This window comes from Equus quagga, chromosome 12 (assembly GCF_021613505.1).
Source record: "Equus quagga isolate Etosha38 chromosome 12, UCLA_HA_Equagga_1.0, whole genome shotgun sequence".
Lineage (NCBI taxonomy): Eukaryota > Metazoa > Chordata > Mammalia > Perissodactyla > Equidae > Equus > Equus quagga.
Genome location: NC_060278.1, coordinates 3,312,524 through 3,600,881, shown reverse-complemented (window position 1 = coordinate 3,600,881; position 288,358 = coordinate 3,312,524). Strand labels below are relative to the sequence as shown.

Here is a 288,358-nt window from a genome sequence, read left to right as displayed (position 1 = left end):
ATTCTTGAAGACCAACCTTAAGAAAAGGTCAAGGAAGTTGCATTGTTCATATCTCTCCTTTTCCATATGTTCTGATACGACTGACTCCTTCTGACACTTGCTTGCTCTTTCTGTTACAGAAACTGGTACTGACCTAAACACACAGTAGGAGCTTCGTTAAGCCACAAGGTCAGATGGAGGGCTCAAACATGCTCTTCCCAGATGGGTAAAGGCTCTCCTAAGATGAAGAAGTTGTTGTCTGAGGGGACACTCAGCATGCCTTCCCTGCCTGATGCCTCCCCTTGCTTTGACCACAGACCTGCCCTCAGAGGGTTTCTTTCTTCTGACCTCTCTGGCTCTGGCATTTGTTTAGGGTTACCATGTTCTGACCATAATTACAGCCGTAATTCCAACTCTGCCTCATTCTCCCTACAATGAGCCAGATTTTACCTCCCATCCCTACCCCCTTAGTGTCAGGATTTGGCTTGGTATTTGCATCTCTGTGCTGAGAGCTGATATGGTCTTCCCTGGCTACAAGATTGCAATGGGTCACTTCTGACTGACTGATATGGGGGTGTTGTCTCTCCTTAAGGCCAAGGATAGTGTATTAGTTTGCTAGAGCTGTAACAAAGCACCACAGACTGGGTGGCTTAACCAGCAGGAATTTATCATCTCATGGCTCTGGAGACCAAATGTCTAAGATCCAGGTGTCAGCAGGTTGGTTCCTTCTCAGGACTACAAAGGAGACCCTCTTCCATACCTCGCTCCCAGCTTCTCGTGGTTTGCTGGTGATCTTTGTTACAGGTGAACCACCCGATCTCTGCCTTCATATTCACATGGCATTCTCCCTGTGTGTGGGTGTCTGTCTGAGTTTCCTCTTTGTTTTGTTTTTTTTGTGATGAATATTGGCCCTGAGCTAACATCTGTTACCAATCTTCCTCTATTTTGTATGTGGGACGCCACCATAGCATGGCTTGATGAGTGGCGTGTCTGTCTGCACCCAGCATCTGAACTCACAAACCCCAGGCACTGAAGTGGAGCACATGAACTGAACCACCACACCCCTGGGCTGGCCTCAGGTTTCTCCTTTGTATAAGGACACCAGTCATATTAGATTAGGGGCCCACTCTACTCCAGTATGATCTCATCTTAGCTAATTACATCTGTAATGACTCTATTTCCATATAAGATCACATTCTGAGGTGCTAGGAGTTGCGTTGGGACTTCATCTTTTCTGGGACACAATTCAACCCATAAGAGGTGGTGACTCTTCTGGTAATTGTATCTATTAGAGTGAAGCGAGCGAGATGCTTAGATGGAGCACTAAATTTAGGGGGGTACAAAATAGCACAGCAATCAAGATAAATAATATTTTAATGACATAGTTTTAAAAAATCAAAATGAATGAACAAGTTGAAGGTGGACAAAATATCAAAATTTTAAATACAGGCAGCATCTGACCCCACACTCGCCTGCCCCTGACACTCGCTCAGCGCCATACTGCCCTCTGCATAGAGCCTGTGCCTCTCTTTACCCTTGAATATAATCTTGCTAGATTAAGAACACAACTGAAGACATGTTTTTAGATTTTGGAATTCAGAAGGCTCATTTAACACCAGGATTGAAATTTATTAATTTCCAACTCCAGTAATTCTCTGCCAAGTACTTAACACTTCTCTCAAACTATGTGTTTAATTAGAATCCCTTGATTTCTCAGACTCACTTACACACTCCCTGGAGGGGGTCTCTCTGCTTCAGTTTGATGTCGTGTGGCCCTGTCACTGTTCCTTAGTCTTTGGTGTTTTGTTTTGTTCCCTTTAAGTACCAAAAGATGGTACACTTCATTGAGCCGGGCAGGTCCACGACTCTTTCGGAGCTGCGCTCCCTCCCTGGCCTCCTCTGGGGTGGACTAGATCTCTCTAGATGTTTATTCCTCTTCACGCCTAGGGAAAGGGCAAATCTGGGGCAGGATGATGAAGCAGCAATTTCCCTGAGACTTGTCAAACTCACCCACACACATGCAAGTTGGCAACTAGAGAAACCGCCTCAATTCCAGAATGAGAAGATTAGCATTAAGCTTTTGTCAGGGGCAGACTGGGTTGAGCTGTTTTTCCCAAACAACAGAGAGAAAAAGGTAACAACAGCAGGTAGGTAAGTTTTATGCTAAGAGCAAGACAACTCTATTGCAGACTACATCGTTTGTAGCTTACTTTCCCTACGGCGAATTGGGCAGATGAAGTGGGTTATGTGGGCCATTCATTATCTCTGTTCCTCGTCTCTTCCAGCCTCCTCTGGAACCCTGCTTTTCCTTCCATCTTCTGTCTGACCCTCAACTTCATTCTGACTTAGATTTTCATAACATACATTCCCAGCACACACATTTACATACCTGCACCAAGTTCACTTGCCAGCCCCTAATTCAGTAGCTGAGAATATTTCTTTATTTTTCCTGTGAACTGAAAATATTGACCGGGCTAGTCTCTGTGGTTATATAGGGGGGAAGATGTTCTGTGCAGTGGGTTTCTTTTATCAGAGTTCTGATATTTTTTCTACGCCATTCACTAATACGCTGCATTTTATAGCTCCCAGGAGAATGATACCTCTCTCAGCTTGCATGGAGCAGCACAGTCGAACTGACTTGGGGGTTAAGAAGTCATACTTCTAAATTACATATCCATAAAGAAAGTCTAGGAATCATTTTGCTCAAAGTAAGGAAGTTTCACAGAGCCAACATTTGGGCAATGTGCTCTATTTCAATAGTAAGAAGACCAACATCTAGAAGGCCACGCAGAGCAGGGACAAAAGCCTTACACAGGGGTCAGAATTGCTAAGAGCTGATTACAGCTCTGCCGCCGGGTGACTAGTTAACAAGTAACTTAACTTCTCCAGGTCTCAGTTCCCTCATGTGTAAAATGAGAGGACTGGAACAAAAGGCCGCCGAGAACCCATCCCGCTCTAAGCCTGTGACCCTTTGATCGCTCATGTTCCTGGATGAAGGGACACACTGGGAGAAATTGCTTCCTCTGTAAGTCAGTGGATTGGAATGAAAGCCTGTGATTCTCCGTAAAGGTCGGTGCGGCCTACGGTCACAATTCTCGTGAACTCAATAAACCGGGCAATATTCTGGAAACAGCTGCCTCTCGGGAATGGTGTTTAAGTCATCCAATGGGGAAAACAGAGAGCAAGAAATAATCGTAAAATGCTTTCGGGGAGACATAAGATGACGGAAATAGAAGCCGTGCTCTTTATAGAATCATACGCTGTTGCACAACTATTTGTGCGAATTGAGCCTAAAATGAGTGTCTTTACTTTTGAGGCTCTGCTTTTTTTTTTTTCTTAAAGAGAAAGGGAAATAGGGAAGGAATAGATTTCTTCAGAAATCAAAGAGAAAGATGTGCTATTTGCAAGACAGGGAAAGACAAAGGAAAAAATTAAATGGAGATGGCGTCACGTCTGTGCCGTTCCCTCAGCACCGCGCACACTGTGACCCAGTTTGCAAGCTCTCCTAGGTTTGTGAGGAAGACGCGCTGCTGTCTCTTCCCATTAGTTTCCTTGGAAGCAGGACTGGCTGGGAGAAATTGGCTCAGTAGTGCATCCGTGGTTATATTACACAACAGCTGTGGAAAATTATTAAACTAACGGAGAGACAAATGGCTTGGGAGCGAATAAAGTTGGCAACTCTGGAAACCTCAATAACAGTTCATCATGTCGGTTCTTCTCCCTCAGTTAAGATCCCACTCCCTAAATGAGAATCCAAATTGAAGTAAATTTTGTACTTTACTCACCTCCCTGTTTTTAAACTCTTATTTTTATTTAGTCAGTTAGAGCTCATAGTACATTACCTCATCGTATTCCGTTTCTTTCTCTGTGCTTGAACCGTCCTGCTTTTTTTTTTTTTAAAGATTTTATTTTTTCCTTTTTCTCCCCAAAGCCCCCCGGTACACAGCTGCGTACTCTTTGTTGCGGGTTCCTCCAGTTGTGGCGTGTGGGACGCCGCCCCAGCGTGGTCCGATGAGCAGTGCCATGTCCGTGCCCAGGACCCGAACCAACGAAACACCGGGCCGCCTGCAGCGGAGCGCGCGAACTCAACCACTCGGCCACGGGGCCAGCCCTGAACCGTCCTGCCTTTTGTACCACCACCCCACAAACATGCACATTCACCCTTGTGTAGCCCTCACACACACAGACACACACCACACACTCATGTGCATTCCCTCACACGCACTCTCCCCTTGTACACACATTCCTCACACGCACACACACTCATGGATGAACACACACACTCGTGTATGCACACATTTACACACTCTTGCACACATTCGCGAGACTCCCAGTTTGTTACTGTGCATGTCTGGGCTCTGGTGAGAAGGCGATTCTCTGAATTTCTTCCCACTTTTTGAGGTAACTGGAACTGAGTATGTCCACTCCCGAAAGCAGCGAGTTCACAGTGTTTGTAAGTGTAACTGGCTGATTAAGTGGCATGACTTTGGTGAGGAACACACATGAAGTGGTTTACTTTTTCTCCAAACATGACCTTCTAATCTGCTTTGTTGAATCTTCGTTTCCCTTTCTTCATAATGGATCCCTTAGCTTCTCAGTCATGGTCAGGTATCCACAAATGCAGTCCGGTCCAGATTAAAATTGGTACAGTACATTCTCAGACTTAGGGCTCCTGCCAGTCCCTCCCCTTCCCCAACAGCATCCGGGCACTGAGTGTCTAGGGGAGAGGAGGGCGGAGCGGTTGGCTTTTTCATTTCTTTCACCTTTTCCTTCTAGCCTCTGTGTAGTTGAGATGAAGGGGGAGGTGTGATTAGAGAAAAAGCACAAAAGCTTTTATCTAGCTGTTGCTGTTGGAGCTCCCCCCTGGCTGTGATGGCCCCAGTGTGGAGGCAGCAGAGGGGTAAGTCTGGAAGGGGCAGGTGGGTGTTTGGAGGGCGATGGGCTGCCTCCCCTGGCACAGTCTCCGGACGCGGGAGACTCATCCAGCCTGATGTCCTCTGACTGTAACCTGCAGCTCCCACTGCCCCCGGCACGCCCACAGCAAGCGGCCTCCTGGATGCTGTACTGGGAAGCCTGTTCAAAACTGACTGCATTCTGCAGTGTTCCCGGGCAGCTGGCACATTCTGGCCATGCCAAACGGTGGGCCGCAAACCTCGCTATTGCTTCCCCCGGCAATCTTGCTGTCTCTCTGAAAGGCAGTAAGGGCAGATCAGCAAGTCTGCTGCACTCTGAGGAGTACCCTCCAGTGTCTTCTTGCGTTCAGTCTTAATCTTCACAAATGAGCCTTTTGGGGTATCCCTGTGCTTGGCTTCTTGGAGGGAGTATCTGTGTAGGGCAGTATTGCCAGACAGCCCCAAGAGCCCCGCCCCTGGTGTGTACATTCTGCATCATCCCCGAGACCGTGAATATGATGGGTTTTACTCCATCATTAGGTTGCATCATAAGGCACAGCTAACTTTAAGAAAGGGAGATTATTGGGATGGGCCTAACCTAATCAGGAGAGCACTTAAAAGGGATGGTTCTTCCCGGAGAGAGACTCAAAGTGTGAGAGAGATTCGATGCGGGAGCTCTGTTTCTGGCTTTGACAATGGAGGAGGCATGTGGCAAGGAATGCGGCTGGCCTCTTAAGAGCAGCCCCTCGCTGACGGTGAGGAAACAGGGACCCCAGTCCAACAGCTGCAAGGAACTGAGTTCTGCCATAACCAGGTGAACTGGAAGAGAACCCGGAGCGTGAGGCGAGAACACAGCCAGCCGACACCTGACAGCTGATTTCAGCCTGTGAGACCCTGAGCAGAGAACTCAGCTACACTCCGCCTGGTCTTCTGACATACAGAACAGTGAGCTAAAGCAGTTCTGTGGTTTTAAGCCACTAAGTTTGCGGTGATCTCTTACAGAGTGATAGACAGCTGAGATGCTGATGCTTCACCTGCCAGCAGAGAAGAGGGGAAAAGATTCCAGGACTCTTCATTTAAGTCAACAACCCCCAGTTCCAACTAGTTATTTTGCACATACAGGTTGGAGACAGGTGGTAGATCTGTGGTTGCAGGGTTAAATAGCCCTGGAGAATTGGCTGCCATTGGGCTCAGCGTTCTTTAGAACGTGGGGGCACCTAGTACTACTATTTGCAACTTCAGATTTTAGCTGCGATTCCCGGACAACGGAAAAAGTCCTGTTCAACAGCCTGCTACCTCAGGGAAGGGCAGTGGTCCCAGGAGCTTCATCCTTTTGTAACCATTATTGATGCAGGCTTGGCCAGCTGAGGAGTCGAAAGAAAGCCTTCTTGGACTCTCAAGGTCTGGTAGTAGTGCTCCTTTATTCAGTTAGAATAGCATGGGGACAGGACCCATGGGCAGTGAAGGGCTGCAGGCATGGGGGCAGGACCCATGGGCAGTGAAGAGCTACAGGCATGGGGACAGGACCCATGGGCAGTGAAGGGCTGCATGCATAGGGACAGGACCCATGGGCAGTGAAGGGCTGCAGGCATAGGGACAGGACCCATGGGCAGTGAAGGGCTGCAATGTGTTGAGGGTTAGGGCTAAATTTATAAGGCGTGGGTATGTGCCTTATTTTTATTAGACAAAGGAAAGATGATGTAAAAAGTCATTAAAATGGTCTCAGTGCAGGTGGGGTCTGGTTATCGGGTGGTCGTATAACTTTAGATATGAATCGGGTCATATAGATCGGCATGTAGGCCAGAATGCCTTGGGCTTCTCTCCCTGGGGCAGCGTTGATCCACATCAATTATGGTGAGCAAGTCCCACTCCAGGGTGTAATTATTAAGCAAGTTGATTTTTGTTTCCCTGTGTTTTGTGGAGCTAATTAGTCTCTAGCTCCTCGATGACCATGACTTTTATGGTCACCTTCAGGTAATAAAAGGTCTTCTAATCAGTAATTAATACTTTTAATTCAGAGTAAGAACCAAAACTTTCAACTTCCTTCAAGGTTATAGCTGCACCGCTTTCCCGGCTGCTGTCACCAGTTACGTGCAGTGGGAAGGAGGGGAGGAGCTGATTTCTTAGTTTTTCTCCAACTTATGCTTTCACCCATCAGTTCCTCTCCCCCACACTCTGATTTCTTCCCTCTGTGAGGTTAGAGGAGAGAAGAGAGGAAAAGGAAAGGAATGTTCCAGGCTTGTCTTTTTATTTTTTTAAATTATTTTATTGATGTATATTATTATATATGAGTTTCTGTATAGACTGCATTATACTGACCTCCAATAATCTAGATTTTATCTGTCACCATACATGTGTGCCCCATTACCCCTTTCGCCCTCCACTCACCCCCTTTCTCTCTGGTAATCACAGTTCTGTTCTTATCCATGTGTTTGTTTATCTTCCACATACGAGTGAAAACATTGTGCTTATCTTTGTCTGGCTTATTTCACTTAGCATGATACCATCAAAGTCCATCCATGTTGTCACAAGTGGCATGATTTTGTCTTTTTCAATGGCTGAGTGGTATTCCATTCTATATATGTATACTAAATCTTCTTTACCCATACATCCGTTGATGGGCACTTGGGTTGCTTCCATGTCTCGGCTATTGTGAATAATGCTGCAATGAACACAGGAATGCATAAATGTCTTTGAATTGCTGATTTCATGTTCTTTGGATAAATACTCAGTAGTGGGATGGCTGGATCATATGGTATTTCTACTTTTACTTTTTTGAGAACTCTCCATACTGTTTTCCATAATGGCTGTACCAGTTTGCATTCCCACCAGCAGTGCATGAGGGTTCCCTTTTCTCTGCATTCCAACATTTGTTATTTTTTGTCTTGTTAATTATAGTCATTCTGATGGGTGTAAGGTGATATCTCATTGGCATTTTGTTTTGCATTTCCCTAGTAATTAGTGATGTTGAACATCTTTTCATGTGCCTATTGGCCATCTGTGTATCTTCTCTGGAAAAATGTCTTCTTCATATCCTCTGCCCATTTTTTGATCAGTTGTCTGTTTTTTTGTTGTTGAGTTGTTTGAGTTCTTTATATATTTTGGAGATTAACCCCTTGTCAGATATATGATTTGCAAATATTTTCTCCTGGTCAGTGGGTTGTCTTTTCATTTTGTTCATGGTTTCCTTTGCTTTGCAGAAAGTTTTAGTCTGATATAGTCCTAATTGTTTATTTTTTTCTTTTGTTTCCCTTGCCTGAGTAGACATGGTATTTGAAAAAATACTGCTAAGACCAATGTCAGAGTGTACTGCCTATATTTTCCTCTAGGAGTTTCATGGTTTCAGGTCTTACATTCAAGTCCTTAATCCATTTTGAGTTAATTTTCATGTACGGTGTGAGATAATGGTCTACTTTCATTCTTTTGCACATGATTGTCCAGTTTTCCCAACACCCTTTATTGAAGAGTCTTTCCTTTCTCCATTGTATGGTCTTGGCTCCTTTGTCGAAGATTAGCTGTCCATAGATGTGTGGCTTTATTTCTGGGCTTTCAATTTTCGGCCTTGTCTTTACTGCAGATAAAAGATCCGTAGTATAGGAGGATGTCTTGAAAGAACCTACAAAGAATAAAGCACCCCCATAAGAGAATCTGCTGTAAACTCTGCCAACCCCAGAGAGTGAGAGGTGCGGCAAAGACAGACTTGGAACTTTCCTTTCCCTTCCCGCCTTGTCCTCCCTTTCTCTCTTTTACCCTGATTTCCCCAGCTTCCCCAGCTTCTCCAAGCTCCTGTCCTACATGTTGCCTAATTTCTGCCTCCTCTTCCCCCTCAAGTGTGGGTGTTTCTTAACCTTGTGTCTTTGACCTTCTTCTCATGTTTTTCTGTACTCTGGCTATTGTTTTTCATGTGCTCCTGAGGCTTCAACTCTTACTGTGGATGGCTGCCAATCTGCATTCCCAGCTCTCTCCGTCCTCTGAGTCCTGGTTCTGAGTTCCTGCTGGGAATCTTGAACTGAAGGTCCATAGTCGTCTGAAGTTTCCCATGTCTCAAAGTCAAGTCATCCCTCCCTTGTCTCTCCTCCACCTCCCTCTCACTTCCCAGTTTTTCTTGACTGCACCACTGTTCTCTCTCTATCCAGGCTGCCTATCACCGTCTGCTTCTCCTTCTTCCTGACTCTCTGCTTCAAATCCACCACCAGCTCCTTACATTCTGCCTTTATAATAGCTTTTGAATACATCTCCTCTGCATCACAGCTGCTCCTCCCCTAGCACCGCCATTCAGAGGCAATAACTGTTAACATTTTGATGCGTATTTTTCCAGCTTTTTTTCCCTGTCGATATAAGTAAATAAGTAAATAAATAAATAAATATTATACATATACTTTTACAAACTATTATCATAGTGTTCACATTATTGTATAAACTCATTTTTTTCACTTAATAATGTATTGTGAAACCCTTTCTAAATAATTTCATATTCGTCCACAATAATTTTCAAATATAGTGGCAGTTGAGGACTTGGGGTTTTGTCTTCTGTGGTTCAAACAGAGTCCTCATGGCCTTTTTCTCCTCTTCAGTTAACGGTGACCTAAACTCCCATGGAAGAAAGAGGAAAAGAAAATTATGCTTAACGTATGGCATATCCTGTCCCGGTGTACCGAACTTATTAGGAACAGGGTATGGCATGAGGTGGACCCAGACGTCAGACTTAGGATGAGTGTGTAACAGATGTGTGTTGAATAGGGGAAAGGTGACATAGGAGGTGGGATTCGAAGCAGAGTCTGGTCAGGTTGACAAAAGCCATCACCTGGCCTGGCCCTGGACCGGTCAGAGGGCCACTCCCCAAAGGGCTTGTGCAACATTGATGAAGACACCCCAGCAGACTTGTCTTCTTGCTTTCACAGTGGAGAGGCACTCGGTGATCAGGGACAAGCAGTCCCAGCCTGGGGTTTTCCTGGGGACTTTGAATGTTAAAATGAGACAGTCTGGGTAAACCAGGACAGTTGACCACCCTACTCAGTGAGTCCCACCCGAGGTTCAAATTCTCCTCCTAAAGGATGTGGGTTGATTCCAGAACCTTTGAAATCATCATCTCACCTCTACAGGAACCTTGAGTGTGGTGTCTGAGAGGAGAGTTATAGCTTCCAGCCAGAATCCTTTTATATGTGAGAGAAATAAATGTCAATCATTTTTACATCGCTGTTATTCTGGATTCTCTGTCACTAACAGTCAAACCAAATTCCTACTGATAAGACTGTATAAAAGTAATACTAATTAAATTCATTTGCATAAGCCCACCAATTTCACTCTTAATTACTGTGATGCGCAATAATGAAGTACACACCCCAACGTACCATTGTAAGTTTTATTTGATTACAGCACTAAACTTAGTTTATAGATATGCTTGGCTTCTTTCAATAGTTTGTTGATTACATAGTATAATCATCCACTGACAACTTAAAAAACATGGGAGGAGACATATTTCTTCCAGTGTGTGAATGGAGGCCCAGGGCACCACGCCCCACTGTTGAATTGGAATAAATGGATCAATCCTTTTTGAACAGAGTCTGAGAGACAGCATTAACACACACCTCATGGCCAAAGTACATTTTATTCAGCCTTTGCCACATGCAGTTGTTTTTGGGGACATGGTGTGACCCTTGGCATATCTGCATCTGTGAAATAATAAGCCATTCTTTAAATCAAGATTTTGCAGCATTACGAATGCTTGGAGAGGGTTTTCAAAATTATTATTCTAGTGCTAGTCTGCTTCCCTTCTTTCTCTTAAATAATCTGCATTAGGCATTCAAAAGGTCCACTCATCCCAGGACATGACTAGAGCTAATTTGCTGAGAGCCTCTGAGCACCGCCCAGCCCTGCTCAGGACATCTGCTGGGAACTTAAATCATTTTAAGTGGAGGAATTAGCCTCCTGTTTTCTGCTGGGAAAGAAACGTGACTCTGGGTATTCCGCACCAGGCTTTTAATGGTGGAAATGAACTATGCTGCAGATATACAAAAGAAAAATAAATCCATCTTCTTTTACTAGGAGCTTGACACTTTTATTTAGAAAATTTACATTTCTGAATGCTTCCTTCGTACATTACAGATGCATTTCAAATGTGACTCTGTTAGGTTAATAGTCTACGCCTTAAAAACAGATCAGGATGAAAGTGGGATTTGAGGCCACTTTGAAGGAAGAAAGAAAGAAGAGAGAGGATTTAGCTAATGATAAGATGAATCAAAGAGCATAACAAATTCTTTTCTTGCAAAAGCAGGGAAATTCTGATAAGCCTGAAAGACTCTGAATAGAGAAACATGCTCTTGTAAATTACTTTTGCATCAGCACTTACCTCCCCAAGACTTTAACATGGAAAATCTAAATGGGAATTCTATATAATGGACCATCATCCACAATATATCAGTTATGGATGTACATACTGTGTGTGTTTTTAATATGCTTTTCTATCTGTGGTTTCAGTGTTGAATGCTGTTTTCTCCGCACATAGAACAAACTGGTGAGTTGTGGTTATTTGCTGGAGGCAACGTGGGGATTCTAGCTAAGGGAATAAAAGGTAGCTGTAGGTAAATTCTGACTGGTTTTCAAATAAATGCTATAATGGGGCTCATGATGCTGAGAGAGATTGTTTAGGAACTAAGTAGGCGGAGTTATCCGTCGCCATTTACTTCTGGACCCTCATGAAATCCATGTTCTCCATACATCATCATGTGTGTTTATTATCAACCAACTCTCTGCAATTGATTTTCCCAGGAAATATCTGGGGAACCCGGGAGCACTGTCCACCTCTGGCTCCAGACAGCCTACCTTGTTCTGAGGAATTAAAATGTCTTTGAACAAAACGAAACCTGTCCTTGCTAGTCTAATTGCCTTTGTTCTCTTCTATACAAGCCCTTGCTCTGAATCTCAGTCTCTGACATGGAATACCGTAAACTGAGACATTTAAGTAAAATATTCACAAAGTGTGTGTTCTCAAAGCTGCATGTTCTTTTTTTCCAGAAAGACAGCTGGGAATTGACTTCTGCACATTGCCACACCACTACGACAACGGGTGGGTGAGCGCTCCACTAGTTGCTCCTGGCTTTACTAGGCTGTAAGATCTGATTAACCTCCTAAATGTATGCGTGGCCAGGAGGCCAGGTCACGGATAAGACTCCAGTCCTGCTGTGTCAGACACTGGGACTGCTTAGGGTAACTGTGAGCTCATCTACAAAATAATGATTCAGAAAGATCATGAATCACTAGCTGAGTCCTTTGTCACTGTGAATAAGCATCATATTATCCCTCCATGCCAGGTAGCATTGTTATTTTTCTTAATGTCTAGCTGGAGAAGGATGGTGCCAAGAAAGTTTCAATCTTGTTCTCACAGAGGGCACCCCAGTGGGACCATGAGCTCATTCTTCCAGGGATGGCCTATCTTAGCATGTGTTTCTTGATCGTGATTCATGGTCCTGAATCCCTGTGACCCTGTAGTACTCCTTCTGGCTTCTGGATTTCTCTACTCAGCTAATCTAGAATGCAGAATTTCATCTTGAGACAAAATTCAACATTTATTGTCCTTTACTCACCCTCCTCAGGGTGACTGCAGTGGGCAGGCCAGCAGGCTTCAGTGCTTTGTTTGTATGACTACTATATTTATCCAAAGAAGAATATAAAATACGCAACATTCTCCAACCCACACACTCCCCCACCAAAGAGCTCTCAGAAAAAGTAAACTTCATATTACCCTTAGAAAGATCTTAAGCTGTTTTGTTTTGTTTGTGGTTTCTCATTTCCTGAGACTTTGAGAAAGTTTGACCTAGGTTTTTTTGCCTTTTTAATATATTTTATTGGAAAGAGAGAAGGTGGTACTCTTGTCGCTAAGCAACATGAATAGGGAAGAGCACCCCTGGTTGTTTGTTGTATAAACAGTGCAATAATAAAGATAAAGAACTAAAATCCTGACCTTTTTCTGTTCCTTCATAAACCAGCCTGAAATGTCAGCGCAGTGTCTGAACACGTTAATACAATGGGAGCGACACCATTCCCACCCGGAGCCCTGACCTTCACAAACAGAGGGGAGGAGCTGGTACACTAGTTGTTTTACGAGAGTGGCCAACATCCTTTTTATCAGTAGGTTGGAGGCACAATATTCATGTCATCTCTACTTCAGATATTTATTCCAGGGTTTTATTCTCTGGCTCAACTTCAAAGGCTACTTGACCAACTACTTTGTGCCTGTAATTTAAAATTTTGTCTGGTGTTGTTTTTCTGTATAGCAAGGCGCTTAAGAACTGAGTTATGTGGATCTGTTTTCTTATTTAACAGATGAAAAAAGAGAGAGATTAATTGGTTTGCTCAATGTCACCACATGGAACAAGCTCCAGGGCTGTCACTAGAATTTAGTTCTATTAACATGCAAAATTGGAGTGCCTAAATACCAATATTCCCACAGTAAAGTTTCTTCTCTAAAATGGATGGTAGACATGGACATAAGAGAAAGAAAAGGCCTTAATCTGATACTTTTTCTATAAACGTTTATGGAGTGGTCTTCATATACTATCTATCTGGTAACTAGTAGAAATAAGATCTTTTGAGTTCTTAGCATGGTCTTTGGGGAGAGGATTTCCCTCCTTTGCGTTAATGCATGTCATTTTCCTTCACCCATTCATTAAGTCAGTCATTCATTCACCCAAAAGACATTTATTGAGCACATACTATGTGCTAGGTACTGAGCTGGGACCTGAGAATACAAAGATTCTGAATAGGTTAGTCTCTGTGCAGGGAGCTCACAACAAAATGAGGGAGGGACAGATTGTTTCCATTTGATATGCAACATTAGAACAATGTGCAGGGTGTTCTGGAAGCACAAAACCCTGTGTTTCTAATGCATTCCCAGGGTGGGATGGTGATTTGGGAATACTTTCTGGGAGAGATGATCTGAGTTTGGTCTTAGCAGAAGGAGTTATCTATGTGGATATTGAAGGATGGAAGAGGAAAAGGCATTCCAGGCTGAGAGTTTGGTGTATACAAAGCCTGCCAAAGAAGCAATGGTATGCTGTGTGAATACGCAGCCCAGTGTCGGTGAGACAGAGGCAGAATAGCGTAGCTGTTGAAAGCATACCTTACGAGGACTCATACAGAGATCCTGGAGAAGAAGGCTCTGTCTCTCTATTTCAGTGATTGCCAAGGAGGGAAAGGGATAGTGGAGAATTGTACACTGGCTCTTAAATCTTCCACTTGAGAGTGATGATTGTTTTTGCTTATATCTTATTGGCCAAAGCAAGTCACATGGCCATGCGTAAATTCCAAGGGGACTGGGAAGTGCAATCCGATTCGCACAGAAGGAGGAGAAATAGGAGAGCTGCGATTATCACAGCAACTGAGCTACTAGCTATATACTACCAGGAAAACTCAAAATTTAAGCTATTGTATTTCATGGGTGTTGCCTACTTTTTATCTGGTCCATAAGAACTCCCCCACAAAAAGTAAGCCCATTTTGTTCCTTGGGTCATATTTTCAAGCGATTCATTTTGGAGGGCACACAGGGAGCAGTCCTGCTCAGAATGAATCATTCTTTTGATCTGACTAGTTTGCCTGAAGTGATCATCTGGTTCTACCTATTTTATAAACCGTGTTCATACTCCTTCACTATTGAAATGGGAACTGTGATCTCCCATTTCTAGTACGTCTACAAAAAGATATCAGTGAAACTCCCATCTCATCCATAATGGAGGATGGAAATACATTGATGACTACACATTTGCCAGGGAGTATTTATTACTGCCCAATATTTGTGCAAAACTCAGTGGATCAAAGTATGCCAAGCCCATCACTTTCCTCAAATATTTTCAAATTCACACCCTGGATCAAGCAGGATTAGTTGGAACCTGAAGGCTTGCCTTACACTGTAATGGTCTCCTAAAGATTGCTTCTTCTGAAGGATGTCGTGGTGTAATGCCATAAGCATGGCAGATGGGGGGAAAAAGCAGGCTATTGTAAGATGTAGCCCATGTAACTTATTATGAGCCTGCTGTCAGAATGTTGTCCTACTTAGAAGGACCCCTCCCACTTCCTGGGGAGAAAATTTACTTCCCCTAAGCAGTGGTTTGTTTTTAATGTCATGGACGCTGTGAGTTACCCTTTTGTTTTTAACTACTGGAGAACATAGCATCTAGATTGTAGCCCAACAGTTGTTAGTGAAGAATTCATTATAGAACGTACATTGTCATCATCCCTGGTTCCATTGATATTACTCTCTTTGTTTTCTTTTTTCTATTCTTCCCTCTTTTAATTTCTGTTACTTTGTATTTAATATTTTTTCTTTAAATACTTTCTGGAAAAAAGAGGACCATAAATATGTAACGGAGGGGAAACATCTTTATATTTCTTGTAATTAACCTCTTCTCTCTTGGTTCCCCCATTCTTGCTGATGGTGAAATAACTCAATTAAAGGTAACTCAGCGTCTTTTAGCTAAAAATAATCTTCCTCTGGTAGATATCTTGTATTTCAAAGTACAGATTAACTCTGAGGGATATTTCTCTCATCTCGAGTGATCTTTCTCTCTCCCATCTTTCCTCAAATGGTGTCTAGGAGCAAGGAGAAGTTGTGGGAGGTGGGTGGGAGAAATAGGTGTTTACCTTTGGTTTAATGCATGTGTCTATGTGTGTGTTGGGGGGTGGGTGGTGTGTAGACAATGAAATCAGATAGGGGTGTATTGAGTTGGACTTGCCTGTGAATTTATTGAGCACATACTATGTGCTAGGTACTGAGCTGGGACCTGAGAATACAAAGATTCTGAATAGGTTAGTCTCTGTGCAGGGAGCTCACAACAAAATGAGGGAGGGACAGATTGTCCTCCATCAGAAGGCAGATGGCTGTCTGAGCCTGAGGTTCAGCAAGTTCTCATGAGGCCTATTATCTTGGCTTGTCAACTAGTATGATTTTGATTATCTGGGGTTTGACTAGTGGAAGAAAGAGACAGCCATCTTTGAAGTCCTATACTTCATCTTGAAGAGTACCAGGGGTTCTCCAACTTCCAGATGGGCCCCCTGCTCTACCTGTGTAGCTTTCAGTTTCAGGTCACTGATTCATATCTCAAAGCTTTGGAAGAAACTTGCCTATGAAAGATGTTTTTAAAATAGAAATACTTGAGGTTAACACATATGAACAAGTCAGCACAGCAAGGTATTAATTCCTGGAGAAAACTGACCAAAGTTAATGACATTCAGTGTAGCTAGGGTTATAGTGGGGACATGAGTGTTTAGGGGGAGTTTAGACACAGGCTTTGTTGGTGAGGGGCTGTGGCAGGGGCTCCTCCACATCCAGAGGTCAGAATTACTTGGTTGGAAAGGGAGAGTTTGAGAAAAGGAGGAAGAATGTTGAAGGGAAAGGCAAGAGTTGCCAATTTTGTTGAGGCCCTGAGGATGGTGACTGACCCTATGGGTTGCTTTCTGGGTGAAACTGGAAGGCTTTTTGGCAAGAAGATGTATGCCCCCTGAGACAAAGAGAAGAGGGAATGTTATACCTGAGAGATGTATCACTGTGTGAATGTCAACTCTTGGAGCATCCAAACTCCATCATTTTCTTGAAGGAACCGTATCTGCTTTCACTGTCAGCTCCAATCTGAGTAAGATTCAGGAGTGAAATCGATGCAAGGAGCTCCATGGAAGTAGGATTGAATGCCTCTGGTCTTTTGGCAAGCTGTTTTCATCAAGTCATAGCAAGTATCACGTCTCAAGCCATCATATGACAAGACATTCTGTAAGGAGTTTGCTTAGTATTTACTGAGCATGTCAAAGTGTTGGCTGCCTCCAGGGCTCTCAGGGGAGCACATATTTGCCAGAGTATTTCTGTGAGAAATACAAGCAAGAGATAAATTTGCCACTCATTTTCAGGACTGCCACTAAGAACATATAGTCTGTTTGCTCCCTCTCCTGCAGAGGTTTCTGGGTACAGAGAAAATACCATTAAGAAATAGATGTAACATCAAGGTATCCTAGGCTGGGTGACTGCTATGAACTGTCCCCGTACCCACAGTGTAAATATGATCTCTTTTCTTTTGTGTCTTTCAACTAATGACTTAAATTCCATGTACTGTATCAACAGGAAAGCTAATATCTTCTTCTTGAATTTTATGCCCCCTTAGCCTGAATTATGAAAAATCTCTGGAAGTTTTGCACAGATTATCTTTGATTTTCACTGCCACACAGAGTTGCTGTCAAAAGCTTGTTCTCTGCAGGGTGACCAATGATGTCGGTCCATTTTGCAGTGATGTCTGGGTGGCCCAGATCCCTGTACAGGATGCTCTGGACTTTCCAGGACCATGATCCCATTGCTGTCAAAGCTGGGCCAAGGCTACCCTGCGCTTCGGCTCTCCGGGTTGTAACTCTTTCTGTTTGGTTTATTTAGTCACTAACTTCCAGAGTGTCAGCTGCCCTAGGAGCATAGGTCAGGACTGAGTTGAGTATCTGCCCTTTGCACACATGAACCCATAGTCCTCTTTGCCTCTACTAGGAGTCACCCACAGGGCCTCCGTTAAACAAGAAGCTCCAGGTTCTGAGGATGTAACAGTGCCTGAGGCAGACATATCGCTGCTTCTTGAGGCAATCTAGTGAATAGACAGGATTACAGAGGAGAGAGGAGAAGAGAAATGGGTCAGCATGGAAGGGATGGGCAAAAGAAGTTGAACCTACAAATGAAACTGAAGTCAAGTGTAGGAGAAAATCTAAAAGGTTAGAGGAGATAGGAAAAAAATTAAGAGAATATGATCAATAAAAAGGGAATATTTCGCTTTAGAAAGAAGAGATGGGCAACATTTGATAAATACTGCAGAGGGCTTAAGCTAAGGACAGGTAAACACCTGTTGTATTTAGCAATAAGGAGGCCAAACCATAGTGAGAATGTTTTCAAGAAGCAGTGGAAGTGGCAGCTACTTGAGGAATAAGTGGGAGGTGAGGAAGTAGACACAATAAGTAGTGATAATTCTTCAGGTTTTCTGTGGAAGGGAGAACAGAAATACAATGACAACGGAAGAGGATATAATGTTAAGAAGAGTTTTTGTTGGTTCTTTAGGAGCGTTGGCAGCATTTTCAACGCTGTTGGAAGAGACTCAGTCAAAGGTGAGTGATACAGACACAGGAAGAGAATAATCAATAAAGAGGGTCCTAGACCCTGAGAAGGCAGATGCGATTGGGAATGGTGGGCAAGTTGGAGATTCATTTATGGAGGAGGAAGTAAGTCTTTCTTTGTAACAGGAATGAAGAAGAAGAACGTGGATGCTGATGCAGGTGAGGCTGTGCATTTGGCATGTGAACGTTGAGGCGGTTTAAATACTTCAGCAAATAGGAGACAAAGTTACGTGCTGAGAATGAGGGGTGGGACCAGGCAGGGTAGTGGACTGGGCTTCATTTATGACACTAATGTGGTTAAATTCAGGCCCAAACGCAGAAGCTCTGTTGGTGATCCTTGTCCATCGAGTTCAAGTCTCCTTGGAATGTGAGATGGTTTATTCTGGGAATTATCTTCGGATCCAAGGGACAAATTCCAAATCTCATGTTTGTTCTCTGACTATCCCATGTCATACATACACCTGACAAGAAATACTTTGGACTTTTTACTTAGTAAATTCAGCTCAAAAGCTGTTTATAGGACATCTACAATAGGCCAGGATTTGAGGATATGAAAAGGAATAATTAATGTTTCTACCTTCAAGGGTCTGTCCTTCAGTGACATAAAATGCAATTCAAAGAGGAGCTGACTTTTCAGAACTGACTTTTAGATTACCTGCTTTCTTTGAATATCCAGTCTATGATTCTTTTCAATAAATATAAATGTTAAGTAATAGCTTCTTTGGGAATACTGTGCTCTACTAAGATGAGCAAATTAGGACAAAATTTAATGAATGTGTATAATAATTAATAATGAAACGTCCCTGCTTTATGTAGTTCTTTAGCTTTCAAAAAGCTTTATATTTAATGTTGCTCTTTACATTATACAAGACTTTCAGATACATTATTTTAATACTTTATACATCTTTTAATAACCACATTAATTCTTAAAGTTAAGTCTTAATACTTCCCATTGGAAGACAAGGAAAATGTTAGAAAGCTAACATTTATTTTGCACCCCTAATGTGCCAGGCATCTTACATATATTACTTTATTTGATCTGCTCAAAACTCCATGATGCTGATGTTATCCTTATTTCACAGACAGAAACGTAGAGGCTCAGATCTTGACTGAGGCCCTTTAGCTGGGAGATGTGTGGGATTGAGAGTCAGGTCTGCTGATGCTATAGCCCTTGTACTTTGCACTGTGCACTATTTTCTTAGGGTGGTAATAAGATAATCTCCTACATCTTTGTAGCCACTCTGAAATGGGCGAAAACACTGAAAGGTTAACAGTCTCATCCTAGGCGGTGGGCAGGCAGGCTTCTAGCTTCCAGCTCAGTGCCCTTACCACTACCCCTCACCCCCAGCCCCCACCCCCCGTTGTGACTCTGTGTTAAACCCAATGGTCATCCCACCTAACATTACCTAGTGACCTGCTAGAGCCTACAGCACTTCTGGGAAGGCATCGCCGGTCTGACCTTAAGGAACAAGTCAGTTCTTGGGAGAATCTGGCTCACTGGCTTGTTCTGTTTATAGCACCCGGATCTTGCTGCATTTCTGTGCTTGACAGGCACTAATATTCAAGCTTCCTTCTTTCTTACAAATCAGACAGGTGAGTCAAGGAAAAAAACAAATGAGAGGGGTTTGTTAAGGGCTGGGAAATATTGACAGATTTGTGGCAAATTTCAGGAAGAGGCACAGAAGTAATAAATGATCTGAAGAAAAGATTCATGAGGGGAAAATGTAAAAACAACAACAATAATAGCAATAAACAAAAACAAGCCAAATCTTAACGACATATTTCTTGACCAGTACAGGGAGTGAAAATGGTCCCTTCTGAGGCAAAGTGCCAGCAGATTTGAAACACAGTTTAGAGGCCTAAGCTGTAAAACAAATAATCATAACAGAATATTTAGATTGAGCATTAAAAGAGGCTCATCTGAAACGCTCATGGCATAGACTGATCTTCTAATGAATGGATCTTTAAATGCAAAATGGATTATACCCCTCATATGTGGCTTTTCACTCTAGAGCAAATTATTACTAATTGGAGTTACACTACTTTAAAATGGGTAACAATTCTGACGTCAACTGGCCTACCCTGTGCTGGCCCTGGGCAAAATAGTGAAGGAGGTTGAGTTAGCTTTTTGCTTCTACCCACCTGAAGATCTTTCTTTTCCTCCCCCTTTCCTCTCCCATCTCTCCTCATGTGTCCAGGGTCTTTACTCTTTCCCCCTGGGGCCCCCAGGCTGGGACCATCCCTTGTCCCTTGGATATTTCTAGCATTCTTCTTTCAAACATGACTTCCTTCTGTCCCATTTCCTCTAACTTTCATAATGAATAGCAGTCAAATTCCTTACCATTATAATAATACATCAGTTATCCAGGAATATTTACTCCTCTCTACTTCCCCTCTCCTTTGCAAAGGAATCAAAACCATAACCCAGAAAAATAGTTTGAAAGGGGAGACTAGCTTGATTTCTCTCACACTGGTTTTCTTAAAGAGAAATCCCAGCCTCCGAGGTTCTGTTTACTGAATTAGCATCACAAACAAAATAGGCTGTAGGATATTTATAATTTCCCAAGATACCAAACTTTCAAGATATTCTTAAAACCCTAAGAGTGGCTCGCTGTCAACAGGTAATTTATTTGTTAAACAGAGCTCATTTTTAATGTAATTTTTTTGCATCACTTTTCTCTAGGAACTGGAATAAGCTCTTTCCAATCATTTTATGCATTTAAAAGGAATAATGCTGCATTTAGAAAAAAACACATAGCTCAGTATTTTTATTAGTTCAGATATTGTCCCACCTCTGAGTTATGATTTACTCTACATAGAATAAATGTTACTATGGAAACAAATGGCGCATTGGGACAAAACACAAATTTGAGAAAAGATGTATCTACGGTATACTTTCAGGGCTTTTGATTTTATGTAAGAGAAACAAATTCTGTTTAACTTAAGCCAGAGTGGAATTGATTAGATGATGTTGGAGAGTTTTCACAATCCATGCAAAGACTCAGAAACTGAACGACTGATCACAACCAAGGCCACACCCTGGCAGAGCTGTGTAGGCTCCTAGGTGCTATTGCTGCCCCAGCACTGCCATCCTGGACACTGGCACCACCCTGGAACCCCACCAGAACCATGCTGGTCGGCCCTGCGCCTGCATGAGTTGGTGGTTCTGGGCTCCGCTCTGATCACTGACTTCAGTTTAAAAACCCCATTGGCTGAGCCCAGGCCACATGCTTGTATCCTGGCTAGGAGGTGGGAAGCAGAAAACTTGTCCCTTCCAGTTTCAATAGTGGGAGCTGGGCCCGCTTCCCACCAACACCTAACTGGGGAATTCCCCAAACACACAAAAGGGTCTTAATGCTGCACATCTAAAAATACACAGAAACCTAAATCTCACTCAAGCCACTCAGCACACTTGAAACGGAAATTCTCAAGCAAGTGCAACCAAAAGTGAGCTTGTTTTAATAATTAACCCAGATTTCAGCTTCCTTTACTACAGGGAGATAAACTTGAATATCTCCACCTTGTGTACCTTGGTGGCATTCTTGCTGTTTTCCCAAAGAAGGCAGTTCCACACTCTACAGGGCACATGTGCAATGGGATACATGGTAGGGAGAGAGCCAGCAGGCTTTCCTAAAGCCTAAGATCGAAGTCTTGCATTTAAAATCTTTCCTCTCAGCCGGCCCCGAGGCCAAGTGGTTGAGTTCACACGCTCCGCTGTGGCGGCCCAGGGTGTCACTGGTTCGGATCCTGGGTGTGGACATGGCACCACTCATCAGGTCACGCTGAGGCGGCATCCCACGTGCCACAACTAGAAGGACCCACAACTAAAATATACAACTATGTACTGGGGGGATTTGGGGAGAAAAAGCAGAAAGAAAAAAAAAATCTTTCCTCTGGAATATTGGGCGAAACATCAAATAATGTTACACAAGGTGAAGTAAAGATTTGGACTGAAATGTATGCACAGCACAATTCCTTTATGATAATAGGAATTTTTTCTGTTACATCGATAGAGAAGCACTTCAGAGCATATATAGTTGGATTCGTGATGTTAACAAATCAATGAAATTCACTAAGGGTCTTTGCGATGGAGTTTTGCTCTTTAAACTAAATTATAGAAATAAATATCACACACATTCAAAACATAATTCAATTTATTCTATAGCATAATATATGTTACATATTAATATATAACACATAAATCATAACCCTCTGGAATATATAGCACATAATTAAATATTAAACATGACATACAATTACGTAATGTATATAACATAATATAGTACAGCATATAGTTTGTCTTATTTCTCCTGTTGCTTAATTTTTCTCTTTACCTCTTATTATTTGTTTGCCCATTTTGAAACTCAGTAAGTGACAGTCTAATAGAATATGTATTATTAATTGTTAAACAGGTGGTTAAGAGAGAGGGTTAAAGTAATATTTGTAATGATTTATTTCGAGTCTTTTTTTGTAATTAGTCTCTGTTTTTGCCAGCATAATAGGGAAATTGAAAGTTGGCTGGATATCATTTTAAGCTACTATTCATTCTCATTTCCCCATTTTATTTTTATGACTATTTATTGGCTAGTTCAAGATACTAGATACATTTAATTAAATCATCAATGAGCAGTCAGTGTAAGAACAATAGGAAGCAGAAGAGGAGAGTTGGAAAAGTTTTCAAAAAAGCAGAATATAGGAGAATGAGTAGGAAAATGAATGGGTGAATGAAACAGAAATGCCTCCATAAGGGACCTGATAAACAAAGCCAGGTGTTCCAGAAGTAAACCCGCTTCCTGTTTCTTCCCCTCCATCCAGCTGTGCTCCATGGGAGGCCACTCTTTCATCTGGGCGCCCTCCTTTTGATAGTTAAAATGGCTACTATGGATTTAGGAATAAACATGCACACAGTATTACTTTTTCACAAGAATGGCACCATTCTCTATTCTGTTAGCGGAGATGGTCTCCACCTACCTGTTTGTCTAGGGAGGGGATTTGAAGACCCACTTTATACCAGATCTACTCTACATGGGAGCACTTTGTAATAAGTTCTAGCCAGCATCACATTCCACAGAGCTTGGAAAAGCCAATGCAGTGGGGAATCCGGCCTCCTAAGGTGTGGATGCATCTACTTATGCATCCTCTCATGCATACATCACAGGAGAAGGCACTCTTATGCAATGCTCACAAGTAAGGGCTGTGGAGTCTGAGAAATGTGGTGAAAACCACAGCCCCACAACATGCCAGATATATGCCCGTGAGGAGATTACCTAATGTCACTAATCCTCTCTATGCTCATCCACAGTGTGGGCGAAATCACGAGACTTACCTCGCAGGCTGTTGGAAAGAGTACATGAGGAAAAAGCTCTCAGGATGCTGCCTGGCACGCAGTAATTGTTATACTCAGAATACGGTTACTTACTTACATGCCTTATAGTTTTATAAAAAATTTCATGTTTTTTCCCATTTGACCTTACTACATACTATGTTGTAGACATTTTTAGTATTACTATTTTATATATTTTATAAAAATTCTTTAGGCTCACAGATGTTGAAATAATTGATTACAATCCTTCAGAACAGTAATTGTTGGGACTGGAGTTTTAACTCAGGCATTCATATTTTAGGACATTTTCCTGGACTGTTGTCAACTAATGATTTTGTCTTCTGCTCCATCATAATACTCCTTTCATCTAACTCATCCTTTAAATATAAATGGACTCAGGTATGCTCCCATTTTTTTGTGGTATTGTAGGTTACTGTCACTATTTTTTGATGTCTCAATTATGATTTCACATTTCATGTGGGTATACACTGGAATTTTTGAATTAAAGTAGAAATTTAGATCTTGTTGTAATTTAATAGTGGAGACTTTGGAGATATGGTCATTTCTTTTTTAGAATGCTATCTTAATATACAATAGAAGCACAACAAACTGTACGTGCATAAAGTGTCAAACTTGATGAATTTGGCATATGTGTATGCTCATGAATCCATCAGCACAGCCAAGATAAGGAACATTTTCATCACCCCCAAAAGTTTCCTGGTACCCCCAGTAACCCTCTGCTTTCTCGCCTCTCACCCCTTCCTCACCTTCAGGCAACCACTGATCTGCTTTATAGCCCTCTAGATAGGTTTGTAGTTTCTAGAATTTTATATAAGTGAATCATACAATATTACTCTTTTTTGTCTGGTTTGTTTCACTCAGCACAATTATTTCAAGATTCATCCATGTTGTCACATACATTGATAGTCCATTCCTTCTTTTTGTTGCATAGTATACCACAGTAAGAATATACTACAATTGTTTATCCATTGATCTAGTGATGGACATTTGAAGTGTTTCTGTCTGGGATATTACAAAGAAAGCAACTCTGAACCTTGGTCTACAAGTCTTTGGGTGGTTATATGATCACATCTCTCTACCCAGGAGTCGAATGGCTAGGTTATATGGTTGGGAAGGTGTATGTTTAACTATGTATGAAACTTCTGACTTGTTTTCCAAAGTGTTTTTACCATTTTACATTCCTACCAGCAGTGCATGACAATTTCAATTTCTCCACATTTTTGCCAACACTTTGTAGGTCAGTCTTTTTAATTTTAGCCATGCTACTGGGTAGTAGTAATATCTCCTTGTGGTTTTAAATTTTCCTTTCCCTGATGACTAGTGAGTATCTTTCATGTACCTAAATGCCATCTGTATATCTTCCTTTTCAATTGGTCATTTGTCTTCTTCTCATCGAATTATAAGAATTTTTTCTATATCCAGATACAAGTCTTTTACTGGATATGTTTTGCACATATTTTTCTCCCAGTCCACGGCTCACTTTTCATTTTCACGACAGTAAAGCAGAGGAATTTCCACCCTGAATATTTTCCGTCCCGGGACTTCCTCTTCTTTGTCTTGAATCTCGTTGTCAACTTCTTGTCCAAACATGGCTTGTTGCTGAGCCCCCGGCACACCAGCTCTGCTTCTTAGACGGGACCTTCTTGCTGTCCTTCACAGTGGTCATTCTTCCGATTCTATGTGTTTAGTCCCCTTGGTGCCCTGCATCCATCTGTAAGAAGAGAGACCCTGCCTGACTGGGTACTGAGGTAAGTGACACACCCTTGGAGTTTTAGCTCCCAGAATCACAGACTTCAGTGGAGTAACTGCATTTGTTAGAACCCTCACACACTCAAACAAAATGCAGCCATCTGGGACAAAACCAAATATTGACTAGTTAATGATGTTAATGAAGAATCTAATCATTTCTGCTTACTTATCAAACAGCCACTAGGTGTGAGGGCCTTCTCTATGAGTCTAATGGTCAAGAAAGAGGCTCCATACAGCTGACTACAGATTTCTGGAAGACTGACCCTGCATGTTAATTCCATGACATAGACAGAGGTTGCGTGAGTGTGGTTATAAAAGACATAAGTGATGCTCTAGATATGGAAGCCCTACTATTTCGTTCAGGAGACTTTCCAAGATGGATGAGCTATTTCTCACCAATCCGGGGCTTTTTGCCCCTCCACTGTGAATACATGTGAATTTCTTTCTATGACTTATACACCTTCCAGTGCTCTATTTCCTTCTGAATTCACACAATTATTAAAGGGAAATTGTTTATAAAGGTTAAAGAATATCAACCTACTGATTATTTTGTGTCAAATTTTCAGGTGTCCTGATTATAGACATTGAATCCCCATTGATGAGAGTATATCTCAGTTCTGGGTAAGTGTGACTGAAGATTCAGTTAGTACTTAGGCCCATCCACTTTCCCCATGTTCAGGAATTTCTCAGAATTCACTTCTGAGGCTTGTCCCCTCACCCCTGGCCTTTCTGAATGTTAATTCTAGAATGCTGCTTCTAAATGCAGCAATTGCCTCCTCAGCATGGATCCTTGGCCCATTTTCTCAGTGGTGGGAAAATTCTAAAAGAATAACTGAGAAGGATCAGCTCCCTTTTTGTTGCCCCTGCAGCCTGTCCTGTCAATCACCACTCTTGGAAGGCACTTGGTGGGTCCTGATAAGGACAAGTTCCTCCTTGTTTCTCACATAGCCTCTAGCTGGGGACAGTCATCTACGGCCTTTCCTTGAGTCATGGGCTGACATGCTCACACTTGGCTGTCTTTTTGTACAGAGTTAAATAGTCAATTGTTCCTTGCCATCTGGACACTGCTCACTAGCAAATCATTGAAGAGACAAAATTTCTATTTTTAGTTTCTTATTTGGAAAAAAGACCCACATAAGACACCATTATAATCAAGTGTAGTTTCTTTTTTAAAACAGAAACTCTGTTCTTTTTGCTTTCAACTCTCCTTCATAGATGTCTATCCCATGATTGAGTCAAGGTGAACACTGTCATTTCATCCCGTAGAAATTAGCTGGTTTTCGTTACAACTTCAACTGTGCATTTTATGGTGAATTCAGGTTCTAATACAGGTCTTTCTAAGAATTAAGTAACTGAATAGAGAGAAACTTAAAGAAAAAGCTAGTATTTGGCTTCCTGAAGGGAGAAAGCTTTAACTTGAGAGGGTGTGAATCACAGGAAAGGCTGGTAATAAAATGGGGCGTCTGCAGGAAGGAGTCTTGGAAGGTTTTGAAGGTAAATTCCAATTAGAAGATAAAAGAAAAAGAGACCAATTGCTAAAACAAGGTTGTGTGATGATATTTGCAGCTGGGAACATGATTAGAATGCAGAGGTGATAATAAAACCCAAGTGGGGAAGGGAAACTTTAAAGAACTAGATGAACAAAAAGGTAAGGTAAAATATTTTAAATCATGTTTAATGAGCTTGTGATAGACCAAGCCAAAAAGCAGAACTGAAATGTGCTGAAAAAAATGAAAAAGAACTTAAATACACCTCTGCCCTGTAATGAGGTGGGGGATGGAAAGAGATGGAGGATCCTTCTCACAAAGGGCTGCCCGGAGGGGAAGTCAAGGCACAAGCGTCCTGTGAGTGGAAGGTGGTGAGGAGTAGGAGTCCCCCTCCTCTTACCTTGCCTCCCTGCCCTGTTTTACCTGCTTTTCTGGATTGATTATAGACATCTAAATGCCTCGAGTCATTTTTAGCCACAGTCTCCTGGCATCCTGACTCATGTCATTGTGCACTGAGCTGTAGCTGGCAGACCAGTGTGCAGATTAACAACCTGACACACCATTGATTGATCACCTACGCATCCGGTACTTAATCATACACTGCAGCATATGCACTTCATTTTTAAGGTGAATGTGTTTTGTTTTATCAGCCAGATTAAAAGCACTGTGAGGACAAGGACTGTAGTCTATTTGTCTCTGCTTTTCTCATGGCACCCAATTGATTGCTGTTGGAAATAGAAAGCAGCCAAGAAATCCATGCAGGATGGAGAGCTCTGTCCCCTACCTGTTGGGTTTTCTAAAAGGTCTTCAGGAAAAAGACCATCTAGATGTGGGGACCATCTCCAGCAATTCTGAAGTTCTCAGACGAATCCCGATGGTTTTATGTGTCCAGGAGCTGAAGAGCAGTCAACAGACTTCTGAGCTGCCGTCCTTGCTCCTAATCAGCAGTTGAGTTGTTGCTGTTTCTCTTGGTGATAGAGGAACTGAGAGGCTATCTTGTTTATTTCCTTCTAAGTGTGTATGGTCAGTTGTGCCTCAACATTAATGGATTCACATTGCAGAGGACCTGATAGAGGAAGGTGAGAGTCAGTGTTTGATGGGGGTACAGTTGGACAGCTCACGTCTCTGCACCTGGACCCCTGTTAGATGAGTTTCACCATACTCAGTGTTTTGGATTCAACAGGGATTTTTCACTTAGCAATTTAGAAAACAAGTGAGCTAAGAAAAGCCAAACGTTTATCTGGTTAAACTATCTAGAAACATGTGGTTTATTACATATGTAACGTTCAGATATGTGCTCTTTTGTAACCAGAAATTCTTCTTCATTATGACTCTCTCTCATTGATCAACATCTTACTCCAGGTCTTCATCTTGGTCTTAGCCCTGAATATTTGTTCTTGGATTTTCGCTTTCCTAATTCTTGAGTCTCATTCAGCCTTTCCTGGTTTTTCATACGAGGGCCTCTCAAGCCCTTTATTAGCCCCAGGGCCCTTCAAAGCGGTGTTGGGCATGCTGCCATTGTTACATAAATGGCACTTGTTGATATAGATGTTACTGTTTCTCTTTATGCTATCATATTTCCTGTCTTGATTCTTACTCTTTCAGTTGTCTCAATTCTGGAGTCCTCTGACCATAGCGCAGCTCAAATGATTGCTGGGACCGTGGTAGGGATTGTCAGAGAGGAAGGAAGAAGGTTTGTCTTAATTTGGGCTGAATGTAAGAAGGATGAATCGGACTCAGATGGGTGGAAAGGAAGGGAACACAGAGGCACTTTTCCAGGGTTGCAAATGGCCCAGAGAGACTGTGTAGTTGATGTGGGGTCGGTGAGCCGAGGAGTCGAAAGAAAGATTTCTTAGACTCTCAAGATCTGGCAGTAGTGCTCTTTTATTTAGAGAATAGTATAGAATAGCATGGGGACAGGACCCATGGGCAGTCAGAGCTTCTGCTGCCGCCGCTTCTGCTGCCCCTGCTGGCATGGGGACAGGACCCATGGGCAGGCAGAGCTGGTGCGTGGGGACAAGACCCACGGGCAGTCAGGGCTCCTGCTGCTGCCCCAAGTTGAGGGTTAGGGCTAAATTTAAGGCATGGGTATGTGAGTCATCTCTTTACAAGACAAAGGAAAAAAAATGAAAATGGTACCAGTGCCGGTAGGGTCCGGCCATTGGGTGGTCCCACAACTTTTAGATAAGAATCAAACCGGATTGAGTAAATGGCAGAAGTCACCGCTCAAATATTATCTTCAGCTAAAGACAAAGGAGGATTTTGGGGTGGGGGGTCAGTTACATGAGGTTGCCAGACAGTAAACAACTTAAGTTCTTGCCTTCCCCATTAAGAGTTTCCAGAGATAAGGCCATCCCCCCTTCCTCCTGGCGCAGAGAGGGAGGCATGGAGATTTCCTTCACAAACGCAACTGTCTCTGATCAAAGGGCAAGCAAATTCCACTCCTCGGAGCCTGCTTCTTATCTGTAGTTTTAAAAGTAACCAGCCTAAAAATCCTCATCATAGTGAAGAGATTGGAAAAGTGGCCTGAGTTTGAGCTAAATGGTAGGCTGAGGAATCTGGCTGTTCTCCCATCACTGTGACAGCCTGATGAAGACATGAGCTGGGGCCTGGGGTGATAAGTGCTTTGTTCAGGAAGAAGATGAAAGTAAATTGGTGTAGAGCTTGCCTCTTTAGATCCAACACTGCACTGACAAAATGTCCACAAATTAGCCACTTTTTCAGGTGACTTTTCTGCCTCAAATTCTGAGCTGACTTGAAAAATTTGCCATGACAACCTTTGCTTGTTTTTATTCAATGTTTGAAACATAGAGTCTTAAAAGCTTCAATTGCTCATTCCCTCTAAGATATTTTTAAAAGATTTCCCCAAATTAATAAGTATTTGAACCATGTATGCTCGTGTGTGTTCCTGAATGTCCATGGTGGTAGTCATTCTAGGATGGTCCTAAAGGATCTCTGTCTTGTGAATTCACATTTTTGTGTGATACCACCTGAGTGTGGGCTAGATATAGTGCCTAAGTTCTAGTATATAGAATATGGTAAAAATCATGGTACATCATTTGCTAGATTTGGGTATAAAAAGACTGTGCCTTCCATTTGGGTGCCCTCTCTCACATTCTCTCTTTGGAACTCTTGCTCTGGAAGCCAGTTGCTAGATTGTGAGCAGCCTTATGGAGAGGCCCACATGGCAAGGAACTGATGTTTCCAGCCAAAAGTTAGTGAGGACTTGAAGCCTGTCAACAGGCACCTGAGTGAACCTGGAAGCATATTGTCCCGTTTGAGCCTTGAGATGACTGCAGCCCCAGCCCAGACTCTGACTGTAGTCTTGCCAGAGACCCTGAGCCCGAGGACCCCGCTAAGCTGTGCCTGGATTTCTGACCCACAGAAACTGTGAGATAATAAATGCTTGCTATTTTAAGCCACTAAGTTTTGGATAATTTATTATACAGCAATAGATAACTAACATATCAATTAATTGTGAACTTGTGGAATAAAGTTATGGTATGTCTATGTGATAAGATATAGTTGCGTCATTAAAATGATGAAGATTATTTAGTAATATGGGAAAATATTCACAGTATACTCTTATTTGTCAAAAGCAGATTATTATTAAACAACTTGTACTATGTGGTCCAAGATATATGTGAAAAATAATGGAATTATATTTTCCAACATATGTGTAAAATATGGATTATGGAATTTATGGCAGGTATATTTGTTATTTTACAAATTTCCTGCAGTGAATGTGCATACTTTTAGAACCAACTATGTTTTAAGAATGTACTCTTTAACATACTCTTAAACTCTTAAACTTAAAATACTCACAGGGTGGACCTGAAGCATGGTCCTAGTGGAAGTGTACTTGAAGGCACCGGGACATTTGGGAGTGGATTTCTAACAAACAAACTGATGGCTAACATTGTTGTAAGCTCAAGTTCAACATTACAAATGAGCAGTTTATTTAAAATAAACTTTCATTATTTATTAGGATCGAGGAATGCCTTCTTCCATAGGCAACATTCAGCACATCAGATATGTCCTTGATGCTTTGGTTGCACCAGTTATTGCCCCAAGATTCAGGCACCTACACTGGCACCCTGCTAGAAAGCTTATGTGGCTCAGGAGGAGGGCACTCAGACCACAGCTGGTCAGCGAACTAGAACCAGAGTTCTATGAAGATTAAGTGCTTAGGAGTTTGGGAATTGGTTTTGAGACTGCTTCTTGTAGTTGATAGAAACTTAACATTTTCTATACAATTCCTGTGCTAGCTTTCTCAAAGAAGAAAGACACTGGAACCCATCTGTTCTAGATGGAGATGAAACCTGTGCACCACAATTAAATATCTGCCATGGCAAAGGGAGATGATTTCTGTGGTTTGCTCATAATAATGGTTTTAAGTTCCTGTAGGACCCATTCAACTCTGGGGAAGACCTATTAGCTTTTGGAAGCAGACACAATGGTAATTTGGCTCAAACAGAAAAAACCTTCTTTCTGAGAATTCTAGAATTTTCTTCAGTTTTGCATCCGTTCTAATTAAATATAGGTGTAATTTAGAAGTGAAGTAATCTCATACTCATCCTTTGGAAAAAAAGCAACCAAAACAGTATTTTTTATGGTTTGTTTTAGTTTCTCTGAAACAACAATGCAGAGCCCACTCCAGCAGCAGTAATTGCTGGGGAGGATGGCAGAGGGAGTTCAGGCTTTGATATTAGATGCCCTGAGTTTGTTCTGCATCCTACTATTAGGTGCCTCTATGATCTTCCAGTCCTCAGTTTCCCTTATCTGCATCAAAAGTACTTATTTTATATGAATGCTAGGAGGACTAATTGAGATGACACTCTTAGAACCACGTCTGATATAAAGTATGTTTTCAATAAAAATACTAATTACTTTGGAGACCTATCAATAAACTCTTAGGAGAGCCCTTCCTGAAAAAGGACTTGGTTTTAATGAGCAATTTAATCAATGGGAAATATTTTGTAGAAATAGAGGATTTAACAGATTCTCAGATTATCAAAAAGTGTATGATAAATTGACGGAGCCGAACAGCAAAGTGCAGGGAGGGTAATGCAGCCTTGCTGGATATTTGGTAAAGCTCAAATTCCACAGTCCTTTGGAAATGGGAAGTAGGGCCATTAAAGCTCATTTCCATGGATCAGGGAGGTTTTTAAAATTCCCAGGAAGGTTCAGAGGAAGGAATGGATATTATTGTACCTGACCCCAGGCGACCCTGGCCCAGGAAGTTCACAACAGTCTTCCAGTTGTATCAGGTCAGAAGGTCATGTTTTTTTAGGAGAATAGAAAAGGCACTAATGTGGGAACCGGTTAGGAGAGGATGTGGTCATTGCCATTCTGAATTCTTTGGGAAAGAGCGAGCTGAACAATTGAATCACTTTAATCAGGGTTGCAAGTTTCAGAAGTTAAACCAGTTTCTGCATCTGGGAACGCATGCAGAGGACCCAGGAGGTAAGGAAAGAGGTCAGGAAGGTAGATGGGGAAATAGACTCACTGTTGGGGTATTCACGTGGTCTGTTATGTTAATGTTAGGGTCTAGCCTTCCCTTTGTATGCTTGTGAGCCTTCTTTCCAATTTTCTTCTAGGAGTCTTCATATAAGTTTGAGATGTGGGGGATCAGAATTGGCCAGCCCAAAATGTGTCTCTTTGGCTTCATTATTTTTAAAGACAAAAGACTCTGGAAGAAACTTTGACCTTCCCCTCAACTGCCTAAAAGAATTTAAGATAGAAGGCCAGTCCCCAGACAGACCATCACCATAGATAACTCTGGGTTTGATAGACTGGGAGGATCCTTCCTAAGCCTATTTTTATCAAAATTCTCTCGCGTTGCATTGCCTATAGATGGCCCAGCAAGCATTTGTTTACCAAGCATCTGCTTTGCCATCTCCATGTGAATTGTCTTCTTCCTCTCTGAAGTCTCAAACCTCTACCCCCGACATCCTCCTTTGTGCTTGGCTTAAAATGGTATTTAAGGTGGTGGCTTCTGCCATTTTGGTGTGTTACTCAGTTTTCCTGGGTTTCTCCCATGTATAAATATTATTAAACTTTGTTTGATTTTCTCCTGTTATTCTGTCTCATGACAATTTAATTCCTGGACCAGCCAGAAGGACCTAGAGGGTAGAATAATAGTTTTTCCTCCTCTACAGAGGCTAGGGCATGTCCTTACCAATGAACCAAAAAACCAACAATAGTACCAGGTGCCGCTCTGCACCACGTGCCTCGTATATATCATCTCAATTGATCTTCACAGCAACCTTGTAAGGAATAGACTAGAACACTCATTTTTACAGATGAGGAATCTGAGGCTCAGAGATGGTGACAATTTGTTTAAAGTCAGACAGCTCAGACACGGGAGGTTGAAATTCAAACACAGAGTATAATGGCTAGACACTTTTCTCTACTTATTCCAGGGTCTCAGAGGAGAAAAGGGGAGCAATTTATGTCAGAGGAACTCATTTGTCCCAAAAGTGTCTAAGAATTTGTTTCAGTGCTTTCATTCCTAAAGCCTGGGCCGTTCTCAGATAGCTGGGTGCTATCTTCCTGCCTGACAGATAATTAGAGTAACTCTTCAAAACCACCTGAAATGTAAGGGACTTGTAGAGATGGAACCTTGAAATGGTTTGTGGTTACCAGTAAGCATAATAAATAAAACAGTGAAGCTCATTAGTAGAGAGAAATGAGAGAGCTTCTAAAACACAACTTGTGAGAGTGAGAAAGGCCTAGAAAGGCAGTGTAACTAGTTCCTTAGAGATTTCATCAGTCCATTCTCAGCCACAATGTAGTCAGTTGTATTGATGGTTCAGATGTGTATGCATGCACACTTTTGAAAAAGCTCAATTGGTTTATTTGCGGAAAGGTCTCCCAATCTACAAATGTGCCAATTTCCATTTGGGGCTGAAACAGTTATATAGAAATTGCCTTCATTTACTCCATTTGCTACGTAGCCAGAGCCTGTCTATGTCAAATTTGGTGTTCAATTTTCTTCTCTATTTTTAGTTCTATATTTAGTTTATTCCCTTCCAAAGATGCATAACCAAAAGGAAAGAAAGACAGATAGGAAGAAAGAAAGGAAGAAAGAAAGGAAGAAAGAGAAACAGCAGAGAGAAATTTTGTCTTCTCTGTGTGCATTTTATCAACACAGCCTCAGCTTGAGATCCCTTGGGAGAAGCCTTTCAAGACAGGCAGAATGATGTCCTTCCTGCCACAACATAATTTTCCAGCTGCCAGGGGAAAACTACATATTGTGCCCCAAACAACAACCAAGAGAGGATAGATAATAATCCTTCCCTAAGGACGCTTGCTTCAGCTTCCCTTAGAAAGGGCTGTAGAAATGATCTGGAAGTTACTATTAACTGTATTTTAAAAGAGACAAAATGGATTCTTTTATTGGAATGGCTGTACTGCTTTTGGCAGGCAGGTCTCCATTTTTATTTAGCAAGCTATAGCACAACTGGTCTAAGGCATGGGAACAGCAAGAGTGGGCAGAGCACATCTGGGCTAAGATTAATTTTAATGGGGAAAAAAGTCTGCAGAGGGGTTCAAATTTCTTTCTTGGTCCTCCTCCCGAGATCTTCTTGTAAGCGCAAAAATCCTGTGATGTCACAGCAATATGTGTGAAAACCACATGTTTGATGCAATACAGCTCTACACAGACCTTATCCGGAAGCTTGTAAGAAGCATGTGCAACTTTTTTAGAAGCACCCGATTGAAAGCAAGTGTGGCCTGGGGAGGCTCCTCACTCAGAATGCTGTGGATCAGCAGTTACCAAAACGCTCAAGGTGCTGCCATGTGAAAACTCAGGTTTCCTTTTCAAGAACTGCACACACCAGCGTCCTAAGGGTGTCTGCCAATGGTGCAGAGTGGCCCTGAGCTCTCAGGTCTCCTCTAATGAAAACATTTTCAGAGGACTCACCATCGAGCTGTTGCAGGCCCTGCCAAAGCCTTCCACCATCCCTGCCAGTGGGTTCTGCTATAAAACCAGAAGTGGTTAGCAGTACTTTTATCAAAAGCAAATAGCAAATAATAATTTCCTCAGGATATACATCCTCTCAGAAAAGAAAAAAAAATCTTGTTTTGACGGAAAAAGGAAATGTATAAACAGAGTCAATTGAGAGCCCTCTTCGTTTTCACATTATCTGCTTTCCTCCAACCATAGCAGTGGGGAGATTCTTATGCTTGAAAAAGGTCCCTTGAGGTGGTTCAGTTCTGTCCCTGTAGCTTCAATTCCAGCAGCTAAGAGTCTCTCTAATCTCTAAACCTGCCAAGAATGGAGATTGCCCACCCTCCCTCGGCACTTTGTTCCAGTGTGTAACAGTGCTCACTGTCAGGAAATGCTTCCTGGTGCCCAACACGTGCAGGTGGTGCAGTTTGCATCTGCTTTCTCCTCACATATCCTCCCACTATCCCCTGCGTGTCAATGTCCTTCACAAACTTGAAGACTCAGAGTCAATCACACCTCACTCTTCCCTTTTCCAGGCCAAACCCACAAAATTTCTTTCTTTACCTTTTCCTTTGGGGTCCTACTTTCGAACCCGTGTCTTTGGCTTGCCTCTGAAGCGTCCCTATCCCGAAGAGAGTTTGCTATAGTGGGAAGATCATCCCAAGGTCCCCCAGGCTGCAATGTTCAGATTTATATTTTGGGTCCAGAAATAGTTCAGTGAACTTAGGGTCACAGTGAAATTTTTTGACTTGTTCCTAAAAATAGTACTGGGAAAAAATGTTTCTCAATTTTGTGTACCTATGGGAAATTAACTAAAAAAATCCCCCATAGGATGTGCTAAAAACAAACAGAAGGCCTGAAGCATCTATATTCTGATCTAAATTATGGCTGGGTTTTCAAAGGTGAAAAACAGTTATGGTAGAATTAACATCAAATGAAAAAAATCATCAGTAGCTTCATATCTTGTTCTGGTGACATTAATATGAGAGACATAATTTATTATCCTGAAATAATTTGACATAAATGGGTCCCCACAAAGATTGATGAGTCAAGTCAAACAGAAGGAAAGCAACCAAACAGTTGCTGAAGAGTCTTGTGAAGTTCCACGGAACCGTTCGTGCTTTTCATTAATCACCAGTTAAGGACCAGAGGTCAGCCACCAACAAGCTACGGTGGAGATGCGCCAGTCCTTCACCCAGCCCTGAAATACATTGGGGTGTTCCTGACTCAGGAGATTATATTCTATGAAATTTGGTCTTGCATGTGTTGAACAACTGCGTGGCATTAACTTTTCATACTTGAAATATAAATTACTGCCATGCAAAGAGACCCTTCAGGCATCAGGTCAGTTTGGGCTCTTGGCTGGATACTCCTACTCCAGAAGTGAACCAGCAAGACCATTCCAGATTTTTTAAGCATCTTAAATAAAGGAAATTCCAGCTCACCACATGAAATCCTTTGGCAGAGAGAAGGAAATATGGCCCAAGCTGCTGACTTATTCTGATAAATACTTGTAAATTCAGAAAAAAATCAGAAGGATCATGATTGTAAAGAAAAGTGGTAATTGACTCACGAGTCATAGTGCACTCAAAATATTCTTTTGGGGGGTTTTACGTATATATGACAGCAAAATAGATTGTTTACATGTTGTTTTAAAAAATAAATATTAGTTACGTTTTTAGAAGATTTACTTCCATGGAATAAAAAATGTAAGATATCATCTAACTAACTTTTATAAATGAGACCTAGTTGGGTCGGGGGGGTTGGTCAGACAGGTTATCACCACTTACAAAGGGATGAAAGTGAAAGGAATTTGAGTCTCTCTCAGGTCACAAGTGGCTCGGGGTGGGATGCTTAATTCACACCCACATGGGAGTAAGGAGACTAACATCCTATTCCTCTTCTGAAACATGCCGTCCAGGAGCCCTCCAACGGGATCAAAGTCTCATGAGGGATTTTTGATGTCTTTTGGTCCCTACTGTGAGGTGGTGAAGTTATTCATCCAAGACAAAATCACGGAATATAAGAATTCAGTGAATCTTGGAGATAGTTTAATCCAGCTTTCCTCTTTCTACAGATGAGGCAAACCAGGCCTCTGCAAGTTTATCCAAAATCAAGCATGCGTGCTTGACTCGAGACCACAGCACAAGTCTTTTGGCTCATGGAAGAGCCAGAACCAACTGAAAGCCACAGGGAACTCGATTTTGTTTATGGAGCAATAAAACAAATTCAAAGTCCATTTAGGCCAGAATGGTTCTTTTCTTCGCATATTTGACACTTCAGTACCTATTCTGGGGCTTAGCGTTATGTGCTCACAGACTATACATAAGGTACCATGTGTTTCTTCTGGTAAATCAAAAGTAGTTTTTATGTTATATTGGGAGGAAGGTTTCATCTACTAGCATAAAACATTATAATAAACTTCCAGTGCACCCTTCCCCCTGCAAAGGCATTCCATTCTGCATGTTATAGGCAACCGCTCGCAAGGAACACGCGCCATGTGAAAAAGCAATTACTGCCTTGCCTAAGGAATGAAGCTGATTCTATCAGCATGTCTAGGCTTTTGCAGATAAGAAGAGAGTGAAGCCATGGATTACTAAGACTACTGCAGTTTTTTACGTTTTGAAAATTCATTCTTTGCTAATGATTAGTGACGGAAAAAAGTAAGTTAAGTACTGCTTGACAGTTTGCTCAATAGAAGCTCTGTAATATCACCTCTCCTAGTCTTCTTTGGTATAGAACCAGCCATCCATATTGACAGCTTCTTTCCCTTTTTAATAAGTTGTAAATTGAGCAACATAATTCTTCCCGTGTCCAAGACTAGTCAGCCAAAGTACTCAGAAATTGGCTGGCTGTACATTCTAACTTGTCTGTCATCACTTTCTTTCATTACAGTCCTGTGGTTGGCTTTTGTACACTTTAAGAACCTATTCACTAGTGGTTCACTTAATTTGGGTATATGCTACATGTTATTCTGTGCTTATGTTAGACCAAAATGCCACATGGCACAACTGTATCCAGATGATCACTGTGCAGATAAAAGGGTTGCTTTGGGGTTTGCCAAGCTTCCCTCTATAAGACTTCTCTTTTCACCATTGATAAAATTGATGAAGTCTATCAAATTTTGTCCATTGTGCTGTTATTTCACAGAAATGGCCTATTCTTGAGTCTCGTAATTCCCTCTCCTCTTACTTGTGAACATATCTGAAAGGAACACTGATAAGATATTAGGTCCCGTGAAAGAGAGGCCCTTCCTTTTGATTATCCTCTGGTAGAGCTCTTCAGAATGGAATGGACAAGCTTTTAAGGAGAAGGCTCTTTGTCAGGGGAAGTATTTATACAGAGAATGGAATCCTATGTGAACTGGAAGCTTGGGATGGATATTTTCTAACACTCCTTCTGGAGTTGAGATTTGTTGACATGGTCCTCAAACAGCTCAATGTAGGGGAGCCAAGGGAAGCTGAATAAATATAAATGGAAGGTTTTTGTTTTATTATTCTTATTAGTTTTACTCGAAAAAGGAAAAACGTTCTTTATTGTTTCTTTGTTGTTGAAAGAGTCGTGGGGGATGAGGGTTTTGTTTCGCAACAAGAGAAGAGCAGTTGAGTGTGTTTGGAGTGTGGGAAATTATCCTAAACTGTGACGCACGTTGTAGATTCTTTTGCAGGAGCAGCCAGAGACTGGTTTCGCCTCTCCTTAAGGAAGGAGGTACCACTGTACAATCTAAGGCAGAGGGAAGATGTGCTAGATATACAGATCATCTCCCCGCATATTTATGAGGCAACCTTTTTCTAAAGCCAGCGAAAGTAGGTAATCATTACATCTCCTGGGTGAGGTGGTAAACAACTCACGCTCCGACCGGCAGAGCATATCTGTGGGCTCACAGTTCAAGTCAACCATGCAGGGAGGAGGGAACTAGAGGAAATGCAGTTTCGTTTCCCAGTAACTCCCCCGACCTGAATTAAGGTGGGAAAGGAGGAGAACATCTGTAAAAATAACAGCATGCAAACTTCAGAAGGACGGGACCATGCCCGCTTAACAGCAGTTTGAGTCCTACATGCTTAAAAAATCCGCAGGGATGAATCACCGTTCTAGAATTCTGGATAATCTCTGCATATGGCAAAGAACGACACCAGCTGAATAAAGCCAAGGGACATCTGCCTGCCTGGACACCAAAGACATTAGCAACTGGATGGAAAGAAAGAAATCCAAATGTTCATTTTCAGAGAATCATCGTTTCATTGACTTGATCACTGACAGACATCTTCAGCGTGATTACAAGAGAATTTTGAACATATCAAAGACTCTCAGGTTACCGCTGAGATTTTCTTCTAAGTCTTAGTAAATATAGTGATTAATAAAGAAATATAGTGATTAATAAAGAAATTTCAAGGCCCCACGATCATGGGCTGTGATCACACGAATGTGAATTATTAACACCAAATAACCAAAATGATTTCTATCTGTCATGTGGTCACATAGAAAGTGGTGGGAGCACAGCTGAGCCACTAGGGAAGACCCAAGATTTCATTGTTTTCCTGTGAGTGTCTGAGTGTTACTGTGAATTCCGAGGATGCTTTTATGTGCAGCACTGTAGGCAGAGCTGCCACTTGCTGTCCTGTGAGTCCCAGAACTCCCCTGACTCGGCAGCCCACAGGGTGCCCCATGTCCACTGAGCCCTGCCAGCCCTGCGGTGAGCAGGCCTATCAAATACAGACATTGCCGGTTTCTGACTCTCAAGTGTCTTACAGAAAATAGAGCCAGGAGCTCCATCTGGCATTCTGTTTGCTAAATGTCCCATTGATGTCAAATACCAGGAAATGTGGCTGTTTAAAATCCCAGGGAAGAAGATTTCCACTCAGCAGCTTCCTAATGGACACACACACTCGGTGAAGCAGAAGCCCTCAGCTGCAGTCTAGTCACAGGCTCTTGCACACCAGCTCTCGGGGCCTCCACTGTGAGGTCGGAAGACACATGGCTGAGGGAAATGGACTCTTCAGCTTCGGCGGCTTATTCTATGCTGGAAGCCGATAGAGGGCAGTGTTGCAAAAGCCTGCAAAAGGCCACACTCCACAGCCTACCAGGACCACCACAGCGCTTACCTCCGGCCTTCTTCCACACTCCTGTACCAGTTTAATGATGAACAGGAGCAATTAAAGCGGCTATTCCACAAAACATACGGCTTCTGGTCAAAGCTTGTTATTGCTTCATCACCTCTTTGATATTACAAATGGCCTCATAATAATTTTTAATCATTATTCTTCACCAGTGCTTTTCTGCAGAAGGCCACATCAATTAGCCTCACTTTTCAGAAGACTGAGATCCAGAAAGGTGACCTGGATGGCTTGAGTTACGCAGTCCAGAACCAGAAAGGGCTAGAAAGAACACTCAGGGTTTCTGCACTATATGCTGGGGAGTTCTCAAAATATGCATACTTTGCTATCTTTGAGTGAAAACCATTAACAGCCTTCATTTGCTCCTGATTAATTAGGGATGGTTGTCTGGTTTGGCAGTTAATAGACAGGACCCCTGTCCCCACCGTCCCCTAATTGCCCTTTATCTCAGTTGAAGTTGATAACTAATGACCAAACCAGCTAATTAGGCCCATCTGCAGCCCAAGAAAGGCATTAGGGAGGGATGGGAAACCGACACATGAAATCAGGCCAAATAGTGAAACTGATCCACGCATTTAGGGGTATCCTTCAGTATTCCTCCCTCCTCTTAGATAACCGAGAACAGACTGTCCAGAGCCTGGGAGTTGTCAGATCCCTCTCTTGCACTCTACCGCCGTTGACCCCTGACTCCTACACGATCTCATTTTGCATCCCACATTCTGAAGGCATTGAATCATTTTTGGCTAAGCACATATTGGCTTTGGTGTCACCTACATGCATAGCCTTGCTGCTTCATTTGAGGCCTGGTGACACATTCTATTATGTAATGTGCTGGCAGTTGAGTAAGATTCCAACCCTCCCTGTTATGTATGAAATGTCAACTCTAAAGTGGAGACTATTTCTTGCAAAATGGTGTTGATAAATTGATAAATGGAATCAACTGACAAACAGCCTGATAACAATGCAGTATCCTTTCATTGCCAATTTATCTCTAAAACACTGTTAGGCAAAAGAAGGATTTACGGCCTAAGTACGTGACATTGTATATTTCGGAATGACGGATTAAGATGACAAAGATTTGCAGTCAGACCTTGACAGTAAATGTGCACTTGTCACTTGTTGCAGTGCAGTCTGGCGGAGCATAAAGGTCAGGCCTGGTTGGGTGGCACATCAGGCAGCAGAAGCAACTGGTTTGGGGCTATGAAAAATTCATCTCTTTGGTGGCAGCTCTCTGTCTGGCACCTAGAAAAGACTGTTGGCCCCCAGATAGGCAACTGTGACTTTCGGTCTTAGTAAGCGCTGTGCCAATCTTGGGGCAGTCGGAAAGGGTGGAGGAAAGCATGGTGCTTTGATGGCTCTGGCCTGGCCTAAAGTGACACACCCAAGTCTAAAAGGTTTGTGCCCACATCCTCTCCGCTGCAGCTGGGTCGCTGGTGGCAATCACCTTGCAAGATCTGGCATATGCAGCGCCAATTAGAACTCGGTTGGATCTTGATATAAATGGGCCGTATGCTTATTCTTCTCAAATACATCTTAAATCAGTCTGGGGGATTCAGAGACCACTATAAAACCATTTGGCCTAAAGTTTGTGTAAGTTTCTCTGATCCAAAATGGCACCTTGTATCCAGGCGCTTTGGGTGCAGCCAACTGTTTCATCTCAAGTCATTGTCAAATGTCAGGCATAAAAGAACTCTTAAGGCTAATGCGGTGCAACCTCTCACCTTGTGCACAAGGACACTGAGGCTCAGAGAAGTGTAAAGACTTGCCACTAGGTTGTGGCAAGGTGGAGAACAGAGTCTGCTTCTAAAGTCAGAAGGGCTCAAGTTTCACTCCTCCAGTCACTGTTCAACAGTCTTGCATGACTCTGTAACCTTTTGAATTGTTGAGATGACATGAATAAACGCACATATGCTAGTGTGCCTCAGAATTTCCTGGAATACTTGTTAAAAATGCAGATTCCAGACTCCCTCCCACCCTCCAGCAGAGATTCAGATTCAGGTTTGCGTGGGGCATTCTTTGTGGAATGCTGTAGAGAAAAGTGTGAGTCTTTGCTGTCTCATAGTGACACAGCCTCGGGTCGATGTCTCTTCACTCTGCTTTCTAGTCTCAGCTCAGCCATTGACAAGTATATCCTGAAAATGTAGCTTCACTTTGCTAAGTAGGAATAACTGTCAACCTTATTCACATTACAGTCTACCCTGAGCATGCCTCTCTTCTGGATCACCAACACTTCTCTCCTCCCTTGGCTTTGTTCAGAGCATACTCTTCCTGCCTGTGTGTCTTATTATGCCCACCAGAAGGCCTGACATTGAGAATAAATGTGAACACATGCCTATTTTATAGAGCACAGGCCATCATGTCTCAACCTCCTGTGTTCTATCACCATCGTAGCACTAGGCAAAGCTGGGACTTTCATTCAAGTGGCTTGTTGATGATGTTACACGGTATCCATAAAATCCTGCTCACTTCTTCATGGTCTAATACTTACATTGTTCATGTAATAGAACACATTTGTAGTTTAAGTACAAATATATATACATTTTTTAGGCCAACCCAGTGGTACTCAATATATTTTTGTTTCTGATCACCACAAATTTTCTACTATTTTTCTAGAAGTAGAAAAATTAAAGTCAGTGACAGCAACAAGAAGATAATTCACTATTTAGTTTCTGCTGTACCTAAAATTGGAGTTCTGTTTAAAATTACATACTTCAAAATATTTCAACCATGTCCAAACACTTTATTAAAGACCTGGTATTTCTTTTTAAAAAATGTTCTGATTTTGTTTATTGAAAAGACAAGATTATAATCAAGGAAAATTGAAGAGAAAATAATTCGCTATTCAAACACATCAGCTGGTTTTAGTCTTTGCAGTTTTCTTTCTATCCTTGTCTATATACTTGTAATTCAAGGAGGTTTGTTTTCTAGTTTCAACTCGGCCATTAATAAGTATGATCTTGAGAAAGGAACTTAACTTTAATGAGTAGGAATAAATGTCCATCTCATTTATGCCACTGGGTCGTTATGGAGGCGGGGAGTAGGGAGGTAATACAGGTGAAAATGGTCTGCATAACGTAAAATACCTTAAATGCCAGAACGTTGCTATTTTGATCTAAGGCTCTTGTTTCATGCTGATGCTCTCCATCTCTCCAAAAGCTGTTGGCATCTGTTTTTAGAGGGTGACAAATACAAAGTAAAATGAAGACAGATAAAAGGACCTGCAAAGATTTTAGAGTATTTGACCCAAGTTGAAAAAGCTGAAAACGACTTAATATCTTTAAGTTGTGAAGGCCTGTGATAAAGTGAGAGCGGGAACCAGCTGTTGCCCATCTCTTCAGAGGTCGCATAAAGAAGTTATGGGCTTCAATTGAAGAGAGAATTTAAGTTTTTTTAAGATCAGCTTGCTGACTGTGGGAATTTTTACCAACTAGAAGGGGCTGGCATAGCACAGGCTCTCCTCTCTTGAATCTGAAGACTGTTATGTTTGTCTATTGTCACGTGCAAACCACCCCCAAACTTCATTGTGTAAAAGAAGCAAGCACTATTTTATAATGCTCATGGATACCGTGGGTCAGGAATTCAGATAGGGCACAGCAAGAATGGCTTATCTCTGCTCCACAATGACTGGGGCTTCAGTTGGGAAGATGCAAAAGGCCGGGAGTAACTTACACGGTGGGGCCAAAATCATCCATAGGTTTCTTCACTCACATGTCAAATGCCTGGGGTCATGTTGGGCATCTCCCTCTGGGTAACATCAAGGCCTCTCCATGCCATCATTGCACGTGGCTTCTCCACCATGGCAGCCTCAGGACATGTTGCATGTGGCTCAGGGCTCCAGAAGCAAATGCAAAAGCTGCATGGCCTTTTATTGCTTAGCTTTGGAATCATATAGGTGTCATTTCTGCTCAACTAGGGTGGTGGGAGTAGTCAGAATCCCATCCAGATTTAAGGGAGGGGGATGCAGATGTTACCTTTCAACGGAAGAGCATCAAAGAATTTGCAGTCACGTTTGAAAACCACCAAAAAGAACTGAGAACAATTCATTTATTCATTCAACCAACCAGCATTTATGAAGCACAGATACTAGGCTCTCAGCTGGGAAAACTAAGAATAATTCAGCATGTCCCTGCCTGCCTTGAGGAGTTCATGATCTGCTGGTGGTGGAGAAGGTAGCCCATTGTTAAGGTGATAAACTCGTTTTCTATCACTAAGACCCTCCTCTCTGGGACTGAACACTCTAGGGGAAAATTCCTAGTCCTTCTGAATCCAACTAAGTTAGCAACAAGTCATTTCTCAATTTGTTTTTATTTCCACCCTTTGGCCTGTGCTTTCTGGATTGTGGGCACTGGGATTCCTCAACTTTGGCAACGAGTCCCATTCTAAATGTAAACAGATGGAGAAAGTGCCAGCGTGGCCGAGTGTAACATCTTCTACTGCAACAACATGCTGACACCCGTTGGGCAAATGGAGCTGCATCAAGCAACTGTGTTTGCTCAACCCTTTCCAGGAGGGCCCAGGAGTTTCACATCAGGGACATCACAGCTAATGCCTCCTGCAGGGTCCGCCCGGGAGGGGCTGGGCAGCACCGTTTAAGCACCAGCCCGTGTATGAGATTTCAGGAGAATGTACCAGGTTAGCCATAGTGACTGTTAATCATTTCTGTTATGTTCTCCAGTTTTTGCATGTTTTGCAGGGCAGACAGTATAATTAAGCCACCTCAAACTAACCTCCTGTTGCCACCACTTAAAATAACTTTGTGACTGAAATTGGCCCAGTTGCCAGGTTGAGTGCATTTGACTCTGAATCAGTTTTCTATTTGTTCTGTCTCTCCCCACCCTGCCTCCTTGACATAGAGAAGGGCTGAATGAGTTCAGTTCACCTTCCAGCCCAGTAGCAGGCTTTCCTTGGTCAAGGAGGTAGCATTCCATTGCTGGCACTGAAGGAGTATCTGTCCAGAGAATGAATTGTTCATAACTCTCTCTCCCTTTGGCCTGCACAATGTATCCACCATTAATTTCCATTCTGATAGCCTTGTGGTGTGGACTCTGGAAGGTTCAGTGAAAGTCAACTGTCCTCTGGTTAAGTGTATTAACTCGTGACGATAGTGGCCATATTAACCCACATTTATTTTAGTGCTTAGTATGAGCCAGGCACTTTGCTGATCTCTTTGCTTGCAATATCTAATAAAACCCCTAGTTTATGAGTGACAACTTTATGATCCTCATTTCATAAATAAGAAAACTGAGGCTTCTGGAGGTTAAATAGCTTGTCCCAGGTACCAAGTATCAGAGCTAGCATTTGAACCCAGTCTGTCTTACTCCCAAACTCTTGTTTTTAACCACTGTGCAGTGACATAGTTACACAGTTGGCAAAGTGCTGGACTCTGGGAGTTTGGGCTCCCTGACAGTTATGTTCTGATGGTAGGCACTGAGGGGAGAGAGAGGATGGTGTTCTTCCTTATGCAAAACACTTGGGACACTAAGAAGATGCAAAAATAGGATGGAGAGGATGCTGACCATAAATCTAGACATTCAGGATCCATTGAACTCCCATGTATAGACGATGCTACTAGAGCCTGGGGGCATGGGGTCAGCCTAGTTAACCTACTGCTCAACATACTTTGCACGCTCCTCCCACTTGCTGGCTCTGGGCTGAAAGCAGGAAGTACACAGGGGCTTCCAGCTTGAGGCAGCAGTTGCCCCATTTTAGTTCTCTTTGCTCCCTGGCTTTCAGCCCACCACTGTGTCTCCCTGCCATCTGCCAGAGACATCTCCCTGTCGTCGATGGCTGGGCCTGCCATGGCCTTGTCAAATAACTCTGACAATGTTACAAGAATAACAGCTCCTGTTTACTGAGCACTTACTAAATACCAGGCATTGTTTTAAGCTCTTGACATCTATTATATATAACCCTCTTTAATCACTCAGGACGGAGATGACCACTATTATCCCCAGGAGTTGAGGCACAGAAAGGGTTGGTGATTATAGAACTCTATATCTTTTCCTTGGTCAGTTGGGATCAGTGTTCCCACCATTTCCAGCACTATTTTCTGCCCCTATGACAGTGAGTGAGCTTGGAGGAATTACTGGCACAGTGAAGTCAGGAGTATTGTTTAGGGACCGGCAAGGAGAGAGCAGGAGTCACTTTTGAGAGGCAACAGGAAAACCTCTGGTCAGCCTCAAGAATAGCAACATGGGTACTTTCTCCTCTGGAAGACCTACCCACCTCCCACGTCACTCAAACTGCTCAGAGTCCCAGTCCTCTGGGGATCTGCAGTGGGCCTCCCAGAGCAGCTGCGCCCCCAATTGCCCCGACTTAGCCTCTGAGTCACAGGAGACCCAAAGAGGCCAGTCCTGTTTGTGTGTAGCAGGAACCCCTAGGTGGAAGAAGACAAGAAGGAAAAGCAGGACCCCAGAGGCCCGGGGGCCAGTAATCTTTGGCAGAGTGGATTGGAAACCCACAAGAGCCCCCAATGTGAGCACCAGGAGGTTTGCTAGTGACCCAGTGGATGCGGAGCAGCTGGGCTCACTGAATGTTGTCATCCTGGGCTTTCCCTGATGGACGGGAAGTACTCTCCTTAAAGTGAGCACTTAGTGCTGACTGAGAGAATCGATGGGAGAGAAGGGGCTTGGAGGTGCCAGAGGAATCATAAATATTTCATGCTGTCGAATCAAATGGAAAAGGCAAAGCTATTTCTTTTTCAAATGGAAGTGGCAGAGACTTCATTGCATTCAAGATTAATAGGTGCACTGCCCAGTCATCAGAGCTTGGAGACAAAGCAAAAAAGAACAGCCAAGACTGTGAAGCTCAAAAGTGGAGTTAGGACATTCGTGGCTGGAGAGGGGTGTTTGGGCATGGACACCGTAGGCTGTGAGGAAGGCTGATCTGCAGATGCGTCTCACTTCATCCATTCCTGGAAAGTGTGTATAAGCTGGGTCATTATTTTCACAGCACCAGGAAGATTCAGGAAATGCTTATCAAGTTACTTACACGATATGAATAAGAATGCTCAGAGAGAGTATATGTTCTGGTGAGTTTGGCTGGAACAACAAAACCACAGCTTCCATGAACAATCCTACAGGTGGGGGAACCACGAGGGGTGCCCTCATTCTTCTCCTGCCCTCAGCCAGGGCCATCACACCTTGAATCATTCCAGAATGCTGAGTATTTAGACTATTTATAGAGATCGATGGGGGCAGACATCTCACCTCTTCCTTTGGGAATCTCCTTTCCTGTTTAATAGCCTCTGAAGGCAAATGGAAGGTGATTTTCCAAGCCATTCCCTTTACTTGACCTATTTCCAAAGACCGTGTCCCTGCATCCGCTTCCTGCTCGTTTCTGTGAATGTGAGAATGTGGTGGGGCTTCCTTTAGCCAATATGCTCTTTCTCCTTCCGAGGTCTGACGTATTCTTAGGAAGTCAGTTCAGAATTTACAGTCAGGGCAAGAGGAGGATCAGTTAGTCCTTTCTGAAAGGGAGGAGAGTAGGTGGCACTGACCATTCTGGGGTTTTCCCTGGGCAAGAGACAGGCTTCCAGGAAACATTGCCATCCTGCTCTCCTTTTCTTCGTGCAAAATCTCCACAAATCTGTGTTGGTCACATCCTGTGTGTCTGTCCTGCCCCAGGCCTCATGAGGAACTGAAGGTAAGCTCACATTTCCGGCCCGCCAGGGGTGTGCAGACTTTCCACTTCATCGCTTGCCCGCAGAGTTCTCACCGATGCCCAGATCGCTGCTCCGCTCTCATTCCTCCTGGAGGAGCTGGGCTCTCCGGGACTGCCTTTCGCAGCTCTGGAAAGGAGGAGCATCAGGCAGATGACTCTTGGTCTTAGGGAGAGCATAACCGACTTCGGGAGCCACAGAGGAAGAACAATTAGCCAGCAAAGCAAGACAGAACATTTCCTTTCTGGGTCCCTCCAGGCACCATGCCCGCCGTGGCAGGCGTCCGCTGACCCTCTCGCCCCTTGGCAGACACCTTCAGCCAGGGGCACGAGGACTCTCCCTTTTTCATTTGTCCCCTTTTCTAACCACATTCCTGCTCACCAGCGGGAGAAATGCCATTGCGACCCCGAGGGGTGGGGGGGCTGCCACAGGGGCAGCTGCGTGATGCCAAAGGCTCTGCTGCTTCTGTCCCCCATCTCACCTGCAGGTCCTGGGTGTCACTCCATCACCTCAGCTCCTTAAAAAGTGAGGCTGGCCGCGTGTGGCACAAGGCTTAGGACAGTGTCACTCTTTCCTTTAAGTTTAACAAGTCCAGAAAACCTTTACCATCCACCACTCAATTGAGAAACAGAACAATGTCCTTTCCTGCCAAAAACGTCACTCAATCCCAGGAAATAATGGACATTGAGAGCTAGGGTGTTGGAGAAGATCATGTTTCCTTCCTCCCAGCTGCCTTTTGTTTCGTTTTGTTTTTTAAACTATATGGAAGATTCTTGTTTAGGTCGCAAAGAGAGAGGAAGAATATTACCATGTTGACTAGGATTACCCTTTCTTTTATTTTTCCCCCAGTGCCTTCACAGGCCTTCCCAGCTCTCCTGTGCCAGGAACCCAGTGGGTATTCATAATGTGGGGATAGGTGGGTGTGCACAGATGCAGAGAAGGGTGGGCCCATGGAGCAGGGCCCTGCCTCAGCAAACCCACGAGCGGCAGGAGCAGGTTACTCCTAAATGGGCAACAAGTTTTCTTGAATGAGGTCATGTGTGTACAGTGCCTGGGACAGGTGTGATGCTCCGTTTCTGGAGTTTCCATTCCTATAGGAGCAGTGGCCAAGGTGTATGCTTCCCTTGAATGTCTCCAGCCGCTTCCCACGGTGCGTGTCCCACAGGATGGTCAGTGAGGTCACATGCAGGCCACATGCAGGGTGGTGAGCAGGCTGCAGATCATGGTCAGGAACGCAAAAACGTCCTACACATCCAACACTTTATTTTCTCCTTCTGTCCTTTTCTTCTCTTTCTCTCCCTTCTCCTGCTTGCTCAATTTTTCCTCCCTGCCCAGTTTTTTGGGACCAAGAGGTTTGGCTTGCTACTACTCCCCTCGTGACCTTAGGTGGGGCCTTTTACTCCCTTGGGACTCATTTTCCTCGTGTGTAGAAGCAGGAGGTTGGGTTACAGTTTAGGGAGATAAAATCGGGGCTGATTGCTTTGAAATGATGACTGAGGGCCTGGAGCCCTTTCCCAAATGCCCTTACTGGCCCCCCAAGGAGGGGGTGGGCAGGGGCTCCCAGGGCCTTCTGGGCTCCGAGTCACCAAGCCATCAGATCACTGAGTCGGCTCTGAAAGTCTTCTTCTCTCCTGCCCCCATTTGGCACCCCCAGGGACAGAAGGAAGGCAGCTGCCAATCCCACACCAAACTGCCAACCACTGTTTTCTCTCGGCTGTCACAGGGTGTGTGCCATCCTCTTTGAGGCACACCTCTGCATTGGCAGGGGGCTGGCCTTGGCCCAGCACCCTCCTTTGCCACAGCATCTGAACCGAATCAAAAGGGAGATAGAAAGGGGCTACAGGGGCCAATGAAGTAATGTCTGAACATGCTTGCGAGATCTTTGGGTTTCCAAAGCATTTTTCTTTCTAATTCTAGAATGAGACTGTCCCTTTAAAAAAACAAGGCCATTTGTGGGGTGAATTTAAATATACCATGCACAGTAATCCCATTGTCACACTGTGGTTGAATCCACAATCCTAGGCAGGGCCAAGATGTAACCATTTAAATTATTCGTCAAATTTTTTTTTCTCATCCCCACATGAATGTTGAAATGATCTCTAACACAGTTTTAAAAATATGCTCTAAGTTCACGACCTCAGCTTCGGGGAATCAGGACGTCCTCATCAGTAGACAGCTTCAGTAATCGGTGAGCTCCGGAAAGCATGGTCGCTTCAAAAAGCCTGACTCAGCCGCGGCCTTCAGAGGAGTCTCCAGCGGGACACAAGTCTGGGTTCAAACTGAATCTGTCCACACAGGCAGCTGTCTGCAAAGTGGGGCTGGGCCGATGGTGCTGCTCTTGTGGTTAATCTCTTCCACAAAAGACTGAGCAGGAGGTTAACGTGGATTCCTCAGAAGCTGCCAAGAAGAGCCTTAGTTTTAGTGAGAATTCCAGAGGCAAGACCTGTCAGGAGCATTTGCCATCAGGAATATGACCCAATCATATTGATTTTCTTTTACTGTCCACAAGGCCAGGAATCTGGGGAATGAGGGAGGTGACGCCAATGCATTTTCTAAACTGTCCATAAGCTTCGAACAGTGTGAGTTTGATCCAGTGGAAAGAGTGGGCTCCTTGGAATGTTACTCCTTCGGGAGCCGACGTGAAGATGCTGATAATAATCACCAGCCAAGCTTCTTCAGCGGCTGCGGGATCTAGAGAACTTGTTAGGGATTCTTGGACTGAAGCCTCAGATCCAATAGGATTATTATATCGAACAACATGAGACTGTCAATATTCAACTGTTTTTTACCTATAAACATGGCAGTTTCATATAGTGCAGCCTAATGTGTGCACGTAAAACTTGACTGTGACCTTTTTATTTCATGGTGGCAGAAAGACCCCATGTGGAATTTAGAATGAAGACCTGAGTGGTCCAGTCTGATTCATAAGCATCCTTAGCCCATGTTACCTCAGGCTAGAGAAGCCCCCAAGATTTGCCACCACCCCAATCAGAACTAATCTGTCCCATCCTGGGGTTTTGCTAATAGTTGGATCACAGTACTTATGAAATATATACCTTTAATTATAGTTATTTGCAGTCATAAATGCCCTTTAAAAATGCCCTAAAAAATGTGTAATGGATGTGAGGATGTGGGCCATCATACACATCTTTGCTTCTTCTACATGCCTTTTTACATAGTAGGCACTATTAATTATTTATTGGTTGGCTACCTGAATCTTGACACTATTACTAATGTGGCAAAATTGATGACTACCAGTCAGCTCTTTCAGAATTTATAATGGGGCTATAGTTTTTGCTTCATGGAACAATAATTATTATAGTCTTCTATATTAGGATTAAAAAGATTATTGTCTTTTTAATCTCATGAGCTACATGGCATTTCCATGATGTGTACAAATGCATTCTCCTTTGTGATTCAGAGAATACTCATAGCTGACCAGTTTTCCCAGCCCTGGACCACACTTACCCAGTTCATCCTGTTGTGTCCCTACTGAGAGCAGGGATGAGGGGTCACATAGGGCAAAGAGGATTTTATAGCTACCGAAACACGTGCAACTAGACCACATGCGCTCATGCCGCATATGACCGGAAATTGAGGAGTCCAACATGTCTCAAACAGAACTCATGGTCACTTCATCCTCCCTTCCCGCCCCACTCCTGCTGACCTGCTCCCCTTCTTGTGTGCCTAGTGTTGATGAATGGCTCTGATGTTCTTCCTGATGCCCAAGCTGGAAGCCTTGGAGACCAAGTGCACCCCTCTCCCCTCACCAACCCCACATCTCACCAACCATTCCTCTGCTCTGTCTCCTGTCCTCGTGACAGCACTACCTAGATTCTCCATTTCTTTCCTGATTTCCCTCCTTACTGCCCTGCTTCCACTCCTGCCTCCTCTGCTCCTCCACCAGACTGAGCTTTACAAACTGCCCTTCTGATCACTTTGCTCCCCAGCCTAAAATCCTTCATGCAAGTCACACAAGCTCTTCTTGATCCACTCCTGCCATCCTCTGTAGTTCACCATGCTTCTCCTCTGCAGCATATTGAACTACCCATTGCTCCTCTCTCCTGTGGGTTTTCATGTTTGCTGCTCCCTCTGAACAGTAAGCTCACAGCCTTTGCATGGCCGATTCCTATTGAACCTTGGCACTTGACTCAAGGATCGCCTCCATCATTCACTCTACCAGGCTAGTGGATGTCCCTCCCTGCTTCCCACAACACCCTAAGCTTACCTCTAGCAAAGGCATTAGAGCCTTCCGTCCAGCAGCAGCTCTCTTAGCTGGTGACAATGTGTTTTCTTTGCCACAGGCTACTTTTCTTTGCGTATGCGATGTTACATGATTCGCAGATCCTTGTTCTTAGTCTATTTAGTCACTTGCTTTCCTTGGACAGGAAGTGACTAATGATGAAGATGTTGATGATGAATGATGTTCTTGACATTCTAATCCTAACCTTGAATATTTCTATACATGGCATGTTACAATGGGCATTAATTTATGAGAGACAGAGGTAGACATAGAGCTTTTTAGCTAATTAAATAAAAATGCACCACACCACCACTGTCCTGCCCCCTTGGAAATAAAATACAAAGGGAGGAGAAAGATGACACATTGGTCATTGAAGGTAAATCTCCTGAGCTTTCAGATTTGGGATCCAGTGACTGAGTAAGGAAAGGAATAAACTTTGACTGTCAGACAGGACTGAGTTCTGGCTGTGAGCAAGGAGCAAAGGCACCCCTAGACTTGCCAAATCTTTATCAAAGATGATGAGGCGGAGGAAAAATCTTGCTTTCCCCAGGAGGTAAAATTGGCATCCACCCTATGCTGTGCTCAACTTCATCACCTCCTTCCTAATGGTCCCCCTTGAAGGAGGCCTGAACACACAAGATAATAAAAACCCCAACCTGGGCCCATGCCTGAAAGCTGGCAGTGCCTGTGACTCATCCTACTTGTGCAGGCTTAGTCATTTCAAGAGGAACTTGTGCCAGCTCAACACTCAGTAATATTTTCCAGTTACAATCATCAATAAACAGGAGACAACCAGTCATCTCTAGATTCTGCTTAGAATCTTAGCACTGAGTCTCAGCCAGCTCAAAGGGACTTGAGGTGGCAAAGCGGCCACCTTCACTTTCAGCTTCTCTGCCAGCTTACACATACTCCACGGTATGTGTTGCGTCTATCGCCAGTGCAACCTCTTGGCACTGAGATGAAATTGGGGGCTTTTACATATTCAATGTGTTTCAGAGTTTAAAAAATATTATATAACTGAAATAACATTTTAAACAAACCACGTGACTTTGTTCTACTGGGTGAAGCTAAAATTAGAGGCCAGCATTTGGCTGTGATATAAGCTACGGAAACTATCAGAAGAGTATCTTACATTAAAGGTCGTTTACAGCAGAAATAGCTAGGCTCAGCCCAGACTGGCCAGTATTCTCAAAGGTTGTGTCCAGAGGTGGCAGCAGCCAGACAAGGGCTTTGAAAGTCCTGGCTTAGAACTTGGCACGGCCACCGTGGAGACTGCTCATGGTACAAATTCAGGCATTGATGCAGGAGCAGAACAGAAAGGCGGGGGTGGGGGTGGGGGTCTTGCTGCTAATTGGTTTAGTCTAAGCTCAAGTCAAGCCTCCCTTGGCAGACACGGCAGCTACTATTAAGAGAGACTGAAACTAATCAAAGCTATTTAGGTAGATGTGCCAAGCCGCAGAGAAAGATGCAATTCTGGGCACAAACTCATGTTGATGAGCGGTGTGTGGCAAACTCCCTGCACGACAGGGGGTCATGTAGTAGCAAAATGGGAGTGTTTTGAAGAGAAAGCCTGTTAATGTAAAATGAAGGGCTGACTCGGATGCAACATGACAGGAGACAGGTGTGTGCTCCCTGTGCAGCCTCTCTCCATGGAAACTGCAGGGCAGGCCTGGCTGACTGAGCAATCTGCGGCTCACTCACAGAACTCCTCCCAACCCAAACGATGACTTCCTCCACCTTCCATTAAGGACTATGTTAGAATTTTAACACAAGAATTCATGTTTCGCCTACTTTCTTTTTGTTAGAAAATGCAGTGAAATGACCAAGGGGCTGTGTGTGTGTTTGTGCATGGCAGGGAGGGGAGGGGACAGGGGAGAGAAGGAATACACGGATTAATTAGCAACCATTAAGGGACACTTGCCTATGTTCTGATTTATTCTCTTTTTTTTGGTTAATGTTTGCATTGAGCTTGATGTTTGTAAGTACATTCCAACAAAAACCCTGGAGATGGTTATTCCTAATATCCTCTTTTGCAGGTGAGAGACAACTGAGAGAAGCTAAGTGAGTCACTCTACATCACAAAGCTAGGAAGAGATGGAGACAGATCTCAAACCACAGTCCGAGGTTGCCAAACCCAATGCTCTTTCTTCTGAAACACACTATCTTCCTTTGGAAAATCAGATAGATCATAGGGACAAGACTTTTCTTTTCCAGGATTCTTTGGGGACCCCATGTGCATGCTACCATATTGTCTCGGGGTCTCTGGGGTATTCAGCCAGAATGTTAGATCCCCCACAATTTGAGGTCCCACTGTCTGGGATAAGCTGTGAAGGGGGCTTTAGGATTGATTGCTAGGCCTCTGGGGGTGAGGAGAAGACCCATCAACGTCAGGACCATAATGTTCACACAGCTGTCCTTGTAGGCATTTGCTACATGCCAGACACTTAGACATAAGCACTCATGAAACAGGGGTTGCAGCCAGGGGATGCTCACCCCTACAGACATAGTCCCTGTCCTCAGGGAAGCCCCAGTCTAGTCAACAAGACGATCTCAGAAACCTGGGCTTCTCCCACACCAGGCCCCCAGCTCACACCTTGCTGAGACTCTCGGGGGCTGGGACAGGGGATGCACATGTGTTTAGACACCACCGATCATCCTGATGTTCCCTTGGGGTCCAGAAGTCCTGGAAGTGCTCACAGAATGTGATGGGAGCATAAAGGAGGAGCAGCTTGCCCATCCAGAGGGAAGGAGAGAAGAGTGTGGAGACCCCGGGCGGTTAAGTAATGAAGTCATTCATTCATTTATTCATTCAGGAAATATTTATTGAGAGCTGATTATGTGCTAGCCACTCTTCTGTTTGCTGGGCCTATGGTGGAGCACAAAACAGGAAAAAATCCCTGTTCTCATGGAGATGGTAGGCCTTGACTTCCTGGAACAGGATGCAGCTTGGTGGAGAGGTGGGGGCGGGAAAGGGATCCTATTTCCAATGAGACATTGAGGAAAATGAGGCTTTGTCATTTACAAAGTGGCAGACCCAAGAGGCGAATACAGGCCTTCCCAACCCCACTATTTGCTGCTTACAAGGGGATCAGGTAAGAAACGGGTCACAGAGCCCTGGCCAAATTGCACAGACGCTGGCACCAAATGTTGTGATTGTCTGTTCTGTCCTTTAATTATTTTGTCCTTCCTAACAGGAGTTTCTGGGGAGACAAGTGTTACGAATGCATCTGCCTTTTGGTCAGGACTTCTAGCCCCAGCTTCCAGTCCTGTCAGGTAGAGATATTCATCCACACAAATGACATGACTCCCTTAAGGAATGCCAGACGTTTTAGAAATCACAATAAAATTTGTAAAATAAGGCAAAGCAAAGCAGAACAAAAAAACCAACAAAAAAGTTATATAACCATTTTTTGCTATGCAAAGCTATAATTAAGAACCAGAATACACAGAAAGAGCATAGACTTTATCAGTGTATTATTTTCAGGACAAACTGTAGGAGCAAACGTGTATTTCAGGGAGGTATGAGATCTCAAACCAAGACTGAAGTTCCTGTATTAGCGAAATTCACCATCCTCAGTTAGCTAGAGGGAGAGAGCATGTAATAAATTGGTACTTTCCAGCAATTTCTTTCTTTCAATTCTGTACTAGAAAGAAAACACTTTGTTAAGGAAATTCAGCAACAGCTTGGTTTTTAGAGGGAAACTGAGACCCACAGATACTGGTTACTTTCATTTGAAGAGAAAGAAAACAAACCCCAGATGCTTGAAGTGGTAACCACAGTTAACTTTAGTTCACACCTGATAACAATGTGCCCTTTATGGCCAAATATGCACAAACAGGGCCGTGTGTTTCTTCCCTTTTAGTGCATGGGCAGGTCCCTGGACTTCCTTTCTCTGATGGCTGCTCCTACCACCCTGCCCAGCAATCACTCACTCCCATGAGCTTTACTCCACGTCAGTGCAGCTTCCCATGGTCACTACCTGGATCTTGTCATCAGCTGCAATGCAAATTCTGTAGCCCCTCATCTTAACCTCCCTGTCTGCTTGGTTTTTCCTGGTCTTCCTCTCAATATTCCTTCTCTGCATCTTTAGTAGAAGCTTCAGTCTCTAGACTCTTCTTTTGCCTTCCAATCTATTACTCTTCCCTCCATCCCTGCTAAGTAGAGCTGTTCTTCATCTATCACTTAAGCCTCTCTCATCTTGCACTGCTCTTCTCCAGCTTTAGAATACCTTTTCCCTCTGCCACTTCTCCACCAAGCTGGACTCTATTCAAGGACATCAAGGCTCATCATCTTCATGAGAACAGGACCTTTTTTAAAATTGTTTTGTTCACTGCCATAGTCCTAGCACCCAGAAGAGTAGCTGGCACATAATCAGCTCTCGATAAATGTTTCTTGATATTTCTATGAGCGTGTACATCCCCTGGGTCCAGCACCTTTTTCATAAGTGCTTCTAATTTGAGTGCACAAATGACTTCAAGGTGGCTTTGAACAAGACATATATTCCGGTGTGAGTGTCTGCATCTGGGAAATACACTGGAGGAATGCTCCTCCTTCTTTTCCCAAGTAAGTCTCTAACAGTTTGTACATATGAAGTGTGCTAGTCAGGATGTGGGGGGTCAGATCTGAAACCTGATTGTAACTTGAAGGCATAAAATAATCACACAGCTGTGTGCCTGGGCCCTGAGCGGCACTAGGCCTAAAGCATAATGTGCTTCATCTGATTTGCTGGAGAATCTGGATTTGTCGAGGCTCTTGGCTCATTTGCTTCAGGCAGATGCTCTTATTTGCACAGCAATCCAAGGGGTGGAAACAGAGCTGAGGTCTCTAGGAAGGGAGAGGGCAGCACAAGTTGGGGGGGCCACCCAGGGAGAACTCACCCATCCCCACATACTTTTCATCAGAAATGGGGTAATGGCTTTACCTGGACCTGGGGTTTGGTGGGGCTACCATTTACCCAAAAGCAGATCAGGCTAGCTCCATTACTAAGAAGAAGAAGAGAGTTGGCAACAGGGGCCTGGTCCTTTAGCCTGGAGATTCAAAGACAGGGATGAGTGAAAAGAGGTTTCATAGGTTGACAAAGCTTTTAAAACCCCCAAATCTGTTAGGATCTAGTGAAAGATGGAGGAGGCTGAACATGAGAAACTGGTTTTTGGTACCTCTGGATCTCCCCAGCTGACCACAGCCACCAAAAGCCTTGATCGATCCTCGAAGGTCAGTAGTGAGTGATGGAGCCAACAGGGAGGGAGCTGCTGTTGGAGAAGAAGGGGAGGGCGACGAGGGGAAGACAGGAAGGAGAAGGGAGGGGTGGGCAGAGACAGAAAAAACCCAGGCAAGTCTGCTCCCAGGGGCTGAGGCTCTGGAAAACAAATTTGGAAACATTATCCCACAAGATCTCCATTGAAGACGTTAAGCTCAGAGGCCCGAAGGGACCCATTGAAGAGAGGAGGCCAGAGCTCAGAATCTCAGCCGTTCCGGTGAAATCAAAACAGCATGAGCCCAACAGCTCATGAAGAGATAAGGGATTAGTCCCAGCTTGGAACCATGTAAAGATGGGAGAATTTCTAACATTCTTGAGGTCCCCATAGAAAAGGGGTTTGTTCAACTTAGGAATGAACTGTGAAAAGCTGAATTCCACTCTGGGGTCTCTGTTGAAGCATAAAAAACAAAAAATTCTCCCACAGACCATTTGGGGAAATGACACGTGATCTCATTTCATACCATTCCAGGGCTGGCAACACGGAGCCAGGCCCACGGACTCCTGTCTGTGAACGCACCCCGAGCTGCCAGGCATTTGTGAGTTCAGGGGATTTGGAATTCACTGATGAAGTGAGTTCTTATCGGAATTCAAAAAGTAAACATGAACCAAGGGTGTTTTTATTGTACTTTTCCATTTAGTGGTAAAGCTTTTTCATCTTGGATTGGGTTCCAATTGTTCCCTGAGCAGCTGCCATTAAGTTTGGAAAAAAAAAATTTAAAAATTAAGCAGAGAAGGCCCTAGGCAGCTATAAGTAATAGAGGTGAGAGACACCATCAGGAAGGAAGCTGCGGGTGGATGGGGGGGCGGGTCCCTTGGTGCTGGGGGCTGCACAGGTCAGGGATCAGGTCAGGGCCAATGATATTTTATGCTGAACATTCAAAAAGCCACTTCCTGGAACACCATGGTTCACACCAAGTTTCCCCATCCAGGGTATCAGGGATACTATCTGAGCTCCCCAGAAGAATTCATCCAATTCTTCCAAATGTGTTTCAGGGTAAGAAGTGAATTTGAATACTACACAGAGGGCAAGGACTTTGGGTTCTCTCAGCATTCAGAAATGCCGAAAGAGAGCCACTGAAGCTCATCATCCACCTCCTGTAGCACCAACTCATGTTAATATTTAAAAATGAACAGTGAGATACCACCTCACACCTGTCAGGGGGCTGTTGTGAAAAAGACGAGAGATAACAAGTGTTAGCAAGGATGTGGAGAAAGGGGAACCCTAATTCACTGTCAGTGGGAATGTAAACAGGTGCAGCCACTATGGAAAGTGGTGTGGAGGTTCCTTAAAGAATTACAAATGGAAATACCATATGATCCAATAATCCCATCTTTGGGTATTTATCCAAAAGAAAGAAAACACTAACTTGAAAACATATATGCATCCCTATGTTCATTGCAGCATTAGTTACAATAGCCAAGACATGGAAACAGCCTAAGTGTCTATCAATGGATGAATGGATAAAGATATTGTAGCACGCATGCACACGCGCGCGCGCACACACACACACACACACACACTGGAATACTACTTAGCCATAGAAAAGAATGAAATCTTGCTGTTTGCAAAAAGGTGGATGGACCTCAAAGGCATTATGCTAAGTAAAATAAGTCAGAGAGAAAGACAAATACTGCATGATCTCTCTTATATGTGGAATCAAAACCAAAAACAAGAACAAGCTCATAAATACAGAGAACAGATTGGTAGTTTCAAGAGGCAGGGAGTGGAGGTGGGAGAAATGTGTGAAGGGGATATAAATTTATTTTTTAAAAAACACCCATAGTGCCCTATGTCTCCCCCACCAAAAAATAGGGGGAGACAATATTTAAACACAAGGAGCAGTCTTGGCCACAATGTTGAATGATTTTCTCAAATGTGACATTTGTTTATTCATTCATTCATTCATTCATTTTTTTTCACCCTCTCCAAAGCCCCAGTACATAGTTGTATATTCTAGTTGTAAGTCCTTCTTGTTCTTCTATGTGAGCCGCCACCACAGCATGGCTACTGACAGACGAGTGGTGTGGTTCCACACTCAGGAACCAAATCCAGGACGCCAAAGCAGAACGCACCAAACTTTAACTGCTAGGCCATTAGGGCTAGCTCATTCTTCATTTTTGCGAGTGAGGCCCTTCAGCCTGTGTGAGGAAAGAAGAAAGGAAGTGGGAAATAGCAATAAAAATCCCCAAATATCTCACTCTTCTTCTGAAGGCACCTGGTTTACAATTTCTAAGACCTGCTCTGGGACCAGGTCACCACATTGACCACAGCATCAGGTGGTGTGGACATGGTACCAGCAGAGCAACAGAAGGTTCCCCACTTGGATGGTCTGCCCTGCTGCATGGTACTTGCTGGCCAAGGCTTGATAATATTAATTTAAAAATAAAATACTATTTCCATATCAAACAATGAGGTTATACTATGGAATCTTATATTCGAAAAACAGTAAGGAATATTATTTGATATGATGAATTATTTGCAAAATTGGTTTAAAAAAACAAGCAAGTATTCCCTGCTTTTGTGCTACCAAGTGTTAGGAAAGATGCTCTAGGGCATTGGTTATTATTTGGGAGCATTTGGTGGCTTATGGCCTTCAGAAGCAGGGAAGTAGGAAGATTTTTGTCAATGGAAAGCTCAAGAAATGAGCACTGGACCCAGATCCCTGAGGCCCGTGGGGAAGGCACAAGACAAGACACTGTGGGTACAGATGCTTCCCTGACCCTCAAATTGTGTTAGCCCTCTATCTGGCACCAAAGCCCATGGAAGCCAAAGATCCATCTGCTCCCTCCAAACCGGTACTGTACTAGGGTAAGGCCATCAATATAGTCTACTGCTAAAGGTCCGTGTGGGGTGATTTCAGCTCCCCATACAAGGCTGCTCCTGGGACAGAGCTAGGAGATCCAGTCTGCTGACCCGTGTTGGTTTACTTCTATGGAGCATGCTGATTCCTTCCCTCTGGTGTCCTGGGACAGTACTGCCCTTATCATTGAGGTGTTGAAGAAGGATAAGAAGGGTGAGTTTCTGCCCTTCCTTTGCCCTCTGCCCTAACGTCACCCAGGAGATTCCAAGTTTGTAAGTATTGTCCTTCTGATAGTACACAAGGTTCATCTATCGGTGTGAGGATAATTGAATGGAAACCCAAGGGAAACAGTTAGTATTACCCAGACAACTGGGAAGCTAAAGGAGGGGAAGATACTGGTAAGAGGAGAAGATTTGGGACAGATTAGAAAAAATGAATTGAATTAGTTAGGGTAACTCTAGATGCTGTAAAAATATAACCTCTTTAATTTTAATGTCTTAACACAATAGAAATTTATTTCTATCTCCTGAACAGTTTGATGCAAGTATTCTTGAGTGATGGAAAAGTTAGCACAGGGTGGCAGTCGAGATAGGTGGCTCATTCCACCTTGTGGTCTAGCTGCCCCTAGGGCCTTGGAGATAGAGAGCGTATGGAGAAGGCATCCCTTGTTCTCGAATGACTCGTGTTGGAAGCCACACACATCATTTCCACTCACGTTCCTGTTCCAGTTCTTTACTGATGCATAACAAATCACCCCAAACTTAGTGGCTTACAACAGTGACATTTGTTTTGCTCAAGAATTTGCAACTTGGACAGGGCTCGGTGGCGACAGCTTGTTTCTGTGCCGTTAGGTGTCTCCTGGGATGGCTTGAAGGCTGAGGGCTGGAGTCGTTGGCCAACTCACCTCCCGCTACCAAAGGCTGGTGTCTGCTGGAACATCACCTGTGGCTGTAGCCAGAACATCCATACTTGGACTTCTGTGTGGTTGCTGGGCTGCCTCACGTTATAAGGCCATGTGAAGTGGGACATATTGGCCTGGCTGACTTTAGGTATGAGATGTGCCACAATCCCATTGGTGAGAACGAGGTGAATGAGGCCATCCAGATGCAGGATGAGCTTAGAAAATATAGCCCTAGCTGGGCAGCCACTTTAAAGTGACAATGATGACAGGAAAGCCCTCATTTTGGTTGTAGCTAGCAACCTCTGCCGCTTGCAGTAAGGAGCTTTTCCATTTCACGAATGGGCCCATTGTCATGCTCCCTGGTCTAATGGAAACGTCTGCAAAGACACTTTGTAGGGTCTTGGCAGAGAAAGCAGCACCATGCTGTGAGTGCTCAAGGTTCTGCTTCACGGAGAGGGCAACCATGTGGTGCCCAGATGGCATTCTGACACTCACCCTTGAATGCATCCCAGTAGAACTCAACCAGGCGAGACAGACCTTAGGGTCAGCTTGCCGGCTGCAGAAAAGAGGCCAGGCAGACCACCTGGTCACAGGTTCTGCCCTTACCAGCTATTCTCGCTACATATCCTCTGGCCCCTTCATTCATAGAGCTTCTCTGACTTCCTGTGCAAGTAAAGCATTGCAGTGATGAAAGTAAGGCTCTAGAACATCCATTCATCCATTTATTTAGCAAATTTAATGAGCACCTTCCGTGTGCCAGGCACTGTGAGAGCCCTGGAGAAACACTGTAAACCAGACTGACGCAGGTGTGGTGTCTGGTTTCAGCTGCAGTTCAGCATGAGCGTGCTGCATTGCATAAAGACAAGGTGGGTGGGTGACAGAGTCTAGAGACTTCCATAGAATACTGGTGTCTTCATCAATTGACCTCATTAAACTGCCTAACTGGTAAACGACATGCTCCCCGTGTCAGATGTGTAAATCAATGATGGAAGATCAAACGATAGGGGTATCCTTACCATACATTTATCTGGGGGCAATTAATTATAACAGTCTGGGATGGTATTTGTGCCTTGGTGTACGGAGGCAGCTGAAGAAATTATGCATGTACTGCTGCAACTAATTTGCATTTAATTGTAATCGGCATTCATTTAGGGTCCCAGCAGCCGAGCTGCACTGTGTGTCAACCAGACACTTCAGCAGATCACGAAGTTACCCTGTAAACGTTTCAAGGACGCTGACTGCATTTGTAACAAGTGGCATTTTGGCATACAAGAAACGTCCTTCCTCAGAAAAGAGACAAACCATGAAAGAAATATCAAAATTGGGAATGGAGAAAATCGCTGGGTGCCTTTGGAAATGCTTCTCCCCACCCACTCCTGAAAAAAAAAAACACCCAGACCCTCTTTTATCCTCCCTTTCAGCTGTAGCAGTAGAACTAACGCATGTTCTTCTAAATTGGCAGAGAATGAGTGGGATTTAACAAAGAACACATCAAATGTGGGACAACTTCATAGGAAGAGCTTCACAGGACGAATAAAGAACACAGAGCCCAAGCCCCTGACGGTTTGATGCCTGTCAAGGGAAATGACTCCATTGGGCGGTGAGGGAGACAAATCCTTGTTTTTTAGGAAGTTGGAAGCCACTATCCAGGATGTGCCTCATTTGACTATATAAGATGTGGCCAAAAAATCAAAAGACTTAAAAAATACTCATAAGCAGGGCTTCCGCATTCAATTGTGCGCTGTCCCTTTTGAAGTCCTTATCTTGGGTGGCTCCAGACTTAAGCTGACTATGTCAGTATGTAAAACACGCTTGGAATTCCTCTTCAGAGTCTGAAGCATATTCTTTTAAGTATTTTAGCTCTAAAATAATTTAGAGCCAAATCTACTGAATAAGATAGACATGCAAGCTGAGTCTAATATAGATGTGTGTGTGTGTGTGTGTGTGTTTGTAGTCAGAAAAGAGGTGCATCATAATGCAGTGAGAATGGTTTTCTCATGTGGATTTTAAGCTGGCCTTGAAGGCATTTCTTTTTGTTATTATTTATTTATTTATTATTGAGGTAACATTGGTCTACAACATTATGTAATTTCAGGTGTGTATCATTATATTTCGACTTCTATATAGACTATATTGTCTTCCCCACCAAAAGTCTAGCTGCCATCCGTCACTGTACACATGTGCCCCTTTACCCCTTTCGCCCCCAGCCCCAAGCTTCCCGTCTGGTAACCACCGATCTATTCTCTGAATCTATGTGTATTTTTTTTTTAAGATTTTATTTTTTTCCTTCTTCTCCCCAAAGCCCCCCAGTACATAGCCATATACTCTTCGTTGTGGGTCCCTCCAGCCGTGGCACGCGGGACGCTGCCTCAGCGTGGCTCGATAAGCAGTGCCATGTCTGCGCCCAGGATTCGAACCAACGAAACACTGGGTCACCTGCAGCGGAGCGCGTGAACTTAACCAGTCGGCCACGGGGTCAGCCCCAATCTATGTGTATTTTTAAAAATTATTTTATTGAGGTCATAATGGTTTATAACAACGTGTAATTCCAAGTGTATATTATTATTTAGGTTTAGGGTTTCTGTATAGACTGAATCATGCTCAATGATTCAATGACCATTCAATGCTCAATGACCAATAGGATAATTTTTATCCATCACCATATACATGTGCCCCTTTACCCCTTTGGCCCACCCACAACCCTGTTCCCCTCTGGTAACCACTAATCTGTTCTCTTTGTCCATGTGTTTGTTTATCTTCCACAAATGAGTGAAATCATGTGATGTTTGTCTTTCTCTGTTTGACTTTTTTCACTTAACACCCTAAAGGTCCATCCATGTCGTGGCAAATACGATGATTTTTTCTCTTTTTGCTGAGGAGGATTTGCCCTGAGCTGACATGTGTTCGCAATCTTTCTCTTTTTATATGTGGGCTTCCACCACAGCATGGCTACTGACAGATGAGTGGTGTAAGTTCACACCTAGGAACCAAATCCCGGCCACTAAAATGGAACGTGCCAAACTTAACCACTGGGCAACTGGGGCTGGCCTGATTTAGTCATTTTTATGGGTGAGTAGTATTCCATTGTATATATATATACCACATCTTCTTTATCCATTCATCAATTGATGGGCACTTGGGTTGCTTCCATGTCTTGGCTATTGTGAATAATGTCGCAATGAACATAGGGGTGCATAAGTCTCTTTGAATTGTTGATTTTAAGTTCTTTGGATAAATATCCAGTAGTGGGATAGCTGGATCATGTGGTATTTCTATTTTTAATTTTTTGAGAAATCTCCATACTGTTTTCCACAGAGGCTGCACAAGTTTGCCTTCCCACCAGGAGTATATGAGGGTTCCCTTTTTTCCACATCCTCTCCAACATTTGTTATTTTTTGTCTTGGTGATTATAGACATTCTAACAGGTGTAAGGAGGTATGTCACTGTAACTTTGATTTGCATTTCCCTAATGATTAGCGAAGTTGAACATCTTTTCATGTGCCTGTTGGCAATGAGTGTATCTTCTTTGGAAAAATGTCTGTTCATATCCTCTGCCCATATTTTGATTGGATTGTCTGTTGTTTTGTTGTTGAGTTCTTTGAGTTCTTTACATATTTTGGAGATTAACCCCTTGTCAAATATATGATTTGCAAATATTTCTCCCAGTTGGTGGGTTGTCTTTTCGTTTTGTTCATGGTTTCCTTTGCCTTGCAGAAGCTTCTTAGTTTGATGTAGTCCCATTTGTTTACTTTTTCTTTTATTTCCCATACCTGGGTAGACACGGTATTTGAAGAGATTCTGCTAACACCGATGTCAAAGAGTGTACTGCCTATAGTTTCTTCTAAGAGTTTTATGGTTTCAGGCCTTACAATCAAGTCTTTAATCCATTTTGACTTAATTTTTGTCTATGGTGTAAGATAGTGGTCTACTTTCATTGTTTTGCCCATGAATGACCAGTTTTCCAAACACTATTTATTGAAGAGACTTCCCTTTCTGCATCATATGTTCTTGGTTCGTTTGTCCAAGATTAGCTGTCCATATATGTGTGGGTTTATCTCCCGGCTTTCAATTCTGTTACATTGAACTGTGTGTCTGTTTTAATTACTATAGCTTTGTAGCATATTTTGAAGTCCGGGATTGGGATGCCTCCAGCTTTGCTGTTTTTTCTCAGGATTGTTTTTGTTATTCAGGGTTTTTTGTTGTTTGTATCAATTTTAGGATTCTTTGTTCTAGTTCTGAGAAGAATGTCATTGGGATTCTGATTGGGATTGCATTGAATCTGTAGATTGCTTTAGGTAATATGGACATTTTAACTATGTTTATCCTTCCAACCCATGTGCATGGAATATCTTTCCATTTTTTTATGTCATCTTCAATTTCTTTCAATAATGCCTTATAGTTTTCAATGTATAGGTCTTTCATATCTTTGGTTAAATTTACTCCTAGATATTTTATTGTTTTTGTTGTGATTGTAAATGGGATTATATTCTTGAGTTTTCTTTCTGCTAGTTTGTTATTGGAGTATATAAATGAAACTGATTTTTGTAAGTTGACTTTGTACCCTGCAACTTTGCTGTAGTTGTTGATTATTTCTAAAGGTTTCCCAATGGATTCTTTAGGATTTTCTGTATATAGGGTCATGTCATCTGCAAACAGTGAGAGTTTCACTTCTTCCTTTCCAATTTGGATTCCTTTTATTTCTTTTTCTTGCCTAATTGCTCTGGCTAAAACTTCCAGTACTATGTTCAGTAAGAGTGGTGAGAGTGGGCACCCTTGTCTTTGTTCCTGTTCTCAGAGGGATGGCTTCTAGTTTTTCACCACTGAGGATGAGGTTGGCTTTGGGTTTGTCATATAAGGCCTTTATTATGTTGAGGTTCTTTCCTTCTATATTCATTTTATTGAGAGTTCATTTTTTTTTTATCATAAATGGATGTTGGATCTTGTCAAATGCTTTCTCTGCATCTGTTGAGATGATCATGTGATTTTTATTCCTCATTTTGTTAACATGGTGTATCACATTGATTGATTTGCAGATGTTGAACATCCCTAGATCCCCAGTATAAATCCCACTTGATCATAGTGTATGATCCTTTTAATGTATTGCTGTATTCAGTTTGCCAATATTTTGTTGAGGATTTTTTCATCTAAGTTCATCAGCAATATTGGCCTGTAATTTTCCTTCTTTGTGTCGTCCTTGTCTGGTTTTGGTATCAGCGTGATGTTTGCCTCATAGAATGAGTTAGGAAGTGTTCCATCTTCTTCATTTTTTTGGAATAGTTTGAGAAGGATAGGTATTAAATATTTTTTAAATGTTTGGTAGAATTCTTCAGATAAGCCATCTGGTCCAGGACTTTGGTTTTTTATTATTGTTTCAATCTCTTTATTTGTGGTTGGTCTATCTACATTTTCTATTTCTTCTTGATTCAGTTTTGGGAGGTTGTATGAGTCTAAGAATTTATCCATTTCTTATAGGTTATGCCATTTATTGGCATATAGTTTTTCATAATATTCTTTTATAATCCTTTGTATTTCTGTGGTGTCTGTTGTAATTTCTTCTCTTTCATTCCTAACTTTATTTATTTGAGCCTTCTCTCTTTTTTTCTTAGTGAGTCTGGCTAAGGGTTTGTCAATTTTGTTTATCTTACCAAAGAACCAGCTCTTAGTTTCATTGATTCTTTCTACTGTTTTTTGTGGTTTCTTTTTCATTTATTTCTGCTCTAATTTTTATCATTTCCCTCCTTTTGCTGACTTTCAGCTTTGTTTGTTCTTCTTTTTCTATTTTTGTTAGCTGTAGTTTAAGAGTATTTATTTGAGATTTTTCTTATTTGTTGAGGTGGACCTGTATTGCTATGAATTTCCCCCTTAGAACTGCTTTTCCTGCATCACGAGAGTTGATATGACGTATTTTAATTTTCATTTGTCTCCAGATATTTTTTGATTTCTTCTTTGACTTCTTCAATCATCCAGTGGTTGTTCAGTAGCATGTTGTTTAGTCTCCACATATTTGTGAATTTCCCAGCTTTTTTCTTGTAGTTGATTTCTAGTTTCATAGCATTACAGTCAGAAAAGATGCTTGATATGATTTCAGTCTTTTTAAATTTATTGAAGCTTGCCGTGTTTCCCAACATATGGTCTATCTTTGAGGAGGTTCCATGTGCACTTGAGAAGAACGTGTATTCTGCTGTTTTTGTATGGAGTGTTTTATGTATATACCTATTAAGTCCATCTGGTCTACTTTTTTGTTTAATTCCACTATTTCCTTATCAATTTTCTGTCTGGATGATCTACCCATTGACGTAAGTGGGCTGTTGAGGTCCCCTACTATCATTATATTGCTGTTAATTTCTCTCTCTATGTCTGATAATAGTTACTTTATGTACTTTAGTGCTCCTGTGTTAGGTGCATATATATTCATAAGTGTTGTGTCCTCTTGGCGGAATGTCCTTTTTTTCATTACATACTGTCCCTCTTTGCTTCTCATTGTCTTTTTTATCTTGAAGTTTGCTTTCTCTGATATAGGTTTCTTTTGTTTGCTATTTTCTTGGAGTATCATCTTTCATCCCTTCACTCTGACCTTTTGTTTGTCTTTAGAGCTGAGATGTGTTTCCTGGAGGCAGCACATTTTGGGGTCTTGTTTTTCAATCCATCCAGCAACAATGGAAAATTCAATCCATTTACATTTAGAGTGATTATTGATATATGAGTGCTTAATATTGCCATTTTATCTCTTATTTTCTAATTGTTCTATATTTCCCTTGTTTCTCATCCCATGTATTACTGACTACCATTTCAGTTGGTGATTTTCTATGATGGTTTTCTCTTTATTTATCATTTGTATCTCTGTTCTGATTTTTTATTTAGTGGTTACCATGAGGTTTGCATAAAAGATCTTGTAGATGAGATAGTCCATTTTCTGATATCCTCTTATCTCCATTAGTGGGTTCCATCTCTTTTCTCTTCCACTATGAGTTATTGTTGTCACAAATTATTCCATTTTGTGTTGTGAGTTTGTTATTGAAATGAAGTGTTTATAGTTATTTTTGACTATGTATAGTTGTCTATATATAGTTGTCCTTCCTTTTATCTTTAATGTTGCAATTAAGTGTTTGCTGACCTGTTCTGATAGAGACTTTCAATTTTCTGATTTTGTCTGTCTATATCCTTGCTCAAGCCTTTGTAAACAAAGCCTTTTTGTTTCAGATATGAGAGTCTTCTTGATCATTTCTTGTGGTGATGGACTCCCTCAGCTTTTGTTTATCTCAGGAAGTTTTTATTTCTCCTTTGTATCTGAAGGATAATTTTGCTGAATAGAGTATTCTTGGCTGAAATTTGTTGTCTTTCAGTATTTTGAATATATCATTCCGCTCTCTCCTAGCCTGTAAGGTTTCTGCTGAGAAATTCACTGAAAGCCTGATAAGGATTCCTTTGTAGGTTCTTTTCTTGTGCCTTGCTGCCCTTAATATTTTCTCTTTGTCATTGACTTTTGCCAGTTTTACTATTATATGCCTTAGAGTAGGTCTTCTTTTGCATTGATGTAATTAGGAATTCTATTGGCTTCATTTACTTGTAATTCCAGTTACTTCCCCAGGTTTGGGAAGTTCTCAACTATTATTTCTTTGAACATGCTCTCTTGTCTTTTCTCCCTCTGGAATACTCATAATCCTTATGTGGCATTTCCCAATCGAGTTGGATATTTCTTGGAGAATTTCTTCATTTTTTTTAGTCTTAGTTCTCTCTCCTCCTCCACCTGAAGCAGTTCTATATTTCTGTCCTCTGAATTACTAATTCTGCTCTCCATGATGTCATCTTTGTTTTTTAAGGTTTCTGAATTGTTTTTATCTCATTTGTTGTGTTCTTCATCTCCAGCATTTCTGTTTGTTTTTTTCTTCTTTAGAGTTTCAATCTCTTTTGTAAAGAATTCCTTATGCTCATTAGTTTTATTCCTGAGTTCATTGAACTCTCTGTCTGATTTTCTTGTAACTCATTGAGTTTTTTTATGAGAGCTATTTTGAATTCTCTGTCATTTACATTGTAAATATCTGTGACTTCAGGATTGGTTTCCAGAGACTTGTCATTTTCCTTCTGTTCTGGAGTATTAATGTATTTCTTCATGATGTTGGATGAAGTGGACCTTTGCTGGAGCATAGTAGTAGTATCTGATTGCAGATTCCATCTGCCACCACTAGTGGGGCAGGAACTGTTTTTTCTTAACCCATCATATCTGCTGGAAGTTGTGCTCTTCCACTGAAACTTTTGTTGATGAGGATCTCTGCATTTGCCTGCTGACCACCACTGCTTGTCAGGTCACACATACAGGCCTAGTCACTCTGGTGTGGATCCACTGCCCTAGCTGACCAGTTGAGGTAGTGTACCAGGTTGGAGGGGAGGGGAGGGGTGCTTTCTTTCACTTGCAGAAGTCCACTCTGCACTCACTGGCAGCCCACCTGTGCTGCTGGGCTTGGTGGGAACACCCACAAGGTGGCTGAGCCCCCTTGTTGTGGAGTGTTCCCATGGGCTGGGATGCAACTCTGAAAGCAGAAGTGCTCTTGTGGAGGCCTGCCTGTTTCCCTGTCTTCTCTTAGTGTCACACACAGGCCACTGCATGAGGTCTTATGCCCTAGGTCACTGCCACTGGGGAGGAAGAGGAGATTTTCTCACCTCCTTCTACTGCTTCTTGGGGATCCAGTACCCCCACCTTCCAACATACAGCTTCATGGATCTCTCAGATATCCTATTGTGCTGTGTGGATGTCCTCCCTTGTATCTTTTTGACCGTATCTTAGTGGGGAAAGAGTAAGGGAACAGCTCACTACACTGTGAGGCTGACATCCAGTATCTATGTGTTTGTTTGTTGTTGTTGTTGTTTTTACCTTCAACATATGAGTAAAATATTACGACATTTGGCTTTCTCAATCTGACTTATTTCACTTAGCATAGTACCCCCAAGTTCCATCCACATTGTCACAGATGTCAAGACTTCATCTTTTTTAATAGCTGAGTAGTATTCCATTGTAGATATATATCACATCTTCTTTATCCATTCATCCATTGATGGGAACTTAGGTTGTTTCCAAGTTGAAGGCATTTCTTGAAGAGTGCTGCTCAACTTGTTTGAAAGATATTGGCATTGCTCGAAGATGTCTATGGCCTACTGTCTTCCATGCTTATTTGGCCAAAGGATCCTCTCATTACGTACCTTTATTAACAGCCTATGTAACCACTGTTCCTCCAGACATCGTCTGGGAAATGCTGAACTACAGCAATCACAAAGAAAAGGACATGTAGGAATACTCAGAAACAGTGAGGACTTCGGTAAGACAAGGTAAATTGACCACACATATCTCTTTTTCTTCTCCCAATGTGCCAGCAAAGGAATAAAAAAGATATAAACTCTCAAAGGCAGTAGAAGCCAACAGTGGGCAAAGGATTACAACGAATTCCCAGGAAAGGAGAAGTCCAGGGATGTGACAACAGCTTAGGAAAGTGGTGGGAGCTAAAGCCTAGATTCCTGAGAGAAGATACTGTGGGGAGGTGAGCTGATTTGCCCTCTGCACCCAGGGAGGCTCAGAACTGGGAGGCATAAGATATTGCTTTCAAACATAGTTGATTAGATGAGATACTGTTATGAATTGAATATTTATGTCTCCCCAAAATTCATATATTGAAACCCTAACCCCCAATGTGATGGTATTAGGAAGTGGGGTCTTTGAGGAGCTAATTAGGATTAGATGAGGTCATGAGGATGGAGCTCTTATGAATGGGATTAGTGCCCTTATAAAAGTTTGGAGAGCTTTCTTTGTCTCTCGGCTCTCTGTCATGTGAGGATACAACATGAAGTTAGCAGGTTGAAACCTGGAAGATAGCTCTCACCAGAACCCAATCATCCAGGTACCCTGATCTCAGACTTCCAGCCTCCAGAACTGTGAGAAGTAAATTTCTGTTGTTTGTAAGCCACCCAGTCAATGGTGTTCTGTTTTAGCACTCTGAGCTGACTAATGTGCTATATTAGGGAAGTAGAAAGTCTGCATGAAGAAAGGTTGGGTCCCTGGGCACACTCCCATCTCTCATGCCCTTCTCCTATCAAGAACAGAAGGGTCATTCTTTGGGGAAATTGAACTGGAGGGCTCTGAATGCCAGGACATCAGACAAAGATGTAAAGGGTAGGGAATGGAGAAGGGCACACTTGAAAACAAGGAGACTAAGTACACATATTTATAATGTACAATGGCTTCCAATATCCCCTCCCCCACCCTGCTTCCAGAGTACTGGTAGCCAGGTTAATGTCTCCAGGGAGAAATGCCTGCATATATTGACATTTGGGGATTCTTCCCTTAAAAAGGCTGTACTGCCATTTTATTGTCTTAAAGTCCACTATTTTATTCTATCACCACTCATGCCCAGTGAGTCCACATCAGGGTAAAATTACCTCACATTTATATCTGAATAAATAAATGCTTGCTAAAGCTTAGCAAGCATTTAACGAAAACGTCCATCAAGAAAGACAAAAACAAAAACAGAAACAGAAAAACAGGAATAGTGACACTGAAGAAAATAGAGAAAATGCAGGAAACAGAAGAAAATGTAAACATCAAACAAACAAACTTGCAATTTGTACACTTGCTATCACATCTATGAAAATAGATACACTACTATTAAGGAAGTAAGACATACACCAAAAGCACAGGCAACAAAAGGGGGAAAAAAAGAGAAACTAGACTTTCTCAAAAGTCTTGTTCATCAACAAACACTATCAGAGAGTGAAAAAACAACCCACAGAATAGGAAAAAAATATTTGCAAATCATGTATCTGATAAAGATTAATATCTGGAATATATAAAGAATTCTTAGAACTTAAAAACAACAGAAAATCAGATAATCCAGTTTAAAAATGGGCAAAGTACTTCAATAGGCATTTCCTCAAAGAACATAAACAATTGGCCAATGAGCACATGCAAAGTTACCTAACATCACTGATGCACATTAGGAAAATGCAAATCAAAACCACGTTGTGATAACATTTCACATCTGTTAGGATGGCTATTTATAAAAAAGAAAGAAAATAACAAGTTTTGGTGAGGCTATGGAGAAATTGGAACACTTGTCTATTTAGAAAAGTAAAATGGTACAGCCGCTGTGGAAAAAACTATAGCAATTCTCCCCCAAATTACACAGAATTACCATATAATCCAGCAATGCCACTTTATGGTAAATACTGCCCCCCCAACCCAAATTGAAAGCAGGGGTTTGAACATGTCTGTACACCAATGTTTACAGCAGCATTTGTGCAATAGCGAAAAGGTAGAAACCACCCCAAAGTCCACTGAAGATGAATGGACAGGCAAGATGTGCTGTACAAATACTAGGAACCCCTTAAAAAGGAATGAAATTCTGACACATGGATGAACCTTAAAAAAAATTATGCTAGATGGTGTAAGCCAGGCACAAAGGGATACTGTATGGTTCCACTTCTATGAGGCACCTAGAGCAGTCAAATTTATATAGAGAGAAAGTAGCAGGGTGGTTACCAGGAGCTGTTGGAGACAGCGTTGGGGTAAATTGGGAGTTTTTTAATGGGTAGAGTTTTCATAGGGAACGATGAAAAAGTTCTAGAAACAGATAGTGGTTGTGGTTGTACAACCTTGTGAATGTACTTAATGCAACTGAATTGCACATCTAAAAATGGTTAAAATGGGGGCCAACATGGTGGTGAAGTGGTTAAGTTTGTGTGCTCCACTTTGGCAGCCTGGGGTTAGCAGCTTCAGATCCAGGCATGGACCTCTACGCACCACTCATAAAGCCATGCTGTGGGGGCATCCCACATTCAAAATAGAGGAAGATTGGCACAGATGTTAGGTCAGGGTGAATCTTCCTCAAGCAAAAAGAGGAAGATTGGCAACAGATGTTAGCTCAGGGCCAATCTTCCTCACCAAAAAAAAACCAAAAAAAAGTTAAAATGGAAAATGTTTATGTTACATGTATTTTGCCATAATTTTTTAAAAAGGTAATTATCAGAGAACAGGAAAGAAATCATGGAAATTAAAACTAGGATACCCCATCTTCCAATATTTTATCAGAAAAATTAGAATAGAAGATAAGGAAATATCTCAGGAAAGGATAAGGGACCGGCCCAGTGGTGCAGCAGTAAAGTTTGTTCCCTCCACTTTGCTGGCCCAGGGTTTGCCAGTTCAGATCCTGGGCGTGGACCTACACACCATTTATCAAGCCATGCTGTGGCAGCATCCCACGTACAAAATGGAGGAAGATGGGCACAGATGTTAGCTTAGTGCCAATCTTCCTCAGTAAAAAGAGGAGGATTGGTGGGGGATGTTAGCTCAGGACTAATCTTCCTCAAAAAAAAAGAAAAAAAAGGATAAAAAGACAAATGGAGAAAAAGAAATGAAGAACTAGAGAATTAAAGATCAAATCAGTAAGTTCAGCATCTGACTGACGGGAGTTCCAGAAACAGAAAATAGAGCAAATGGAATTCATAGAATTGTTAAATGGTTAATACAAGAAAATTTACCAGAACTAAAGGACACGGGTATCGAGATTGAAAGGGCCTATGACGTGCTCAGAATAACACTGAGGCCTGAAGATAGGCCCACACAGATGCATCCTGAAACTTAGGATAGTGAAACGACGCTGAAAGATTACAGAAAACAGGTCCCAGCTGAAGGATTGGGAATGAGAGCACTGCTGGATTTCTCAATGGCAGCACTGTAAGCCAGAAGACAGTGGATCAATGGCTTCAATATACCCAGGGAAAATGATTTCCAACCTAAAATTCTATGCCAGCCACACAATCAGTATGAGTATGCTGGTAACCTTGTTGCAGACTCCACTGAATTCTTGTAAGATTGTTTCCTATGGAGCAACTGCCTGCCCTGTAGGCCAGTCAGACTAAGAAAGAATCTTCACTAGCAAAAAATTTTAAAAGTGTTTTCAGTTCATCTGTTCTTTTTTTAATTTCAGTTTTATTGAGTATAATTGACATATTTAATTATAAGATATTTAAAGAGTCCGTGGTGGTGATTTGATGAATGGGCACGCTGTGGCATCTGCTCCTTAGGTCAGCATTAGACCATCCGGTAGAAGAGAAGCAATTCAGCGGAGTGACTCAGCTTCCTTTGGCCATTCCCTTGGTTGAGATTCCTGTGTCTTAGGCCTGTGACTCCCTATTTCTTGGTTTCCTCCCTCATTTGGCAGGAGCACACCCTCCAACAGCTGCCAAGGGAAATGGAAAACCCGAGTCCGGACACATCAGCAAATGTCTTTATTCTCTACTTAAATTTACTGGACAGAATGTAATCTAAGAAGCAGAAGACCCGAAAGTAGAGGAGTCCAAGGATGACAGCTGCACAGTCGGGCAAGCTCAGAGGGACCCAGGCTACGTCCAAACAGGATGGAGAGCTGTGGATGGGGTGCATATTCATAAGTGTATGACAGAGGAAAATTTAGATTTACACCAGAATTATTGGAGTATCTGGCGAGAAACTGGGATACAAAGAAAACCAGGCAAATGAATTAAATGGAGTAACTGTTAACTCCAGGAAAAGAATTGTGTAGGAAGGAGCGTTGACCTGTGTGCTGATAGGCTCAGTAGTGAATGGTAGTTGCTTAATCATATGCACTGACTATTGGTGGAGCCAAATTCTGTGGTCGCCCGTGTCGGGAGGGTGGGGGAGGGCAACAGTGACATGGGAGCGAGGTAAGTTCTTATGGACCGTGATAGGATGTTAACGGTTAATGTCTAAAGTGGACAATCAGGAATTAGAAATATCAATATATTATTTAGAAATGTGACTGTAAATATTTGCAGGAACAGCCAAAAGAGCTAATTATAGTTAACTGTGGGGACCACGCCGAGATCATTGGGACTGAATGGGCAGAAGACTGCCTTTTAGAATGGTTTGGTTTTTTTTTTTTTTTTTGGAGGAAGATTAGCCCTCAGCTAACTACTGCCAGTCCTCCTCTTTTTGCTGAGGAAGCCTGGCTCTGAGCTAACATTCGTGCCCATCTTCCTCTAGTTTATACGTGGGACGCCTACCACAGCATGGCTGCCAAGCAGTGCCATGTCCACACCCGGGATCCGAACCAGCGAACCCCGGACTGCCGAGAAGCGGAACGTGCGAACTTAACCGCTGCACCACCGGGCCAGCCCCTAGAATGGTTTGATTTTTTAAAAACCATGTATGATGCAAATATCTGTGTTTGATAAAAGCATGAATTAACCCAAGAGGGTATTCCCAATCTATTAAATTTTATGAAATAAAGAGTTCTTTGAAAGGTAAGGTTGTGGGTGATTTGCGTGTTAAAATCAGAGACACGAGTGTAGGATGAGCCTCCCAGCGGCTTCAGTGACTGCTGGTCGGGAGGGGATGCAGAGGGGCCCCGCGGTGCGCTGGTGACTCACAGCCTGGGAAGATGACAGTCCGCTCAGCAGTGCATTTTGGGAATCTGACTGTTATAATATATAGTCTCTGTTATTCTCTATTCTCGCCCACTTTCACTCCTGATTTTGTATGATCACAGGGGGCAGCTCTGACCGTTTTTCGGTGCCTGACTGTTGAGGGACCAAGCGCATTTAAAGGATGGCACCAGGTACCTCTTGAGGGCAGACACTTGGAATTATTCAATTAGATGCACGCTTATTGAATTCCTGCTATATTGAAGGCATGATCCTTGGCATGGGGAAACAAATATGAGCTGGGCACCATCCCTGATGGCCAGGGAGAGAGGGACACACAGTTATAAACCATAGCCACAACATTATTAACCAAATGCCAAAGTTAGACATCTTAAATATTTTGATAGACAAATTGGAAAAAAATGAATTTTTAAAAACTGTGCTAGAGACACTGTCTCATCCTGGGTTCCTCGGAAAGCAGAGCCTGAGGCAGGGCTCACATGCATTCTTGCTCTCCTAGGGCAGGAATAAAGAAAAAGGGACAGGGACAGACATCTCCTGACAGACAGGTCCTGACAGACGGGTCTGTGAGTGTGTGGTAGGACAGCAAGATGTGTCCCTGATGGCTCTTGCCTCTCTTGTCCCTTATTTGTCAAGGTTTGCCCTCTGTGGGACACTACCCACTTCCACTAGCCTTTGAGCAAGGCTGTGAGATTCTACTCGCTACAGGGAGCATGCTCAGAGTCTGGAGGTGTTGGAAGAAGCAGACCCTCCAGGGGGTCTGGTCAGGTGGGGCCAAGGAATGGGAGCTGCTGTTGGTCCTGCCTCAGCTCCCACCAGGGCCGGTGCAATGGAGCCCGGGAGAGGCCGAGGCATTTGGCAGTGGGAGGGGATGAGGCAATGGCCCTGGCGTCAGACTCTACACTGAGCTATCAGCTGGGGTGGAGAGTGGACTAGACTAGAGGGGACAATAAGAACTGAGGCAGCACAATCAAGCATATTTCTCTTCCCACTCCCCAGCACCCCATCCTCTGAGAAGTAACCCCTGTAGACAACTGAGCCTGTAAATATCAGCAAATGTGACTGCTGGGCAGAAAGTGTGCTGCCACTTTTCTTCCTTTTGGTCTAAAAAAAGTGAAACAAAATCTCTCTCAGATCAGGGCAAATGGTCTGGACAGATGAGTTTACTGGAAAACTGTAAGCTCCCTGAGCCTTTTTCACTGTAGTTACCTCTGTACCTGGCCCTCAGTAAATGTTGGCTGAATGGACCAGTGAATCAATACGTTCCCGTTGATTTATTAGATGAGCAGAACTTAGAGAAGAAAAAAAAATCACACCGTCTGGATTAGCTGTTCTCAAACCATAGTGCGCACAAACATCACGCAGGGGAGTGTGTGAAAGATGAAGACTCTGGTTTCCCGGGAGAGAGGCTCCAATTCGGTTCATCTGAAGTGGAGAGAGGAATTTGCATTTTTAAAATAGCATCTCAGGTGACCCTGGTCCAGGTGGTTTGTGGACGGAAATAAGAGAAACGTTGCTGAAAGTCTTTGTTAATTTGTGGCCCGATGGATTTGAACTAGAGAGAAAGATCAAGCTTTATGTTTACTAGCAACAAGGGCCACACCTAGAAGGCACAGCTGCAGATACCACACTTTCCTTCCTATCCACACGATGTTGGAGTGGCACCTTCTACAGAAAAAGGAACTTGGCCATGGTAACAAACAGTCCGTAGAGGCGTGGAACAGAGACCTGTCAAAAAAGAGTGGCCTGAGAGTCCCATTTCACTGCCCCAAACCTCACCCCCGCATTCTACTGGATTTAATTCCACTAAGTATTTATTAGGCTCTTACTTCGTGCCAGGCATGTGCCCGGTTCTGGAGACGAAAGGTGTTTAAGACTTGGAGATCTTAAAAGCTTTCACTGTGTCTGTACTGCCTTTGGGTAAAAATGCAACTGCGTTCCCTGCGAATCCAGCGGGCAGACCACTCAACGTCTGGTGAAGCCGGTGCGGGTTGGTAGAAAGTGTGAAGCTGGAACAACTGCTTTCGTTCACGGGCGTCAGTTACGGTGTCCTGGGAAACTGTGTTTCCTCACATCCCAGACTTGAGCAGCTCTGCTGTCTGCGTCCCTCAGTGGGAATGCGCAGCAGCTCTTGCCCGGAGGCGCCGAGCCCGTGGGTCACTTTGACACAAGGAAGCAGCTTTGGTTTCCAAACCAGGCCCTAAGGGGTTTGGACACAGCATTCCACTCTTATCTTAACTTGGCAGCTTCCAAGGAAACAGGACCCCGAGTCCACTTCTTAGTATTGCTGGTGGCCAGACTGTGATGTTCCTACAGAAGCTAAAAACATAGTTTCTGATGAGACTTGGCCAAGGCCACATAAGCAGGGTGTCTCCCAAGGCAATACTGCCATGTCTGCAGAGTGACAGGCAAACTCTCTCCTTTTGAGCGATGACCACTTTCCTACCGAATGACCTCTTTCCCAGGGGCCCCCTCAGCTGCACTGCATTCTTCCTCCTCCTGAACAAGGACTGCAGCACACCTCGTTTCTAAACTGCCTCTGCTTCATGGCAGCCTCCAAGGCAGAGCCATTCCCCCTTCCCCAGTCGCTCTTAAAAATCATTCTCCACAAGCCCAAACCCTGTAATCAGCCACTCCCACTCCCTCTTAAGGAGATGCCCCACACGTCCTGTGGTGTTCCATCAGCCTTGCTGTAGCAAATTCATAAACCTTCATTTGTCTGGCTATAGATGTGTTCTTGGTGGTCTTTATCTGATGGTCTTTATCAAAGGTTAGGGGTAGGCAAAAATGGAATTCTTCCCCTCCGAGTGGCACACTGGTAAATGTTTTACAACTAGATCTCTGAAAAGAAAGGAAAAGGAAAAAACCCTGATTTTACGCCAGTTTGTGTGGTGTAAATATGTCCACTCTGGTTGATTTCAAGTCATCGATAGGACTTGAGTGAGTCCGGAGTATTTCGGGAAGTCTGTACAACTGGGACCCAGAACCCCACTGCCATCTCCTCACCCACTTCCTCAAGCAAGAAGAATTTTTCCTCCTTGGGTTTTCTGGAATTTGTTTCTCCATGGAGTGGCCTATGATCTTTTCTTTCCCTGAATTGTGTGAGGAATCTGGCACCTCACTGATGTATAAGTAAGTTCTAAGGAAAGTTATGACTGAAATAGAAACTCATTGACAGAGAACTTACAAATAGCAGGGCCGGCCGGGTGGCATAGTAGTTAGGTTCATGCACTCCACTTTTGTGTCCCAGGGTTCGCTGGTTCGGGTCCCAGGTCTGGACACACACACTGCTCACCAAGCCATGCAGTTGGTGGCATCCCACATACAAAATAGAGGAAGACTGGCACAGATGTTAGCTCAGTGATAATCTTCCTCAAGCAAAAAGAGGAAGATTGGCAACAGATGTTAGATCAGGGCCAATCTTCCTTACCAAAAAAAAAAAAAAAATTGCAAATAGCAAGGAACCCAGAGTTTTAGAGAGCAGTAAATACCTATCCATATAGTCACCGTCCATTGCTTCACTGAAGGTGGCTTCATGGCTAAGGCAGAGGCCAAATGATTTCATCCTGGAGAAGAGAAACACTCCCTCTTGGAAATCTACACCAGCTCATCTTGTTTTGGCCTAGACTTAATCTACAAAGCCTAAGGTAAAACCTGCCGTTTTTACCCTTCAAAGAAATTATCTTTGCGGAACACCCATGAAGTAATTATAGATAATATTCCACGATCTGGCAGCTACAAGTTCAGCCACTTGGCTGAGAAATGAATTCCCTATCTGCCACTAGAAGACCTCATTATGTGCTGTACTGGTGAATTGATAATGAAAAGACTTAAAACGTGGCTGATAGCAAAGAAGCGCCTTTCTTAGCCTGACTGGCCTACAGAGTGGGGCCCTAGGGGACAGATGACTGAAGTCAATGCAAATTTCAAACAGGCTTGCTAGCGGCTTCTTATCATCTTCTTGGAACTCTGGGAATGTGGAAACTTGTAAAAAGCCAACAGACAAAGATGGAAATACCATAATTAAAGGAAACAAAGAGAACTTTTCAATTTGATGAAGAGAAAGAACATGGTTTAAGGTAAGGTGAGAAGGTTGATGTTATTACTTTTTTTTTTTTTTGAGGAAGATTAGCTCTGAGCTAACATTCACTGCCAATCTTCCCCTTTTTGCTGAGGAAGATTGGCCCTGAGCTAACATCTGTGCCCATCTTCCTCTATTCTATATGCAGGACGCCTGCCACAGCGTGGCTTGATAAGTGGTGTGTAGCTCCATGCCTGGGATCCGAACCAGCGAACCCCAGGTTGCCAAAGCAGAAGGTATGAACTTCATCGCTGTGTCCTGGGCTGGCCCTTAATATTATTTTGCTGAAAAGGCATAAGCCCTTTTGACAAGAGTACAAAGAAAGTAGATCTCACTTTAAGTCAATACTTTACTCAACAAATTTATGTAGTATCTTTCTCTTGCTGGGGATACCAAAATGAAGCTCACTGTCTACGAGGGAGAAAAGGATTTGAGCTAGTCCCTCGCTTCTTTACTTGCAGTTCCAATCTTAGATCTTTTCCTGAAAGCTGCATGTCCTAGGTCCCCTTAGCAACTGGCCTTGAGCCACGTTTAAGGCACGGGAGCAGTGGCAGGAGATTGGAGGATGGGCGTCAGGGAAAGACCAGGATATCCACCCCATCTCTCTCTGCTTTGGGTGGTGTCCCAGTGGTCACAGGTCCCATGGGCCAGATCTGGCCAGGTAGCCTTGGCTCCTGGGCTCTGATAACAGCTCCTTTAACCTTTGTTCCTTTAGCTCTAGCAGCCTAGTGAGCAGCTTCCTAGTGTAACTAAAATCTGATTGCCTTGTTGTCCCCTCTTTGGCTTATCAACTCTCTCAACACTTTTGTAACTAGTTTAATGCCTTGAATTTCTCTTATTGAAGTACCTGGAATGAGGCTTTGTTTTATTTTCTGTAGGCTGATCAATACAGAAAGTAAACAAATAGAAAGTTAACGTGATACTGCTATAAAAAGTGTCTGTGCGAGGCACTATGGGGACCTAGACGGTGGCCCTCTCTCACTTGTGGGGACCAGGAAGGCTTATACTGAAAGGGAAATTCAATTTGCAGCTCCAAAAATGAGTAGGAAGTTCCAAGGCAAACAAGTGAGGGGAGAAGCAGGAGGAGGGAGAGGGGGCAGATTGCAATCATTTGCAAAAAGCATGGCAATGTGGCAGAATATGAAGTTTTAGAGGACTGTCGAATAGTCAAAAACCACCGAAGGATGGGTCAGGGACAAAACGAGTAGCCTACTCAGAGGTTAACTATTCAGATTCTAGTTTCTGTGACTACACATGTCACTACTGCCTCAGAAGCCTTAAGTTCCCCAGGACTCAGACGCAGGGAGGACTCACCTGGAAATAGCTGAAAAGATTAGCACTGTGTCCTCCCACTCACTCTACCAACGCAAAGGACTATTTGCCTTGTCAGCAACCATTGAAACTGTGTACTCACATATGACACCTATGCTACCTAAAGGTTCTAAACTGCAAGGCACTTTGTTGTTGCAAATCGGATGGTGGCCCTCTGGAGGATCCCCTTCTTGCTTGCCTCCAGTCTGCTGGGAGGTGGAGCGGCAGGGAGACTTCCTAAGTCACTGATAAATGAACGGGAGGAACCCAGGGCTTCGAAATGGCCCAGAGCATATCTTTTAATTTTTTTCTTTGCTTGTAGCACAAATGTGTCTAGAATTTAATCATCACCCCCTCCTCAAAACATGCACATACACAAGACAACAGTGGCCTTTCTGCTGGGGGGTCGAAGCTTCCAGTTTGGGAAACAGGCATTGAAGACTGCCCCCCACACCATTCTGATTGAAGCAGAGGATTTGCTTGCCTTCAAGGAGGATATTAACCTTTCTATGCTGCAATGCATCTTTCTTTAGAAGCAGAGCATATTTCAAAGATGCTTCCTGTTCACTCATCACTCAGTGCTCTCCCATGAAATGGAGAGAGTTCAGTTACTGGCCCAAGAGCCTCCCGTAGATTCTCATCAAGACCAGGGATGCAGGCAGGTCTCTTTATTTTCGGTAGGGACACTTTCTGCCATTCCACAGTCTGTCAGCATGGCCACTCTTGTAAGTTTACACACTATAATATTCCATTAAAAACACAAAAGCTACCCAGGGTGGCCCTTGTTTCTCTCTTGGGCTAAGTTTAGGAGACAGTGTTCAGAGAGAGATGTTCAACCCAGGTTAACGCCTGCAGGGCTTTCCTTTCTCACCACCAACCACCTGACCTCAGAGAGAAATGCCCTCCTGACCCCTGCTGGCTATGATGGCATATACACCGAGTGTAGAGAACTATTTCAGAGCTGATGTCAGGACACTCTCCAAAACACTCTCCAACTGTGATTGGACAAGAAGATTAAACATAGGAAAGGTTGACTCAGTTCTGATTAAACAGGCTGGAAAGACAGAAACAAATAATCACCCCGCATGCAGCAATAATGGAGCAACAAAGTAAATATTAAGGGAGAGGGCTGCTATCAATATTTAACTAGCAGATTAATGTACAGAGGATGCACCTTGGAGAATACGAGGGGGACCAGAGAGGCAGAAATGGCTCAATTATGATGCATCGTCATAGTCAGGGAAGAGGAAAGGGTTGCCTGCATTGTTTAACCTGAGGTTAAGAACGCCCAACAGAGGCAATCAAGGGTGATTAACCAAAGAGATGATGATGAGGGATAATGTCAGGCTCATTAGCATAAATAATTTGTTGAAAGAAGAGAATAGGGAACAAGCTGTAAATTCTTGTCAAGAGTTCTTGCCTAAGATTCCTGTACATCTGTGTGCCCCTTACCGATCATGCTCTTAGGCTTTGTGGTCCTTTATTTGCTCAACTACGACAAAGGATCTTAAGGACCACTTCACATCTTGGGGCAACGTTTCCAACATAACATCCCTGGCTGTTCCTCTTTCATTCATGCAACCAAATACATGTCTTAGTCTGTTACTGTCTAACCATTTCTCAGAATAGGGCTATTATCAAAGTGTTGCACACAAAACATTTTTCCGTGGGTCCATAAGTGTGGAGAATTATGAATTAAAGATGAAAGTGTATGTCAGCATATCAAAGCGGCTGTGACTCTTCAAGAAAGATGTCGTTGTATATAGCATTTCCCAAAAACATTAGTCCACAGAGTCCTTCTCTTCAAAGTATTTTAAATAACCAAGATCCCTTAGGAGACTTTTGGTGACAGGCTTTTCCCTCTCGTTTGCCTTCTTCATTCAGCCTACTAATTTCAGTTCCTGTGTTCCTTCTGCAACATTTTGTGCCTCCTTCCTTCTTGTTTGGAGTGAGATAGCCACAAGCTGGTTTTCTGAGAGTCTTCGTAGCAGGGAAGTGAAAATGCCCTGCAGCATCGTCTAGAGCTCCGGCCCTCCTGTGTGTGAGGTGACTGCATACTCCTGAGTCTGCCCTACAGCAGCATACAAGAATGGACTTTGTCCTTACCAGTTCGAACAGCATGAAGACACCTTGACACCTAGTAAATGAAAATCATTGTTCCTCAACAGGAAACAACAAATTTTAATCCCATGGGGACTGCATCAGAATATGTTCTGATACAATTTCTCTAAGAGCCAATGAAATGTGGACCTCTAAGATTCCAGGAACTGCTGTGATCACCTGTCCATGATTTAATATTACAAGATCCCCAAATCTTCCTCCTGGTTCCCCCTGAAATCCTGTTCTCCACTCCATCCTGTGCCTCACTAACAACTCCTCCAGGAGCTGCGCAGAAACAGGCATGATTAGTCCTTGAGACGGTGCGGGGCAGAAGGCAACTGAAACAAATGGTGGTGAACTTCAGGGGTCAGGTTTCTCTAGAAGGGACTGTGGTTCATTCCCACCTTGGCCACTAGGTATCTGGATGAACTTGGTCAGCTGGTTGCAACCTTTGTGCTTTCTCTGTTAAAAAGGGATTATAGCATCCACATGAGGTTGTTAGGAAGTGAGTTTGAAAAGTAAACAAAAGCCACAGAAACGTTAAGTCCATAAAATAATTGAAAAGTGATGGCCAAAGACAGGAGTAGGATTTTAAAAGTTTTTCTTATTTCAAGGTTAATATATTGATTCTTTCACTGATGGTGAAAGGCACTGGCGTAGGTAAAATCCTTTTATGATAACCCTAGAGTCTGGCACATTTTCAGGTGGAAATTAACGGAGGACATGGCTGTGAGTTACTCTTAATCAAGTTGTCTATTTTCAGATGGAAATGGGTGACAGTCTGATTGCAGTTATGGGAAAGCGGACGCCAAGGCACCTTCACTGTTCCCTGTGTCTTTTTTTAAATTGAGGTCACATTGATTTACAACATTGTATAATTTCAGATGTACATCATTATATTTCTCCTTCTGTATCAGTTGCATCGTGTTCACCACCAAAAGTCTAGCTTCCATCCGTCACATTACAAATGTCCCCCTTTACCCCTTTCTCCCTCCCCCCACCCCTTCCTCTCTGGTAGCCACCAATCTGCTCTCTGTATCTTTGTGTTTGTTTATCTTGCAGTTAGGAGTGAAATCACACAATAATTGTTTTTCTCCGTCAGACTTATTTCACTTAGCGTAATACCCTCAAGGTCCATCCATGTTTTTCCTGTGTCTGGTAGCTGTTTGCTGACCCTGGCTTTGGGACAGAGGCCAGGGGGCTTTGAGGAGGAGCCCCTCCTGCCCAGGGAGAGTGGGAATTAGGTAAAAACAGTTCACGCTGGGAGAGCACCAGGGAGAGGCCAATGATGGCTATCAGTCAGAGGCCTGAGACCGTGCCTGCCTTAGAAAATCCTTCAGTGCAGGGCTAGTACAAGACAAAGAAAGCTGACATTACTGAGCATCAAAAAATGGGAGGAGTTTTCAGTTGGGGGCCTGAAATGTCAGCAAAACAGGGATTAAGGGTCTCTGCTTAGGGGAGGCATAGCTGGCTTGGGGCGGCCTACCACAGGACCCTGGAGTTGGACTGCTTATCTCTGAACTCTGCCTCCACATGCTCGCTGGGCCGTCTTTGTCATATTCCTTAAGCTCCTTGTGCCTCAGTTTCATACTTTGTAAATGAGGATGAGATGATAACAATGATATCTAACCCATAAAATTGTTGTAAGGATTAGATAATACATGCATTCGAAGTGCTTAAAATGCTCTTAAATATCAATAATAATATCAATACTAAATAGATATCAGTGATTATCAGGGTTAAAATAGGGAAGGAGCAAAGCATGGAAAATGCAAGGAGGACGAGAATATGTTCTCACATGCCTTGGTAGCCTTGGAGCAGCCTGGGGTGCTGTGCTAAGCAGTCAGGGCCTTTCTGAGAAGAGAAGCCCATTGGAAGTTCTCACTGTTGGACATCGCTTCTTAAGGACTTTCAAGAAACGTATCCTACACAATTCTGTTTTGAATCATTTGACCTGATGTGGCTTCTCTGCCAGCTGTCTACTACCCCATCCCCAGCACACACACACTTTACTCCCAAACCTTAAATAAAATTCTGCTATAAGTAATAGCCTGTGTTCATGGTTACTTGGGGGAAGCAAAAAAGTGATGAAAGGTTTTGTGCTCCCTACTTAGGTGGGTGTTGTGTGACACGGAGAGAAGAGATTTTTCCTAACAGATATTCTAGTCTTTTTCTCTTAACTCTACACCCCCCATTAACCTACTGCTACCAAATTAATCTTTCTAATCGATCTAAGTAATTCTTCTGCCAAAATCTCAAATGTCTCTCCACCGGAACAGATGAAAGTGATTTTTAGCAGTGGAAGAGGTGTTCAAGATCATCGAATTTGTTCTGTCCTTGCACCGAAGGAGATTCTGGGATCTGGGGAGTTTACAGATTGCCCCAATGTTGCAACAGTGGCAGAGGCAGAATTCGTACCAGCTCCTCTGACTTCAAGTCTAGAATTTTTTAAAGAAAAGAAATTATTGCACAGTTTTCTGGATGTTTTAGACATATCCCCAATTTAGTCTTCACAACCAGTCTTTGAGTCAAATACTATTATCTTCATTTTTATGAAGTAAAGTGTTTATGAGTAAATTTCATTTTGATGAGTAAACTGAGGCTCAGCAAAGTTAAGTAACTTGAATAAAGTTACACAATGAGTGAACAATTAAATTCATACTTTCCTCTAGGGCTGTTAAATTTCAAAGCCCGTGTCACATCTTCTCCATCATCCTATCATTCATATTTCCCTACACATCTACAAATCACTTGAGGACATAAACGAGATCTTATATATCTTTTTGTCACATGACACCTTGTGCAAGTAGGTGCTTAAAAAATACTATGGAGAAAGGAAGGAAGGAGGGAAAGAAGGAAGGGAAGAAGGAGAGAAGGAAGGAAGGGAGCAAAAGAGGATTTAGATAAATACTCAGGTCTCCTGAGGTCAAAGCCATTGTCCCTTCCACTATACTAAATGCTATCTTGAATATTATTGATCAGAATGTGAAGTACAAGCCTAGATTGAATTTTTTGATGTACTTCTGGTTTCCATCCTTCTTTTGTGTGAGAAAATATGAATATATTGATTTAAAATAATCTGTGTTGGTTTGCAAGTTAGCATGAGTTATGAAGAATTAATGCAAAGTTTAACAAAGAAATTTATTTCCACTGCTTAAATAGAAGTGTAAGAACTTAAAAATAAGATTTGTACAATGCAGATCATTCAAGATATCTATTTCTAACTAGGTGGGAGAATTGACTGACTTGATTGAAATGTCACTATATAAATATTAATATTTTGCATGGTTTTACTTTAACGATCACTTATTTATTTCAGAAGTGAAATGGAATCATCTGAATTTCTTTAAGATCTATATAGCACTCTAGCTTATTTAAATAATAGATGGTTGTGTTTGTAGCTTTTTGCACTCATGGTTCCTGCCCAGCTTACTGCTGAAAATGGGTTAGAGGGGCTTAATGGCAGCGTTTGACACACGTACTCTCAAAATCTGCTCCCCAGAGCTTGCAGTAAAGTGACTACCACACAGTGTGACAGATTGGCTGTTCTGCATTAGGAGGTGCACTTTACCTTGTGGTTTCAGAATAAGAATACTTTGCACTTGCAGATGTCTGTCTGTGGATCTGTATTTTATGAACATCTGCTCCGTCTCCCTGCCCCCCTGGGACTGACGAATGGCTCCCAGGCTGAGCAGGCACATTATGTGTTGGCACAGCTCTGTGCTTGGGCTACTCCACAGAGAGATTTCACTGAATTCAAGAGGAATTCTGAGCGTGATGGGAAAATTGGACCTAGTAATAATATTTCCTTTTTAAAAGCTCCTTTTCTAAGGTGCTCAACTGTAAAGTGCTCTGCCTTTGTATTTTCCCATAAGCTAAAAAGTATAAATGCAGGAACTTAGAACCAGGCGTTCTCAGCTAGAGTGACTTTGTGGGACAACGTTGCCAGGTGAAGGAACAAATGATGCTACTTTAAAGATGACCTTGAAAGCCCAAAATGCTGCAAGGCCTTCACAGTGGAGTGAGGTTGACTGGTGTTGCGCCCTCTTTTGACCTGTATGAGAGCCCCAAGTGTCCGTCAGCCACAGGCTCCCAAGCGCACTGGTGGAGAGCGGGTGCCATGTTTCTGAGCTCTCATGTAGAGAAACACAGCCCACTCCATTCCGACCCACTGACCAGAGCATCTCCTATCTAGAGTGAGTCCCTTCTAGGGAGGCTTCCAAAACAGACATGTCCCTGAGGCCTTTAGCATTTGGGTGTTTTATAAGCATTTGTCACTTTCTTGGGATTGACAAAGGTCAAATCATGTTTGTCCAAACATAACCATCTAGACTGCACCCCATGGTACCTGATACTCTCATGGATTACCGAAGTTTCCAATTATTCACTTGCCCATGTATTTCTCAACTCACTGAGCTCCTACTTTGCGCCAGGCTGTTCCTATTCTTTGACCCACCAGGTGATCCCTGACTGTGTGGACTGACAACCTACTGGTTTGAAAAAACTCATCTTCCCATTGGGACTTGTTTTAGAAACGAGTATATGGCAATTTGTTTTTGGTTTTCCTGCGTCCTCCCCCTTTGTGGAATCTTTTTTCCCTCCTTGATCTTTCTTCCATATCCAAGCTGCCTTACCTCAGGGCTGTTTCTTCTTCCTGGCTTGGACAGCTCACCATTTTCCTGGGCTCCTTCCTCTCCAGCACGTGTCCTTGGCCTGATCTGTCTTCTTAGAGGCATCTTTTCCTTCAGTGATAGTGGGTAGAACAAGGGTAATGAGATAAACTAAATCCTACGAATGTGTTCTCTAGCCAGTACATTATCTTGTAGAAATACAAATGACTTAGGAGGAAAACTGACACCTGGAATTTAATCTTACAGTAATGCTTTTAAAAATGTTACTTTTAAAATACAATTTATTTTTAATTTAGAAAATAACAAATATTAATTTGAATTTTGTTTTAAAATTCTCTTGTGTTCCCACCCTCAGGGGGTGAGAAATTTTAGGCAGCCTGGGAGGGTCTCACCTTGCTTCTTAGGTGCTGCCGTCGGGTGTACAGAGCCCAGAGACCTTTTTTCCATTTCCAATCTGAGCGAATTTCAATTCTATAAGTCCTTGCCCCCCGAATCTTTTCCCTCTCCTCACTCACTGTAAGGTACTTAATGCTAATTTTTCAATGGATTACTGTCTTTGTAAAGTTGCCTTCACTGCTGTCGTCTACCAAAAGTGCTGGAGGCAAGGAACTACAAAGCTGGCTGCCCCTCGAAATGAGGGGAAAACGAAAACGAGTGTAAAACAAGCACACGTACTGTTCATTCAATTGCCCAGCACATCAGCTTTTTTCATCCGTCAGATACCAGTTTCTTTCTTTTCTTATTGTAGATTTTAAAAAATACAGAAAAATACAGCTCAAAAAAAAAAAATAACTCTCATTTGGGGCTGCCTGGTGGTTAGTGGTTAAGTTCACGCGCTCTGCTTCGGCTGCCTGGGGCTTGCAGGTTGGGATCCCAGGCATAGATCTGGCACCGCTCATCAAGCCACATATAAAGTAGAGGAAGATGGGCACGGGTGTTAGCTCAGGGTCAGTCTTCCTAAAAAAAATTAATAATAACACATTAATATTCCTACTATGAGAGCAATAAAGATATAATATAGATTGATAAATGCATGGAAAGATAGAATTATTTTTGTATAAATGGGATTATATTATAGATGCAATTTTAGTAAAAATATTGAATTTAATTTTACTTAAAGATAATAGGAAAAAATTGAAGGATATGTTGAACTTTGAAAAATGATTCTTTACTGTTAGCAATGTTAATTCTAAAAGATCACTTTATGTTCAACAAAGGAGTTTGGGGAAAATTTCCAGGAGTTAGAGTTGTTTAAAAAAACAAACAGTTGTTTTATTCTAAAACAACATAGAGTGAATCCCAGCTCTGAAAAGAGAGAGCATTAGCAATCTCTCCCTTTCTCTTGCGTCACTATTCCCACATTTTGATATATATTACTAATTTTACATTATTCAAAATATTATTAAATTTGCAATATTTTATTATTTCAGCTATCGATTTTACATTATTAATAGCTGTTATTAATATATTATTAATTTTATTATTACTTTTACACTATTCCAATTTACAGCATCCACATTCTGTCGCATGACTTTGATCCCCATGTAGCTTTTACTTTTTACCATTTTCTTTGTTCTTGGCTTCCTTATTTTCAGTTCATCTCTGAATTATCTAAATTTGAGTGTCCAGTAGCTCTTTCAATAGTAGCTCATGGGTACAGTAGTTCCAGAGTTTTCTTGTTTTTAAGGATGTCTACCTGTTTCCTTTGGTTTTGAATAACACCCTGGATTGGTAGAGTTTTCTTGGCGTCCCATCTTCTCATTCTTTGGAGCTTTGCAGACTTTGTCCCACTGTTTTGAGGGGTGCTTTGTATGTTACTCTGGAAAAGACCGAAGCCAGACTGATTGTTTTCCTTTTTTTTTAGTAATTTCCCTTTATTGCTTGGACACCTGAAACATTCATAATATTCCTGTAGTCCAACAGCCTAACTAGGGTATAGCTCAGTGGTGAACAATCTGTATCACATTTTCTTGAAACACAGTATTCTTTTCAGTCAACAGATTTGGTATCTTCTTTATTTCAAGGAAATTTCCTTGTATTATATCTCTGAATACTTCTTCTTTTCCTTAGGTGGATTCCCTCATTTAGTGACACAAAATATCTGTTTATGCTACATTGTCTTTTATTTCCCCATTAATAATAGTGTTAATCAAATTGCTTTAGTATCTTTTTCATCTACAGTTATCGTAACTATCTCAAACTTTTCCTTTTATATCAGTAATTCTATTTTCAACAGTGTTTTGCTTTTTCCTAAGTTATTTATTAAACCTCTAATTATGCTATTTTGCTCCTCAATTAGCCTTACGTCTGCAAGCCTTAATTTTGTCATATCCTGTTATTTTACTTTCCAATTATAGATTTTATTTTTTCCTCTTTCTCCCCAAAGCCCTCCAGTACATAGTTGTATATTCCTCGTTGTGGGTCCTTCCAGTTGTGGCATGTGGGATGCTGCCTCAGTGTGGTCTGATGAGCGGTGCCATGTCCGCGCCCAGGATTCGAACCAACGAAACACTGGGCCGCCTGCAGCGGAGCGCGCGAACTAAACCACTTGGCCACGGAGCCAGCCCCTCCAATTATAGATTTTTATTTATTATATTTATGTTCTGTATATAATATCAAGTAATTGTGAGTAACTCCCTTTTGTTTCTTGATTTATGTTTTCTTCTACGTTATATTAACTTGGTTTTCTCCATGGTGTCTTGCGTTTTCTGTTGCTTATTTGCCGGGTGCCGAGATGCCTGTTTTTTCTTGCTTATGCTTGGCTCATTCACCCTGGATTTTGTCTTTGCTGTGATGTAGAGGGAGTAATTCTTGACTGTCTTCCAACTATATCTGGCCTATATATAGCAGGAGAAAATGAAAAAGGAAGGAGGCAAGATCATCTTGGTTGGTGTGTAGTCTTTATTAGAACATCTAGACTCAGTTCTGTCATCTAAGATCTTGTCAAATGTTCTAAATTAGATATTTAATCAGATATTGGCTATGATACTGGTTTAGCTACAAAGGCCAAACCAGCAGTGATTTAATTAACATAGAAATTTATATTTCTCTTACATAGCTGTTTGAACGTAAGCAGTCCAGGTTGGCGGCACAGAAATGGTGGCAGCTCTGTGGTGTCAGGGATTCTGGATTCTTCTATCTGGTTATCTGTCAAGCTTTCTATGCATTAGAATGATACTCAGCTCTTACCAGCACATCCACATCCAGCCAGTGTGAAGGGAAAAAGGAAGAAGGAAAGGTCATGATCTCTTTTTAAAGACGTGAGCCTGAGGTTTCAAGCATCACTTCTCTCATGGAATTATGTTAAGTGAAATAAGCCAGCGAGAGAAGGATTACCTGTGTATGACTCCACTCATATGAAGAATTTAAAATTATGGACTAAGAACAGTTTAGTGGATACCAGGGGAAAGGTGGGGTGGGGGGTGGGCACAAAGGGTGAAGTGGTGCACCTACAACATGACTGACAAACATTAATGTACAACCGAAATTTCACAAGATTGTAACCTATCATTAACTCAATAAAAAAAAATTTTAAAGCTAAAAAAAAAGAAAAGCATCACTTCTCTCATATAATTGTCTAGAACATAGTCACATGGCCACACTTAGCAGCAAGGGAGGCTGGGAAATGTAGTCTTTCTTGTGGGAAGTCATGGGTGCAGGTGAAATTTGGGGATTCTATTATCAAAGGGAGAAATTGGAGAACCTACTGGCTCTGCCCCACCGGGTTTCCCTCACCTAATGGTGGATGTAGCTTTCCCAGGGTGAAAGGTGGTACTATGGGCTTCATATCCCTTTCCCAATTCAGATAGCTTCAAAGCACCCTCCTTTCCCCATCCTGCCAGTTTTTCTTTTATTTTGGGAAATAAAATAATTTCCAGTAGTTTCCACTTCTCCTCAGTCAAAAAGGAAAAAGATGAGACCATCCTTTCAGTTTGCATAACTCAAGATTTGGCGCTGAGTGAGGGTCCTTGGGGTTTCTGTGACCCACCTGTACATGTCCTCCTGGGGGTAGAATCAGACGAGAAGCCAGGCTGTGCTGCCCGCCCTGCTGCCCCTGGCTGCTCTAGAGCTGTCTCTTTGTTTTGTTTTAGGTTTTGAAGTTTATTAAAGTAGGTTGTAGTCATTTCTGTTTTAGTTGCTTTTGGTGATTATTTTTGCTATTTTAATTTTATTTTCTGTTATCAGAAGAGGGAAAGTTTGTGACATAGAGTTTTTTTATTACTGTTTGTCTCTATTTTCTTTTTAATCATTTATAAACCTTCTCCCAGCATTCCCTATCTCCCTTTTTGCTTAATTTTCTCCATTGCACTTAGGTGATACTGCTAAAACTATTCATTATTTTAACTCAAAAGCTCCATAGTCTCTCTTACTCAGTTTCTGTCTTCCTGTGCTTCCTCAGCTTTTCCATTCTGCTGCTGCACTTGTTTTTCTAGTTATATTACAATTTCCTTATTTTGAAAGTATCATGTTTGTATATAAAATGAAATCTTAGGAGAAGGGCAAACACTGGTTTATGCTTAATCTACTTTTTTAAATCAGAAGCAGAGTCAAAGCTAGGTTCTCGAGGCCTTTCAGTAATCCTCAGGCAGTGCCACTCGGGAAGACGTCTGCCTTGTTAACGGACCCTGTGGGTAGCCCAGTCACGTCCCCCAAATTGATCTCTAGTTTGGCATCTCACAGAGCTAAACTTATATGCCATTTTCATCCAGCTATCTAGAAAGTTCACCTTCCCACAGGTGCTGGAAGACGGGCTTCTATGAGACCACAGATGATTTCTCACTTAATAAATCCTATATGGGAGGATGTTGCCATTGGGTAGAGATAAGAAAAAGAGACATTTAGGAGGAGGATTGCTTGTCTCTAGGCAAGAGATAAGTATTAGAGGATGTGTCATTCTGTTATAGAGAAATTCCCTAACCAGCAGGATGCGAAAGAAATTTCTTTTAAGAAAAAGATCCTGAAACACTAACTCTCCAAATTCCTGCTCCAGAAGAGGATTCTCCTTCTTAGGGTGGGTTAAACCCCCTCCTAACTTTGTCTCCTCATCTCCCGTTTCCACTGAGGATCTCCTATTCCAGCTGCTTACTGTGGCTCCTTTATTCATCAAACATTTGTTAGCACCTACCACGTGCCGGGAACAATGCTGTGTGCCGTGGATACCATGGTGAATGAAACGGATGAAAATCACTGCCATTTTGGAATCTGCAGTCTATTAATGTAGATGGATAATAAAATAAATAACTGAAACATATAGTATACTAAAATATGATAAATTCTATGCAAACAAATAAAATACGCAGTGGAGATGGGATCTGCTGTGGAGAGGGATCAGGCTCTGGATGCTGTTTAAGTTCCTGTGTTATGTTTTGGCCACATATGGACACAGACCTTTCCCTTGTCTCCCATTTGGATAGCTGAGATGCATGGGGACTTTAAAAATTACTAAATAGTCCTAAAATGACTACATATCAGGGGAAATTCAAATGGAAATAGGCAGAACATTTGAGAAGCTTAAAAGTTTGCTCCCAGAAGTCACAGAGCCTGTCGCCTTTCACATACTGCCTCCTAAGATCCCTATTCTCTGGGTGCAAAGGGCTGATATGATTTTGTAGGCCCTTAGCCCAGGTTCCTCGCTTCTTCTCCCCTGATCTATATCCACCTCCTTGCAATCCAATATTTGGGAGTCTCATCTTCAACATGAGACATCTTATCTCATTTGACTGCTCGCCCTAAGTTATTTCTCTCCCTAAGTTACGATTGGTTTCCAGTCTGACAGACATCTTCCTTCCCTACGTGGCAGGCATAGCGGATGACCTCATCTACCTTCTACAGCAGGAGGGTGGTTTGTTTTTTCCAGTTGTGGCCGGGATACCCACGGTTTATTGCATATACATGTGCTCCCCCAATTTTTGCAGAGCTCTTAATGTCAATCCCAGGCTGCAGTATTTAAGAGACAGTGAGCAACTTTCTGGTCCTCTGTTGCACAGAGACTAGAAGCCACACGTTCTGGTTGGTATTGTCCACATCACCTCTCTGCAAGATGATGGTGGGGCCTGGAAGAAAGGTGTGGAATTAGCTCATGTCAAAAATGATGGGAGGGGGGAGATGTCCACACCACTAAAAGGAGCATCACAAAGGACCAGGACCTGCTTCTCCATCCTGGCAGGTTGTCTCATTCAAGCTTCACCAGGGTGAGGCTCAGTTGTGCCATCCTGGGACGGCATGTCCACGTCCAGCCTTACATTCTGCCAGAGCAAGCAACTGTCCAACTCCATTAACAGGGCAGTGATAAAATTAGGCAGTGGCTATGAATGCTACACATTTATTGAACTCCTACATCATAATAGGTACTAGTCCACTTAGATGTGGAGATGAGACAATCTCTCTGTGTAGAAAAACCCTTTCTCAAGAGTCACTATTTGACAACAAAACGCTATTATCGGATAGTTTCTCATTTGTAACAAGGAACTTAAGGAACAAGATTCGAAATCACCAAAGAAAGATTACATAGGGTTCCATCTAGTTTTGTCATTCAGGATCTTAACATCTTTGAAGAGCAGCAAATTGGGTGATGAAGAAGGAACTTCTGTTGGGTAGGAGGATTTGGCTTTTGGCGAACTGGTCTTCCCCTTTCTCAACACTGACCACACTGTGATGAGTCATAGAGTATTTGCTATGCTTCTTTAGCACTTTCAAATTTTCATCCAGCAAAATATTTCATCAGTACTATCCCTTCCCTCTCAGAAAAGCCCATGTTTAGGCCCCTTAAGGGCAACTAGGTAGAATGGCCACAGAGTGCTTCTGAGTGGGATTTCCAATTTACTCATTTTACTGTCTGTTTTCCAGGTTGCGCTGTGCTAGACTCTTCTGGAAAGTGCTTGTGAGACCTGCAGGGATGTTTCCCCTGTCTGTGAGCATCCCGAAACCACCACTGGAAGCAAGGCAAACCGTCGCCCACCTGGCTCCGTGTAACTGCAGACTGTGCTGGTGCTTCTCAAGCCCAAGTGGATGGGATTTTGTTAAAATGATTCAGCAGGTCTGGGGGATGGCCTGAGATTCCACATTTCTACCAGGCATCCAGGCGATGCTGCTGCTGCTGCTGGTTCTTGAGAAACAAGGCCCTGTGTGAGCACCTTGCAAGATAATGCAGGGCTCTGGAGCGGCGGGAGTAATGGAGGGGGAGAGGAGGCCAGATACATGCTGACTCCTCACTCAACCTGTCTAAACTGTGGATTCCTCATTTAAAATGTGGAATAATTACAAACCTTACCCCACAGAGCCGCTGTGAAAATAGCTAATGCTCTCAGATTCAAGAAGGACAAAGCCATCACCACAGAAGATTCCCATGACGTGGCGTTTACTCTGCTCTCCGAAAATGAAGGATTGGTTCATAGGACCCTTACTGCTGGCTAAGAAGTGACATGCATGTGACAACGTGATGCTCTCATCTGTATCATCTTGCAATGTTTCTTTGGAACATTAAAAACAAAGTCAGTTATCATCCTGGTCTCACACGCTCCTGAGTGCTCAGTTCTACTGCATTTGAGGCTCCCTTCACTCAGGCTTCTCAACCCCCAAGTTGAAAAGCAGCTAAAGATCCCTTGATGGATATAGTTTAGGGAAATAGAAGTAATTCTTGGCACAACTGCTTTTTAATGCAACACAAGAACTGTAATTGCCACTGGAAAGCAGAAACATTATGGAATGTTACAAGATCCATTTGATTTGGGAAAAAATATAGTACAATTCAGCCCAAGTGGTGACTAGTAAGTTAGCAGGGAAGACAGGAGATGGAGCAATAAATAATTTTCAGTTTTTAAGTTAAATGTTTCAATCCTCATGATATATTTAATTCCTAACTTTGGGAAGTATTGTACAGTGAATTAGCTCATTAAATCCAGTAAGAAAAGCCTAGCTTAGTAGCTAACTGGGGATAAGAAGAAGGTGAAAGCGTCTATGTTTAAGGTCTTCTCAAACAATGAAACAGAGATAATATTAATCCATAGCCCTTAGCATTTTTCAGAAAGTATCTCTGGATTAATTCTGATAGACTCTTGCAAGTTATCACACTTTCTGGAAACATTCATGAATGTAGACAGAATTTAACTTCAGTAAGGTGATTACCTGGCTCTGTCTCTATTTCAGACTTTTTTCTCTAAGCAGAATGCACTCAACAGGGAAAATATCCTATTCTCGGTTAAATCTTGGAAGATGCAAAATGCATAAGTGTCCAGAGAAAAATAGGACTATTGTTGCACAGGGAGGGGCTGTGCAGAGCAGCCCACTCCTCAAGGTGTTCCCATGCTTTCGGAATCGAGTTTGCCTACAGTCAGAGGGAGGTCAAGAAAGAATTGTTGGTCTGTGGGTAGTGAGGATTAGGATAGGCCAGTTTTGTTTTAACAAGCCTTCCACAGGGTCCTACTCAGCATGCTTCGGCTCAATACTTCTGTCATCTTTGTTGTTGCTGTCATTACTATTATTACTATTATTTTGGTCCCAGGTGGAATAGAAATTTTCCCAGAATTACTAAATAGCCAGTTGTAACGCCATGTTCAACTATGTCCTCTATCTAAATTTAGCACAGGTGCATGCATAACCACTGTCAGATTTATTACCCATTTTCTATAAGAACAAATCATGCTACCAGATATTTGTGAATTTCATTAAAAAAAAAAGTTTACCAAATGGAATACAGAACATCTGACACAAGATCTGGGGTTGAAAAATTTTCCACTTATAAGGCCACATTCTGCATTCCTTCTCTTGACAGGTATCCAATTTGGGTTGAAATTCTACATTCAGGAAATGTCTTCTTAGTCTTCTCTCCTTATTAGGATGTTATTTTTAAAAGAGAACTTAAAAAAATCTTGAGAGGTATTTGATGCTGGAATAATACCAATTTCTTTAACAATAACAAAGCTAATATAATAAAAGCCATCAGGTTTGGGATATTTTATGAAAATGTTTAATTCAACTGTTTCTTTGGAATGTAGTAGTCATAGTTGGGAATTTAAGTTACAGTTCAGTTCTGTGTGGTTTTTATGCTACTCAGTGTCTGAGAATACAAATGTCATTTAAAGTTAAGGCTTCGCTGTTCATTTTGAAACAAGAATTTACAAGTGTCATATTGTCATAGAAAATAAAAATTTCTGTAAAAAAAATTTGCACAAAATTTTATGATGGTACAAAACATGAAGCAATAATATACCAGTAAAATGAAAACATTTTACCACAGAAAGTTTCATAGATTTCAATAAAGAAAAAATATGTTATTTTACACCTTTAAAATTTACGAAACAATCTAAAACAATATAAACTGAACATTTTGTAACACTGCCTTTACAAATTAATAACTTTATAAACATATAATTTTTAAATATATTTATCAGTGCAAGATACTTTAAAATTTAAAGTTTCAGTATCATTTTTCCTTGGCTGAGGACAACTTTAAGTCTGTTGCCCTAAAGAAAAAATCAAATCTTTCTTAGTGCTTTCGTCCTGGTGTGATTATAACAGCTGAATGAATGCCTCTGGAGACAAAACTACTCTTCCTTCATAGTGATCAATACTTTCCTGGAAACAAAAGGCGTTCTCAATCCAATTAAACCAAGATGGATGGACTGTCTCGTCCATGATGCAAATGTGACTCCCGCAAGTGCATCTGAGTGAGACCTATAACAATGCAGGAAGGCAGGAAGAGCTAAGAATTCTTGCGGACAACATGGCACGACATCATAGACTGGAACCAAGCAGAGCTTCTTTGGGTTAATTCACATACTGTCTGATGAAATGTTCACTTCTCTGAGCTGTTAGAAGCTTGGTCTTGCCAGCCCCAGGGCAGGTTTTTTCTTTGTTAGCCGTTGGAAGTTTCTAGAAGCATTCATTCAAGTCTCTGTTTCTACAGGATTGCTGCTGAATGGATTTTTTAAACATTTGTTTGGACTTTGGTCGTTTCCCTCCCACCCCTTATTCGAAAATACTTGACCCCCAGGCACCAGGATTTATAGCCGCTTTCTTAAATTAACTCTTCTTTCTTCCACTTCCCTTGTCTGACTCAATACCAAAACAAAAATGTTCTCATGGGCCATTTTTGCACATTTGGATGTAAAAATCTCATGTTTTGGATATTTGGAGAATTTTATTCAGTCTTTCCTTGGAGTCTCACTTAAAAGCCAATTAGCATTATTTCTTCCCTCAACTTATCACTATTTCTGTTAAATGCAAACATTTCTATCAAAGATCATTTTGATTGGAATAGACAGACAAATGGCATAAGGAAAAAAGATACTGTCACTTTAACCAGTTAACAAGAAGACCAAAGTTAGACTTTGGAGGACAAAGTTAGGAATTTCCCTTATTTATCTATCTTTAAACATAAGGTCTAGTAAAATTGTTTGCCATTACCAGCAGGTTAAAGCTGCAAGTTTCTTTTCTGGACAATGGCAAATGCTTAAATTCTAAGAGAGAAAAAAGTCAGAGAGAGAGGAGAGAAAGAGTTTACATTTGAAAATACATTCCATTATGAAAGAACAATAAGAGAGAATATTGCAGCTTTATACAAAAGGGTCAAGAGACATGAAATTGAACTACTACAGAAAAAAGCAGAACAATTAAGCCACGTTGCCAAATCGGAGCCCTTGCCTTCCCGGGGGCTGACATCACACTAAAATATACTTTCCTCTTAGTCAGCGGGCCACCTGGGTTTGATTAGAGTAGGGCTGTCACCAGCGAGAAACAGAGTGGGTTGTGAATGTAACACAATGAGAACCAGTACAAATAAAAAGGCACTTGAGAGGACATAGACTAGCCAGTGCCAAGGATTTTTCGTTGCGGTTGTCGGCAGCACACTCAGTTGCCAGCAGTGTTTGGTGATGGCACAGTTTTCTGTATGGAGTTCACAAGCACGAGGTTGAGTACAACACTGGAAAACATCAAGAAGATTTGACGGTATTGCTTCGTAAACAGAGCTGACACACTAGACTGGTACTGAGGCTACAGTACTTTAAAATAAAACATCCTAATCCTTCTTTACCTATGCACGATGCGGGCAATTATACACAAGTACAGCTTCAGGAGTCCACCGAAATGCAGGTGTTCTCATATACTCTGGGCACTGGGCTACAGGTAGCATGTCCATCAAAAGGGCCCCACCGAATACACTTGGTGCCAGCATCTTGGATTTTGCAGTTTCCAAAGAGAATTCATAAAAGGAAGAGGAGAGAGAAGGAGAAGGGGAGTTGAAATGAATTATTAAGTCAATCATACTTGGTCTCAACACCAGCATTTGATTATTCAAATTAAACCAACAGAAAAAAGCTGACTGTACATGATTCCGATTGTTAACACAGCTAACTTGTTCATGTCTGTCGGCCATACTCATTGAAGCTCCTGAGAAAAGCCTGGCTCAGCATCATCAGCGCACTTCCCAGCCTGTACAGTGAAAGACTGACAGTTCCTCAGCACGCTCAAGTTACGTCCTTCCACTTCAATTCTCCGACTCGTCTTTTCATCTCTGTCTGCCTTCATGCCTCCGAATAAGAACTCTGTGTATTCAATTTGTCTTTTTTCAACTTGACTCCATCCACAAGTTCAAAGTTATAGTTCTCCAGGGCAGATAAGTTTCTTTCTGACATCCCGTTGTGCCAGCAGGCACAGTACAGCACGACCCCACAGACAGCACCCAAGAGGACACCGAGGGCGCTCATGGCTATGATGGTAATGAGGATGGGGTCCAAGGTCTTCAACACATTGCCCGGCTTCCTGGAGATGTTCTCGTCACCTCCTCCTGTGCCTTCATATCCTGGTGTGCTCCCTAGGGAGAAAAACAAAATTGGCTCCATGAGCACTGCCAACACACCAGATGGAAGTAGACAGCAAAATAGAGAAAAAGGAAAGAAAAAGGAATAAATCGCATGCTGCAATTTTGTCTGTCATCTCCCATAAGCCTCTGGGGGATGTTTGAAGTGGAGTTTGATTCCCCATCACTAGGCAACACCAAGGTTTGTGCTTGACTCATTGTTGGGAGTCAAGGTGTGGGAGGCAAGGGTGTTGGGGAGTTGGTGCTGTGATTGTGACAGAGCTTAGCACATGGCAACGACTGATTCTGGGTAAACAGTGAAGGTTACCTTCTAACCTAATTCAGATTTCATGCAGCCTGCCATTACAGTCCTGTGCTAGATTGTAATCTGTGTTTATAGTCCTTGGCCAGATATGTGGTCATTAAGCTTTGCAAAATGCTTAGTCACACATTGTCTAGCAGGTGTATTTAACCATTTCCTGTGCATTTGCCTGGTCCCCAAATCAGGCCCGAGGAAACCTGCCAGGCTGCCCTTTCCAGTGTCAGGGTGAGGTTTACACATGTTTGTTCTTCCACATGGAAAATCTTCAAGTCAAACAAGCTTTCCCCCAAGTCTACAGTGGTTTCACTCAAGAAGGCGCGATCTTTCAGAACAAAGGGATGCATCCTGCTCACATTTCAAATGGCCTGTGGCTCAAATCTAGAAACCGTGTCTGCGTTGTGCTGAATAGAACGCATTCAATAATCAGCATCTTTGTAGCCCTGGTGGTTTCACTGGAGACGGTTACACTGCTCTGCAGTTCAGTCACTGGGGAAATGTATTCTTGAGAGTGGAACATGAGAAATTATTAACATGGGAGCTTTGAGCCTAATTACCTGGTACTAGAAATGAGACTAAAATGTTAATGCGCAACAAGCATGGTGTTTACTTAATGGTGTTCTGATCAACAAAGATTCCAATCAAAGAAAACTAAAAATATGAGATGCAAGTCCCTAAACAGGGGAAAACAAGCCATGGGGCATATTAATATTCTCTCCCTTGATGAAAGCTTGTTTTGAAACAACCTCTAATAAAGTTTACATCTCGGTGTGGGCTACGTAACTAAGCTAAATGAGCTGTGTGACAGTGTCACTAACAGCCTGGTAGGTGCCATATTTACTTGTCTCTTTCAGGCCCAAGTCTAGCTACAGTTAGTCCATCTTTCTAACAGGTGCTGATGCTGATGGGCACGGTATGGAACTGCTGGCAGCAGCCACGTGAAGCCAGGCAACTGTCCAATGACCCACAACTGCTGGCAGGGAGGTGCGGAAACTTCTGGGAATAAAATAACATTAGGCAAGGCCAAACTCTGATCACGTCTTGCATTTGATCATCAAGGAGTATTCAATGAAAAAACACATTTCCGAGTTATTTCCGAGTTAATCAGTATAAATCCAAGGCTACCACCTAATTAGCTATGTTTCTTAAGGCAAGTCACTGCTCTGAGTTTCGGTCTTCTCACCTATAGAATGGGGATAAACACACTTGAGAGTGGTGGGGAGGATTAAAAAAGATAACGTATGTAAAGTGCTTGGAATATACTAGCTCCTCAATAAATCCTTATCATCATCATCATTATCAAATCATCATTATCACAAATCTGGAGTTCCAGTAGAAGATGATGGTAACGGAGCAAACAACAGATTATCACCAAATTGGGCTCCAGTCCTTTAAAGATCCTATCTGGGTATTAACCAGACAAGAATTCGGGTTAGTTTCAAATTGCTGTATGAAAATCATTGTAGGTCCTTGGGTCAGTCAGTCTTCACTAGTTTCCTGTTTCCATGGTGGTAAAATGAGAGATGATCCTCTAAGTCCTCTTGCAGAAAAGAAGGGCCAGGGTGAGCAGATCTCCCAGGGTTCAACCACTTATATCAGCGAGCCTGTCACAGCGGCTCCCCAAGTCTTCAGTGCAGCGTCAGAGAGGGCCCTCTGTGACAACAGTGCAAACCACAGTCCCACCTCAGGGCCATGGGCACGATGCTTATTTTATCTGAACTGCTTTGATATATCAGTGTGTTAGAATTCCAGAAAGTGTCTTCATAAATGAAAGTCATAGTAAATTAAAAGAAAAAATTGGTCAGCAAGACAAATTTACCTGTTTCATCAATTTTGCTTTCTGGGTTCTTTTTATCCAGGTCGGCTGGTTCTGACAAGTCAAACAAAATTGAAAGAGATATTTGAACTGCCAACAAAATACAATATAAACAAACTATATAAACCCTACACACACACACACACACACACACACACACACACACACACACACGGCTCTGCTGGGTTTCCTTTGGAGTTTTTAGTACACTCCAAACTGCAGGGCAACAGAGAGGTGAGGTTAAAGGACTGTGAGATGGGGGTCACGTCTGAGTCCAGGTAGCATGGCTGTCCGCAGACTGTGTGTCTGAGGAGAAGAGAAGGGTGGAGAGAAATGGTTTCAGCATCTGGAGTGTGGGGCAATCTGGGGAAAATAGAAAATGGAAGTGGGGTTGTACATAGGGCTGCCATCCCATGCTTGTGCAGACAACTGCTTCCCAAGCTTGAGGGGTGTTAGTTTGGTTTCCCAAATAGTATGTCAGCTCATTGAGGCAAGAGATTGTGGCCTGTGTCTCACCAAAAAAAAAAAAAAAAAGCCTGAAAGAAGTGGAGTCCTGGTGTCCCTTATGGTTCTGGGTAGAGGACAGAGATGTTGCTCACTGCTGTACCTCCAGCATTTAGAACAGTGTCCAGAACATAATAGGTGTCTCAATAAATATTTTTTTGTATGAATGCGTGAATAATGAATAAATAGTTGATAATCTCATAGCATCCATGGCTAAATATTTGAGAAGACATATTTGATGATCAATGATTCAGTTATCTTAGGCATCTTTTTATGGGTACAGCAACATGAAGTGTTTTACTGGTGCTTTGGTAGCGACTTTCCAAGTACAATGCCTAGCGACAACTACAGTAAGTAGAGCAGTCACGTGAAAGCACAAGGCTCAGAGAACCTCCTGAGCCACCCCTGTCTTCACCGGAGCACGTGGCCACTGCTTTGTGTAGAGTCTGTGGTCAGGTACAACTTGCCGAATGGAAGTTTATTTCTTTGTTTAGTTTGTGCAGTTTGTCTCATGCTCCAAAACCATCACCATCACTCTCACCTGGGAAGAGGAAAGCACTGACACGCCTGCGCAACCACAGAAAACATATACTTTAACAGCGGTGTGGACTTGCATGTGGGCAATGTGAAAGTAGCTGCAACCGAAATATCAAGCCTTATCATTTCCTGTGAAGATTTGCCAATTAGCGTGGCATTAAATAGAGCTCCCTACATAGTGTGAAGCAGCAGACCTGTATTCACTGCTCCTGGTTTTCCCTCCAATTTCCTCCATCGACCCTATCAAATTATGGCCACTTTAGGAATTATGGATATTCAATATATTGTATAATAAAAGCTTTGTAAGTTGCTGAAATGACCAAAACCCCATTATAGCTAACAGGCCTCCTTTGTCTTAAATTTGCCCAATAGACTTATTCCATTTTGTTGTAATTAACATCCTATTATATAATGACATATAACAAAAGTTTAAGTGTAGCAAATTGAGCTTAAGACTGATTACTGTGCTATTACATTGCCATTAGTGATGCTATTTATAATTATATATCAAGAACTAGGGAATATGAATTGGTTTTCTGTGTCAGACTATAATCCATATACACCAGACCAATAAAAACTACAAACTCTGGAATACTAGGCAAAGTCTGTAAGTTTCATTGATTCTTTTGAATCTGTTCAACTATTTTTAGAGTCAGAAACATCTACTTATTTGTAATAAAGCAAAGAATTATGGCTTCTATGATTCATTAACAATGTAATCTTAATTACATTCACTGCGATCAAAATTCTCAAAGGCCGGCTGCTTTGTTTATACACCCCAGTACTTGGAATTGCCCAGATGTCTGAGTCTTCCACTTTTATCAAAATGTTTTGGCATGGTGTATACAGCCTGTAATCTGTGAGTTTCTTCTTTGCTATGATCTTTGGATTTCACACGATTTATGTAGTTTTGTAGGCGTCAGCCAGACATTCTAAATGGACTAGGTCAAGTAACAGAGTCGCCAAAGGCAAAGTGATCTGATTTTATGCCCTGTTGCACCAGTATATGCATTTCCTATCATGTGTTTATAGCCCACACTGAAATTCTAGGTCTAAACGAGCAAGACAAAGACCATCACACGGAAAGAACTGAGCCCTGGGCAAGCGCTTCCCTGGTCTCTGCAGCCACTCATACTTACTTGCACAGTCCTCTTGTGAAATGTGGTTGTTAATACTAATGTCATCCACCGCAATCCCACCAAGGTTTCCTTTTCCGATTTCGCCCTCAAAAATCACCTAATGAAATGAGATCATTTTCACAGAATTTAAATGTTCAGTCTCAAATAGTGGTGTTTACAAATGCTTGTTCAGCTCAAGCTATGGCACATAAATTAAATTCATGAGATTTCACATAAGCACACATTCTGCTCATCAATATATATTAACTGCCTGGTGAGGGCATACAACTTCTCCTCACCCTCTCTTCTTATAATACAACACTTAAAACTGGAAAAAGCAGCCGATAAAAGGAATGTTGCATTGTGAGAGTGCAGAAATAGATTATAAAGTAGCATTTTCCCTTCCTTCTCACCAAATTGGTTCTATTCCTGTAATCTAGGAGACCGTGAAATATACCACCGAGATTATGGTCCTTGCAGCATTAATCTCACGTTTGAGAAGTCCCTGAAATAATTTTTGGAATAATTCCATATCTCATTTGTATAACCTTCAAAACATTACCCCAGTGCCCTTGAAGCAGCTGCCCTCCCCACCCTGGGGAAGGGGCATACCTGATACAGTTTCAGAGACTTGTGGAGCCAGACACGCCCTTCTTTCCAGTGGTCTCCTTGGTGTCCAATGGCCATCCAGACCAACTGATCATAGTCCTCCGGCTTCTGGTAGTGCAGTTTGACCCTCAGTGTGCCCACGTGTGAACCAGACATGTGATACCAGAAGGTCATGCAGTGGGCGGAGTTCTGGGAATAAACCACAGGGCTCACCAGACGAGCCACTTTGCCCTTCTGATTTTCGTCAGCTTGGGAGTAGATGAAGTTGCCATCTCCTGCTGTGACAAAAAAATTGTGTTAAGGAGAGTGGCCAAATTTATGGCTCCTTCGTCTCTTTTCTTTCAAGTTCTGTTACTCAAATCTTCTCTCCTGGGCTGAGCACAAGAACGAAAACACACCGTGTTTGGAGCGTGTGCACTTGTTGGGAGATGTCCTTGGCACCTACGGCACCACTGTAGCTTCTGTGAACGGACATCTGCTTGGGGTAAGGTGGTCAAGCAGCACGAGGTCAGGTACCACTTACTTGGAATGCACTGTCATTTAGACAAGCGCTATGACTCGAGTCAGCCCGCACACCATTGCAAACAGATTGAACGTCGGGGCAGACCTACTTTCATGCAACTTTAGATTGCTCCGGCAGCACCCATGTGAACACAGACGTTAAATGGAACGATCTCGCTGTACTCTGACTCATGAGTCAGGCAGCAGGATTTCCAGTTGATGACACTTTGGTCACTGTAAACTCATTGCTTGATAATAATAAAGCTGTAGTTTTTCCCAATAATCTTTTTCTTTTTCCAAATTCAGATTATTTTTCTCTAGTTAATCTTAATGGCTTATAAATTCCTTAAATACACCTGAGAGCTTGAATCTCAGCTGTGAGCCCTGCTCCTGTTTCGTGTGGGCTTCTGGCTCAAGGAGAGGCAAGGCTGTATTTTTGAGGCTCATTAGAACATGGCGCTTTGGCGATGTACACACTTGTGGAGGAGTAAGACACTGGCTCCCGGCTTTGCTTTTAATTACCCCCGGTGGGAACATCTCCTCCTGCCACCACCTGGTCTAAACACACAACTGGTGCTTCACTGTTTGCTCTGCAAATAGAAATCCCCTAATCTAACAGCTCACCTGATGGAAGTGTGAATCTGACGCTCCGGCCTCAGTGGGAGCGGAGTGTTTTCTTTGCTGCCCAAGAGGCTCGTGTATTTGTGAGATGCTTTTTCACTGTGCAAATGTGAGCACATCCTCGTTATCTGCTCACCTCTGTCAGGGTCCGGGTGGAAGTGGATGTGTCAGCAGGCAGCTTTCTTCCCTCGCCTGGCTGCTTATATGCAATAGCCCCAAAGCATTCTTAATAAAACCGATTGGCGGAATAATACAAGGGGGCTGGAAATGAAAATCACAGCTCTAGCAGGATGTTGGGCGCTCTCTGTGTTTGTGGAGTGTCCCCTGTGACCAAGCAGACTCAGTCACTCCTGGCATTTGTTCTACCCCACTAATTTACCAGGAGGTGGTCGCCTGTCTGTGTGACAGCATCGTTTCACTGAGATGGGTAGTGTATCAGTCCACCAAGATGGACAGGAAAAAATGTGCCCCTCTTGCCTCTAACCCCCTTTCACCCCAATCTTATGGAAAAAGACCGAAGTTGGAGATGCTGAGAGAGGAAACACGTTTACTGAGCCCACAAGGTTGAGTTGGGCTGGCGGTGGAGAAAGGTGGTAGAAAGAAAGGGAGCCCTGGATGTGGGTGGAGGGAGGAAGTCTGCCGAAAAGTCTGTCCTCCTCCGCCCTGCTGCCCTGTGGTCTTTGGAAAGTCTGCTCATGCCTCTCCTCCGCTTAAAACTCCTCAGTGGCTCCTCACGCACTGCCTTCAGCCTGTCCACACTTCTTCACACAGAACCCAAGGCTGCACGTCCCCCGTCACGAATCCAACTGCCTCACATAGGGAATCTGTCCAAACCACGCCCCTGGCAATCCGTTACCACCGTTACCACCGAGCGCTCCCTCCTCCATGCCTCCGTGCTTGCTGCTCCCCGGGTAAGTCTGACTCCGACTGTCTCTGAGAGAGCACTGCTTCCCTGCCCTCTCGCATGTGATCTGCGACCATCATGCTCGCCTCTGCCACGGGGCACCCTCACCCCAAAGCACTGTCATTGTTTTCCACCCACAACCAGACTGTGTGAGCTCCTCAAGGCTGGGGCCCCCTCCTTCACACCTGCATCTCCAGTGCCCAAGGCGGCATCTGCCACGTGATGGGGGTCCTCAAATAACATTTGTTCAATGGACCAGGGGAAGACTCAGGGTTTCAGGAGTCCTCTGTAAGGAGGTACGTAGCTTCGTTCTGAGAGATTAAATGCAGAAACCCAATTGGGATTCCTTTAAATAAACTCAAAATATCTAAGATATTTTACCTAGATTGCGTAAATTTTTAAAAATCTCAGTGATTGACTTGCAAAGTGCTGCATACTGTCTAACGTCTGTCTGCACCCGTACTGTGTGGAGGGTGCTTTTCACCCAGGTTTTTTCATATTAACAAGTCCCCCCCTTTCAGACGTCGGGCCCACGCCCTCTCTCAGCAAATGACTGTTTCTGGGGCTGCCGGGGCTCTTTCTAGGCAGGGCAGGCGTGGCTCTACGCCACGTTCAGTCCGAGCGTCTGGGAGAACAAAAGAGACAAATCCTTCGGAAGGAATGGCACTTCTCAGCTGCTAATCTAAGACAAGCCCTCCTCTTCTGATCCTCCAACACAGAAAGCGCTGATATTGTTCCTTTCAGGGGTTTTTATCAGAGTTCTGGGTCGGGAACTCTGCCTTCATTTTCTCAATTAGCACTTCACTTCTGCGAGCCTTTTAGCCTCTGTCTCTGGCTAACACAGCTTTTAACCTCCTTTGAATGTCAGATCCTGCTGAGCCATTTTGCTTCTCTTTGCATCAATTTTTCCACCATTACTGCCTTCATTTCAGCTAATTGCATTTGGTTAATTTGATGCCATTTATATGTACAGTGCCATTTACAGTCAAAGTATTTTAAGTTTCCTAAAACTGCTTGTCTTAAGATTCAATTGAAAGTGTCTCAGAATTGAAGGAGTCCAATTTTATCCAATTTCCTTGTCATTCTCATTAGGCAAAGAGGTAGCTGCGGTGGAAGGAAGCCGACTCAGCCCACTTAATCGTTACATTCACTGGGAAAAAAGGGAACAACAAAATAGAAAAGGCATGAAGTACCCTCTGCCCATCCATCGGCCCACTGACCCACTCATCCGCAGCAGCAGCATTGGCTGAACTTTGCTTAATGAGATTTCTCAGCACAGCAAATGCCACTCTGGGGTATCTTTTGGGCAGCCACTACTTGAGTAAGCATTCCTGTCAGTATCGCTGAGTGGGGTAGAAGTTTGTGTGTTGGGTGCTTGTTATGAGCATGTTTGAGTGTATGCATGTGTGTTTTTTGCAGGATGCTGCTGGTTCTTTATACCAGAACTCAGGTAGGGTGATGGAATCACTAGGAAGAAACGGAATGGAGGTGGATGAAAGAGTTCACTAGAGTGGGTGTCAGCTCCCTGTGTCCTCCAACCTACCCCTCCCCCACTAATTAATCTCAGAAGGAAAGTAAGACAGGAGGTGGGGTGGGTTGTGAGCTGGGGTGTGGTAAGCTTTCTATCTGCACAGAAGATTTCAAATGTTTCTCAAAAGAACAAGAATCCTGCCCCACCTTGTTGCACTTCCACCTCAAGAATCTAGAGGAGAGCAAGCATCAGGCTCATTTATTGTTTCTTTAGCTGTAAAATAGATGGCATGACAGCATATATGTCTGGACTTGCTTCCAAATAATCCAGGTCAGGGATGATAGAGATAAAATAGGATTCCTAAGATTTGATAATTACTGAAGTTGGGTTATGGACATGTAGGGTTCATTTTACTATTTCTTTTCTACTTTTGAATATGTTTGAAATTTTCCATTAAAAAGTTCAGCAAAGTATAAAACAGGTACTAATTCACATATCTTTGCCCAGTTTGCTATTCTTCAGGGAGGCCAATCTGTTGCCAAATTTAATCATCATTTTCTGCTACTCAGCCTAAGTGTATCTCTACTAGGGAAGGAGATCTTGTTACTTACAGAAAATAAAGGCATGAGTAAATGTTCTGTAGTATTTTCTAAACCCCTTAAATTCAGAGACCCCAGAAACCCTCCACAGGAACTCCCTTGCTAATTCAGAGAAAGGAGGCCGCAGTGAGCTCTCCGTTACCTGTGTGATCCTGAATCGGTCCGGTTTTGCTGGTCAGCACACTCCACTTGAGCTGCACGTGATTGTCATGTTCCCAGTGACAGAACGTCTTGTGAGAACCCCAGCCAAATTCACAGTTAAAACCATATGTTGGAAACTCTTCAGTGAGTGGAAAGGAAGCATAGAGACAAACAGAGAAAGACAAATTTAATCATTTAGGTCAGAAAGGCCCTTAATTTATTCATGGAAAGTGCGATTTATATAAGTTAAGGTCTGTCCGAAAATTCTGGCAAAGCCACAAAATCCAGGATTACCAGAAAACTCAAAACATGCATGGAGATGTCAAAATGTTTGCAAAATCACGTTTAGTAATTTTTTTATCCAGCTTTAAAAAGATTATGGACTGCCTGTCAAATTGGTTTTACATAAAATTTCCAGGAAGGTTACTTTCCAAAGCATGTATATTACATCTGGAGCATTCTCCCCATTTCCACAGTACTTAATATGAAAGATACTCTGTTCTTAAGAGTGAATCATATAAATTGATATCCACCAATGAAAAGAATCTTAATAGAGATTGACCTGTCAACCTCAAAAGTCGAGAGGCGTGACTTGGCTGAACGGCTCATCTCAGAGGCTGTCTGTATTCTCGCCACACCAGCTTATGCTTCATGTCTGTACAGTCAGATCTCTGAAGCATTTCTTAAGATTATTTTTCACTTCTGAGCTTTATATCAGGTCAATTAATTTTAATGCAAGTTTCAGCTTTTTTAGTGAATTTTAAAATTTGCATATAAATTGTTCACCCCACTAAAAACTTTAGTGCAATGTCATGTAAGGCCAAAGCATATTTGAATAAGCTACTCGCTTTTATTTTTTTTTAACGTTCAAAATGTTTCTTTGGAATCTGAAAAGAAACTATGGATGGGTCCTCAGGAAGGATTGGTCTTGGGTATTCTACGAGGGACAATTTGACTATGGTGTTTTTTAAACCTCTATAGGCTTAGTTTTCACTCAATTCTTTTTTTGAAAGTAGCTTAACTTTTTAAGTATGGGGAAAATAAAGTCATTGATCCTTGGAATTTTTTTTTTTTGGTAAACTTACGCTAACAAGAAAAATAATCCTAAAGGTAAAATTCTCATGCTCCCGCCGGTGCCACTCCTCTTCCCTATATAAAATGAAACACGTCAAAGCAGCTGTTTTCTTTAATGAAGGAGGGTCATTGCTTCCCATGGAGTTCAGGCAGTCCACAAGATGGCAGCATTGAAACGGGGAGACAGGTGCTGAGGGCAGTTTGCCAACTGAACTGAAAAACAAGTCTCAAGACAGTCCCTATGTACAAAAAGGGAAGCGTGGCATTATATGCTGTGTCAGGGTCAAGCTGAGAGCATATCTCATTTTGATCTTTGCTTTAACTTTGCCCAAGTGTTTAACACAAAATATCTTGCCTGGGGGGCACAGTGGTTAAGTTTGCACACTGTGCTTCGGCGGCCCTGGTTCCCCATTTGGATCCTGGGCGCGGACCTAGCACCACTTATCAAGCCATGCTGTGGTGGCATCCCACATATAAAATGGAGGAAGATGGGCATGGATGTTAGCTCAGGGCCTCTCTTCCTCAGCAAAAAGAGGACTGGCGGCAGATGTTAGCTCAGGGCTAATCTTCCTAAAAAAAAAAAAAAAAAACTTGCTGGGCTCCACTGTTGCTCCCCCACTTTAACAACGGCAGGAGGAATTTTAATGGAAAAATTTATTGAACAGATAAAGATGATTTACTTTGCATTTTGAGATGATTTACTTTGAATTTTTAGTTTCCAGGAAAGTCTTTTCAAATACTAACGTAAAATTTTGGAAGGAATGCACCATATGAATTGTCAAACCTGAGCAGGACAGATTCTCCCTTCCAATGACAATGTGACTTCCCAAAGGGTGCACAGGGCCAGTTCGAAAAAGTAAACTAGTAAGCCATATGCTGTGTATCATCTGAGCACTTTCAGTTAGTGCAAAAGGGCTATATTTCACAGCTAGGGTGTCACTGGAGAGAGATATTTCATGTCTAGTCTATCATAACCGTGAAATAGGACTTCTTAAAGCATGAGAAAGCCTCTCCCAAATTTACCACACTTTTGTGCAGCAAGATCGAATTATGCAGATGAAGTACCGTCAACTGAGCAGCGACTGAACGGCTGAGCTACTTTGGAGGTCAACACCCACGACCCAGGAACGCGTGGCTGCGTAATCTCATGTTAGAAAACATTAATATTGGAAAATGGTAATGTGTGTGTGGTTTGGGGTTTTCTCCTTAAATGTAGTTTATAAGACATGCAAATACAGGATGGCAGTTAGTTATTAGAACACACACATTTCTGGTTAAACTTGCCTTGTTAATACATTAAATTTATTGTATTGTACAGAAAACCACATCATCCATTATTTTGGCTATTAATATTCTGGTGATATCATAAAATATATGACCTTGGATATTTCTGTAAAGACCAGGACTGGGGCAACAGTGCCTGAAAGGATGGTTTAGGCGTTTCCCCTGCTGCAGTGAAAGCCACTTCACTCTTTTCTTCCAAAGTTCTTTCCAATTCTACAGATTTAGCAAGGCAAATTGCTCTTTTTTGTATTTTAATACTCTTTTATTTTCTTGCCCCCATTTGATAACTTATTTTTGGTAATCGTGCTTATTTAAAAGAAAATTTTTAAAAAATCCATGCATTTTGTGGGGGAGGGGTAAGGAGTGAGAGTAGATCAATGTTAAAAATTCAAGCCTGGCTAGAAAGGCTAGTAAGCACAGAAAATACACATAAACGTTTATAGAAAGGAAAAAGAAAAAAAAATAGAAACAGAGAGAAGGACAGAAGAAGAGAAGAGAGGGTTGAGAAAGAAAGAAAAAGGAAAATGGACAAATGAAGTAAGTATATAGGACTATTGACCTTTAAATCTTCAAAATATTACCCTGGTCCTGTAGCTGCACAATTCTCATTAAATTCATTGGGAATAATCTAGCTAAATCCCTTCTTGACTCTTAAAAATAGCAGGAAACAATATTCTGAACTTAAAACAAATTTATGGCCGCTGTGAGCAAGCACCAGCTGCTCTCGTTGACCTCTCTTGCCTGCAGTTGAATCATTAGCACCATGTACGCACAAGGATTTAATTTTTAAATCTGATTTTCCAAAATTCTATTGAACGTTAACTCGCTTACTCATACACTACTGGCCTTTCAGTCCAAACAAGTGGAGGTGCTGAGATCCACGCACTCATAGGTTACAGATATCCTCCGGGCTGCTGTAGGAACCTTTGAGGGTCCCCAGAGAGTAGGAGGCTTCACCAGGGGGAGCTGGATTTAAAATGCAGGATTCTCATCAGTTCCTGGCAGAGCATTAATAGGCTTTTACGCATCTGATTACAACCCAGACAGTATATAACTATATACGCCCACTGAGTTTATTATATTGATAAGAATCCTCAAAATGAAATCTTGAGACTTGCTGAGCCTATCATGGCTTCAGCAAAATCGAATTATGTTGAAAGTTTAGGGGTCTGATTTTCTGCTGCTTGTAAAGACGCCTAAAGAATCTGAAGCCTGCAGAACAGGTAGATCAAAGCATCAGTCAGATGGATCCCACCACTGGGGGAGCAGCTCAGAGTCAGACCTGGCCTCTGGCTCAATGTGCTCTCAGGTCCTTGGAAAGCGTTCTGAGCACTGGCTTAGCCAGAGGGTGACAATGAACAGAACTCCTCAAAGAAGGTCAGACAGTCCATTATCCACAAACAAAGACTTGGAGCCAGATTTATGACTCAGACAATGGGAAACAGGAAACCATGGTGATTTGTAAGGACTCAGGGCTGAGTGTGGAATTCAAAACTGGACCCTATCAGTAAGCCCTGTGGTTTGACATGCACTTGTTCAGATGGTGGTAGCTATGGGTCTTACTGGTTGGTGATTTGTACATCTGCCCTCGCACCACAGCAGACCCTATGAGATGACTGTCTGGCCCCGAGCTCCTCTGTGAAGCTGCCACGCCAATGGCCTTGAGCTCATAGTCAGGGAGAATTATTCCTATTTTGGAGTCTGATATACCTTTCCATTTTCTCCACAGCTGTTGTTCACTTCTATTTTTTTAATGATCCCTAGCTCTTTTGATAGGCAAGAAGAGAGATGAGATGAAACAAGTTAGCTGGCAACTTCATAGTGGTTTTAATTAACTCTCTGGCAAGAGAAAAATCTAAAACAACAGTTAAAATGCTTGTTACATTGTAAGAACTTCATTTTTCCACCTCACCCCTCTTCCCTATTACAGAAGGTCCTAGAGAACCCGCTGGTGGTGGCTCCACAGAAAACCCACCGAGGGGGCTGAGAACTCTCAGGAAAGGTGAGAAGCCAGTGAGAGGCAGGCTGCCCTCCTCCAGGGAGCTTCAGCCACTGAGGTGTCTGCACAACCCTGAAGGCCACGTTTTATAGCTCAAAAAGATGTGGGTTGGACTACAGCGTTTCCGGAATTTAGGGGATTATTCTTGGTACATCTTTTAGCATCTGGGGGGTATCGAGCTGCTTGGTAGCAGGAGTTTTGTCAATCTGAACACACCGTGGGGAAACTCGGGGTTAAGTTCAACCGAACAGAAGTTTGTTCTGTAGTTTAATCAGGTCAACAGTGACAGCGTCCTTTAAAGAAGCATACTAATTAGAGCAGTCCTTTCTACTTTCTGCCTGGCTGGGGAGTGTCATACTGTTGAGGAAACATTGACATACACCACACGCCCCATTAATAAATGACTGCAGAGGCCAAGGCTGAGTGAGCTTCAATAAAGGAAATGGGAGAAGCTGGAAAACTGACCTGTTCACCTTACTCTAATGATTAACTTTAAAGTATTTAAAACCTCTGATTGCTTATACTGGCTGTTTCCCTTCGTGTGTGTCTGTGGGGAAGAATTTTACAGAATACGAACAAAATACAAAAGAGAGTGGGAGGGAGCCCACCATTTATCTGTGGCTGGCCTCCAATAAACAGCCAACCAAGGGCTTTAAAAGTCATTGCGCTTTTCTATTCATAAAAGGATGCGGAGGTGCAATCCTGAGGGTCCCCCCTCCCCACGCACAATTATAGCCGTGGTTTCCTGCTCCCCGTTTCGTGGCATGCCCACTGGAAACGCGGCTGTAAAGCTGCCAACTCTGTGGCAGGCAGAACTGACAAAGTTTGCCTGTCTCGGTTTTGCAGAATTGTGATGAAAATAAATAGGCTGCTGCCTGCGAGATCTCCTTCTCCTATAGTTTGCAAACATAGTCCATGTCCTAGGTGTGCTGCGTTTAAACAAAGTATGTTACTCAGTTCCTTCAGTGGGGAGCTGGGATTGTCACCATTTGGCAATTACTGATGGAGAAGGAAATCGTACTCCTTGCTGCACGTACATGTGGATGAAAGGAAAGCAATATTTATGGCTCATGCTTGGAGACCAGATGCTGCATGGCATCTCCCTTCTAGGACTTTGAGGGAAACTGAAACCGAGAAGCCCAGCAATGCACTATTTTGGGGGGAGGAGAGGCATGTGTGAAATCTACTGTATTTTCTGTGTTATTTGATACCTGATTGTATTGTGCTGTCTAGTACCGTTGGCTTTTCTGTGGTCAGCACAGTGGTACCACCTGAAAAACAAGAATAGTAACATATTAAAATGAGAAAAGGAAACATTGTAGGTAACATGCTATAGAGAAAAGTATGCTTACATACGTCTATTAGAGAAAAACATTTTCCATAGAAAATCCTTCCTTTAATTCCAGCTACAGCAATTGCTTTAGTTAAATTTTGTTCACCACAAAATAAAATTCAAACAAAGCACTATTTTTTACCTAACACATATATTTATAAAGCATCCGGGCGGTGGGGAGGGTTTGAGGCTTCGTTCCAAGGGTGTTCCCTGATCCCCAGACTCCGAGTGGCACGCTATTGCAGCAGAGAAAAGCACAGGGTTCCAAATGCCCTCAGTGACTTGGGTATTAAACATGGCCTAGACCTCTAAGCTTCAAACAGTGTCCCCAGGTTTCCGATGTGTGCCATCGGGGGAGTTGACAGGCTGGTCCCCACAGTCTATTGTAAAAACTAAAGGTTTGAAGTGGATGGCAGTGGTTCCTCCCTTCTTTTGCTGCTCTCATTGTTTATTTTTCCCAAGGACAAATATCCTGCCCCATGGGTGGTTTGGAGAAGCTGTAGGAAAAGGGGAAGGGAGAGACATTTCTTCACAGACCCAAGGAACTGGAAGATGGAACAAATAACATCCCGAATATTGTGAGCTTTCAATTGTTTGGGTCGACCTTGGAATTCCCAGTTAGGGGACCATGTGGAAACTTAGCTTTACCCTCTCTTCTTTTGTATCTTAGCTCTTCCATTTTCCAGTTTTCATCATCGTAACTTTTGTTTTAAAGTCATGTTCTTAACTTGCCCAACCACAAGCATCACCTGAATGCTTGTTGAAATTGAAGTTTCTGGGGCCGGCCCAGTGGCCGAGTGGTTAAGTTTGCGCTCTCTGCTTCGGCGGCCCAGAGTTTTGCCGGTTCCGATCCTGGGTGTGGACATGGCACTGCTCATCAGGCCATGCTGAGGTGGCATCCCACATGCCGCAACTACAAGGACCCAAAACTAAAAAAAAATAGACAACTAGACACTGGGGCGGTTTGGGGAGAAAAAGCAGAAAAACAAAAAAGAAGATTGGCAACAGTTGTTAGCTCAGGTGCCAATCTTAAAAAAAAAAAAAATTGCAGTTTCCAATCCACTTTACCTCCTCAGACCTCACTGAGAACCAGAATTTCTAGGGATAAGCCCTTGAAATCTGTATTTTTGAAAGCTTCTCAGGTAAGTCTTATAATCCACTAAGCTTGGGAAACACTGGTTTGCTGTTTATTACTTAGGTGCTTGAGAAAGCCATTTCTCCTTCTGTGTGTCTGCATTGCTCATCATGGTCACAGATAATCCGTTATCCCAGGAGATGAACTCCTGGGCAGACTCAGGGAAAGGGTATGGGGTGGGCTCATGACTATCACAGAAAGTTCTGGAGGTGGTTATAAGGTGTCATTGTACATTTTCCAATAGTATCATTTAATAAAGGCTGTGATCATCTCTATTCTGGCCAAGCCCTGGTCCTATCCTGCAGCTCCCACAGATCAGAAATCATCCGGATCATGCATCAGAGAGCCATAAAATCGTGCTCTTGGAATGGTCTGAAGATTTCTGAGCTAATCGACTGTAGCACCAAGCCATGTTACCCCTGCTCTCCCAGTAAAGATGCTGGATGAGTGGTCACACGTGCGTGGCCTCAATGAGGCAGGCACGAGGAAGAAGGAATTATATATATTATGGGTTAAGAAGGTGACTCTATAATGGCAGAATTGGAGGGAGGCCAGAATACATTAGTATTCTGTTCCCAGTGGTCTTATAGGAGAAAGACTCAAGGTGAAAATTCACTTTTTAAAACTGATATGCATTATCAGTTTTGTTACAGGTTGGGAGCCAAATTCCACTGTTGGGTACACACGGAGCCAATGTGAAATTTGGCCTCCTGGTGCCTTTGAAGCCAATTGTATTATCTAATGACTTCAAAGGCATTTGCAAATGAGTAACTTCAGGGGTGAATTTTCACCTTGGCCAGCAAGTATGGGAGAGCAAAATCTCTCCGCATTTCCATGCATTTGGTACAGTTCACCTGGAATTCAGTGTTGTTTGTAAGAAATGAGCATTTTGCTAGAATACTTCTCTCTTACTATTTTCAAATAGATCACCCCAGGAGGAGAAATTAAAGTGACACCATTTGCATTCAGGAACCAAACACCGTTAAAGGCAGCAGTGATCCCAATTTCCATGTTTCCACTTATCAGAGTTAAAGTGGGTGAGCTTTCAGTGTGGTTTCATTACACGGAACATTCAAAGTTTGCAGCTCTGACAGTAAAGCCCGTGACAGAATGAGCAGAGAGAGGGCAGAGTTGCGTGTGAGCCTAGGGGATGGGTTGTTCACATGTGAAAAGATACCTGGGTTAGGTGAGGGTTTTGCTCCTTGCAAACATTTACAAATGAACACACCTTTTTTCAGAAAAGGATAGCAGCTTCATAAAGCAAAATAAGTTTTAAAAAAGGACAAATTGGCCGTAATGCAACAAATGAATATGAAGCATGAGAATGCCTTCTAAAATCACCTCTTATTGATGAGGGCACGGAGTGGGCATCATCAACACCTCCAGAAGTTCTTAATATATGCATGTATTTATAGAATTACTGAGACAAATGCACTGGCCTGAGAAAATCACTTTTTTTTGGCCATGGTAATACGTAAAAAAAATTAGAATGAACTTTTTTTCTATCTGCAAAATAAATGATTTTAAATGCTGTAGCTCAACTATAACCTCGTACTTTTAAAGGATTGTCAGTGTTTCCACTACAAATGCCCCATTTTCTGTGGTTTGTAACTCACTGCCATACACAATCTGCTCCAGGCTAACATACTTGCCCTATTTCATTCAAAGGCTTTAGTTTCAATTGATTCAGTCATGAACTGATGCAAAAATGAGAAGGCTGGTTTTTCTGATATAAGAAGTAAATCTGAGGCTTTGTTTTGAATCAATATTCACTGACCACTTTGGGGTTTATAAAGAAAAGAACCCTCTCCACAAGAGGGTAATTGAAAATGGTATACTGTGATGACTGCGGCCATTCCTTTTTATGAGGAATTTCACTACAGATGTGTGACAGGGTCCAAAAAAGCCTGAGGTTTGCGGCAGAGTTTACAGGCAGGCCTGGGAAGGTTCCATAGGACCTGGTTCATAGAACAGTGCTCTGTTTTTAACATCAGCTGGAGAGCTTTTCAGCTTGAACTTAACATCTTAAAAGAAAATGCCTCTGTATTAATTAGGGTAATTTTTGTGGCTTGTGGCTACTTATATATAAAATATGTGTTCAAAAGCCCATAGCAATGAGACATTTATTGGCCATATGACCGTAAGCGATTATCCTGGAAATTTGGAGGGAGACAGCCTCAGGAGGTGGGGTTTAAACGTAGACCCAGTTCACAGCACTAACTGTCGGAGCCCGATTTTACCCCTTCCTCCATCTCAGGGTGCAGTCTCCCGTACCTTCAGAGGAGAGCTTTGGAAGTAATTGGGAATGGACTGTGGGGCATTTCCTCCCAGATTTTACATTAAATGCATTAGCCAATAACATGGCACTATTGTGAAGTTACATTGTAACGTCTTCAGTTTCGCCCATGGAAATTAATTTTGTGGGCTCTCGGAGTCCCTTCTGGGTAAAAATACAAACCTGCATCCAAAGGCTCATGTTTAATCTGAAATGAGAGTCAGATGCTATATGAAACTGCCTTTCGACTCGGGTAGCAGTGAAGGTCTCACAGTACCTTTTGCAACAATAGGGTGACAATTCTAGTGCCCTGGCCAATTTCCAGTGCTGCAATTCCATTTCTCCACTTGCTTAATAGTTCCTCTGCCATTCCAAGTGGAAGAGAAGGTCACTTGCTAGCTTCAGGGTTTTAGATTATTATGGAGTAACACTCTAAATTAACCAGTGAGGTATTTGGCACACCCCATCCCTGATATATTTGCTGGTCGGTGGTGATGTGAAATTACAATTAATGCTGCCTTTGTAAATTTTAAAGTGAAATGATTTACAAAATCCTAACTTAAAAGTTACATTTCAAAATTAAGCCTAATTTCATTAATTAGTTGGATAAAGGATCTGCTCAAAAAATTTTAGCCTTGTTAGAAAATGAAAATAAACATTCTAAAGAGTGCAGTTACGTGTGGTGGCACACATGTTACGGTGGAGGGTTGAAGATGAGGATCGGTTTAGCACTTTTAGCCATGGCGAGTTCCCTGTTCAGTTAAGATAATCCTAGCCTTTGGCTCTGAAAATGGCTAAAATTATGGTTTTGAATGGCTGTGGCTATTCAGCACAATCTGTTTACATGGATGACATGACGAAATGAAGATGCACGTGTTCTGGCAAAGCTGCCTCTATTGCTGGGGCAGCTCTCCCACCACCCTGCACCCGCTGTCATGAGGTGTTACGCAAATGCAGACAGACATTAATTAGCTGGTCTCCACTACAACATGAACTGAAATGGCACAGCAATGGGATGAAGATGGTTTCTGCACCTGTGAGCTGGAAGTCATCACCTGTTCCGCTGTGGCAGTTGGCCTGGTCATCATCACATTCATCCACCAGGTTCCCATTGGGAGTGGTTGGTCCAGCTGTAGGTGCTGAAACAAGATCCAAGGATTATTATCTCACACCTCTGAAATGGATTCTCAAGCCTTTGGCTGTTGAATCTGCTAACGCTTTTGCAGAAAACTCTAATGTGTAGTAAGAAGGCCAGGAGCATGGTTTGCCTGTCTTTCAGGAGCTAAACATACTTGGATTTTGCAGAATGCATTGCAGATTGCTTTGTTTTGGTATTTGATCCATACCTGCTGAGTAGAGTTGGCTGCCTTAGCATTTTATACATTGTTATCTCCTTAAACATCCTTCTTCTGAAAAGTTCTTGAATTCTCACTGGTTATTTATTAGTGACCCTGGAGTTGAGAACTTTGATGATAAAGATGTTGCTTAAACTGTTTTTCCTTTCATCTTCCAGGTGCTAGAGAACTCACTTGTCATGAATTCTTTTATATTCTGAGTATTTACCAAATTTGCCAAGTTTATATTATAATTTGTTCCCCAAAAGGAGTTCCAACATTCACTTTTAGTACAATATTGTTCTCTCTCTCTTTTTTTTTTTAAAAGGAGTGACTCCATTTCCCTTTAAGTAAATTTCTCAACGTGTGGTCCCTCTCCACAGCAGGTGTCTGGGAGGAGCTGTCTTAGATGTCCTGGGGTCATTTTACCTTAACTCCCAGAGGACTGCATTCCACTGTTGGCAGGTCTTCCCATATCTTTGAGTTTCTAGTTGAAAGGTAGCCAACATTAATCAAAGATTGCTTTTGAAGTTCTTTAAATTTAGTTGGGTCTCTTTTTTTTTCAGCCTGTTACTCATTTTTGCAATCTGTTTAATATTTTACAGTTTCCAGCATTACATTTCACTCTACAGGACTTGAGATAATGTACGGTTCTCTTGATGTTTGAGAACCAGACAAGATTCTGGGAGTGGGGGCCTCCTCTCTCATAGCTTCTGGCCAGTATGAATGTGCTGGTACCTGCTGCTTTCTCAATAAAAAATTGACACTATTTTTTATTGTTTCTAAGTACCGAGCAGAGTTGTGACAAATGTAGGAACATAGCTAGCTTCACTTCCTCAACGGCCCCCAAACATACAACAATAACTAGGAAATCAACATGTACAGATAATGTACACACCATTCAGCCATACAATCTGGACTTTGCAAAATGCATACACACATATTCTGGGCTCTATTTATTGCTGTCACTGAATCACCAGAATCCTCTCTGGCAATCCAGATTCTTGTCTTCACTAAGCTGTCCTTGCTCTTGATAATGTGCCATTTTTAAGTATTGTAAACTCTCTATACATCTTGCTGTTTTTTTTGCATTTCTTATGGTATTTATAAAGGAGGAGTACCACATTGGAAGTGGCCCAAGGTAGTACCTGGATTAAATTGGAAAAAGTAGAAAGTGAATAATTTTTATGCCCCAATTTTACTACTTGAAAATATTTTATCTTCGTGGTTCTCTAATTGTTTCTTAAATATAAGTACTAGCCCAAAGCAGGATGGACACCCATGGAAGGCTGAGTGGTACCTCACTTTATTTCTGTATTCCTTTAGGTATCTCCTGTAGAACAAGACACAAAGTAGATATTTAATAAGGGCCTGTTAATCACTCTAAGGAAGAAGATAAATACTCCCTTTGATATTACTTTCCCCGGATGTTGGTTTCTCATATGGCTCTGGGTAACTTCCTCATTTTGTGAGCGCTTGGGAACATCTGTAGCAAATCCCTTCACCAATAATTCCTACCTCACTACAGAGTTGACACTGGCAAACTGCCACCAGGCTCAGTCTTTTCAACCATCCATTCATTCCACCTCCTAAATCAGTGTTGTTTCCAGAATTCAGGCTGAAGACCTGCATCAGACTCCCTTTTCCAGATGACCACATTTCTCAGTAAATTGAACGAATGTGCCTGCAGTTGGTTCAATCTGCCCACCCCTTCTTTTTCTTGGCGTCTTTGCTGAAGTCCTGGCACATGGTCATTCTTGGTCTGTGTTGATAGTGACCGCATAATTCAGAGGTCTGGGACATGACTACACATATGGAAACAACCACACAATAAAGAATAGGAGACAATGGCCTATTTTTAAATAAACACATAGAAAAGTAGCTATGAATTATTCATTAGTGTGGTGATTTATAGCTTAGGATTCTTTAGTGCATAAGAAAAGCTTTATGATATTTAATGTGCTCAGGGATTTAATTATATTTGGGTAGTTTAAAACACAAATAATTTTGAAACCACAAGAAGGTGATATTAAAAAGCATTCTTCAAAACAACTATGAGCATATGCTCAATTGATTAACATCTGGGTACTAACAATAGCCATTCTTTGAGCAACGTGGAGAAAGACCTTTATGGGATGGAAAAGTTTGTATAAGGTTACTCATTTATGCCCAAATCTAAGGCAGATGGGAATTCTAATGCACAAAAGCATGAAATGGTACAATAAGCAACCAACACATAGATTTTGCAAACATTCGTCTCATTTATTCTGTGATTAAACAATGCAAAGGTGAGTGCAGTTCTGAGGTCAGTGTGTGAACTGAATTTGTCCTTGATATGCCCTGCACGTGATAACCTAACTTTATGCGGTAACATCCTTAAACAGACCTCACAGTACATTCATATTCATTATTTCACGTAAAGTTTTGTTTCTCTGAAGCAGCCTAAGAAATTCATCCAAGATAACGTCTTGATATTTCAGTCTGTCAAATGTTACTTCCTGCTAGTATGTGATGGTAGTCAACACTGCAGACAGAAACTCGGATCAGACAGAGACCTCGAAATAACACTAAAAGTGGAAGGAATTGGCGGTTCCCAGGGGTTGGGGATGGGGGAAGTAAAGGAGGGTGCTTAATGCATGGGAAGTTTTACTTTGGAGTGCTGGAAATGTTTTGGACTAGATAGAGGTGGTGGTTGCATAAATAATTGTGAATGTACTAAATGCCACTGAGAATTTTACTTTAAAATGGTGAATTTTATGTTATGTGAATTTCATCTCAGTAAATTATTTTTAGAAAAATCCAAGGACACGACCCCGCAGAATCTGAGGAGACCTATGCAAACAGCCAGGACAGAAGCAGGATTCAGAAGGCACTGTTCCGTGGCGCGTGCTAGAATATTGAGCCTCAGGGGTTGGTAGGCACAGAGAGATGCAGGATCACTCAGGGGGAAAAGGTGGCAATTTGTAACAGCACCATCAAGGGCAGAAATGCATGAAAAAGGAAATAAAAAAACCAGGAAACCAGAAGGGGCTCTGGAAACTTAATTACCTTCCACTTCACAGCCCAGCAGCTCCATTCTTAGCCCGAGTCCGCCATGAGTGGCTCTCTCAGGGTAGATCCTGATGAATCGCGTGGAAAGCGGTGGAAAAGTCCGTAGCTCAGGTGTATCATAGTTGTTGTTGCCTTCAAAAGACTGTGAAGTATGAAAAAACACCAGTTATTAATAAAACCTCCCTTTGGCAGAAAAGTTTCTCGTTTAGGACTCTTAACAGGGCAAAGAAATAAGGCTCATGCTACCACTTCGTAAATGGCTGACACGCTGTTCATAAATGAGAAAGGAAAAAATAATTAAACTTTCTCTAAGAAGTGACAGATGTCACTTCTCAGAAACTTCAGAGTATACACTGAGGCTATACCAGAAGATGAGGATTTAATGAGACATGTTTTTAATAATATACTGATGTGCCTGGAAGAAATGACACTTTTATCGCTTCCTTGAGGTGGAGGAAGATAACTAAGGAAGAGTAGTCAACGTTTTTCAGAGCTTATAATAGACACCACATTTCCAATAGCTACTCCTGTTACATTCTCTTCAATGAGGGGGTCCTAGTTTTGCTAAAACTTGGTCCTCTACAAGAGGGAGGAATTAAATTCCTGAAGCAAGAGAGAGTAAATTTAATGTAGTGCAAGTGCTGTTTAGTCAAGAACTTGGTTATTCCAATCCACTGAAATTGCTATTTACTTAAGCAGTACCACCAGTTAGTGGCATTTGTAGATAAAATACATTCTCATCTCAGGAAAGTAAGAAGGGCTCTGTTAAGTGATGTTCTGATGCCTGGCTGAACTGCTGTATGAGTTGGCACTTCTTTTTGAAGCTCATTCTTAACTTGAAGTCACTGTGACATTCTTCATGAGGTAGGCTGCCTCTATGACTTGATGGATCATTTTGTGCCCATTTTTACATTGACAGGAAGGTCAAAATCCTTGAGCGGAATCATAAGAAAATGGAGAAATGATTAGTCCTGTTTTCTTTTTCAAGAAAGTGGTCAGCCTCCATATATCTTCCTCTTCTAACATCATTCTTAATCCTGTCCAGAATGGGAGGCGGGCTGGGAGGTTAGAAAAATCAAATTGCTTTATCATTTGGAGTGTCCTTTTATATATCAAACATCATATGATGTTTACTGGTGCAAGGCATTGTTCTATGTGCTTAAAATATATTAGCTCATTTAATCCTCGAGACAACTCCATGACGTAGGTTCTACTATTACCCTTATAGCCTCGTTTTATAGATGAGGCACAGAGAGATCAAGAAATTTGCCTATGGCCACACATATAGTAAGTGGCAGAGCCAAGATTCTAACCTAGGCAGTCGTGACCATGCCCTTCACCACACTGCTGTGATGCCTCTGTCCTCAGAAACAATCTAGTCTAATCTCCTCAGTTTAACAGACGGAAACACTCAAGTCCAGGAAACTGAGGCCTATGACCAAGGCCACACATTTAGTTTCATTAATTTTTCTTTAAATGTATTGCAGTTTGGACCACCAAACCTGGTAGATCAGACTGAGTGAATGGCCAGCCCCAGGCTGTGTCAGTCAGGAGTGGCACTCACGTCCAATAACTGGGCCAAGACATCATAAACCAGCCAAAGATGCCATCTTTCAGTGGTGGAAATATCATGGCCAAACAGGGGATACATGGAAGAGAAGATAGACAGATCGGGTAGGTTGTGACATAACCAGGGTTTTCTGAGTTCTAGACGTAAACTAATTGGCCTTTTCCAACTCAGAAAAGCCCCCGGAAATCTAAAAGTACATGGCTAACATAGAACTGCTTCTCCCAATTAAAGTTTCCTTTTATTATTTTCAAGAGTAAATTCACTATTGACATTCAACACTCTTGATAGAGCTGCAGTTGCTGCAAGTAATTGAGAATCTGACATAAATTATTGTTAGGCCCAGTTAAGTGTTGTCGCTAAGATACTACTTTAGAGTGAAAATAGCATTACTACACATGCAAGTTCTGCCTGTGTTGACATATCTCCAACAACTGTAGGACAAAATCACTTACATCTATGGAATCCCAGGCTCTTCTCCTAATTTTAACTTAAGAATCAGCACAATGTAAATACATTATAAAAGCTGCCAGGATGAGCTGGGAAGAATATTAGCAATGAAGAGCCACATGGAAGTAGGCTAACTTTGCTAACGATAAGATTGTTTATGAAATAATTTTGTGTCCTTTCACTAATCATGTTTTAGAAGAAGAAGGCTTTGAGTATGTAGATCTTTATCTGCTACTTAAAAGTCTATTTAATTCAAAAACTCCAACATACCTTGTCCATTATACACTATTTGAGGCTAGGAAGTGAGGAAAGGGCATAGAGGATTTTAAATCCATCAAAGTCCTGTTTTATTTCACAAAACAGAATACTCATATTTTTGTTTGCTGTTAGTGCCGTGGATTCTGGCTCCTAGCACCCTGTGGACAGCAGAGCGGAACCTGCCCCATCCTTCTGCGCCATCCTCTCACCTTCTGGCCTGTATCAGACAATGTTCTGCTGCTATTCACAGGTTTTTCATTGCCAATTTTTTTGGAAGTGGGTGGCCAGGTCCTTCTTCCTGGTCTGTCTAGTCTGGAAGCTCCACTGAAACCTGTCCACCATGGGTGACCCTGCTGGGATTTGAAATCCCAGTGGCACAGCTTTCAGCATCCCAGCAACATGCAGCTGCTACAGTGTGACAACCACAGATGACAGACAGGTAGTATGGTTCTCTGACTGGGAAATGAACCGGGGCCATGGCGGTAAGAGCGCTGACTCTCTTTTTTTTTTTTTTTTTTTTTAGAAAGATGACTTTTATTATTGCTATTTTCATAAGCAGGAAGATTTAGGCTCTAACAATGAAGCAAATTTTTCTAGATGACTTTACAGGTCAGTGACAATGAAATACCAGTATTCAGATGCTATTTACTTTACAGAAAAAGAGCTTAATTTATACAATATTATTAGATAAAATATAAATCCTTTAAAAATACCTACTAGACATTACTGCCCTGTAAAGACAACCGTTTATGTTCAATAGTCCAAAGAAATGAGCCTAAAATAGGCACCAGATATGGCATTTATTTCCATTTCTATGATCCACTTTTATCAAAGCATGCAACTGCTTGTGGTTAGCTCTCAAGACTATAAAAGAAGACTAACGAGAAGTTGAGAAGTTTGGCCTAGCATTCACCCACAATCGCCTCTGGACATCCTTCCCCCGTGTTGTGAAACAGCTGTCGTGGGTTTGGCCAATCTGTAGGGCATCCATCCTGGCCGGCTGCCTGCAGGCAGATAGGTTGGTGTGGATTCCCGGAGCAGCCAGAGAATAGGCAGTGCTCTTGTGGACTAATCCACTAAGACCAGAGAAAGACAAAATAACTGTCAAGTCTAAATTTGTTAGAAAGCCATTGAGCGCTCCAACACTATCAGCTTCAAGCTTCATTGTGGCAACATTTCATTCTCTGTGGCAGAAGAGGCAGGTTTGAGATGGGGACCATTGGTCACTGATGACGTTAAACTCTTTAGGATTATTTTGTTGGGCGAATGTATTCCAACGCCAAAATTTTCCAAGGATCTTAAAACGCAACAGTTACAAGGCTTCCCAGGAGAATTCGTGTCTATTGGTGTATACGTAAAATTTCCCCTCCCATAGAGCTAACACTTGTCTTAACACCAGTGAAAATGATAGGCTGGCAGGAAAAGAGAGAATATGAGGTCCATGTCTCCTGGCTACTCTAGTTTTCGTTTTGGTCTTAAGTTAGGTAGTGTCCTGTATTTCCAGCTGTTAGTTTTTAATTCTCATATTCCTACCAATCCACTCTGAAGGGCAAAGGGTGTTAGAGTGTAGAAACTCCATCTGTGTTTTTCATTCAGTATGTAGAGACTTCCAACTTTTAATTTTTCTGTTTTTTTAAGAAATTTTTTTTTAAGATTTTATTTTTCCTTTTTCTCCCCAAAGCCCCTGGTACATAGTTGTGTATTTTTAGTTGTGAGCCCTTCTAGTTGTGGCATGTGGGATGCCGCCTCAGCGTGGCCTGACGAGCGGTGCCATGTCCGTGCCCAAGATCCGAACTGGCGAAACCCTGGGCCACGAAAGTGGAGCGCGTGAACTTAACCAGTCAGCCATGGGGCCCGCCTGACTTAATTTCTTTATTTGGTTTTAGGCTAAGTGATAGAATGTACTTAAGAATAAAATTATCCTTCTTTATATGCCACTTAGAGAGCCGTGATTAGCAGAAGCACACCTCTGCAAGAGAAGGGCTTGACAGGCACACTGGATAAAGGCCATGTTTTCAAATTTCATACATTCCTCTTTCAGAGAAAAATTAATTTGTTTTCAACATGACGAACATCTTCTGCAATCACTCCACATCAAATACATATTCTTCAAGATAAAGTACAAAAAGTACAAAACAGTGTGCATTTTCCAATCTTGTACTTCAAGGAAAAAGATAAGTATATTAACATTCTATAAAAATGAAAATACTTGAAGGTTTTATCTACAAATTTAGATACCAGTGAGTAAAAATCTTCCAGTATGAAACTCTGGTTTAGTTTTGTGTGAGGACAGACCCTACGTGGCCTTCTATAAGAACACACAGACATTGGCAAGCTCCTCTCCTCAAGGATCTCCTCTAAGCAGGTGACACAGGGTGTCAAATTTATTTAGTTTACCTTGCAATATATTTCCAATAATAATAACAATGATAAAGTTTTATTGAGCACTCACCATGTGTCAGGGAATATGTAAGTCACTTTCCGCGAATCTTTTTATTTATTTATTTATTTATTTTTTAATTTTTATTTTTTTCGGATGTACATCATATTTCAAATTCTGTATACATTACATCATGTTCACCACCCGAACACTAATTATAGTGCATCCCCTCACATGTGACCCTAATCACCCCTTTTGCCCTCCCCCCTCTCCCCTTCCCCAATGGTAACCACCAGTCCAATCTCCAATGCTATGTGTTTTTTTTTTGTCATTTTTATCTTCTGCTTATGAGTGAGATCATATGGTATTTGACTGTCTCCCTCTGACTTATTTCACTCAGCATAATACCCTCAAGGTCCATCCATGTTGTCACAAATGGCCGGATTTCCTCATTTCTTATGGCTGAGTAGTATTACACTGTGTATAAATACCACATCTTCTTTATCCATTCGTCCCTTCATGGGCACCTAGGTTGCTTCCAAGTCTTGGCTATTGTGAATAATGCTGCAATGAACACAGGTGTGCAAGTATCTTTATGCCTTTGTGTTTCAAGTTCTTTGGATAAATACCCAGCAGTGGAATAGCTGGATCATATGGTAGATCTATCCTTAATTTTCTGAGGATACTCCAAACTGCTTTCCATAGTGGCTGCACCAGTTTGCGCTGCCACCAGCAGTGAACGAGGGTTCCCTTCTCTCCACACCCTCTCCGACATTTGTTGTTTCCTGTCTTGTTAATTATAGCCATTCTGACCGGAGTGAGGTGATACCTCATTGTAGTTTTGATTTGCATTTCCCTGATAGCTAATGATGTTGAGCATCTTTTCACATGCCTTTTGGCCATCTGTATATCTTCTTTGGAGAAATCTCTGTTCAGATCTTTTGCCCATTTTCTAATTGGATTGTTGGTTTTTTTGTTGTTGAGTTGCATGAGTTCTTTGTATATTTTGGATATTAACCCCTTATCGGATATGTGGTTTGCAAATATCTTCTCCCAAATGTTAGGTTGTCTTTTCATTCTGTTGATGGTTTCCTTTGCTGTGCAGAAACTTTTTAGTTTGATGTAGTCCCATTTGTTCATTTTTTCTTTTGTTTCCCTTGCCCAGTCAGACATGGGACTTGAAAATATGCTGCTCAGACCAATGTCATAAAGCGTACTGCCTATGTTTTCTTTTAGAAGTCTCATGGTTTTGGGTCTTACATTCAAGTCTTTAATCCATTTTGAGTTGACTTTTGTGCATGGTGTAAGGGAATGGTCTACTTTCATTCTTTTGCATGTGGCTGTGCAGTTTTCCCAACACCATTTATTGAAGAGACTCTCCTTTCTCCATCGTATGCTCTTGGCTCCCTTGTCGAATATTAGCTGTCTATAAATGTGTGGGTTTACTTCTGGGCTCTCAATTTTGTTCCATTGATCTGTGTGTCTGTTTTTGTGCCAGTACCATGCTGTTTTGGTTACTATGGCTTTGTAGTATAATTTGAAATCGGGGAGTGTGATACCTCCGGCTTTGTTCTTTTTTCTCAGGAATCCTTTGGCTATTCGGGGTCTTTTGTTGTTCCATATAAATTTTAGGATTCTTTGTTCTAGTTCTATAAAAAATGTTGTTGGAACTTTGATAGGGATTGCTTTGAATCTATAGATTGCTTTAGGAAGTATGGACATTTTAACAATGTTAAGTCTTCCAATCCAAGAGCACGGAATATCTTTCCATTTCTTTGTGTCTTCTTCGATTTCTTTCAACAATGTTTTATAGTTTTCGGTGTACAGATCTTTCACCTCTTTCGTTAAGTTTATTCCTAGGTATTTTACTCTTTTTGTTGCAATTGTAAATGGGATTGTATTCTTAATTTCTCTTTCTGCTACTTCGTTGTTAGTGTATAGAAACGCAACGGATTTTTGTACATTGATTTTTGTATCCCGCAACTTGACTGTATTCCTTTATTATTTCTAAAAGTTTTTTAGTGGTTTTTCTAGTTTAGTTTTTAGGGTTTTCTAGATATAAAATCATGTCGTCTGCAAAGAGTGACAGTTTCACTTCTTCTTTTCCAATGTGGATCCCTTTTATTTCTTTTTCTTGCCTGATTGCTCTGGCTAGGACTTCCAATACTATGTTAAATAAGAGTGGTGTCTGGTTCCTGTTCTTAGAGGGATAGCTTTCAGTTTTTCTCCATTGAGAATGATATTTGCTGTGGGTTTCTCATATATGGCCTTTATTATGTTGAGGTATTTTCCTTCTATACCCATTTTATTTAGAGTTTTTATCATAAATGGATGCTGTATCTTGTCAAATGCTTTCTCTGCATCTATTGAGATGATCATGTGATTTTTATTCTTTATTTTGTTAATGTGGTGTATCATGTTGATAGATTTGTGGATGTTGAACCATCCCTGCATCCCTGGAATGAAACCCACTTGATCATGATGTATGATCTTTTTAATGTATTGTTGTATTCGATTTGCTAGAATTTTGTTGAGGATTTTTGCGTCGATGTTCATCAGTGATATTGGCCTGTAATTTTCTTTTTTTGTGTTGTCCTTGTCTGGTTTTGGTATCAGGATAATGTTTGCTTCGTAGAAGGAGTTAGAAGCCTCCCCTCCTCTTCAAATTTTTGGAAGAGTTTGAGAAGGATAGGTATTAAGTCTTTTAGAATGTTTGGTAGAATTCACCAGGGAAGCCATCTGGTCCTGGACTTTTATTTTTTGGGAGGTTTTTAATTGCTGTTTTGATCTCCTTACTGGTGATCGGTCTATTCAAATTTTCTATATCTTCTTGGTCCAGTTTTGGAAGGTTGTATGTTTCTAAGAATTTATCCATTTCTTCTAGATTATCCAATTTGTTGGTGTATAGCTTTTCATAGTATTCACTTACTATCTTTTGTATTTCTGAGGTGTCCATTGTAATCTCTCCTCTTTCATTTCTGATTTTATTTATTTGAGCCTTCTCCCTTTTTTTCTTGGTGAGTGTAGCGAAGGGTTTCTCAATTTTGTTTATCTTTTCGAAGAACCAGCTCTTGGTTTCATTAATTTTTTCTATTGTTTTTTCAGTCTCTATTTTCTTTATTTCTGCTCTGATTTTTATTATTTCCTTCCTTCTGCTGATTTTGGGCTTTGTTTGTTGTTCTTTTCCAGTACCTTTAGGTGCACTTTTAGATTGTCTATTTGGGATTTTTCTTCTTTGTTGAGGTAGGCCTGAATTGCTATAAACTTCCCTCATAGAACCGCTTTTGCTGTATCCCACAGATTTTGGCATGTCATGTTTTCATTTTCATTTGTCTCCAGGAATTTTTTTATTTCTTCTTTGATTTCTTCATTGACCCAATCATTGTTCAGTAGCATTTTGTTCAATCTCCACATTTTTGTGGCTTTTCTGGTTTTCTTTCTGTAGTTGATTTCCAGTTTCACACCTTTCTGGTCAGAAAAGATGCCTGGTATTATTTCGATCTTAAATTTATTGAGACTTGTTTTGTGGCCTAATACGTGATCAATCCTTGAGGATGTTCCATGGGCATTTGAAAAGAATGTGTATTCTGTGGTTTTTGGATGGAATGTTCTGTATATATCTACTAAGTCCATCTGGTCTAATGTGTCCTTTAAGGTGAGTGTTTCCTTATTGATCTTCTGTGTGGATGATCTATCCATTGGTGTAAGTGGAGTGTTAAAGTCCCCTACTATTATTGTGTTACCGTCTATTTCTCCTCTTATGTCTGTTAATAATTGCTTTATATATTTAGGTGCTCCTATCTTGGGTGTGTAGATATTTACAAGTGTTATATTTTCTTGTTAGATTGTTCCCTTTATCATTATGTAGTGCCCGTCTTTGTATCTTATTACAGTTTTTGATTTAAAGTCTATTTTGTCTGATATAAGTATTGCTACCCTGCTTTCTTTTCTTTGCCATTTGCATGGAATATCTTTTTCCATCCTTTCACTTTCAGTTTGTGAGTGTCTGTAGGTCTGAAGTGTGTCTCTTGTATGCGGCATATACATGGATCTTGTTTTTTTATCCAGTTGGCCACCCTATGGCATTTGATTGGAGCATTTAGTCCATTGACATTTAAAGAAGCTATTGATAAATATGTATTTATTGCCATTTTGTCACTTTTCCTTTTTCTTTTTGGGTGTTTTAGTAGTTCTTCTCAGTTCCTTTCTTTTTCTCTTGCTCTCTTCCCTTGTGGTTTGATGGCTATCTTTAGTAATATGTTTGATTTCTTTCGTCTTATGTTTTTTCCTGCTTGTTCTAGGTTTCTGGTTTGTGGTTACCATGAGGATCCTATTTAATATGCTATGCATATAACAGTATATACTTGGTAGATAGACTTTTTAGCTTGACCTCTTTCTAAAAGCTCTACTTTTTCACTCCCCTCCTCCCACATTCTATGTTTTTCACATCATATATAGTCTTTTGTTTAGTGTGTGTCTATCCATTACCCTCTTATCATTGAAATAGGTAATTTTAGTACATTTGTCTTTTAACCTTCATATTATCTTCACAGGTAGTTGATCTGCTGCCTTTACTATACTTTTACCTTACAAGTGATTTTATTGCCTATTTTTTCTTGTTGTTGTTTTGGGATTTTTGATAATTTTTTTTCTTTTATCTCTATTTGTGGTCATTGCTTTCCCACTTAAATAAGTCCCTTCAGCATTCATTGTAGAACTGGTTTCTTGGTGACAAACTCCTTTAATTTTTGCTTGTCTGGGAAGCTCTTTATCTCTCCTTCCATTCTGAATGGCAGCCTTGATGGATAGAGTATTCCTGGTTGTAGGTTTTTTCCTTTTAGCACTTCAAATATGTCGTGCTATTCTCTTCTCACCTGTAGGGTCTTGACTGAGAAGTCCGCTGACAGCCTGATGGGCTTCCCTTTATATGTCACTTGTGGCCTTTCTCTTGCTGCTTTTAGGATTCTCTCTGTCTTTAATTTTAGACATTTTGATTATAATAGGTCTTGTTGTGGGCCTCTTTGGGCTTCTCTTGTTTGGAGCTCTCTGTGCTTCCTGAACTTGGATGTCTGTTTCCTTCCTCAGGTGAGGAAAATTTTCCTCTATTATTTTGACAAATAAATTTTCTGCCCCTTTGTCTCTCTCTTCTCCTTCTGGGACCCCTATAATCCGAATGTTAGCATGCTTGATATTGTCCCAGAGTTCCCTTACACTGTTCTCATTCTGTCTAATTCTTTTTTCTCTTTTCTGTTCTGCTTGGGTGATTTCCTCTAGTCTTTCGTCTAGCTCGCCGATCTGTTCTTCTGCCTCCTCTACTCTGCTATTGAGTCCCTCTAGTGAATTTCTCATTTCGAGTACTGTATTCTTCATTCCTGATTGGTTCTTTTTTATATCTTCCATTTCTTTGCTGATGTGCTCACTGTGTTCATCCATTCTTCTCTGCATATCTGTGAGCATCCTCATTATATTTTGTTTGAATTCTTTGTCAAGGAGGTCACTAATTTCTGTTTCACTTAGTTATTTTTCTGGTGTTTTGTAGTGTTCCCTTGCTTGGGAAGTATTCCTTTGCCTCCTCATTATGCCTCTTTCTCTGTGCTATTTTCTTTGTACTAGGTGAGTCGGCTATGTCTCCTGATCTTGGAGAAGTGGTCTTATGTATGAGATGCCTTATGAGGCCCAGCAGTGTGCTTCCTTCTCGTCACCAGACCATAAGCACCAGGAGTGACCCCTTTGTGGGCTACTTGTGTTCTTCTGCTGTGGCAGGGTTGCTCCCACTGCAGGTACCCAGGGAGTCTGATCTTTCCTTCCCTGGCCAGCTATTTGTAAATCTGGTTTGGAGGGGCCTCAGCACTGTTGGCTACAAAGTCTATTAGCACACTCTTATTGCAATTGTCCTCTTAATTGGGTTGGTACCCAGTGTAGCTGGTTGCTAGGCTCAGGGGTGTACCATTGTGATAGGTCTGAAGCCAACAAGGCTGTTGTCCGTTCTCTTAGGAGTGCAGCTGAATGGGGCTAGCCCTTGGCATGGAGGCACTCAGTTGTTTCAGGCTTTGGAAGGTGTGGCTGATCCTTTTTATGGCTATTTGTGAAGCACAAGTCTTCTGCTGCTGATAAGCCTCACCCCCCACTGAACCACACACACTGTCAACACAGTCCTGGTCCATGCACACTTCTCAACCCCCTGGAGCGTACCCCAATGCCACACTGCAGAGGCCCCCACCTCTGCCTCAATGCCCCCCACAGTTCACCTGGTCCTCACACAAGCCCTGCCCCACAGAGTCAGACACCCTTGCCTGCCAGTAGAGGATCAAGACACTCAGTCAATGCAGGCTGAAAAGTAGCCTGAGGGCTTGCTGTTAGGTGGGGCCAGTCCCTAGGGCGGCTTGCCTGCCCTGGCTGAACTGGATTAAATCTGTGCTCTAGTGGGTGTGGCAGACCCTTGGGCTAACAGCCCAAGGGACGCACCTCAATGGCCCCCACCATGTCTGCATCAGCACGCCTGGACCAGCTCAGAACAATGGCCCCCACCAATGTCTCAGTTTCCGGAGAGGATCCTCCTCTCACCAAGATGCCCCCAGAGCCCACCAGGTGAGTCTTGTTTCACCAAAGGACAGTCAGCCTTCTCTCTGGTGATTTTAGGTTGCTGCAATGAGTGCTGCAATTTGTATATGGGCCCTTTAAGACCCGGATCTTTTCGGCTTTCGGCCAATAGCTTTTCTGGGGTGTCCTCGCTGCAGTTAATAGCCAGCAAAGCCAGACAGTAACACCCTCTCGGTTGGGCTGAGTCCGAAGCATGGTGATAGCCATACTGCCCCCGCTCCAGCCCTCACTCCTCCAGGGAGGGCTCGTACCTTAGGGTGGCTCCTGCCTGGCCAGCTGAGAAGCTCCGCTGCTCCTAAAGGCGGCTTTTTTCCTCTCCTGCCAGAGTTACTGCCTCTTCTGCTTTCGTCAGGACTGTCCCTTGTCGTGGGGGTTCTTTTTATCCAGTTTTCAGTTTTCAATCCAGGGTGATTCTTCCCAAAATTGTTGTAACCTGGTTGTGTTCGTGGGAGGAGGCGAGTTCAACGTCTGCTCACAGCGCCATCTTGACGAGCTCTCCAGAGCGCTGACTCTTAACCACTAGACCACCAGGGCTGGCCACACTCATTTCACTGTTACATAAAAGGTACTTGGCATTCTATGCAGGTAACCTTCATTTGTAAGTTTAAATATAGTATGTGTTAAATATCTTTATATAATTTATAAATACATGCTGCTCCTAAATTGAAGGTTTTACCAGTTTCCTTTTTCATCTGAAGGATTGTATTTCTGGGGAAGGACAAGTTAGAAATCACAGATTGGGCTTTATATGAACATTTTAGAAGCTTTATGGTTTCAAATGTCATAGGAAGAATGATAATGATTGATAGAATCATATTTTAGGAATAAAATCTAACACATTCTGCCAATCTTGAACAGAGTTTTTTGTTAAAATTGGAAACCATGTGCTGGTTTCTTCTGGACTTCCATATGCAACGACTACAATAGAGAGAGCTTCAGACTGGACTGCAGAAACGCGGACTCCATAACAAAGAGTGCGACGCATCCGATGCCTCCTATCCAAAGCATATGGTGATTTGTTTCCCTTCTCTCTGAGAACGCTGGTGATGAAGAACATGTCACAACAGCACACACTGCCATGTGACAGCAGCTCCAGGAAGCTGTTGATTTGCAGCATATTCACACTCGGTGATAAAGTCACAAGGCTCCCTGCTCCTCAGAAAGATTAGCTCTTAGGGGAACTCCTGTTTCTGATGTTTATTTTTACTTTTTCTTTCACCAAAACAAGAGGGGCGGGCATAACAGGGGAAAATGAAATGAACACAAGAAAGAATGTAGCTGCACATAGATTAAAAAAAACACTGGAAAATCTGCAGAAACCACAAATTAACTCGGGGTGAGATGGGAGAGAAATTCCTACCTTTCCGACCACATCAGCCCTGTCGGTGGCCACTGCACCAGTGCTGACCTGCAGCGGGTGGGGGACCGGGCCGGCTCTGCAGAGCCCCACATCTGGACAGAGTGGGAGCTCACGGCTCCACCGGCTTTTGTTTCCTACCTGCAACGCCTTTGGCCTGAGGCACTATATTAAGCCTCATTCCCACACTCACTCAGAGTGGGGGCGAGGATAACATTCCCTCCAATGAACTAAAATCTTTTCACAAAAGGAGTAGGTCTTGAACAAAGCAGAGATGGAGAGGCTGGGACCGAAACGCCAACTGTGTTGGAGTGAGAAGCATCATCAGCTGATTGTCTGTGGTTGTGACTTATTTTAATCTCAAACCAGCTGCCAGGCCACCCAGCATACTCCTGGGCCCCCTTTCCTAGTTAGTGTTGTGTGTTCCGGGAATGCAAATGAATTTAACCATCAGCCTAAGTAAAACATAATCACTAAAGAATATCTGTTTGGCTAAAAAAAATTATATCACATGTTTTGGTGAATGTTGGAATATTTCCCTTTTCACTGGATCATCAAGAACCAACTGCATTTTAAAAGGTTCCAGTGCATAAAAAATAGCCTTAAGCATTATTTACAATAGCCAAAAGGCAGAAGTGATGAAAGCATCCATAATGGATGAATGGATACACAAAATGTGCCACGTACATACAATAGAATATCATTCAGCCTTAAAAAGGAATGAGATACTGACACATGCTACAACATGGATGAATCTTGAGGACATTACGCTAAGTGAAATAAGCTGTCATGAAAGGACAAATACTGTATGATTCCACTTGTAGGAGGCTCCTAGAGATGTCGAATTCGTGAAGATAGAAGGTAGAAGGCTGGTTGCGGGGGGGGGGGGGGGTGGAGGGGGAGGTGGGTGTTACTGCTTAATGGGTGCAGAGTCTCAGTTGTGCAAGACGAGAAAGTTCTGGAGATTGATTGCCCAACAATGTGCATGTACTTAGAACTACTGAACTGTACACCTAAAAAAGTTAAGACAGTACATTTTCTGTAATGTGTGTTTCACTACAATTAAAATTAAAAAAAAAAATACACTTAAAGGAGAGATGGGTGAGAGAAGGGGAAAAGGGTGAGGGGCCTGATAAATTGGAATCTGCAGAGAACTGAGCTCGTCCTGGGCTGTGCTGTCAGCCCGCTGGCCCCACCCTCAGGGCTGCCCTGTGCTATCTGTGTTCCCCACGAGGAGGGAAAGGTGACAGCAGCGCGGGGTTCTTTTCCAGGTTTATCTCAGACATCGTTTCAGCTCCCCATTCCCATCTTCCCTAGAATGGGATCTTACTGACAGCATCGCACACCTCCACTGCTCTCATGGCTAAAAGGAAATAAGAAGTTATGCTTCCTCAGGAAAACGCTGGAGGTCCTTGATTTAAGTCAAGGACATGCCAAAGGACTTCCTCACTGGGCAGGCACTCCCTGTCCCTGGACCTCACCTTAGCCTTGCGCTTGCTGTCGTCCATGATCATCTTCCAGTCCGAGCCGTTGTTGCTGTATCCTATCTTGAATTTCCTCATGAACACCTTGTTCTCCCGGTGCTTCCCCCCCTGAATGATGACGCCCCTCACAATCTTCTCCTCCCCCAGGTCCACTTGGAGCCACTCGTTTATGTATGGGTGAGGTGCCGATGGTAGTGCCCAGCCGGAGCGACTGGTTACTAGGCGAATATTTTCAGGCATCCAGTTTCGGTCCCCTTGGTTTGAGGCTGTAATCTGGGAGTCAGAAATAAGTCCAGACACCATACCCAACATTCCAGAGCAAGGATAATCTAGAGTGGAATGAAATAGATAATGTGAAATAGTTTTCCAGAACTCTCCACGCTTAGAAAGAGAATACAACATATCAAATAAAAACATTGTATCCATTCATATGCATTTTTAAATCTCTGGATTATTTGACATTACTAGAGCCTTTCCTCCCTCAAAACTTTCTTCCACTCCTTCAGAACTTCCCTCCCTGCACTCACATTCCAATAAAGGAAATCTTCAATAAGAACACACATGTCCCCCGTCTTGAGTTCTTTCAAGTTGAATGTCAAACTCTTGACGTTCCAGCCCCTTTGGTGTTGAGACATTATCCCTACATGAAGTGTAGGCCCCGCTCAATAGGGTTCAGATTATGATAACTGGATATAGATAAATCAACAATTCCAACAGCAAGAGAGTTGCTAAAACAAAGGTAAAAAGAAGGTGATGAGGAAGTGCATAGAATGAAAACGCTTGACTCAGCCTGAAGGAGTAAGATGGGCTTCTCGGGGGGGCGGAGGGCCTTGGGACTGAGTGTTGAAGGAGAGTGCCCATCGTCCCCGACAGGTGCCCTCCCCATCCCCACTTCTAACTACATTAGAAACTTTCCACACGAATATCCCATTGTCCTCTCAAATGTACCATGTCCAAACTGAAACAGTCTTTTCCCCTGGACACTCAATTCCTTACTGAGTTCTGTATTTTAGTTGGTGGCATTACTAATCAGCTAGTTCCTGCCTCGTCATCTTGTCTTTCCCTATTTTAGGTTTCCATTCCTGTTCTGCTACCAAATCCTGGCATGTTTTCATAAAAAAAAAAAAAAAAGATATCTTGGACCTGGCTTGTGGTCTCTACTTCCTTTGGCATCATCCTGATCTGAGTACTCATGGCTGGGGTGCTAAATGGTCTCCTGGTTGGCCTCCCAGACCCCACTTTTGAATCTACAGTACACATAACTGCCGTATAACTTATCATAAGATTTTGTTTTTGCAATGTCATTCTGCGGCACAAAAATCTTCCATTGCTAAATAAAATAAGCCAGAGGTGAAAGGACAAATACTGTGTAATTTGCTGATATGAGGGACATAGAGCAGTCAGACTCATAGAAACAGGAAGTAGAATGGTGGTGGCCTGGGGCTGGAGGGAGGGGGAAGGGGGAGTTAGTCTTTAATGGGTACAGAGCTTCAGTTTGGGAAGATGAAAAATTCTGGAAATGGATAGTGGTGATGGTTGCACAATAAAGTGATTGTACTTAGTGCAACTTAAGTTTGTACTTAAAAATGGTAAAAGTGGTCAACTTTAGGTTATGGATATTTTACCACAATGATAAAAGAGAGAGATCTTTAAAAAATTTCCTGGAGCCGGCCCCATGGCCCAGTGGTTAAGTTCGCGCGCTCCGCTTCGGCGGCCCAGGGTTTGGATCCTGGGCGCGGACATGGCACCGCTCATTAGGCCGTGTTGAGGTGGTGTCCCACATGCCGCAACTAGAAGGACCCACAACTAAAAATATACAACTATGTACTGGGGGCATTTGGAGAGAAAAAAAAAGGAGGGGGGAAAAAACAAGAAGATAGGCAACAGATGTTAGCTCAGGTGCCAATCTTTAAAAAATAAAATTTTCCTTGGCTCTCCGTTATTTATAGGATGATATACAAAATCTCTCTCTGGCTTTTAAGACCCTCATTTTGATTTCGTCCTTTTATCTAATCTTATTTTCTATTACTGTCAGTATATTCCAGTTAATCCATTTTCTTCTTATATATCATAGATATAATTCTCATCATTGCCTTTGCTTAGAATGTTCCTGCTGCCCCCTCATCCTCCTGTTAACAGAGGTAACTTCTGCCCAAACTTTAAAACCCAGCTTAAGACTCTTCACGAAAACTTCTCAAACGACTCTAACCTTTATCTGAGCTCTCCCTTCTCAGAAATAGGATTACATGAACAGGGCATAACACAGAGTTTAGCACTGAACGGTTCTCTCCATGTTTTAAGATTGGTAGTCTTGTATCCACAGCTAGATTATAAATTCTTTGAAGGCAATGAATACCATCGTAGATCTTTTCATATCTTCTACAGCCCAAGTAGCTTTTGAACCCAAGGAGACTGTCAATAATTGATTACTTGATTGGTGGCTTAATAAAAAAATGTTCAACACCTCAATTATTCTCCTTTCAAAATTGTACACCTCAATCAAGGACATGCATAGGAATGATAACCAATTTTTCTTTGAAGCAACTCAATTCTGCACAATATAATCAGAATTTTGCCTAAAAATATAATCACCCTGAGCGGCATGTATCTAATGCAAATAAACTATGTCCATGTTATCAGCTGAACCTCATGAATTAATCACTCAGATCCTTTCCACATGAGTTGTACAGTTCAGAGCACGTCGTTTCTTTCCTCAAACATTCCTTGCCTGCTTGCCTAGGAATTATGCATGTACTTTCAACCAAGCAGGCCAGGCCTTCTGTATCATGTGCTTGCAAGGCCTCTCATTTACCCCTTTTGCTGGAGGCAACTGAAATGAAGAACTTTCTCGCCTAGGTGTGGGGCCTATGGGTTGAAGGAGTTGGAGGGTGGGAGGTAGGAGAGGCCTTCTCTCATTCTGTTCCCTATACTAGGAATTCCCCATCATCTTGCCTTTCCCACTATCTGTACCACTTAAAATCTTGACCCATTTTCGAATGTTACGTCATTTATTCAGTTTTCCTGATCTCTCCAACCAAAGGTGGTTTTCCTTTTCTGGGAGTCTTCCTGGAGCTTTATCTGCACTTCTCATCTTTTGGGGATCATATTCAGTTCCTTGGGTTGCTGCTTTATGCCTCCCCAGATTTTAAGTTCTTTCAGGGCATGAACTATGTCATATTTAAAAATTTTCTGTGACTCCTTATGCCCTGCTTTATACATAGTGTTTGCTCAACAAGTATTTGTTGAATGAATCAACTTATCGACACAAGGAAAGGCAGCTGTCATTTTTCCCAAGCACCCTTTCCTGTAATGCAGCCACAGTAGTTGCTCCAGGCTGGGATCTGGAAACCAAAAATAAATTCAATGGGGATTAAAAAAAATTTACAAAAACTCTTCTACTGAGGGACTCTGAAATTATAGTGTCAAAAATAGAAGTCACAGTTTTGGTCACTGTGGTCACACCTGCCTGATTCAAAACCAGTTTTTATAAAGAAAATGTTTAGCTGGTAATGAGGACCAGATGTTACCATTTGGAGAAAAACACAATTACCTTGAATACTGTAAGGAGCACAGAACCTTTACCAGATTGATGTCCTTTCTCTGACGCAGAGCCAGCTGGGGCACAGCTTACGTATCGGCAAACATAGTGATGCCCAGCCCCACTCAGCCGACACATCCATAGTGCTCCAGTGAGACTGTCATTCTTTTTGTGTGTCTGCCTCATCCAAAAAGAACAATGAGGATTTGCCTTTGACTGAAAACTATGTGACTCTTTTACAGTGATTGGGAGAAAAACTATATTAACAACCCAAGGTTTGAATGAGATGCTAGGATCTAACTCTGTTCTTCCATAGTAGGCTGGCTCAGATGCCCTTTAGCCTGACTTCATGTCAAACCCTTTGGAAAGAGTGCTGCCAGATTTAGCAAATAAACAATCAAACAAAAACAGCAGAACAAGAAACAGGATGCTCAACTAAATTAGAGTTTCAAATAAATAAGGAATAATTTTTTAGTATAAATATGTCCCATACAGTATTGCAGGGGACATACTTATACTAAAAAATTATTCCTTATTTATTTGGATAAAATTTAACTGGGCATTCTGTATTTTACCTGGCAACCCTGTTTGCAAAGCTTAAAACCAACCCTTGATGGGAGGGAGAGATGAGTTCTGTGATGGGGGATTGAGGCGTTTATTTTCATTGATACTATTTTACAACAAAATCTTTGTATTCAGCTTTAACAGGAAAACAGAGATACACTGGCAAATCAAACACTCAGTTAATTAATTTTCAAAGAATGAGAAAGTAACAACTGCATTTGATGGGAGAACCTGAATGAGCATAATTTAATCTTCCCCTGATGACTCAGAAAGTACCTCTGGATGTTGTGGTGCCTGAGATCATCCCTGAGAACTTTGATTAACACAGGAACACACTGACGTGTGCAGAAGCACCAGTTAACAGACTTCCTGCTAACAAAGCAAGTTAACAGAGTTTATAGTGTGTCCTCATACATCACACAGTCACCTTCCAAGATTATTTTCATCAATTTCCATCTTTACCAAAATGATGAAGACTGGTTTGTCAAAATAATGAAAATGTTCCTTTGTCAATCACCTATAAAGCAGAATTCTTTGCTCCAATCTTGTTTTCTTTATATCTCTATGTGGTGACACACCATTGTATTCTCTGGATTTCCCAGGATTATATATTTCTAAAAAAATACTTTCTGAATATAAGAACTAGGTTAAAACTGGGGACTCGAGACTTTGGAAATCAAGTGCTGTACTCACATGGTAACTTTTAATTCTATAGCTTTTTAAGAACCCAGATTGAGTTAGGATATGCCTACTCAAGAGGACAGGGTGAATTTTTTGAGATCCATCACTTGTTTGTCAGAAGGCCTGGATAAAACCGCAATTCATTCATTCATTCAAAAATAAGCTCATGGAGCACTTACTATGCTCCAGATATACAGGGCACAATAGAAAATAAGGCAAACATGGCCCCTGCTCTCACGGATCTTCCAGTCCAGCAGAGATTCTTGTTTGTTCTTTTATTAATTTTCACTCTCAGGGGACCATGGCCTCTAAAGGAAGAAAATCATCTGTGTCTAGTATCAAGAAGAAAACACTGATATCCTTGTCTCGTTAGAGTCTCTGCTTGCTGGGTATTATTCTAGGTTGAACTGATTAAGTACTATGTACTGTTCACTTGGTACCATTCGATGATCACTTATTCTAAGCCAGGGATGTTACAAATATTCTTTCATTTAATCCTCATTACAGCTGAATATCTTACTGACCAGGAAATAGAGATCAGAGGGACTAAATATCTTGCTCATGGTCACACTAACCAAGTGGACAGTCCAGAGCAGAGCCTGGATGGATCTGTACCCCTTCCATCTGTGTGACCATCATCGTAACATGCTGGCCTCCCCAAGAGCTGCCTTGACCAATCATTTGTAGCTATCTCACCAGAAAGAAAGTGTCTAAAATATATTAGGGGTCATGGTTAAGATACTAGCACTGTGAGTCTAAAAGCAGTATCTTATTTGAAAAAAAATAGCTACTTAAAATAATTGTAAAAGAGAATATGTGTGAAAATATCGGAATATGCTATTTTAGACATCTATGTTTAATAACTAGGTCATTTAACTATTTTCAATAATCTGATAAACTATTTGCCTTTGTTGTGTGTGAAGACACACTCCCAGAATTAACTTTCAGGGAAATTTTTGTGAAAATGAAAAAGAGCAGTTCAGATTTAAATAAGCATTTTATTTAACTAAAAGGAGAGCCTGGAAATTCAGACTTCGGACTAACACGTTTGGAATCTTTATGAAGTTTACCTCATTTTTTTCTTTTTTCTTTTGGTACAGTGACATTGGATTAGGTTGGAGGAAAGGGCCAGAAATTTTCACTCTGACCTCAAATGGCCTCGTTTCTTTGAATTTATGGGTAGTTTCTCAAATCTGTAATGCTCTGAACATGACTTAGATCTTCCTTTTATGTAATTGCTGATCAAAACTAAAGCCAAGGTTGCATCTAACTTTTCAATGTCCTTTCTTCCTCCAAACCCCTCTCCACCCAATTCCTGCTTCCAAGGCCTTGAACATCCTAACTCTTAGATCCCAAAACAACAAACAAGTCTGTCTCTAGGATGGAAATAAATAAATAAGTAAATTTTGCTAAGAAATCAGATATCAGTTTTTACTTTCCAAAATGGACTCTACTGTAAACAAGGGTAGTTTTTTTCTCCTTAGCTCTTCTCCAAATTATTTGTAATTTCATGGAAAATTACCCAGGTGATTTTTTTTTTCCCTCCAAAAGTCAGTATCTTCCTTCTCTTAAAATATTTATACCAAAGAGGATAAAAATAAAAACAATAGTGTTGGCATTCATGGAGTGAAAATTCAATGCCCTGAATATGTATAATAACATAAGAGTAACAGATAGTTCACACACTTTTAAAAGTTGTTCGCTGTTAATTACCTTTTGATTAATCAGTTGCTGATTCTGTTTGTGAACTTTTAAGCTTACTCTGAAGTTTACCTTGTACTGCCTTTTTTTACAAATGAAAACTTTGCAATGTATTTAGGTAAACGGAAAGGAATTCTAATGTGACTGCCATTCACTTCAGAATACAGAGCAGCTGTGTAGGAAGATTGGGGGCAAGTCCCAGCAGTGCTGACAGCCATAGAAACACAGTGAGAATAACAGCCAAGACCATTCTTCTACTTCCAGCTCTGTCCCGACCTGGCCCTAATCTCTTAGCATCATACATGGCTAATCTCTCAAATGGGTACAATCCATCTACTCAAAGAAAATTTAACAGAGACTTTTAAAGCCCTATTAATGTCAGAAGAAACAAACTGAAAAACTACAAACATTGATAAACTGATTTCTAATATTAGTACAGTGGGCCCTCTATATCAGTGGGTTCTGTGTCCATGGATTCAACCAAACACCGATGGAAAGGCCTATGATGACTGTGTTTATACCAAACACACAGACTTTTTTCCTTGTATTATTCCATAAACAACAGAACATAACAACTATTTACGTAGGACTTACATTGTATTAGGTATTATAAGTCATCTAGAGATGACAAAGTGTACGAGAGGTTGTATGTAGGTTATATGCAAATAGCCATTTTGTGTAAGGGGCTTGAGCATCCACGGATTTTGGTATGTATTTGCAGGGGTCCTGGAACCAATCTTCTGCGGTTACCGAGGGACAACTGTATATTCATTCAACAAAAGGTAGGTATATATTGAGACAAAACCTAAGAGAAAGTTGTCAGGGTAGACAGTGAATAAAAGGAGAAATTCTCTTAAGTTTAACCCCTCCTTAACTGTAGCTGAAAGGGCCACCTCTAGACTTCAAAATTAAAAGATAAAGCAGGTGGGGAACATTTCATACAACAGTTACTTATTGTAAATCTACCAAATACCAGTCAGTGTGCTGAGCTCCCAGGAGATAAGGATGGAAGGCAGATGCTTGTCTTCATGGAGCTTACCATCTAGTGGAAAGGCACCACTTCAATACCTACCACACGCCAGGCTGTGCCAAGTGCTTCATATCCACAGGCTAACCCATCATGACAGCAACCCTGCCTGGTGTACACCATTATGACTGTTTTCCAGGTGAGATAACTAAGGTTTTGAAAGGTAGCAGATTACCCAAAGAAATAAGCTAGTGAGAAAGTGCAAGTTGGACTTAAAACTCAGATTTGTCTAAATCCAAAGCGAGTGCTCTTAACTACTGAATGAAAATGACAGCATTTATACAAAATTACTCTCCCTATATTTAAAAGTTTAGACAAATCAAAACTAGGCAATCTTCAGGCCAGAGCTCACCTGTCATCTTGCAGCCATATACTTCAAATCTCAATGATATGCCAGTCTCCCAAGTCAAAGGTTTGATTCGGACGAATCGAGTTATCAGTGGTTTGGGGAAAACTCCAAACACAACATCTGTGGGGTTGGTGTTTCCTTGAAAAATCTATAGGGAAAAAGAAAGGGCCTTTTAATAACAGGCTTTTGGGATTTAAAACAAATCCAAAAATATGTTTTCATAAATGCTTGTAAAAATTATTTACAATTTCAGTGTTGCCTATCAAAGTTGAGCTGTGTTAATAACTTATGTTATTTTTCCACATGATGGCTATCAGAAAGGATCGTGTCTAATATAGAATGTTGTCCTCATCATTTATTCAATTTTCTGAGTGACTAGAGCCTCCAAAAACACCATTACACGGACAACATTTGTTAAAGAATATGTGCTATTATTTTTAAAAGTGGGAAATTATTACTTTATCATAAGGACCTACAGAATACCATAGACATTTCGTGGGAACTCTATTTTACTTTCCCAGAACCCCCGGAAAGAGGGCTTTCTGAGTTCAGTGTAGGGTCTGGCTTTTTGAAAATTCTAGGTTATGCTCCAGCTATGGCACTAGGTCAAGTAGCTTCCTCCCTTTTAGCCCATTTCTTGACGGAAGATCTCATCCCTGACATTAATTCATGACTTTAATCTTTTTTGGTTATTAGTAAAATTATGTTTTAGTGGTCAAAATGAAAACTGAGTTATAAATTAATGGAAAATCAGCTTTTCCAGGGCTTCTGCTTCTAGTTTTAAAAATGAGTCATCTTATTCTAAGAAAGATGAGGCAAATGTAATGAGCACCAGTCACGAACCAGTTTCCCGCAAACATCTGTCGGGGCCACTCTGCCAGGGCCTGGTGCCACAGCAGCTCTCCAGCAAGATCTCCAAGGAGTGGAGCCTGTCTGCCGTGGTGGACCACTGGCACTAGCCCTGCCTCAGGTGGAACCGAAAGTCTTCACTTTCCTGGTTCTTACTTCTGCCCTGGGTTGGGGACAGCCCATGGAACATGCCTCAGTGGTAAGTGCTTGTACCCAGCACTGTCACATAGCCGGTCTCCTCTGTCCTCTGTCCAGGCTGTGTAACTAGAGCATTACTGGGTCCATCAGGGGCTTGGGGATTCCTCCCCACCTTTCCCGGTAAGTTCATGGAAGAGGACCACAGTTGTCTAATGCTTGCTCTTCCCCTGGGAGAAAGGGCTTCTAAAAGTTGGGAGAGTATTTTTACTTCATTTAGCTTAAGTGGCCTGCACGGTGGAAGGTAGTCAAATACTTCACAAAGTCAGCCGCTGGCCTGATCCCTCTCTGGAGACGATTTAATATCATAATTTATCCTAGCCTGTGATGGCTTCTGGATTTCTGTCTTACTTCAGCAAATCTCTCTGGGAAACAATCTGTGTGGGAGCATTTTTTGTGTGACAAGGAATAATGAGTAGCTGCCAGAAGGAGCAGAGTCCCAAACCATAGTGCATGAAGGGTCAGTAAGCCTACTTCGGGGAGAGACCAGCAGTCTGTCAAGATGGCTGCATGCTCCAACGTAGGTTGGAGGGGTGCACATTTGGCTCATTCTGAGGGAATTTTATGTTTGCTGAAAACCATGGAAGGACATACATTCCACTCCACAAAGAGAAGATTGCCAGAGTTGTAATTGGGGAGGTAGGGCCAGCTCTCCAGAGGAAAGTGGGGCAGAGGGAAGAGCGCAGTGGCTGAAAGTCCTCACAGTACAGAGAAAAGCAGGGTGGGCAACAATAACCAGTCTCCAGGTGGACATCTGAATTTCATTTAGGTCAATGAAAGCACTCAGACAGATGCTAGCTCTAATCTCTGCTGAATCCTTCTTTATTCCTTCTGCCTCTTACTCTGGAAGCCCTTCTGTGTGCAGGGTGTTCCTGACAGTGGATCCAGGGCAAGCTGTGCACCATCAGACTCCCCCTCAGAACTGTGTGTGCTCTCTGACACCCCCTTCCGGGCCATGGAAACAGTCCATGGACAATGGCTGAAGAGGACATCTTGAAGAAGCAGCAGTCATTTTTTTAAAGAAATGGGCTGAAGGTCTAGGGTCAGTTCCTCCTACTCTCTCTGCGTTCTTTTGATTGTTCGTATGTGCTTGGCTTTAGTGAAGTTTTTTGATTGTTTCTTTGAAACTAAAGCATGTCTTCGAAAAACTACTCTAAAATAAGAATAAGCCATGAAACTCAGGGCCAAAATTTACTCGCTTAACCTCCACAAATGTTGACTGTGAGGCGTTTTCTTTCCCTGATGGAGGATTGGTTTCATGTCCTCCAGGGCTAGACTATGGCCTTGAACTTGCCTGTCCACAGAACTTCTCTTTCACAGAAAAGGAATATATCTGCTTCCATCTTGCCTGACCTAAATGAGTGGGGGTTTGCAGCTAATGAAAGGGAATTAATAGTTCTCTCAGTCCACACCCAGGAGGCCTTTCTCAGATCCAGATCCAGAAGGAGAAAATCAAGACCATGAATGTTCGGAAAAGAGACAAGGACAGGTTAATTGGCCTCTTCCCAAACCCAGGATTTCCAGGTATCTGGATCTTTCCTACTATCCTCATCAATTCCATGCGTTTTACTCAGCCTCCAGGGCAAGCTTTTAATTTTTGGGAAACAGCGAGTATGAGTTCTCAGAGATCTTTTGATTAGTAAATCAGAACAAGCATAACTTCAAATAAACAGGCAGGCTGAGAAAAGCCTCTCAGTTTCAAACGATTTAGGGCAGAGTACCAGGAGGCAGGGCATGGTCGCACGGCCTCCTGGCTGAAAACAGTGAGCAGCTGGCATGTCATTTGTGAGATCTGAGGGAACACAACAAACTACCTTCAGTTCTAGTCATTCTCACAGAAGCAGCCAAACACGCTTGTAAATTAGCTTGTGAGCCACAGAGAGTAGAGGAAAAGGAGTTTTCTAAAACCAGCCCATTACAGAGAGGAGGAAAGAATGAATCCATGAAAGAGAATGAAGAAACACAGGGAAATAAGAAAACAGATCCTAAGGGTCTAAGAGGATGCTGTTTATCCTATGCACAGGCCACGTCCTGGTGGGAGGTTTAAAGTGGTTCTCGAGTCTGACACTTAATTTGGCTGGTATTGACTTTTCTTGGAAACATCTGTATGATTTCCTTTTGGCTTCTGGATCTGGTAACACGAGACCCCTTGGTCAGATTTTAAACCTCTAATTGCACTCTTCATTTAAAATCAATTCAAAAATAAACCAGGCCAGACAGAAAGCTCCCAAACAAACAAGTAAAAATTAATCATCCATTTCAAAGACTGAATTGGTTGAGGAGGTCGCAGCCAAACTTACAACAGGTTTACTTCCTTCTTTGATGGTGATCCAGTCTTCCCCATTGGAACTAATGTCTATTCTGTAAGTCTTGACGTAGTATTTCTTCTTGGTTTCTTTGGAAATGGCTCCCTGTGTCCCGACAGCAGTGACAAAGCGCAGAAGGCCCAAGTCTACCTGCAAGACAAGACAAGCGTGGTCATTTGCTCATCCCTGCACCACCATGACCTGGAGCATCTTTTCCTGTGGGCTCCACAGTGTGGTTTTCATACACCTGGCATAAATAGACCTAATTCCATCCGGCATCAACAAACCCTAATTCTCCATTTCCCTTCCTTCTAAAGAAAGGCACAGACATGATAAGACAGCAATTGCCTTAGGTTGGCAAGCACCGGGAAGAGACCTTTCTCATTGCTGCAACCAAGACTGCTTGATCCCTGGTACAAAAGAGAAAACTGGGTTCAATATCATGTAGGTGTATCTTCTAAGAGATTAAAAGTACTTTCCAAACAGCACATTAATATATGTCATTTTACAAAGAGAAAATCAAGACAAACTCACATATTAGATGCTAGAGAAGCCTGGACTAGAACTACAGTCTAACATGGACCTATTTCCCATCACCCTTCAGCATCCTGCCTCCTTCCAAATAGAATGAGACTGAAACAATACTGATTTTGAGAGCACTACAATTGTTGTGGTTTGGGAAATGGGCTATACAGTTGTAATATGGAATGGAGTGAAGAGGAGGAGGGAAAAGTAAGGATTTTTGTTTCATCTACATTTCTCCCTTTTCTGTATCTTCCTGTGGCCTCTCCTCTTGCAGTTCAGCTTGAGAGGCAGGTGGACTCTGAGGCATCATCTAGGAAGGACTGATGCCTCCATGTCTCAACTGCTAGGGCTTGCAAGCTTCTACTGCTAAGTGTCTAATGGAGAAGCTCCTCAACACAGCAGCCCTGCCTTCACTCTCACTAGCCTATCTCATACCCTGAAGGTGAGAATCTTGCGGGGCACCATAGTAGTGATGATCAGAGGATGATCAAAGCCTCAAGGTCCGTGATTTCATCCCAGAGGTCTGCAGTGGCTGACTTGCTCCCATGGCCCTGTGATGTGAGAGGGAAGGACAAGGATCTCAGCATCGGGTGCTCAAGGTTCTAGTACTGGCTCTGCCACTAGCTGGCCATTGGGCCTTGAGCGAATCATTTCATCTTCAGGCTTCCAGTTCTTCATTTGTAAAATGAAGCTAGAAGGCCCCTTTCACTCTGATTTCCCATGATTCCATGTTTTCATAAAGTAAAATAGCTTTTTTCTTTACTCTTATTTCCATCATTAATAATCAAGAATAATCTTAAAACAAAACCATTACTAATTTCTATATATTAGAAGTGTTTTCTTTTATGGATACATTTGATTATTCCTATAAAATTATTTCCCTGTATTTATTATACCCTCTATCTACTGCATTTCTGTATAATACAGAAACTTTAAAGAAATGAAACGCATATCAATGGCAAATATTTTGTAAAGGACACAGAAAGAAATTGCACATTATGACTGATTAACAATAACAAGATATTTCAACAGTACATTCATTATTAAGAGGCAAGAGAATGCCATTTTCCCTTAAAATAGAAACAAAAGCCAAAAAAAACCCACAAAAAAACCCCAACACCACCCCCACCACAACTTTTGAATCATGCTCTCCAGTTACTATATGACAATGCAATTTTCAGAAAACAATATTTCAATTAATGTTCTAGTGCCTCTAGGCCATGAACACCTAAAGAATATCTATTTTATGCACAGCCTGCCTCATGAAGAATAACTATTGTCTTTATGAATTGCTTTTTCCTGAGCGCCCTTGAAGTAGTTAAATCAACATGTTGCCCATTCCTTCAAAACTAAATCAGGAGGTACATACAGGAAAAACAGCAATATCCTTGGCACATGGAAGCCAACTTGAAGTTAGACAATTCAACAATAGGAGATTCCATCTAGAAAGGAAGGGGGTACCATTCAATGTAAAACAAATTTTATTTCATTTACTTGATTACTGATGTAAATGCAATGCTCTGACTGCTTTTACCAGATTTAAGAGAAAAAGGAGCAAGATTTTAATAGAAATTAATATTTTAGGATAATAATGGTGGATGTTTTAAATTTTAATTTAACAAATAAATATTTACCCAACACATTTCTATCAAGTGTCTATACTTAACTGAAATTTGCATTTTTTCAAAAGTGAACCATAATGCTTTGTACAAGTTTGTGTACAAATTTCAAAAATGGGAGGCAATCTACATTTGCCAGATTTAGCAAATAAAAATACAGGATGTTCAGTTAAATTTGAATTTCAGATAAACTACAAATAGTTTTAGTATGAGTACTTCCCGGCAATATTTGAGACATACTAACAACTGGTACATTGCTTGTTTGAAATTAAATTTAACTGGGTGCTCTATATGTTATCTGCCACCCCTAAAACTAACTCTATTCCAGACAAATAATCAGGTGATTTTAAGTTGCTGCAAAAACTCTCTGATTTCCTAAGGCTGCAATCTGAAAGTTAATGGTACTCTGGACATGGCTGCACTGAGCGATTTCCACTGTTTTCAAATGCTCTCAGAACCCTTAGTGCTTTACTGACTATCCATTGAATCAAGCCCAATGCCATGCCCACTTTCAAGCTGAAGGGCCCTTAAAATCTTGATGTCCAAGGAAGCATGAAGCAGAGCTATTTAAATAAACTCTTCCTGTCAAACTTACAAATGGCTCTTCAGTCTGGAAATGATTAAGTTCCCAAGAGTGCATATTCAGCTTAGGATGATTTGAAAGAACTCTAGAACTTCATTCTCCTTTTCCTATTTTTAAAATTTTGTTTGTAGGGTAAGATTTAGCTACTAGGTAGGAAAGAAGTTAACTGGTGGTCAACTGGAAGAATTCTAGGCACTAGAAAGAGCTGACTTTAAGGAAGGAGCAACTGACTAGAATTAACTGGGACCCAACATAGGAAACATCCAAAGTCCCAGAGAGAAAGGCCCGAAAGCAAATGCATGAATCACTCCTAGAAAAAAAGATATTTTCTTTTCTCAACAGCAATGAAATGCATTAGCCACCTCCCCTGGTAAATGCGTAAAGCTTCCTGCTGTGCTTTACAACTGCAGATTCTCTTATTTATCACACTGGGATACTTGAAATTTCAATTCATTTTTCTTCCTAACATTGCTGCCACTGGGTTTAGCAAGGATGAATGACAATCCCATAAAATGATTGGGCTGGGACCTGACCCAGTGCAGTTAAAATCGGATGGTATCCAGAGCTCTAACAAGACACAGCCTCCCCAGCGCTGTGGGAACTCCAACCGGCAACACTGGGGAAGTTCTTTTAAGTTCTTTCTTCTTAGGTTCCTTTGGGGAATGTCCTACTGCGACCCTCATATGCCTGAGAGTTTGAGAGGAGATACGTAACCTTCAGCCTCAGAAGCACCCCTGCTCATACTGCTGGTGTCTATGTTAGGAGACCCGGAAGGACTCAATGCCTGCAAGTTTACGCCTCTCTCATCGGTAAGCCATTTCTGCTAATCATGATATTGGCCCCAATCTACTTTTCGGTCTCACCTGCTACACCTATTCCCCTCCAGCCATATCTTCCAGCCATATTAAACTATTTGTTATTCCTAACACAGGATAAGCCTTTTTTGTCTACATGCCTTGACATGTAATAACTTGACTTGAAATAACCTTTTCCTCTCTTTTGACTAGAAATGACTTTTTCCTCTTTCTGATCTGGTAGGCGGAGTAAGTCACTTCTCACCCCAGGATGTTTAGTGCATAGCTCATGTCTCCATCACTGAATTCACCATGTGTTTTTGCTTTACCTCCATCCAGGCTTTTAAGATTTCTTTTAAGGAATATGTACTTTTCTATACAGAAAAGTAATAGATGCCTATTGAAAATTCATAAGATGCAGAAAAGATTAAAGAAGAAAATAAAATCTCCATAAAACCACCATTAGGAAGTAGCCACCAATAATAGCCTTCCGGAGTTTTTTCTTCTATGCAAAATATATGTGAATATTAGCGTGAATGTTTTTTATTAGAAAATTGAGGTCATATTACTTCTATGTTTGATAACCTGATTTTGTTTGTTTGCTTTTATGGATATACTTCCATGCCAAAAATATTTTTCTACATCATCATTTTCAATGGCTTCATGGTATTCCACGGTATGGTTGTAGCACAATCTGTTTAATCAGTCTGCTACCTGAGAACATTTTTACTCAACTTGATTGACATTCATTCAGTGGACACTTACTACTACTTATCTGCTAATTTCTGTAAGTGGTGAGGCTCTAAAGAGCAGTAAAGTGTGAGAAACTCAAACATATGATTACAGAATGGGGCAATGTACACAAAATGAGATGCAGCACAGAGGAAAGAGTAAACACTTTACAAGAGAATTGGAGTAGGGGCGTTGGAGACATTTCACAGCTGACTTTGATGTCTAAGATACATATTGAAGGACACACAGTAGGAGTCTGCAAGTGGACACAAAGGGAAAGAACATTCTAGAGAGAATGAGGAGCAAGAAATGCAGAGGCAAGAAGGAGGAAATGGATGAATGAAATAACATACACTAAACAATCTACCATGTTTCCCTTACCGTTATAGACATTATTTCTCAAGAAACATAGTGATCTCTAAAGAGCATTGTGCTCTGGTCATTTTGAAGCTAAAATAATCAGTTGTCATGAAAACCATTCAAAATCAGCCACTGGCCATCTTCTTAGTGGTTTAGCTTTTTGAATTGTGATGAGCTCTCAACAACCTCTCATTCTAATGGACAAGACTGGAGACCCAGACGTACAGCTGGAAAGACAAGGCTACAACCCTAGAGAAGTTCTACATAATGTCAGCCCTCTGTGTTTTAGCGGGTCCATCATCCTCAACAATACTTCCTTACTTTCCATAAACATTCAGACACACAATAACCATAATTAAGTAACCTGCATTTCCTAAATCCAATCAGCTGTGCTCCAATCACTATTTTCTTATTTTGAAAGAATATCATCATTTCACAGCTGCTTTATTTTTAATTGGAAGATGGATGTGATTTCACATCTGAGTTTGATATACTTCTGCTTAACATTAAGGGTGATGGTGAGGGGGTGTGATAATGGGAGGGGGTACGCACAGAACTGAACATCAAATGCATTCACTAAAATTGTTGAACGTTTCACTCCGTGTGTGTGACAAACACAAACATCTGGTACTTATCTGATGGTATGTAGACTATTTTACAGAAGTTTATCAAACTCCTTTTGAGTTCCAGTGGCCACTCTATGAGTTATTTTACAGCACCATCCACAGAAGTCCCCCAACATGATATCCTGTTTCCAATATAAATATAAAATTTGAATACTGCTGGTGGAAAGTCTACTCCGTCTTACTTTAATTGTGCTCCGCACACAAAGAGAAGACACTGCTAGGCAGCAGCTACGGAAGAAGAAAGCTCAACTTTCATTTTGAGTGGGGAGAGCCACACTACTAGACAAAAACAGCTGTTCTCATCCACCTCTGGGGAAGGGGACAGTGTCCTCGCAGCTCCTGTGGGGTGAGGGCCCCTATGACATGGGTCCTGACCACGCTCTTGACTCGCTCTTTGTTGTAAAACGTCTACAGGTATAATCCACATGGATTTTATGGCCATGGCATTGTCTTAGTAATGACAGGAAACACATTCCCCAGATAAAGAGAAGCCAGGAGAGCAGGCATTTTCCTGGGAATCACTTGACAAAGCGCACGTTTTAGCATTGTGTAGTAAATCATGTGGCAAACCTTCGCAAACTGCTGGTTAAACACCAGCATGCAGCCTCTGAGCCATGAAATGAATATCGTGGCTTTCTATAATAATCCATAACCAGCTATTGGTAATGTCATAATGTGGAAAGCCTCATTTCTAAGATGAAAATCTGTCTTGCTCAATAAAATACTGCCCATTGAGCTAGCGTTGGCAAGGGAGCGTTTACCAGCTTTTAACATTCCCAAGGCAGGTCAATAAAAGAGCCTGAAAAAATAAAGGACAAAGAACTGACGTCTGATTAAAAACAGGAAAAATATTTTTCTGGGGGGAGTGTGTCGGAATTCTTTTTAGAGCATCTCTGATGACTCAAAGAGCTGTTTAATTCATTGCTAGACACTACAAGCTAAAGAAAATATTTTTAAGCAATTGTCTCATTTCCTTAGATAACACACATGTTTTCTGATAGAGCCTGAGCATGTGAACATCAATGCTGTTCTAGGATCTGTGGGCTTAATTTACAGCACCTTCCGTTCCTTAACTTAGGATCTTGGACTTTTTATAGTTACCAATCGGGAGACAACCATTTTATAGTCAGTGACATAACTCTCCATCTCTTTATACATTTTTTCACTATTACTATATTATATAGAAAAATTACTGATGGCTAAAATTACTGTTATTAGTAGAAAATTCATGGGGCAACACCTACATGTCAGACATTTTCTTAGGGGCTAAATCTACACACATTCGATCTTTCAATTCTCACAAGAATCATACAAGGAAGGTTTTATGGACAAACCAACTGCTTTGTGTACCTTGTCCAGTCATGTAACTTACCAGTGTATTGAGCCAGGAATTAACCCAGATCAGATCTGTGGCCCACGTACAAACCACGAGACCAGTGCCGTTCCCCAATTCGTATTGTAAAAACCATAATTAACAAAAGGTAATTTAGAATTTCTTTGTAAACAATAATTAAATCCTATATTCTTTTTGGAAATGAAATATTTTGCATAATTATAGAGAATATGAAACCATTTATAATTGCTTTGACTATCAGTTTAAAATTTACACTGGCTACTGGAAAGCAAAACTTTGCAAATGATTCAGAAAGGCTGTTGAAAAACAAGACGATGGTGATGGATCACTTTTAGTAAAAGATAATGAGGAAATGTTTTAAAATTCTGGTAAAGAATAAAAATATCCAAGTATAAGAAAAGTACAGTGCAGAAAGAACCTCACCAATTTCCATTCTGGTCTTAATTGCTTGAATGAATGTTTTTTTTCCCCACAGTTAAATTAAAGTAAGCATTTTCCTGGGTAGAAACAAATTATCGGTGCAACAAAACCTGTGCTGATAGTAAGACAATCCCAAGTGAATGAGCAGATGCATTTTCCTATCTGAAGACGCGAGCTGGCCAGCCAGAACAACATTAGATAAGGCTGTAACGGCACGGATGCAGGGGGGAGGCTGGCCTCCCTCACTGCCTCTGCACTCACAGCAGAAAAACAGCAAGAAAAGGGGCAAGAAGAACAGGTCCCCAAACAAGGGCTGCCCTTTGTCTTTTCTGGCCCATAGAAAGAGAATGCTCACATGGGCTCTGCTGCGTCTGGATTCACAGCACATTCTCTCACTCTTGTGTTAATTTATCTTTTTGCATAAATCAGAAGCAACTAATTAAAAAGAAATATTTAATTCTGATATGTTCTTTAAACTAGAGTTCCATCTGGTTCTGTTTGAATAGTAAAATCTGCTGTAGTTGCTAAAATTGGCAAGCAGCATTGGCTAAAAGAAACAAAAGGGACTCCGTTTTGTTGATACTCTAGCATTTCAGCTAGAGACATTTCCAGGATCCAGCTACTCAAATCACTCCAATATGGAAACCATAAAGACTGAACGTGGAGGAAAAGAATGCTGCTCTAGGATGGAGATACTACCACCACTCCGTATCCTCGCTTAGATGGACACAGCATTAAGCTTTGAAGGACCTTTGTTTGAAAGCAGTGCACACGACCATGACACGCCTTAATTTACGAAACATAGTTAAGAAAAATAGAGGAGGAATATTTCACATATTCTATGCAAAATCTAGGGGGTTTTTTTCCTTTCATATTTTCATATATAATTGTGTTGAGAAAAATCAGACAAATATTCCATTTTAATTGCTCTCTTACTTGATAAACCTGAAAAATCTGGATATCAGGACACAATATATTCTGATAACAAAGGAGAGGGAAATGAAATAGTATTGGGGTTCCTGTAGACTCGAAGATACAGGTAATCAGCATCTAAGACAACTTAAAACTCCCAGGTAGAGTTACGGAGAAAGGTTGAGTAATCTCTGTGCTTTAGAAAAGATTGCTTACATTTTTAAGACATACATAGACTTGTTAACTCTTTTCTTCTTTAAAATGAAGTCTTTTGCTTCAATACCATGTGAACTCACAGATAGGTACCTCAGAAACCCTTGATAGTCAGTCAAGAAGAGGACATTTAAATGGTCCCTTCTTCCAACTGAGACACTCAGGCACTCTTGTTGGGCAGTAAAAGCCTCAGGGACTGAATATTTTTAATTAACACTTTTTGAATGCTTATTTGTAAGTTACATTAAATTGAAAACCTGAACATAATCCTTTGATCTGGAAAGAGGACAAGTACGCAGAACAGACCAAATGTAATCTCTAGAAACTTGGTTAAGAATTTAACTTCAAAAGTCTACAATAAAAATTACTTAATTGGAATTTCTTAAGAGAAAAAAATAAGTATTCTACAGTTTTTAAAAAAATGTGACCAGCTTCCAATATATATAAACACGCTGGAGATCTCCAAGTTATATGCCTCATAGGAGAATCGTAGCATGTGCTCTTGAGAGGCGTTTACTCGGCAAAGATCTACTACATGTAGCGAGCATCTACTACTTGGAGGGCACTGGCTGGCACAGGCTCTCCTGCTATAACTCCTAGTTCCATCTGTTAATTGTTTACGTGCAATATCAAAGAAAACTAGCAAAGACCTAAAGAGTAGGAATTGCATGGTGTAGGTAGGTGTGAGCAAGATGGCAGGTCAAGTGGTACTGATCTAGCTGACCACAGTGATGGGACTCTAGATATCCTGTAAGATCAAGAAGATTGTGTATATAGGTCTCTGGCTCCTGACATTGTTTCTGCCAAAACAATGAGGGCATGGCAATGAAAGAATGGGTGAAGGATGGTCTGGATGACATGTGCTCGAAAACGTAATAGCAGAACTTATTATCTCTGCACAGAATTTCAGTAGGACTGTATTATGTAGATAAAGCACTTATCATTATTGTTGTTATTAAAAACATTTCGGGGCAAACTATCAACTAATAAATGGAGCCAGGATACATGCTCACCCAGACATGTCTTAAAGCTCACTTATGGCGCTTCACACATCATAGAAATTAAAGTAAACTGAAGGATGCCAAGTGTCTGGATAAAAACTTTTAATCCATTAAATTCAACACACATTTACTGTATGCCAGGCTCTGGAGGCAAGTAGGCCTATGCAGAAATAATGATGACGTTAGACTGAAAGTCAGAACTGGCTCCGTGTCGAGAGATGAGGCATTATGGGATTCAGAAGAAGGAAACGTTACTTGCAGAAGAGGAAAGAATGGGCTTTATGGAAAAGAGGTCATTTGAATCATTCAAACTGGGCCTCATAGGATAGGATAAGACTTTGGCTGGGGAAGGAGCCAAGGTTGGTGAGCTAAAGGCAGAAGGAACAGGAAAAGAAATCCCACTCAACTGCCCACATTTCATAATATCTGACATGATGAATATTTTCCTTCTAATGTCTCCCTGCGAAATTCCTTTAGAGAGCAAGGATAAGTGCCCCCCACCCTGCCCTCCACGCATCATCCTCCGTGTGGGCCTTCATGAAGGCCACAGTCTGGGCCAGGAAGCGTTTGGGTAGTGACAAAGAGACAATGAAATCTTATTTGTAATTAAACTCGAAGCTCATGACCATGCACTGCACTGCTGAGGTAATTCTCCTAAAATGTACGCTTTCACTACCTCTGGGAATCCAAGCATTCCTGGGAAAGAGAGCTAAACCTCCATCTGCATGAGTCAGAGACGTCTCTCTTGAGCCTAATGGCACACTCTGCAGTCCTACGCCAGGTTTATATCTACATTTAAAATAAAACATTTCAATGAAATGGCATTTAAACTGCGTGATGCTTTCTTCAGGAATTCACACTGCTGTCAAAATCATACCGTTTGCTCCTCAAACATTTAAGGAGAGGGCAATGAGTTGAGAACTTGAGCTTATAATGGTGGGCCTTTTTGTTTCTAATATCCATCGCACTGCGGAGGGAACTTAGTGACCAGCAATTATTCATTTATAACCCAAATAAGTGCTAGATACTTGGGTGAAAGAGAGGGAAGGTTACCAGATTCCTCCCTCTAGTCAGTGAGCGAAAAAGTCAAGTAAACAATAAATCTCAATACAGAGTAAATAGACTGGAGTAAAAATATTCAATGAATTTTAGGACTAGAGGGAAACAATTGGGGCAATGCAGGCAGCATGTGGTGGCCAAAAAGCCTAGGTACCAGGAGGACCTCAGTAGCTTTGACATTTAAGAATGACCTGGACAATGTAAAGGAAATTAATTAGCCATTCCAAGCCTTAGTCTGCTTCTCTCTCCAACAAAAATCCCAATGCTTAGCCCATTTAGTTGCTTCTCATGGTTACTATGAGGAGCATAATGATGCTGTTGTACACACATTAACCATCATAATGTGACCCTAATATTTTTTTCCCTTAGTCATTTGGGTAATTGGAGTGTGTGTGTGTAGATTTGCCTATAGTACCTAGATGACAACTCCTTTGAAAGAGGGAGAGTCTTCTTTAACTTTAAATTCACCTCGCCCTACATGCAGTGTCTAATCCACAGCAGATGCTCAATACGTTTGTTGAATTTAAATTCAACACAGTTTAAGTCGAGCATTGCTGACAAGATCTGAAACTCTTCTTCCAAACAAAAGCCAACTGCCCGTCATTAAAGCCAATATTAAAGCGTTTGGGCAACTAACTTGTAATCTTAAGCTAGGAATGTGATTATTCTTATCTTGGTATTTATAACTGCAAATATTGTAAATACTCATAAAATTTCCAGTCCTTTGAAAAGTCCACTACTTAAAGCTAGAGTCTGCTGAATGATGAGTTTCATTGGCTAGGTCCATGCTGTGTAAAGTATTCCTTTTCACTGATTTATCAAATGACCTCTCGTTAACTTAATAAGTATCCCTCTTCCAAGAAGTTACCACAGAGGGCAGCGGGGCTTAAATCATCTTTAGATTTTATCTACCATGTTCTCAAATACCTCACTCAAACCTCTTCTCCACCTTTTGATTTTAGAGCTAAGTTATTGCAAGCATGATGTCCACAGGATGTTTAGACATGAGATGTTTATGTATATGGCATCTTAGACTTTCCCCATACCCTTCCTGTATTTTTGAAAAAGTAACAACGTCAAAATGTCACGGTGTAACTATAGGTTTCCATGGTTTCATCTAATTAACATGTGATTTTCATAAGATGTTGGAATTCTAGTTTTGTGTGGTTAGGGAATGAATGCACATTTCAGGTCTTTTGTGATCTTTGTGTTTCTCTGTCTCACGGCCTCTGAGAAGCAGCCTCACGAGCAAGCCTCCTGGAGAAGCAGTGGAGACAGCTCTGCACTGAGGCAGGCTGGCAAAACGCCCTTCCAAGGCCCGCTGACCTCAGTTAAGACACACGTCTTTCTACTTTATCAGCAGCTGAAAGAGATTTTCAAACCTAAAAGACCAAGAAAAGATTAAATGGCATGTACAGGTAAGGTATATTTCTGTTTCAAAAGCTGTTGTTCTAGTCTCCGCATAAAGTTTTATCTGCACAATTGGGGAGATTCCTAAATGACTCAAGATAAACACACATTTGTACTCAAACAGCATCTGTCTGTTCCAGCACAAACAAAATGACTTGTTTATTATTAGTTTTGCAGTAAGTCACGCCTTTAATTTTTCTCCCTCCTCCTAAAAGCTTGGTTTCAAAAACAAACACAAGGGTGAATTTCTGGAAACTAAAGACTTGCAGATGGGGGTGATGGTCTGAATCAGTCTCCTGGCCCATAAACGTTGACAGCATCCTTTTACACCGATTTTCCATGTATTTCTCAGTGCTCTAGGTGGGCCTCTCATGCTAATGAGAGTTTCATGTGCTGATGGAGAATCTGGATGTGCAGGTGGCCAAGAAAACTCTACTTGGCATTAAAAATCCTGCAAGGAGCTGATGGGATTACTGAGATTAAAGTTGGTCACCCGCCTAAGGTTATAACGAATGCTGCTCCAGAGACAAGAGAGAAGAGGAAAAACAGGCTCTAGGTACAGCTGGTTGTCAGAAAGCGTGTGTAAACAGTTAGTCTCTGAAGGGACGCCAATCATTCCTCATAACAGATGAAACGAACTTTGAGATTTAATATTTGGTCAACTGCGTTTTCCCTGTTGGAAGCTTACCATTCAGCTAGGAAGTATATACTGATTCTGTTTTGAAGATCCCTTCTAAAGGGAGTGGGGAAAGCCTTGAAATCATGCATTTTCAAAGAATTACTCTCTAAGAGAATCACTTGTAATTACAATTTGCAATCGATGTCCTATAGTTTTGGACTGAGCAAAGGCCAGCCTACGGAAAGAGAAAGTCAATTAAGTTGGAGACTCTGTGGATGGAGGTGGAGAATGAAAAGAAGGAAGGGAGAAACGTTATACAATATCAGTGATTTCCATGCTCCTCCTAGAAGAAAGGAACAAGGTGCGGCATCATTCTGTGCTCTGAAGACATGCAGCTTTGCCATCCAAATGCACTCAGTGGTCAGAACTGCAAATTCTTTTCATGTTCTGAAAAAAAAACTATCTATGCTGCGGTCAGCCCAGTGGTGCAGCAGTTAAGTTCACATGTTCTGCTTCAGTGGCTCGGGGTTCGCCGGTTCGGATCCCTCGTATGGACCTACACACCACTTGTCAAGCCATGCTGTGGCAGGCGTCCCACATATAGAGCAGAGGAAGATGGGCATGGCTGTTAGCTCAGGGCCAGTCTTCCTCAGCAAAAAAGAGGAGGATTGGCAGCAGATGTCAGCTCAGGGCTAATCTTCCTCAAAAAAAAAAAAAATCTATCTATGTTAATTTCATGCATTTCAGCCTGGGTCACACAATGGGAAAAATGCACGACTACTTTCAAACCACAGGAGAACAAGCACAGCTGCTACACTAAACACACCATGTGATTCCTCCCCAGCACCACGCAAAGTCCTTAACCTCATGGAAGCTAGGACTTGCTCGTACCCCCTGGAACCACTCTGAACACATGGTTGGACATATCTATTTCAACCACATATTTGGAGGTGACAAGAGGTGAAATTTTTTTTGGTGAACATGGCCACACTGTTGTGTGTGTGGTGAGGGGCAAGGGACAGGGCTTCTCAACTGAAAAAACAGAGCTAAGGCACGTGTTTGAAACTGCTGAAAAAAAGCATTCCTTCCATATAATCTTGCAGGTTTTCAGAGCAGCAAGAATCCTGCATGTTGTCACTATACTTTTAGATGCAAAATTAAGGATGAGAATGTATCACTTTGCATGGTTTTAATGAAACTGCCAGTGTTTGAAAAGAAATAGAATGAAATGGTTCTTCATCCGTTTGAATTACTTTTGACAAAAAGATTTTAATTGAGATGAATTTTATATGAGACACATGAATATTCTAAATCTAGACACTTTAAAGAAAGATAAGTAGATAAACAGCTGTTCACATAAACTCTTCTGGAAAACAGCAAAGTTCTTAGACTAAGGGAACTGAATTATCATATTTCAGAAGGTGATAATCAGAGTTGAATTTCAGCATATACAAGCTAAACCTCAAATTACCTATTCCTGCCTCCTTTTCCTTTTTGTCCTGCTCCTCAGAAGACACAAGAATGTCAGACGGAGGTCATGCAAGATGCTTTGATATTTATCTCAATAAATGAGATTCATTTATTTAGTAGTGGTTGATTTAGATGAAATATAGTGCTAAATGAACAAATGTATTGACTGATGTTTCTTTACAAGGTAAATAATTGTTAAATAAATGAATTTTTACCACCTTGGTGTGGGAACTTTCTAAATAAATAACAACATCCTAATAAATGAGTGAAATATTTGAAAGATAAGATAAAACTACAGAAATAATATAATGTATGTGCTTTAACACGTTGTTGATTGAGGATAGCCCCGTCTAGTCTGGATTTTTAAAATAATGTTTAAAAAACTGAGCCAGGAAAATTCTGCCTACTCTATCTTTACTTTTTAAGACTGGGAAATTAAAAAAAAGCTCGTTTCTCCCCATGAGCTTTGTGTACCTCCTGAAATATCAATTTTTTTTTTTTTTTTAAATATTGGCACCTGGGCTAACAACTGTTGCCAATTTTTTTTTTTTTTCTGCTTTAATTCCCCCGCCCCCCGTACACAGTTGTATATCTTAGTTGCACGCCCACTGCAAATTTTACATTTAATTTCCAGATCTTCAAACTTAAGGCTCTGTCCAGCGTCTTTCATCTGTAGCCATTAGCCTGTCCATCTCCCTGGTCTCGGTCTCTCTCTCTTCTGAGATGGAGTCTACCCGCATCAGCTGTAGCCCTACGTGAACATATCAAGTCTTAGACGCATAAGACAACTGCAATGACTTTCTTCATACAGCTGGATCCCTGGGGCTGCTTTTATCCCTTCACTTTTCTGGGTTATTATCATGGCCTGTAACATGCTCAGAATTGCACGTAATGTTTGTCTTCTTAAGGAAAGAAAAAAGACCAAGTGTTGGCAGGCCTTTAAGGTGTGAACAGTCTGGAATGGTGGGTAAGCCTATGCCTTACAGATATTTTCTTCAAAGGCTGGAGAGACATGAAAGATGGACTGGCTAGGCTTCGTCTTATCTCCCTTAGTGGGCTGCACTTTCCTGTGGGCTAGCACAAAGGAACCAAGGAAAACAGGCCCCACCAGTGAAGCTTCTATGTGAAATCCTCAGATAAGCCTCATGGTGAAGCCAACCTAAACTATTACTTGACCTAATGAAAAAAAATCTTTTCAATTAAAAAAAAATTTGCTATGTGCTGCCTCACATGATTATCAGTAATATTTAAAACGAATTCCAGCGATGCTTCATATATTTATATTTTCATTTAGGCAAGCCCAGGGCACCAGCTGATAGAGTAAATTTATTTTTAATAGAATCACAGAATCTTAAATGCTTGAAAGGACTTCAGAAGCTCTCTGGTCCAATCACTCATCCCCTGAAGGATTCCATCTATAGCCCTCTCAGGCTTGCTAAAAGAATAAAGGGGCTTATTTATTTTTCTGCTACATCCAGAAAATGTAGTTAGAAGTTCAAAGCATTAGAATTGCAAGAAAAATAAAACTTTAGTAAAATTAAGACCTCATTCTTCTGAAGGAAATTCTTTAGAAAAATGCAATAAACGCATTTTTGACCCCTTGAGGCAAAGAGAGCTGAAAAAAAATGCACGTCACTTTCACAAGCACATATGTGATTATTCTGAGTCCTAACACGTGCAATTAGTCTCAAATACTTAGCCTGTTCAAGAGTTGGAAATATAAAAAGCATAATGCATTTTATTACTATTGGGAGTTAGAGAGCATTTTGAATTTAATCTACTTTCCTCTCTTTATTTGAACATAGAACTGAATGAAATTCAGAAGGCTGAGGGGCGAGATGGAGAAAGGAAATAAGTGTGTATGTGAGGGACTGTTTCAGGTCAGTATCCCAAATTGCCATTTTGATGTGGAGCTTTCAAATGATGCATTAAATGAGAACTGTTTGAGGGCATGGAATATCCATCCACATCCCGGCTTTGGAATTTCCAGGGTGATCTTTTTCACCTTTGGAGAAGGTTGCTGTGGTTGTGGTAGAAAAGTTTCAAACTGTGGGTTCTGCCAATTCTGAAGAACACACATTTTTTGCTCTGAGGCTTTCAAATTACAATACGAAAGTTATTTGAAGCTTAGGAGTTCATGTGTTACATTACACGCTGCATAAACGTAGCCATTGCTCCTAAATGTGAACATTAATGCACTCTGTAAAAGGTACAATTATTACCGCCGGGACAGAAATCAACAAACCCCACCAAAGGAATTTCTTAAAACTGCCATCATAAAATCTGTGCATGTTATGGATTTCATTAACATTTTACTCCCTGAGGATTCCCAATTGTATAATAACAAAAGTTCTTTAAATTTTAAATACCACAGACAGGAACAGCCTTTCACCCAAAACAGATGTGAAACCATCAACCTGCCTTCTTATTGGTCCACAGATATGAAACTGGTTGGTAATTGATAGCTCTTAATGTGTTGTTGTTTAGGTTACTGAATTGGAAACTTAATAGTATTTTTCCCATGAAAAGATAAGTTCATAAGCAATAGACAGGCTTTTCAAACACAGTTCCTTACTCTTAATTACATTTGAAGTTAAAAAAAAAAAACGATAAAAAACCTTTGATTTACATACCGCAAAAAAACTAAAATAAGGAGGCAAAGGTCAGTGACACACAACATCCAGGTGTGAAGGAGCTCATTTCAGGCTGATTTTTCCTAAATCTCGTCAAGGATGATTTGTGATTGTTACCCTTGTGCTTCCTTCTCTTAATCCCATCCTTATCAGTGCCTTTTGAGACCCAAGCATGCAGTATTCTACAACAACATCTGTATTTATTTAGCTAAAAACAGTTCACTTTTGAAAGCTAAAAATAGTAAGCTTAAGATAAATAAGCAAAGAGGTTTATGATGCTATTTTCCTGTATAAGGTAAACAAATGCGTCTGTATTTTGGGAAAACAAAAGAACTACAGTTCCAGTCAAATAATATCTACGATAAGAGGTTGAAAAGTGACAGAAATCAACCAAGCAACCAGTTACTTTTTCTTCCAAAATGCTGACCAGTCTGAATATTTTAAAAAGTGACTTGATTAGGATTTGGATATCTTCTACACCAGTGGTTTTCAATATCGGGGCTGATTCTGCCCCCAGTAGGACACTTGGCCATGTCTGGAGACATTTTTGGTTGTCGTGATTGATGGGGGTGAGTGTGTGTGCCTGGCTTCCAGTGGATGGAGGCCAAAGATGTTGCTAAACATTCTACTATGCACCAGATGACCCCCACAAGAAAGAATCATCCACTCCACAATGTCAGTGTTGTCCAGAGAGATAAACCCTGTTCTAGCCATGATCCAAGCATTTGGTTAAGTTAAAACTTCTGCAGTTAACCGTTCAATTTAATAGATGTCATTTGTCAATCAACAACTAAACAGGGATATGCTGGGACTTCAACGTGTTTGCTTGGTCTTCAGGACACCACCTTCAAAAAGGGACCCAAGTCCGTTTTCACACAGTATCACAGTTGAGTTGTAACAAAGAAGTAGGAGCAAGGAATCTAAGATTCTAGTCCAGGTTCTGTCACTAACCAGCTGTGTCATCTTGCAAATCACTTAATCTCTGAGCATATGCAAAATAAGGAAGAGATAAAATGATGTTTGCATCTGCTTTTAGCCTTACACTTAAAGTTGAGATATCCTAGAAGGAAAAAAACTTCTCCTCTAGAATATAACTATGAATGTTGGTTCCTAATAGACACTGGCCTGAAACAACAAGAAACTAAAACTGTAAGCAAAATGGAATGTGTGTGCTATATTAACTAATTAATTTTTAAGTGTAATTCTACCTAAACAGTTGTGGTTCTTTCAATATTGTCTTTCCAATGATGCTTCACCATAAAAATCTAAGAGGTTTCTTTAAATGTCATACATTTCCTTTAAGGTGAGTTGACATGAAATACTAATTACTGAAATCAACTGACTGATTTTTAAAACTGAATTAAGTGGTCAACTTGACCAAAATGGTTAAAATTCTCTTGGTATTTTCTGTATGACAAAACAATCAGTTAAAAATGTCTAAATAATTATGTCACATGTGTGTTCTGTTTTCCTCAAATTATACCCTCCTTAAAAAACAACAAAAAGCTCTGAATTTAACTGTTCCTATATACATTTCCTATATATAGCTCCTTCAAATGACTTCCTATAATGTGAAGAAACCAAGGTACCAGAGAAAGCATTAGGAAAAATTCCTTAGGAGACAGTAACTTTTGGAACATGGATTTCCTTCGTGGAAACCTAGTCACAGATAACAGACCTATGATGCATGAACGGTAGGATGGAAAGCATTTATTTTATGCAGATAGTAGAAGTCAACATAGAATCAGAATAAGATAGCCAAAGGCTCACCTTGGGGACTTTTTCTTAAAGCAACTCATCTCCTTTCCAGATCAATGTTTTAGCTAAAATAGCATGGCAATATTAGCTGCAATAAATACACACACACAGCACAACTGAGGAACAAAAATTCACTTAAACAGCTGTATTTTCCCTAAATTTGCCAACATTATATTTTTACATGCATCATTCCACATTTGGGTAACCCAGTGGGCTATTTTTGTCAGTTCTCTAGTGACACATTTATAAAGTATCATTTTATTGCAATTTACTAACAATGTGAATGAGATGACACACCCCCTAAAGGGTCTGGTTTATAAGCAGAGTGTTTATAAACCTGGCTATTCAATATAAGTTCTGGATTAGTCAATTTAGCAGACGGAACCGATTTTGAACACAGCATTAAAGATTATAAACCTGCTAGAAAGTAGCAATGGTATGAAAAATCAAAAACTATTTCATAGGAGATACCTGTTCCATACTCAATACATAATATAAAAGAATGGAAGATTAGTTCAGAAAGTTTAGAAGGGAAGGAAATTATATATGAAACTTGTTAAAATAAATGACATTCTAAAGCTTTAAGATAAATGACTTCAGTTTCTACTTTCAATTTTGGGAGGCCCTAATATTAAAGATAAAAACAAGGTTTTCCAAATAACAAATTCTCCTAATCAAAGAAGCAGCACTTACTTCTCCCCTGTAAAATCTGATAAAAACATGTAATAATACTATTTGTCAGAGAGAACATTTCCAACAATTAGTGAGTTATTTCATTCCATTTGGCACGTAAAGTACATCCAGCTAGCCCCTTCTTAGCCCCTGAAATCAAGTCCACACCTTTAAATTATTTTTCGTCTCCACTCACAGCAAGTTGTAAGTGAAAATTCAAGTTCTGAATCATGACACAGCCACTCTGGAAGCTGCTATGGCAACCACTCACGGCCCCGGATGGATGCTGGGAAAGCCTATGGGTAGGCAATCTCGAAGGACCTCCTGAGCTAAAGGACAGACTCTGGGGTGGGGGTTGGGAAGCTGGCTATTGGCATGAGTCTCCTCTGGGACCCGTGAGGTTTTCAGAACTCACCAGGCTTTGTCGTTTTTCTGTGTATAGTTGGCCTGGTCCAGTTTATCTCATTTGAAAGAGCATGAGGTGAAAAAACACACAATTAGAATGGCCAAAGAGCTATGCAAACGCCAGCTGCACCCTGGGCCTGTGTCAGATCTGACTGCAAGTGGTGAGGCACCAGCTGCTGTCTGCCATCCAGATCTCTCAGTGCCTACTGACTCGCTTCTCAAGTCTGAGGAAGGAAGGCCACTCCAACTGTGTAAGGCTGATCTTTCCCACAAGTTGCATATTTTCTCCAAGTTGGGATATGGTGAACCACTTCACCTCTCCAAGCCTGGGTTTTCTCACATGAAGGTGGGGACGTAAATCTCTGGTCTGCCTAATGCACATTCTAAGACGAGAATGGGATGTGTATGAAAAGGTGCTTTTAAAGGAAAAGTGCTAGAGACATAAGGTTTTGTTCTTAGAACATCTTACAATTAACTTTAAAAATCCACAAAGCAACCTAAAGGCCTCTTGGATCTGACCAGTTTTGCATGTTCAACTTTAGCAAGGGCCCCTACTTTTTTCGACACTCGTGAGCGAGTGAACATGATTGAGTGTGTGTGCATGTGTTGCTTTGGGTGGGTTTTGATTCGGTTCAGCCCACCCCCTTACTACACTAAGGCCTTTTGTCACTGGTATCTGCTTTCAAAGTTCCTTCAGTTAGAAAATGTGGAATATTATCCAAGAGAAAAATATAAGGCAAAAGGAAAACACAGAAACAAGCTTTCTCAGAAGGTTAGCACTAGCTCCTTTTTTCTGGAACTTTCCCTCTCCCGGTACCTCAGGATAAACATCTGTACTAGGAAATGTAGTGGGGTGGGAAGGAGCTTTCACCTCAGGGGCTTGATGTATTCCTACAGCTACAGTATCTTCTTTGAGGTTTCCTCCTCCTGTGTGATTAATCCATTCTAGGGCTGATTTACCAAACCAAACAGGATGTGGTTTAGAAGCCAACTGCTTTCTGCTCCACTGGAATAAGTGAAGGCATAAATAATCTAGTACCGAAATTTTTCTCACAGAAGACAACGCCACCAAATTTGGAGAAGAGCAGAGTTTCAGCCTGAGTTGGCTTGCCACGTAATTCTATTTCTAGAGTCACTGGAGGGTGTGTTAATCGATTAGTCCCTGGTGCCATTTTTATTTCTTTGGATGAACAAAGTTCATATCCCATCCAGGCATTATGTCTCTGTCTTTTTTTTTTTTCTCATCTCCTGGCATTTTAATCAGGGAGAAGTCACAGTTGTTTTGAGGAAAGCACTCCCAAGAGGTTTAATTAAAGCTAGAAGGATAAATCTGTTTACAGTGTGGTGAACACTATCATTAATAAAACACTGAAATAATTAACGAATTCAATTCTGCTCTGTGTGTGAACGGTCACACTTCGGATCTATGAGAACGTGTCTCCTGAACAGACACGTACGCTGAGCACTTGGTTTGCAGAAAGGAATAGGGAACACCTGAGAGGCGTTTCTCCGGGATTCACGGTGTCACAGACTGCCGGAGCTTCCATGCAGGAGGCTCAGCACCTTATTTTACAGGAAAAGAAACTCAGTTCCAGGGAGGTTATGCCCGGGGCTCTAATGATGTGCTTGAAAATTAAGAATTTTTGTAGCACACTGATATACTCAGTCTTTTTTTGAATTCTTGATTGTCTAGCCAGAAACAAAAGGAAGAAGAAGATTAAATTAATAATAAGATAAACAGTTCTAGGACACAGAATAGAATGGAATACTCTGAAAAAAACGGGCCGATTTCGCAGTATGATTAACTCAGCTATTGACGATTAAGAAGGTTTAGGCACTCAGGATATGAAGTGGCCTTTTGAGCAGGATGTGACTGTGTGCAAACTTCCAAGTCGGGACTTCCTCTCGTGCTCCTTCTCACTAAAGTCCCTCTTGACTTGTTTTTAAGCTTTCTGGCAGACAACTGATCTTACAGGAAGCACCGATGTGGACGTTCCTATCGATGGTTAATGATGCATTGTTTTTTTATGTCACTCAGTAATTTCCTAGAGAAAACAATGGGAACTAAAGACTGTTCCTGTCTTGAAGGAAAGTCAGCTTCCAATATTGCCTTATTAACTTAACACATGCAAGTGTTTGTCCTTGTTGCTACAGCAACATATTTTGTGGAGTAGATTTCATGCAAAATGTGAAAAGCTGAAAAAGAAAACAAACGCCATCTACATACTGACGTGCATATAAATAGAAATGCACGTGCGCTCACGATCCTGTGATTAGAGGTACTGCCTCTGCTCACAGGCTCAATTACGCTGCACTTGTTGGTTAATTTATAAAATATCTATCCAATGACAACAACAAGCCAACCACTTTTAAGGAGTTTCAGAAAAGCTGGAAACACATGAAATTATTCATAATTAGGTGATGGGTGTATGATAAGCGCTCCCACCGTGTACACAGACACAACAAGCATGTAAATGAGCCCACCAAGCTCCCAAAGGAGAAAAAGATAATTTTACTCAAGGTGAACTGATGCTAAGCTTCTCTGATAATAACCTTCCAGAGGGATGGAGGAGCAAGGGCCCTGAATTCTAGATTTAGAAACAGTAGGCACCCAACTCATCTCGGTGCAAGCCTTCTCAGCATGAGGAAAAGTACAAAGGGAGGTGACTGATGCTTCATAAGATATACCTGAGTTTCTATGAATGGTAATGAAGGATAAAGACAAAGCATACTGCAGCAGGAAGAAGCAGGTGTTGGAGGCTGACAGACCTTGTTTTCAAGTCCGTCACTAACTGTGACGCTGGGCATTTATCTAATCTCTCCAAACCTCAGTGTCCTCATTTTTAAAATGAGGATAATTGTACCCCCTTCACAGGATTGTTGTGAGGATTAAATAAAAATATGTCAAGTACTCAGCAGAGGTTGGGCCACATAGTAAGCACTCAATAAATGGTAACTATTCTATGAATGGCACAATTGTCATTCATGCTGTTCACCAGATATTTCTAGCTCTCCTCACTCCAGCACATATCAAATTGTACCTCCCTGCCGCTTCTCAGAAGTTAAGTGTGGCCGTGGGATGTGCTCTGACAGTGAATGTGGGTGGAAGTGCTCCTCGAGGGAACCCAACAGCAGCACGATTGGCCACACTCTCTTTCTCCCTCTGCCTTGATGACAGGCAACATTTCAGATGTCGGCTGCCCCCTCTGTGAGGGCCCTGGTGTGAGAAGATGTGGAGCAGACCCCCAGCTGACCGCAGACGGAGGATAGTATGAGCAAGTAGGAAACCTTACTTGCGGGGTTTTGGTGACCTAGCTTCTCCTGACTATGCTCTGATAGAAAGAGTAGGACCTTTGAGATGTGGTCTTCTGGAGCAATCTCAAATTGTGTCTAACTCCTGAGAATGATGTAAATCCCGTCCTGTTGACAAACGCCTTGTGAGAGCCCATTTTGTCTCTCTGTTTCTACTGACATGGAATTGCCTGGTGCAGAAGAATTGCTACAGTTGCAACTTCAAAACTCTTGCAAGACTACTGGCCCTAAATTATTGAGCGCTCTCCACATCACCAAGAATAGGACTACATTACCATGTAAACATGCTTAGCACTGCAAAATGTGAGCTTTCCTGTAGAGGCTCATCTGTCAATCATTCTGAACTCTTGTTGCTTTGGGGATGTGGAAAAACAAGTTACCAAGAGCTATTTTGACACAGGCAAATTCATTTCATTTCTGACTTCATCTACAGCTGGATTCAGCAATCCCAAGGTAAAAGTCTCATCTTTTCTCACCCTCTACACATTTCTCAGTGTTATCATTTAGAGGTTAGCATGAGTTCAGTCTCCTGTAATAGGCCATTTCACTTTAAGTGTATGTTAAACTAATATTGACCTTTCCAAAGTAAACCAAAATCTGGTGTTTGTGCTCAAAGGACTAACGCAGCAATAGATGTGGAAAGTAGGAGATTAATCATCTTGGTTTTTTTCTTGCTGAGAAACTCTCTCTGGGAATTAGTCATTTTTATATATCTAGCAACGAATGTAAGACAGGCTCTGCCTTCTCTCCTGAAAAGGAAGCCTGGATCCTTCAGCAAATAACTTTGTATAATTTACCCACAGTTTAATCCACAGAGCCAGATATGGATGTTTCATTTGACAATGAGTGAAATCTTCAGGAACGTGAGCATCAGGCCTTGGGTGGGAGTATCCAGACATCAATGTTGGGCAAGGTCAGGCATTGGGAGTGGTGCCAGGGATGAGTTAGGAGATGAGGGGGGAGAGGGTAGTGGTGCAGAGGAGGAGAGAGTCGGAAATGCAAGGGTGATGGCAGGGAAGAGTGCCGGAGCAAAAGGAGGAAAGCAGAAGCAACATTACTCATCAGTGAGGATATAAGCATGCGCATTTCATATACAGTGCTCTCCATTACACATCTTCTTGGGCATGTGCTATAGTGACCCATATGGAAAAGTAAACCTCAACTTCTTTCTTCCCTTCTTCTACCCTGAGCAAACAAACAAACAAAAACCCCTAAACTTGGAAACAGTTGTTTCACGCAAGTCTACAGGTAGAGTTAATGTATTTCATCAAAGAAATAAAAATCTGTTGAAGTAGGAAGCATCTCAACACAAAATGCGTAGTTGGGAAGAATCAGATCTTTCAGTTCTTACCAACATGAGACATCTGTGCCAAAATCCCAATAAGAGTCGTATACAAGTATCTGAGAAGATAAACGGATGTTCAGGGATGTCATCTGGGCATGCTTTTCTCTGATATTGTGGTGACATGATGATCCTACAGAGCGATTACACTCGGTGCCATTGTCCTTCTCGCTCCATATGAAGACGTTTGGCATGGCACTTTTTTCAACAACCTTTCCAGGTGACCAAAAGCTTCTTCAGCCCTAAATGTGCCAGGTCTTATGCTACATACCTGTATCCACTCTCTGTAGGAATCTTCGCCAGGTGTCCACCCGTTCTCAGGGTAGTTCAGGCGGGAGCGTTCTGCAGACCAGTTGGTGCTGTACTGGGAAGAAGCTGTGATCTGGTCAGAATGAATCTCTCCTGACTCCATGCCCAGAGCTTCCATACATTTGAAATCTGAAAGGAAAAAAATGGTCCAAAGTCTTCAAGACATAGGGGACCTAAGATGCATATCTCTTTTTGTCATCTGGCAGACTAAAAAGTTCCTTTTGATATTCAAACAAAGTCTTACAAAAGATGACAGCAAGGAACTTATTAGAACATAGCACTGATACATGTATTTCCATGACAATAATTATCAAAAGCAAAGCTGTGAAGATCTCATAGTGACTAATTATTTTCCCAGCTGGACATAGGTTGACAGAGATACTATTAGAAATTTATTAGGACATGATGGAAATTCTAATTTATTTTCAAAGTTGCATGTATGTAGATAATGTCATATGGGTACACACCAAAAGTTATATTTAAATAAAATTTTACTTTTGAATTATTTCTTCCAATATCTAATAAAAGGGGAAGATACATGTGTCCATTTACAGTCCATATTTGGTGGACAGTCAGTACACCTTAACTCTCTGTTTCTCAGATTCCTTGCAATTGGCACCCAGGCCACCTCTCCCTGACTCTGTTTGTTCTCATGTCCTCCGCCACCGGCCTGGTCATGATTATTATCATTAATTTATTTTATTAAAATGCAAAAGTATCTATCAAGGGTAAACTGCAGTATCACGTGGTGCCCAAACGACCACAGCTTTCTAGCATAAAATAATAATGCTCACAGTGATGACCACATATTCCATGAGGCCTAGGAGATTCAGTGAAACAGTGAAATATGATATTGGGAAATGAAGAATCAATTTTAGGAAAATGTAAATCCAAAGTAACAAAGTGAAAAAAATCTTTAGAGAATAAATAGAAGATTCTCAACCATCCAGAAAATCTCAATTAACCGAAATTTCACATTTTATGAATTTTCTCTCAAAACAGATAAGGTTTGATGGCATAAAAGGTTTTCTTTCCCTGGTTTCATACTTTTAAGCTCAGGTTTGTTATTTGTAATACAAAAAATATAGGTACAAAAGTATATAACTTAATTAACCAAATAAATTAGGTACAAATAAGATTTTGAAATTTAATTGGCCTTTTTATTTTCCAGTAAGATCTGGTAGAAAAGATACTAGCATGTCTGTAGGACAGGTCTCCGAACACCCCTGTTCTCTCCCTGTGTTACTTTACAACCTGGCAGCTAGAACTGATGAAATACATAATCTGTTCACAGTTCTTTCAGGTTTTTTTCTCGAGCCCTTAAAAGAGCTGGAGACCACATAAACTTTGAGGAAGGGTTGAGTGAGTTGAGTTAACAGGATACAAAAATACACTACTTTTTGTTTTCTTTTATGGAAAGGTAAAACAGGAATTAAAACATGCTTCTTTTACATGAATATCCACTTTGCTTCATGTACAAAAGAAAAACAAAATGGCTTCCTCCGGGGTCTTCCACAAACCAAACCACCACACACCATCCATTCTATATGACTGCCCTGTCAATGAACTACTGCAGATTTGTTCCTTTCACCTGAGATCAATGTCTGTCCTTTTATGATTCTCAGTCCACATATACATTTGAGGGTGCCAGGTGGGTGGTCTGGCCATATTTCATTGTTTCAAGGCATTGTTTGGCCATTTCCCACTCTCTCCCATAATTTCAGAGGCTTACAAGCAGCCTTCTCATCCACAATTTTATTAAGAAAGCACATCAAATAGTCCTACCTATTGATATTCATAAAATCATTTAAGAGGGAAAGACAAACACTTGGCACACCAATTCACAAAACATTTCTTGCTTCATGTGGCCGCAGGTGTGTGAGGAGAAATAACGGGGAGTATTTACCACAGGGCTTTGCAAGATGAATAAATACTGACCTTCTGAGACACCGCTCTGCAAGACGCTGTAGTTTGCTGAGAAGCCTTCTTTTGCGATTGCACTGTCAGTATAAAAAACCATGGACAGAATGCCTGATGAGGAACGGATTCGACCTGGTGTTTTCTGGCCACAGTAACGCCCAATGTGAGGGCCAACTGGAAACAGAGAAATGCAGAGAACGTTAAAATATTTTTTCTTCTACAGCAGATGCAAGAATAACCATTTGCAAACATGGGTCCCAGCGGAACCCCAAAGTGTTTTCTTATCCAAAGCAAGCCTTCCCTGCTTAATTGATTTGCAGTGAACATATTGGATCAGGTTTGCCGAGAGGATTTTAAAGTGTGCTCAGAAGGGCAATAACAGACATAACCACATTCCCCAACGAGCAGGATTGTTTTCAGGAACAGAATCGAAAAGCTTGCTTCACTTGCAAAGAATGAGATTTGGGCTGTCAAGTGGCACCTTGGCATTCATCTCCAGGACCAAGCTGCACGTGCAGTCCAGCCCATAAAGACTCCAGCTAGGCTGTTATCACCGAGGGCTCTGGGAGTTGCCTGTCTTCATTCCTCCTGCCCTTGTTTTCAAGGAGGAGATCTGGGAACGGGTCCTGGAACCACAGCAGGACCGAGTGAGTGTCTGATCCTGCGCTGGATAACCCTGATTTCCTTCCTCATCCCAGCTTCTTATCCTGGAGCCTTGTTATGAGAAACATCATAGACTTGGACAAAGGACAATGATCATGTCCTACTCAGGACTTTATCTGAAGACTAATTAACAATTGTAACAATTTAAAAATTTATAAACTACAGATACCAAAAATTTACACATAATAGCAAGTTGTAATCAGAATGAAAGGAAAATGCATCTTTCTGACTTCTGTCCCAGTTTTTTCTCTCCCAAACCTAAGAGAAATGACCGCACTGCACTTGGTCCAGTGGCCAAGAGATGGCCCAAAGTAGCCATCTGACACCAGGAAAACAGTAGTACCTGAGGCCGTGAAAGATTGGGAACTCCGAACTCATTTGTGAAAAAGTGAAATTGCTGTTTGGCTTAAACTGGCTACCCCTTATTGAGGTGCTTTTAGACAAGCTGCGGCAATTAGTAATTGTAAGTTGTCTTATAGACAGTGTTGAGGCCTTCTGGGCTTGGAGAAGCTTTCTCTGTCCCCGCCAGGTCAGCAGCAAAACTAAAAAAGTCCCTTTTCTCTAGGTTTTTTCATTGCACATATGGTAAAAACATACCAGATGGTTTGGGCTTAGAAGGACAATCTGGTGTGGGCCGTTTTCCCCTCCAAGAAACCCATGGTTCTGTGCATTTCAACGAAGAGGTATCGCTTTGTTCAAGAAAGCACAGAAATGGACCTTCCCCTGGAGGAATGGGCCTTCAACAGAGTCCTGGTGCTCCAAGGCCTGTGTGTGCAGCTTCGAGGCAGAAGACAGCTGCTGAAGGCTAGGAGAAGCTTCAAGTGTCACTGGAAAAGTGAAGCCCACAAAAACTGATCTCCCTGGAGCCCCATGTACCTGCTGAGCTCCCAGCAGGCGGCGAGTCTGAACACTCTGCTTTTTAGAGCGCTCAGATCCTTGGCTGACAAGCTTTCAGCTCTTGAAAAAAAAAAAAAAAGAAAAAAACTAACCCAAAGTGATTTACATATTTGAGTATTTGAGTTAGTGCAAAATGGTTACTTGGAATATCTGATAACTTCTCCATGCATTCAAAGTTAACTCATGACTGAATTCAGAGTTTTCTCTCTACTGTAACCCCTCACTCTCCAGCAACCGAACATTATGTGTGTGCAGATTGCTTTATTATGAAGAACACAAGGAGGCTGACCCGTGTACGGGAATTGATACAGGTCATCTAGGGCATCGGGTGGTCATGGACAGTGGCTCTGCATTATGGGTGGAAAATTTTGTGCATTAGGCTTCCCAGTTAGCAGAAGAAAGCATCTCAGAAGATGAAACATTTGCTATGTTTTGTTTGTCTTCAGTCTTAATCCTGGCCTCAGATTCTTTCACAACAAGTGCTAGCTCTTTACCAGATTTTCTTCATCCTGAATGTGGCCCTATCACCAATTCGACACTTTTTTTCTTCCCTACAGAGCACAAAGTTGCCCATAACATATGCATGAAAATATTTTGCTGGAACCATGAACTCAGGTCTTTCCTTTCCTCAAAAAGAATCTGGTCTGCAATCTTGCTGGGAAGTTCAGAGTCCATTCATACTCCCTCACTCTTTTCTCTCATTTAAATTCCATTATTGTGGTTTCATAACTTTCTTTTTCTTTAGTTTGTGGGCAAACTTTTACAGCCTTAATCCTTGGGGTCGTCTCTGATCACCACAGCCACTGACCTTACCAAGAATATAAGCATACAAGGAAGCTGCAGTTACCCCAAGCTCTGCCTGCTGGTCCTCCGCCCCCAACTCTCACCCAGCCCCTCTGGGGAGGCTGGGAGGGGGAGCCTCTTTGAAAGAGCAAACAGAAGAGAACTTGTCTAACGCAGACTCATAATTTAGAGAGTCTCCATGACTCACTGGCTTATAATGTTTAAGACATGCTGGGTAAATCTGCCTTCTGTCCTTTAGAACATTGCCCCCGGACAGCAGCATGCCACTCTCTTTAGGAGCCTTCAAGATAGGAGAGAAAAAGGCTTTTTCGACTATACTACAAAGAAGTATTGAATTTTCCTGAACAACAGCGAGACCTCAGCCTAGCAAGCTAATGCAATATTGATCTGAGCGGGAGTGGATGAAGCACTCTTACGTGTGTGTGCTCATTTGTATATTTACATGAACACAGCTATTGGATTTCCTGCTTCCGTTATGTGGGCCCAAAGGCCAGGGAGATGAATGGTAACTGTCACCGAAAGAGAAGCATAATTCAAAAATTGAATTATTGAAGAATGTAAGCAAGCGACACGCACTATGCTGTCTCTTGGGGGGCGGGTAGCCTGTAGGGCTCACATCTTCTCAGGTGTGAAGGTGATACAGCATTTGTGCTGTTTAAAAGATTTCCCTGCAACTAGGAATGGCAACACCACATTCTTTGTATTTTCCCGTTAATCTCTCTCAATAATTACAACTCTATCTCAGAGTCACACAGTTTGGCTTTCTGCCACCTTTTACGTGACAAAAAAGACAATGATCTACTACAAAGAGGTACTTTTAAAATGAAATATTTTGAATAAATAAAAAAGAGAATCATTTCCAAAAGGTACAAGATAGGCCACATATACTTTTCTTACAATAATGAATCTTTTGGTGGAGAACATCTGCACTTTGCAACTTTTCCCCAGGAAAAAATATTGCACATTTATATCATTTATATTTTGGAATATTTGTATTTTATATGTGTAGTGTTTATATTTTATATTTATATTTTAAAAGGTTAATTTTAATATAAAGATAAATTAAAAACAAACAGATCTCAATCTAGCCTTTATGAAACTTATTCCTAAAATTGGTGATAATTTTTGGAATGCAGGTGACAACTGTGGTTTCAGCCCCTTCCCCAGCCTAGCTGGAGACCTGACTTCATCTGCACCCATGTGGTCTGAGCTCAGCACGTGTGTTTGGCTCCACAATTCAGCACAACTGTTTGCAGCATCAACCAGGGCAGCATGCTTAGCTCATGGCTCTCAAACCATGTAAACTTCCAACAATTTCTTCGCAGTAGCTCCTTGTGAGTCCACCGAGCTCCACAGAGAGTGGGAGGTGCCTGTGTGATTCACAACACGCAGGCCTCGGATTTTGAGTTTGGGAGTAAATTGCTTTTCTTCAAAGTCAATCTGAATCAAGGGGTAGCTTTCAATTACTTAGTCATCTAATTCAATGTTTATGATAAAATGCAACATAAAATCACTTGATGGTTAAAAGCTTTCAGCGCCTTCTGGTTGTTGTTTTTGGAAAGGATATCAAAGACTAAAAGCAATTTGGCTGGCAGAGGAACTGTATGTGTTGAACTACTTATGTATGACAAAAATGTTTCTAGTGCCACTGACAAAAGCCCAGGAGGATGCAGTCTCTCATTTTGCCTAAACAAGAGAGAGCCATTATGCTGGCATAGGCTGGATGAGGCCAGGTAAGTATTAACAAATATAAAAACACATTTTTCATTTTCCAGAGCCAGTTTGCTCTGGAAATAAGTCAAACGCACCATAGTTTAAAACATGGAATTGCAAGGCTGATCACTCTTATTGTTAATTGTTCCCCGCTTCAACTCAGCGATTTTCTAGAGCCAGAAAATTACTACTTTGAAAAACCCTTGACACTAATAACAATGTGCTTCTTTCTGAAAGTATTCTAAATAAGTTGGTTGATTGGACCTCCTTTTCAGATGTCAATTTAAATGTAAGTTCTAGAAAGGAAGGCTGTAAATTTGGGGTGTGAACAAATAAACCTGTTATTAAATGTTCCAACTATTATTACAATACTATTATAATATTGTTTTCCTAATTATTGGATTGAATACTTGGAAATCAATCAGCACTCTGTTTGGGTAAATCTCATTACTTAATGAAGGAGTTTCGAAAAGATCATCATAAGCCTATTTATATGGTAAAAGAGCAAAGAAGAAAGTAAACTAAGGATAACTCACCCATTTACTCCAACGACAACATAAGCTTTCTCTAAACTCAGTTTTTCTCTAATGCTGTTTACTGTTGAGGAACATATCTAAATTGAATTACATTGATAATTTTAATTTTAATAACCTTGAAAACTTGTCATTTCAAAGACAAAGGCAATCCCCTTCATGTTATACTTGCTCTTCATTTACTATTTATTTAAGTATTCTCTCCCCCAACTTGATAATAATATGACTCTATTTTACAGATGGTCATACATCTCTAACTGCATGATTTATAAGAACTTCCAAGCCACCCTTTCTGAACTGTATAGAGTGTGTTCTCTAGAGAAATCTTACTATTAAACCAGACTAAACACAAGACAAGCAATGCAGCTGCAACAAATTATTTGATATTATCTTCCTCTGCTCAGAATTTGGATGTATATTTTTGCCATTCACCTTCTAATTCACGAGGATTGAAATTGAAACCTTTCATTTAGCTGTCCACATGGCTGCCTCCCCCACCTCTTTCAAATCTTTGCTCAAATGTCACTTTCTTAATAGGGCCTAACCTGACCACCCTATTTACCATTTCAACCCTCAGATCCTTCTCCCCTAACCCTAGCACTCCTCAGGCATGGGCTCTGCTCTACTTTTTCTCTCTTTCTCTTTTTTTTGTTTATAAAACTTCTCACCTTCTAACATTCCATACACATAATTCACTTATTTGTACAGTCACGCACTGCATAATGATGTTTCAGTCAACGACAAACCACACATACGACGGAGGTCCCATAAGATTAGTAGCATATAGCCTAGGTATGTAGTAAGCTACACACCCAGGTTTGTGTAAATGCACTCTATGATATTTGCATAACCATGAAATCGCCTAAGGATGCATTTCTCAGAAAGCATTCCCACTGTTAAGTGTCACATGACAGTCACGTGCATTGTTTATTGTCTCAATCCCCCTGGCAGATCTAAACTCCACAAGGGCAGCCATCTTTGACTGTCTGGTTTACCAAGTGGCTAGAACAGTGCCTGGTACATGGCAGGTGGTCAATAAATATTTTTCAAATGTATGATGAATTTAGATGATAGGAACAATGAATATAAAGGATATATTGAGGCGATTCAAATGGCCAAAGGTAAAAATTCCCTAGAGGGCTGACAAGGAATCTGTCTAAATTAGGAATGTTCAAATATTCTCATTTCTCTTCAGAATTTCTAAATTTTTTGATAGCATAATGGATGCATATTTCACCCTTAAAATTTTATCAGGTACTTAACTTCTCTGGTCCTTAGTCTGTGTATTTGTGAACTGAACGGTTTGATTTAACTGACTTCTTAAGATCTCATCCTCTGACAGTCTATGAATTAGTGCCTAGTAGGCAGGTCAATAAAATGAACAAAATACTTTAGTCAGGAAAACTATGCGTTGGTTCCAATTCTATCACAAAAATAGCTATGAAACCTTGCATAATCTTTCATGGGCTCAATTTCCTCATCTATAAAATGAAGAACTTGGACTAGATAATTACTAAGGTCTTTCTGAGCTGGACTATTTCATTAGCACTCTGCATAAAGAGAATTACTGTTTTGCTGTTTTCCCTCCTCCTTTTGAGCTATTTTTTAAAATGATGCAGGTATCCTGACACTTGTCAAAGGATCCCAGTGCCCTTCCCCCAGATTCTTCCCTTTTAGGATGCTTCCTGCCCTTCTTACCATCGGGGAATCCATCCCAGATTTCTAGCCGGTCGTAGCGACAGAACATCCCCCCTGGAGGATTTGAGTCAGGCTCCAGGTCAAAGCTTTCAAATTCCAGGATAATCTCTGACATCTTTGGTGCAAAGATAATATAAGTGCATTCAAGGCTGTTGGGATATTTTTCAGGGAATCCAGGGGACTTTATCACTCCACTAGGTGTTGTGTAGTTCTGGGAACATTCAGGACCTATGAGTGAAAGAGAAGAAGCAGCAAAGTGAAAAATCCCACTTAAATGACTTCACCAAGAAATAACCTGGGCAAAGACCGCATATCTTTTTAATAAAAGCCCATGATGATAATCACTGTCCCGATCACTCCTTACTCAGCCTTTTCACGGTAGCGATAGGTATGGAAAGTCAAGTTCAGATTTACTGTGTTCACGTGAGTTTTCCATTTGTGTGGAGCAATTTAAAAACTTCTGCTGTTGCAGAGAAAAAAAAAATGACAAATAGAAAATCATGTGGGAACAATGAATGAGTAAGCTACAGAAACCTCGACAGAGCCCTAGAGAAATAATTATAGCCCCTGCAAGCTTAAATCTTTAAATCTTGAGGCTGACAGCCCTTTATTGGTGAAATAGAACATTTACAAAGGCAAGGGAGAGAATTCAGAAGAGGGAGTTTGGGTTTCAGATTCCTACACCAGTGACTCAGTAACTCTGCCAGATGTGACCTATGCCTCTTTGACAAACTAAATGTGAAAGGTAATTCGTACACGTACCCAGGGTGAGTGACTCATTCTGAATGGTGTTGACACAGGTGTGCTGGTAAAGTGTGGCTGTTAGTGAGGGCACGATAAACTGTGATTACAGGCCGTGTTGCTAGAAGGCACTTGATATCAATGTTGACATCCTAACCTTCTCCAAAGTCCCAGATACAGTACACTATGCCATTCTAAAATGATTTGTTAATATGTATGTGTGTGTGTGTGTGTAATGTATGTATCTATAATGTGTAACTTTAATGACTGCTCAGGGTTATCAAGACTTTACAGATTATGTTGATTTGTAATTTAAATTGGTCAAGCACATACATACATATATTGCAAGTTGACCTTATGACTATGAATGACCACAGTTTCAATTCATGGTCTTCAGTGTTGAATAGCGTGATATTCACCACGCCCTCAAGAAACTGCCCATCTGCATGCAGGTGAGCCTATAAGTTTTCCTCCTCACCATCACCGCTGTCATGATTTGCAAAGAGCTCTTAAGGCTCTCTGGGAATCGGAGATGACTTGACCCTTTTGAAGCTCAGGATCCACCCTGGGGATGTTCAATTCAACAATTCTTTTCCTGGGCCATTGTCTTACTGATGGTCACCCTGTGACAGCATGCAAGGATTCCACTCTAAATAAGGAGGTTTATTGAGCTTGTTCTTAACTAAATATTCTCCCAAAGTGCCAAGTAATGTATTAGGTATCAATACAGATTAAATTTAGCTAGCAAATTTCTATTTTTAGTGGCTAGGGTTAGTAAGCTGAATCTCTATGCCAGTGTATCTGGCAGCCTATAGAGAAAACAAATCAATTGCTTTCTCTCCATTCACATATTAAATATCCAAGGCACTGGAGATGCCGAGGAATAATACTTGTTAGAAGGGCACAATAAACTGGTCTGTAGAGGTCTGACTTATTTAAAATACCTCCCAGTACCTTCTCAGGTGTGGCTCACCCTTCACCATGATGGCTTCAAATGCTTATCTAACTGATTCTGGGTAAAAAATTATTAACATGTAGTGTTTTGCCATGTCAATTCCAGGTAAAGAGATTATGGAATGTGTTGTATAGTTTATAATCTGTTTCTTAGTTTTTGGTAGCTTCTGAGATGACAGCGGCTATGCCAATTTAAGTCATTAATTCACAAAGAATATATATATAGACACACATATATACACACACATATACAAATACACACATACACACACACATATATACATACACATATACACACACACATATATACAAACACACACATATACACACACATTAGAAAAACACATATAACACACATATATACTCACACATATATATACACACACACATACACACATATACAAATACATATATACATACACACATATATACATACACACATATATATATTCACATATACACACATACACACCCATAATATATACAAACACACACATATACACACACACATATATATACTCACACATATATACACACACACACACATATATGTTTTTTGTTAGTGCCATCGAGTGGACTCATCCTCCAGCGACCCTCTGTGTACAGCAGGGCAGAACCCTGCCTGGTCCTTCTTCCTAGTCTGTCTCAGTCTGGAAGCTCCGCTGAAACCTGTCCATCATGGGTGACCCTGTTGGTATTTGAAATACCAGAGATGAGGTAGCTTTCAGCATCACAGCAACATGCGGCCGCCACAGTGTGACAACCAACAGACGGGTGTAGTTGTTCGCTGACCGGGAAACAAACCTGGGCCGTGCTGGTGGGAGTGCTGAATCTTAACCAGTATATACATGTATACGATATTGGGAACCCTTTAGAATTTTATTTCCAAAGTGTAGGAACAGTGACCCTGGAGACCTCCAACCTCCTCCCTGGGGCAAAAAATACTTGGCTAGGTCCTTCTAAGGCAAAGTAAGCAGCAGGATTTAATGCAGGTATTAATATTTTCTTCTTCTTAAAAATGATAAAATTGAGGCCAGCCGGGTGGTGCAGTGGTTAAGGTCATACTTCGGCAGCCCTGGGGTTTGCTGGTTCGGATCCTGGATGTAGACCTACGCACTGTTGGTCAAGCCATGCTGTGGCAGGCATCCCACATATAAAGTAGAGGAAGATGGGCATGGATGTTAGCTCAGGGCCAGTCTTCCTCAGCAAAAAGAGGAGGAGTGGTGGCAGATGTTAGCTCAGGGCTAATCTTCCTCAAAAAAAAAAAATGATAAAATTGTCCGGGTAAGATTCAGATTTAATGACAGAAAAAAAAATGACAGGAATTAAGGACATACATTCAAAATCAAATAAATTTTCATTGCTTTTCTTGTGCCCTTGTTATGTCAGATATCTTTAGACGCTAGTCCAGGTTTTCTAAGGTATTTTGACAAGACCTGGGGAAAGATCATGGGGTAATGGAACAGAACTGGATCAAGCACGAGGAGATCTGAGTCCCAGTCCTGCCTTTACCACTCACCTGCCGCGTGGCTTTGGGTGGCCTCTTAACTTTTCTGGGCCTCAGACTCTGTGCATAACAAATGGGAGGTAGGCTTTAGGATTTGAGAAAAAAAAAATCACTTCTAATTTAAAGACTCTGTAATTTCCTCCTTCCTCCATAAAAATGAAAATTTCTTTTAATATTTTCCTTATTCACTGTTGCCTAAGTTTGCCACACTTGAGCGATCACTTCCCCAGAAAGGACCTTGGCCAGAATGGGTTAAAGAATTTTGTGGTGAGTCCACAAGCAAAAAACAGGAGGGAGGGCAAGCAGCTCCATGTGCCAAGGAGTGAACGAGCTGCTGGTGTGAGTGATGCACACACAGCATCAGGAGCCAGTGAACACAGGCTTTCGACATCATTTGCAAGACTGAGAGTACCTTGTGTAGCTCTGAGTGCCACACATCACTGTTCATGATAATTTTGGGGCTGATGGCTCAAGGTTTCAGCAGCTGGGAAGAGAAAAGTAGAAAGGGAAAGTGGGGTGCCTGGGGAGAGAATTAGGGTGTCCACGATGGCTCCAGGAAGCGTAGAAGAGGTGGGAACCAGGCTTGCTGACTGTCAGGCAAAGGTGGGCCTCTAGAAATGCAGCCCTTGGGATGCAGGGATGGCCTAAATCTTCCTCAGAAGTGTAATCTATTGACAGGAAACTTCTAAGTCAATGGATGAAGGATTAATTTATTGATTCAGCTATGATTATTTAATTTAGTGTTAAGAAAAACTGAAACTGCTGCATCCTAGAAGAAGTGCCATGGTTTGAAAAGAAGAAAGATTCACAGATTCTGTAATATCATTAAATGGCTTTTCAGGAAGGAATGTCCATGAACTTAGATATGTACACACGAATGTATATTATATAAATGTATATGCATATACAATGTATATAAAGGTATATTATATTAGTTAATAATTTTTTATGGAGTACTGTAAGGACTATAGTATGTGCAGTGAGGGGAAAAAAAGATGTTTACTTCGCACATTTCAGGGGGTACCAATCTAGTCGGGAAATGAAACATGTATACAATGAAGAAATGTGAAAATACTAAGGAGAAACATAGTGCTAAGTGAAATATACTTCGTGTGTGTATGAATACAATATGCATATGTGTATACGTGTGTGTGTATACATATAGGGGACAAATTGGATATATGTGTAAGGAAATAAAAATAGACAAATTAGGAAATGCTTCCTGAGAAGAATCCGTTTAAAGCCAGGTTTCCATGGAAGTTAAGGGCCATAAACCAGAGGAGAGCAAGGGTTATGAATACTGAAGGCATCAGCTTCATCCGTAATCACCATAACAGATAGTGTTTATTGAACACACCTTTGGTGACAGGCACTGGCTACACGTTTTCATTCCAACTGATCTTCATAACAAGGCTGTGCTAGATACTATTACCCATTTTTCAAATGAGCCTCTGTACACTCACCCAGACAGTCAGTAGCAGAATTAAAATTCACCTTTAGGTGTGTGGAATGTACCCAGTGTGCCAGCCTGAGGCAGGAAGCCAGGTTGTGCACTTGTGAGAGCTGAAGCTGGAGAAGATCTGGAGTGGTTGATGTCAAGCCTTGCCCTTGACCCAATGGGATACTGAGGATTGACCATTGATGATGGAGACCTGTGATACGCATTTTGGGGACAGTGGCTTGATGACTGTTTGAGAAGCTGTGTGTTGGATAAGAGCACGGGGAGAATCCCAAATCGGCCCTCTTCGGTTAAAGGCAGTGAACATGGAAAAGAAGCTGCAACTCTCTGAGACCTTTGGATGAAAATTCAAAAGAACTAGAAGGCATATCAGATGTAGGGAGGCAAGCAGAGAAAGAACGAAAAAAGGCTTCAAGTATCAAGGATGGCGTTGGACAGCAGGACAGGGAAATTACATCTGAGACTAACAGAAATGTAGGGAACTGAGTTCATTTGGAAGGAAGAGGAGGAATTCTTAATGACTTAGTGACAGATCTCTCTCTCTCTCTTTTCTCTTTCAACCGTCTTCAGATCTTTGAGAAACAGTGAAAATAAAAGGCTATTCTTACCCCCTTTTTTGACACCTTTTTTCTTTGATGGTGCCACATGCGGGTAAGCAAGCAAATGTAGATATGTGTGTGTGTATACACATATGTACATGTACAATATGATTTATATAACAAGTCAAACAGCTTTCATCACAAGAAATATGTACATATGTAATCATCTGTACATACTAATGACGTGTGCACACTATTATTTATACTAAAGGTTTTCTAAGTATGTACTTAGATAAATTTCTGAAGAAAGTTCTCTCCACCTACCCATATTTATATGGGGCAGTGTCAGATTTCTTTGAAATTTAAAGAAGTTGTACCAACGTTCCCAGAAACTCCTAATGACTCTCCTTTTCATTATTCTCAGTTGCCAGTGAACCAGAAGACCTCAGGCTTTTGTAATTTCTGTGGCTAGATTTTTTCTATTAAAAAAGCTCTTTCTCCTATATTCCAGGACAATACATTCAAGTCTTGAGCCTCTCTTCCTGGATCATCCCCCACACATTGATGTCAACTTAAAAGGGTAGGCTGTATTTAACACATAAAGGGAATCTACAGACTTGGAAAAAACAGTGACATTCACATAAAGATACATTGTTTATCAATTGACGTATATGTGTGTTTAATTCCTCAAGGCTGGGAGACTATGAACTGTCAGATTCCATCCCATTCCAGTACACGCCGTTATAACAGAAGATCAGTAAGTGACCGTCTTGCAGGAGCAGCTGATGCTCCTAAAGGGAACGCCATGCCGAGCATCACCGCTTTGTCTCCTCCAAGAAGCCCCTTCCCCACCCCACCCTCCATGAGCAGAAAGCCTCTTCTTCCCCCATACCTTTAGAAATTCCAAGCCTAGTGGATTGCTTTGCTTTTTCTGGGAACTACCAGTTTTGAATTTTGCAATAAAATAAAAGAAACTAGATGTATGTGGTTTTAAGATAAGAGGGACTCACGCATTTTTAACAAAAGAAATCAAAGTTCAAGAGTTGATCAAACTTATTTTTGAGGAAGAAAGATATGAATAAATGCTCTTAAAAGAGTTTCACTGAGTATATACCTTATAAACACTGGGTAACACATTAGAATGATGTAATTTTGACTCCTGAAATACTACTTTCTAAAAAATTTTAAACACACTGTCTCCATACATTGGGTAATTTTTCTTTGTTTAAAGTATTTTCCAATATTTTTGAAGTGGGAATATATGATATTTTTACAAAAGGATAAAGGCATAACCTCTTGTCTTTCTTTCCTCTTTGGCTTTCATGAAATCAAACAATGTTAATGAACGTTTAAACATACTTGTTCTACTGTAAGTTACTCACCTCTTTTGAAAATTTCATAACGAATGGAAAACCCTGCACCATGTGTCTCATAGTCAGAGACAAATTTGATAAAAAGAAATGGCCCTGAAGACACTATAGGAGAAGGGGCAATCTTTCCACAGAACTTTCCCCATAAACGTCCGTTTTCATTTTCTCCATCGATGACTTCCACGTAGTCATACCTAACACATAAATATGGAAGAAAACATTAGGTCAGCAAGAAATGCCCTTTTAATCTCAGTACTTTAGAAACCAGCATTATTTATCACTGTCTGTTGGGGGGAAATAGTGCTGTTTGCATTCGCCACTGTATTACATGGAGGGGGAAAAAATCTAGCAAAATGAAATAATTAAAATGGACTACATCATGTCTGTATACATCATCTGGCAACACAGAACTATTAAGAATAATGGTGTCCATTATACTTGCAGACAATGTCAGTTAAAGTAACCAATTAACAAGAACAAGAAAAATCTTATGAGCATAATTCTCTATTATTAAATTGTGTTCCTTTGTCTGTGGGACTGGGGTGTCAATATATAATGCTGTGCATTCTTTTCAAACTGTGGAGTTCTTTTATGAATTCAAAATGTCTCCTTGGCTGGAGCTCCTCCATGAACAATACTTTGATTTCTGTGAGCTACCCTCTAAACATATGGCCACAGAATAATAAACAGATTCTTTACTATTTAAGTCCATTCCACCAACTCCAGGCTTCTTAGAAAAAACTCTCTCAGTATCCACCATGGTTAAAACACAGATCATCTTCCCCCAAAAACTACACTTGAATTGCAGAACATAATCTCTCCAAAGAAAAAAGTTTATTTAAAAATGGAGAGTAACTTTGTTTATCCCTACCAGCCCGAATCTTTAAAGGAATATTGTTGTTTGCAAAGGAAATATGACACAGCTGAAATCACTAAAGTGATGTGATTTAAAATATTCAGGCTTAATAATAATACACTAAGGAGACAAATGATAAAGGAAGTGACAATAAAATATTACTCCAAAGACTGCACTGAGATAACAGATATGCCAGGACCTTCTTTATCTCTAAAAAGTGGAAAACCATCTCCAATAAACTAGTATCCCCCAGGAAAATAGGAGGATTTTTGTTTGTTTGGCGTTATATATTTCTTAGTGTCTTGTTCTGCTCTTTATTTTTATTTACCAACTCACCCAGGAAGCAGATAATCTGATTTGTCTTCCATTTTTCTTCTAGAACTGACATGAAAACATTACAATCCATTCATTTCAAACCTTTATTTTATTTCTGTGTTTAACTGGTTCAAAAGTTCTGGGATGTATTAATTTCAGGAATGGTTAAAATATGGCAGCAACATAAACTGCATCTGGCAATTTCAAAGAGATCAAAGCAGGGGAAATCTTCGTGATGACCAATGTCATCTTTAACAGCCCTTTTTCCAACTGTCCAGGATGCATGACTTAGGTTTACAGAAAGTCTCATGAGACAACTGCAAAGATGATCTCACTAGTTAAAGTGGACAGCTAAGGCTCTCTAAATTAAAAATGACATTACCTCATCAGTTAAAATCGTGTGCCAGCTTTGTGTATATCAAGAAGAAAATAAAGCTGACGTTGATGGAACTGAGTATTAACATATGTGCATTATTGTATTAACCGTACTTCCTTAGCTGCATCTGATGTTTCCAGTAGTAATCACTGGCCTGCTGGCATCGCTGTCCCTTTGCAAGACTATGGAAATACACACAGGAATCCTTCCTCTCTCCATCTTTGGGAGATGCTTTGTATGTTAAAAGACAAAGGAAGAAGAAGAGGAGGATGAAGAAAGCATTATGTTCAAAATCCTCACTAGCCTTTACAGTCAGCGGGGGCAATGGAGAGAACACCATCTCTGTATTCATTAAGCTTCCCCAGTTGGCATTTAGGTAGTAACTCCTTTTATCTGTACTGCTTCACTGACTAGACAGGTCTGCATGTTTTGCTCCATGCTTCTTATAATTTAACTTGTGATTTGAACTGTTGACTGTGTCTGGTCTGGTGACTATGCGTCCAGCTCTGCAATATAGGCTTTTTACTGGAATTCTGACATGGTCTGAATACTAAGTGGCCATATCCTAGTGCATTTGCCTTCCAGGCACAAATAAGAGAGGTGGGCCAGGCTGTCCCGAGAACTAAGGGCACTTCTTTCTCCCTGGTAGGAGAGACCTCAGCTAATAGAGTGCCAGCCAATTGCAACAGAGAAAGAAGCCAGTTTTAAATTCATATACCTTCTAATGGTAAATACTAGGCCCTCCTCTTGGCACCAGTAAAAGCTATTTTTAAAAGGGAGAGAGGGATTAGAATCTCTTCCCAGCAAGAGATAAGTCCTTGCATCGTTAAGTGCCAATTTTAGGAAATTGAATTATTCAGGGATACAATAGTTACAATTCCAAACCGGAATGCTGCTATCGTCTTAGCACTTCCATTCAAAGTACCACCCAACAGGGTCCTGAAGAGTGTTGCAAATAGCAGTTCATGTAAATATTCAGGAGGGGGTATGCGCACAAGTTGCAAGGGGTGGTATTGCCAGAGAAGTTAAAGCAGCTTGCATCTCCCTCTGGAGTTGATACCAGTTCCACTCCATAAGTTTCTCGCTGGCAAATGTGATGCCAGGAATGCAGCTGGTGTGCCAGCATCCCTCCCTAGAGACTAAATGTGTCACCACAGCAACGCACCCAGCCTGCATTGGCCCAAGGCCCAGGATACTGAGTTTGCAAATTTTGATCCCCTAGTCGGCTGCACATTGCTCTGTTACTGCTGCCAGTGTGGCAAACACTGCATTTCTTGGAATGTCAAGATCCCCAGTCTCCGCAGCAGAGACCCACCGAGGTGACAATGGAGGCTCCTGTTTGACTCTCATTCTAAACCGACACGCTCCAGCTGCTAGAGGGACTGGCAATTGTGTCTCTGGAATCTAATTCGTAAAAGCCAGAGGAGGGGCTCACAAGGCCCACTCTTCTGTCCATTTGGAGCCTGCTCTGGCAGAAGAATGCTCCAGGTGACAAGGAGGCCGCCACGTCTGGCTCCAAAGTGCCCCAGCCTTCTGCGCAGGCGCCTGGCAGCGGGGCGCCTCCTCGCCCTGCTCCGAGCGCAGACATGGGGCCCAGCTAAGGGAAGTCCTTCCTCAGACCTCACTCTCCCCGCTTATCATCACAGGAATGAAAAATGTCACCTGGACTTTCAAAATATTCAGAAGACAACCAACCATCCTCCCATTTCTTTTCTTAAATCTTCCTTAAAGCTTTCCCTTTCCGCACTGATTGAGCATCCTTAGTGACGATTAGTATGGTAATCATGATGATGGTAAAGCCGCCTGCATTTCCTGGGAAGTAATAGATCTCTGCACCTAACCCTTTCACAATTCACACTTTCCCAAGGCGGCAGTTTTAGGATGTGACACACTGGGTGGCTCTTCTCACGAGTGCCCCCGGCCTCGGAGCTCAAGTTTCTTAAGCTAAAGGCCTTTGGGCTACGTCCCCCTACGCTCACCCACCTTGGTATATACAGGTGGTGAAAACATTTTGAATCCTAATAGTAATCACGAGTTAGGTTTCCCATAAGAGTGATAAAAGAATAAGGATTTCCTTCTAAGAATTCTTGAAAGGATTACCCAGGGATTATTTTTTCTTTTGGAAAGTTTGAATTATGGTTTTAGGAAAATGGCCAAGGAAGGGGAAAAGTGCTGGGAAATGAGAAATGTGTTCATTCAGTGGCGAGCGGTTTCAGGGCTTTGCAGGTACACAGTGCTGAATAGACGAACGGTGAGCGTTACCTAAGTCGGGTTTTCTCCCGCAAGGACAAACGACCCCTGACGCTCTCTGGTGGAGCCCGTTAATGGAAAGGAAGCTGATCCCCTGCAGGGTGTTGTCTGTGTGGGGAGCTACTGTACCAGCCCCCTCACAGCTTCTGGACTTTCTCGCCTTGAGAAGGGGGATTTTAGGTAGTGGTGTCCTTTTAATCTCCTTCCAAGAGGATCTACCCCCACGTGAATATGCATATTAATAATGGAGAAATTTGATACCTGACATCATAAACCAGAGTGAGAAATGATGCTGGCTCACATAATTTTCACCTGCAAAAATGTGTTTCTTTGGATCTTTGGTTTATTTTGCACAAGGCATTAATGGCGGTCCCAACTGAACAACCTGTAAACGATAAATGTGCTGCTGTCCAAGAATTGCCTTACGGACACCCAGAAGAGAACAGATTTTCTTGCAGAGTATTAGAAAGAGGATTTGGAAATAAAAATATACAATGATGGAACTAGGAGGAGCCAATTAGTCTGCATCTGTGTTTCTGAGCGATTTTACATGAGATTCATCCCGTAACAGTTCTGGCTTGCTTGCAGTGTTCTAATCAGGAGACATGAAAAACCTTACAAGGTTCATAGCATCCTATCTAGTGAAAGCATTTTTTAGAAATCTATTCTAAAGAAATGATTTGGAATAATGTCAAATATTTATGCAAAAGAGCATTGCCTGAAGCTTTATTTATAATAATGGGGAGAAATGGAAATAAGGCAGACAGGAAGGAAACAAAAAGGAATTTACATGCATTCATATCATGAGATATTATTCAGCCATTAAAAAGCATGTTCAACAAAAGATCTTTTTCTAACATATGAAAATGCTTATGATATAAGAAGCGAAAAATCAGAACATAAACCCCTATATATAGTATATTCTCAATTTTTATTCCTACATAGTAAAAGAACTGAGAGGACATATGGGGAGCTGTTAATAAGTGGTCATCTCTGGGTAGTGACATTATGTTCCTTACAGTCATTTCTGTATTTTTCAAAAGTTTTACAATAGACAAATGTTCCTTTGCAATCAGATAAAAGTTATTTTTAAAAAGCATTAACTACCTGTAACTAAAGTAGCAAATCAATACTTTATTGCCTAGCTAACAATTTTATATTTCTTGGTTAGATAATACTATCTTTTATGATATTTTATTTGGAAGTAAATCGAATGCTTTGCCCTTTTTTTTTAAACAGCTGAATCAATGAGGTGCTCTGTGACTTTTTTTTTTTGGTACTAGAAAGTTCAAGTGAATTGGATTTGATCTCATACTGTCTGAAATGCTGGCAATAACACTTGCCATTTGCACGTAATTTCCATGTTACAAAGTGCTCTCAGATGTGTTATCTCACATAGTCTCCACAGCGATCCCAGGAAGGCAGTTACCAGGTGGTACCATCCCCGGAGCCCAGAGCTGGGAGGCACTGGGTAAGAGACATGCAGGAAGTAGTTTGTATCCTTTCAACACTGCCTACTTTGGGGCAAATTTGGTTCCAATAGCTGCTCTTGTTACTCCTTTTCATACATATTTTGGGGGTGTGGGGAATAGGTATGGGCTCTTATTTTAGAATTATTCATTATAAACTCGTAATTCAATTTTTCAACTGGTCATTCTTGCTAGAAAAATGCCATATCAAATAATACTTTACTGATTTTCTTAATGGTGTGCTTAGAGCTATATAAACAGACATCTTGGTGTGTGCAAAGGTATACGTGCATGTGTGTGTGTGAGAGAAAGAGAGACAGAGACCGAGACAGAGAGAGCTCTTGGCCTTCAGGGAGTCACATGAGTTGAACGTTTCAGTGGGACTGATGGTGGCCATTGGGCTTCCTCCCAGAGCTGTCCTAGTCCTCCTGCTCAGAATGGATGTTCAGGGACCACACGACTGGAACCAAAGCCCAGCCTGGGCAATAGAGATGAAACAGAAGTGGAGGCTGGATTGGTACTGAATGGGAGCTGTGATTTTGTTTTCTTCCTAGCGCCAGAACCCTGGGCCTGAACACAGAGAGGTCCAGTAAAGACGGGACAGGGCAGCGCCTGGGTCATGCAGGCCCATCCACCCCCCATGATGAGTAAGTGGGAGGGGCAGGGCCCTCTGACCACCACCAGGGCTGGAGCCCGCCTGGTGCCCTCCCCCAGGATGGAGTCGGCAACGCCCTAGATTCAGAGCAGGGAGAGGGCGAGGGCCTGAGCCTGAGGCCCTGCCAGAGAATCCCTTGGCATTTGCAGAGGAACAGAGAGGCTGGGCTATGACCTGGCTCTTGTCCTCGCAGCTCATAGCCTATAGTCAAATGCCAATTTCTATGAAAGCCATTCTAAATCTGTATAAAATTTTAATTTTTATCAACGGAATATTGCTTTGTTTGTTCTATTGTCATATTCTCCTTCGACGTTTGTTTCTAATTAGGTAATTTTCCTTCATTAAAATAATGTCAAATATTTTTCCTAAAGATATATTTTTTCATATACATATTTTTCTCTTTCCCATATTCACTCTGTGAATTACAAGCAGGATTGTAGGACATTAGCCTTTGATCTGGGGCCCATTTTCACCTTTTATGACACTTTCTAAAATTCAGTTTTCCTTTCTTGTAGTAATCCTTTAGATACACAGCCTCCCACGTCTAACTTCTAATTACTACTTCTATACTTGTTGTGTGTTTATACATATTTGCACCAAGTACTATGCCATTGACACTGTCTGCGTTTTTTTCAGTTGGGGTATCCTATGACATATGGTTCCCCATTCATTTGAGGAGTAGAGTAGCATTTTAGCAGCATTTTCATCTTCCCATCTAGTTCCTTCACTCATCTTATCATCTAAACTTGGGTTCCATCTATGAGTAGACTGAGGGTCCAAGGGTTTTGCTGTCTATTTAAGCTTCCAAATGAGTACAAGTTCCAGAGCCCACGTGTAACCGCCCGCTGGTTGGGCCCACGCCACAGTGTGGGAAGAGCACAGAGCTGAAGAGACCAGGCGGCTTTGCTCATCAGCTGCTGGACATACTGAAGCCAAACCATCTCTCCTGCCTCCTACTCCATGATCATCAATGGGACGCCAGACCTCTCACCTCTCTTGTAACAAAAAATTGCTGCAGATGCTTTTGTCTTTTGTTATGTCATCGTCCTCTTGAAAGGCCTACACACTGTTACTCTTGCACTTGTCCACAGGCTTCTAGGTAATTCTCCTCCAGGAAATTCCAACACCATATCGTCCCCCTAAGCCAGCGCTGGTGGTCTAGTGTTAAGGTTAGGTGCTCTCACCACCACAACCCAGGTTCGTTTCCCAGTCAGGGACCCACACCAACCATCTGTTGGTTTTCACACTGTGGCAGCTGTACATCGCTGTGACGCTGAAAGCTATGCCATCAGTATTTCCAATACCAGCAGGGTCACCCATGGTGGAGAGGTTTCAGTGGAGCTTCCAGACTGAAACAGACCAGGAAGGACCTGGCCACCCATTTCTGAAAACATTGGCCGTGAAAACCCTGTGAAAAGGAGTGGGGCACGTCTGATAGAGCACCAAAAGGTGAGAGGATGGCGCAAAAAGTCGGGGCAGGGTTCCGCTCTGCTCTCCACAGGGCGCTAGGAGTCGGAATCCTAACAACAAATAGTCCATCTACCATCTGTCCCGTGATGTGGCCCCTCTGATTAAGCTTAGTAAGGGCTTCTATATGCATCATAGTCAGACAACCTGTTCTCAAACAATCAGAGTACAGTAAAACTCATAAAGCTAATCTCACACGTTAAAATTTTTATCTTTAAGCTTTTGTAACACCTCAGGGCCATAATAATAAATATTGATAATTTTATTGTAGCTATAAAAAACTGATGATTAATAGGTTAGATAATAACACAACAATATGTATGAGAGTTAACAGTCCCAGGAAATACAGTATTACAAAAGTGAAGAAAGAAAATATTAAAGAAAAAAGATTTACTGGAGTAAAATTAAAAGAGATACTAAATGGATTTCACTGTGGTAATGCAAGGGGGTTATAATTGACTGTGTGAGGAAATATGAGGGCTGCAATGAGCCATGGCTGGTCAAGACCAACTCGGAACGAGAGAAACTGAGATAAAAAAGGTGTAGCAGGTAACAGATGAGTTTCTGATGCTGCAGCGCAAACTGCCACAAACCTGGGAGCTTAAAACAACGCACATCTATTAGCTCACAGCTCACAGGGCAGAAGCCTGGCATGGCGTGGCCGGGGTCTCTGGCCAGGGCACCACAAGACCAAGATCAAGGTCTTGGAAGGGCTGTGTTCTCATCGTTAGTGCTGTGTCCTCGTCAAAGCTCACACTGTTGTGGCAGATTCAGTCTCTTGCCGTTTGTAGGACTGTGGTCTCCATTTCCTCGCTGGCTGTCAGCTGAGGACTGCTCTCAGATCCCAAAGCCAGCAACAGAGACTCTCCCTCACACTGAATTCTTCTCATGCTTCAGAACGCTTCAAGAGAAACCGAGTCCCTTTTAAGGGTTCACCTGCTTAGGTTAGGCTCACCCAGGATAATCTCCCTTTCTTGAGGTCAACTGATTGGGTAACTTAATTAAATCTGAAAAATCCCTTTGCTCCAGCACCTAGGTTAATGATTGACTGAGTAACTGAGAGAAGGTGTGTGTACACCAGGGACTGAGGATCTTGGGAAGCTTCTTAGCATTCTCCCTACCACAGGCACCAAGTTCTGGTAGGACACACGGAGCTCGGAAGCTGCTGTGGAAACCAAAGGCAGGAGGGACCGTCCACTTACATCACCTAAAAGATCAAAGACCCGTAGGATGCAGGGTAAGACTAAGGGCAGGATTGGGAGACTGAGCAATGGTGGAAACTTTCTCACTGTTCTCATGTCATATTGGCTGTTGGTTCAGCAGCCCTGAGCCCACAGTCATTGCTTGCAGTGAAAAGGAAAGAAGGTGCTGGAGTGAGCCATTTTCTCCTGCTCTAACAAAAACAGAAACTCCAAGACTGTCAAACACATATGTTTAAAGACAGAAAAGGGATAATAACTTAATTCAGAAATAAATATGTAAAACAATTCAAGACGTGTAAAAGAATGGTTAAAATATATAATTTTAATGGCAAATGTTTGGAATTTGAATTTCTCATTTCTAAAGAAATTCACTTCATAATTAAGATTTATTGGCACAGAAGAGAAAAATCCTTCACATGCGAAAACATTTCTTTGATTTTAGTCAGATTACAAATCCAAAGATGCATTTTAAATGGAAGAGAAGGAATGCCTCCCTTAAAACAACTCTGCTCCAGAAGTGATGGAGTCTTCCAGTGTCAAACTTGCAAAGTCCGTATTTATAGAAAAATTCACATGCCTTTAATTACAATAAATTCAATTCCCAAGTAAAACCGTGACATCTGGAAGATATTAACATCATTTACAACTTGTTCACCTCCCTATTTCATAGAAAATTTTTACTTCTTGCCAACTTTCCACTATTCTCAGGAACAAAAAGAATTACTTTCATGGATTGTCTCAAGATGGGTTTATCTAGCAAGTTGAGCCATCAAGAAGTGACAGAGGGGGTGTTTTGGACATGTTTACTTTCTTCTTATTTACTTTAAATCCTTATATCTTTATTTCAAAGTTTGCTTGTTTTTTAATAAAGAATATTCTCTTCTTTCTGCTCCTCTCCTCTCAGACTTCCGAAGGGACTTTTTTTCCAAGTTAACTGAGTCTCTTTTAACATGGTTCAGTGGAGAGAAAGCAGGGGCAGTAAGAACTGGGTCCTGGTCCCAGCTCTGAGCCTTGGGAGCCACTCCTGCACCTTTGCTCTATCAGGAAGTGTCACCATCTTTGACCTCCCACAAGGTGCCAAAGGGAACAGTGAGGCAAGCATGTGCCACCTGCCTGAGCATCAGGCAGTCAAATTAGCCAAAATGGACCAACTCTGATTCGAGTCCTCACACTCTGCCACTGACTAGCTGAGTGCTTTGGGCAGGTCACTATCTAGTCTGTGTGAGCCTCAGTTGCTCACCTGTAAAATGGACAAAATGATAATTCACTTGCAGGATGACAGGGAAGACTAAGTGAAATAATCGACATAACGGCCTTCGCAGGGGATGACGACCCTTTCCAAGCACGGTTGGAAGGCAGGAGAAGGAAATAGGCAAATATATAGAAGGCTAAATGGAGCACCGCTCTGTTCTCCAAAAGATAAACTACCCAGGGCCAAACAGACCATAGCTTAGGTAGTGCAGGAAACTGAGAGGTGCTATTAGCTATTGTTATCTCCCAGGGGCACCTCTCAGTCAGAAGACGACTAGCTCTCAGAATATGACCAGAACCCAATATTCTGAAAAATACTATTTGCAATGACAGTAGGTCTTACCCCAGTACTATCACCAAAAATCTGATTTAACCGATTTAAAAATTTAACTGATTAGTTAAAGCCTTGTCAGTAATGGAGTTAAAGAAACCAATTTATATACAACAAGATAAGTCTTTTTTAAAAAAAAAATCACTAAACTGTTAAGCACTTCCATTGATATACCCAGCTGACTCGACGGCCTGCAGCTGGACCTAGCGCCGCGGGTGCTCAGGCCCCTAACTGGCACGGGGGAAGCAAGAGGCACAACTGCCAGTTCTGGAAAGGCAGTGACTCTGGCTTACAGCACCATGAAATCGTAATCCTTAAGTTTTTTTATAATTCTTTGGAAAAAGAAATAAAGCAATAATTCTGTTTTAGATTATAGGACCTAATGTGCTAACTTTAAGACTTAAAAAAAAAAATCCTGATTCATTAGTAATTATTCGGTGGGGATCTAGGTAGTTTGCTAATCAGAGCTGCAGGAACTCAAGTTGGCAAATACTCGTATTTTAAAGATTTCTGTTTTTTCTTTGCAGTAATTACAGTAGACTCTTTTCAGTGTCAGGCAGGTGAGATTTTCATTCTGGAATGGGGAAGACCCCTACCCCTGAAATGACCACCCATCTTTTCTGAAAAAGTGGAAAGCAAAACGCGCTGGAAAAAAATGGGTCTAGTGACACAGAATAGATGTCTCTTCCTTTGAGTATCACTAGCAGTGAAAAAGTTTGAGCCGAATTTTAGGGCGGGCCATGGGCACTGACCCAAGCAGAAACTGTGCTATTCTGGTCAGTAAACCCCTAAAGTTTACCTGAAGTAGAGACCTCTGAGCTAACCACAAGCAAGAAACATGAATCTTTTAGACGTGGGCCTAATGCATTTATGATAGTCGAATGCAACGCACGTGAGAAAAACAGATCACGTCATAGAGGGATCTTCCTCTGCCTTGATCCCGGATGATCGCTGAAAGCAGCACACTGTCTGCTGCAACTCATCTTTAGAGTCCAGCGCGCCCATGCGTAGAGTACTTGTTCTTTTTCATTATTTAAAATTCTATTAAGTCAAAAGGCAGATGTACCAGCCACAGACAACTGGGCCACTCGTAGTCCTACTAACCTAGCATATATTCTGTAACCCAAATCAGTTTGTAATATAGGGAATAACTTATAGAATGAGAAATGTTGGACATCAAATACGTCAAAGGTCACCTAGGGTTTTCTCTATATTACAACATGCAAATTGGTTAAAAAACAAAATATTCAGAGAATTATTGGTTATCGGCCTAACCATTCATTTACATGTTTTTTTCTTATCGCTGACTTGCCTTACAGACTGAGTAATTAACTTGTATGGAGCAAGCCTTTAACTATCTCTGTGCTGGGAACAAGCTCATGGACAGAAGAAAGGATTTACTGATCTAGGTGGCCTCATGATTTATATGGACTGTAAGGAGTAATTGTGTGTTTAGAAGAAAGGAAAGCAGTGGCCAAAAACATGACCCGTAGTCCAAGAGCAGGAGCGCCATATGATCACATAGCGGGTCAGCCACCGAAATGGCTCTGCGCTTGGAGCCTGGATTCAACTCAACCACAAGATCACTTAATCCCCATCCTACCATCTAGAGCACTCCCCAACCCCAAGATATCTTTATGGCAAGCTTAATAGAAAGGAAAAGGGAATATGGTCAAGTTAGCTACAACAAAATGTCGCCTAAAGGGAGCATTCCCAAATGCACTCTTCTTCTAAGCACAACATAAGCTAGAGAAAGGTGTGAAAAGTTGCCCTTGATAATACTAAAGCCTCAGCTGCAAAAACAAGACAGGCGGGCAGAGCAGCGAGGAGGCTGTGCTTCCCTTCCTTACCCTGACTCATTATTCCACAAGGGAAGGCGACTGTTTTTCACTAAAACCCAGAATACAGAAAATGATTTAACCTTTCGCTACATTTAAACAGCCTAATTTCTTTAAACACTCCTAATGTAGAGGGCTAAAGTTTATTGCACTTTATGTATGAATAAATGTTTATTAAGAGAATTGATAGCATAAAGGAACAGAGAGAGAAACAGGGCAGTTTTTTGCATTTTAGTTCTTGAATTATTTTGGGGCAAATAAATGCTCACCTACAAATGTACAATAAAACAGCCCTTTGAGAATCCTTTCTGGGGGAACTTATTTAAAACATTGCAGGTTCTTGCAACTGTCATATTAATTTTAAAATACTCCATATTTCAGATATTTCATTAATTCTGATGTCTTTTTCCTCTAGTAATGGCACATTACCTAGATTATATTACTATTGTTTTCATCACTTTCCAATCTGTTGTGTTTGCTCCTTTTTCTTAGTAGGAAGCAGTCAGAGTAGAAAAGTGATCTGAAAATGTGTTCCCCAGAAAACTAACCTTATGATATGCTTCAAGGAAAAAGATGGTTTTTTCCAAAATCATTTGGGAATGCTGCCTACAATGTTCCCTTTGTGAATACTTCAATTTATGTCAGTATATTAAAGGTTCTGAGAGGGCTCACAGGTATGAAACTTCATTTAACTTGGTTTAACCCAACATATGCCAATCTCATTGATCCTAAGATCTTTTATTACATAATACCTGTGGAACTAGTGTTTGTCACCAAGTATTTTCCATGTGCTATTTTGAAAAGTCACTTACTTTGCACTAGCCACAGGTCAGAAATCAACAAGAAACTGAGGGAGGGAACCAACTTTGTAAATGATGACAATTTGAGAAGATGCAGATGAATTTAGCCACATAATTCCTTTTCCTATTCTGACTTAAACATTAGGAATTTAACTTGAATCAGTGCTTTGAAAAACTATTTTAGCAACTGTTTCTGGCTCAATCAGTATGAGGCTGATACCTAAGGCTGTGCCTATACTTGGTAATAAAGGCTCACCAGGCTGACAAATGCACTTGGCATGGTTGACTTTAGTTTGTCTCTCTGAGGCAGGAGTCAGGAATGCCCTGTTTTTACTACCTAGTTAAGTGACCACCATGAATAGAACTAGCAAAATTTTGCTGTGGGAAGAGATCTAAGGGATAAAGACCAATGTGGCATTTTATAGAAGAGAAAACTGAAGCTAAGGACACTTAAGGACTGGAACTAAATTTTAAATCCAGTTAGTAGAAGAACCAGAACCTTCTCCTGTGCTATGATGAAAGACACACCATTCATTACATCTCATTTTTTAGGATATGATGAAAAAAGTGTTTATGGTCATCAGAGTCTACTTCTCATCTGAGATTCCCACAGAGGGATTGCTCAGCCTTGCTCAAAAACCTATAGGAAAAGGAACTACGGGCCAGCCTGGTGGCGTAGTGGTTAAGATTGAGCACTCCACTTTGGCGGCCGGGGTTCACTGATTTGGATCCTGGGCATAGACCGGCACACCGCTCATGAAGCCACGCTGTGACAGTACCCCACATGGAAGAACTAGAAGGATTTACAACTAAGATATACAACTAAGTACTGGGGCTTTGAAGAGCAAAAAAAGGAGGAAGATTGGCAACAGATATTAGCTCAGGGCCAATCTTCCTCACCAAAAAGCATACATTAAAAAAAAAAAAAAAAGGAAGCACACTGGTCCGGACAGGGAGCACATCCTGCCTCTGACACCCTGGTGATTAACTCAAGTCTCCCTTTGCCTTGGATCTGTTCCCTCAAAAATGTTTCTTCAGTATTTAATGCAGCTTCTACCCATTGACCCTAAGACCACATTTAATCCCTCTTCCACTTGAGAGCCCTTCAGTCATGAGGATAATCATCATGTCCCTAAAGTCTCTAACTTTTTTGGTATTGTAAGAAGAGAAAAATTTAAGGAATCCATTTATTAGACTGACACTTTAAAAAAAACAGGAGAAACACAGATAAGTAATGAGACCACTTCTGTAATTGCTCCAAGGTTGTTGAGACATCATTATTTTAGCAATACAGGGATGGTGAGCACTTTGAAAAGAATGCATGTATTTCAAAGACTCTGTAACGGTGTTTTGGGGACCTGGGGTAGAGTCTGTGCCACAAAGGGCAGGTTCTGTTCTCTCTGTTCCAAAACCTTCTGTGCTTCCTTCTCCCTCCATCCCGACACTTTCCACCTCTGCCCTTCTTATTGATTTGGGACTAGGTAATCTAGAGGTGAGGTCTTGTCTGGGAACAAAAACTGGCTGCGGAGCATGGATCCAGGAAATGGAGAGAGGTGCAGAGCAGAGGAGGGCTGACCCAGGTCTCGCTGTGGGCAGACCAGGAGCCGGAGGGACAAAGAAATGCTCTCCTGACAATTTAACAAAAGCATTTTCCACATCTACTTTGAGGGTTGGCTTTCTGATGCCCAAGAAAGAATTTAACTTATTCCACTGATTTTTCTTTTACAAACTAAGCATGCCAAACAAGAACTCCAAATTCTGGACAGAGAACATTCCTATTTTTGTAACTGTTACATTTCTATGTTGAATTTTCTCTTACTCCCTCTCTCCTCACAATACTATGTAATCTCATGTCAACCTATAGTCCTTTTAACATTTGTGTGTGTGTGTGTAATAGAGTAGGATTATCGCTGCCCTGTAAAAATGCCATTGATTCAGGATACTTTTCTTAATGACTCAGGTTGTAATAATTCTCCTTCCCAGACATACACAAAATACCCATTTTCACTAATTAAACACACACATAGCCTTCATCATTTTTTTAACCTTAAAATAGGCTTTTGTAAATTTAGAAGTCAAATAGCCCTTATATCAATTACTTACTACTGAATTCCTCACAATTATTCACTGACGAATATTCACTCAGAAACAGAGGTTAACAGTTCAAATACTAACGAAGCAGCAGAAATGTTGGATTTGGCTGTCATTAAAAATAATAACTTCAACTTGATGTTTTTCTAATTTTTCTTCTTCAAAACCCAACGTCTTCAAAAGTACTTTCCCCTTAATGTGTGACAGGCATATTAAACACAGGCTGTGTAAATGTTTGAACAGTAATAATATTGATCTCTTCAATGGAAATTTTCAGTACAAATGGTAGAAGACCATTAGCAAAAGCTTTGATTTTTACTCCCATTATGCTTTGCAATTAGGAGGAAAGTATTCTTAGCATGTGTGATATATACACTTTTTGGTGAAAAAAGTAGTCACAGCTTATATTTATGTAACACTCTTTTCTGAAAAGCTGACACGCCTGTTTTATGCCTGTTATTGTTTTACAGGCTTGAAAAGAGAGAGTGAACAGGTAGGACCCCGTGACACGACAATGTCTTCACTGCAGCTTTGTCCACATCGCTACTAGAACAGCCAGTCAATTTTGTCAAGCCGCTGGTTTCACAGGCAGTTCTTTAGTGAACTGACTAGTGAATCGACTGAATTCACTCCAGAATTGTTCACCCAGAGTTGCAGAGAAGTGCCTGCAATGGAATCAAGAGTATGAACGATGCCGTTCATACTGTAGCCAGAGCCGGCTCTTCATCCTTGGGTCTGGACCTCGCTGTCAGTGACTGGGAAGTGAACCAATAGCATGGGTGCTAGAGAGAAGGCAAAAGAAATAGAAGTTGTGCCAGCAGAAGATAATTCAAGGACATTTCTATAGCAGGATGTTTTCAATGGCCTCCCGAACATGCTCTGCTCATTCTCCACTTCAGAGTTGTCTCAAGGTTGAGTCAAGCTTTTCTGGGGCAGCAAACCACACGGTGAATTTCCTTCTTGTTCTAACTCAGACTTTTTAAAACCAGTGTTTAATGTGGTTAAAATGAATTTTGATGATGGCCTTAAAAAAGGGAAAACATAAAATATAAATCCTAGTGGATAAATGGCAGCGTAAAAGGAAATTAGAAAGGGTGATCTGGAAGTCAAATCCATGTCCAGCTATTAGCTGCAGGGTTTTCATTTTAAGGCACAAACTGGAAGAGCCATCCCCCGGCTATTCCTCGGGGTCTCTGCTCCACACCTCTGCCCACTTACCACCCCTGGACAGTATTAGCTTTCCCAAAGGTCAGGGACAACTGCCCTGATGTCCCTCATCTGAGGATAATTGCACAGAATTGTGTTGGCATCACTTTCCTAGAAGTTTCTCTTTTCTTACTTCTGCTGATCCAAATTCATTCTTTTAAAGCGCAACTCCAGGTTCATTCATCCTCTGAAGCTTTTCTTATACTCAGTCACCTGTAAATGTCTCCTCCACCTGGATTCACAGGGCCCTCAGTTAGCTAGGACTGACCAAGTGATGACGAGTTTGCCCAGTGTTGCACTGGAATTATTTTTTAGGTGGTATCATGCCTTATTTATTTCCCTGATACGATTATACTTCCTGTAGGTAGAAAATATGTCTCTCTATTTATCTTGGATTTTTCTGAGAATCAGAAACAAAACTGTTTCCCTGGAAATAAGTTCATACTTGTTGAGAAAAAAGAATAAATAAGAAAAACTAGAACAAACATTGCATAACCTAGGTAGTCCAATTATTTTATATTCTAATTTTAACAGCATTTAAACTGAACCTTCTAAATTGTTTGCTAAACAGTTCTGGAAGAAAATATCTTACACTTTCAGAAATTTTTGCTACAGATGACATAAATCACTTTTGGGAAATCTGAAGGCACTGGGTGTTCTGCTTGTGTTCCAATTACATTAAACCTTATTAAAATAGCCATCATGACAACAACATCTCTTCAGAAGAGCACACCAAATACTTTGGGGCATAGCCTCATCTAGACGATCTGGGATTTAGGTACCTAACTCCTATTAGTGATAATAAGTATTATGTCTATAAATCCCTAGACACTTATGTCAATCCTGTCTGTTTCAGTTTCCACAGGTGGAATGGTAGTTCTAATGAGGTCCATGTCTTTGAGATTTCTATTTAGAAAATAAAGTGTTTAGATCTCAACCTTGCTGCGCTCTCTGGTAGTGTTACGGATAAGGGTGACATTTATGCATTTCACAGTGTTTGTTGAGGAGCTGTAATTCATTATCGTTTAAAGAAAGTTCTTCCACATAAAGTCTCAATCCAGATGACGTTAGTGTTTTGTAGCAGCACATACAAATCGTAAGTTTTGCCTAATGAAGCTGTTAATTATTTTCTCCCCCTTAGTTCCCTCTCTGCATCTCTCTCTCCTCTACTTCCTTCAACTGGGGGGAAAGCATCAAAAGGCTTCATAGGCTTTACTTTATCACTAATCTTCTGAGGGCACTACACACAATCCTTCTCTTTTCTTCAGTGCATGAACATAAAAATTCACCGCCATTTGTACTTAAGGTCAGTATCTGTGGAAACCAGCATTTTAGACTATTTTTTTCATCACCTGAATTTCAAATTCTTATCCTCAAATGCTTTTTCCCCGCCTTAAATCCAGAGCCTCAGCAGAATAGTGCACTGTGTCTCATAATCCTGTTCTGTTATACGGCTTACAGATGGAAATTACAGGTTTTGTTCTTTTATTTCTCCTTTTTAGTATCTAACTTGCATTAAAATGGAATATAAGTCCAGCAGATACCTTGCAAGTGAGGATGTATATCATGTCTGTATGGGATATATTTATACGTACATATATTCACATAAACATGAGCAGAAACACAATCTTATCTGTCTAAGGAAGATTTATTTACAAAATAAAAAGATTCTGGATCTATGCTGGTTTACACAAAATGTTGCCATTTGGAGCCAATTTTGCCTGCCTCTGCCACCAAGAGGTTTTCTCAGCCATAGGAGCCACCGAGGCAGGAGGGGATGACCGACCCCAATTAATCCAAACCACAGGACTGACAAGTGATTAACTCCAGTCGTCACATGATTAGACCTCGTCAGCAGGTCACAACCTCGCCTGTCAGTAACTTGCATCCAAACTCCTTCAGGAAAGGGAAGGAAATTTGAACACGGCACTTGTTAAGCCAAACTCAGTGCAATTGCAACAGAGCCTGTCCTCTGTGCACACCTTCTCAGAGGAGGCCGATTTCCAGTTTTTGTTAAATTAGTTTCATATCAGTCAATACTTGTTTAAAAACAAGTCATAAGTCTCTGTGGCCTGTGCACGCTTCAATTACCTCTGATTATTACATCAAGATTCACAAACGAGATACCAGAGTGACTCTTATTTACTACAAAATGCTATTGAGACAAACTAAAATTCAATTTCAGAACAGATTGCAATAACCCACCAAAACGGAGCGGGGGGAGAGGAAGTTGGGCGTCGAGGTGTGCCGGGCATTGTTAAACGCAAGACGGCATCTCACCTAATAATTTAAACATGGTCTTGGGGCCTGACATTTTTAATGCTTTCTTGGTCTCTTTGTTCTGGCTCTGTGTGTTCTTGCCACTGTAGGGTGCCGTGCATAACGGGTTATGGATTAAATACCAAGCCTCTACAGCCAACAGCACTTTCTGCAGGGGAAAATGATCGGGTACTTTTATAAATGGTCACTCCATAGGTGTCCACAGAAAGCAACCTTTATTCAGGGCTTTTAAAAGCTGCCTGCATTTTAGATACAAACCAATCTATAAAGCTGCCAAGTTCAAATTTTCAGCTGTTATCTGGGTGAGACGTCTCAGGCACCTTGGTAGGATGATTTGACATTTTCGTTGGCACAAATTAAGATCCCAAGCTTAACCAATGCAATCTGGTTCTAAAAATTAATTGAACTTACACAATCCCCCTGATATGCAGCCTATGGCTGGCGTTTACTTTGTGATTCATCGCATTTGGATTACTCTAGAGGGTTAAGAATTTTACGCTTGAGGCAGCTCTGACTCTGAAGAACAGAAACATACACATATTTCTCCTATCATTTGTTGCTTCAGGGCAAGAAAAAAAAGAAAGCCACTGTAATTTGGAGACAAGACTTTTCCAGACAACTGTGAACAAGAGCTGCCATAGTGCACTGCTAAACAGAACTGTGTTGTAGAAATCTAGAATGCAGTAAGAAATTAGTGGGAGCACACAAAGTGGATACAAATGTACAATTTTCAAAAGAGATAGTGTTGGCATGAATTCTAGAAAAAACTCAAGCTTGCAAACTCATTTATAATAAACAGTTAAAACACAGGTTATAAAAGTGTTTCTTGGAAGCAGAGAATCAATTAAATGGGGACAAAATTTAGAAGAGTTATATATTAGAAATATATATGTATGTGTATATATAATATCATAGAGAGAGAGAGAGAGAATTATGTATATCAATTTTCAAGGTGAAGTGAACTTGAAAATTGTCTGGTTCAATCTCCTTATTTTTATTTATTTATTTTTTCATTTCTTTTGAGGAAGATCAGCCCTGAGCTAACTGCTGCCAATGCTCCTCTTTTTGCTGAGGAAGATTGGCCCTGAGCTAACATCCGTGCCCATCTTCCTCCACTTTATATGTGGGACGCCTACCACAGCACGGCATGCCAAGCGGTGCCATGTCCGCACCAGGGATCCGAACCAGCGAACCCCAGGCCGCCGAAGCGGAATGTGCGAACGTAACTGCTGAGCCACCGGGCCGGCCTTCCTTATTTTTAAATATAGAAACTGATACCGAGAAGTTTAGTTGCCCCAGATCACAGAGTTAGTTTTAGCATCAAAGAACCCAAGTCTTCTGACTCCCTATCTAGAACTTTCCACAGCCTTACCAAATATGTTTCCCACTTGTATCAGTTAAGAATGCAAACCTTCTCTACACATTTTCTTCTTTCCTGATTATTCTTAAAGAACAGAATTCTACAGCTGTGGACCCTATTATATTTCTAGCAAATTTTTGGACACTAAGCAAAGTAATTTAAAAAATCTTCACTCAAAAAATATAGATCTTCAAGCGCTCTGCTGGGCTTGGTTAATGCTTAATTACAAGTAAAGGTAGAGAAGAAAGTAAGATTTCTCCGTGTCTGCCACATGCTGACTTTGACACTGAACTTCAGTAGGTGAGAGAAAAAAAGCATCTGAGTATCTAGTGGGAATCAGAATTGCAAAGGGCTTGGACAGGCTCCTTGAGTCCATTTGTGCAACCTCCTCCAGTTCAGGCAGATGAGCAGATTTGTGTCTGTCCTGCCTTTTTTTTTTTAAAGATTGGCACCTGAGCATACATCTGTTTCAAATCTTCTTTTTTTTTCTTCTTATCCCCAAAGCCCCCCAGTACGAAGCTGCATATTCTAGTTGTGAGTGCCTCTGGTTGTGCTATGTGGGATGCCGCCTCAACATGGCCTGACCAGCAGCGCCATGTCTGCACCAGGGATCCGAACCAGCAAAACCCTGGGCCGCCGAAGTGGAGCTCACGAACTTAACCACTCGGCTACAGGGCCAACCCCCTGTCCTGCTTTTAAAACCCGGCAAAGAAACCTTCTCTAGCAACTTATACCTGTATTCCATAACCCCTCCTTTGAAGAAAATTGTAGAAGACAGTTCTAGTCTGTCTTGTTCCAGATTCAGACCATGTTTTCTCCTTTTTAAAATTTATTTAAATGTACATATGCACATATACTTAAAGACACAATCTGTTTTTATCCCAGAATACTTAGATTCCCTATGTCTTTTTCAGATGAGATAAGAAATGTTTATAAAATATCAACTTTAATACAGTAATCCGGACAAGGAGTTTTCCTAGGCTTTTCCTTCCCTGGAATATTTTTGGCTCAGTAAACTTTAACTCTAACATCCTTAGTAGATATCTTGGCATCCAGTGCAGAGGAAAACAGAAACAGTGCTTCCTTAGAATTTTAAAACCTGTTTGGACTATTACATCTTTATAATGGTGATAGTATATTCCATCACAAACAATTAATTTCGTTGTGCTAGGTACAAGGAAAACTAACACGAACTGGAATTACAAAAGAGAATTTGGAAGGCATCTTCTCTGATTGCTAAATGTTAATGGATAAGGAACCAGAGCCACTTGTAAGTGATGTGGACTGCTACAGGTCACACAACTGACAGTCTGCAGCAGCGCTGGCTCTGGACTCTGGATTCCCTCCTCCGAATCCAGCACTTCTTCCGTTAAAACACACTCACTCAGTGTTCAGCAAAGGCGAGAAAACAGAAAACATATTCACCATCTTTGAAGGAAGAATGTTTGATATCTGCTTACAGCACACATACCCATACACACACACACACTCAAAATCCACAAAAATCCCTTAAAACATAATAGAAATGTGGCACTATTACCATACTGTAGACTTATCAATTTTTCATACCCAGGTGAATGAATAAATTTCTCTCATCCATACACAATGTATATTCCTTTATCCATCACGGTTGCAGTGCGGATAATATCCTTTTTTCAGACAACCCAAAGAAGTCACTAATACCAGTTAATATATTCTTTATTTCATGTTACCGTTGAATAAGACCATGAGTGAGCAAATTCAACTAAGTAGGACTTATATAATATCAGAGTGAGTTCGCAGCCTCAAGTTAAAATCAGAGTATTTCTTTCAATATAAGATGTTGACCGCTTACTGACTTTTAGATACGCGTGTGGTTCATGTGGTGGTGAGATTCCTGCATATCTCAGATGCCTCAGTGAGTGCTGGATTTGGAGCAAAGCTCCAGAGTGCGAGAATGTAGCATAAGTCTAACGTGGTACCTGACTTCCCACTGATGTGTGTGTCACTCTTTCCGGGGTTTGATCTTTTTTACAGAGTAATGTTTCAGCAAAAGCTATTTCTGGTAACTGTGCTGAGAGATACAAGGGGCTAGAAAAGCAAGTATTTGAAAGTTAATGAGGAAGAAAAGAAGTAATATGCCCTTCTTGTGAAATCCTGGAGGGTTCACCCTGTAAGTGAGCCTGTGAGAGACCCAATCTCCATTTTTTATCTGAGCAATAAAAATAACATTACAAGGGTCACATTTCCGCAGTGCCATAGCTGCCAACCCGCTAAGCTGCTGGAGTTAGCTGCGTAGCTGAAGCAGGGAGCTGTGATGGGGACAGCCTTGGCCAAGAAATCAGGAGGGCAGAGTTCTAAATCAGATGCTGGTCACTTTACCTCTCTGGGTCTTTGTCTCCTCATCTGCAATCTAAGGGGATTGCCCTAGAAGATCTCTAAGTCCTTTTCCATTTACAACACACCTCGATTCAAAAACAGTCATGTTGTGCTCTGTTTCATCACAGCCCCTGATCAGAGTCCAGAGCCTCTGACTTGCCCTGATACCATTTCTAATATGTGGGCAATGGATCTCAACCTGGTCATTCTTCAAGCATCAAACAGTATAAAAGAATTTTAAAATTTTACATTCTCATTTTGATAATTATCTTTTAAAAACTGCAATGCAAACATATTCTAGATCATCCAGACAGCTGCCATATAAGGAAACCGCCGTGTTTTTTTGTAGCCATTATGATGAAATGTGTGTCAAGTGCAGACCACAGGAAAGCCTGCCTCCCTGTGTGGACAAAGGTTTCTCAGTCACTCAAACAGACACAAGTGGTGGGAGAGGCGAGTCATTCCTTGGGAACACAGGAGTAACATGGAACTGAACTCTAAAGAGCTGGTATCCTGGCCATCGGCACCATGGTCTAGCCATCAGGAAACTAAGCAGCAGTTCATAACTTATGAGTAGCAGCTCTAGACATAACAAGATAGTGAAGAACTTTTCGTTGAATGGTTTTTTTCAATATAAGATTTTGGGGTACACCATTAAATTAATCCACCATAAATTTAAGCCACCATCAGTACCAATTAAATTAAAAAAATTTAAAGACCATGATGATGGCTAATAGAGTTGTTCATCATGCTGAAACTCAAAGGAAATTCAGTTAATAACAAGTAAAGCATAAAATTGCAAACACTCACTATTATCATGTTACCCAATAACAGGAATTTTGTTTCTACCAAATGCCATCGTTCATCACATCAAATTGATGTTGTTTTCTGAGTGTTTGGTTTTGTAGTTAGCTTGAGATTAATGTGTAAACTTGCATTGCTTTATTTATTCTATGGGAACACCAAGCATAAATAGGGTATGGATAACATTTTGTATATCTATAATAAGTAAGTTAATAATAAAAGTAATTTCCAACACTAAAGATCCATGGGAATGCTTTTCTTTAAAAGGAGGGCAGCATATTCCTCAAGTTTAAGAAACATTTTCTGTTCCTTCACATTTCCGCGGGCCTTTCAGCCAGGGCAGGAACCCACGGCCAGACAGGAAGGTCTGTTTGAAAGCAGGCTGCCTCCTGGCCCACTGACCTCTGTAGTAAGTTTGATTGTTCTGGAACTCTCCAGTCTCCTTTTCCCTTGAGTTACTTTAAGTGGACTTATGAAAAAGGACTCTTTTCATCTTAATCCTGCTCCTTACACCCAAGCCAGCCTGGAGCCATCTGGAAATCTCAGAAGCAGCTTGTTTGTTCTTTGACGAGGAGAAGGACAAAATGTTTCTGGACCCTCAGGGTAGGCCTGGATGCTGACAAGAGAGCTGGGGAGGGTTGATTCCAGCAATAACTGCCCCAGGGGCAGGTCAAGGGGCTGCTCCCTACTCTAGAAGACAAACGGATGGGATGGCAACAGGCAATTGGCAGCTGCTACTCCAAGGCTACACACCACGGATGGTTGAGGCGAGTCAGCCAGCTCCCTGGAAAGCACCCGGCCGCCAGAGCCCAGACAGGATTAGCATTTTAGTCCTAATAATCCAATCTAAACAAAGCAAACTCTTTCCTTCAGCACAACTTCAAATACTCTACAAATTGATTATAAATCATAAGTTGGAAGTCCACGCAATCTGCTGTGCAAACCAAACAGTAAACACTACCGTCTGTAGTGATGTCACACAATTCGTGGAAAACTCAGGGATGGCCATAGGCTTTGTGTCTTATTCTAAGCAGCAGCACACTTTTAAGGGGTAAATATTTCATTTGTAACCTATGAGTTAACAGTTTTCTCCAAGGATGTTCCTAGAAGCCATTTGCTATGAATTTCTTAGTTTCTTTAGATTTAGATTGAATATAAACAAGGATTCTGGAATATTTTTGGGCCCTCTGCAGTTTTCACTTCCTACCTGATGTCTCATTTAGGCAAAGTACATTCCAAGGAACCTACTTCTCCTTCAAACACTTTGGGGCTTCAAGGTAGGATTAAGTGTCCTAAATTATGCAGCCCTGCAGGGCGCAGGGAGGGGAGGGAAAAACAGAGGCCCACACTCTGGTGATTTACTGGGACCCTATAGTCAGATGGGGTATGGCCTCACGGCCCTAGAAAATCAGACTCTTGGATGCTGCTTTAAGAAAAAATTCCTAGGAATTATATTAACCTCTGAAAACGGCTACCACATTTTCCTGTTAATACACTTATCAACTTCAGTTTACAAATAAAATTCAGTTATCCTATCAATCTTGCTCATTTTGGCAGGCATTAAAATATATGTTTTTCTGGAGCCAAGTAGGTCCCTAAGATCTTGGGATCCCCTGGAAATATTTTTTCAATTGGTGAAAGAGAACTTGCAAGAGAGTCTATTTTCAGCATTTGTCCCAGGAGCAGCATGTGAAAGTCACCTTAAACTTATTTCCTCACTAGGTGACCAGGGACTCCCCTGCTGGGCCATCAGAGATGCAGGTGGGCCCCCTGCAGGCTCTGCTTCACAGGTGCATATTGTCCAGGCTGATGATAGTCTGGTGGGTCTGAAAGAGCTGACTGCACAGAGCCAGCTCCTTCCCTTCTGCGTAGCCTCTGGTCCATTCTTCATAGCCATTCTTTACTCTGAGAAATGCCTCATGAATTTCCAACCTTGAAGTTGAAAGGCCCATTTAATGTCTAACCATATGTAGGGCCTGAATCCCCAAGATCCAAGTGCTCTTCACTTACTGCCCAGGAAATATCCACAAGAGTAGCAGTTCTACAGATGGGGACTCCGAGATCTCCACTTCACTGGTAGGGGAACACGAAGTCCCACAGTTGAGTATTTGGCTGAGCATCATCCAGACCATGTGGTGGTTTTGGCATCAGAAGGACCTGGCTTCAAACCCTCCTTCTGCCCCTTTAAGTTCTATCTTCTTAGGCAGATCTTTTAACCTTTTTATACTTAGTTTCCTCTTTTGTAAAATGAGGACGATAATATCTTGCAGTGTGCTTGTGAGGATTAAAGATTATGTACACACACCATTGGGCCACAGAAGACACCATGTGACTTGTAGCTGTTATTACTACAGGCCTAGGCTGGAATGTGGCCAGAATATAAACTCCATATTCTTCCTCCTAATCAAAATACTCCCACCACTACAACTACTATTACTATTATCACTACTACTGTTACTGCTATTACTGTTACTACTACTACTGTTACTGCTATTACTGTTACTACTACTACTGTTACTGCTATTACTGTTACTACTACTACTGTTACTGTATTGTTAGTACTACTACTGTTGCTGCTGTTATTGTTAGTACTACTACTGTTGCTGCTGTTACTGTTACCATTACTATTACTGTTACTACCATTGCTACTGTTGCTATTGCTACTGTTACACTACTACTGTTATTGCTACTACTGTTACTACTACTGCTGTTACTACTACCACTGTTAATACTACTATTACTGATACCACTACTACCTGTGATTCATGAGCATTTCCTTGTTCCAGGAACTCTGCTTGGCATTTTCCCTGCATAATCTCATTTACACTCCAATAACTCCACAAGGTACTACCTTTAGGTGCACTTTGTGGTGGAGAGAAATGAGGCTTAATGAGGTTACATTGCCCAAGGTCACAGAGTAAGTGGCTGACCCTGGGTCTGTTTGACCCCAAGTTAGGGCTCTGAAAACCTTGTGATACTCTTCCTAAAGAATGAGCCAGACCTGCACTCCTCCCCCACCACCACAGAAGCTGTGCCCCCTCTCCCTCAGGACCACCTTCTTCCTACCCGCTAGGTCTCCCAAGCAGGGGGCCATCAGCCCTGCAGGCTGGGCACAGCACACCAGCCTGGGGGCAGAGGCCTGGATGCTGACCACGGGGATCTCAGTCTACTCTGCTCACCAGAATTATCTCTGGTCTTTGCCTGAGTGCCTCCCCAGGATCTTAGTTCAGGATATCCGAGGCAGAGCCCCGTTTTAGGTATTTTTTAAAAATTGCTACAGGCACTTGTGTGTGAGGACTGTGCTTGGTTGAGAATCAGAAGCAGATCTTGGTTGCCCCGACAACAGCTGGAGAGCTTTAGGGCAATCGCTGGGCCTCCCTGTTTTCCCATCTGAACTCTGAGTTACTAAAAGCTCTTTACTTACCTATGGAGAATCTCTGGAAAGGAAACAAATCATCTGTGTGACTCGGAAAAGTCGCTTGAAAAAACTCATGCTCGGAGCCCCCTGGCTGCCTCCTATTCCTACCAAATCAAGATTAAAAACTCTGCCTGACTTTCAGGACATCTAGACTCTCCATGGTCCTCCGGGTTCTGGCACAACCTGCTCCCTCTCTTTTCTTCCCTGTCACGGGGACCCTCATGTGTGTTCATTTTGGCCTGGATTTCCCTTCAAATCTGTGGTATCGAAATGTTCCCAATGACCAAATAATGTCACTCCTTTAGATTAGCTTTGAAAGGACAGGAAAATACCTTCCCCCTCTTTTCGTTGATCTTGTAACAGCGTTAACATCTCTGCACACTTCCAGTGTCCACCTAGAAGGAGGATCATGAGGTCAAGGATGTAAATGTCCAGATCAGAGTGCATTTGTGTGGGGAAGAACTATGCTCAGGAATGAATCTGTCACTGCTTCAGATGAGATCACTGACGCTCCGCCTGGATGGCAGCAGGAAAGGACTTCAGAAGAGCTCCTACTGCGGGCCTGGGCCAACTCAGGCAGGAGCATCCGACAGGAGCATCTGCAGGTGACTTTTGGGTGTGTGCCCACAGCTTGACCTTTCATGCTGACTATCCTCCTTTCCAGGGGTTGCTGCCCTGTTCTCCCCTCCACATGAATGAATGTAGTCCAAAGCAGGCGGACGTTTCCACACAAAAGAACATGAATGTGTATCATTCGAATAGGAGAGAGATGCTGCCCCACTTGGGCGACACCCGCAGTCGGGACGAGCAGCGTATCAGGGACCTGTGTGTGGGGAGCACTATGTTTAGAGGGTTTGAGAGTCTGTTTGGCTCCTCTATCCTGAGATTACATTCAGGATTTTTCCTTCAGCCTGAAGTTAGGGAGGTAGGCAGAACAAGGCTGACCTTTGGAGTGGGATTTTCATAAAATAAATAAACTAGATGACAGCATATAAAAGTTAAAAACCTCTTCAGAATGCCATATGTGAGCAACTTGTAAACAGTCCATAAACATCACCTGCTGGGTGCAAGTCAAGCAGGCCGATGTGGAATTCTGTACCAGCACAGTTTCGGCAACGAGGAGCCATCTGGTAATGACAATTTATTCTCTAGTTGGCACAGGACTATGATTATAAAACATGTCACTAGTGACTTGTGTCTGCAAACAGATGAGCATGGCTCACCCTGTCGCGAGGCTGTAGCGCGGGTGGGTGTGGCTCGGCAGTAACATACGCGCTGGTGGTGCCAGGAGAGGGATTAAAAACTTAGTAGGGCGTTGGGTGGAGATCCCCATTCCACAAGTGGGATTGAAACAACCACCACCACACCCAAAACAGTTTTTGAAGGAGGAAAAATTGTTCCTTTCATAGTAAATGCCTAATTTTTGGGCCTTTTTTTTAAAGGGTCACAAAATCTGTGTCATTCTTGGAGAAGAGAGTTAGAAAAAGCAGAGCGAACAGCAACTTCACCCTTTACACACTTCTGTTTTCAACCTCCTAACTACTAATTCTAGAATAATTTATTTTATAAAGGATAATAAGGTCTTCCCTAGATTCTATTTTTCATAAAGAATGATAACAATAAAAGAAAGAAGTTTGATTGTCTTTTCTCCCAGATAGACTTAGTACAGTGTCTCCATGTGGAAAAAATACTTCGGATTTCTCGGACAAAGAAAATATAACTGGAGAAAGTTGGACTGACGGCTTGAGTATTACAGACAAGTACAATAACCAGATATATTTTAATGCCATTACCCCCCACCCATCCAACACAAACCTTTCCAATTATACTTTTAATCAAGAATTCCTTCTTATGTTGTTACTTCCTGCCCTTCTGGGTTCCTATGATATGCAGTTTCCATCCTGGTCTCATCCTGTTTGGCCCCTTTGCATAAAAGCTAAGGAGCCTGGCCCACAGCCTGCCAGGGCTTTTCAAAGCCCAAGAAGTCTGTAAACAGGAAAGATTTCCTCTGAGGCAGAGGGCCCCTCCTTGATCAAAAGATGGCTTTTGGATAAGACTTCCCCCCAATTTTCAGCCATTAGCACTTTCCAGATCAGATGCTCCCTTGGAGGGCACATTACTAGCCATCCATGGCAGAGCTGCTGGGCATCTTGCCAGGAGTCCAAGGGCCACACAGAAATTGCAAGAAGAATAAGTTGCAGCTGCTCTGTCTGTTAATGAGGAGGTGGGGCCTGGAGAAACACAAAGATTTCCTCTGAGCAATGGCCCAGGCTGGGAGCCCCCTCCCAGTTAACAGCCAGGGAGGGCAAGCTGATCAGACTTCAGTTCAGGCTAGGAAAGGGGCTCAGGAGAGATGTGTGAGGTGCCTCTGGCAGCTTTGGGGACCCCAAAGTTTGGAAATAAGAATAATGACTCTAAACACAAAGGTTGGTTTTATCCCTGTGATTAGTAAGTGGCCTGAGGCCACTTCAAAACCATTTTTGAGAAATAAGAGCATAGTCGATGACTTATTGGTGGGAGACATCATTCCATGTAAAAGTTTGCGTTATGTTTGTTTTTAGAATCAACTTTATTACTTTATAGTCTCAGCTCATGTTTTCAAAGTCAAGTACATTTTTGTCGAAGGCAGTTAATCCTGCCTCTGTAATTTCATTTTAATCTATCAAATTCAGACAAAATCTGTCCCCCAACAGTCACAATATTTTGCATTCCTTTTTAGTGAATCAATCCTGTCTGTGAACCTCAATATGTAAGAACGGAGTGAGAGGGAGAGCAATCAATGCTGTTATCTTCTTTCTAAATTGGGCAAATAGATCAAAGTGTCCCCAAACAAACAAACAAACATTTTTAAAAGACCTTCTCTCCTGTCTTGGTCTGATCTATAGAGCTCATCCTTCCTGTTAATTACCTGACAGGAGAAAGGGCGCTTTGACTCCTGATCACACGCTCCTCTGGAGCACTCAGCTGGCACTCACAACCTCCTTTGTTTCATTTGCTGTCTAATTATTTGGATAAACTCCATCTTCTGAAATAGATTATACAGTTTTAAATCCCAGGGGATTATAGCATAATTCTTGGTCTCTCCCTTCCATGCTCCATAGGTACCAACAGATCAGTAACACTTTCACGTTTAAACTCTGTCTTATTTCATTTCCAATTGACAATGATCAGGGCCTTATTTCATTATCACAGAGAAACGAAGTGATGAGGCCGAAATCTGTCAGTGTGAATGGCTGTTTAGTCTCAATGTGTCTAAGTCAGAGGTTGGTAGTTAACAAGAAGACAGTAAATGTTAAATGTGATGGAGGTGGAAGGAGGAAAGTGAAGTTTCACTCACACAACCAAACTGAGTAACCACTTAGAAAACAGCTTATTTATACTTCAGTTACAGCATTCACCATCTCAGACTGTAAGATATCTGTTCACGAGTCCTGTCTGCCTCATGGACTACAACTCCTTCAAGGACAGTAAGCAAAGCGTTATTCATCTTTCTGTACCCAGTACCCACTGTGGTATTGGTATATGATACAGACTCCTGGATGTTTTTACTGAATAAGATCAAATAATATTGGCATGGTGATGAGAAATAACAATTGAAGATTCTGATTTTTCAAATTTTGAGAATCTGATTTTCCCTCAAGATATAAATGAGGGATTCAACCAAATCACATGAGAGAACAAGTATTTCCTGTGTGGTGCTTAGCTGTTCTCGGGAAAGAACTAAATGTAATTTGGGTAACACATCAACAAAGGCCAAACAGTTGAAAATGACTGAAACACATTTTAATAATTAGTTTAGGAGTTGACCCAAGACACGTCTTCACTGAAATACTTTGTATTTTTGGCCTCCACTCCCTTTTCTTTCACTGATTTACTTTTCTTCGTTTGAATGGAACCCCCTCCCCCCCCAGAAGGACTATATCTTCACTGCTAAAAACTGAGAAAAAAAAGAAGAGAATGGGGGAAGAAAACAAACACCACCACAAGAGAACCTTGGCAGCAATTTTCTCTTCTATCGGTTTCTCCATCGGCCACCTCTGTCTTGCTCTACAAGACCTCTCCTGGATGGAATGCCTTGAATCCATTATTGCCTCCCTGGTCCCTTTGCTCTTCAGCACCCAGAGGTACCAGAACTCTAGTATATGATTGTTTCCTAGCAGCCATCCTGATGTCATTATCCAATTCAAATTGACCTTTCAGATAAGCTGTGTCTTTCACTCCATGCTCTGAGGAATGAAATGGCCATAGCGTGGGCACTCAATCTACTCATCTCTTTTTATTTGTGGCCCCAATTCAGTCTAGGTCTGAATCTTTACAGAAATGGATGGCACTCCTCACAGATGGCATCCGGCCACTGCTTGAAAGCTTCTAGGGGTAGAGGAGCTTACTGCCTTATGAGATAGTCCACCACTAGGGTAGAAATGGAGTAGCAAGCCATGTGCCTTGAGTCTTAAGTGATGAAACCCAAAAAGCAAAAGCATCCATACAACTAGATTGTTTTAAAGTAATGTAAACAATCAAATCAATTCTTCGTAACTGAAGAATGATCTGCTATAGAACAATGTGCACCATGATGGTGTGTTCTGCCAGGCTACAAATGAGCACCTCGTAACATGACAGTGGCCCAACCACAACACACAGGGAGAGCAGTGGGGATCAATGGCTTAGGGAGATCTCACTGGTAACTCTGTTCTGAAGATTTGCTGTCATATATTTAGGTGGATAAAAACCAGTATAATGTGCTGAATTGCATTTGTACAAACAGATATAATGTACTAAAACCATTTTTTTAAATGTATGAACATTTCAAGTTAAAATAACTCAAGGCTGAATCTGGACATCCTAGGTAAATCATATTTTATGGAAGTTAGGTTTGTCATGGTATAGTAGGACGGTAATGTCTACCCATTGGTCCCTGGTATACCCTTCGAGATGAAACCAAGGAAGTTCTAAACCCTCGGAAGTAGCCCTTCAAAAGTAGTTGCCAAAGGGGTACATGCATCCCAAAGCACTACACTGTGAATATGCACCACCTGGAACAAACAATGAATAGGAAAAGCAACATGGCTGAAGAGGAAGAGATCATTGTCCTGGGAATCAGCAGAACCGAGTTTGCACCATAGACTCACTCACCGGGTAAGTCACTCACTGTTGAAACTCCAGTTTCTTCATCCATCAAACAGTGGGATTAAAATATAAATCTGAGGTTATCATCTCAACTAGCTGCCAAGCAGTATGTGTGTGTTTATAACATTCTACACATTTTTAAAAATGTGAATTATGCCTAAAAGTTTATGACGGGAACACAATTCTGGGTCTTTTAGTAAAAAAATTTTAACTCCAGCTATTATACATGTAAGGAGGGGTGGTGGGTGCAGGAAAGTTACTGTTTATATTAACTCGCTAAGGTCAAATCCATTTTTTTTTTTCCAACTCTTTGTTACTTGCTTGGGCTGGCCTGCAAACACATTTCTATTATTGGCAAAGAGCTGTCTACATCTAGCGCACATTGTTTCTCAGCATAAATAAGAGAGACAGGAACAGTGAGCATAAAACCACTGCCGGGCTCAGATGTGGTGTTTACCAAGGCAGCTGCTTTTGCATTCTCGGGGGCAGTAGGGTGTGTGTGATTGTGTGTGTATGTGTGTGTATTTATGTAAGATCCAACAGTCTCTGAAAACAACTTCATCCTCTTTTTTGCCATAAAGATTCTGAATTCAAAGCAACTTCAAAAATGACAAGGGAACAAGGAGGTAGGCGACCACTAAAACAATATGATAAAACATATTCTATCCCCATGCTGGTCAGTTTACAAGTTTCTTTGACAGATAATTGCTAGTTATCAATGACATAGTAGCTGACATAGTAGCATTATTTAGCAGATTGCACTTAGTTTATTTCCTTAGTGTTTCACACCTTTGCTAAAGGTAGTCAAGGATAACTTAGCTGCCCTAGAAAGGGTCACCTAAGGAAAAGCAATTGTATGCTTAACATCTGGGAAAAATATTCCCTGTAGGGCAGGTTTCATGAGAACAACGTTATTTCTCAGAAGACTTTTTCCTTCCAGCTTCAGGATTTGTTTTTCTAGGAATTGTTTAGTAATTCTGGAATTAATGAGTGACAGAACTTTTGATTGAATCAATATTGACTGAAATTAGTTTGTATACATAGATGTGACTACTTTTGTGGGAGTTGGAGTGACTTTTTCGTTTTTTTTTTAAGATTGGCACCTGAGCTAACAACTGTTGCCAATCTTCTTTCTTTCTTTTTTTTTCCTTCTTTTTTCTCCCTGAATCCCCCCAGTACATAGTTGTATATTTTAGCTGTGGGTCCTTATAGTTGTAGCATGTGGGATGCCACCTCAACGTGGCCCGACGAGCAGTGCCATGTCCACGCCTGGGATGTGAACCAGAGAAACCCCGGGCCGCCAAGGGCCGAAGCAGAGTGCGCGAACTTAACCACTGGGCCACGGGGCCGGCCCTGGAGTGAATTTCTTAAGAAAGCACACCAAGAAGAGATGCAGGGCACAGCTACAGCTGCCTGACAGAGGCAAACAGAAGCCTAACTTTATGGACTTCTCCATGCTCTACATATGTTAAAACAACAGGCTGATCCATAGCTTCCTTGCTTAGTTTCCAAGTGACCTTGTGACAAAAGCAGATTTACTCCCCTCCCTAGACTATAGCTGGCATTCACCATCCCACAAGCTCCAATCTTCATAAAGGGAACACTGGAAAAGTTAGCTCCCAATTCTTGACAGCTGCAAATTCAGATGTTTTCACAGAAAGCGGAATTTCCAGTTAAGATGGGTTGGCAAACTGTGGCCTGCAGACCAGATCTGTCTGACTGCCTGTTTTTGTAAATAAAGTTTTATTGGCGCACAGCCACGCTCATTCACGTGCCTGTCGTCTATGGCTTCTTTCACACCATAGTGAGAGAGTCGAGCAGTTGAGACTGCGACTGTCTTGATAGCAAAGCCTAAAGCATTTACTATCTGGTCCTTTTCAGAAAGTGTGCCAACTCCTAATTTAAAGTATCAATTTATATCATAAAAATTATCAATTTCTTTGAAAATGTAGATGTGGTTTTAAAGTAAATGTCACTAATCTCCCCTACCCCTGAGAATGACCCTCTAAAGCAAGTTGGATAATTTGTATCAAGAATCTTCATACTATCCTTATTGTGCAATTCAGGAACCATACTTCCAGAAATCTCTTCTTCTAAAGAAATTCTCAAAGATACATAAAGACTTACACAAACAGATGTCCATCTCCACATTATTCAAAATGATTTATAACTGTGAGCAATTGAAAACAATCGAAATATCCTAAGCAGTTTGAATAAAAATTGTTATTTTTGAAAAGATAATGTGATTTTTAAAATGCATGTTTTAAAAACTATTTAAGGGCTTAATATAATGCTTAAAATGTAATTTTAAGAGAAAATGATATGATAAAAGTGTCCACGGAGCATGATCATCTCAATTTTTTTTAACATGCATATTTCTAAATGTGAAGGAAAAAAGACTGAAAAAAGATATATGAAAATATAGATAGCATTATCTTTGAGTAGTAGGATTATGAGTGACTTTGTTATGCTTTTCTAATATTTATTTCAAGGAAAAATATGCAGCATGGTTCCATCATACATATGCAACTTCAGTGTGCATACATATATCCACAAAAACCTATTGTACAAAACAGAATGTGGGATTTGCCCAACCACAGAGAAAATTTTTATTTAGAATTATAAAAAGGAAAACAATTTTTTAAAAAAGAATCTGCAGACCTTGAGTTTTAAAAAAGTGATTCAACTGACTACATATATTAGACATTATTCAAAACAAAGAAATTAATCCAAAAATTGTTGTTGGGCTTATATAACAATTAGATTTTAAAGTTTATTTTCAATAACTCTGTGCTCAAGAAAAAGAAATATGTATGCCTTTTTACTTAATTAACAAAACGTTTGTTCCAAATCAAACTCTTCTCCACCATTCTGTGGTTAGCCTATTTCCAGAAAAGCCTGCTTCCACGTGTGGACTAAAGCTGGCAGATTTGTAACACCTGTGCAATCACTTTTCCTCAAGCCCACGGCAGACCCTGCAGTCTATGATCCACCCCCTTCCAAGAAGTTTCCTCAAGAAAGGCCACTACTAATTTATCAGAAGTATCACGTGACATCAGACATACTTGCCATCCTTGACAAGGCTACATAACAGGTTTGGCATGTTAATTCTAGTTTTCCAACTTCCCTTAAGATTAAATGGTCAAACCCATTTTTATCAGCATTGATCTTGATCATCTTACTTCAAAAGCAATAGAATGTCGTGTATATATTTCAAAAGCACCTCAAAATGTCTGCAATGGACCTACCGTCTCGCTTTTTACTATTTATGTTACCGATACCACGGTTACTTCAGACCCTAAGATGGAGACATCCGTATAATCATTAACATTTCCATCTCCCCTCAACTCCTCCCACTGGTCAAGTTCTGCCATGTCTCCTTGAGGATGTCTCTTTCTTTCTATTTCTACCGTCACTAGTTCCCTTCAGGAAGTGGATGGGGACCTTTAGTGGGAAGAGATGAAGATGGAATGGTAAGATAAAGCATTCTACTCCTTTATTTAGTCATTAACATTTTTATTGAACAATTATTATTTTTGTACCCTGGCTAGGGATATGAGGTAGAAAAGTTTCCTACAGTTTCTTTCTATCCTTTCTGTTTAATTTGTGCCACCTGAAGAACCAGTAAAATGGCTGCCAGGACTTATAAAACAACTCCAAAAAGTCACAGCTGATTGTGCTCAGTCCCCCACTGAAAGATTCCCATTTATGAACCACCCAGAGGCCATGTCTCCATCAGCCCTGCAGTGCTGGCTTCTGGCAAACATATACCTTAAAGCAATCCCAAACCATCCTGGGAAGCTTTGGAAGGCACACGGTCACTCTGTTTGTGTCTACTGCTTCCTGAGGGCTGTCACTCGGGACCTGCAGGAGAATGAAAGGGGACTGAATGGGGTCTATAATTAAAGGCAAAGATGACAAGACCGGAAGTCAGAACTAGCCAGTGAGCGCCAGGTGTGGAGACTAGGCACACGCTGGGCAAGTATGCAGGGCTGGAGATTGAGTAAACCTGGGAAACAAGAGCAGCTCAGAGGAGGGCTGAATCCTAGAAGGTCTGGAACCCCTCAGAGGGCTACAAGTAGAGAGCACAGAGCAACCAGGAACTAACCTGATGCTCAGCCAAGATTTGCCTCAGCCAGACGTTTTTCATATGCATCTTGTTTGAAGCGAGAGCCAGGTCCCAAGTGAAACCTGCAGATAATGAGGATCAGCAGGCTGGAAAGGCATGGAGAGAGCACAAAGGACAGCTCCTGAGGTGGCAGATATCTTGTTTATCACAGTCTTTCTAGAATATAAGTACCAATGAGGGCAGGGAATGATGTCTCTTTTGTTCACTGTTCTATCTCTAAACAGTAACTGGCACATTTCTAGGTGGTCAACAAATACTTGTTGAATGAATGACTGAGCGAATGAGGTGACAGGCAACAGTTGAGGTGCTCAGAGGAAGAATTCTGCTGTCCAAATAAACAATGTTTTGGAAAAGTGTCTGAATTTACCCCAACTTCCAAGTTTCTGAGTTCTGAATTTATTACCACACGTACTTTTTTCTTAGTAGTTATTGTGATGAATGTGTAACAGTGAACTCAGGTTTGCCATCGGTCTCAGGGCCTGTCAATCAATATATAAACCAAACTCTAAAACAACATCGATAAGAAACACGAAGAGTTTACATTTCAATGTCAGTCCCAGGAAAGATGTAATGACAAAAATAATGGGGGTTGACAGTTCTGGTTCTTTTTTATATCGTGGTGTTTAGAAATACTAGACATTTTCCAATTAATGCTTGGAATTAGCTAAAAACCCTAGACGTTAGTCCACTGTTGATCATTTGCTTTAACAAAAATAGGACTCAAGAGGACCAAACAGAAGAGAAAAGTATAATTAATGTGTTCATTCATTTCAGGTCCTGTTTACATTTGAATCTTGAATGACTTAGATTTATCTTTTTAAATCAAGTTTCCTGCCTATAATAGAATCATTAACAGAGCTCTCTAATCTTTATTGGTAACACATCTACGCTTAAAGTGTTCGGAAGTGCCCAGTTCAATGTGCCAAGGAAAGGACACGTGCAGAAGGGCAGCAAGTTTTAATCACATTTCTGTCCCTGTTTAGCCTTTGGCAAGTTGCTTTATCTTTATATATTTTAGAGATTTCCTTTTAAAATGGGTCTAGTACAAATAAACAATTTCCCAAGGATGTGTGAATTAACCAGTGGTTATAAAGAGCTTTGCAGTGATGATGTGCTATCAATGCTAAGTCAAATTACAAAATTGCACCTTTGCAAAAATGCTATTGTGAGAATAAATGAATCTGATCATTGTATTTACAGTGTGATTTGCTTCTGGAATAGAATATTCATAATGGGCCTCAGCAGGCAACAATAAGTGCCATCTTATCTCCTGTTGATAGACCACAATTTCAAAAAATTATTTTTACAATGGCGTCTGAATAAGCTCCTTAATTCGAAACTGTTTTACAAATAGATGCATAGCTTATTACATAGCTTATGCTGCCTTTGAGACATAAAGAATGAGGTAGGATTCGTTAACAAAATTGCTGTTGTCACTCCTTCGTATTTTTTCCAATGTAATTTCTATTCTTTACAATCTAATTTTGAAAGACTGTGGGGAAGAAAACGACAAGGTGAAAGCTGCTTCTGTGTTAGTGATCAAATCCAAGTTCAGGTTAACATTCAGGTTCTCACTGCAGTCAAATTACACCTCGAACCCGGCTTGTGGCTCATCTAGTTTCAAGAGCAAACAACCCATTCCTGACACAGAATTTCCACTGCCTGCAAATGTTATGTTCAACACCAGCAGAGCCATAAATGCGTATTTCTGAGGGCCACATTCCCATCTCTTCTAAATAACTGATTAGATAAAACATACCTGTTAATGGGTAGGACAAAAGTCTAGGTAAAAAAGTGGACAATGCCTTGGCATAAATATTGTCAAAAGAGAGTCTAAAATATCTGATACAATTTAGGGGTGGGAAACTGACAGAAAATATGTGACTCGGAGAAAAAAAGAGTAGGAAGAGGGGTGGGGTTTTTTGGTAAAAGGCAGGGAGGATCTGGGCTGAGCTGGGGTAGCTCAGATGTGGGAGAGAAGAAAGAAAAGCAGGCGGACTTTCTTGTCAAAGTCCAAAGAAAGGCCCAGGGGTTGGGGCCAGGCTAACTGGTCAGAAAAGACATCTCTGGAATTTGCTCTGCTGGCAACAGGATTCCCCTGCATGGATAGAATCCTGCTATATTGGAGGCAAAAGGGCTTAAAGAGCAGAGCCCACCCCTCTCATTTCACAGACGAGGAAACACAGACCTAGAAAGATTAACCACTTGAGCCCACAGTGACTTAGAGGCCGCATCACTTCTAGAAGCCAGGATCATGATGATTCCCACAGGCTCACACGTGAAGGCCACTCTGTCACTTAAGCAGGTCTCCCGAGGAAACTACAGACGTGGTCAACACAGGACTAGCATGGAGTAGAGTAAGTTGAGGGCATCATCAGGTAGCGCTTCTGCCTCAGCCCCAGCTAATTAGTTACCCCACAGAACCACAAGAGTTTATCATCTAAGTCATTCTGTTCTCTGGATGCAGACAAACCAGAGGTGTGAGAATGAGGGCAGGGTCTGGATTTCTAGACTAGATAGATAACAGAAATATTTGGAAATGGCCCAGAAAACTCAGTGTAAGTAAGGAAATGACACTGGGGAGCTCTTAAGAAATAAGAAACCCAGCTATGGTGGCTGAGAGTCCTTTCTGTCATGGGAGCAGCTGTGCATCTGCCACTTCTGTGTCTCTTCCTCTTGGGTTGATGCTAGCCCGCTGTGACACACAGCTTCAAGAAATGCTTAGGAAACACTGCTCTAGCGAGAGAGGGGTGAGCCAGGGGAACAGCCAAAACCCCTCACTGTCCATTTCAGAAATGCCCCCCATAGTTCCCCCTCCAGGGCAGCATCTTCATGGAGTTGCACTACGACACAGGACTTGGTGTTGATCTGGGCAGGGGAGGCATCGTGTGTTAACTTCTCTAATGGAGAAGCTCACTTTATACATCTTCCCCAGCAAGCCTGCTATGAGGCTCACACATGCACTTATTGGGGTTACCAGCTGGAACGGAAGAAGGCTCTAAATTATTTGTGTTGAATTTATGTAAAGGTGGTTTGGACGTGAGCCCGGATATGAATACACAATAGACAAAGTTTACAGAGTTGTGACACAAAGTCCCAAGAGTTGTGGGCACGTCAGAAAATACTTAGCAATCAGGACATATTAATACACATGTTAATGCATTTTATGCCTCTAACTCCAAAACAGATTATGGAGATGACTGTGAAACAGAAAGAAAAGCTCCCAGTCAAGCACTACCTCTGCCTATTTTTTGAGATTTAGCTAAAGCTATCCACAAGTAGAAATCTAGGCTTTTAAAAATAGAAGTTAGAGGTTTTCAGAAGAAAAAAATTTGTTTGACCCCACTCCCCAGGAAAATGAAGGGTTTACCACGTAAACGACAAGTGTAAATGTGCATTTTTATCATCTGATTAAGTTAGAGCTTTTCCTAAAGAGCTGACGTGGTTCTTCTGTGCTAGATGAACACAGTGGAGAAGACTCACGGATGTCAGTCGGTCAATTCAATTCAGCTATATAAATTGAGCACCAACTATATACAAAGCACTATGGTGGGCTCTGCAAGTGGGAGAATACAGTGTCAGTCTTGTTCTTGAGTTCCTCGTGAACTAGCTGGGTGGGTAGCAGCAGAATACTAACGATTATGACATGATGCAGACTATTGTAAGGAACGTGAATGATGCATAAGCACAGTTCTTGGGGGTGTCAGAGGACAGAGTAGGGAGAAATCATGTTTGATTGGTAGTTGGTTCTCAGGAATGGCTTTAGGAAGGAGACAATTTCAGATGGAACTGGGATGATGTGCAACACTTCGACAGAGGGACACAGGTCCGTGAAGGGCATTTACCTACCCTCCCCACATCTCTGAAGGAAACACTCTATGAGTAAGCATAGGGAGGAAAGCAGGGGTGAGTTTGACGAACTCCAAGGCGATCATTTTGGCCAGAAGATACAAGGGAAACACAGGAGACAAGACAGAGAGGCAGGTGGGGGCAACATGGTGGGAGGCTGAGAAGAAAGGAAGAAATGGGGACTCCCAGTGTTTCTAAGCAGAGGGAAGAACAAAGAAAGCCCCTTAGGAGACTAATGCAATTGTGTCAGGGGTAGGTTAAAAAATGTTAGAATTTGAGTGGTAACAGTAGAAACATGAGAGAAAAGGTAAATACAAGGGACATTGCAGATACATAATTTAGAAGCTTTTAAACTGACCAGATTTGAGGGATAAATAAGAATCAGAAGACATTCCAGAGTTTTCAGTTTAGATACATAGGGAAGAAAGGAACCAATAAGAGAAAGAAAGGGCAGCAGAGAAGTCATTTGTAGGGAAAGGTGCAAAATTTGATTTCTCATGGTGGCAACAGTCAATCATCCAGACAGTCAACATAACCCAGAAAGAATTCGGAAGTTTGAGTGCAGTGCTTAGGTCAAATCTAGAGCTGGACAGAAATGTGAGTATTATCTGACCTGAGACGCTAAGATCAAAACGGAAATGCAGGGAGAAGACGTTCGGGGCATACTTGGCAAATGCTCCTTTTTAGTGTTGGAGGAGAAAGAGAAATAGGCCAAAAAGAGACGTGGTCAGAGACCCGGAGAGGAAACCAAGAAGATGTAGTGTCATGAGATGCAGCAAAGAAGAAAGCTCCAATGCATAGAGAGTAGTCAGTTGTGTATAATGTTGTACAAAGGTTGAAGAAATTAAGGCCAATGGGTTCAGGCTTTAGAAGAGTAATTGAAGTATACCATTTGTGCAAGCAGTTTCAGTGAACTGGAGGGGACAGAAATTATGCTGAGAAGAGAAAGTTTAGTTCTGGAGTATAGATACCACTTTCAATACCCTTGGCAGTAATAGGAGAGAGAAAAAGAGATGAAACATTTGTCGAGGGGTAACAAGGTCCAAGGAGTATTTTTTTTACTTATGAGTGGGAAAGTCCTACACAATCTATTTGACCCATGGAGGCCCAGAATGGGCCCACAAGAAGGAAAGCAAACCCTTTCTGCCTGAGTTCCCAGCCACACACACCCTAGTCATTCAAACAAAAGCAGAGCTGAGAGTACTGTTGAGTGGCTACAGATATAATTTTATCATATTAGGTCATTCATGAGGGTGAGGTGGGCAGAAGGGACTAAAAGGGTAACCTCTTCTCTGCCACAATCCTACGGGCCTTCCTGCGCACATGCTCTTCATCTCAGCCACTGAGAACCCCCCGTACTATTGGGACTTCTGCCATAACCAGACATGGAAAGGAGATGGCAACGTTAAAGGACCTGGGGCCACTAGAAAAGGAGGGAAAGGGATGAGAATGGGAGGGACCATCAATTTAAAACCTATAATTTTCCCAGCTGCTTTTCTCTATGAATTTATACCACAAAATCCACGTAGTTTCCTCCCTCTCAGACATGAATATAATGGCACTATTTGGATTAACTGATTGGGAAGGACTGACATCCCAGCTGTACCTACCATGATGTTGGCTCCCACCTTCCTATTTACGTATGGGCTGGTTTACAGTCTGAATGTCCTGAATATACTTATAAGTCCTTAGGCACACTTGGGAAAATAGTGATTTTTTTTAAGCCATTAATGCTATTACCATGTTTGTCACATTGAGATAGCATCTTCCGTAAGACTTTTCCAGAAACTCCATCCGTCTAAATTTTCAGAAGACTTCAACAATTATAACAGGCCTAACTAGCCAACTTATGATAAGAACATTCAGAAATTCTTGTTGGCTGAATACATGCTGAGCATGAGATGCTATCTCTGTCGCCGTGCTTTTGAAATATTTATAAGTGCCTCCTCCTAAGGATGCAGACGTTATTGTTTACAGTCTGAACTTACTTTAAGGAACAAAACCTGCGGATGCACTTCCTGTTGTAAATACCTAGGCTTTATTTAACATACTTCTCTTGTATTCATACGACACTTCCACCTACATTATCTCATCAACACTGTGTGATTGAGATAGGTGGAGGAAGGAAAGCATTTTTTCTTCAGAAAGAAAAGGGAAAAAGATGAATTGAAGCTGTGTCTGGGTCATGTTTGCTGATGTGGTTACATCTTCTGAGCCACACTGGTTAACATTGTCAAAGCCACAGTATTAACGGTGCCATAATCGAGCCATTCATAGACTATGACCCGCCTCTACGACCTGCGTCTGTGTCACAGATGGGAATGAATGGCAGTGGTGCAATTATAACTGATGTCCTTAATTCTCACCAGAACACTTTTCACAGGGAGCTGCTAACATGGTCCCCTGATAATCAAAACTCCCTGGCTCGAGCTAATGAACTCACACACACATCAGGTACGAGGCCAGAACAGGTGAAGAGGGAAATGAAGATGTGTCTAGAAGGACTGAACCAATATATTCTAACAGTTACTCAGTCGTGTCCTCAGCCAGGAACAAAGAAATTGGCACTGGAATAAAGAATAAGGGAAATGCAAAACTCTCCTTGAAAAAAAAAGGAAAAATTTCAATCAGTGCTAAAAAACTCATCCTTCCCTCAGCCTAGTGTCAACGCTGTCGCTGAGAAATAAAATTATGAGCCAGCCCTTGTAAAGTGAAGAAGCTGCTAGGGCAGTTTGGGCGATGTTTTGGCTCAGATGGAGCCGAGGCTGAGATCCATTCCAAACAGAAAGAAGAGGGTCAGGCAACGTGCGTGGAAGAGGCGGCCCCCCCGCTCTGTCACTCTCCAGGCAATCTGTAGTCTTGGCCTGTGCTGCTGGGAACCAGGGGCTCCAACATGCAAGTTCTGATGCCTCCAACCAGGTGGGGGGGGAGGGGGCAACCTAGCCAGACTCCCTGAACGCGGAAATGCAGCTACCACCTCCACGTTTGGGCTGCCTTTCCAAAAGGTGGCCACCCAGACTGACCACTCACTACAGTAGTTATCCCAAGTGCCCCTTTCACTGTCCCTTCACTGAATTTCCCTGGTCTCTTCGCCAGATTACCTACTGTGGCCCATAGACTCTATTCAGGCTAACCCTGTGTTTCTCTCCCTCTATTCTTCATGTACCAGATTTCAATTGCAATAAAACTGTCAGCTGTTGAGTTCAGTTAAACTAGTGCCTATTATGTGCAGAGCATGCTGTGGGATTGTGGATGGCAGAAACACAAGGCGTGGTTTCCACCTTCCTACAGTTCGCCACCCACCAGGAGACAAACCCTTACCTGTACACTTACAACAAAGAACCTAAACAGGTGGGTGTTAGAGCAGAGGTGCCAATAGAGTCAGACTGTCAAATTAATGGAGATTTGTCATTTTTATTGGTTGCCATTTGTTCAAAAGAGTGGATTGATCCAGAAATTAAAATTTTAATAGATTTTAATCATCTTTCTGGTGACCAAATTTGTTGACAAATAAATGTCCACTGTCTTAAGTTATTCAAGAATGGACAGACAGGAAAGAACCAAGATAAAAGGTAGAACAGCAGTCTGGTTTAGCCAGGTGTTCCCACCTCTAAAAAACAACGTGATCCCAAACCACATGAAGTCATCCTCAGAGCCACCAAGTTTGTGGGGGTTTGTGTCCTTTATTTTTTTGAGTCAAGAGTGTGTTCTTTTTTTCTTTAAATTTGGGAAATTACTGGTCTTAATTTTTTAAAAATTATCTATCTAGGACTAATACTTTGACCACATGTTAATTTTTTCATGCCATTTCACTGACTGCCTTTATCTTACACAACAGCTGACCTGCGATAGCTCTCATTGGTTGGAGAGTCAGACAAGGAGTTGGAATCGTGACTCTGTTAACTGGCCTTTGCCACCTCTGACTGTTCTAATGAAATGTAAGAACTGAAATAAGGAGACATCTAGCATCCTCTTTCAGCCTGGGACCGGCCCCTCTCTGTGACAAGCCAGTCTATCACAGAAGCAACAAGCCATCACCTCCAACATGGCTGACTGATTATACAAGTATCTGACCAGATAAAAACAAAATACTCTGGGGCATCTGTTTCTTCTCAAAAGACACTCTTCTATTTCTCACAGGACCCCCGGGCCTGAGCAACCACGCTCTCTTATCCCTGACAGAGTCACCATGGCAAATACACGTATTGAAATTTTACAAATATGGGAGCTGTGGGAGAGCAAAACTTTTCTGCTCTTTGCCTGAGATTCAGTAAATGAGCAGTGCTTAGGAGAAAACACAGCCTGCTGACTTCTGGGCTGGGAGAAAGCACGGGTTGCAGCTGGTATCTCATGTGTCCTTGAACCAATCGTGTAAATGGAACCCTTGTGCTGCCTGCTTATCAGTCTTCAAATAAATATTGTATTTACATGTGCTTTGTGCTTTCAAATTCCATCAACCAAAGGGACCAGAATTTAGGTATTTTCCCCCAGGATTTCATTCCTAAGTTAAGGCAAGTTTTGACGAAGTGGAAAATCACCAATTACTTGGAAGTTTCTATGCACAGTATTTACCAGTGCTTACTTCATATGAACTAAGAGTTCAAAAATTAAGTCCTTCCTCAGAATTAATTGGTTTGTACTTAAAGTTTTGTGTGAGGTATTTCATGGAAGAAAATGGCTGCTTGAATAAAAAATAAGCTGGCAGCATTTTGTAAGAATTTTCTCATTCAAAAGTCACATCCCAAGCCCCATTGCTCACAAAGGTGGAAAGACACTTGGTGCAACAGCTGAGCCTTTGGGCTCAGTTAACTTAGCTTCTCGAAACCTCAGTGCTGCCATCTGTAAAATGGGGCTGACAGGGAGAGATTAAGTAAGATCACATGCACAGAGGGCTTGGCAGGTGCAGGGTGGGCCCATAGCGAGGAGCTGACAGTAAGAACCAGCCTCAATGGCTCCTTTCTAAACACTCAATTGACTATTTAAATTAAAGGAGAAAAACATGTTGACCAAATAAGATACAAGATATGTGCAACAGAGACCTAGGCTTGATGAGGAGAAAAAACAGGTTATAAGGCAACTGAATGGACACATGCCAAAAGTTTTCTTTTTCTCCTGCTCTTTTGCAGAATTTAGGAGAGTTCTGAATGAATGCAGTTCACTTTCTAAGCTATCTGTAAAGACTAAGTGATTTCAACCATAACCCAGCGTAATGTGTTTGGTGTGCTTCACAGTCAGTCTGAGTTATACTGACCTCATAGCATCCCTAAATGACCTAGAGACGGGACACAGTTCAACCCATCAGAGATGGCAGGGGAAATCTCCCTTTGAGGTGCTATGTTCTGCCAAGTCAGTGACTCCTACATTCAGGGTTGATGACAAACACTCAATTACAAGGCACTTGGAACCTGATCTGAATGCTAATCTTGTCTCTTGTTCTTCTGTAGGTTTAATGACCAGTGTTGACGAATACTACAATGGCAATTAGCTAAGTTTATTTTGTAGCCTTCTTTACAAGCTCACACACACATGCACATATGTGTTTGTGTGTGTACATCTGCCGAAGTATGTCAGCCTGCATGCAAGGATCAAGTTTTATGCTGGAAAGGAGCTGAAAATGTGCATGCCTGCTGAAGGCATATGTCTCACTTGGATTGGTTTTTAAGTGCCTGCTCCCCAAAGTGAAATCTGGTTGGAAATGCCATGCACATGTTGATTCAATTCGATAAGATTTCAACTAACCTTCTCTTTTAGCTTCTCATAAAGTTTGCTTCTTTCAAATTGCAGAAATGCCTAACACACAACCACCTTGTAATACTCAAACTTCATTAAGATCAAATGTGATTGCTTAGAGTAAGAAATAATAAAGAAAATTAATTTTATTAAACACATGGGGTTCTGTTCAAATAAATCAGCGCTAATGGGGAAAAAAATCAAAAGGGAGAGAGTAGATAATTATCTGCCTGAGTGGTGACCGCGGATGCTGCAGGCGGTGGCAACAACATTGGCCAGCAGCTGTGAGAAGCGTTCACCTTACCAGCTCGACAGTCTTGGAACTGAATTGAGCTTGGTGTGGCGCCTCTCACAGTGCCCATGTTGGGAAGTTACTTGAGATCAAAACCAGCAATGAAAAGATGAGGAAAAATAAAGCAAAGGAAGATTTTTCTGAATATGCCTTGCATGTCAAGCAGGCTCCAGACTGAAAATTTGGTGTTTATTTTAACATAACCATAATATATGCAACAAATACAAGATATTTCTATGGTAGTCACTGAAAAGAATTATAACGTCTCAGTACATCTCTGTTTTTCTGATTAGAAAGGGGATACTACGCCTTTTTCTATCTCCATTCCAAAGAGTTTCACTCTATGCAAACGAGAGCATACACAGACTTCTAAGACTGTACTTTAGTTTTGTCTGATTTTGAAATTTATAAAAATGGAATCACACAAGTCAAGATAGCAGTTACCCTTGAAGCCAAAGGTCAGCGACTGAAAGTGGACATCAGCGGCTTCTGCCTAGGAAGCTGGAAATGTTTACTATGGATTGATTATATGGATGTGCTCGCCTTGTAAAGTTTTATCAAACTTTACACTTCATGTATTTTTCTAGATATGGGTTGTACTTTAATTAACGGTACATTTACTTCTGTATTTCATATAGAAAATGGAGAAGTATTTTGGCATAAAATATCCACTGTTTTCCATAAAATAAAGTGTTTGTCTTGGTCTCAGTGATGATCTAAAACACAAGACGAGGACTGGAGCGAGGCACTTGCCTCGAATACAAAAAGCGAAAAACTCACTAATCAACATAAATCACACTTTAAAGAAAAATTCTAAAAAATTAATGCAAAAATCCATGGGGAACAAAGTAAATAAAGAAAAGATCAAAACAGAAGATATTACTTAGGGAAACCAAAAATGGAACTTGTATTCCCGAAATTGCCAATAAACGACTAAGTGACCATTGTATAATTAAATTTGCAGGAATAATCAGATTTGAGAAACTATGGTCAGATTAATTTTCATTCAGTGAGTTTATATTCTACGAAAATAAATGAAATGAATATGTTTCAAACTTTGTAAACTTAGGTAATTTTAAAAGTAGCATTAAAGAAACAATGCATGATTTATTCCAACAAAATTCCAAACCTCGAGTATCATCTCTAACTATAATTTTATTATAATTAAACTTCTCATGAAGTTGCAAGAGTGAAATCTTCCTCTGATTGCATTGAATTAGGAAAAAGACAGCTATTATTGGTTACACAAAGAAGAGATTACAAATCTAAATTATAGGCAGAAAGGCAGCTATGCTCTGTGAGCCTGAGTCCTGGCGGAACCCTACAGAACAGCGCTGACGAGTCAGGCATTGCAGTCAGGAGCTTGTCAGCAGGAAGACCATGACCACACTGTCCCCCAACCCTACCACTGTTTTAGACTCTCTTTCTGGAGATTCGAGTTCATTTTCTCAATGTTTTTAACCCAATGTCTGTGAAATTTTTATTGGTCCCCAGATGACAACATCTGATCTGAATGTAACCACAAACCTCTTTGCTCAGCAGTATTTGTCACAAACCATTATAAATTATCATGCTGATAGTTTGCATTGCTGGGAAACCGGAAAAGTTCCATAAATTCTAACTACTGTATCAATGACATTCTTGTTTACTATGCAGATATAAAGTTTTATGAGATTCAAGATGTCCACCTCACCAGTGAAGAAAACTTTCGTGGAGTAAAATCGAACTAGCTCAGTGTAAATACTGAGAACCATTTACAACGAACAACGAACACTGCTTTCTGAGAAACACTCAGCAGGTTGCTTTTTTCTTGCTTTTCTGCTTTTAACTGTGCTTTGACATTCACAAGCATGCAGGATTTTGCAAAAAAGAGAAACCGTCACTCCTCTCACTCCCTCAGCACCTTCTCCTCTCAGAGCATTCTCTAGCTACCTTCCTTATGCCAACACGACAATAAAGCCAGGCAGTACATCTTGCTAGAAATCCTGGCACCATGGTAGCCCTGCAGACAGATGCTCTCCTGCTCCACTGACTGAATGGTCAATACCACGCCTTGTTCATTGAAAGAATTCAAGGAGTTAGAATATTATGTTTTTGATATTTACTTGTAATGAAACCTGATTCACTGGTGGCATAAACATAGATTGTTGTACTTTAAAACTCGCAGGCACAACTTGCACATTCATGTTCCCTGAAGAAACATCCCCCCTTGATATCCACTGAAGAAGACTTTTTGGAAGGTTAGGTCTATCCTTTACTTAGGTACCAGGTCAGCCTTGGTGCTGTTCACATGAAAAGTTGTGAATGTATACATTTTCCTATATTGTTAAAATTATGAAATGGTTTTTTATTTAATTATAAATAAAACAGTAAAAATTTAAATAAAAAACATTTTTTCCTACCAGAACTTGTCTATTTAATTACTTATCCATCCCTAGACCCTACCAAAAAAATTGCTTACTTAGGTTTCAAGGATGTTTCTCAATAAGCACATGTGCTAAGAAATCAATTTCTTGAACTTTCACATGGCGAAAGTTGACTGTGCAAATACTCAGAGTTTTAAGAGAAAATGCAGGGTGTATTATAATGTGGATCATCCCATTACTGGATCAATATATTTAGTTTGACATATGCATAGTTTCGTATTTCCAAATATTCTAACAATCACCAAGTTGGTAAAGAAATAATAATAGTGATAACTTCTTGTGAGAGGAGCTTTTAATTTTTCAAAGGGCTTTCATATCCACACTCCATTTCATCTTATCAGTAACCTTATGACACTGCTACAGCAAGTACTTTTTATTGCCATTAGACGTGTAATACAGCTGAAAAAGGGAAAGACATTAAATATCTCCAATAAGACAAATAGCTTGTTCTTAACAGAAATGATAACCAAAAGCTTACGAGCTCTCTGAATGTGGTTTACTGTATCTAATTTTGTATCATCTCAAATACATTTTTGGAAGTAGACTAACAGCCTAACATAAATTACCAAAAAAACCCAAAAAGAACCAAAAAAACCCCACCAAAACCCAAAACACTATGCTTTTGCGCATCCAACTTAAACTTTTGAAGGCTATGAATTTGTTCTTCTAAGAGTTTCTGGTGTTTCTCATTTTTGTACAGAATTCTAACTTTAAATTAACGCTGCAGATTCTTCTCACAGCCTTTACAAAGTTGGTAAGAATTGCACCACATTTGTAGAATCTCCACCGCAACCTTCAACAATGACCAGGGGTCATGCGCACCAGCCTGGGAAGAGAGTGATGGCAATGTCTTAAATGCGTCTTCCTGGATCGTTTTTGGAATTTTCATTGATAAAATGATCCGGCAGCAACACTTCAAAATATGCCACAAGGATATTTTCTATGCCGTACTCTCCATTGACTTCATCAGGCTAAATATATCAGCCTTTTAAGGCTGGCCAGGAGGTGGCACCTTCACAGAGAACAAACCCTCAGTTGCTGCAATTAAGAAAACACCTAACTGTGGAGCATTAAAAAAAAGTCTCACCAGCATAATTACAGAAACAATCTTCTTGGCCATATCAGTTTCTTGAATATCTTGCTGATATCACTAAAACTGTCTTTCTATAAATCATAATTATCCTCTTTCTTATCTTTAAAAAAGAAAACTAAAAAGGTGCTCCACCAATCCCACTAGACTCCACCTCACATCATGATACGGCAAATAATTATTTAAGGTTTACTATGTGCCAGACACTATTGTAAGCACTTTATATATATTAACTCACTCAGCTGGCTTCACTTTCTTATACTTGTCTGCCAGCTGTGTGCTGGAGCTGGCTTGCACCATCTCACAACAACCAATTATGCACATCTCTTTGCAAGTCTGTGCACACTGACATCACATGGGTAGTTTGCAATTGGCCATAGTGGGAATATTTACACTACAGAAATCGGTATATATTACAAATAAAGACTTGATTCACCCCCTCCCAAGACCCAGTTGTTGAACATTTACCAGCATACCACCGTTAATAACTACTGATTATTCTGAATTCTTTAACTATTATATTACACACAAACATGGTCATGATTTTCAGATAAGGAGTTAGTAAACATGAGTTTATTGAAATCTAATAGCACCTTATTTTTGGGAATAAGGTTATTACTTGAGTATGTTTCACCAGAGTTTCTTAAAAATATCTTCTATAGCAGTTTAGGTATTGTCAAAAAGCAAAAAATAAAATAAAACAAAATGAAATGAAATGAAATAGCAAGTCTTCAGGTTGTCTAGGTGACTGCCATTGTAAAAACAGAATATTGGCAAAAAGATATATATATATATATCCAATGAACTCCCTGTTTCCTAGCAGTCACTGGAACACTCTATTAATGGCAACTTTCACACAAGATTAAAACGTCAATATAATGCCCTGAAGCACTTCTGAATCATAGAACAAAGATCAAATTGGAACTAGCACAATTTTATTGCGCTGTAGTATATGCTGATTATTTGGAAATTGATCAACAGTATATAAATATATGCTAATTCTCTAGGCACCAGAATGTTGGATTAACTAGATGATCTAATTTCCCTTCCTGTGAAAAACTAGTTTACCCTACCAACTCAACAGGTTGTTGAGGAATTCTTACAGGTGGAAACATTTTTATATCATTCTGTTCTTCCCTCAAAAGGTTATATGTTTGGAAGTAGAATATTTCTAATAATGAATGTGCCTGGAATGTTTATATCCAATGGAAGTAGTAGCCTACAAGCATTGTATACAATTATATCAAACTGACCCATTTTAAAACTTGGGAAAACATATCAGTTCCTGAGAAATTCTTAGGAATTGAGATATAAATAGATTATTTTCCTTTCTCAAAATTATTTGTATAGCTAAACTTCATTAAAGATCGATATTCAGCTTCAAGTCTCTGGAGAAGACAGCGTGTGCAGTGTAGCAGAACGGGATGATGTGGACAAGGCAGAGGCAGGTGGTCCGCTGGCCGACCAGAGACAAGAGAACACCTGGATCTGACAGGACTGCTGCCTGCAGGGTTAAAGCATATTTTCCACACTGTGGAAGGCAAAACCTACACACCAGTGCTTTCACATAAAGTGAGGAAATACAGTTCAGACTCTGTCTATGGTGAGAATGTTTTCATAATGACAAAATCTAGCATAAGTTGACGCTTAGTAACTTAACAACAGCAGAGAGCAAGACTAAAGCAGATGAAACAATGACTCGTTATTTGAGTCCCATTGTATTCATTGTGCATTAACAATTATTTTCTAGCATTTTCCATAAGAGACTTGCAATCAATCTACTACAAAAACCCCTCATCCAGCTTATCCTATATGCCTTATTTTTGTTCAATGACAATTTGTTTTTGTCACGTCAAACTCAATAAGATAAATACAGTTCTTAAATCACAAAATGTGTCAAAGATTTGCCAGAAAATATCCAACCTCACCATCTGTCAATGCAGTATATGTTAGTGAACCACGATATTTAATAAAGACTCAAGCAAGAGTTTAGGTTTCCAGTTCTTCCCCTTTCCCAGGGAAAAAAACCAACACATGTATATACATTTCTTAAAAAAAGAGTTCCAAGACCAAACTGTTAACAGGAAAAAGAATAAAGACTACACATTTAAATATAATCTTCCTAGTTTGGGGAACTCAGAAATCGCTTAACATAATTTAATTTCCATGCCGCTGACATATGATCTGGCCTAGATTGGAGTCCCTCCTGGATTCATTCATATCCCCTATCAGGCGGACAGACATTTCCCCCTTAGCCACCCATGACCACTAGATGGTGCTGTGGCGCCCTGTTCAAAGGCGGTCTCACTTACTTGCAGTCTCTATCCTCCAAATCGAAGTGGGGGTTGAAGTTGATCATAATTCTCTGGTATGGGTCGGGAGCCTGAATCAGCCATTCACATTTTTCACTTGGGTGATAAGAATGAGGATAACCGGGAGATGTAAGATAGCCGGGGCTTTCAATCTTTATAGTATCGCCACATTTGTCTGCAATAAAAATAACATTTTAGTAGATCTTTCCCTGACAACCGGTTAGATATTCCAACTCTCTATATAAATTACCAGTCATTAAACATTCCATAACTTCTTATAGGGAATGCCAAGAGGTCCCCGCAGGTCCTTCAGGTGGCGCTGATAGCAGCAGCCCACCAAGAACGCTCTTTGATCCCAGGAATGCTGGCTCAGGAGGAAAGAGGACTGAGAACTGACAGGGCTCCCCCCCTCCCCCCCACAAAGTTCCGTCCCAAGAAAAAGGTCTTCTAGCATTCAAAACATTAAATCCCCTCAATGGATGTTAACATGGTCCCTAGGGAGCTTCTGCTAGACTTAATTATCCCCCAAGAAGTGTAATCGCATTAAGTAGCAAGTTCTAAGGGGAAGGTGACTAAAAGATGCTATCTGACCCCTGGTGTAGCTTTTTGATGATAAGCCTGGTCTGTGTCATTGATCAGTGGGGATTGTCTTCCAAGACAAACCTTTTTTGTTGTTGTTTTATCTGCCCATAAATCTAAGTGATTTTAAGTTATCTCTACTCTTGAGATCCAGAGCAAGAGAGAACAAAGTGTATTTGGTGAAGCAGAAAGAATTCTGCTCTACTGCTCCAAGCAAAGTTGCTCAGGTCTGGAGATTAGATCAAAGCAATAGGACAGAAAGAAAAATAAATAGCCACACAGCATTAATTCTAATTACCTATATGTTGAACAAAACCCAGCCACCCTGAGGGCTGGGCATCCCATAGGGTAAGCCCCATTCTCACATTCTGGGAAAGGGGAGCTAACTAGTTTTGAGCCTGCTTTTCAAAAACCCCCAGTGCTGAAGTGACTCACTGAAAGCCAAATAAACCAGTCTCTGAGCTGCTTTATTGTTCGGCATAGATTCTCATTGTCACTTTTTATGATGGATTTCATACTGGAGAGCCTCAGACTGAAATGCTGCCACATTTATTGATGTTTAATTCTGAGCAATAAAAATTCGGTGCATAAACTATGTAAGAGGAACAGGTACGAAAGCAGTGAAATATACAAGCCTATCAATCACAAATTTTCAGTAATGGTATATATAGATTTTAATATTGCATCTAATAGATTCCCTGTGGAAAGAGAATGGCATTCTTCGCTCTCAGCATGAATTTATAAATCTACAGAATTTTATTACAGGAAAACCAGGTCAAATAGAAATGAAAGATGAAGTGCACATCAAAAATACATAAAGCTACATGCTTTACAGAAATCATTTCCCGTAAATTAAAAAGAAGACAATAGAAATTATATTGTTTTTCTCAATTGCTAGATGTTTCCGACTATGTTTCTTAGACTGAGGGTAGCCTTATACTGGTTTCCTTTGCCTTGGCTTTTAAAAGCTTAAGGTTTGCCAAGAAGAAATGATGCTGCAACCGGAGTTCAGAATCTCATTAATGATCATATTGGACTCTGAGATTCTACTGAGGCCCTTCCATTATTTTAAATGTGCAGAAAACTTGGAAAGTGACCCCATCTCATTACGTCTCCTCCAGCTCTGTGCAAACATCATGGCAGGGTCTGGCGTCTGTTAGAGGAGTGAAATTAAACAGCACTGCTTCAAGTCACTCGACAGAGTCACTTCAGAAGACATTTAGGTGGACTGAGTACCACACCAGAGCTCTTTAATCTGTGACTTCTGAGAAAGTGACAGTGTAATAAGATAATGTGGACTGGTGCACTCCCTGGCTCTGGTAAATCTCTCTAACAGTTGATTAAGAAAGAGCAGTTTCTAATGACTCTGGACCATTAGTCCTAAATAAGGTTAATGAATTAATTCAGCAGACACTGGTACTGGGAGGAGGTGGACATGGCTTCAAGAGGTCTGCTGAGCTACAGAGGCAATCACCGGCTCTGGGCACTGCAAACACTGCAGTACGGCTTACCCAGGCAAGCTCACCGACCCGAGCTCAGGTTCTCCCATTCCCCAGATTCCTGTTAAATTATATATATACACATTCAAACACATACACATATACCTGTGCGTACATGGCGTTTAAAACCTAAAGTCTGAAAGCTATTTGAATGGCTTCAAATCCATCGTGTGAACATGTCCATCACTGAATTAATGTCGCAGTTGTGGAGGGCAGAGTTACTATAATTTCTAAAGTCCAACCACTTGAGCTCTTTCAGTTGGAGGAGAATGTTATTTGATCCCCTGCCAGATTATAGAAAGATGCCACTAACTCAGGTTCATTAATAAATTGAACTCCACATTCACAATTTTGTGTGTGTGTGTGTGTGTGTTGCTTCCAAGTGTATCTTTTAGAACATTGCTTGGTAGCTGTTGGGGAAATCTATTGCTTCAATCACAAAACCTCCAAAAAGCATATTAGAGAGATTAACTTCCATCATAATATGTGATTGAAATTCTTCTTCGTGTGAACCCCTCCACTTGTGGTCTCTTATTAAAACAATATAACACGGTAAGTAGCGGATGTTCTTTTCTTCTAATTACTCTGATTGAAATCTAAGCCAGACAAAAGTAAATATTTGATAATTAGTTAATAATAATTGCTAAAGACGTACTGTAAAGAGAATTTCATATCCTTGCCTTCGATTACTTTACAGTGTAAGTCAAACACGTTATTTAGGTTACAGCATAGTCTTTCATTTACTTAAGAGTGAGTGGTTTAAAGATGAGTGGAAGCTGCAACTAGGTTAGGGATTTTCAGATATCCTGGTGCCTTTCCCTGTGTACATCAGATTCCTTTATTGACACTACGTAACTTTCATTCATGCTCCAGACGGCTTAGGGACGATTTACAAAGGCGAAGGGAGTTCCATCAGCCAACAAGCCGCTATCTCCTGCAGGCACCCACCAGAGGAAACGGTTCAGGGGAGCTGCAAGAGAGCCAGCAAGTTCTCCTGGTAAAGTGTTCATTAACTTTCAACAGCCATCAGATTTTTGAAAGGGAGTCTCATCTAATTGCCTTTGGGAGGAAACATTATTAAGATAATTGGTGTGCTGATCTGGGAAGGTAGGCAGCTCTGCCTTGTAACAGAGGTAGGAAAACCCCCGCAGCCAAACAACCAACTTCAGCAAGGAGCCGGAAGACTTGAAATCTTCCTGCCCTAAACCGAATGATCGTTTTTCTCTGCCTGGATAAAAGTTCCCTTTGCCCGGGAGGTGGCTGTTCCAGGTTCATCCTGGCAGCTCTGCGTGAGTCCCGTGGCTGGGGCGGGAAGCCCAACCCCGGCCGGACACGGGCAGCCGGGGAGCCCCGGGCGCCGCGCTGTCACACGCGCCTCCGCCTGTCACTTACCGTTGCGAAAAGCGCCGGCCAGGGCGAGGGCGAGGGCGAGCGCGGCGCAGAGCAGCGGCAGCCCCCTCTCCATTCTCCCTTCGCCGGATCCCCAGGCAGACGCGGGAGAACGAGAACGTGCGGGGTGAAAACGAGCAAAGGGGTAATCTCAACAATCCGAAGCGCTTCCACTCCGCCCAGAGCTGTAAAATCCTCAGTCCGTCCCGGAGAAAGGGAAGCCGCGAGGCGATGCCTGGATCCGAGAGAAACGCTCCTCTTTTTGTGTCTCAAGTCGCCTGCATCCTGTCATTTAGCTTCGGTTTCCTCTCTCTTTTCCCACACTTGTTCCTCTTCCAGGAGCCACTGCCCGGGCCATGTCTCAAAAAAAAAAAAAAAAAAAAAAGGGAGGGGGGCTGGGAGGGGGCGGAGGGAGGTAGGGAAACACACACCAAAGCCAATTTCCAGAAACAAAAAAATAAAAAATCCAGCTTGCTTCTGGACCCGTTGGAGCCGAGGAGCTGGCGCCCAGGGGAGGTCCGGGGTGTCTGCGTGAAGGAGAGGAGCAAGCAATGAAAAGATGAGCGGGAGACCGAGGAGTTTCACCAACTGCACCCCGCCTCCCCCTCCGCCGTCCTCCCCTCCCCTGCTAGAGCCCTCCGCTCGCTTCCTCCCTCCCCTCTCCCCGCACGGGCTCGCCAGTAATTGCCTGACAGGAGACCGGGAGGAACAAGTTTCCCTCCGTGTGCTTTTCCCGTCCGTCTGTCCGTCTCTCCCGGAGGCCCTGCAGGGATCTCCACGGGAAGGGAGGCGCCGGCGGTCTTCGCCCAGGGCGTGAGGGGGTGTGTGTTTGGGGAGGGGGCATCGAGGTCGCTGGCAGCGACAGGGCCGGGCTAGCCCACCTCGGCGTGCTCGCTCAGGACCCCCGCGGGGAGAGCGAGGAGCTCGCGGAGGATCTCCAGGATCCAGCCGCCGAGGAGTGCCGAGCGCCCGGGAGGTGGCCGTTGCTTGTCACAACTCCGATCCCCGGCCGGCGCCCCGGCGGCGAGGAGCGCGGGGCCGGCGCCCCGCCACTCTCCACAGGGCCAGCCGGAGACCTGGGACAGAGGGCAGCAGGGTGCCCCCGGACGCTCCGGGCCAGGGCTAGGGGGAAGGGCGGAAAGCTGGGCTGGAGTGGGAGACGCACCGTAGAGCCGGGCGAGGATCGCAGCCGCGTAAAGCCGGGTCAGCCCACTCGGGCGAGGGAGCCTGGGCTGCAGCCCCACATGGCCCTGCCCCGTATCAGGGTGGGCTGCTGGGCGCCCATCGCGCCCGGGCGCCCGCGGCGCGCCGCGGGCTCCATTGTTAAGCGCGATTTGGTGCCCTCTCCTCTGGGGCAGAGGGAACGCCGGAGGGTGGGAGGTGATGCGCCTTCCAGCTAGGGGGCAGCCGTCGCCCGACCCCTCCCAGCCTCAGATCTCGGAGCCCAGGTGTGTGGGGATTTGGAAATTAGGCGTCCAGTGGTCCCTGTTTCTGTGCATCCCGGAGGAGGGAGAACAGTGGTGGCGGAGGGGAGGGGTGATCTTGGCAGTGTTCTCACGGTGCCCGCTCCTGGCCACAGGCAACTGTCACGCCGGCCCTCTAGCTCCTACCCACCCCCACCTCCCCCGGCGGCGCGTCCTCACTATGGGCTGGATGTCCCCCAGTTCCATCCTCGAGGGCTTTCTGGGAATTGCTGCAGAAGGCCTCTGCGGATATGAATAGCAAGGACATTTCAGGGAACAAACAGGTTTCGGCCACTGATCAAGCCCTTGGGAGGCGTAAAGGCCCGCGGACCCCCTCCGAAGGAGTTCGTGGGGAAGGTGAAAAGGTCACTACACCTTCTGGAATTGACTTTTATGTACACACCCAGAAGGCAGAGCCTTATTCCTACCTGGCGCAAAGAGCTGGCAAAGGACATTTAGGAATGTTGGCAAGGAGACCCTGGTCAAAGGTTTTGGCGGAAGAACTAGGGGCGGGACCAGAGAAAGACAGCCCAAGGCGCGCGCGCCGCAGGCGAGAGCTCGGTGCTCCCAGGGCCCGGCTGGGAGCGGTGACGCGCGCCCCTAGGGGTGCAGGCAGGCCCCTAGCCGCGCAACAAGCCCCCGCGGCGCCCGCACTCCCCGCGCGCTCTCTCCGGGTCGAGCTTTCCTCCTCCCGCGCCCGCGCCTGGGGAGCCCCCGCCTCCAAGCTGGAGACCCAGCCCCCCGGGCGCCGCGAGCCGGCCCTGCCCGCGAGCGCCCCTTTCCCTCACCAGTCTCCTCTTTCTCGGCGGGGTGGGAAGGTGGCACTATGAGGTCGGGTGTCAAATGCCTGGGTCGAGCAGAAGGGCTCGTGGCGGGGCAGTGGCGAGGCCGCGGGCAGGCGGGAGGCGAGGCGGGGGCGCCAGCCGCGCCCAGGCGGACCCCGGGGAGCAGGCGCTGCGGAGGAAAGCCCGGGCGCTTGGCTACGACGGGTGCGCGTGGCCGCCTCCGCGTCGTCCTCTCTGCCCCGGGCGCCCCCCCGCCAGTCCCAGTCGCCGGCTGCGCCGCGGAGCGGCATCATCAGATTTGGGGTGACCCCGAGCGACCTCGGTCCAAAGCTCGGAGGGAGAGGCGCCTCTCAGAGCCTGGCCGGTTGACAGAGAAGGGGAACCGGGCGGGTGCAGCGGCCGGGCCGTCCTGGAGTAACAGACACCCGCCTTCTTCCTAGTGGGAACTGGGCGGCCGCGCTCGCTCCAGGGAGCTCGTTTTGACCCGTCTGTGCCTCGGCGGGGTGAGCGAGGGGACAGACGCAGGAGACTTGAGCTGTGTTGTTTTTAGAAAACTGCTGCCAATCTCTCTTCCCCTTTCCCTGCTGAGTTTGCATTTCCCAGCTTGGACCCACCGGGCCAACAAATAAAGCCACCAGATCGTGCACTCAGAGAAGGACTGCCCCCACTCTGCAACCCCGCCTCCCCGGCTCCCTCCCGCCTTTCCCCGGGAAGGGCTCCTCCAGCGGGTCAACGCGCGGCAAACGCCTGTCTCCTTCCTTGCTCACCAGCTGAGCGTTTTTGCCAGCCTTTCTCCAAGCAACTTAGAAGACATGCTCTGTGTACTCTGGGGGAAATATCATATTTAAGTTCTGCCTCTGATTTCTCTGGTCTTAGGCGGTCTGAGGCTTTTCTAGACTCCTTCGTTCCCACATAGTACTGGGTAAATGGAGCCCTAGCACGCTGATTGATAATTGCCCACTAGTGGGTTGGGCCAGAGCAAATTGTCCTTGCTAACAACCTCTTTCCTCTGCTGTTGGATTCCACTAAGTGCTGAAAAGGGTCAGTTTTAGATTTCTGCAATTCCCCAACAAAGGAGACAGACCGACCTTTACATGAAAATAAGTGATAGACAGAGGAAGAATTTGGCAGCCTTCCTAGGTTGATTTTATTTTGGTCTCATGAACACATCACTCTTCCTGACATCACAAATCCCCAGACTAGATAGGACCCAGTTCCACTGAAGAGAAGATTCATCAACCTAAAATGCGGGCAGAGGCCCTGGTGGCCAGTACCCGGCCCCATGGCTCCCACGCAGGGGCTGCTGCGGGAATGAGACGCTGGCTTCCCCCTCCTGAGCTGGGCGGGAGCTGGCCCGTCATTAAGAACAGACTGGGTGGTAAATGTTTGATTCCTTTCATCAAGCTCTCATCAATTTGTCAGAAATAAGATGAGACCCATTGCTCCCAGGAGGCTACTTGAGCCACTAACTTCCTCAAAGTATTTCAGATTGATGCAATATGGAGATTCAGGTTGGTATTTCAAGACTGGATCATCTAGTCAAGTTTTTTAAAGCATCAAACCCACATATTTCAGAAAAGCGATAAAACAACAGATTTTTAGTAGGAGCTAACCTATATTTGAAATGTAAAAATGGAAGAAATGAAACTGGGGAAAGATTAAAAATTGGAATTTAAATTAATTTACTATTTTTAAAATAATTCTATTAAAAATGGCACTTCTGTCAAATGACTACCGTTCAAGAAGTGTCTTTTGGACCTCGTGTATAGCTATTGTCTTAATTTGGCAGAGGAAGGAAGAAAATAAACAAATGAACCTTTTCTTTCTGATCCTTCATTTTTGGCCTTTTAAAAGTTACCTTGAAAATTCTTCAAATAGTGGAGAAAGGACGACAATCTAAAGTTTTAAAACAAAGTTACAATGCAAATTTTTTGTAATATAGCATGTGCAATGACAAGATGCTATAAGACAAAGCTAAATTTTGAATCATGTTAGTAGATTCAAAACATTTGTTGGTGCTGAAGGTTAAGGGCTAGAATTTGAAAACTGCATATTATTTGTCTGAAAGAATAATCTTTGAGCATTCTGCCTTCATTGAATTACTTAATTAAGAAAATTAAAATAATAATAACCAATAGAAACACTCATCAAACCAATAAAAACATCATGAGAGAGCATACTCAAAATTTCAAAAGGACTATTTTTAAGAAGGATGATCTGTAAAATATTGTGTGAGCAATCAAATAGGGAAGTGGCTGTCTCTTAAAATTTAATCATAATTTCATATAGAGAACTAAAATTTTTAAAAAACATCATTAAAATACAATTTAAAAAATATCAGAGGCCAAAAAAATAGTCAAGAAATGTTGAATTTATTCTAACAGAACTTAATTTTATTTTGTATTTTTATTAGATGACTCCGGCTATTACATGAAAAATGGATTACGAGTGGATCAAGAGAAGAAGTAAAGAGACCAGGTAGGTCTAGAGTAGAATCTAAATAAGAGTGGTGTGAACAAGGATCACAGAAGTGGAGACTGGAAGAGGATGTATTCCTGGTGTATTTAGAAGGTATCGACAGGACAGATGAAGAGATGGATATGCCAGTGAACGGGAGGGTGTTGTCAAGGATGACCCTTAAGATTCCTTCCAGGGGGGTGGCCCCATGGCCCAATGGTTAAGTTCTCGCACTCTGCTTCAGCAGCCTGGGGTTCACTGGTTAGGATCCTGGGGGCAGACCTATGCACCGCTCGTCAAGCCATGCTGTGGCAGCAACCCGCATAGAAGACCTGGAATGACTTAGAGCTACGATATACAACCGTGTACTGGGGCTTTGGGGAGGAAAAAGAAAAGAAAGATTCCAGCTTCCACAACTGGATGGGTGCTGGTGATAGATAACATTTGCATAGGCACGGAACACTTGAAGACTAGTGTGAGAGGAAGATCCTGAGTTCGATTTGGTCTAGGTTCAGTTTTTAGTCTCTGAGAAAATCAAATGAGTTAGGAATATGGAGGAGTGGTTTGGATTGGAGATAGAAATTTGTGAGTCACTGATATGTAGTAATATATCATAATATAATAATATAGTAATTATAATAACTATAGTCAAAGTGGAAGGAATGGATGGAATTGCTGAGAGAATTGGAAAAGGAGACCAAGACAGAACATTGAGGAACATTTAAAGGTTGGGTTGTCAGGATGAGCCAACAAAAGACTGAGAATCAGCAGCTAGAGAGGTAGGAGGAGAATCAGGAGTGTATATTGTCATAAAAGTCTAGTAGAAGGGGGATTTCTGAAGGGAAATGCTAGACAAAGGAGTTGAATAGCATTGAAAGTTCTAGTTGGATGAAGACAAACGCAGTTGGAGATACTGGTGTGGTGGTGACAGAGTTGGCTGTAACAAGAGCCATTTCAGTGCAGTAATGGAGGGACAGGGCTGGAGGCCAGATTGGAGTGGGCTAGGGAGTGAATGGAAGGTAAAGAGATAGGGACAATGAGTACAGCTAATTCTGTCTGAAAGTTTCTACTGAAGGGGAGGAGACAGACAATAGCTCTGGAAGGAAGAAGTCTAGTGTGGAGGGAGGTAGATTTTTTTCTTTTTGGTCTGCTTTGAAGGTGGGGTATTCTCGAATATTCAAAAATGCTGGGAGGTAGAATCTAGTATTGGGGGAGATGCTCAAAATAAGGTACAAAAAAGATAATCAGGATGTAAATTGCCTGAGAAGGCAGGAGAGGATCCAGTCCAGAGCCCAGAAGGTCAGACTTGCTCGAGACTGAAAGAGGGATGGCTCCTCTGTTATCTCTGTAGGCAAAGTGTGGAAAGTGTGGAATGAGTGGAATTACAAGCAGGGTTGTTGTTCTGAGGGGGCAGCTTCTTGCTACTCTCCTCCATTTTCTCCTGTCTCATATGATGAGAGAGAGAGAGAGTGGTCCTGAACAGTCTCTGGAGAGCAGTGAAATTGGAGTGGAGACCAGGCTGACCAGAGAAGCTCTCGTTGTTGTCATTGCTGTTGTTTTGATTTTTTGTAATTTTGTAATATTGTAATATTGTTGTAATTTTGTAGATTGAAAATGAGCTAGGGACACATTTTTCTAGAAAAATTGGCTAGTCTTTTATGAAACTCACAAAAATCTGCTTAACTCCTACTGAAGTAGTAACAGAATATTAATGGTATTATTTCAGCTTTAGTGACTTGAAGCAGGTGCTCAATAAATAATTTTTAAAAAGAGAATTTTTCTAATCATTATTTATAACACATTAATGAGTTGGTGTACAGGAAAGCATCACTCCAAACAACTCTGCAATAACGTCTTCTCTGACTCACGTTCTCTGCTTTGTCCTGCACCCTCCTAGAGAGGGCCAAAGAAGAATTTAAAATTTTCTTTTACACCTAATACCAGACATCCACAGACTGGCTTATTTGGGTAATTCATGTGAAATACAACCAAAACACTCCGTCAGTTTTATAAAGTCAAGAATCTATATCAATATTGCACACGTTTGTCACAGAGATTTATGTGATTTTTTTGTTTGCCTTGAATTGTTACACAATTTCCTGCCTTGGTAGTTCAGTCAAACATATAGGGTAGACTATTTGTCAGTGGGCGTTATTTTCAACAAAGCCTTCTCCCTTCAATTTATTATGTTAAACCGTCAGATTGTCTAAGTACCTTGCCTCCTCTGTAGGAGGTGATAAATTAATACTTGCTGGTTGATTTTCAGCCACAAAATTTGCTGCCTAGATGGACTTAGCCTGAGGCCACAGAAAAGTTTGTAGGACGTGAGGGAGTCATGCAGAACAACACAGGCTTTGGGGGAAGGTTTATATTTTAAAAAGACTTCCACCTGTTGGTACAACAGGTTACCTTTCGCAGGCACGTTTTCCTCCTGCTGAAGTACTATAAACACCCCAGGAAGAACGATAAACAGCAGTGTAGAGGGAAAGAAAAAATATTGGGTGAGAGACACTCCTGCACTTTCTCTTCTTGATTTTTTCAGTATAAGTTTTAGTTGTAGAAAGTAGAAATTATAGAAACGTAAAAGCCGAGACAGCAAAATTGTAAAGCGACAGGACATAAAACGAAATATATAGGTTTGAATTTTGAAATGTAAGGCAGAAAAGCCAGCACACATTGGACGTTTCTAAGTAAATTTTGCATTCACAGAGTTCAGGATGGACCTGAGTATAACCAGCCTCGAAAGGCACCGCTTTTCCCTCTGGCGCCGCACGTGGAAGAACTGAGATCCCCGGCGAGTTCCAATCTGGCAAGGTTGTGCAGCAGTTCTGTGACAGAATAAAATATGGGAAATTGATGTTTTGAATTTAGGTTTGTATCTTAAAGAAGATGGAACGAAAGCGTCATAATAAAATAAGGTTAGCTAATACAATTGGTTTATTCTTTTGAAAATTCACAGTAATATCCTTTAGCTTGTGTTTTATGAGGTCAAATGGTTTCTTAAATTCATACTGGGCTATTGTCTCTAGTCTGTTATGCAAAGGCACATTTCTCCACTGTGGTTCTTTTGCTGGATTTTTAAACTGCTTTGTGATTTCACAGACCTTGGAATTATGTTGAGGCAGAGAATGGATGTAGTCAAACATCCTCAATTCAACTCATATTCTAATTTACACGTACTGAAATTTAATCTTGTCTGCTAAAGCAAATTCCTGTCTCATTGATTTTTAAAATTCTTTGGCCCTTGGTTTGAAAGTATCTGCCTTGGGTTTTTAAACAGTTATCTGTCTTAGACAGATAAACTCTGATATCTCTGTAGTTAATATTAGACCTGATCCTGTCAAGTGAATGCTTTTATTATGTAGCTATAAGATAGCCACTTTCGTGTGGATGAGGGCACGTCATAAACAGAGTGCAGAGAGACAATCTCCAAGAGAAAAAGAGGGTCTATGGGTTCTGTGAAGAAAGAAGGAATGCCAGGTGATCAGAAGCCACAGGTGTCCACTGTTCGGCAGACGTTGCTCTTGTCATTGTTCAGCTGTTTTCAACTGAGAGTGATATGAAATGTCCAGTTCTTCGTTTTTATCAGGGTTGGTGTTAGTGTGTTGTGTTTGTTTTGTTTTGCTTTGTTTTTAATTTTTTTATCTAAATATCCAACTGTGGCAGATAGCATGAATCCATAGTTTTTGTTTCAAAATCTGAGGCTAGTACTTCATTCAGGGTTCACTGTCAATAAAATTAGAAAGCAGGTGACGGAGTTCATTTTTAACTCCATCTTCTTTTTGATGAGGGTCCTGCATTTTATTTTCTTCTCCCTGCTCCCTCACAAAGACCTTTAAAGAAATTTATCACTGCAAGAGCACAATACTTAACCTAGAGAATGGCGAGACTTCAGGGGCCATGTTATCCAAGTGGGGAAGGTTTTGGAGGCAAAGAACCTTCTAGGCTACCCTTGTAAGGATGCTAAATAAGGAAGAACCTATGCATATTGGTGTAGGAGTATACCACTGGAGTTCAGAAATTTTGAGCTGCTTTTGAGGGGGAAATGAGGACATATTGACTTTGGGAAGATTACATGAAGACATGGCCTAATGATTACCGTTGAGAAATTTTCTTCAACAAATGAAAAGTTTTTAGGCTGACAGTATCAGTGGACTCCAGGTATGAAGTTTGCAATAAACAGCAATCACGTCAGAAGTGGAAGGGCTTGGAACAGTATGTTCTTCTGCAAATCTTGTGCAGTATGTTTCCTTGATGTATATTAAGCCTCGTGGAACAGAAGAATCACTTGGCTATACTGAGATACATGTGGAACAGGCCCCACACACATCTGTAGTGCTAATTTATTTTTTTTACAAAATGTTACCCTTTAAAAAAATTTTTAAAATACATGCTTGAAGGGGGATGAGAACAATGGCAGGGAGAGTCTCCCCCATGAAAGCATACAAGAGAAAGCACAGCTTAATTTCAGAGCACTGTGCTGGGAGTCCAGTTCCAACTCTACCACAATTCTGTGCAATTCTGAACACATTGCATCATCCTGCTGGGCCGACAGTATTCTCATCTGTAAAAGACAGGCGTTGAATTAAATAATCTTTCAGGACCTTATCAGTTGCAAAACTCAATGATTCTACTGTTGTGTGAGCCGTTTTTTAAAAACATTAATTTGGACGTGTCATCATCCTTTGTTAGGTGAGGCCTTGATTGTGTGGAGCGCTGTACCAGGATGTCTCATGGAATAGCTCACACTGACACTGGCTCCTTTGCACATCTGATAATTGAAAGCTTCATAATATATTTTCTTTCTGAATTGTTGGTGTTCCTAACATGGACCATGACGCTCTGAAATGGACATGGAGACTGTGTCCTATGTCTCTCTGTACATGCTGTCAGCTCTGAATAAGAAATACGATAATAGAATAACGTACTATCAGAGGAAAGGCAGGGAACGATCAAAACCACAAGAGAAAGCAAAACAAAGAAACCACAAAACACACAGACACAGACACCCCTCACCAAAATTCTTCTCTGCCTGATTTCTCTGAAGTAGAGGGCAAGTCAGTACTCCTGTTCAGCTGGGAACAGGAGTACTTATTTCATGAAGGATATTTGCGAGTCAACTAAACTAAAAATTTAAGGAAAAGATTTATTGAGAAAATATGGGTTAAAGCATGGCTGTTCCTCTTTACATTCCTCTGATCATATGCTGTTGGGTTACTGGACACAGTCTGTTTTTCTAGACGCCCTGGTCAATGGAAACAGAATGTGCACCAAACTGGGTTTCTGCTCCTTCGTTCCCACTTCCAATCAGGCGAGCAGTAATGGAGCATCACTGGTGCTAGGTCAAGTCGTAGACAAATAATAACACATTGTAGTTGTGGCTCTCCTTTTATGTTGTTTCTGGCTCTATACCAGGGGTATATTACTTTTTAGAGTAGTTTTTAGGCCAATCTTGAGCTTAATTGCAGACTTGCTCATGAGGTTGGAAGCCCTACCTACTGAGTACCACACTTTTGACAGACAGGATTTCTGGGGTAATTTTCAGTTCTCCATAGAGATATTGGATGGGCTCATACTGACTAAGCTGTGGCTGGCTGCAGCAAACATTCTCCCATTGTGAAGTCTAGGAGGTAGGTTTTGTTGCTAACATAAAAATATTCCCCAGTGACACGCTGGCCCAAAGCATGAGTGGGTCAGAGAGGAGCTCCTTCATCCGTCTAACAAAGTGTCCCTTTGCTGTGATTTTGACACCCATGTCCCTTAGTAAAAGTTGTCCTTGGAAAACATTGTAAATAAAATAAAGTTTTATAAAGGCTCCAAAAACATTCCACCTTTCCCCCTGAGGCTACAGTGACTATCCTGATTTTAAAATCCCTCTTCTTGTTCCTTCTGAGTTTTCCCATTTCGTGCTCCCTGGGAGTTTCTCTGTAAAATGAGCCTGTGGAAAATGGGTAATGAGGAAATCATTGCCTTAATTGAAGGTCACTTCTACAAAGATCCAGGTAGGTATACTTTGGCTGATGGAAAAATCCCCCAGAGTGATATCCTGCTGCCCTAAAAGGGAGGCTGGGTTGTAATTTGTCAGAACCATGGTGGCCCCTGGTTGGCGTCCAGCGCATTGTCTTTCTTAATCTCACAACCAGGTAATTTCCATTACTGATGACTCCCCACATTGGAAGGGGAAAAGGAAGAGCCCCCAAGGGCTTCCATAATTAACCACAAACGCTTTTACAGTATTAAGTCAAAGCTGAATGACTTCCCAATCCTCTTGGTGTTGAGTTCACGCACCCTACCCAACTGTGACCTTTCCATGCCCTTTCAATTCTGACTAGATTAGTAATGTGGCCTTGTTATTTTTCTGTTTCTTCTAGTGCTTTCCTTTTAAAAGAAGAACAAAGGGAGTGATTTTTTTTGTTTCTTTGCTTTCTTTTCTTTTTGGTTATTGACACACTTTTTAGCCTAAAGCAGAGAGGACATTCTAAACACAAAAGACACTGTATTTTCAATAACTGATTTCCTAAACTACGGGAGGATTCTGGGATTGATTAGACTGCAATGTAAGCATTTTATAGGGGTTCCCATGACAGCATTATTAGCTCATAGTTTCACCTAAAAAGCCTTCTTAATTTACATTTTTTTTTGGCCAATTTACTTTCTCTTTCTATCGCTACAACTATTAAATATACATTCTCAATATCTTAGTTCCTCTTCTTTCCCTGGTGGAATATTTTCAATTCTGTAATTTCAGCTCCTGCTGCTTATTTTGGGTGATTATTATTATGTGTGGTTCCTAGCCTAGGAATGGGTTTTGCTCTAGATGTCTGTTTCAAAATTGGATTGGTTAGAATTCTGCATGGTTCCCCAGAGAAACAATGTCCTAAAAGATTTCGAAATGATTTCAACAATCTAGAGAGACATTTAAGCAATATTACCCCCAATCCTGCCATAATTTTTTAGATGTGTTCTCCTTGCTGACAGTTGTCTTGTAAAATCTTTATGATTGCTCCTCTTGTCTTTGAATGTTGTAGTCTAGAAATATTTAGACAGCTTGCTGTTGTGTGTGACATATTCTTGAGGCCATCAGAAAGACTAACTCCTTTTCCCAACTCCAATTTGGTATTTCTTACATTTCCAGGGTGGAGTTTAGAAGACCTGGGTGATATGATCAGTAAGCCGTTTTGAGAATTGCTCAGAACTCCATTTTATCTTTTTTAAAAAACAACCTTTAAAATCAGAAACCTTGGCATAGCACTCTCCAACTGTGCCACAGAAGGACATGCGATGTTGGTACTTTTTCCTGTCTATTTTTGTCTCCTACCAAATCATAGCCCTGGAAGGGAGCTTTAGAAGTCATCAATCTGTTCTGTTGCCTTCATGCTAAACATCACAGAGAAGAGATAATCGACCCTGTTCTAAAAGGCTAGTCAGTGGAAAGTATCTCAAAATTAACCAACAAGTATTTGTGCTTACTGTGTATATACAACATATGTATGGAGAGAAGAACATGGCAAAGTATAAGACATTATCCATACCCACAAGAATTTTACATTTCCTTTGGAGAGGATAGATACATAAACACACATAAAACCACCGTTAGAGACTCTTGGATTTGGAGTAGATCTTGAAGGTCTAGCATCTTGACCACTGCAAATACAGTAGTCCCCACGTATCCACGCTGGGGTACGTCCCAACACCCCCCATGGATGCCTGAAACCTCAGATAGTACCGAACCCTATATGTACTATCTTTTTTCCTGTACATACATATCTACAGTAAAGTTTAATTTATAAATGAGGTACAGTGAGAGATAACAACAATAATTAATAATCAAGTTGGCTTTGGGGACCTTATTAAGTTTAAGGGTTATTTGAACACAAGCACTGAGATACTGCACCCCTGGATCTGGTAACCCAGAGGGCTACTAAGTGACTAACCAGCAAGTAGAGTATACGGCATGAATACACTGGGCAAAGGGATGAGTCACAACCCGGGCAGGACAGAGCACGGCTGTGTGAGATTTCATCACACTACTCACAATGGCACCATGTGTACTCTGGAAGTTTCCATTTAATATTTTCAGACTGCAGTTGACTGCAGGCAACAGAAACCCTGAAAGTGGAACTGCCAATAAGGGGAGACTACTGTATGTCCTCTTGACATTTCTGCCATTTGATCTTGTTCGTTCATCACTGGGAAATTCCAATTGCTAATAAAGTTTACCCATTTCTAAATTCTAAAACCTTTAATGTGTGATAATTAGGTCTATATTAATTAAAGGCTATTCCAGATATAGTCAACCTGGATACAAATTTTGGCTTTACCAGTTATTGACAATATGGCCTTAGGAATATTACTTAACATTTTTGCCTTTCCATTTCACATTTGTAAAATGGGGGGAAAATACCTACCTCAGAGGATTGGGAGAGTTACCTGTTTAATTTGCAGACTATTGTCTGATAGAGGGTAAATGCCCATCATTTTAAGTGGCATTTGTACAACAGTCATTCAAATATTTGACTATACTTTTAATGTCTCATTTCCTCTACTTCCTGCTGCCTGTTCTTTTCCAAGTGAAACATCTTCTTTGTGTAATTAATGATATAACTATTCAACTGTTGATCACAGAAGTCAATTTTATAACCGACTCAGTCCTCCTTGTTGATTATTAATGTCATTCTTCCCCCAAATATGGTATGAATAGGAAAGAGAGGGTTACTTACTATTCTGTAAGTACTATGCTTGGAATATTGCAACCCAAGTTTGCAAAGCATCTTGGCAAAAAAGGTGAACAAAACATAATCCTTTCCTCAAAGATCTACTGTCCAGTAAGAAAGGCAGACACATAAACAACTTTCTTATTCGCTCATTCTTAAGTCTGAAGGGCCAACCATGGGTCACCACGCAGTTGAGAAAAGCCTGCAGCATGAAAGTGAAACACCAGAAAGGAAACTGACTCCAAAGGAAAGACAGATAATTCAGGGAGGAAAAAAGATCTTAAAAAATACACAGAAACTATGGTTCATACACTCAGAGGGACTTGAGAAGACTGAATGGTGCCATCGAGGTCATCTCAGAATGAGGAAAACTAATATTCTCTTCATAATAACATGCTGATGAAATGCTCACATGAGCATTTCACCTTGCTTTTTAAATGGTTATAAAGGAATATATATACTTTTTAACCTCTAAATATGTTTTGACCTTTTTCTGCTTAAAGCGCAGTTGGTCTTTTCCTCAAATCCATTGTGGTCTTTCTACTGAACTTCAAACATATTTTCATCTGGATGGGCCACAGCCAGTTCAAATCCAAGTCATCTGAAATAATTTCATCTCACTCCTCAATCCCCTTTCCCCAACTTTTCTTCTTGGCTTCCTTATCTTGGTTACAATTTCCATCAAGATACCAAAGCTGAGAACTTGAAGGTCTCTGTTGATCTTGGAGGTATCTCTGCTCCAGTGTTCCAATCCATCATGCTGTACCACTGTCTAAAATATCAGATCTGCCTGAACACCTTTATGATTTCTCCTTGCGTATAGGATAAAATACATGCTCATAATAGGATAAATATATTCCTTAATAATCTGGTCTTGTATTCCTTCTGGAATCCCATTGTGCCCCTGTTCACCTTCCTGCTTTAGGAACTTCCCCTTCTATGCCTCTGCGATTTGCTCACACATTTACCTCCTCATTTTGGAAAGCCCAGCTGCAATATCAGCTTTCCTATGAAGTGTTCACAGACCCACTGGCTAGAATTAGTTCCCACTCTCTCTGCTCCCAGTATTTTGTTAATTCTCCTTCTTGCTTGGTGTTCTGGTTACTAATGTGGTTTCTGCCTCCTTTACTAGGCTACAGAATCCTTGAGAAAAGGGCTCTTATTTTATTCATCTTTTTGTCCTAGGGCCAGCAAGCTGCCATATAAAGGTCTGTCAAATTGAATAAAGAAATAATGAAAAGGTTTATGTGGGGGATATTTTCTTTCTGATGTTATCCTTCTAATTATTAGAAGACATGGAAGGCCTTGGAGGAGAACTGACTTATAATGAGCATCTACTTTGTGCCATATCCTACACAATGTGGTTTACATATTCTCTCATTTGATCCTTATAGGGACTTTATAAAATTAGTATTATTATCCCCACTTACATGTAAGTAAAATGAAGTTCAGAAAGTTTGAGTCACTGGCAGACTAATTTATAGATTCCAGGTCTTGGAAGTCAGTAAAAACTAGGACAAGAGCTCAAATTAACTTGATGTTACCCTAAAGCCATAGACATATTAAATGACTCAGAAGAATGTGAAGTGGTTTGAGCTCTGCGGAAAAAGCTATGTAAACATGATAATGCCATTTTCCTATTCAAAACCCTTTCAACTGCACTATCTTTGCCAACAAACTAACTAAATTCCAGTTCTTCAGGCTAGCACTTAAGAGCCTCAAAACTGGGTGGTGACATTCATTTCTGCTCTGCACTCGCAGCGATCCTACCTGCATGCTCTGTCCTGCTGGAATGAACTCCCTGCACATACACATCTTTCTACTTTTCCACTTTTGCTCACTCTTTCTTCCACCTGGAATGGACTTTTTCAGGAATATACTTACGATGTTAATTAGCTTAGTTAGCCCTATCATAATTGTATATATGGTTTTCTTAAGCTTTTGGAAAAACGAAATTCTTAATGAACCAACCTTGCAAATTCTGTGGTATTTCAGGAATGTCAGGCAAGAAAAATTATCCTAAGGGAAAACAGATTCACCCCAATAAATTACAAACAACAAAGATGGTTATTACTGTCGTCGACAAGGTTAAACATTGCTAAAGGTTGGAATAGAAACATTGCTTGAAACATGGAAATGTAACTGAAACGTAAAGATATAGAAAATTGTGCTTTATTTTTCAAACGATCCATCCTAAGAGATCATTCTGAACAAACTTGCCACGTTCATCAACTTTCTAATCTAAACTTTCACTGGACTGCTTCTTCCTCTTACGCCATGCCCAGCTCGGTTATCTATAGCCCCGGCCTTGGCAAAATATCAGGATTGTTTCATTCATCTGCCTGCTGGATTTGGTCCAGGATTAACCACAACTTTGTTTAATTCTCCAGTTTTCAGTCAATCTCTTGTCCAGCATGTATAGTACAGTAATTACACAGTTACACAATGGAGCGTAATGTATATTTCCCAGCACATTCAACTCTGTGCTTTTTGATTGCAATTCACTAACTTAGGATATGGTGGGAGACAGCATCTCTAAAGACGAGTGAAGCACAGCTGTGGGGCGGATCCTCCCCACAAATGCAAACCCAAGGATGGGGGCTGACCACAGAGCGACTCCAGAGCCGGCACACTCTGGTGTAATTTCCCCCACTCCTCCCCATCTCCACAGAAGCGAGTTTACTTTAATCACATATTTTTATAGGAGGTTAAGTTTTTCATGAGTTGTGCTTAAAACTTTATTCCTCTAGATGAGCTTTGGTAAACATGTGTGACATTCAGAGAAAGAGCACATTCACATTATGCCTATTGTTTGAGCATTATGGCTGTCTTCCTCAGAGAGTGTGGGAAGTCTCTTGGAGAAAAAGAGAAAAGAAGAGGAAATAAAAATCTCATGACTTGGGGCACAGAGGGTTGTTGTATTCACGATGTTGTATTCACAATCTCTAATCAGAAATCCGCAAATCAAAAGGCTCTGCCACCTTTGTTTATTTATTTATTTATTTATTGGCTACTCATTTGGAGGCCAAACCTGACAAGATCTGGCAAATCAGTTGGCAGGATGACCTGATCTGACTTGTTCCCAGGCTATTAACAGTCTTTATTTATTCCTGACTTCATGTGACAATTCATGGTTTTGCTACAGAAATATTAATGGGTTTGATAAGAGGGTGCCACCTGTATCCCATTGGCATATGACATATATACCATATTTGTTTTGTGAAATTTGAAAAATTCTGAATCGTGAATACATCTGGCAAAAGGGACTTTGGATAACTGATTATGGCCTCTAATGCAAGAGAAACTGTCTTGATTTTAAACCTCCCTCTCTGAGACACCACAACCTATCCCTGGAACTCACGTGCTCTAGAACGTCACACAGTGATTCTTACATGTCATCAAGATGTCAAATCCATTGATCGCCCTTCCTTCCCTCCTCACCCACCCTAAGCTCCATAGCCCATCACTACAATCACTTCTTTCATTTTTCTGCCCCTCTCCCCCTTCATTGCACTTGCGTGGAGTATCTCCATCCTTGTTTCAACCAATTATCCATCTGCTCCATGCCTTCACCAAAAAAGCTGAACATTATTGGAAGAATATTACATAATTACACTGACTGGCCTCACTTAAATTCATAAGCACAATCTCTGCTGGACACTGTTGTACAGCCCAACTTCATTTCCATGGTAGTTTCTCTTTTCTGCTTATTTATATGACTATGTCACACTTTCTTCTCTCCTTTTAAAATATCTATTTTCAGTTACCCACCCTGTTCAGCTGATGACCTCAACTCATACTTCGTTGAGAAAGTATAAGAAGAAAATGGAAACAAATTAATTCCTCTTCCCTCCACCATATCTACCTACCTAACAGCTATCTACACTGGTCTCACCTATCTGGTCCAACCTACCTACGCATGCCCATGTAGTATTCTTTCCCTACTATTTTTTTTTTTTTAGGAAGATTAGCTCTGAGCTAACATCTGCTGCCAATTCTCCTGTTTTTTGCTGAGGAAGGTTGGCCGTGAACTAACATCCGTGCCCATCTTCCTCTGCTTTATATGTGGGATGCCTGCCACAGCATGGCTTGCCAAGCAGTGCCGTGTCCGCACCTGGGATCCGAACCAGTGAACCCCGCGCCACCAAAGCGGTATGTGCGCACTTAACTGCTGCACCACCGGGCTGGCCCCTCTCTCCTATTTTAATAGATGAACTATCCCTGTTTATATCTAAAGCCATCTCCTCTACTTCCATCACCTCCTCTGGCCTTCTCAAGTGCTTTGGTCCTGTAGTTTCTCTCTCTCTCTCTCCCTGTCTTTCCCCCCAGCAGCCTCAATTCATTCACTGACTCTTTCTCACTTGCACCCGAATACGTCATAGTATTTCCCATATCCCCTCCAGCTATCATGTCACTCCTCTGGTTTTCATCACAATACAATTTAGGACAGAAGTTATCAGCATCACTCCCTCTGTTTTCTCTCTTCACTGTAATTCCATGAGGCTATTGCTGCCACCATACCAGTGATGTCACTCTTGTCAAGGTCACATTGACCCTCAGGTAGCCATATGCAATGGTCCCTTCTCTCACCTCACCCTAATCTTTCAGTTGTCCCACATTTGAGCTTTCTCATCTAGAATGACTTTCTTCTCTTGGCTTCTGTGACAACATAGTCTCTTCATTTTTCTCCTGACCTTCTGGTTATTTCTTGTCACACCTTTTGCTGCCTGTCCAAACTCTGCAAGTTGGGGTATCCCAGAGCTCAGTATTGTGCCCCTTTCTCTTCTCTGTTTCACTCAATGATCTCATCCAAATCCATGGCTTTAGATAAGACTCCAAATTTCCACCCCTAGAAGCGCTGGTCTTGAGCTCTGGATCCACATACTTAATTGTCGGTGTAACTCCCCACTGGAGAGTCTAGTGGGCAAGTTAAACAACACATCAGACACAGAATTCGTGATACGTCCCCACCTGAGCAGTTCTCCCCTGTACTCCCCATATTAGTCAGTAGCAAATATTACCATCCGTCGATTGTTCAAGCCAAAATCTGACTCCCTCGTTCTCTTAACTACCAAATACAATCCATCAGCAAATCCCACCATATTCACATCTAAACACTGTGAGTCCATTCCCTTCTCTCCATTTCCCTAGTTTAAGCCACTAGTCTCTCTCACCTGAACTATTCTTGCAAGTCTCGCTATGTATACTCCTGTTTCTCTATAATCAATTCCCTACATAGCAGTTAAAACAGTTTTTTAAACATGTACCTGTATGCCTCTGTCCTGTCTAAACCTCCCCTGTGGCTCCCATTTCACTTAGAATGATTCTGAACTCTTAGCCTTGGCTTTCCAGGCTGTGATGATCTGAGGAGCCCTGTCTCCTAGTCTCCTTTCTTGCTCTCCTCCACATTCTCCCTCCCTCTGGCCCCCCAGCCACACAGTCCTCTTCCTCTTCACACATATCAAGCTCATTCCCACATCAGGGTTTGGAACTTGTTCTTACCTCTGCCTGCAATTTCCCTGCCTAGGTCTCCACACTTATAATTCTTCCTTCTCACTCAGGTTGCAATTTAAAATTCATCCTCCAGCCACACTCTGTCACATCCCTCTGCATGACAGAAATCGGAGTCCTTCTTGGCACATCTCCCTCAGCCCTCAAATTCAGTTCATCAATGACTGTTGTTTTCTGTCTTCAATCTTGCTAAAGTCCATTCATTTCTCTCTTTCCATTGCCGACACTCTCATATAAGCCACCAAGACTATAACGGTAGCCTACCAGCCATCGCTCAGATTTGTGCTTGTTCCCTTCCAATCTGTGCACATCCAATCACTAAAGCTGCCTTCTGTAGATGACTTGAGTGGCTTCCCATTGCTATTAGGGTGAATTTCAGAATCCCTAGCAGGATCTCTAAGTCTCTGAATGGTCTGGCCCCAACATTTCTCTTCAGCTGTAGCTTTTCATACACTAGCATTCTTTCAGTTCCTTACCCATTTCACATGCCTTTTCAACTAAGCATGTGCCTTTTCATTGACTTGTAACACCATTTTACCTTCTCTCTTTCGCTTTCTTAATCCTGCTCATCCTTCAAGTCTTGGCTTAAAATTCATTTTCTCAAGAAACCCTTTCCTGACTATCCCCCAAGACTGGATTTTCCCCTCCCATCATGTGGTTTCATAGCATCCTGTACTTCTCATTCATGGTATATAATAGGATGGTATTTAATTCATTAATCTTTACCACGCACCTCACTTGCTGGACTATGTTTCATCAGCCAGAGTATCATGAACACTGGGGCCAGATTGCCTGGGCTATAAATCCTGGTTCATTTTCTTCCAAGCTGTGTGAACTTGAGCAGATTACTTATATTTTCTCACAGTAAAATTAAGCTAATTATAGTACCTATCGTATAGACTTCTTTTGAGGTTTAAATGAGCTAATAAATACAAAACATTTAGTATAGTGTCTGGCAGGTAATAAATATTAATAAATCATCCTAGTTGTCGTTATTATTATGAGGACTGGGATTAGGTCTGCCTCATTCATCACGGAACATCCAATAAGTATTTGTTGAATAAGTAAATAATATTTTTCATGAGTCAATTAAAATTAGAAGTAACTTTATTAAATGCCTAAGTGTTCACTAGGCTCTTTAGGGGATATAGAGATTAATAAGACATACTTTTCACAATTAAGGAATTTTCAACTCAGCAAATGAGAAAGAGATACACAAATGGTATCTCCTCAAAGGGAAGATCTGCAGCTTACACATCTTGTGTCCTGGGCGTTTTCCTTGGAGCCTAGTCCATAGTTTGTGCTCACTGTATTCTTGTTGAGCAAGCATCCTCCTAGCTGTCTCCCAGAGGAGAACAAGGAGAGCTCTGGGGAGAATAGGAGAAGGCTGGCTAGAGAAAATGGCAGTAAACTTGGCCTTGAAGGACAGGTAGGGTTTCAACGAGCAGAACTCAGGGGATGGGGTGGGGAGAGACAGAGATGAGGAGGCATTCCAGGAAGGAGAAGAGTGAAGGCATGGAGCTGGGAAAGCAAATAGAGGACACAAATAGTCTGGAATGATGGAGCAGTGGTTCTCCTAGTGTGGTCCTGGGACCAGTAGCATCAGTATCATGCGCAAACTTGTTAGAGATGCAAACTGTTGGGCCTCCCCGCATGTACTGAACCAGAAAATTCTCGGGGTAAGGCTCAGCAATCTGTGTTTTAACAATTCCTCCAGCTGATTCTGATGCTTACTAAAGTTTGACAACTTTAAATATCGAGACCAATGAGTCTAGAGCAATGTGTTCTAACTGGTGATCTGTGAACACCCAGAGATTCATAAAGGTGTTCCAGGGGATTCATGTGGTAGCAATGACAGCACAATTCAAGAGCCCCCAAACACACCCAAAAGGCAAACATGGCGGTTAGTGGAGATTAGAATAAGCATGGTTGTGACTTGGCTGAACACCACTGGTTTCAATCATCACATAGTTTTTAATTGATTTTTTTAACCACATATTGGGGCTGAAAAAGACTTTCATTTAAGGTATAAAGTAAGGAGTGTTAATATTAGAGTATAAATTATTGAGAAGCACATGATAACGTTTCTGCAAATTTGCCTCAAGATGATCTTCACCAGATCCCCAAGTCAGATATCAATATTCTTATAAAGCTCATCGAGGTGTCTCAAATGCTTGACAAATAAACGAAAAGAGAGAAAATATATAGCAGTTATCATATCTAGTTTGGCTTTTCATCTGATAAAAATGTGTTATTTGGAAAGTGCTTGCAAATAGCAGCCTGAAAACTCCTTTCATATCATCATTAGAATTTAACAATTATAAAAATGAACCAGTTGATTTTTAAACTGAAAAATGCGAGAATTCTAAACGTTAGCTACTAAAGTACTCAAATCCTGATGATGTAACACATAATTAAATTTTAATCAGTCCCCAGATTGCATACAGTATCATTTTCAAATTTGTTACTGAACCATCTCTTTTTCTAACATAATTAAAGTAAATCTAACAGTATGTGTCACATAACAAATAAGGAAAAGTTGAAAATCTTTATACACAGAATTAATGTTAGAGAAGACTATATTAAAAGAGTTTTGCAATATAATTTTTAATAATACACTGATCTAAAATTAAAATTTTTTTAACTTAAAATTGCTTTATTTTATACCATGAAAACATTTTAAGGGAGATTCTTTGCAAGATTATTATGAAAAGGCTTCGTGAGTGACAAGAGGCTGGACAATCTGAGAGGAGGGCACAGGGCACTGGGTCTGGCTGCTGGTGGAGAGAGAGCTCAAGGACAGGCATGGCCAGGAAGGGAACGAAGTGAACAAGGCCAAGAGGTCTTCAGGTCGTGCAAAGTTTTGAAATCCTAAGCAGAAGTGGAAGGCTTAGTTTTGGAAGAGGGGTCATTTCTTCTTCTGAGATAAAGGGTATGACTTTGCAATGTTTTTAAAAATACTGTACCTACCCAAAGTGAGAAGGCTCATTAGGCTCTCTAATCCTGTCTAAAAGATTCCAGAACGATAGCTCTATTCAATGAAAGTCACCTGTGTTCTGTGATCTGTGTTCTGTGATCTGTGTTCTGTGTTCTGGATTCCATCACCTCTAGTCTCTGGGACCTTGTTCAATTCACTACTGCTCCTCTCCTCCATCTTCCATCTTTTCTTTTCCATTTGCCTTCCATAGCATATGAATGGAAACGCGTTTTAAGCCTGTATTAGTCTACACGGATGGTCATAACAGAATACCACAGGCTGGGTGGCTTAAACAATGGGAATCTATTTCCTCACAGTTCTGGAGGCTAGAAGGCCAAGATCAAGGTGCTGTCGGTTTCTGGTGAAGCCTCTCATCTGGTTTGCAGATGGCCACCTTCTCACTGTGTCCTCACATGGCCTTTCCTCTGTGCACTCGCCCAGAGAGAGAGAGATCTCTGGTGCCACTTCCTCTTCTTGTGAGCACATCATCACTACTGGAATTGCACCCCAAGCATATGACCTCATTTAACCTTAATTCCCTCCCAAAAGGTCCTATCTCCAAATATAGTCACTCTGGGAGTTAGGGCTTCAACATAGGAATTTGGGGCGTGGGGGGGGGGTGGAGCCAGAATTCAATCTATAACAAAATCCTGTCATCTGCATACATTTTCACTTTCTGTTTTTCCTTCATATCCCTGCCATGGCCACATGTTTTTTAAAGAGTAGTTAATGCATATTATACCAGCTGATGCTTTCATTTCTATTTCTTTGGTAGAAAGCTCCTGTTGTACACATGTGACACTGGTCCCCCCATTCTTCTTATGCCATGTGAGGACTGGAAATCAAGAGAAGACTTGACTTAAGAGAGAATCCTGATAAATCCATGCTTTTCTTGTTCTATATTCCATAGATGAAACTCTCACACTGCTATTGAGAGTAAATTATGTCTCAAGTACATCCAGCTTTTAGCAACTAAAGAATGTTGAGTTTGATCATTTGTAGATGACCTCATTCTGTTTCCCGCCTTTATTCTTTTGTCAATTTCCTCATAGGATTGGAAGCTCAGACAGTCCACATGTTCATGTTGATATGAAGGTGGACTCGTTGCTTAATATACGGTCGGAAAGGGGGCCACAACCTGGACTGTCAGTCTCCAGTCCTCATCTTTGTCTTGAGGACTCAGATGCCAAATAATATAACTTTTCACATTATGGAAATACAAATATACTGGGTTGAATTTCTTTTTCTGTATGCATTTTGATGATTGAAACACCTGGGTACGAGTCAGTGCACAGAAAGGAAACATTACTAAATTGTACTCTGTGGAAAGAAACATCTTTCAGGGCTTTCAAAGATTCCTGATAAGGGAAACTTTAAATACAAAATGTTTTACTTCACTGACCATTAAGATTTGCGCAAAAAAATTCATATATGTATATATATTACATCATATAGTTTATATTATATATTAATGTTGTATATAATATATACTTAAACCCTTTCATATTCTTTTTCATATGGAATACTCATTTACTATTTAAACTTCTTTTTTCATTTTTCACATAAATCTAAACTATCCTGATAGAATTAAAGTGGAAATTTGTTTTTAACTTTATAGGTGTCTATCTTGTTGAATTATTTTAATAATAAGATGCATGGCTTTCATAAAGAAAGCAGGAAAAAGAGTGAAGAAAAGAGAGCTAACAGTGTCAGTATATCTGTATATTTCCTATTTTGATTTAACAAAGTATGCTGATTATAGAACTTCTTAAAAGGTCATTTGGTAAAGTGAAATAAATGACTTGGAAAAAATACTCCTAAGGGAAAATTGTTTTGAACAATTAAATCATCATAATGATAATTTAAACCACTTTGTAATTAGTCTTTTTATGAATGTCTACAACTCCAAAATGATTTTTACAAAAATGAATGTTGGCAACCAATTAATGCTTGGTCTAGTCTAATTTATTTTATTTTCTTGAGGGCAGAGAAAGCGGAAGAAGTGTCCTAGAAATAATAGCCATTTAAAATATTCATACACAATAATATTTTTTGAAAAGCATATTACACGAATATTTATTACAAATTAGAATATCGTACCTTCTTTCTTCTCATCTGAAGACACTGCAATAACTTTGAAGCAACCTGCATTCTTACACTCCAGGTAAACTTGCATGATGCAGGCACATTCTACACACATTGAGGCTTATCATTTGCATTTATTAAAAAGAACCTAATAAATCATTTTCAGTTTCAATTATTTGTAACTTTATTTTGAAAAGAAATATCACCATCTGCATTCTGATGCTTATCTTTATAATAAACTCGTTGTTACATTAATTGCAAATGCATCCTCTTATTAAATGTATACTTAAATTTATTTTTGAAAGTAAAGTAATAGGATCCAAGTTGCAACAATACTGGCTATTAGTGATATTTGCTAAGCCAAATCTGTGTGTGTGTGTGTGTGTGTGTGTGTGTGACTAAAGCTAAGAAACAGATTTCATGTGTAGCTTATGGAATGTGATTACGTGGAAATATCATGCTTCTGCGAGCTGATACAAATATATGTGCTATTTTATGTTTTATGTTCACTTTTTATGAAATATCTTACACATAAAATACCTTTTATATTCTCTGATATTGATCTTTTTATGATTCATCAAAAATAAGGCAAAAAATTTAAAATAAAATGTGCACCCTGGTTATTTATTTCACCCAATACTTTTGAGAAAGGTGACTGGATTGATGAGAAAGGAGATTAAAAACAGAAATTAGCGGGGAGCATCAATACATAATTAAAAAACTCAACAATTGCCATTTATTTCTCAAATGGTACTTGTGATCAAGAGCCTAATAATAGAGTTTTATGGATATGATATGTCCCCACAGGAAGCAGGGTACCAAATAGTCGAATTTGCATTGGCCGTGTCTCAAGGGCTTGTGATTAGAAACAAAAACAAAACAAACTAAAAAATCCTACAGCTACATTTGCCAACTATGGAAAACTGAAACGTTTATTGATTTTTACGTCTGTCTTCATCATCTTCTCATTTCTTTTGTGGGAAGGTAGAGGGAGAAGAAAAGTGGGAGAATCAAAGAAGAAGGAGGAGTGAGAAAAGAAAAGGGAAATAAGAGGAAGAAGGCAAAGTGAAAATAGACAAAGGGCTTGTTTTAGCTGGCATTCCACATGCTCTTTGGAAAAAGACACAGCCGTCCTCATTTTGCTCGTTGCCTTTGTCTCCCGTCCGCTGGCCCACCCTCCTGTGCCATCCTGCCACCACTAGCATCTGCCTGTGGAGGCTGGGGCGGAGTAGAAGGGTGGCAGACAGGGTCTTCCCATACTTTCTATGAAGCCCAAGGAAAGATCCTCCAAATGTTTGTGATCTTGGGGAAGCACATTAACTTCTCTGAGCCTCTGTTTTCTCTTTTCTTTCTTTCTTTTTATTTTTGAGGAAGATTAGCCCTGAGCTAACTACTGCCAATCCTCCTATTTTGCTGAGGAAGCCTGGCCCTGAGCTAACATCCATGCCCATCTTCCTCTACTTTATACATGGGATGCCTACCACAGCATGGTGTGCCAAGCGGTGCCATGTCCACACCAAGGATCCAAACCGGTGAACCCCGAGCCGCAGAGAAGTGGAATGTGTGAACTTAACCACTGCGTCACTGGGCCGGCCCCCTGTTTTCTCTTTTCTAAAATGGGAAAACTGCTGCTGTTACAAAGTGGTTTGGAGGAACAACAAAAATAAGACATGCACATGCACACATAGGTACTCACATTGTGTTCCTTTCCCTAAACCTAAATAGACATGACCCTGCAGATTCTACAAAAATAAACAGATAAATAAATAATTTTAAAAACCCCAATCATGTATTTTTCTGATTACCGAAGTAAAGATGGACACTCTGTAAAAAGAAATTGAAATAATATGTAACTCAAAATAGTTACTTAATGGTTTTTGGTATATTCTTCTTCTTCTTCTTTTTTTTTGCTGAGGAAAATTCTCCCTGAGCTAGCATCTGTTGCCAGTCTTTCTCATTTTGCTGAAGAAGATTCACCCCAAGCTAACATCCATGCCAAGCTTCCTCTATTTTGTGTGTGAGTCGCCACCACAGCATGACCACTGACAAGTGGTGTACGCCTGCACTCGGGAACTGAACCCAGGCTGCTGAAGCAGAGTGTGCTGAACTTAACTACAAGGCCACGGAGCTGGCCTGGTATATTCTCTTAGAGTTTTTCTTCAATGAATATGCACACGTATATTTTTATTTCCAAACACAGTTGTGTATATCATTCTGCAACTTGCTTCTTGAATGTGACAGTACAATTTAGACATCTTTTCATGTCAACACATATAGATCAATCCTGCAATTTTTAACCATTGTCACTTATGGGCTATATTGTTATTTATTATAGTTCATCCTCTTGATGAACATTTAGGTAGTTTTCCTTTTTTGATGAATGCAAGCAATGCTGCAGTGAATCTCTTTGCTTAAACATATTGTGTCAGTTTTCTGTACGATAAATTCCTACAGTAGAATGTTTGTGTGAAAGATATGCTTCATTTGAAGTTTTGATAGATAATACCAAGTTGACCTCTAAAAAGATTGTATCTTATTGCCAATATTTTTAATTTCAGTTTTCCAAGTTAGAAACCTCAGGGTCATCACCAAACATCTCCCTTTCATTTCCTAGCCTCCTTCTAAACTGTCACCATTCTGTGATTACACCTCAGAAATGTCTCCGAATTCCATGCCCCCATCTTTATCCTCTTTGCTGCTTTCTTGGCTCCTGTCTTGAGCAGAAACTTCCAACAGTTCTCCAAAATCCATTCTCTTAGTCTTCCTGGGCTCTTCAAGTAGTACGTGCATGGTTTTCCCAGTCTCCGTGCCTGGCCAGGCCAATGAAAAGGGAACAGAAATAACACGTGCCCTTCCAGGCTTGGTCACTGAGCACCTGTCACACATGGTCTTCCATCATCTGCTGGCTGAAGGCCGCTGCTGCTGAGGCCCTGGCGGGCGGTGGAGCCGCAGATAGCAGAGCCTGGGCTCTGTGACTGTGGGGAGGAACTACCCCCAGTGCTGACCCGCTGCCCTGAGCAGTGCCTCCTGTGTTGAGCTGGGGCACACTTGGGTCTCTGTTACAACAGTTAGCCCGCACAGCAGATGAAGACAGGTCTCCTTGTCACTCACTCACACTATCGTAGCAGGCTTCTTGCTGGCTCATGCCACCTGCTTACTCCCCTTCCAGTAGCCCTGACACCAGAATGATCCTCCTTTGAACCTGGCTGCCCTGCTGACTGGTAACTCCCTACTTTCTAGCCTTCGGGGCCTCAAGATCCTTTTTAACGTGGCCACAGCCTTCCACAGGACTTGTCTTCTGGGCCCCTCACCTAGCCCCTATGCTTGCACAGGTTCTGGCATGCAGCAGTGTTCAGTACATACATGAAAATGAATCAATTCGTGATGTTTGCTTTAGAGGTAAACATAACACAACATCCAGGAAACAGTTTCGTAAAAACGATTTGCTTTGCAGGAGTATTAATTTGTGCTTAACAATTGGTAAACTTAGTGATCTTGTGGTTCCGCTCTGCAGCGGGGGTAAAGCGGCATGTGTCCCATAGGCCCATAACATTCTAAGCATAAAAGGGCCCTAGAGCTCATCTAGTACAATTTCCTCAGCTTGCAGATAAGAAAACTGCGGCCCAGACAGCTGAATGGACTTGCTCCAGGCCTGTAGGATAGACTCAAAAGCACCTTGCAAGCAAGCCAACCCCAAGTCCATAGATTCATTTTTTTCTGACGCCAGACTGTCCCCAAGGGTAGCGGCCATAGACACCAGGGACATCTGCTGTCTACTGTGTGCTCAGATTCAGCTCACTTCTGGGCTCAATTTAAGGCTCTATTTAAAGCTTCTGTGCTTGCTCCTCTGGTTGGTCCCCCCAGTCTTGGCCCACCAGCCCACCAGCCCACTGTACAGACACAGGGCTCTGGTCTGGCCTCTCAATCTGCATTCTCATCACTACGAGAACTGACCGAACTCTTACATGAACGTGGCCTTCTTCACTCATCAGGGTGAACAGTAGGGGATATTTTTCTAATGTCGCGGGAGGAATGGCAGGTTTATAACTATAATTATACTCTATAGAAAATAACTGTTACTTAAAAGGTGTAGTGTTCTTGGTTTGTGGGTCCAGCAGCTCAGCGATGGGTATGTTTAGAAATCAATAGTGCAGTGAGCCAAGCATTTGGCTCACACGTCACAAGCTCAAGGGGATTCTGGTTTAGCAGGAAGACAGACTGGGCACCCTAGCAGTTTTGGTCATGGGCACTGATGGTGTGAACGAACAGAGACGTTGTGAAACATTTCTGATTGGCCCACACTCATTCTGGCTGAGCTCAGATACCTGCCCTGTCCTCACCGGCACTTCTCCGTCACAGCTTTCTCCATCACCAAGTCCCTACAGATACATGGAGTGTGCATTCCAATGGGAACATGACAGTAAGGAAAAATAATATGCCACTGAGGCAGTATTGATTATATTTTGGCGAATAGAAGACCACCCCAAATGGAATGGCTTAAAACAACAATGGTTTATTTATCTATTTTTTTTTTGGTGAGGAAGAGTGTCCCTGAGCTAACAGCTGCTGTCAGTCTTTCTCTATTTTGTATGTGGGACACCGCCACAGTGTGGCCTGAGTGCAGTGTATTGATCTTCACCTGGGATCTGAACCCATGAACCCTGGGCTGCCAAAGTGGAGAGTGTGAACTTAACCACTACGCCACCGGGATGACCCCCCACAGTGGTTTATTATTTCCCACAATTCTGTGAGAGAGCTGCAGGTTCTTCTGATGGTTTCACCTGGGGTGACTCATGTGACTTCTTTGAAGTAGGTCAGCTGGTGGCTAGGCTCAGCTGGCCATGTGGTTCTTTTGTCCCTGGGTGGTCTTAGGGTTCCTTGGGAACAAGCATCAAAATGCAATCATTTGTTGAGTGAACATATTTGTTCATGTCCCTTGGGCTCAGAGCCAGTGTGGGAGGGAGATACATATAGGCATTGGTATAAGGAACCATGATTCATTGTGGACTGCTATGGAAACAATCTAATACCTTGGTTAAATAAGAGGCACTACAAAAAACAAAGCATGGGGGAGAGGATCCATGGAGAGTGATAGGGCAGTCACTGTAGATACAGAGGTCAGCACGAGTCTCTCTGAGGAGGTGACATTGGAACAGAGGCCTGAGCAGTAGGGTAGCGGGCCGTGTGGATGTGCAGAGTGTTTCAGCCAGAGGGGCAGCATGTGCAAAGGGCTTGAATGGAAACAATAATGGGTTCCATGCAGCTGGAGGGCAGGATGCAGAGGGAGAGCATGGACGTGGTTGGTGAGATAGCCAGGACTAAACTGCGGGGGCCTTTCCAGGTCATAGTGAGGATTGCACGAGTATTCTGAGATTGAAGGGAAACCCCTGGATGGTTTTATTCTGGCAAGTGGCAGGATTTGATTTAGCTTTGAAAAGAATCAGTCTGGTGGCTGTGCAGAGAATAAACGTTGTAAGAGCAAAAGTGAGAAGGAGAATAAGTTAGAAGACAAGAGAAAGAGAGGAGGCTTGGAAACAATCATAACAGGGAGGAAGAGCCAAACACAGGCTAGGTTTAGGAATCTGGGCTCAGGACACATGCTAGGGGGCTGACTGTGAGTTGTGAGAGGAAGAAGGCATGGAAGACACCTTCCAGGTTATGGGTGTGACCACTGGGCACTCACTGTAAATGGTGTTTCCCTTTACGCAAGAGATAACTGGTTGGATGGGGGTGGAAAGCAAGATTGGGAAGATATTTAGGAGATAAAATCAACTACATCAAGTCTCACAAAATCCTAAAGCTGAACTTAGAGGCAGCTGACATAACCCATCATTTTATAGATGAGGAAATCGGGACCTGAAAAAATGAAGGAATTTCTTTTTAAAAGACCATATAGGAAATTTCAGCAGTTTTGGTACTAGAAACCCTGGCTTTTGGGCTTTTTCTCCCCAGTGTCTCAGAGCAAAGACTTTCTCCTTAGTTCATGCGGCCATGATAGGTTTGATGAGGTCACCTCTGAATGGTGTTGAAATTGCTTTTAAAGTTTGTTTCCCCATTACTCTCTTGCTTCAGAATCCAAAAGTATTGTAACTCTATTCTGTTTCATAGTAGAGTAGCTTGAAAGAGAGATCATAAAAAAGTTTATTTTATCACTATTATTATTATTATTTTGGTGAGGAACACTGGCCCTGAGCTAACATCTGTACCCATCTTCCCCTATTTTGTATGTGGGACGCCACCACAGTGTAGTTGGATGAGCAGTGTAGGTCCACGCCAGGGATCTGGGCCTGCAAACCCTGGGTCGCTGAAGCAGAGCGCACAAACTTAACCATTATGCCACCAGGCTGGCCCTACACTTATTTTAAAAAGGAAGTAATGGTTTTTAAAATGGTAGATGCTCATAAAACACTTTAGTTTTATCTTATAGGTGAATTAGTTTACTAATAGACCTCAACTGCTTCAGAAATTCTGAGGATGTTATTCAAATGCCCTAACTTGCATTCCTTTTTTGCTTTAGTGTGTGGACGACCATATTCGATGGACACTCAAAAAAATACGAGTAGGCTAGTGAGGCCCTGACAGAGGGGTTTGGAGGAGGAGCTGCTCCCTTGAGAATATGGTTTTAGAGACCACAGCACGTTAGCATGGATCTCACCTTTCTGCAACTATTCTGAGACAAACTAAAGGTCTGTGAGCAGAGCCTAATGCCCTTCAACAAGCTTTAGTGGTTCTGTATATTTTGGGTTTTCTTCTCGAAGTGTGAAAGCATTCTTTTTTTTGTATTTGACAAAAATTAAGCTGATCTGTATCCAGCCTGCTGAAGGAGTTTTCTGTACTCATGTCATTCACCTCTCTCTTTATTGAGTGCACAGCTGATGTTTTTGGTTAATGGATATTTAAAGTTTACTGTTCAGAGAAGTAGAGGAAGCAAAAGATGTAAGGCCACAAATGGTCTTAAAGCCAGGAGTCAACATGAAAGGGGCTATGCGAGGGGGGCAGGAGGCAGGGTTGTCGTGAATTGGTGGAGGACCCCCTCTATGAAATCAGCAGCCCTCTTCATTCGGCACTCTCCTCCCACATCTGACTTTATTTTCTCTCCAATATTTATTACCCTGAGATCTTTGAGGAGAGAAACGTGTGATGATGTTTTTTGTGTATTAGGTATTTACTATGTGCCAGCTTTGGAGCCAAGACTTCCTAAGTGTTATCTCATGATTTTTCTGTACCCAGGGTCAATGTCTGACTATAACCTTCCTAGAAGTTGGGTCCCTGGTTTTTGATATGTTCTCTATGTGACTTCAAGCGAGTATTAAATTCCTTATGCCTCAGCTTTACAATTTATAAAATGTAGGATTTTTGCACGTATCCTCCAAATTTTATTTCTCCTTAAGACAACTTGACTTTTTCTGTAATTCCACATTTGACCTTAAATAAAGATAATAGGACATTAAAGAAATAGATAAAAACTGAGAACAGCGAATGTGGGGTTTGAGAAGTGAAAAAATGAACAAAGTCATGCCAGAAGTTCAAGTTTTTGAGAAAAGTGAGGGAAAAGAGAAGCCTCCTTTTACATAGTTCCTTTTTCTGCTTTGAATGGCTAGATTCCCTCATGTGTGTCCTAGTTCAAATTCAGGGTGTTTTGGTGAAAATTACCTTGTCCTGTCTCTTGGAGGCAAGAATAGAATCCCATTTGCAAATTCATATAAGAAATGTGAATGGCACAAGGAGTGATGTCAGCAACATGGTGGAGTAAGCAGTTTTCTTTGTCTCTCCCCCTTTGAACTACAACTAATTGGACATTCATTGATCAACAAAGGATAGCAACACAGCACCTCAGGACGCCTGAGGGACCTGTGCTGCTATACATCGGAAGGTGGATGGACTAACCCAAGGGAGGAGGTGGAGATAGGTGAGAGCTCTTCAGCCCCGAGACAGCCTACTACCTGCAAGCGACTACTCTTTCCCAGTTGACACACTCATAGCACTGCCATGGCACTGAGGGTGGACGTGAGTATCAGTGGCATGACTGTGGAAACAGGTGGCTACAGCCCTAAGCTCCCCGTGACTGCTCCTTAGTCCAGTGGGAAAATCCATGGTCCCACAGCAGCTGCTGTGGCAAGCTTCTACTCGGCCTTAGTGGAGAGGCCTCACGCAACAAACACAAAGGCTGGGAGTTCCTGAGCAGAAGGAGCTCAGCCAGTTGAGCAACCCACCAGCTGCATTTAACACACACAGCCCTGCTGTGGCCCCCCCGAGGGGGCAAGGGTGACCCAGCAGGATTGTGCAAGTGGGCGGTGACAATCCAGAGCCCCAGTGTGACTGCTTCTTGGTCCAGGGGGAAAATCCATAGTCCCACAGCAGCCACAGGGAAAGCCTCTACTCAGCCTTAGCTGAGAGTCCCCACTGAGCAAACACAAAGGCTGGGAGGCCCTGGGACACAAGTGGTGACACTGGGTGAGCTAACCACTGGCTGCATTAGATACCCATAGCTCTTCTGGGGCCCAGACTGGACAAGTGAGATCCTGCAGGACCTGATGGTGGCAGAGCTGTGAGTCTAGGTGAACCAGCTCCTGGCTGCTGCGAAAGCCCATAACACCACTGCAGACCCTAAGGAGGGAGTGTGTCTAGGCGGTCTGTGAGAGCAGGCACTGGCAACCCAAAGCCCCCTTCTGATTGTTCCCACAGCTGACAGGAGACCCCACAGGGCCACTGTGATCCCAAGGAGGGGCCCAGGCTCGGTCAGGAACAGGTGACAGGGATCCTGGTCAGTGCAGATTACACAGCTGCTGCCCCCTCCCCACCAGTACGAGCAAGTGGAAGCAGTAACCAAACTCTATCTCTATTTGGAGGCAGAAATCCATGCCATCAAGCAGTATGAAAAAATATATTAAATCTCCAGAACAGAAGGAAAATGACAAGTACTCAGAATACAATCCCAAAGACACCGAAATCTTTAACCTAAATGAAAATGAATTCAAAATAGCTATCATTAAAAAACTCAATGAGTTAAAAGAGAATACAGATAGACAGCTCAATGAGTTCTGGAGCTACGTCACAAAAGAGTGTGATACTATAAAGAAGAACCAATCAGAAATGTTGGAGATGAAAAACACAATGGAGAAACTTAAGAAAAATCTAGACTCTCTGAACAGTAGGGTTGACAATATGGAGGACAGAATTAGTAATTTGGAGGCTAGGAATATAGAAATGCTTCAGATAGAGGAGGAGACAGAACTAAGACTAAAAAGAAATGAAGCAACTCTCCAACAAATATTCAACTCAATTAGGAAATGCAGCATAAGGGTTATAGGTATACCAGAGGGAGAAGAGATGGAGAAGGGGGCAGAAAGCCTGTTCAAAGAAAGAATGGCTGAGAACTTCCCAAACCTGGGAAGAGAGCTGGAAACCCATGTGACAGAAGCTAATAGATCTCCAAACTTTATCAATGTAAAAAGACCAACCCCAAGGCATATAGTAGTGAAATTTGCAAAAGTCAATGACAAAGAGAAAATATTAAGGGCAGCAAGACAGAAGAAAATAACCAACAAAGGAACCCCCATCAGCCTGTCAGTAGATTTCTCAGCACATACCTTACAGGCTAGGAGAGAGTGGAATGATATATTCAAAACTCTGAAGGACAAAAATTTGCAGCCAAGAACACTCTATCTAGAGAAAATATCCTTCAAATGTGATGGAGAAATAAAAACTTTTCCAGATAAACAAAAGTTAAGGGAGTTCATTGCCACAAGACTCCCCCCCCCCCCCCCCCAAAAAAAGCCCAAGAAAAACCCCATACCCCAAAAAAAAAAAAAAGGAAAGGAAAGGGAAGGGTTTACAAAACCCTGGGTAAAGGAGATAAGTAGAAAGACAAAATCAGAAAACTGCAGCTCTCCATCAGAACAGGTTAGCAAATGCTTAAGTATAACATTAAAGATAAAAGGAAGGGAAACACCAAGAATAAATATAACCTTGTGATTTTAACCACAAACTCACAACACAAGAAGAAGAAGAAGAAGAAGGAAAAAAAAAATATCTGACAATAACAACCTAGAAGGGGAAGAAGAAAGAATGGAACGGCTTAAACTAAGGAAATAATAGGCTAGCAGAAAATGGACTATCTCATGAGATGTTTTATACAAACCACAGGGTAATCACTAAGCAAATAACAGGAATAGAGACACAAATTACAAATAAGTAGAAGGCCAATATAGAAAACTACCTACCTGAATTGGTAGTCCAAAATTCATGGGACAAGAAACAAAGGAAATGCAGGAGAACTGCAAAACAAGCGATAAAATGGCAGCCTTAGGCCCCCACATTTCAATAATCAGTCTAAATGTAAATGGATTGAACTCTCCAATCAAAATAAACAGAGTGGCAGGATGGATTAAAGAACAAGACACAATGATATGCTGCCTCCAGGAAACACACCTTAGCCCCAAAGACAAACACAGACTCAGAGTGAAGGGATGGAAGATGATACTCCAAGCTAATAGTGTACATAAGAAAGCAAGTGTCACCATGTTTATATCAGATGAAATAGACTTCAAAGCAAAACAGGTAAAGAGAAACAAAGAGGGGCAATTTATAATGATAAAAGGGACACTCCACCAAGAAGACATAACACTCATAAATATATATGCACCCAACATAGGAGCACCAAAGTACATAAAGCAACTATTAACAAAACTAAAGGTGATATCAACAACAATACAATAATAGTAGGGGACCTCAACACCCTACTGACATCAGTGGATAGATCATCCAGACAGAAAGTCAACAAAGAAATTGTAGAATTAAATGAAAAACTAGACCAGATGGACTTAATAGATATATATATATAGAACACTCTATCCAAAAACAGCAGGTTACACATTCTTCTCAGGTGTGCATGAAACATTCTCAAGGATAGACCACATGTTGGGAAACAAAGCAAGCCTCAACAAATTCAAGAGGATTGAAATAATATCAGGCATCTTTTCCAACCATAATGCTATGAAACTAGAAATCAAATACAAGAATAAAGGTGGGAAAGGGGCAAAAACCTGGAGATTAAACAACATGCTATTGAACAACCAGTGGACCAATGAAGAAATTAAAGGAGAAATCAAATATTATCTGGAGACAAATGAAAATGAAAGCACGCCATACCAACTCATTTGGATGCAGCAGAAGTGGTCCTAAGAGGGAAATTCATTGCAATACAGGCTCACCTCAATAAACAAGAAAAATCTCAGATAAGCAATCTCAAACTACACCTAACAGAATTAGAAAAAGAAGAACAAACAAAGCCCAAAGACAGTAGAAGGAGGGAAATAATAAAAATTAGAACATAAATAAATAAAATTGAAATGAAAAAGACAGCGGAAAAGTTCAATGAAACAAAGAGCTGGTTCTTTGAGAACATAAACAAAATTGACAAACCCTTAGCCAGGCTCACAAAGTAAAAAAGAGAGAAGACTCTAAATAAAATTAGAAATGAAAGAGGAGAAATCACAATGGATAGCACAGAAATACAAAAGATTATAAGAGAATACCATGAAAAACTATATGCCAACAAATTGGACAACCCATAATAAATGGATAAATTCTTAGACTCTTACAATCTCCCAAAACTGAATCAGGAAGAAATAGAGAATCTGGATAGACCAATCACAAGTAAAGAAATCGAAACAGTAATCAAAAGCCTCCCCAAAAATAAAAGTCCAGGACCAGACGGCTTCTCTGGAGAATTCTACCAAACATTCAAAGAAGATGTAATACCTACCCTTCTCAAACTATTCCAGAAAATTGAGGAAGATGGAGCACTTCCTAACACATTCTATGAAGCCAGCATCACCCTGATCCCAAAACCAGACGAGGACAACACAAAGAAGGAAAACTACAGGCCAATATCACTGATGAACTTTGATGCAGAAATCCTCAGCAAAATTTTGGCGAACCAAATACAGCAATACATTAAAAAGATCACACACCATGATCAAGTGGGATTTATACCAGGGACACAGGGATGGTTCAACATTCACAAGTCAATCAACGTGATACACCACATTAACAAAATGAGAAGCAAAAACCACATGATCATCTCAATAGACGCAGAGAAAGCATTTGACAAGATCCAACATCCATTTATCATAACAACTCTCAATAAAATGGATATCGAAGGAAAGTACCTCAACATAATAAAGGCCATATATGACAAACCCACGGCCAACATCATACTCAATGGGGAAAAACTGAAAGCCATCCCCCTGAGAATAGGAACAAGGCAAGGGTGTCCACTCTCACCACTCTTATTCACCATAGTACTGGAGGTTTTGGCCAGAGCAATTAGGCAGGAAAAAGAAATAAAAGGAATCCAAATGGGCAATGAAGAAGTGAAACTCTCACTGTTTGCAGGTGATATGATCTTATATACAGAAAACCCCAAAGAATCCATTGGAAAACTGTTAGGAATAATCAACAACTACAGCAAAGTTGTAGGGTATAAAATCAACTTACATAAATCAGTAGCATTTCTATAATAATGAACTAACAGAAAGAGAACTCAAGAACGCAATGGCAACAAGAAGAATAAAATATCTTGGGGTAAATTTAACCAAGGAAGTGAAGGACCTATACAATGAAAACTACAAGACTTTCTTGAAAGAAATTGATGATTACATAAAGAGAGGGGACGACATTCCATGCACATGGATTGGAAGAATAAATATAGTTAAAATGTCCATACTACCTAAAGCAATCTACAGTTTCAACACAATCCCAATCAGAATCCCAAGGACATTCTTTACAGAAATAGAACAAAGAATCCTAAAATTCATATGGGGCAACAAAAGACCCCGAGTTGCTAAAGCAATCCTGAGAAAAAAGAACAAAGCTGGAGGCATCACCATCCCTGACTTCAAAACATACTACAAAGCTACAGTAATCAAAACAGCATGGTACTGGTACAAAAACAGGTGCACAGATCAATGGAACAGCATTGAAATCCCAGAAATAAAACCACACATCTATGGACAGCTAATCTTCGACAAAGGAGCTGAGGGCCTACAATGGAGAAAAGAAAGTCTCTTCAACAAATGGTGCTGGGAAAACTGAACAGCCACATGTAAAAGAATGATAATTGACCATTATTTTGCACCATTCACAAAACTAGACTCAAAATGGACCAAAAAGTAAGACCTAAAACCATAAGCCTTCTAGAAGAAAATATAGGCAGTACACTCTTTGACATCAGTCTTAAAAGAATCTTTTCGGACTCCATGTCTTCTCAGACAAGGGAAACAATAGAAAGAATAAACAAATGGGACTTCATCAGACTAAAGAGCTTCTACAAGGCAAGGGAAAACAGGATTGAAACAAAAAACAACCCACCAACTGGGAAAAAATATTTGCAAATCATATATCTGACAAAGGTTTAATCTCCGTGATACATAAAGAACTCACAAACTCAATGACAAAAAATCAAACAACCTCATCAAAAAATGGACAGGGGATAGCAACAGACATTTCTCCAAAGAAGATATAATGATGTCCAATAGGCACATGAAAAGATGCTCATCATCACTGATCATCAGGGAAATGCAAATCAAAACGACACTAAGATTTCACCTTACACCTGTTAGAATGGCTAAAATGACCAAAATAAAAAATAACAAATGTTGGAGAGGCTGTGGAGAAAAAGGAACCCTCATACACTGCTGGTGGAAATGCATACTGGTGCAGCCACTGTGGAAAACAGTATGGTGATTTCTCAAAAAATTAAAAAATAGAAATACCATATGACCCAGCCATCCCACTACTGGGTATCTATCCAAAGAACTTGAAATCAGCAATTCCAAAAGACCCATCACCACTATGTTCATTGCAGCATTATTTACAATAGCCAAGACATGGAAGCAACCTAAATGCCCATCGACTGATGATTGGATAAGGAAGATATGGCGTGTATATATATATATATACATACAATGGAATACTACTCAGCCATAAAAAAGGATAAAATCGTCCCATTCACAACAACATCGATGGACCTTGAGAGTATTATGTTAAGTGAAATAAGCCAAATAGAAATGGACAATCTCTGTATGACTCCACTCATATGTGGAATTTAAACACGTAGACAAAGAGAACAGATTAGTGGTTACCAGGGGAAAGGGAGGGTGGGAGGTGGGCACAAAGAGTGAAGTGGTGCACCTACAATATGACTGACAAACAATAATGTACAACTGAAATTTCACAAGATAGATATTGATAAACTATCATAATATCAATAAAAAGTTAAAAAAAAAAAGAAATGTGAATGGCACAGCTTCTTGCACAGGCAGATATGGTCAAGTGTGAGGTTGGGAAATACTGAAGGACAGGGAGCCCTCAGGCTCCAGGACAGAATCACCAATACCATGGGTGCTCCAAGGTAGAGAACTCCCAGGAGAATCTCATATCAGTTACAGATATTATCTCCTAAGGTCATATCTACACTTTGAGTTTCTATGGTTCTATGAGATTCTTTTCTAAGTGCTTCATGCATTTTCAGGAGAGCACTTCATCATAGATTCTATTTCAAATCTGCCAATTGATGAAAAAGTTTCTGATCAGATTTTTTAAAGGTTTGCTTGTGTCCTATTTGTACATTATGAATAGATAGACAATCTCTAATGCGAAAGTTTAAACATTACACTAAGGTACAGACTTGAAGTCCAAGTTTACGATTTCAATGTTTCACTTGCCTCATCTCCAATGTGCTTGTTATTTCACCTATAGTCCACATAGGGAAAAAATGCCAGATGACAGTCATTAAGGGTCTAAACTGATTGTTGTGGTACTATTAACAATTATATAGTTCTTTCAGTGGTCTTGCTTTGCCTCTTGATGCTGAGAGGGGGACTAGTGCCCCTGGGTTCTGCTTGAGGTGGGTGAGGGGGCAGGATAGGTGTGTGTTCTGCAATTCTCACTTCTGAGAGTCAGGCTTCATCTCTGAACCTCTTTTTTGGGGTAGGAGTCACCACTTATTATAGCCAGATGGAGTACCAGTTCCTTATAGATAAGAACATGCAGGCACCGAGCATAGATAAGTGTCTGGCTTTGCACGGATAAAGAGCCCATTCTGACAGTTTCTTCTCGGTCTGGATCATCTGTCTGTCCATGCCGCAGTCAATTCTTGGCCCAGGTTTGGAATTGGCTCCCTGCGCTTGTCTCTCATAAGTCAATTGTCGATCTTTTTAACATCATCTCCCTGCTACAAAATCCAACCCAGATGTTGCCTGCTACTTTTCTCTCCCCAACTCTCCCAAATTCCTCTATTCAGAGCAATCCATTCTTGCTTTGGGAGGACAGAGCAATCTCCTCTTTTTCTTTAAAACCACCTAGTTATCCAAATATTTAGAAGATTGTAAAACCCTTGAGGGCAAGGAGCATAGATTATTCATTTTTTTGTCTTCACCAATACGTCAACACTGGATACATATTCATGTTATAAATAAGTATCTGCAACCAAAGTGGGGCAGAGGAAATTCAACATGTATCTGTTTACAAAAACTGGATTTCCCAACATCTCCAGCATAATAGATGAATCTTTTTGTCCTTCTCCGCCTCTTTTTCAAATAACTCCAACCAAACTTCTAGATTGTATACCAATTAATGTCAGAGATTATTTTTTTAAATTATTTTCCTGAGGTTATAATGGTTTATAACATTGTGTAATTTCAGATGTACATTATTATATATCAGTTTCTGTATAGACTGCATCGTATTCACCACCAATAATCTAGTTCTTATCGGTCACTATACATATGTGCCCCTTTACCCCTTTTGCCTACTCCCCACCCCCTTCCTCTCTGGTACCACTAATCTGTTCTCCTTGTCCGTGTGTTTACCTTCCACATATGAGTGAAATCATATGGTGTTTGTCTTTCTCTGTCTGGCTTATTTCGGTTGACACAATACTCTCAAGGTCCATCCATGTTGTTGCAAATGGGACAATTTTGTCTTTTTTTTATGACTGAGTAGGATTCCATTGTATATATATATATATACACCACATCTTCTTTATCCATTCATCAGTTGTTGGGCACATGGGTTACTTCCACATCTTGGCTACTGTGAATAATGCTGTGATAAACATAGGGGTGCATAAAGTCTCTTTGTATTGTTGATTTTATCTTCTTTGGATAAATACTCAGTAGTGGGATAGCTGGATCGTATGGTATTTCTATTTTACATTTTGAGAAATCTCCATACTGTTTTCCACAGTGGCTGCACTGGTTTGCATTCCCACCAGCAGTGTATGAGAGTCCTCTTTTCTCCACATCCTCTCCAACATTTGTTATTTCTTGTCTTGTTAATTACAGCCATTCAAATGGGTTATAAGGTAGTTTTCATTTGGATTTCCCTAACAATTAGTGATGTTGAACATCTTTTCATGTGCCTGTTGGCCATCTGTATATCTTCTTCAGAAAATTGTCTATTCATATCCTCTGCCCATTTTTAGATCGAGTTGTGTGTTTTCTGTTGTTGAGTTGTATAAGTTCTTTATATATTTTGGAAATTAATCCCTCATTGGATATATGATTTGCAAATATTTTCCCCCAGTGAGTGGGAATCTTTTCATTTTGCTCATGGTTTCCTTTGCTTGCAGAAGCTTTTTAGTCTAATGTAGTCCCATTGGTTTATTTTTTCTTTTGTTTCCCTTGCCTGAGTAGTATTTGACAAGATGCTGCTAAGATTGATGTCAAAGAGTGTACTGCCTATACTTTATTCTAGGAGTTTTATAGTTTCAGGTCTTATCTTCAAGTCTTTAATCCATTTTGAGTTAATTTTTGTGTATGGTATAAGATAGTGGTCTCCGTTCAGTCTTTTGCATGTTGCTGTCCAGTTTTCCCAACACCATTTATTGAAGAGACTTTCCATTCTCCATTGTATGTTCTTGGCTTCTCTGTTGAAAATTAGCGGTCCATAGATGTGTAGTTTTATTTCTGGGCTTTCAACTCTCTTCCATTGATCTGGGTGTCTGTTTCTCTGCCAGTACTATGCTGTTTTGATAACTATAGTTTTGTAGTATATTTTGAAGTCAGGGATTGTGGTGTCTTCAGTTGGGTTCTTGTTTCTCAGGATTGCTTTGGCTATTTGAGGTCTTTTGTTGTTCCACATAAATTTTAGGATTCTTCATTCTATTTCCATGAAAAATATTGGGATTCCGATTGGGATTGCATTGAATTTGTAGATTTCTTTAGGTAATATGGGCATTTTAATGATGTTTATTCTTCCAATCCATGAGCATGGAGTATCTCTCCATTTCTTTACCTCTTCTTCAACTTCTTTTAATAATGTCTTAAAGTTTTCAGTGCATAGCTCTTTCACCTCTTTGGTTAAATTTGTTCCTAGATATTTTATTCTTTTTGTTGTGATCGTAAATGGGACTGTATTCTTGACTTCTCTTTCTGCTAGTTCACTATTAGTGTGTAGAAATGCAACTGATTTTTCTAAGTTGATTTTGTACTCTGCAACATTACTGTAGTTGTTGATTACTTCTAATAGTTTTCTTGTGTATTCTTTAGGGTTTTATATATATGGAATGATGTCATCCACAAACAGCAAGAGTTTTACTTCTTCCTTTACAATTTGGATACCTTTTATTCTTTTTCTTGCCTAATTTCTCTGACCAAAACTTCTAGCACTATATTGATTATGAGTGGTGAGAGTGGTCACCCTTGTCTTATTCCTGTTCTCGTCAGGATGGCTTTCAGTTTTTCCCTGTTAAGTTTGATCTTGGCTATGGTTTTGAGCACATATGGCCTTTTTATTTTGAAGTACTTTCCTTCTATACCCATTTTATTGAGAGTTTTTATCATAAATAGATGTTGGATCTTGTCACATGCTTTCTCTGCATCTGTTGAGATGATCATGTGAATTTTATTCCTCATTTTGTTAATGTGGTGTATCACATCGATTGATTTGCAGATGTTGAACCATCCCTGAATCCTTGATATAAATTCCATTTGATCATGGTGTATGATCCTTTTAAGGTATTATTGTATTCGATTTGCTAATATTTTGTTGAGGATTTTTGCATGTATGTTCATGAGCGATATTGGCCTGTAATTTTCCTTCCTTGTGTTGTCTTTGTCTAGTTTTGGTATCAAGGCAATGTTGGCCTCATAGAATGAGTTAGGAAGTGTTCTGTCTTCAATTTTTCAAAATAGTTTGAGAATGATAGATATTAACTCTTCTTTGAATGTTTGGTAGAATTCTCCAGGGCAGCCGTCTGATCCTGGACTTTTGTTTTTTGTGGAGGTTTTCAATTGCTGTTTCTATCTCTTTACTTGTGATTGGTCTGTTCAAATTCTCGATTTTTTTTTGATTCAGTTTTGGGAGGTTGTATGAGTCTAGGAATTCATCCATTTCTTTTAGGTTATCCACTTTGTTGGCATATAGTTTTTTGTAGTATGCTCTTATAATCCCTTGTATTTCGGTGGTATCCATTGTAATTGCTCCTCTTTCATTTTTAGTTTTATTTATTTGAGTGTTCTCTCTTTTTTCTTGGTGAGTCTGGCTAAGGGTTTGTTGATTTTGTTTATATTCTCAAAGAACCAGCTCTTAGTTTCATTGATCCTTTGTATTGTTTTTTTAAGTCTCTATTTCATTTATTTCTGCTCTAATTTTTATTATTTCCCTCCTTCTGCTGACTTTTGGCTTCATTTGTTCTTTTCTAGCTCTGGTAGGTGTAGCTTAAGACTACGTATTCAAAATTTGTCCTGTTTGTTGAGGTAGGCCTGTATTGCTGTAAATTTCCCTCTTAGTACCATTTTTGCTGCATCACATAAGAGTTGGTATGTTGTGTTTTCATTTTCATTTGTCTCCAGGAATTTTTGGATTTTTGTTTTGATTTCTTCATTGATTCAATTGTTTTTCAGTAGCATGTTGTTTAATCTCGACATATTTGTGTCTTTCCCAGTTTTTTTTTCTTGTATTTGAGTTCTAGTTTCATAGCATTGTGGTCAGAAAAGATGCTTAGTGTGATTTCAATCTTCATAAATTTATTGAGGCTTGCCTTGTTTCCCAACATATGGTCTATCTTTGAGAATGTTCCATGTGCACTTGAGAAGAATGTGTATTCTGCTATTTTTGGATGGAATGTTCTATATACATCTATTAAGTCCATCTGGTCTAGTGTTTCATTTAAGGCCACTTTTTCCTTGTTGACTTTCTGTCTGGATGATCTATCCACTAATGTAAGTGGGGTGGGAAGGTCCCTTACTATTACTGTGTTGCTGTCAATTTTTCCCTTTACGTCTGTTAGTAGTTGCTTTATATACTTTCATGCTCCTGTATTAGGTGCATACATATTCATAAGTGTTATGTCCTCTTGGTTGAATGTCCCTTTATCATTATATACTGCCACTCTTTGTCTCTCATTGTCTTTTTTATTTTGAAATCTGCTTTGTCTGATATAAGTGTGGCAGTGCTGACTTTCTTTTGCTTGTCATTTGCTTGGAGCATTGTCTTCCACCCCTTCACTCTGGGCCTGTGTTTGTCTTTAGAGCTGAGATGTGTTTCCTGGAGGCAGCATATTGTTGGGTCTTTTTGATGCATACAGCACCTCCATGTCTTTTGATTAGAGAATCAATCCCTTTACATTTAAAGTGATTATTGATATATGAGGGCTTAATACTGGCCATTTTTTCCTCTTGTTTTCTGGTTGTTCTATATTTCCATTGTTTCTTTTTCCTTGTATTGCTGACTGTCATTTCAGTTTGGTGGTTTTCTGTGATGGTTTTATCAGTTTTCTCTTTACTTATTATTTGTGGCTCTGCTCTGATTTTTCATTTAGTGGTTACCATGAGGTTTGTATAAAAGATCTAATAAATCAGATAGCCCATTTTCTGATGCCTTTTATTTCCATTAGCCTAAGCATCTTCCATCCCTATCCTCTTCCCCTTCTTAGTTATTGTAATCACAAATTATTCTTTTTTTGTGTTGTGAGTATGTGACTAAATTGAAATATTCATAGTTATTTTTGATGCTTTCCTTCTCTTTTTCTTTTATGTTATAATTGTTGGCTAACCTGTTGTGATAGAGAGCTGCAATTTTCTGATTCTGTCTGCCTATTTATCCCCTTGCTCAAAGGTTTGTAGAACTTTGCCTTTTTGTTTCAGGTAGGAAGGCTTCTTTTATCATTTTTTTGTAAGGCAGGTCTAGTGGTGATGAACACCCTCAGGTTTTTGTTATCTTGGAAAGCTTTTATTTCTCCATCATATCTGAAGGATAGTTTTGCTACACAGATTATTCTTGGCTGAAAGTTTTGTCTCTCAGTATTTTGAATATATCATTCCAACTCTCCTAGCCTGTGTTTCTGCTAAGAAATCCACTGAAAGCCTGATGATAGGTGTTCCTTTGCGGGTTATTTTCTTCTGCCTTGCTGCTCTTAATATTTTTTTCTTTCCCATTGACTTTTGCCGGTTTTAATATTATATGCCTCTGAGGTCCTTTTGCATTGATGTAATTAGGAGTTCTATTGGCTTCATGTACTTGTAGTTCCAGTTCTTTCCCCATGTTTGTGAAGTTCTCAGCTATTATTTCTTTGAACAAGCTTTATGCTCCTTCCCTCTGAAATACCTGTAATCCTTATATTGCTTTTCCTAATTGTGTCAGACATTTCTAAGAATTTCTTCATTTTTTAAAAATCTTAGTTCTCTCTCCTCCTCCATTTGAAGCATTTCTATATTTCTATCCTCTAATTCACTGATTCTGTCCTCCACAATTTCAGCTCTATTTTTTTTGGTTTCTAGATTTTTTTTTATCTTATTAATTGTGTTCGCCATATCCAGAATTTCTGTTGTTGTTGTTTTTTATTAAAGAGCTTCAATCTCTTTGGTGAAGTATTTCTTCTGCTCATCAATTTTGTTCCTGAGCTAAATGAACTGTCTTTCTTGTAACTTTTTAATTTCCTTATGACATATTTTGAATTCTGTGTCATTTAGATTGTAAACTTCTGTGACTTCAGGACTGGTTTCTGGAGACTTGTCATTTTCCTTCTCCTCTCAAGTATTACTGTAGTTCTTCATGGTGTTTGATAATTGATCCTTTGCCAGTACATTTATAGTAGCATCAGGTTGCAGATTCCACCTGCCACTGCTGGGGGAGAGGGAGCAGGAGATGCATTTTCTGATTTGGCCCCAACTGCTGTTGTTTTGCCAGTAGGGCCTCTCTGCATTTGTGCAGGCTGACTGTAGCTGTTCAGCAGGTTGCATTCACATGAAGTGAGCCACTGCGCTCCACAGGGGACTGACTGAGCTGCTGTACTAGGCAGAAGGAGCACTTTCTTGCACAGGCTGGTGTTGCACTTGTACTTCTGAGAGGTTCAGCTGAGCTGCAGTGCTAGGCAGGAGGGATGCCTATGGGAGGGCTGAGCTGCTTCCCCCAGTGTACAGTTTACCCATGGGTGGGGCCACTGCCACACAATGGGCTCTCCTTTAAGCTGGGCTACTGCTCTGAAAGAATTTGCGAGTGAGCTGGGCTGCCCCCACCTCCACTTACAGTCATGTCAGCTGCTATGTGAGGCTGTGAGACCTGGATCACTGCTCCTGGGGAATGGGAGGGGTGTACCTAGTTCCACTGCTTCTCAGGGATCCAGTGCACCCACCTTCAAATGTATAGCTGCATGGATCTCTCAGGCATCCTGTTGTACTGTGTAGGGAATCCTCTGTTGGCTAATCAATGTCCTTTTAGTTGTAACTTACAGGGGGGAGACAAAGGGAACAACTCACTCCATGATGATGCTGACATCACTCTGAGATTACATTTTATTTATATATATTTGTGTCTCCCATGGTGCTAAGCACAATGCTTGGCACATCCTAGTCACCCAGTATAAATTCTTTAAGTGAGTGAATGTGATTCTTTAAGTCAATTTAGTTGTTTCATAAAAAATGAGTTTTAGTGAATTAAACTTTTATGATCTAGCAAATCCTTCATGCAAATTGGTTGGGAAAACACCTATAATTTATGCTTCACAGACCTTCTGCTACATTCTAAAATTTTATTTGCAGTGTCTACATTAATTTGAATGAAATGAAAACGAATTTTTTTTTAAAAAAATGAACTAGCATTGAACATTTTTAGAGATTTAGGACTGTAATAATTTCATTTCTTTCTTTGTCGCCTGTTTCTCCTACTAAACTGAAAGGCAAGATTTAAAGTTTGGTGAATTGCAAGTATATTTTGTACTAGTTTTAAACTAAATCAGAGCATTTAATAGAAATTCTAAATGGAAATCATCTAATGATAGTAGGTTCCAATTTCATTGAACTAAAGCTTTCTTATTTAGTTTTTACTAATAATTTACCAGATGTAACTGGCTTTTCTGAGTTAAATTGAGAACATGTCCTTTTTTGAAGTATTGAAGCCAGGAATGAAACTTTAAGTGGAAGACCTGGATTCACTGAAAATAAGACAGCAGAGGTTGTAAGTAAAGGTTTGAACTCCCTGTCTTGAGTTTGAATTCGTGTGCCAGAACTTCCTGGAATAAAGTTGCTGAACTACATGGGATCCTATGAGAGGGCATGTATTGAAGGCCTTCCCCAAAGTGAGGGCCTCTTTATGTCTCTGAGGTTCTCTTCCCTGAAGAGACCTCTTTGGGATCTCAGGGGACCCAGGGAAAGAGAAGACAGTAGGAAAGAGAAAACAAAGGCTCCCTCATTGAGGCTGATTAATTATTTTAAAAAGCTCTTGCAAAAGAAAAGAAACTGCAGAGTCAAACAAATGAGTAAATGCCAATATCTGCTCCCTTTCACCTCTCATGTAGAGACTTCTTAAAACCAAACATGCTGCCTTCCCATCACCATCCTATTAATTGTGAGGACATGAAACACGACATTTCCAGTGTTTGATTATATGAGAATCAAATGGCTTCCTGAGGAGGAAAATGCTGTATTTCACACAGCCCATATGTCACTAATGGGATCAGATGGCAATATAGTCATATGCAGGCCAGTTTTTAATGCTTCATCCAAAAGCTATGCCATGGAGAGACAGCTGGATTTGGGGTCTAGACACTGAATTTGTCACTGTCTGCACGATCTTGGGCAAGTCACTTCATCTCAGTTGTGTAGCAACATCAATGTCCCACCTGTCATGACTGATGGGCCCTGAGCTGGCAGAGTCAAAAACAAGTACACAAATTTGACACCAGAAAGCAGTGAATAAGCGTGTGAATGTGTGTGGGCCTTATCTGTTCTATGAGAGGCATTAGTCTGAGCTCTTTGGGAAGCAAAGATCAAGTTTATTAGAATGGGCTTGGGAGTGCCTAGAAACCAAGCACAGAATGTGTCAACCCATCACCAAGAGTGAGAGATGATGAACAGGAGCAAGAGAAATAGCCTGGGAATAGTCTACGCATGCCAGAAGCAGTAGTCCTTGGCTAGTGGTAAATCCCACTGGTTGGTCTTTGCTCCACTCTGACATCTTTTATTGCAGCCCAAGCTCATGGAAGGCTCTTATCCCATCACCCCCAACACTGCCCCCATGTTAGAGTGGTCCTGAAGATCAAACAAGGTGGACTGCAAGCTCTTCAGAGATGTTAGAGTTGTCATTATGATGGACATTATAAGTTGTGGATTTTTTTTTTTTTTGAGGAAGATTAACCCTGAGCTAACTACTGCCAACCCTCCTCTTTTTGATGAGGAAGACTGGCCCTGAGCTAATATCTGTGCCCATCTTCCTCTACTTTATATGTGAGATGCCTACCACAGCATGACTTTTGCCAAACAGTGCCATGTCTGCACCTGGGATCTGAACTGGCGAACCCTGGGCTGCCAAGAAGCAGAACTGCTCCACCACCGGGCTGGCCCCTGTGGGTTTTGTTTTTGTTTTTTGCTGAAGAAGATTAACCCTGAGCTAACATCTGTTGC

General features: G+C 41.5%; 1 protein-coding gene across 5 annotated transcripts; it reads right to left on the bottom strand.

The window, feature by feature from the left end:
• Window positions 1–95,754: 95,754 nt before the first annotated feature.
• On the bottom strand, window positions 95,755–243,110 carry NRP1 (neuropilin 1). Of its 5 annotated transcripts, none has more exons than XM_046678593.1 (18): window positions 242,712–243,110; window positions 240,464–240,987; window positions 236,994–237,168; window positions 185,724–185,905; window positions 179,142–179,369; window positions 172,852–173,007; window positions 170,876–171,042; window positions 146,780–146,935; window positions 143,439–143,583; window positions 135,573–135,904; window positions 121,477–121,621; window positions 118,129–118,233; window positions 113,563–113,622; window positions 107,996–108,133; window positions 103,761–104,035; window positions 103,170–103,266; window positions 100,993–101,043; window positions 95,755–98,869 (listed from the first exon to the last, which is right to left on the bottom strand). In XM_046678593.1, the coding sequence occupies exons 2-18, from the start codon at window positions 240,534–240,536 to the stop codon at window positions 98,580–98,582; spliced, it is 2,775 nt and encodes a 924-aa protein (XP_046534549.1). In that variant the 5' UTR covers window positions 240,537–240,987; window positions 242,712–243,110; the 3' UTR covers window positions 95,755–98,579. The 5 variants fall into 5 exon arrangements, with proteins under 5 accessions (XP_046534549.1, XP_046534550.1, XP_046534552.1 ...); XM_046678594.1 differs by lacking the exon at window positions 242,712–243,110 and adding an exon at window positions 241,626–241,760; XM_046678596.1 differs by lacking the exon at window positions 242,712–243,110 and having other exon boundaries at window positions 118,150–118,233; window positions 240,464–241,060.
• Window positions 243,111–288,358: the final 45,248 nt, after the last annotated feature.

Excerpts from the sequence above, each read along its gene's own strand:
- NRP1 (XM_046678593.1), bottom strand. The coding sequence starts at position 240,536 with ATGGAGAGGGGGCTGCCGCTGCTCTGCGCCGCGCTCGCCCTCGCCCTC. Across the intron at positions 173,008-179,141 it reads CTGGGATGGATTCCCCGATG|TTGGCCCTCACATTGGGCGT; the intron begins GTAAGAAGGGCA and ends CTCTGTTTCCAG. Across the intron at positions 146,936-170,875 it reads CCTACAGAGAGTGGATACAG|GTAGACTTGGGCCTTCTGCG; the intron begins GTATGTAGCATA and ends CTTGTCTTGCAG.